Consider the following 230,702-nt stretch of genomic DNA (forward strand, 5'->3'; position numbering starts at 1 on the left):
TCTTACATTGAACAAAGGCTGTACGGGCATCATCAGACCCAATAATTGGCCGCGCATCTTTCTTTTTACTCCCAACCAAATATGTGTGCAAAGGTGCTTGCTTTCCAACGGCATGAAGAAGAAAGCGACGATAAAAATTTAACATGGCCAGAAAACGACGCAGCTCCTGAACAGTTTGTGGCTCTGGGAAATTTTGAATTGCAGTGACTCTGTCACTAAGTGGGCGAACGCCCTCCGAAGAAACTTCGTGACCAAGAAATGACACTTTAGATTTCCCGAAAACACATTTTGATGGATTAATGACTACACCATAAGACATAAATCGGACAAGGACTATGCAAAGGTGTTCAAGGTGCTGGGTTTCAGTTGTCGAGGCTACCAGAATGTCATCGAAATATGGGACACAAAAATCTAAATCTCGAAGGACTTCATTAATGAAGCGCTGAAACGTTTGCGCAGCGTTACATAACCCGAAAGTCATGACAGGAAATTCGAATAATCCAAAGGGTGTTATTACAGCAGTTTTTGGTATATCAAGTGGATTAACAGGGATCTGATGGTAAGCACGAGTCAAATCTAACGTAGAAAAAATATTTTTGCCTTCCAAGACTTGCATGCAGTCCTGAATATGAGGAACCGGATATCTATCAGGCAAAGTAACTAAATTAAGACGTCGATAATCCCCACAAGGACGCCAGTCGCCGTTTTTCTTAGGGACCATGTGGAGTGGACTGGCCCATGAACTTTTAGATGGCTGACAGATTCCTTGCTCAAGCATGTATTTAAATTCTTCTTTTGCAGCCTTTAATTTCTCTGGAGGCAACCGCCGTGCTTTGGCAAAGATTGGTGGTCCAGTAGTCTCTATGACGTGTACAATACCGTGGTCAGCAGTCGGTTTGCCAGTTACTGAGCGGATGACGTTAGGGTATTGCTCAAGTAGTTTGTGGAAAGGAGAATTACCGGAAATTAATTTAATTCCGAAATTAGTGGCATTTCCAATGCTACCTACCGCGGACAATTGTGTGATGGAGTCGAGTAAGCGTCGATTTTTAATGTCGACCAACAGAGAAAATTTTTGCAGAAAGTCTGCACCAATTATTGGGTGCGAAACCGCAGCGATGACAAATGGCCATTAAAATTTGCGACGCAATCCTAGATCCAAAGACATTAATATTTCTCCATATGTTGCAATTTTTGACCCGTTAGTTGCAAATAAGTTAAATTTTCCAGGCGGCCGTTTGGATTCGGCAAAAGAGGGAGGTACAACCGAAATGTCAGCACCTGTATCAACAAGAAAACGTCTGCCTGATGGTTTATCTGTTACGAACAATCGACTAATGCACGGGCCGTTGTCACTCATGTCTTCGAGTGACGGCCCCTTCAGTTTAAAGAGGTGTTCTGAAATTTGCATGGAGGTGTACACTTGCGCGCTTTATCACCGAATCGGCTGTGATAGAAACAAATGTCTGATTGAGTACCAGAATGAGCGCGTTGGTATTCCCTATTATTTCGGTTCCGAGACTTTGATCTACCGCGCGGACGATACTGAGATTGTGTCTGTAAGGCTGTGACCTGCAATGATAATTCCTGTATTTGTTGTTGAAGAAATGAAATATCAACACTGGGATGTTGAACTTGACTGATTGCTTATGGTTGGAGAACATCATGAATTTTGTCTGCCATTTGAGCCAGGTTCTCGTTACTGGAGACAAGAATAGCTTGAATATTGTTCGGGAGACGATTGAGCCACAATGATTGTAAAACATTGGACTTAAAATTGTCACCCGCAAGCTCCTGCATTTTTTACAATAACTGGGATGGGCGCATATCACCAAGTTGCAAATCTTGTAATAACTGCTTTAGTTTGGTGTTTTCAGACTCCTCATAAACTGAAATTAATTTATTTTTCAATTCCTCGTATTTATTATCCGTGGGGGGTTTCAGAACAATCTCGCGTACTGACTGAAGAACTCAGTGTCCAGGGTGGAAATTGCAGTATAAAATTTCGTGTCGTCGCGTGTTATACCCCCGAGCTTGAATTGTGCATCTAATTGAAAAAACCAAAGGTTGGGGTCACTACGGCAAAATGGGGCAGGTTTCACAGCAACGCGAGCCATTTGTTTGTCATCAGTGGCTAGAGGATCGCTAGTAGCCATAATAAATATGAATAAATACAGATAACAAAAAAAAACGATATAGTTCAAGAATATTGTTGCAGTACACGTGAAGAAACACAAAATAATTAATGTTAGGACCTGGGTTCAAATGAATATAGGAAAAAACTCACCCGCTTGACGAATATATACGAATCCATGTGCGGAATAAAAGGTAAAAAATATCACCTTGATGTACAGAAATTATCCACTCGCTTGATGTTGGAACACTATCACTAATGGAAGATGAAGGTACTCCGCATGTCTGAAAGATGATCACAAATGGAACATGAAGGTAATCCACGTGGCTGTAACATGATGAAACTGATGCACGATCCAATAGACACGATAAGTAATCCAATACACATAAGTAAAAAATATTGGTTCAGCTGCGTTTCGCACATTATCACAAGGTCTTGTTTAAGCACAAAATTCCTGCTGTACTATAAATTTCGACGATTCATTTGGCTTAAGCCTCACCGTCCTGAAGTCACCATTTGTTGCACGTGGTTGCGGCTGTGTACAACAACAAACTATGCGTATTGGAATTTGCCGATGCTTTTAAGGCTGAATTCCTAACATGCCATAAGAGCCAATTTTTGATAACAAAAACATTTATTCACATCACAATATTAAAACTTAATTACTACAGTCGACAGACAATCACGTTGAAGGAAAGCGAGCGACCAACCGCACTGACGACGAGACGTGACTGTGTGTCGCCGAAATCACCTTCGGTTACAGTTAGTGGTAACGGCGCGCGGTTGGCGAGTACAACACATGTTTACAGAGTCGCCACATTAATGTAAAGTTTAAATTTTTTAGAAATAATGAAATTTGTCTAATTATTGGTATGTAAGGAATTATGTCGTTACGTAGCTAGAAGGTAATTTGTAAAAATGATAAAATTGAAATGTTCCATAATATGAATTTTAATTTAAAAAAAAATTATTTTATTTGTATAAATAAAAAAAAATTAATAAAAATAATAATAATAATTTAATAAAAATCTTTGAAAATATTGAAGCTCTACAAATATTAGAGAATGCGACGTTGTTTATCGTTTTAATATTTGGTAGAATTCGCTCACTGTATCATGGTAATTTTAAATATAAACAATTTATTATACTTATTATCAGTAACGCCTAAGCTTAAATGTTATAAATGTAAATTAAAAGTAAAGAATTTGATATTAATTTACAATAATAAACAATTTATTATTGTTATTTTTAAGAGAAAATAGAAAGTACACGTAGTGTAAATGCGAGACTACATTGTGACGTCATAAGCTTAGTCCCACCCATTTATGGACGTCACACAGCTCCTCCTACTGAACTTTGTTGATGCAGTCTATTCTGCGCTTTCACCGTATAACAAAATTACAATGAAATAAGTAATATCCCTTACCACAAATATTAATTATCCTAATAAATAAATTAACCAACTTTCCTTTGTAAAATCTTAAGAAATCAAATGGTATAATGAAGGTTAAGAACTTTGTTTCTTAAAAACATCACTCAAAACATTTCAATATCTTAAAAACAGTGAAATGAGCAATAAATAACAAAAACAAAAAATTCTGAAAAGCAAAGTATAATTAATGATATTTTATCTTATAATTTCAAGAGAAAAAAATTACAATTAAATAAGCTATATCCCTTAATACAAATATTAATTATCGTAATAAAAAAATTAACCAACTTTCCGTTGAAGAAAAAAAATCATGCAAAACTTTTCAGTATCTTACAAACAGTGAAATAAGCAAAAAATAACATGAAAAAAACTCAACAAAAAATTCCGCGCACAATGTTATTCTGCAGAACAACTTTATAAAAAAACATTATTTTGCAAATTAATATCTTCACATTCTTCTCTTTCAGAATGTTCTTCTGATATATTTCCAAATATTTCTTTGTTGTATTCTTTTTCTGAAGTATCTTCTTCACAAAGAAACTTTTATGACTTATCTTTTTCTGAATTTCGTTGATGTTCAGAGCCAGAAATTAGGCTATCTTGATCTTGAATAGGTAACTGCACCCTTTCTTCACAATTTGTGAGCTTTTCGTTAAATATAACATCCCGTGAACAGATCACACTATTGGTTTCTTTGATCCATAGTCGGTATCTTTCGTCTCCATCATAACCAATTAAATAAGCTTTTGTAGCCTTATTATCCATTTTCCTTCTTCTTTGTTTAGGAATATGGGCATAATACACAGATCCTACTATACGAAGATGCTTAATTCGAGGTTTCTTTTTAAACCATAGCTCATAAGGACTCATGCCTTCTACTGATGATTTGCCAGTTCTGTTTAGTACATATATGGCAGTGTTGACTAGTTCAGCCCATATTGCTGCAGGAAAATGAGCTTCAGAATTTGAGTACTTAAATGTTCTTGCCATTTCGATTATTGTACGTATGTCTCTTTCACTAGAGCCATTTTGTTCAGGAGAATAAGGTGCTGTTAGTCTTTGAGTTATACCTTCAGAATGCAAAATAGCACGCACTTTGTCATTATCAAACTCGCCTCCATTATCGCTGAGAAATTCTTTGACTGGATGTCCTAAAATTTTAGCGTGTGCAAGCATGTGTTGTAACATATTTACAACAGCAGATTTTTCCTTGATAAAATACCCATAACGAAACTTTGTGTAGCTATCTTTAAACACAACTAAGTATCTTTTCTTCTGAAAAGATTCATCAAAAGGTCCACAGACATCAGCTGAGATTAATTCACCAGGCTTTCTGGCTGGCTTTCTTATGCCAAATGGTAAACGATGTGCTTTGCCAAAAATGCATGGTTCACACAATTTTCTTTCAAATGGGATTTTAATTCCTCATTATTTCTCAAGCATGTTCTTAATGTGACGTTAATCTTGATGTCTCCATCTCTGATGATATAACTCTAACAAGGAATTGTCTGCTTCAGCAGCATGAACTTCTATAATTTTATCAGGCATAATAGGTTCGACAGCTGCCTTGTATAAAGTACCATATACTTTGCGAGTTCCAAAAAGCACTACTTGACCATTAACCTTTAACCAGCATTCTGTAACTGTTGAAATAAATTTACTATTCGGATTTCTATCTTGAGCAGCAAGTAAAGAAAATAAATTTCTGTTTATCTCAGGGACATACCAAACATCTTTAAGGTAAATTCTTTGGATTTTACTACCAATAGTTGTTTTGACACATACTGTACCTTTACCAAGAGCAACTAAAGTTTCTTTTCCAGCAGCCTTGATGCTACAGGGACTATCAAACTTCATAAAGTCAATAAAGTATGTGAAACAATTCATGATATGTCTTGTAGCTCCACTATCAATCCAAAAAGATGTTCGATCAGTCTTAGCCTCTTCGTCAATGGACATCAGTATTACACTGCCTGTATTTCCTTCATTGGTTTTCGTTAACCTATTCTTGGGTGGTCTTCTATCAGCAATCTACTGTTTACAATCTTTTACCCAGTGTCCTTTCTTTTTGCAATAATTGCAGATATCTTCTTTTCTTGGTTTTCTTCTGAATTTGTCTTTTTTATATTGCTTTTGTTTTTCAGATTTTGACATTACTAATGCCACTTGTTCATTTGTATTGCCCTTCTCATGACTTTTAAATTCTCTTTCATAAGAGCAAAGCTGTGCTGTTAACTCATCAACTGTTCTTTTGTCTTCACCCAAGACTAACCAACTTGACTTAAACAAATGGTATTGTTCTGGTAAGACATCTAAAATCTTGCAATTGAGTAGCATGTCAGGTAACTTATTTTCATTTTTCTTTTCAAGTCCTGAATTCAATTCATTCCATAAGTTTTTTAATTTGGAAAGATGAGCTGCCATATTATTATTTTCATTCCACTTGAATTGAAAAAATTGCATGCATATATTATACAATTGATTTTCTGATGATGCTTCAAATAACTTATGTAATTCCAACCACACTTCTCTAGCAGTCTGAAATCTCATAACTTTTTGCAGAGTTTCTTCCGTCATGGAATTCGTTAATACCATCATAGCACTAGTGTTTGCATTTTGAAACTTCTTAACAGCTTCATTATATTTTTCTTGTTGAGCAATCGGAGCATCTACAGGAAGAATTTCTGGTTTCACTATAGTTCCTTCTACAATTTCTAAAGCACCAGGATGATAATTTAAAACAAATTTTATCCTGTATTTCCATATAAGCCAATCGCTTTCACCTGATAAAGGCTTTACTTGGACCTTAGATAATTCCATACTTTGATTTCTAAACAACTTTCGATTGCTATAACGAAAACAAAACACTTACTTGATTAGGCTTAATGAGTTCCGTTTCTTCGAGAAAACATCAATTCAAAACATTTGACGCAATATGGGAGCTTGCTTAACCCATAACCTAAAAAAGTATTTCTTAAAAAATACATAACCTAAAAAGGTATTTCTAAAAATAGAGAGAAAACAAATAGCAGAGCAAAAATACTATGCTTTTTATTGGAATTCCAAACTATAGCTTTTTTTTTTAACGACAGTATCGCGAAGCACGATCTCCTGATGACGACAACACTCACTGTTGCCAGAACTTATCTAAACTATATATTATATTATTATTATTTTTATTAACATACTTTAATACAACTTTATAAAAAAAATCAATAAAAATGTATTATATATAAAAAAAATTGACAATGAAATATACCAATCTCTTAAAAACAGTGACATAAAAAATAGGATGAAAAATTGTTGCTAAACTCATATTTCTAAAAGAATGAAACTATTCAAAATGAGGAGATTTCATCAAAAATCCATCAACAACAATAAGACAGGAAAATTGTTGCCAAAATCACATTTTTAAAGTTGCGAGATGTGAGAAGTGTACTCGGAAGCTTCATTTAAAAAATTCTTTAAAAATACAAAATAGTATCATTTTTCCAAAATTCTTTTTGTAAAAGCAGTCGCAAGGATGAAAGTTTAACGTGTCCAAAAATCAAAGAAAAATAAACTGTACATTTTTAAAAATAAACTATGTTAGAAAAAATCCCGTTGAAAAGGTGTTGAGCTCCCTTTGTTAAATAAATTCGTATTGAATCGATTTATTGAATCACGAAATTTATTTTAAGTTCGTAAAATAGCTAAGTGCCTACGTTTTATGACGATGTGAAAATGGATTGTGTAGAGTAAAATCTCGCTTTCCTATAGCCCATTATGTCTCAAAATGACGCGATTTCGTCACAAAACATAAAATTAAAAAAAATTCGAATTCGAATTTCGAAAAAATCGCTTCGAGGTGCACTGGCTCTTGTCTAGATGCACCTATGTACCAAATTTCGTAATCGTGGGTCTATTAGCTTACACGCAGCGCGAACGAAAAACACACACACACAGACAGACTCTTTCTTTTATTATGCGTAGAGAAAATACCTATAGGTTTGATTTTCAAGTTAAGTATTTAATCTTATATTAATGAATGCAAGAAGTATTGAATATTTTATGAAAAAAGAATGAAATCAGTTATTTTAATAATTTATGTGAAATTCTTTAAAAGACCTTTTAAGTGTAATTTTGTATTTGTTAATTTAAGTGAAATGCTTTTGGCTGCAAACATTGCTCATGGTTTTCATATTGGTCATTCCGAATAATTGTGTAAAAAATTTCTCGGTATTTGTGAAGATGCTTTTATATTTATTTATTTTTTTAATATTCTGAAACTTGAGAAACGTCAATAAATATCATTGTTTTACTTAAAATGTGTTATTCTTTATTTTAATATTTAATAAGGTGCTACTTTGGTAGACGGTTGCACAGTTTTTTGGCGATTTACGTTGGCGCAATTGTTGGCCCGATTTTTACAATCGTCAGCCATCTTGGAAAACGCTGTTTTTACGCATAGTAAAGTATTCGAAACTTTAAAAAAAAAAAAAAATATCGTTAAAAGTAATGGATTAATTTTTTGTTGAAAATGTCGTTTTTTAAGACGGCAGGCAAGTGTAAATAAATACATTTACTATGAGTATAAAATACTAAAGTAAGTCTCTTTCACAGCACTTTTGCAGACCCCGGCGCTCATATGGTAGTTTCTTTTTATTGATGTACGTGTTCGTGTGGGAGAGGTTTCTGTGGACAAGGATTTCTAGAATACATTGGTTTCTAAATTTTTTTATTATTTTATAAAGAATTAATTTTTTAAAAATTTACTTTTTTAAGAAAAATTTTAATTCTTGACTTTGCTTGCTTGTTTCTCGGGAGACTTAGTTGGTGTTTTCCTTTTTGAGCTTTAATTCTTGAATGTTAATACTTAAATGTTGATTTATGGGGGTGCCACTTTATTGGAATTACTTTTGGTTTTGACTTTTACCCTTGCCTGCATGAATGACGAAACACGAATTGAATGATTGGGGAGTTAGGTTTGGAGGCAACTTCCCCTTGATAAGTCTGTCTCCTGCCTACTCTACGATCATTCACATATGCATTTTTTTAGAAAATTATTTAATTTAATTTTAATTTATTAGATTAGTGGATTTGTTTTCATGGATAGATTTTACACTTGATTTGCTTATGCTTCTGAAATTAAATGATATTGTAGATTTGTTCGAGAATTAAATCTTTTACATGTTTGCATATTTTTAAATTATTTTTAATTATTTTGGCTTTTTTCCTTTTTTTAGAATTTAAATTTGCTTTTCTACTTTTTTACTTTTATACGTATTTGTTTAGAATTTAAATTTGTTTAAATTTAAATTTCATTCCTTGCAGCAATGGCGCAAAGAATATTTAATTAAATATGTATTTAAATTTAATTTTTTTAATTAAACTCAATTTATTCTTTTGAAACAAGCTATTGTTACTTTATAGCAAAAAAGAGAATAAAAACACCGTTATAAAACATTGTGCCAACGTTTAATTAGATTAAAATATTACTGAAATTGAATATCGAATTTAAAAACCATCCTACCAACATTTAAAAGAATTAGAATATTATTAAATTCAAATACTTTAAAATACGTTATATAAAATATAATTAACATTAAAACATATGTGACAATAATTATCTCAGCAATTTTTGAAAATAGTGTATTAATTTTTTTAAGAAAAATTGAAGTATACAATTATAAAATAAAAGAAAAATATGTACTTACATTTTTTTGAGTATTGATAAGTACCACAAAAAAATCGAAATCATAATTGAATCGGCTCTTTTTACCATCTTCATCTGTTATCCACATATCTCGCACTTCATTGAAGAAGCAATTAGCGAAATTTTCTCCAAAAATTTAAAATAAATTTCCTCTGACGCTATAAACAATTTAAAAATAAATCTTTGATTAGGAAAGACAGGTTGGCCAAAATAAGGTCTCAAAGGGCAACTTTTTTATTCCAATACCAATAATTCTTGGTAATTACCAATAACAACATTGTTCTTCGAAACGGAGATATCCATTCCATTTGAAATCTGAGGAATTCGAAGAGATGAATAATAAAATTTTAAAATGGCGCGGTAATGCACAAAATATTCAGTAACCAATGAAGGAACTTATTACGTCACGCATAGAATTAAAATTATTTAAATAATCATTCATAATAAAATCATTTTTAAAACAAATGCAAAATTAAATTCTATTTTAATATTTAATAGCCATAAATAATGTTTAAAACATTAGAGTAAATTTATAAATATTAATAAAACCAATTATTTTTTTTAAGTAAGGTGACGTCATTGATTACATCATCCACAACATAAAATTATATAAAATATTATAAACAACAAAATTTTCATTTCAAATAAAAATGTAAAATTAAATTGATTTTTAATATTTAGAAGCCATAAATAATATTTAAAACATGGAAGTTATGCATAATAAAATGAATTATTTTTTTAATAAAATGACAACAAAGTATCAGTTACCATAAATAACTTATCCAGCAATGGGTTTACTATAAGTTGTATTATTCGCCAAAAGAAAAATCGCCAAAATCCGTGCAACCGTCTACCAAAGTAGCACCTTTAATAATATGCTTGATATGAAAAGAATTACAAAATAGCGTTATTTAAGTAATTAATTGCAGATTTGTTAGAAATTTAACATGATTGCAGTAGTTAATTTGGCTAATCTTTGGAATATGGTAACAGGTAGTTTGGCGACATTTTGGTAAGGCGATAAAGGTTACTAGATAGGACTTTAGCAGTGTACATGGATAAAGCAAGAGTGTGCTCAGTGCCATTTTTGTGCAATTCTGGGATTTTTTTTAAGTGAAAATAGGTCGACGTGTACATGGATACCGAGCATGTGCAATTCTTAAAAACGCGGCAAGCACTTTGCGATTCTGCACTTTCTCCCAATTTCGCACCTAATCTTCGTCATGATTAAGTACTTTTGTTCCATAAAAGTTCTAGCATAAGCGTAATTCGGCTAGTAGATTGTTGGAAAAAATGTTGAGGGGAAAAAAAAAGCCTTTACTTCGTGATATCCAAAGAAAAAAAAAATGGCGTCCAAACTAAAACTAGCAGGTTGCTGTAGCAGGGTTGGTCGCCAAATTTTCGCCAAAAAATTGCCAAGTTACCATAATCCAAAGATTAACCGTTAATTTTGTTTTCTATTACTTCTGATGTTAGTTATAAATTAATGCTGGATATTATATCAAATGAAAAACGATTATGTGGATTTACAGAAAGAATAGTTAAGGGGGAAAATAAGGAATATAAAAATAATAAAATTTATTTATTCATTCATTTTTTTATTATTATTTATTTTGCAATTGAACTTTAGGATGTTCCATGCAAAATATCTAGACAATTAAAGATAAAAGATCAACTACACAATTTATCTAAAACAAAAGTCTCTGAATCCTAATAAGTATTCAGAAATTTATTTCATTAAAATTTTGTCTTCGTATGCCTCGCTATTTAAATTGAAAATAAAAATTGGATAGGATTTCTATAATTCGCTCAAAATTCCAACCAACATCATTTTGCTCATAAAACTCCGGAAATGTATGAAAATAAAACATTTTGAGTTGTTTCAAAGTAAAAAATTTACTATCTCCTCGGACTACGCTATTTAAATTCCACCCTGCGCTGTTGTTTCACTGCATAGCCGTGCCTCTTCGGTATAGTGGCGCAGAGGCAAAACAGGTTTACATTGCGTCTATGGAAGCCTTTATTCTTCTGCTTAGAGATTCTTTGTTCCTTACTCAGACCAGAAGCAGTACCTTCTAACATGTTTGTAGGAGGTACTGCCAGAGGTAGACGCTGACCATGATTGTGGCCTTCGAGATAACATGGCCTGGTTAGCTACGAGTGACGTCACGAAAGGCGTCTGATTCTTCTGTGACTTTCTTTGCTTCAGATTTGAATGCGAGCGTTTCGTTCGATGTTTAGAGTGTTTTGTTTTTAATAATGCATAATAATTAAATTTCCAGAGACTTGAAAACGTATATAAAAGGTCGTATATTCATTTGCAGTTAAGATTAATAACTTAATAAATATTATTTTTTAAGAAATATTCACGAAATTTTCTATGCCATGTTTTAGGTTATCTTGTGCATTTTTTTTACAATGTATTGTAATAATTTGTTAGAATACACCCAAAAAAGAAAGTACTGAAATAAGTAAATAAAAAGGCTGTTATTTATTAACATAAAAATGTCTTTACAGTTTGAGAAAGAGAGGAATGAAAAGATTTAGAAATATAAATAATTCACTAACAAAAGTAAATATAATTTAGCAAATTAAAAGACATAAAAAATAATTTTTTTTAAACTATAAATATTTCAGAGCTTCCAAACCTTATGCAAATGTATTTTTAATTCATTTAAATTATTATCTAATAAAATGAACAGAAAAGCCACAGAAAAAATTTAAATCTCAAACCTTTGTAAATTAAATAAATTACAATTTTGCTGCAACATTACAGAAAACGAATAATTTTCACATATTTATATGTTATCTATAGCAATAATTATAAGGATATTTACATCATTTAATAATATTTACATTATTAGTTATATGTAGATGCATAATAAATAATATATTTACAAATAAAAGCCATCCATATAATGTTTCACAAAAGCGTAAAATCAATAAATTTGCCAACGAAAACCTCAAAACAACTATACATAGAACAAACCATGATTTCTGTCTAATTAGGAAATACTGTGCAAGTTGTACTAGTATACTGAAGCAATAATTAATCGCAATTGATAATTTATTTTGAAAAATTATGAAGTATTATCAAATAATAAGGAAACAGCAAAAGGATTAATAAATTTAAATGTAAAATATACATTATTGAAAATATATTTGAACTGCATCATATTTAGTACACTATTTTTAAAAAATAAAACAATGTCATTTACATACTCATATCTTTTCATCACGTATTCTTGATTTTTTTAAGTTTCCTTTCATCTATTTTTGTATGCATATTATTTTGAAGAACTTTAATATAATTGTTTAAACAAATATTTGAAACGGTGCTCATTATTTTTTTTAATCTGCTAAAAAAGGGAATTCCACACATTAAACAAGTTTCATGAACATTAACATGTTAATCTTTTGAACATATATCTCGGTAAGTTTGACCAGTAAAGAATGCTGTTCAACTTCTTTACTGGTTCTTTACTTTCAACTGGAACAACTTTATCTCCTAGATAAACTGCTATATTTATATGAAGCGATACAAAGATACTTTTTCAATTTTACGATATGGATGAAAACTGAGCAATAAAATATAAATATCAGCAATAGATTTGTGTAAAATAATATTTGAAGTATCTGAAATATTTAATTTATTTGGTAACATAGAAGAAAAATCCTCAAATGATGCTATTTTGTCCTTTCTCAAAAATTCATTAAAAATATGCTTCTCCATCTTAGCTCTTTTTTCCTCCCTGCTCATCCTCCGAGGGGTTGGACTTTCAGATAAGTATTTTGGACAACCAGAAAAAATGCATGGGTAAGCATCGTTATTTAATTTAGGATGCCCTCTACACATCTGAATAAAAGTACTTTCGTTTGTTGGTAAATAATCATAGCGAATAATATCATCTTTTCGAAATGTTTTTCACATTGAATTCATCTGTGATCACTTGAAATAAAATTTTTCCTTGGAAATTTTTTGATCCATAAATCCCGTTTTACTGTATCTTTTGGAAATTTGAATACTGATACATATTCATTAGTGCCATCGTAATTGGATTTGCATGCTGAAACGCAACATCGTGCAGGCATGATGAAGACAGCTCTACGTAGAACGTCGATCGTTATTCTTGTTAACAAATAAGTTAACTAGTAATCTCAATTTAAAAACGAAAATATCCTTAACAACATTATTTAAATTTAGCAATGAAAAAGACACGAATAATAAAAATATACAGCACGCAATCAACGTAATAAGAAGTCTTCGCGTGCAGTGCGAAGGGTGAAAGTTCAGACGCCTTACGTGACGTCAAATCACGTGATTCTGCAGCTGACCAGGCCATCTAATCTCGAAGGCCACGCCATGATGCACTTCATTATTCTTCTTTCCTCAATACTTCTTTTAGCCCATCGTGCAAGATGTAGTCACGACCGCACTGAACTCTCTGTAACATCCGCTATCGTTTATGGAAATGCTTATCATGCTTTACAAACTCTGAACACATACAATTGCTATCACAATTTCTTTTATTGAATTTCGCATGCTATCAAGGACTAGTAAAATAACTTAGCATGAGGCAGATATAAGCGCAATCAGCCCAGAAGCCAATTGACTAAAACCTGTTACTAGTCCATGGATTTCCTTTGCTTTCATTTATATAATTTCATGCGAGACAGCTACGCTAGTATTTTTTTGCTCTTCAGGTATTTAGCACTTCACTCTTAGTTTCTGAAAATTTTCCGGTTTTTGGTCCCCAAAACACAGTTTGCTGTGAATTTTCTTCCTCGTGCAAGCTGTTATCTGATTTCTGACTGCGAAAGGGGTTAAACTGCCCAGTATTCATCGCCAAATGGTGGCCGTATGCGGGGGAAACAGTGTGTTTGACAAGTCAGTGAGAAAGTGGGATGCCCGTTTTCGCTAAGTGTGGAAGTGATGTCCAAGACCAGGCCAGGTAGACACAGTAATCACGGCCGAACTCATCGACAAGGCGAACCACCTGGTGAGCGATGATCGGCGTGTCCCAATGTAGATGTTGGCAGTGATGGTGAAGAATCAGCGTTCGAAAAGTGTGGACAATTATGCATGAAGTTGCCGGAAGGTGTGCGTGCAGTGGGTTCCCAAAAAGCTCAGCAAACTGCAAAAAGAACTATGGGGCTATCACTGCAACATATGTTCTGATGATATGAATACCGCGTTTTTCTGGAGCAGATCGTCGCCATCATTTCAAGCAGAGACAGTTGGAAAGCATGCATCATCGCATTTCCGTAGAAAATTCAAAGCTGCACCCTCAGCAGGCAAGGTGATGCTCGTCGTCTTTTTCGACGCCTGAGTTTCGATACTCATCGCATTCTTTGAGCACGGAAAAACCATTAACAGTGACCTTGTATTATGAAATATTCCGTAGCCTACCCAAGTCCGTCAACAGTAAACGGCCTGTGCTGCTTGCGCAGCGAGTGATTCTGCTTCATGGTAACGCGCATTCACAGGTCTCCAGGGTCACACAAAGTTCAAATGGGACCAGCTTCAGCATCTGACCTACAGCCTGAACATGTCGCCGTGCGACTTCCATGTGTTTGGTCCGCTAAAAGCATCTTGAAGAGAAGCACTTCAACTCGCACGACGAGCTAAAGGATCCAGTGAAGGACTGGCTCCTGTCACGGCCACAGGAATTCAGGGAACAAAGAATCCTTTGGTTTTTGGGTAGTTGTGCTCAGGCGTCTAGTGATTACTTGTGATAAAGACTTGAATTACACCCACAGCATCATTTCGTACCTTTCCATTTGAACATCTCTCATAGAAATAAGATGAAATCTATGTTTCGAAAACTTCTTGTGAGAACATTTGTAACGTTCGGATTACATTTAAGCATTCTTTACCATGCTACGCGCTTAGGAAAAAATCCATCCGCCTAATTGGACATGGCTTTCGATGACATCATTTTATCTATGCTTAGGAAAGCCTTGACTTTGCTTATGCTCGAGAGTACACCTATTCAGAATGAGTTCTTCGGTACTCTACTTTGGTTTTAACCCACCAGGCGGCTCGCATTCAAATCTATTTACGTCTCGAAAACTGCAGTTAATGATAAATGAATGATAAATGAATTATCAGATCAAGGAAAGAATTCACAAATAAATATTAACAATCAGAACATGGTAAAGCAGCGAACAAGAGAGTATCATGAAGATAACAATAACATATAAGAGTGGCAAAAATTATACTAACCAAATGAATGAACAGTTTATTAACGTTTGAAATAATACTTAAAACTGAAATGCAAATTTCATAACTAATTAAAAATAAACAAAGTTTCCGATTTTTCAACACAGCTACAACAGCACAAGCTTGTTTGTTTACATTAGCAGTCCTTACATCACGTGACCTCCGACGTCACCGGAATGTATCTCATTAACCATGTTTACAATTTTTTTTTTCCACTTAGAGTGAACCAAAATTGTCCTGAAAACGGCCTTTGTTAGATTTTCTTCCCCCCTCCTTGTAGGGCGATCAACAAGTCGTTTCACTTAAGTGATGGCTTCCTACTGTCCTCTGATTACCGCCTAGAGGCGATTAAGCAGATGGGCTGCTTTTGCCCTTACGGAGGAAGGAACACGTTTTGTGTCCATGCTTTGGTTAGACGAAAAAAGATATTTTTTTCTGGAAATCCAAAACAGAAAAGGAAGTTTTGTATTGCATTGTCACTAATTTTGTGCATATTTCTAATCTTAATTGCTTATCAGAGCCGTGCCAAGATATTTTTTCACCTGAGGCAGAAAGGTCAATGCGCGTCCATATAAATATAAAAAGAGCTACACTTGTATTAAGCAAAAGTAATTGTATTAAATCAAAATGTCATAACTCTTATAGCATAATTATACCATAATTCTTAAAGTATTTTTTAATCGTAGTTTTATAAATTCAGAGAAATAATGTAGCCAATTATTTATAATTTTCAAATGAAAACGTTAAAAAATTCGTTTTTGATAAATAAGAAATAACACTGAAATGCATATTGCATTAATTTCCAGGTTTCCTTGCAATTTTTTTGGTTTGTTTTATTGATTTAAGTTTGACGAAGCTTATTTCCTCTAATAATTAAAGTAATTTTCGAATTCGCATAGCCAATTTGGCGCCTCTTCTAGTGATTCATATGAGCCCGGCTTTGTTGCTTTTTAAGTATAAATGTTATTAATTTTTATTGCGTTTCGGTATTTTAATGTACGTTTATAGAATGTTAATTTGTTTTTATATGCATATTTCAGTAATATAATCTTACGACTAGTGAGACAGTGTAGTTTAACTAATTTTCTGTTTTTGATTCATGTTATCGAGCTTTAACGCTAAGAAAAAATTTATAAGAGGCTTAAAATACCTAATTCCTATTAAAAGCTACATGTAATTGATAATTAAATTACTATTAAAATAACAAACACATGCTCAGTGTCAGTCATTTCGACATAATGTTTGTAATTCATTTTACCACAAATTTATTTCGTTTATCTTGTTTCATATTTATAAAAGGGGAGTTTACCTTCATCGCATTTATTGGCTGATTGAATATTTTGAAACAAATTTCAGTCATAATAACCTTATTAAAAATTTTCTACATATAGACAAGATGTCACAGATACCTCTCAGTTTCCGAACTAAATTACATGGTACTGAAATTCGGTGCATTTTCATATGATTATTTTTGACAGAAAGAGTTACCTTACGTAAATCACAAAAGAACATTGTTTTAATTCTTAATTAAATATAGCACTTGTATTAAATTGCTAAAATTCATTGTTAGGAAAATCTCGCTCTAAAAAATTAGACACTTTTACCTTTCAAAGTGGAATTTTTGTGGTTTTCTCTGTGCATAATGTGGGCGCGAGTAAGTTTTTCTTAGAATGTCCTCCACGGAGGCATTCCTCCCTTTAGGCAGATAGCTCTCCCTTGCTTTGAAGGAAAAATAAAGCAAACCAAAACAAAAGCTTCGAAATTGGTGTTTAAAATTTTTTTTGTTTTCAAATATGCAAATTACTTAGAGATCTCAATTCACATTATCAAATGTTATTAGTTAAATAAATAAAAGCAAGCTGAGGATTTTCATTTAAATTGTTTGTTTTAAAATAAAAAATAAGAACAGTCAGTTTTGAATAAATCTTGTCAACATCAAGCAGGGACAGGAACATGCCAATGTAAAATTTAATATTAGGCCAAAAAGAAACGCTTTGACGTAGATTTTGGATAAAACTTAATCAAATTCGCAGGTAGTCAGAGACAGGCCTTTCTTCAGTAGAGAGAAAAAAATGTTTCTGAAGTATTTGTGTATTTATTACATAAATGTTTTAATGCTTCCATAGCACTGTTAATCGATAAAATTTATTTGATGAAAAGTAGGAAGTTTGCTTTTAAAATTCCGATTTTTCAACCTTTTTCAGTGATATATGTGGCATCGAAAAACACGTCTGGCCAGGAGGCAGATTAATGGCTGAAAAATTCTTAGAATTTAAAGAGGCATCGAACAAGAAAATTTAGGGATGGCGAAATTCTAAGAATTTGGCACTTGACAATGGAAAAAGTTTTAGAATGTAGAGAGCTACAGAATTTAGGCAGGGCAAAATATTTTAAATTTATAGAACATCGGTCAGTAGAATTAAGATCTCACAGCGATCGCACTGAGAAACAAATCGACCTGCTTCTCGATTATGCGGATGGACGCAGATTAACTTCCGAAAGCTCAGTGAAGCAAGAGCTATACATAATGCAGCTATTTACGATTTCTGCTATAATAAACTGAAATTTAATATAATAATTTAACACTATATATCAGTTTACGAAAACATGATGATACTTTTGAGAAATTTTCTTTAATTTCCCAGTACACTAAAAAAAAAAAAAAAAAAAAAAAAAAAGTGCAGTAAATTATATAATGATATTACTAACAAAATGATGCCGATGACGCATTTAATTTTTATCTTTTTATTAATCTAAATAAATATGTCATAAAGTTTTCCATAACTTATAGTTTTGCAAATTAAAAATGTTCAATAATATAATATGTGATTATGGTATGGTACTATTCAAGGCAAAGCACACGAGGGTTATCTGCCTAAATGGAGGGATGCCTTCGTGGAGGACTTTCTAAGGGAAACTGGCTCGTATACAAGTTACACATGGGGAAAACCACGAAAACGACCATGCAGCCAGCCCGTTCGCGGGATCCGAACCACGGACCGAACTACCAGTGTTCAGCGTCTTTACCGCTCGGCCGCTGGTGGGTAATATGTGATTATGAAAGCTGTGTAAAAAAAGAAAAATTCTTGCATATTCGTCAGGCAGCATACGATGGGCACCTGCTTGAGGAAAAGGATGCGTTTGTAGATAACTTTTTCAGGGAAACTGGTTTGGTATATTCAACCTAAAATTCACCAAAATACCAAGCAACGAACGCATTCGCCGGAATTCAAACTTAGGCAAAACTACCAGTGTTCAGTTGCAAAAGAGAGTTAACAACATAAACAGGTAACATGTCTGAAATTAGTATTTATTGCATCCAACAGTGATATGATTTTCTGATATAATTTAATGGAATATCACTGTAAAAGAATGGGAATCTTTTTTTTCTCTCCTTTTGCAAGGAGATTTTTTTCCGCTTTGTTTTCAACATTTGGTTGAAATGCAAATTAAATAAATATTTACAAATGCAGAATATTGGATAGTTATTGATGATTTCGAGATTCAGTTTCTGAAATCCATTTCATGTGTCATTTCCTTAAAAAGGTGATACTGAAACCAACTTTCGAGGAGTAAAATGATTACTAGAAAAGAGTTTCCGATTTCTTTCATTCTTTTATTCCCATTATAAATTTATCCCGTAGTTCTTAGAACATTCTTCCATCCGTAAGTGATGATTTGCTTTCCGAGAAAATTTTCTGAAAGGAATAAATTACTTAGTCTTCAAACCATGGGAAAATCTTGCCATCGCCGGTACTTAATTCCCTTCATTTACTGAGATAACCTGCTTTGTTATAAGTATGGTACTTCTTTTCTGATTTTTACTCAATTTGCATGCTCAAAGCTATCTAAATAAAGAAACGCTATTGTGAATATCAGGGTATGAGTACATATATGAAAGGGGTTATATATTTTTCAGAATTCCCTTTTGAGCTGTTTATTCTTAGGGCAGAAAGAGGAAAAAGCTTGCATACATCGCCATTCCCGGAAACAAGACAGTACCGAAAACATTACTAGACAGTCCGGTTTACCAAACAATAGAGTTTATCTGATTCCTAGTTGTAAAAGCTGACAGTTATAAATTGTTATGGCGACCTTCAGAAGGCATCAAATTACTTCAAAAGTTCCGCTGCTATAAATTTTCATACTGCAATTTTGTTCCTTTAAATTTTCGAAAATACCTATTTTTTAAGTATTTTTCGGTACTTATATTAATATTTATACAAATAATATAGAAAGCACCAAACGTAGTTATGATGTATTTTAATTTGTCCTTAGTATTTTCTCACATATAAGTATTAACACTTTGTCTACACGTTTCTAATGTTTCACCATAGTAAGCCTTCTCTTTCCGAATGTATTCAGTTCCTTTTCGCTTTTGTTTTCTGCTTCTTCTTCTTCTTCTTTTTTTTTTTTTTTTTTTAATTTTATTTATTTATTTATTTAATGTTACCATATCCTGAGTTTTACTCTAGCTATTAGCTAGAGTAGCTACTAGGTAGCATTCATTATAGTACATTCATTATATTCATATAGCTACTAGCTAGCATTCATTATAGTACAAAAACTAATATAGCTTGTCAATATCAACACATTTTTATCTTCAATAAAATCCACTAATTCGATTGATGCTGTAAAAATTACAATTTAATACTTTAGCCAATTATTCTGATTATAGTGATTTAAATTCGATTTTAGGCAACATATGCATTCTTTCAGAAAACGCGATATATTGAGCACCGCTGTTACAAGTAAATACTGTACATTCAACCATTTCATAATATGTAAATGTAGCATAACTTCTTTTCGAGTGCTTGCATTGAGAGTCTCCTTCAAGTAAACCTTAATGGAACTTTATTTCATGAAAATTTAGAAGTATTATAAAAGCCTCAGAATTATTTCCATTGCAAACATTTATGAATTATGCAGAAAAATATATAAGAAAAACATCAATGAGAAACTATTATCGAATATACATTTCATGACTGTCGTAAAACATTTTTTCAGTACCGACGGTGTTAAAAAGCTCAATATTGTGATAAGCTAAATAAAATAAAACGGTATTAAAAGTTTAATATTGTGATAAGTATACTAATCTATAACACTCATTTGATATTTTTGCCATTAGGAACTATAATGTAATTCTAAGCGTTAAAGTAACATTGTATTTGTATTAACTACAATTGTAATTGTAATTTCAATTAAATTTATCAGTACTCGTTGCACCTTGAGGGAGACGCATTATTATTATTGTTTTTCTATTATATAAAATACTGTCCTCAGAAAAAAATGTCTCTAGACATGATTCTGTCTCCAAAATTAATGGATGAGGTGAACAGAAATAATCTTGGAACAGCCTTTGGGCAAGTGCTGCGAGTATGCGAAATGTAAGACTGTAATTAAACTTCGACCATCCTGGAGACTACACTTTCTTAGAATATTGCCATTCGACAAATTATAAGACCTTCCATTTAAAGTTTAAGCTATCTGTTATTGACAGAGAAAAGCTGGTAATTCATTGTAGTTACTTTGTAGTTAAAACTACAACTAATGCAGTTATAACTGTAATTGTGCCGCCCAGATGGTATAGTGGTTAGGGAAGCCAGACTGCGATACCGAAGGGCCTGGGTTCGAATCCCGGAGAAGGCATGGCTTTAACTGTTCGTCCTTTCATAGGAGGCGATGGTGGCCTACATATTAGATGCCTCCATAATAAAGTGACTGCAACTTCTGGCCTTGTATAGACTAATGGACTGTGTTGCACTGTAACTGTTCCCAATCTGCCATTGGGGAAAAAATAATAATAATAATAATTGTAATACAATGATTGTTCGAATTACAATATAACTTCAAAAGCAATTAGATTTTTCGCTCAGCAGAGTAATAAGTCGTCTTTTGAATACTACAAGTTCAAATCGGATGCCCATTTTGGCAAACAATCTAAATGTTTAGATAGCTCCGTGGATTTCCTTATGTGTAACATGAATACAAATCATTTTATTTTAGAAAGTTCTCTATGAGTACATCATTCTTCTTAAACGTTTCATTGCATTCAATTAAATAAAGATCTTTTCCTGCTTTTATTAACGGGTGATGTGAACATGAGCCAGTTTCCCTTAGAAAGTCCTCCATAGAAGCATCTTTGCTATCTTTACCGTAATCCAAATAATATGACAATCACAGGTGCATAAGAAAATTGTACTTTTATTTGTTCTTACGTGAAACAATGATGGAAAATAGTTCATGCAAGTACTTTCACTTCTAACTGAATAATGCATTTTAACTATTTATGGAAAATGTGTGTTATGTTGAATAAAAGACCAATTCGTAAATTTTTTTCTCCAATGGCAGGGAGTAGCCGTTTATAGACATTGATCACTACTAAGGCCGGTCATGTTATTAAGGAGGGAACTAATACGTTGGCCACCGTTGCCACCTATGAAGAGGACGAACAAATTACATTCATGCCCTATCCGGGATTCGAACCCAGGCTCTTCGGTACGGCAACCAGAGTCACGAACCGCTTTACTGTCTGGGCGGTAATTCATAATAAATGGATTTAGTAAAATGTCTAATACACACAGCAATTAAGCATACTGATTGCTGATCAGAATCCTTTTTTACCAGCTAAAGCAATAGGTTGGACAAGCGTCCCGTAACAAATCCTTTGCGGAAACATCCTTTGCACTGGCATAAACTCTTTGCTTGCTTTCCCTTAATCTTGTAATTTAAGTTCACATGTATATCGAAGATCATAAACATACATATTTGCTTACTAACGTTATGTGCATTTCGGTCTATATAAAATATTTCCTTTAAATAAACTCCTATTTATGCTGGTACCACAAACTACAATATATGTAAGATGATTCAGAAGACATGACAGAAAATATTAATATTTTTCTCATAGGTGATTATCCCGTTGTATTATTTAAAAACTCATTATCCAAAATGCAGAAACATTTCGAATATAATATTATTGACTGTAATTTTCAAATATTATCACGATTTCCTTAGCCTATGTCACTGAAATTATAAGGGGCAGTTGTTTTTCTGATTAAATAGTTACAATAATCTGCTGCGCAATTTTAATTAAGAGGTCATTACAATTGCATTGTAATTTTTATTAGATAATATAATTACAGTTATACCGTTTACTCAATTAGATTTCACAATTAAAATGCAATTATAAATAAAATGCATTTGAGTAAATTTTATATATAATTAAAAATTGTTACATTGTAATTACAAGATAATTGCATAATATTATTCCAATTACTATGTGTTTTCAATTGCATTCTGCAATTACATTTGCAATTAAGATCATGATTTTCCTGGGCTACGTAACTGCTTTTATCAGAAACAATTGCTATCCTAATTACATTATTATAATTACTTACTGGAGTTACAATGACAGTGTAATTGTAATTAGATTATATGATTGCAGTTGCATTGAATATGAAATTGGATTTCACAAATATAGACTAATTGTAATTTAAATGAAATTATGTAAATTGTAATTGTAATTAAAAAAACAGCTACTTTTTAACTATAACTACTTAGTAATTGCATAATTTTATTACAATTGCATACTACACTTAGAATTACAATTATGATCATAATTTCACTATGTTAAGTTATTCTAATTATCAGAGACAATTACTTTTCTAATTACGTAGTTATAATTACCTACTGCAATTGCAGTTAAAATTACGTTGTAATTAGCTAATATTACCGTAGTTGTAATTAGATGCAATAAAATTTGTAATTGTAATTAGATTATATAATTATAATGTTTGTGATTATCATTGCATTGTAATTGTAAGACTTAAGAATTAAAATGCAATTACATACATTATTGTTGCATTTAAAAAGTACTTACTTTCTAATTGCAATTGCGAAGCTAATTACAATTGCAATATAATTGAAATCACATATTTCAAAATATTGTTGCAGTTTCTTGCAATTTTAATTTTAATTCCAATTACATTTTGCCAAACTGCATCTATAATATGGAGAATAATTAGGCTGGAAAATGAAAATTCTCTTTACAAACATAAACATTTAAGTTTACTATAGCTGGTATAAGCACAGAACAGCTGGAAGTTTTGAACGAGCTATTTATTCCGAGCTGTTATTCAAAACCTAACGATAAAACCCATTTGCCCCTAGCGAATAGATAGTTTCCTCTCCTCAATTACCTCCCGCAGAGAAAAATTATCACCTGTCAGTTTACATTAAGAGCAGAGAGGGGAGGGCACTCTGAGACAGGCCGTATATATGCTGCTTTGCTGTTTCGGGCCAAAATTTAAGTTTACGTATATATGCTGCCTTGCCGCCATGAGGACCAAAATATTTGGACGCATATATGCTGCCTTGCCGCTATGAGAGCCATTATTTTCGAACGCATATATACGGCCTTGCCGCCTGGAGGGTTAAATCGCATCACTTCACGGAACTACAATTTTGGCCTAACTTAACTTGCCAGATTGGCATAACCATTCTTGAGTAAAAGACGAAACACCTTCGTATTTATTAATTATTGTTCATTGAACGGGAGTTGGTTTGTTCCCCCTTGAAAAGTCAACCAATTTCCGATAATTACTTGCTTTTAAATTAATTTCTGTTTCAAAGATTGAAGTTTTGTTATTCATGTTTTAAATTCAAGTCCCCGTAAAACATTTTAACAGTTTCCATTTAATTTACATTCAAGTTACTTTAAAACACAATTTTCGGAATTAAACTTCCTAGATATGGATTCTCCCTTTTTGATACTTCTACTAAATTTTTTAAGTGATAATATAATTAATATTTCTTTAGTAAATAAATTATTATTATCTTACTTTTCAGCTATTGCACAAGTATTAGAAAAATTTGTTTTCGAACTAAGTGAATTTAAGATCATTCAACATTCCATACCGTTTTTTATATTTTGATAACAGTACTGAAAAGATTATTACTTTTAATGATTTGTGTTCTATTTTTGTTGCCGTGAAATCACATTTCTTACGACACTGCAGTGTGGTGAATTTAATATAAAAAATGTAGTGATCTTTTTTCTGGAGAGAAAGCGCCTTATTTCTGTTAGTGTGCTAACTCCGTAAATTTGTATTAGTATTAGGTGCAGAGTTTTTCATAAATGCATTCTTAATTTATAACCGTTCATATTAAAAGTGCTGTGATAATTAATTCATTATTTCATGTTTCTTACATATTCATTCTCTGTAGATGCAGTCTCTGCACGAGGCAAGTCAGTTTTTGCAAACAGCAGAAACGATGGGAGCTATCATAATAAACAGTAAATTCACCATATTTGTAGTCAGTCCGAAAAAGTAAAATTTATTTTTGCTGCCCAACCGGTTAAGTGGTCAGTTTGAAAACCTAGCAAGCATCGGACCACACTGGTTAAGCGGTTAGCGTCGCTGACTGCGAAAGGCCGCCAAAGTTGGAATCCTGAAGAAGGCATGGATGTTCGTGAACGTATAGTGTCAGTGCGGCATGACGGCACTCTAAATATGAGGCGAGCCGAAAGTCCTCTCCTGTGTTTTGGTGAGGAGTGGGAGACCCTCGGACCAGCTTTCCCAGGGTGCTTCTCCATGAAGCTTGGGGGGGTGGAACTGAGCTAAATAGCACTGTCACTCGTAAGGTGCTCAAGGCTGTTGTCAATTACAGGTGTATCTTGCGCTCCTTGCCACGAGGAATTTCATGGGCTTGGGCTAATGTTACTGTCAGACAAGTGAGCATAAGTAACAACAAAAAAATTTATTTTTATTTTTGAAGTGAGTCTATGATTTGGAACAGAGAAATAGAGATACCGCATGTTTAAATTAAATAATATTACATCACGAATATTACCCGTTTTTTAATGTGTAACATCTTTTGTTCCTTTGTATAAAAAAGGTGTTTATCACGGAAGGAAGTTTTTTCCCCCTTATACACATGTATTAAATTCAGCGATAATACTGAATACTTTTTTCTTTCATTTAAGGAACAAAATATTAGAAATGTGAAAGACTTGGACATTAACATGGAAATAGCATATACAGCTGGAAAGAAAATATTTTCTGCAATGTAAAAGGAACAGAATACAACAAAATTGCAATAAATATACTTACAAGCAGACTGTGTTTTTACAGTTGGGTCGAGATCTTCGTGTAATGTGTTTTGGTTTTCACATTAAATTCATGAACTCAGCTATTTATTCAATCTAAGTGCTTAAGATTGCTTTTTATATAAACATCATCTTTAAAGGATTTTATAATTTTATGAAACAGTAAGCCATCTGAAGAATGCTGCATGCAATTTATATATTGTTTCGCATGATTATTCAAAGAAAACAAACGATAATTTTCATGCTTCTGGAGGGGGGTACTTATGCGCATCGTTCAACGAAAACAAAACAGTATTGCTACGTGTAGAATCCTGCCTAAACGTCATTACGCCAAGAGAAAATGATGTCATCGGAAAGTATGTCCAATCACAAGTACAAATTTTTTCCTATGCGCGTTACGGAGTGCATATTTCACAAGTGCAAATCTGTGTAGCCACCGAATGAGTGGCTTCTAGGATAGACCAATGAGCATGCAGCAATATTTCTGTCATGTCACATGACCTTTCGCACGCTTTAAGAGTTAAGCAAGATAATTGAAAATATTTTGCCATGCAATTTTTCTGTACATCGTCTATTTCTTCTGAAAACTTTCATTGCAAAGTTAGATCAAATATAAGCAATTATGAAAATTTCACTACCTGGTTGAAAGACTTTGAAATAAATACAAACATATGTTGGATACTCCGCAAAAATATTCATGCGAAATATTACTTAATAAGTGATAAATAAGACGAAAGAAATATATGATGCACATCTGAGCCCAAATGCTATCTTTACATCAAACTGTGCATATGAGAAAAACATTTACACCAGTTATATATGTAAATAGAAGTCAGTACTTTTTATTTCAGTCTATATGAAAAAGATGTTATAATAATAGCCAATGCGGAATTCTATTCAAAGTGAACTTCACTAATTTGCATTTAGTGTGTTAAATTTCACATTTAATAACTGCTCACTCTTAAATATACTGTCTACACAAGAAATACTCACCAAACAGAATGGATTTATCTTTCACAACGAATATATTCAATTTATTCACATATAACTTTTAATGTTAACAATGGATACAATCAGATCATACACAATATGTATTCTGAATCTTACACTTTCAAAATCAAATGAATGCAAGCACTGAAATAAGAAAACACTAGATTCATTGTAAAACTTCCAGTCCTTCTCAGCTGCATAAAAATAAATAAATAAATAATAATAATAATAATAATACTAAAAAACTATACACATGAATTCTCTTAATCCACATTTGTTAGTAAATGCATAATATTCGAGGCTAATTGTAGCTTGAGTCATATTCTCGGTGTAAAGAGCGATAATATGCCGTGAACATCAATCCAAATATCAAAGCGTGATAAAAATCACGAAAGTGAAATATCAGCGATTAATTAAACTCATAAAACGAAAACACTACAAGATTTTCTACTTTTACGCCATACATTTATAACTGTGAAACAAATGCAAATTAAAACGTAAACAACATATGCTCACACGCACACGAAATTTAGCGTCACAAGAGCAATAGAAGTTCATTAGTCCATTTTCGAAACCCCTCCCTCAGTGGCTACGCTGATGCGCATTTGTGAAATATGCGTACGGAGTGCTTATATGCAACACGGAGTGCTTATATGCGACACGGATTGCCTAACGAAGAATCTGCACAAAATACGTTTCATATAACAAATGCAAGGGAAAATAAACTCATGAAATGCAAATACAAGCTGATTACACAGAATAAAAATAAAAAATATCACGGGAATAAACACAATTTAATATATAGCCCTCAGAGGGAAAAGCTATGTACGATAAAGGAAGGGGGAAAAGTACACGAATATTTTTTAAATTTTCAAAACCTGATGCTGAAAAGTTAGGAAAGGAATACTATAGTTAAAAAGGTATCGTGCAATGCCTATAAAAACAAAGACATTTTAGTTTTGTTACTTTAATTAGTGAACTACTGTAACAGTTCACAAATACGATTATTTTAATTGTATTTTTAACAAATTATGTGGGTTTGTAAGACAGATCTTTGAAGGAGTTCACACTGTGTAAATTCATTTTGAATGAATATATCAGTTACATATTTGTTTTGTTGAAAAACATTAATTGAATGAACTTACAATTTGGTATGCTTAGACACGAGAATTTCTTTTTCCCTTTTCAAAGCAATATTACGTTTTCTTAAAGAGAAAATTCACTTTATTGTACTGATTTCTCTTTTAAAATACAGTCAAAAGTCTTTAATCCGGATTCGTCGGGACTTCGGCGATTCCGGATTATAGATCATCAGTTTAAATCTGGTAAGATGGCATGCAGAAATTATAAAATTAAAAATATGAAACCGTAATTTATGAAATAAAGAGCAATTATGATCTAAAGGGCACCAAAATTTACAAAAAAAAAAAAAAAAAAAAAAAAAAAAAGCTTAATATTTATTTGCTTACTTTATTAAACATTTCTTTCAACGCGCGCATGCGTAAAGCATACATTACGCATAGTCGAAATTAGAAAATTGCAACCAGAAAACTATTTGATGTGTATTCGTGATATTTATAATGACGAGGAATTTAATTTAAATTATATCAAAGACGGAGTACACCGAGATGAAATACTGCATTTAGTAAGGAATTATAAGCCGAATAAAATAAAAACATCTGCCCTGAAGGTAAGGATAGTGCTAACAGATCAACTTCCAGTTCATTCCACGCTGCATCGTCCCCCCCCCTCCCCGCAGAGCAGCGTGAAATTGATAAACATATTTCGGAATGGTTAGAGAATCAAAGGATATGCCTTTATCCATTTTTTGCAGCAATTCCACTTTTGGTTTGATGGAGATCGAAACATGCTTTCGCTTTGTAGATCCTTTGGTATCTCCAGAATCGGAAATTCTTTTTGACATAATCGAAAGTTCAAGCTTAGTTTTATAAAATTGCTCTAACAGTCTGCAAAAAATAATAAGCCGAATTCAATTCGAAGATTAAGGAACAACGCAATCTGCAACATTAACTGAAATAGATAATTGGATAATTTTAGCTTAGCTTATACTGCTCGATATACATTAAACGCGCATGTGTAAAGGTATTATGCGCATGCGTTAACGAATTATGCGTTGACACATGCGCAGAAAGTTTGTAGCTTTGAGGTCCGGATTAAAGACTTTTGACTGTATACTATTGTGAAACTGTTTTGGCTTGAAATATGACAATGAATCAAAAGTAACATTGTTAAGAGATTAATTAATCTTTTTTTGTGAAAAAAAATAAATATTGAAAGTACATGATCAACATATTTTTTCCTTAAACAAGAGATTTCCTTTTTACTCAAAAGATCATATAGATAGTAAGAGTGACCAAATGACATTTCATTAAAATACATGTTGTGTAGAATTATTTTCTTCAAATAGATTCCGATATCAACTTTTCAGTGCAAAATGTAAAAACTTGTGAAAAATAATTGTTAACAGGAGAAATTAGTCAGAAAATAATAGCTGTCATTAAAAATGACACAGCCGTTATACAAAGGGCGAAAAAATGTTTTGATGATGCAGAAATATTTCGAAAAAGAAAAGAATTTTTGATTAATTATATTCGATCAAGACTGGAAATTAACGATATTATTAGATGTTCGAAATAAAGGCAGACAAACTTTGGTTTCATGACGGATAACGTAAGGGAAAACAATATCCTATTTGGAAGTAAGGAATGATAGGCTATGTTAAAAGAAGTTATCATTTATTTTTAAATCCATTGATTAGCACTTAATGAAATATACTGAAAAATATTTTGTAAATTATATATTAAATGTAGATAGAACATAAGCGATTTTCCCTCAGAACAAAAATGGTATTTTCTGACAATTTGCACGCCTATGAATAGGCATCAAGCAACTTTAATTTGGAAACGTTGTTAATTAGCAAAAAATGCTCATTTCGCCATGTAATAAATATTGTTCTGCACATAAATAATAATAAAAAGAGGCATTTAATAAGGAATAAAAAATTTTGTGAGAAAAACAGTCTATCTGCATAATATTTGTATTTTTCAGCTGGAAGGTACTGTTCAATGAAATAGCACTTAAACATAAAGAACATAGTCAAAAACATTGTGGTATACACATGAGATGGATTGCCTTTTGTTCTATGTATATTAAAAAATATGCCAGCAGTACAGGAATTCTGCCGAATGCTGAAACTAGAGAGGTGTGGAGAATTAGAAAGTACCATAGAAATTCTGAATATAATTTTTAACATCCTTTTCTGCTATTTTTGAACAGTGAAACATCAGATTAAATCATCCATTAAATTATTAATTTTTCAAATGAAATACAGAAAATAAGTACACTTTCAAGTTTTCAAACAATCATGTTTATTAACTTAAAAATGCTATGCAATGAAATTTCAATTCATAGATAAATTTATGAGCGTTTTTGTAAAAAGCGATATTTAGAAAATATTTCAGGGCAGTAAACACATTTATATGAATGATCAGAATGAAGACGCTGATGATAAGTGAAATGACACTTTTTATCAGTTGAGTATGAGCAATGTCCGCACTGGAATTTTAAATTAAACTGTCTGCTCTTCATTAACTGAGCTGTAAAATAAAATATTGAAAATATTACATAGTGCTCTTAAACATTTTAAAACAACATCAAAGATTTTATTTAATAATTAGAATATTACAAAAAATCATGTATTTAAATTACATTACTAATAAAAAACTATTTCGAACCTACAATAGTATTTAGTATTTTTAAGTAAAATTATATGTGAATAAGAAACTATAATTATGAGCATTTTATCTTATGTGGCTAAAAGTAAATTATAATTTAAAATATATATATATTCGTTAGCAATTTTAAAATTATATTTTGTCAAAACATAAAAATTCAAGTATAATAAACACTGAAAAGCCTATTATTAAAACCATTATTTCTGACATATATAATCTGTCATATTTATTTTTCTTAAGTCACAAAATATTGAAAAATGCCAAAAACACTTATAGTATATACATATTTATAAAATTCAAGCTCAATACACAAAATTTTTTAGGGAATAGTCAAGCATTACTTCACCAGTCTCATACATATTGGTCTCATTATACATACATTATTATCAGCTGTAGCGATGGCCAATGTTGATTTGAAACAATACAGGCTCACTTACGTAATTAGCAGCCTTGGATATTAATCTCTATGTCATAAAGACACAACGAACAAGATATTATGATAACAAGAAACTGTATTTAAGACTATTCAAAAATTGCAGAAAATAGTGCACTAAATTGCAAAGTAAAAATGGGATTGTCCCATAATCAAATACTCTGCTATATTTTACAAGGATAGTGAATCAAATGAAGCATAGTTCCTGAAACAGAAAAAAAAATAATTTCAGTTAGTACTAGCAAACAATTCTGTTAAAAAAAAAAAAAAAAAAAAAAAAAAAAAAAAAAAAAAGACAATTTCTGTGGAAAGAATGAAACATTTTTTAAAATACACAAAAACTAATAAATGTTATTCAAGCTGAACCATTAATAGTCCTTTTTAACATTAAAAAACATTATATTTTACAGTTGAAAAGTAACAAAGATTAACTAGCTGAGTACTTTGATCAAAATTTGGATCAAAGAATCACATACAAATCCCTATCGTTATGAGCATCATTATGACTAAGATATTCAACCAAAGGTTTCTGCATTCAAAAAATAAAATTACACATGTAGTAAATTATAATTATTTTTAAAAGGCAATATACATTCACGGGAGAGTTCAAGAAAATAAAACATAACAATTAAAAATTGTTCCCTGGGCAAGAGTCATGTGTCTAATGACTTTGTGATGCATAGGAATAGTTAAAGGGGTAAATCAATGGCTTTACTTAATACTAATAGAATTATGAGAAAGTTATGCTTTCCTGAAAAGTGTTTCAGCTGCTAAACAAAAAAAAAAAAAAAAAAAAAAAAAAAAAAAAAAAAACAAATCTCAAAACTTTTACGTTTAAAAGCTTTATATAACAAAAGTTTTATACGAAGCAATGCAATATTTGTTCAGAATAAGTTTAACATGTTTAAATAATTCTGAATTAATTTTAACAGGGTTGAATTTACAGTCTTCAATTTTTTACTCAAGTTTAAAGGTGCATATTCATTAATACATTTGCTAATTTATCATTTGTACTTGGTTAACAAATAAGTACCAATTAATTTAATATTTCCTATTTAGCATTTATAAAAATGAATGCTTTATGTATATTTGCTGAACACTGTGTAACACTTACAGTTTAAACACTTATTATGTAAGTGAATTCAGATGAGATATAGATTTAATACTTTTAAGATATCAAACATCCTGCAAAGTAAAAAATATACCTTTGATCAAATTTTCAACAGACAGAAGACATATGCATTCACGATGATTCATACAACTTCTGTTTTTATACTGCTTAATATGAGTATATATGATTTCCAGTTCCTTCCCCTTAAAACTGTGGTTTTCAACCTATTTTGCTCTTTGCACCCTTTTTACCACTGCTAGAAGATTATCCCCCCTTCTAAAACTTGAAAAATACATTTATTTAGATTTTTTTTTTTTTTAATTAAGAAAGCAAATACAAAACTCCTCGTGTTCCATGAAGTAATGAAAAATGAATTTGAATATGAAAAATTTACTTAGGTTAGTTTCAATGTATTTTATTACTTAAAAAATAGAAATATAGAAAATGTTGACAAATACCAAAACTTGAAAGAAAAAAGTAGTTTTTTTACACTCATAAACTAAAGCTAGATTCTTAACACATAAATAAAAGGCTAACCACACCCTTTGAAACTATTAAAACCCATCTCAAACGGCAGTTTTCCCTGGATAAAACCCATTGCCTTAGAATTTTCTTCTGTTATCATTCAAGCAGTATGTTTCCAGCTAAAACGCAATAAAATAAGCTTTTAAAATACAGTACAAAGTCCGTAATCCGGAATGATCTATAATCCGGACCTCAAAGCCACAAACTTTTTTTTTTTGTATCCTTTACGCATGCGCATTTAATGTATAACGGACGGTATAAACTAGGCTAAAATTATCTTTACTGATTCTAAGGCATTTCAGTCAATGTTGCAGATTGCGCTGTTCCTTAATCTTCTAACTGGATCCGGCTTATTATATTTTGCAGACTGTTAGAGCAATTTTATAAAAATTAAGCATGAACTTTCGATTATGTCAAAATGAGTTTCCAGTTCTGGAGCTGCCAAAGGATCTACAAAGCAAAAGCCATGTTTCGATGTACCGCATCCGATAGTGAAGAAAGTGACAGAGAGGTTATTGAAAACGAAAAAAATTTCGATTGACAAGTTAGTCGGTATTCTCGACACAGCAATTACAGGACTTGAACAGTGGAACTTTGTAACTGAACAAGAAATTATGTCTGTTTATAGAATTAAAGAGAAAATATTAGCACAAAAAAACGAAACAACTTACATTGAAAGAAATGTTTAAATAAAGTAAACAAATTAATATTAAGCTTTTTTTTTGTGTGTGTGTAAATTTTGATACCCTTTAATTGCTTTTTATTTCAAAAATTACGGTTTCATATTTTTAATTGTATAATTTCTGCATGCCATCTTACCAGATTTAAATTGATGATCTATAAACCAGAAAAACCCCTAATCCGGAATCGCCGAAGTCCCGACGTGTCCGGATTACAGACTTTGTACTGCATTTCATTTTAGAATAAACACATTTACATATGCTACAGTTACTCATTAAAATTTTTTTTAGACCAAAGGGGCTTTGTTCCTAAAGGACTATTGTTTTCGTTTAGCGATTTTGTGTTGAATCACTATAAATGTCCTGCATTATGTTTGAGAAAATTAAATAATGAAAAATCTGCATAAATGTATGTATATTTCTCGCATTGTGATAAAACAACGGTACATAGAGACATCGAATTTTGAATGACGTAATCCTACTGCGAATATAGGCATGTGGAAGCCCAAATTTGAAAGTTGGAATTTGTTTTAAGATCGATTTCATATTTTGTAAAAATTTAACGAATTTTTGAGTAACAAACTCAACGATTTAAAAGCGAGCAATGGCAACACTCTACGGAGGGGAAAAAACTTTTATCTCCAGCGCGCGGAACGGTGTATCGAAAATCCTAAAGATATTGCTCATTTCAAAATTATTTTGCGACATTGCTATCGAAATGAATTTTATGGTTTAAGTGCAAAGAACGTGATATTTAATAAATAAAGGTAACACACAAAACATTAAAAAAATGCCCCTTTGGACGTAATACGTGATTTAAAATCTGAAACCTTTCAGATTTAATTTTTTTTTTTTTTTTTTACTTAAACAGTATTATCTAAACATTGTACCCATATAACAACCTCAGAAATCTGGCCACTTTTTTCATCTTTTGAAACCATTTGGCCATCTGTTCACCCATTCAGTGAATTTTTACCCCAATGATTAGACATTTATCAATTCAGCATATTCCTGTTAGGTTGAAGAACCCTAACTGAACCTATAGGTCACTTCAATCCATTCACTGAGTATATTGCCCATAGTGCATTACAGATATGCTTCAAAATACACACACACATATACATATCATACTCCTAAAAAGAAGTGAGGTAAAACATAAAGTATAATATATCATCTACCCCTATACAAAGCAAATGGCTTCTTTTAGTGAATTAATGTACACTACGCAAAAAAAGGGGGGGGACAGTTCTATACCTCTCGTTCTACTCGCCCGATTGACAAAATTCAAATTACGTCTTTCATGCCTCGAAAGCGCGACTTACGATATACATTAGATTTATAGTATATAGCATTCTTCTAATATAGGTATTTTGACACAAAATCGAACTTTTTCTGAAATAACATACCTTTTTTTCAATATTTCGATTCTACGACTTCAATTATGCCTAGATATAAAATTTGGTGCGAAATTTACGGAGAAATTAGAAAATTTATCTTGGCACAATTTTTTTAGTTTGCGCCAAGAATAATTAATTCACTTGGCGAACTTCTTAATATATGGCAACCAATTTTCTTTTCCCTTCCATTATGCCGGAGCGGAAAAAAAGGCACCTCGTACCTTTTTACATAGTGCATGAGCAGAAAAAAAGTAACCTCGTTCCTACTTTCAAATAATTTTATCAAAGTGTCTAAACCACTTTGATGTTTTATCGCTTTCAACAAACATGCTTAAAAAAAAGTCTGATTTAGTGTCAAAATTCCTATATTAGAATAATGCTATATATAAATCTAATACATATCCTACGTCGCGCTTTCGAGGCATGAAAAACTCAAGTTGAATTTTGTCAATCGGCCCAGTAGAAAGGGAGATATAGAACTGTCGCCCCTTTTATTTATTTTTTCCCACAGTGTACATTATTTTATTCTCCCTGCATAGCTAACTAAAAATTTCTGATTCTTGAAAAAGAATGGCAAAATATAAGGATTATGAGAAACAGTCAAAAAATAGCATTGAATTAATTTGGATGAAAGTACAAATGAAAATATGGAATAATAAACAAATATGGAAATTGTGAAGAGGATAAAGAGTCTATATTAATTTTATCTTTTACTTTTCTTCTTATATTATAAAATATCCCAAAGAAAAATTATATATGGTTAAAAATAATTATTTTACTTTATAAGAAATTTCAGTAATCAAAATAATATGGATGAGACTAACATAATATCCACACAACTATTTATGAGAAGTTTTTGAGTTAAGAGGCAAACAAACAGTAACAGAACAATGTTAATTACACCTTAAAGCAGTTTCCATTAAGCTGCTAAGAAAGCAGGAAATAATTATTATTCCTAAAAGTAGGTCTGTAATAGATAGAAACTGTTGTTTTACAGCACAATTAACTACTTTACTGTTCCCCCCCCGGGAGTCAGATTCATTTATTTGAAAAGTGCTACGAATAGCTTTGAACGATTTTAATAATTCAAATAATATCAAAAGGTCAATGGTCATCATAAATATCCAAATAATTATGTAAAATATGTGCATACAGGTTTCAAGTTGAAGCAAGTTAGCAAGTCTCTAAACAACGCTTAACCCTGACACTCTTGTTCCTGAATGTTTTTCTAGTAAGATCAGAAGAGATGATAATCAGAAGGGGTGGTATATGTGCCAGAAAGGTTAATTTTTCTGTATTTGATACTCCATACTGATTAGCCTTGGAAATAGTCAAAATGAGTTGTTACCAACATACAAATTGGCAATACTCCTGTTCACATCAGTCAAACTCTAAACTGAAGAGAAATAACTGAATAATGAAAAGTAAAGGCTTCACAGTGCAGTATTAGCAACCCTATGAAGAATGGCATGAACTTCTGCACCAATTCAATATATATACAGTCAAACGTCGTTAATTCGGACACCCATAATCCGGACCGCAAAGCTACAAACTTCCTGCGCATGCGTCGCGTTCACGCATGCGCACAGGCGTTTACGATAGCGCGTACGACCCTTACGGCTGCGAATATGTTTGTGCGCATGCGCGTTTAAATTGTAACGGAGTTATACGCTAAGCTAAAGTTATCTAATTCAGTTCATGTTGCCGATTGCGTTGTTCCTTAATCTTCGAATTGGATCCGGCTTATTATTTTTTGCAGACTGTTAGAGCAATTTTATAAAAGTAAGCTTGAACTTTCGATTATGTCAAATAGAATTTCCGATATATATTTACTACAAAGCGAAATTATGTTTTGAAATCCGAAATCTGTTTATCAATTTCACGCTGCTCTGCGGCAGAGGGGGGGGGCAGAAACGTCATTATTAGATTATGATAGATTAGAAAGATTATGTCAAATAGAATTTCCGATATACATTTACTAATATGTAATTTGTATCTACAAAGCGAAAGTATGTTTTGAGATCCGAAATCTGTTTATCAATTTCACGCGGCGGATTGGAAGTTGATCTGTCAGCACTATCCTTATCTTCAGGGCAGATGTTTTTATTTTATTTGGTTTATAATTCCATACTAAGTGTAGTATTTCATTCTGTCTTTGATATGATTTAAATCAAGTTCCTCGTCATTATAATTCGCTTCCGATAGTGAAGAAAGTGACCCAGAGGTTATTGAAAACGAAAACATTTCGATTGACAAATTAGTCGGTATTCTCAACACAGCAATTATAGGACTTGAACAGCGGAACTTTGTAACTAAGCAAGAAATTATGTCTGTTTAATAGAATTAAAGAGAAAGTATTATCACATGAAACGAAGCAACTTACATTGAAGGAAATGTTTAATAAAGTAAACAAATAAATATTAAGCTTTTTCTTTTTGTAAATTTTGATACCCTTTAGATCATAATTGTTCTTTATTTCATAAATTACGGTTTCATATTTTTAATTTTGTAATTTCTGCATACCATCTTACCAGATTTAAACTGATGATCTATAATCCGGAATCGCCGAAGTCCCGACGAGTCCGGATTAACGACTTTTGACTGTACTATATAATATATTAGGGTTCAAAGTTACTGATGACACTTTTCAAATCAATGCATCTATCTCGGGGTAAACAGTGAAGTGGTTAATTCAATGAACAATCTAACATGATTTATATTTTTAAAGTTGAAAAATAATAATAATAATAATAAAAAAAACAATTAAATATTTAAACAGTAAATTTTAACAGCAAAACTCCAGCTAAGTTATTTCTTGTATTTGAGCACAGACTGAATGCTTTATCTCAAGAGAAAATTTCTTAAAATGAGCTTCAGAATGATACTCATTCATTTTAAATAATATCACATGGCATCAACTCCTCATTTGCCAGTCAGATAAATTTCAATTTTTTATTTCAAAATGAAGACATTTTAACTAATTTTAACTGATACATATTTTCTCAATTAAAAGAATAAAATAAAAAAAACAGTTTATAAGTCATAAAAATATAATTTTTAAAAGATATCAAATCCCTGACTGTCAGTAAGTTTTTAATAAAATATTAAAAAATTCATTTTTCAATGCAAGTGAAAATATTCTATTAATTTAATAAATCTGTTCACAACTAACCAAAATAAATGACTCTAAATGCAGCTATAATTATTTCTTGAAATGAAGTTATAGATTAAAATATAGATAACCTTGCTTTATGTCTAAAATGCAATTACACTGATTTATTATAACTCTGCATACAGTCTGTAGCAGCTGCTTTGGTTTTTCAATTCTTTCAACTGTTGCTTACTCAAAGAAAACAAGAAAGCCTTTGGTAGGTCTAAACCTAGTATAGGCAAGCTATGACTCACAACCCCATTTCTAGATGACACATGAAATGGTGTTGGCATCTTTATGTAAGTTGAGGACTATTCTCTAAGACAGAAAGGTCTTACAAGGTTTACAATCTTTACAATGTTTTCTGAGCATGAAAATATCCTCAAGAAGCATCTAGTTTCAGCATATCTTACTGCTTAACAGCTTGTATTATACACATTAGGTAACATATCACAAGGTTGATGACTATGCATAAATTGTTCCCCTAAATTTTGTCAGTAAGCATGTGTAGTCAGCATATTCTTACTGCTTTACTCATGCCAAATTCTGGCCTTCAGCGGGCAGCAGTATTTAGAAGAGGCAACAACTGCAGAAGGAAACAAAAAGCATAATGTAAGTCCTGTCCATACACAGTAAAAAATGTCAAACAATTATTAGAAAGAATAAATTCAGGGATAAAAACCGTTTCTTTTAAAACAATAGATATAGAGCTCATATTATTCATTTGTATGCAGTGAAACTTCAGAGTAACTTTCTTAATATATCACTTGTATTTTGATACATCTTATAGCTGCTTTATCATACTACACAGATGAAAAGAAATATCTAGCAATAACTAGTAATAAATGCCTACAAAATACATGTCCATACTGATACAAAACTTTTCATGATATAGTTTTAATTTAAATTATTAATTTTGAGTGGTATCAATTGTTTGGATACAATCTAATTATTCTATTTGATTAATTATTAGTTTCACTGATTAATAAGTAGCATTATTGTTCTAAATTTGATAAATGCATGGGCACTGTCAAAGCACTTCATAGGTAAACTGCAAGCAATTAGTAAAATGCTAAGCTCAAAATGTAAATAAATTTTGGAAAATTTGAAAGGATGGAAATTAAAAAAGTGCTAACTTAATTAAAATTTGCCTTAATATAATACTTAGGAATGAAACAAATATTATATTTACCAGATACTGTATATTCAGCTTGATTTTAAGTCAGATATTTATCAAACAACTGCTGAATACAAAATTTATTTTAGTAAGAATTTATTTACTCTAAATTTTTTTCTATACTTTTATTAGATTATATGGTTTTATTTCACTACATTCCTGCCTTCTTACCACATATAAGAAAGGCATAAATCCTAAGTTTGAATATTGCATTTCAAATTATACATAGAATTGAAATAAATGAAATCACAAATATTTATAAATTAAAAGTTTATCATATTTAATAAATTATCAGTTTATCATATATGATTATTGATATACAAATTATTATTTATAATAAATAAAAATAAGAAACATTTCTATAAACGTCATTGCATTTTATTATCCCTAAGCTAAAATTTTTTCATCCCTTTTATGTAAACTGATTTCAATCACATTTTAGTTTTCCTTTGTTAGTTATTAAATATACACTCACTTACAAAAGTTAAGCACGAAGATGTAAAATGCAAAAAAATCAACAAATACTGCTTTGATTGACACAAAATTTGGCAGGAAAGTAGCATATATATTTATACATAAAACAAAATCAATAATTATATACAGAAATGAAAACAATATTAAATTTTTGTAAGTTATCAGATAATGATATACTGGAGACTTAAACAGAATTATGTATAAAGTGAAAATAAACAGCATAAAATGAAACAAAGGACATTAATAGGGTATATAATTCCCCCCCCTTCCATCTGTATACAAAGTTTACACCTTCTGACCATGCTTTCAATTAGGTGGTCAACCACCGCAGAATTAAGCAATTGCTATTCTTCTTGTAGAGCAGTTTCCAGTTCAATAAGAGTGGCTGGAGGTGGGAAACGTGAAGATACATCACGGCCGAGAGCATCCCAAAGATTTTCAATGGGATTAAGGTTGGGCGAATATGCTGGCCACGCCATACGCGCAATCCCTTCACTCTCCAGGTAGTCATCAACAATGTCAGCTCTATGGGGATGTATGTTATCGTCCATTAAAACAAAAGTAGGGCCAACTGCTGCAGCGTTCAATCAGCCATCAAAGAACCCCGTTTAAAGATGTGCAGGTTGGTGTAGTATCCTAATGAAATCCCTGCCCATACCATAATGCTTCCACCTCGGAATGTGTGATGTTCGATGATGTTTTGGGAATGATTGTGTGTTCGTTGTTTATGCCATATCCTTATACACTTGTCATCTGGCTCCAAAGCAAATCTTGACTCATCAGTAAACATGACATTGCCCCAGTCAGACACATTCCAATTGGCATGTTCCCGGCACCATTGTAATAGTGCCCCTCTTGATTGGACAGATAGAGGAACACAAACTCGAGGTACGCGGGCGTACAGTTCACTTATATGTAATCTTCGGCATACAGTAGCTGCAGCTATCGCCTTACCAACGGACGCTGTAACCATAGATGTCACACGTGTGGAGGTCGCTCTGCGATTCCGCTTGGCTACAATAGCAATATATCAATCTTCCGCAGGGGTTGTAACCCTTGGACGACCGACTACGGGTCTTCGGACACCTGTCTGTGTGGTTTGGAATTGTTCCCATACACGTGAAACTGCAGAATGATGAATGCCGAAGAAAAGAGCAATATCTGTGATCGACTCCTGCTTCAATGCACCCCACAGCATGCCAGCACTCAGAATCTTCCATTCGTCTTCTGGAAGTCATAGAAACACGTATGTCTTGAAAACAAATTGTACGAAAGTTTTAAACACCTTCTATCAGCACTTACAATCAACTTCTGTAACCATTCATAAAGCTGGCTTCTTATAAGACTGCTTTTTTTGCATATTTGACATGAAAGCGCAATTGGCGATTACCTAACATATTTGCATACTTCCATCTACCTCTGCAGCATATTGCATCATCTTCAATTCTGATTGGCTTCTGGAAATTAGCATTTTCCTCTCTGTGCTTAACTTTTGGAAGTGAGTATACTAATCAGCAGTCAAACAATTCCTTTCTTAGACAAGTAGAGAAAGTGAGAACCTCTGGTTTAGATGCTTTTTTTTTTCATATGCTTTATTTTAATAGTATACAGATTTATTAAAATAATATTGAGCTGTATCAACAACATTTTTATAACAAATCAAATGCAATACCTGTAACTTTATATGCTAATGAGTGTAACAAAATTTCAAAATTTTCAGGGTATTAATATTTACTGATTGAAAATAGTTTACATTTACTTGGACTATTTTTTCAAAGATATTTACATACTTTTTGAAGCAATAATTTTAGAAATTCTTCAGTAGTAACTTGAAATCAATATTCAAAGTATTGTGAATTGTGAGAGAGAACCATGAAAGAATAAAAGAAAAAATTTTCCAATAACTAAACTGAATGAATATTTTTCAATCATAACTATTTGAGACCTAAAATTTAAAACTCTTATTTTAGATAAGAATCATATTTATAATAAAGTGGCTAAAAGTATTTTACACTGATTAATTTTAAAAAACAGAAATTCTTAATCAAAACTTTCTCAAAGGAAATAAAAGATTATTAATAGAATTAAAATGTCAAAATTACAAAAATGAAGACTCTGATCATATTAAAATCCATATTATTACCCAAAAAAACCCTTTTGAGATGGTTTTACAGAACTTCAAAGACATAAATATACATGTACACTTAAAGGGCCAGTTAATTTTTATTCAATAGTTAAATAAATAACTTTCTGAGCAACTTGTACAAAAGAAGCATCATTCTACCTGGCCAAAAAATGAAAGTAGCTAATTACCTGAAGTTATCTAAAACGATTTAGAAAATCTTTCTTTACCAGTTAATAGCATACATGCTAAGAAGCTATTTTTAAAAATAACATATTTTCAAAAAAGAGATGCAACAGAATTTTCCCTCCCTCCCCGAAAGAAAAATTTCTGAAAAATTACTATTTTTATACCAAAATTCTTAAAATGTGAAAAACGTATAAATCTATATTTAAGAAGTTTTTAAATGTTTTGTTGCTTTGTAAAATTATTAAACTTGGTATGAAAAGAAGGACGTTTCTTGATTGTTTCAAATGAAAATGTTTTGCCATGAATTTTACAGTAATAAAAATTTAAGGTCTTGAAAATCTTTCTTAAATGAGTATTTATATATGTGTATCTCTCTCTCTCTATATATATACATGTCTGTGTTTAATTTTATAGATAATTATAATAATTGGCTGTTATTAAATATTCAGCAGCAGATATGCCAGATAATGCATGCTTGCCACATATTTATTTTATTCATGGCCACCATGATCACTTATTTATCTAGCCTGGATTTCTTCTTGTGAGGGACTATGAAAGCTTTGGTTTACAAGATGCCCATTAACTCTAACAATGACTTCACTGCAAGAATCTCCATGTCAGCACCAAACATTCATGACATGCCAGATATTTTTGAAAGGATTTGACAGTTCATGTGTCACCATTGTGAAACCTGCATAACAGTAAATGGTTTGACTAAAAGTGTACACATACTGTAAATTATCATTAAACAAAGAGTTTTTCCACCCATTATTGGCTGCATTTTTTGTTTGTTATTCATTTGTTATTTTGCATGTTATTCCTGCATTTTTTGTTTATCCTCTAGCTGATCAGAGGTAGTAAGGAAAATAATTTATTGTAATTCATTGTAATCACAAACTGACAATTAAAGACTATAAAAATAAGTCCTGATTTTCTTGATGATGAAGGTTTCCGACATTTCATAATGTGGCTTAAAGCATGGAATCTTGAACATTTTAAAATGTTTGGATCTCTGTGGCTACCGTGGACATCCGAAGAATGCCTGGCTATATCAGAACATTCAAGATTCCATGTGGTGCCCATATTATGAAACTTCAGGCAACTTCATTATCAGGAAAGCCATGACTTATTTTAAACTTAGTCTTTAATCATCAGTTTACAATCTCGGTGTATTCATATTCATGCCTGCAAAAATAACTGTTGACAGTCTATGACAGACTGTTAAAACACCTCTATCTCATTAGGACTGCATTCTCTGCATGGTTATGGGATTCCAATATGTTTGGGTGTACTCTAAACAATGATAGAAGATGTAAAGTGGTGATATAATTAGCTTTCAGAGCCTTTTAAATGTTAATTCTGCTTTTAAGTCTTGCATGTAATTTTTGGTTGTAAAATAAGAACAGCATGTTCTTGAACTTCAGATATTCGTTTGGTTTAGTTTATTGTGGCAAATGTGCCTAAAGGAAAGGATGGTTCTGTAAGGGAAACTGGTTCATGTTCATGTACATGTTATACATAGGGGGAAACATAGAAACAGCCATGCAGCCTACCTGTTCACCTGGATTCGAAACCCAGAATTGAACTACTAGTGTTCAGCAATTTTACTATTCCACAGATGATGGGAAGTGAACAATCCATAACCTATGGAGTTCTGGATCACTTAATAAATGATGATATGTGGTGTGAATGATATAATGAGAAACTGAGCTTGCATGCACAAATCAATACAAATCACGGAGGCAACAAATGAAAACTAATGCTCAGTACTAACAACTGTCACCTATGACATTCACATATATCATAAATTTTCCTCTAACCTATATGTGTGCATCAGTTTTGAGCCAACCCAGGTCAGCCCTCTTACAGGCTTGATGAAGAATTAATGCAATAAGGATATAAGTTTTGGCTTAGTAGCAGGTAAAATAATATAATGACAAGTAAGAAAGGACAAAAGTCTACGACTTTGCAGAATTCCCATGATAAGAGGAACTTTTAAGATAACAGTAAATATGGGATGAAATACTTAACAAAAATTTATTAGGTAATAACTGTGGGCTCTACTCTTACATGCACCCCAATTTCACCAAACGTGGCGATATGTATTCTCTGCTGGTTTTTGGCACGATTGTATGTTGTATGAAAACCCTGTTGTCATTGAAAAATCTTTTGTTGGAGTGGTTTAATTGCTTGTTGGTTCGTGTCGTGCGTGTTTTGAAATGGCCTATGTTGCAATGATAGACGTGGTGGCAAGATTTCAGTTGTGTATTTTAGATTGTGTGGAAAGTAAATTTAGTATTAAAAGGTACGATGTTCGAGTTGTTCACGGGCGTGTTTATGAGGATTGAAGTGTATTTTTGAAATTTTTGTGGGACTTTTAAAACAGAGCCTGAAATGTGGAGCTGCTATGAGAACTTGGACGAAGAAGGGCATTTCTGATAGTTCTTGTGTGGATTTGCAGTCAAATGGTTGCTGGTAAAAAAATATGGCTGTCAGCAGAGTTTAAGATTTGGATTGTGGTTTTAGTGTAGCAAGTTAACTTTGGAGGGAGTTTTTATCGTTACTTTCGAAATTTTGAATCTCAGACAGACATGTGATATAGCAAAATCGTGGCACTTTTGTTCAGAGACATTGTGTGACTGGCGAAATTTTATTTAGGAATGTATTATGGTAAGTGCATTTTATTTTACTGTTTTTACTTTGTAGAATGATTGTTTTTTTTACTATGAATTTTTGTTGTCATTGTTGTTTTTTGAATTGTTTGTAATTTAGTTTAATTTATTTGGTTGATTTGTGTGCAATGCCTGGATTATGCAATTCGTAGATTTTTTTAGTTTAAACAGAATGCTGCGTACATGGTATTCTTTGAAATTTATTGAAGTGAAGTGAGCGCAGTTTGTAGATTCCTTCGTTGCCTAGAATGTGCAATTCATTGATGTTTTTTGAAGTTAAAACATATCGCTGTGTATATGGATTCTTGCCAAATATTTTTGGTTAGAAACTTTACATTTTTGCTATCTAAATTTTTTGTTTTTGTTTCGGATTTTTAGCTTAAATTGTGTCTTCAAAACATGGTTTTTGGAGACATTTTAGGCTTAAAATTCGAAATAGAGACAAAAAATTTAGGTAGTAATATGGCAGTGTGGAGTTTCTCGCCAAAAATGTTTGGAAAGAAATTTGGCGACATGAGGGCGCATATAAAAGTAGTTCCTAACTGTGAAATAAGGCTAAATTAAATTATTATGGCAAAGCACTCGAGTGCTATGTGCCTAAGGTGAGTGATGCTTATGTGGAAAGTACGAATTTAAGATAAATTTTCAGGGTAAGCAAGATCATAAATAATGAATGCATAAGCAAATGAGGCATAAATGATGTGGAATGAAAATCCAAACAAAGGGATGCAAGCCCCCCCCCCCGGAAAAAAAAATTACAGCTTAAACTATATCAACAAAGCGATTTTTATATATGACAGAGTTGGCCAAACTTCATGTCAGTAAGAGTCGCACATTTGAATTCAGGAATGTTCGGGAGCCACATCTAGAATTTCTAAAAGCCACAAGTTCATATTTACATCATTATAGAAGTAGTAGAGGAGGTTTTAAATGAAAAGAAATCCCTGATAACTTAATAACTAATAAAAAGAGTATAAACTAATTAATTACTTTGTTTTGGCCACTGAATAGTTTTAGTTTAAGATATTTAATACATATATTCTATATGCATGAGCCGCACAAATTGCTTGCGAGAGCCGTTTCAGGCTCACAAGCCGCACTTTGGCCACCCCTGTTATATGACATTCCACAGAAACTTACAGCATGAATTTAAAGCAACTTAAAAACAGTAAACATGGCTTGGTGGCAAAACAACCATAATGATTTAATTTTAGGATCAAGCTTTCATAGTTGAACACTTTAGTAATTGTGCCGTTGGGTTCTACATAAATAAAACAGAGAAAATGAAACAGCTTTTACTTCTCGCATAAAGTTTATCTAAATAACAAATGTTATTCAAACAGAACTAAATGTAATCTTTTGGCTTATGAATAACGTTTCAAAATCTATTGTTTACATATGGCAAAAATTTCTCTTAAATTCCTCTTCGTCACCGCTCTCAAGACTGTATGTTTGATAATGCATTACTGAAGTCTTCAATCATTCGAAAACATAAATGTCCATGAAAGGATACCCTGCGCACATAGCAGGTAAATATACAGTCAAAAGTCGTTAATTCGGACACCCATAATCCGGAATGATCTATAATCCGGACCTCAAAGCTAAAAACTTTCTGCGCATGCGCCGTGTTGACACATGCGCATAAGACCTTTACGACTGCGAATATGCGTGTGCGCAAGTGCAGAATACGTTTTCGCGTGCGCGTTTAATGTATAACGGACGATATAAGCTAAAATTATCTAATTATCTATTTCAGTTAATGTTGATGATTGCATTGTTCCTTAATCTTCGAACTGGATCCGGTTTATTACTTGACTGTAAGAGCAATTTTATAAAACTAAACTTGAACTTTCAATTATGTCAAATAGAATTTCCGATGCTGGAGCTCCCAAAGTATCTACAAAACGAAAGTATGTTTCTATGACCATCAAACAAAAAGTGGAATTGCTGCAAAAAATGGATAAAGAGATGAAGAAGGTGACAGAGAGTTTAGTGAAAACGAAAAAATTTCGATTGACAAGTTAGTCGGTATTCTCGGCACAGCAATTATGGGATTTGAACAGCGGAACTTTGTAACTTAACAAGAAATTATGTCTGTTTATAGAATTAAAGAGAAAGTATTATCACATAAAACTAAGCAACTTAAACAACGTACATTGAAAGAAATGTTTAGTAAAGTAAACAAATAAATATTAAGCTTTTTTTTTTTGTAAATTTTGATACCTTTAGATCATAATTGTTCTTTATTTTACAAATTACGGTTTCATATTTTTAATTTTAGAATTTCTGCATGCCATCTTACAAGATTTAAACTGATGATCTATAATCCGGAAAAATCGATAATCCGGAATCGCTGAAGTCCCGACGAGTCTGGATTAACGACTTTTGACTGTAATACCCTTTAATACGTAAAAATGTTGATACTTATTTATTATCGTAAAAAATTGGTAGAAATCTTCAAAGTTGCAGAACGCATCAAACTGTGGCAGCCGTGTGTACGACAATTCTTCAGTTTTTAATATTAAACATTGTCATTTTTGTATGTATTCTTATTGTATTCCAAGTTCCAAGGATTTTTACAGACAAATTATTTATCGTCTTGAACTCGATTTTAAACTATATATTTAAATTATGGGATTTGTCTATAGTAAAATTTCTGCAGAAATGTAGTATTCTCCCACAAAATTTGTAATCTCTTCTCAAAGCAGTTAAATGATATTTTCATCAGAAGACAATACAAATCCGTTTGCAAAGAGATTCATCGATTCCTTTCGGAATTACACAATTTCATCCTAGTTGAAATGTAACATATATGTGTAATAATTTGTATATACAGTCAAAAGTCGTTAATTCAGACACCCATAATCCGGAATGATCTATAATCCGGACCTCAAAGCTAAAAACTTTCTGCGCATGCGCCGCATTGACACATGCGCATAGGTGTTTGCGCGTGCGCATAAGACCTTTACGACTGCGCATAAGCGTGTGCGCAAACGCAGAATATGTTTTCGTGTGTGCGTTTAATGTATAACGGACGGTATAAGCTAAAATTATCTAATTATCTATTTCAGTTAATGTTGATGATTGTGTTGTTCCTTAATCTTCGAATTGGATGCGGCTTATTATTTTTTGCAGACTGTAAGAGCAATTTTATAAAAGTAAACTTGAACTTTCGATTATGTCAAATAGAATTGCCGATGCTGGAGCTCCCAAAGGATCTACAAAACGAAAGTATGTTTCGATGTCCATCAAACAAAAAGTGGAATTTCTGCAAAAAATGGATAAAGACATGAAGAAGGTGACAGAGAGGTTAGTGAAAACGAAAAAATTTCAATTGACAAGTTAGTCGGTATTCTCGGCACAGCAATTACGGGACTTGAACAGCGGAACTTTGCAACTAAACAAGAAATTATGTCTGTTTATAGAATTAAAGAGAAAGTATTATCACATAAAATGAAGTAACTTAAACAACTTACGGCTAAAATTCGATAAGCGGGGTAAGTTGGGGCCAAACTATTTTGGCCTTCAAAATTTAACGAATTTTTTAGGCGGCAATGAAAGCACCAGAATGTGATTTTTAAATGTAAACAGAATAGTAACTTTTAAGTTTTGCAGTAGTGAAACTCCGTTATTTTATGTAAATAGAATAGTAAAATGAGATGATAAAATACTAGATGAGTAAAACAAAGTCCAAAAGCTTTGTAAGTAAAAACATAGTCCTATATATGTAATTCATCATAAAATAGTAGAATAAACAATTCTTGTAATTAATTATTGAGTAAATAAATATATACACTTATCAGATCAGAAGTGAGTTTTAAACGTAAACAGAATAGCAAATATGCGTATTCAGCATCATAAACTAACTAAAATATTCAAGTTACTATCGTCGTGGAATTCAACATACCGTAATTTCCGGAAGAAAGGCCGCATCAGCGTAAACGCCGCACTCGAGAAAAATGGCGGGAAAAAAATTAAAATTACACAGAAACGCCGCATACATTGAACTGCGGTGCTTAAACACCAGGGTGCCCGGGCGCCATAGCCCTACCCCTCATCGAATAACATGATAAAAGTTTCGAATTATGAGAAATATAACTGAATGTGCTAAATAATTAAATGAGGGTTGATCTTTACATTATGGTAACTTGGCGTCTTTTTGGCGAAAATTTGGCGACCAACTCTCCTACAGCAACCCTCTATTTTTTTTTTCCCGCCGCCATTTTGTCTTCACGAAGTAAAGACATGTTTCTTTTCTTCTTATCTACTGAACACTTCTTCCAACAATCTACTAGCCGAATTACACTTATGCTAGAAATTTTATCAAACAAAACTGCTTAATCATGACAAATATTCACTGCAAAATTCGGAAAAAGTGCACAATACCATACACCTTACGCGTTTTTCAAAATAACACATACACATAAACCATGTACACGCCGACTTATTTTTACTTAAAAAAACATCCCAGAATTGCACAAAAATGGCATTGCGCACACTCTTCACTATATCCATGTACACTGCTTTTTTCTCATAAATTAGAAAAATTTCACGAAAATACATGACAATTTTCTCAATCTTTAAACCCGGTAAAAAGAACATATATGAAATTACCTGATCGCGAAAAAGTATTTACCCTTTCCAAATATGAACATTTCTACATATAAAATAAATATAATATCCAAAAACTTTTACCTCTAAATCATCTATTACATTATATATGTCACCAACGAATTCATACCGCAAGCATTACAAATACTTAGTATCAAATATTTAAATTATTTCCATGCACGTTTACTTCAACTTAAACATGTACCAAATTCCTACAAACATAAAATTCACAAAATAACTATCATTTAATTAAAATATCACTAAACCATGTACACGTCGACTTATTTTTACTTAAAAAAACATCCCAGAATTGCACAAAAATGGCATTGCGCACACTCTTCACTATATCCATGTACACTGCTTTTTTCTCATAAATTAGAAAAATTTCACGAAAATACATGACAATTTTCTCAATCTTTAAACCCGGTAAAAAGATCATATATGAAATTACCTGATCGTAAATAAGTATTTACCCTTTCCAAATATGAACATTTTCACATATAAAATAAATAAAATATCCAAAAACTTTTACCTCTAAATCATCTATTACATTATACACGTCACCAACGAATTCATACCGCAAGCATTACAAATACTTAGTATCAAATATTTAAATTATTTCCATGCACGTTTACTTCAACTTAAACATATACCAAATTTCTACAAACATAAAATTCACAAAATAACCATCATTTAATTAAAATATCACTAAACCATGTACACGCCGACTTATTTTTACTTAAAAAAACATCCCAGAATTGCACAAAAATGGCATTGCGCACACTCTTCACTATATCCATGTACACTGCTTTTTTCTCATAAATTAGAAAAATTTCACGAAAATACATGACAATTTTCTCAATCTTTAAACCCGGTAAAAAGAACATATATGAAATTACCTGATCGCAAAAAAGTATTTACCTTTCCCAAATATGAACATTTCCACGTATAAAATAAATAAAATATCCAAAAACTTTTACCTCTAAATCATCTATTACATTATACACGTCACCAACGAATTCATACCGCAACCATTACAAATACTTAGTGTCAGATATTTAAATTATTTCTATGCACGTTTACTTCAACTAAAACGTATACCAAATTCCTACAAACATAAAATTCACAAAATAATTATCATTTAATTAAAATATAATTAAATTCAAAAACACTACTTAAAATATAAATGAGCACATACATTAAATTAATACATACATAAATACCCATTTCGAATTTACTTTAGTTACGGCCATGGAATCCAAAAATTCACGAACACTGTTTCACACAACACAGAATAAAGCCAAATACAAAATTTCCAGATTTTTTCCCGATTTCCCCCCTTTTCCGATTAAAGAACCGTAATTCGTCCATTAATATCACATGACATATCCCATGATCTCTCATTTCCCTCACACAAAATAATGCGTAATCGGAACTGAGAACTGCTCACATTATTACCAAAGTTCCAGGTAGTAACCGTTATCGCCTCCAAAATGTCGCCAAACAACCAGTTACCATATTGTAAAGATCAACCTAAATGAGTAAGCGTTTAAATTCATAATTGCTAATAGTTAAATACATATTTTTTTCCTAACGCCGCAATAGATTAAATTGCGCGTGACATCGTCGTGGGCCGTATAGATGCAAAAACTCAACCTAAGTCCTGATATATGACATACCAGTTAAGAAAAATGCATGAAATGAAACCATAACTCAAAAATAAATTAATAGTAAGAAATGTATAGCTTCTGTTCCGCTCCCTAATTAAAAACTATCCAACAAGTACTTGTACCCTAACTGATGGGATCTGTATTTGGCAGAATGCCAAGAAAAATCCATTCATGCTGAAGGGGAAATACGTCAGAGTTCGTTATTGCGAGGCAGGTGGAGTCGTGTCCGCCTTTGAAAAAAATTGCAGAAAAGGCAGGGGTGGAAAGAGGATGGGTCCTGGAAGATTCATCGAATGGCAGAGGAGAGAGACTATTTAAACTGATGAGAATGTTGATTTGAAAGGGGGAGGAATGTTATTGTTCTGAGATCTCGTTTAGGGTGAATAAGGCATGTAGGTCCGTTCAAGGGAAAGGACATAAACAAAATAACGTTCGCAAAAAGCAACTGAGTGGTCTTTTGTGTGGGAACAGCACCAATCTATGCACAATGACAAGGCCATCCAAACTATGTACAATGACCATCATAGGAAATATTTTATTTTTAGTGCACCTAAACGCCACGTGTGTAGAAATGCCGCACCCGCTGAAAATTTAAGTTTTAAACACGTAAACGCCGTGGCGTTTCTTCCGGAAATTACGGTACTAAACAACTTTTGTTCAAAGCTTTAAATATTCCACATCTTTCGATTGCCACATGCAAGAAACAAAACTAAAAAATAAGTAAATAAAATTAAATGAAAACATTCATAATTTATAAACGTCATGTCATTAAAAATCCAACCTTCTTCCAACAGCTTAACCTTCTGCAAATATTTATATAAATATAATATTAAACATATATATAACAATAATATTAAACAGTAAAACTTTTAAAAACTAACACAGTATTTCAAAATTAAATTTTTAAAAAAATCTTCTGGCTACACTAAATTCGTGCTCTTACAGTTACCAAAATAAAGCTCTAGGTTTGCCATAAGAAAACATACAGCCAGAAACCACAACCAAATCAAAATCGCACCAAATAAAAAAACTCTCGCCAAGTTTGGCGCTCATCCCGATTATGGAATTTTACCCAACTTACATTGAAAGAAATGTTTAATAAAGTAAACAAATAAATATTAAGCTTTCTTTTTTGTAAATTTTTATACCCTTTAGATCATAATTGTTCTTTATTTCATAAATTACGGTTCATATTTTTAATTTTAGAATTTCTGCATACCATCTTACGAGATTTAAACTGATGATCTATAATCCGGAAATTCGATAATCCGGAATCGCCGAAGTCCCGACGAGTCCGGATTAACGACTTTTGACTGTATGTAATAAATAATTTTCTTAACAAAAAGCCATTGTTATTTTTCTCCTGTTAAATACACCAAACTGCATTAAGATGGTTGCACTTTTATGTAAATATCAAAATCTCTATCAAGCATGCATTAAGCTTTGAAATTATGCTGAAACTAAATACTTATTCTTAAGAAGCTCCTAGCTTAAAAAAAAAAAGTAACTCATAAAAGTGGTGTTTTTTTTTTTTTTTTTTTTTTAAAGCTTCCCTTTTAAAGGCTACTGTCTTGGTGAATACAGGTCAACAGGCAAAAAACAAAAACATACTTACACTTTCAAGAAGAGTACTGTCTTCTAGGCATCTTCGAGATAAAATATGGAAAGGATACAAAGTTAGATTAAATAATGATAAATTCATGATGAGCTATAAACACCACTGTAAAAACAATGAGTTTTAGCTATTTATCATTAATATATCTTTCAGTTAATTACTCCTTAGTGTTATTAAATTATTATTTGTTCATTTGTTTTATATTTTCAGCTACAGTAATTTTAGTTATGATTATTTTTTAATTGGTTTTTTAAATCCTCAATATCAAGTGACTGGACCGCAGGCACACCTTTAGAAATTTCCAATGGCAATATCCACACATGTAGATAACAGTTATATGCCTTATGTTGAAATTGCATTAGTTTTAATGTTGCCGATATCTTAAACAGCTAAAAGTACTGAAAACAGGATAAAAAAAATAAAAAAAAATCACAAATGAATGATATTTTTTACAAATATGCTCTTAAGATCCCTAAAATTAGGCAAAACAATTATTAAATGAAGCAGTGAATCAGAAAAATTGCAACCAATTTTATTTTCCACTTATTCAATGCTAACAAGTTTCTGCATTTACTCAAAGCAGAAAAAGGATATAATTAAGATTTCTTTTAAAAACACATTAAAAATAATTACAAATAGGTAAAGTGCAGAATCACCCACTTATTGGTGCTTTTTACAAGAGTAAGAAGAATTCAATTTTTGTCAATTTTCTTTGCCTTTTTAAGTGAAAATAGGTCGATGTGTACATGTGTCAAGGGAGTGTGCAATGCCATTTTTGTGCAATTCTGGGATTTTTTTTAAGTGAAAATAAGTTGATGTGTACATGGATACCAAGTATGTGCAATTTTTAAAAATGTTCTAAGCAGTGGGTGATTCTGAACTTCCCTCAAATTATATATTTATAAAAGAACGTAAAAATTTTTTTGTCAATTTTTAATTTTAGGGCATTCGATAAAAATAAAATCATACATAAATAAAAATTCCTGAATGTAAGCTGAACAGTTCTATGTGAAGCTGCTACAGTGAACTATGTGACTACAGAACAGAACTAAACTACAGACTACAGAACTATGTGAAGCTGCTACAGTTCTTTTGTTATTTTTTTCCACTCCAAAATGTTAGAAATGTTTCCCTCTATAACTATGGTATATTTAAAAAAAGTTGGCCGAAAGTTCACATAAAGATATATTATAACCATTGTAACAAGATACGTTTTCCGGTAAAGTACTAAGCCCACGTTAAAACTTTTCTTCGTAAAAATTTCAATTCTTTCGAAAATGATTGTAAATTTGTAATTATTCTTTAAAATGCTACGTGAAGATGTATAACATGAATGTGAAATGTAATTAATATAGGAATAATTACAGTTTGACGATCGGTGCATAAATTTTATGACAAAAAAGAAGTTACTTATCTATTCTACTTATTTCTGAGATTATAGAAAATAATACAAATCAGTTTCTTAAAATAATTAAATACTAAATTTCATGCAAGATTTGCGTAGAAACTGCTATAGAGCTAAGCTTTCATATATTTTCGGATTATTATAAGAAAACTGATAAGAATCATAACGATCATACAAAATATAATTTATAAATGTAAGGTATATGTGATGAATAGAGAATTGGTATCAATATTTCTGAAATTTTTATGTGTTTGATTGTTATAATATTATGAAAGAACTGCTAAGAATAACACGTATTCTCACATTCTGAACATTTCTGCTACCATGCATATCTTCATTAAGATAACACAAATCCTTTCTCTTTTATTGACAAGGCATTATTTTCGTTAAAAAGAAAAAATACACCTACAAGACGGTGTAAAACATATTGCCAGATTTAAAAACAGTGAATGTGACTGAAAATGCATTCATAGGGATGTTTTACATTTTGCAAAGGAATTTAATATTTTTAATCAATTGAACTCTAAAATTTATTCAGTTCCTTTCAATCAATTTCGCAGAAAGTTTATTTTAAAAATGTCACTGCAACGGTTTTTCTTTTTCTTTTTTTTTTTCTTTTTTTTTGTGACAAATTTTTTTTAAGTTAGAAAGAAATGGCATCAACATTTGGTTTGTTTTGTAATAGAAATATTTGTCGCTATCGCAGTTATGTAGATTGTAGTGTTTTGTAATCTGACAATTGAGAAATTAAGGCGTGGTTATATTATTTGGTGCCAAATATCATGTTAGAGATGCATGCATTTTATTGTGATTTAAACTCCATTAGCGTGCATTGTTTGAGCTATTTCTTAAGGAAATATTTAGCATATATTGATTAGTAGTCGATACCACTTAGATCTAAGAACGTTTTACTGTAATTCTCTTCTGGATCAGCATGTAACAATTTAGAAATGATAAAAGCGAAACGTAGTGGCTCAGTTCGTTCCGTTTCTGAGGGTGATTTAGCAGATGTTGAGCAAGAGGAGAATTCTGTTTTGGAATTAAATGAGAAACTTTCCACAGATATCAATAAACAAGCTCTGTTTACTTTACCTCGTTGGATAAGTGGACGTAAGAAAAACAAAAATAGGATAAAGTATATTAAAGTAGATGTTCCATTTGTTCCAGAAAATGTACGTAGAAATGAAAAGATTTCAACTTTTTCTGAAAGTACAGCAGATTGCAAAAGTATCGAGAAATCTGCCAATATTTTTCGCAAACTGTTCCGAAGCAATTCGTTTTTTTCTGTTTCTTCTAAAAAATCTGTTGCTAAATCCTCTTCCAAAGTTCCAATTCCTCTTACATTATCGACATCAAACACTGATATTCGGAATAGCAATGGAATTGCTTTTCATGGCTTCGATTCTCAAGCTTATTTTAAAGACCGTATTCCTGCAGTGTGTGGCATTAAAAATCACGGAAACACTTGCTTTATGAATGCAGTTATACAGTGCTTAAGTAATACAGATGGTTTCGCAGAGTATTTTGTTATGGATCATTATAAAATGGACTTCATGCGAAGGAATAAAACACATTCCAAAAAATATGGTACGCGTGGTGAAGTAACTGAACAGTTAAGCTTTTTGCTTAAGTCTTTATGGTCATGTCAGTATTATCCAAATATTTCCAGCAGATTGAAAAATTTAATATCTAAGTATGGAGCTCAGTATGAAGGAAATAACCAGCATGATGCTCAGGAGTTTTTGTTGTGGTTATTAGATAAGGTGCATGAAGATTTAAATACAGCTCCAAAGCAGAAATACAAAAGACCAAAGGTAAATAATTTGGATTAGTGATATATCTGTTATTAACACAATTCTTCATTTCATTGTGAATATTCTAGGAGAGGCAACAAACTGGGAAGGTGCAGAATCACCCACTGCTTCGTGCATTTTTCAAAATCGCCAACTTGAAAATAACGAGTAACAAAATTGCACAAACTCGGTATCCATGTACACTTCGACCTATTTTCACTTAAAAAACATCCCAGAATTGCACAAACTTGGCATTGCACAGTCCCTTGACTTTGTCCATGTACACATCGATATGTGCCATATAAGTGGGCGCGCCAAGGGTGTGGGCTCTGCTAGGATCCAAACATATTTGGTCCTTTTTCGTTTGGCATGCACTTGTGAAAAAGGATCTTGGGTACTTTTCCCTTTTGTTGGCGCAAGCGATAAATCACCAGTAATGTTACAACCGATGCCAAACGAAATATCCTCGCTGGTAACCTTTAACTTTTACATTTGTAAAACAAGTCACAGCCATTTCTTATCAGATTGATCGTTTCTTTCAATACTGGCATACAATTACATAGAATTTTTACCAGATAGTTCAATTTTATGCCCTAAGGCCATTCGCAGGCGGTAATTAAGTCAATTAGGATGCAATCACACCACTCACCCGATGGCGAAAATATAGATAAGGGTTAAATTCATCCATTCTAATGAGAATGCACTAGCGAAGTAAAGCACTGAGGTTTTACATAATTTCTGATTAAGCTATTCATACGAATTGAAATTGTATTCCAAATTAAGATTTAACCTGAAATTAATGTAGATAATTACTCAGAGAATTAAATTTTTTTAGATTAGTTTACGTGAGGTCACGTGATATGAACCGAGGATGTTGTACGATGAAAGCATTGTAAATTCGGTTGATCTTTACATTACGGTAACTTGGCGATTTTTTGGCGAAAATTTGGCGACCAACTCCCCTACAGCAACCCTCTATTTTTTTTTCCCCGCCGCCATTTTGTCTTCACGAAGTAAAGACGTTTCTTTTCTTCTTATCTACTAAACACTTCTTCCAACAATCTACTAGCCGAATTACACTTATGCTAGAAATTTTATCAAACAAAACTGCTTAATCATGACAAATATTCACTGCAAAATTCGGAAAAAGTGCACAATACCATACACCTTACGCGTTTTTCAAAATAACACATACACATAAACCATGTACACGCCGACTTATTTTTACTTAAAAAAACATCCCAGAATTGCACAAAAATGGCATTGCGCACACTCTTCACTATATCCATGTACACTGCTTTTTTCTCATAAATTCGAAAAATTTCACGAAAATACATGACAATTTTCTCAATCTTTAAACCCGGTAAAAAGAACATATATGAAATTACCTGATCGCGAAAAAGTATTTACCCTTTACAAATATGAACATTTCCACGTATAAAATAAATAAAATATCCAAAACTTTTACCTCTAAATCATCTATTACATTGTACACGTCACCAACGAATTCATACATGAAGCATTACAAATATTTAGTATCAAATATTTAAATTATTTCCATGCACGTTTATTTCAACTTAAACGTAAACCAAATTCCTACAAGCATAAAATTCACAAAATAACTATCATTTCATTAAAATATCACTGAACCATGTACACGTCGACTTATTTTTACTTAAAAAAACATCCCAGAATTGCACAAAAATGGCATTGCGCACACTCTTCACTATATCCATATACACTGCTTTTATCTCATAAATTAAAAAAAATTTCACGAAAATACATGACAATTTTCTCAATCTTTAAACCCGGTAAAAAGAACATATATGAAATTACATGATCGTGAAAAAGTATTTACCCTTTACAAATATGAACATTTCCACATATAAAATAAATAAAATATCCAAAAACTTTTACCTCTAAATCATCTATTACATTATACACGTCACCAACGAATTCATACATGAAGCATTACAAATATTTATTATCAAATATTTAAATTAATTCCATGCACATTTATTTCAACTTAAACATACACCAAATTCCTACAAGTATAAAATTCACAAAATAACTATCATTTCATTAAAATATAATTAATATCAAAAACACCACTTAAAATATACATGAGCACATACATTCAATTAATAAAAATTACCTTACAATCCTAATTACTTTAAACTAAATCATTGCTAATAACAATTTTCCCAATAATACCAAATTCCTTTCCACCTTACATTTCCAACAATGCATAAAAATAATTAAAAATACTAACTTACCTAATCTCCTTCAGAATCTTCATTACGTGGCGGATACACTTTTCTTCATTCTCTTTCAGAATCTTTAAAATCATACTTATCTTTCAAAGCAAGATACCAGGTAAAATAAATAACATAATAAAACATGTTTATTTCTCTCTCACACAACCTTAAAAAACATTTCTTACTATCCTTTTCAATACCACTAAATACCCATTTCGAATTCAATTTACTTACGGCCATGGGATCCAAAAATTCACAAACACTATTTCACACAACACAGAATAAAGCCAAATACAAAATTTCCAGATTTTTTCCCGATTTCCCCCCTTTTCCGATTAAAGAACCGTAATTCGTCCATTAATATCACATGGCATATCCCATGATCTCTCATTTCCCCCACACAAAATAATGCGTAATCGGAACTCAGTACTGCTCACATTATTACCAAAGTCCCAGGTAGTAACCTTTATCGCCTCCAAAATGTCGCCAAACTACCAGTTACCGTAATGTAAAGATCAACCGTAAATTCTTAAATTAATGTCTTTTTACAAATTTACTGTCTTTAATCATTGGCTTTTTTACGAAATTTTAACCGACATTAAAATGTTTATGCCTTCAAAATAAAAAATTCTTACATCTAACATTTGTCAACATTTTTTATGTGTATACCATGTGTTTTCGCCAATAAAGTTTTTTTGGTGAGATTTGCGCCGGTGAAACGGAAAAGTACTGGATCTTGTAAACATATTGAGAAATCCAATGATAGCACCTTTTGCACTATGTGTGTGTGTGTAAATCAGAACAATTAAACACACACACACACACATTACAATAGTAACTGTTGAAATGCATGGCAGGTGCATAACGGAAAAGTACCTGTAATTTATACTTGTATAAAAATATTTAGAAGCTTTTCATCTTGTATTTTTAGATATATAAAACGGAACAGCTTTAGTATTGGTCCTTTTGGCAATTTTTTGATTTGGCGACAAACTTCCGTCGCCAATGTATACCCGGCTTTGAAGATCGGAAAAAAATGGCTAATTGTCAACAAAACCCGATCTAGGCTAAATAACAATCCTAACAAATAAGCTCTTGATCAGAATAAAGTCTTTGATCAACCGAAGTTTTTTGTTTGTAAACCAAACCGTGTTTTGCCTTTCGAGGCTACATTACTAGGTTGCTAGATAAGATAAGATTTGTAGTCTTCAGTCTTGCATTGTAATTGCTGATAGTTGAATTCCATGCCAGTTAAGTTTTTAACCATTTTTGCATTAAATTGATTTATTTGAGTCTAAATTTTACATTTGAACTTACCGTAATTTCTGCAAGAAACGCCGCACCGTTTACGTGTTTAAAACGTAAATTTTCGGCGTTTCTACCCATGCGGCGTTTAGGTGCACTAAAAATAAAATACCGTAATTTCCAGAAGAAAGGCCGCATCAGCGTAAACGCCGCACTCGAGAAAAATGGCGGGAAAAAAATTAAAATTACACAGAAACGCCGCATCACCGTAAACGCCGCAATAGATTAAATTGCGCGTGACACCGTAGTGGGTCGTATAGATGCAAAAACTCAACCTAAGTCCTGATATATGACATACCAGTTAAGAAAAAGGCATGAAATGAAACCGTAACTCAAAAATAAATTAAAGGTAAGAAATGTATAGCTTCTGTGCCGTTTAGAGACATTTCCAAAAAAGTTTCCGCTCCCTAATTAAAAACTATCCAACAAGTACTTGTACCCTAACTGATGGGATCTGTATTTGGCAGAATGCCAAGAAAAATCCATTCATGCTGAAGGAGAAATACGTCAGAGTTCGTTATTGCGAGGCAGGTGGAGTCGTGTCCGCCTTAGAAAAAAATTGCAGAAAAGGCAGGGGTGGAAAGAGGATGGGTCCTGGAAGATTCATCGAATGGCAGAGGAGAGAGACTATTCAAACTGATGAGAATGTTGATTTGAAAGGGGAAAGAATGTTATTGTTCTGAGATCTCGTTTAGGGTGAATAAGGCATGTAGGTCCGTTCAAGGGAAAGAACGTAAACAAAATAACGTTCGCAAAAAGCAATTGAGTGGTCTTTTGTGTGGGAACAGCACCAATCTATGCACAATGACAAGGCCATCCAAACTATGTACAATGACCATCATAAGAAATATTTTATTTTTAGTGCACCTAAACGCCACATTGGTAGAAACACCGCACCCGCTGAAAATTTAAGTTTTAAACACGTAAACGCCGTGGCGTTTCTTCCGGAAATTACGGTATTTCCTATGATGGTCATTGTACATAGTTTGGATGGCCTTGTCATTGTGCATAGACTGGTGCTGTTCCCACACAAAAGACCATTCAGTTGCTTTTTGCGAACGTTATTTTGTTTACGTTCTTTCCCTTGAACGGACCTACATGCCTTATTCACCCTAAACAAGATCTCAGAACAATAACATTCTTCCCCCTTTCAAATCAACATTCTCATCAGTTTGAATAGTCTCTCTCCTCTGCTATTCGATGAATCTTCCAGGACCCATCCTCTTTCCACCCCTGCCTTTTCTGCAATTTTTTTCAAAGGCGGACACGACTCCACCTGCCTCGCAATAACAAAGTCTGACATATTTCCCCTTCAGCATGAATGGATTTTTCTTGGCATTCTGCCAGATACAGATCCCATCAGTTTGGGTACAAGTACTTCTTGGATAGTTTTTAAGTAAGAAGGGAGCGGAAAATTTTTGAAAATGTCCCTAAACGGCACAGAAGCTATACTGCTGGCTTTAAGCTCAATGTAATTTCATGTGCTGAACAAACTGGAAATCGAGCAGCAGCTCGAAAGTTTGAAGTGGACGACAGATGTATTCGACGTTGGAGAACTGAAGAAGAACTTCTTAAAAATATGCCACAACAGAAACGAGACAAAAGAAGTGGTACTGTAAGGTGGCCAAATCTAGAGGACGACTTTGCAAACTGGATAAAGGAGCAACGAGGAAAGGGAATGGCAATTTCGACTGTAAAAATTCACTTACAAACAAAATTTATAGCAAAGCGAATGAACATAAATTATTTCAAAGGAGGTGTAGCAGATTTATGAAAAGAAAAAATATTTCTCTGCATATTAGAACAACAGTCTGGACTGGCAATTACCAATGGACTGGCAGGATAAAAAGTCATCTTTTCTAAAATATGTGACAGCTATTATTGACAAAAAAAAACTTCTTCGGTCGCAGATAATAAATATGGATGAAACGTCATTAGCTTTCGACTCTCCTGCAAACAGAACTGTTGATGAAACTGGTGCAAAAACTGTATCTGTGTTTATGACGGAGCATAAAAGAACGTCATTTACATGTGTGTTAGCTTGTGCCGCAAATGGTGGCAAGCTAAAGCCGATGATCATTTTTAAACGAAAGACTATTCTTAAGGGAGATTTTCCTAATGACGTAATTATTTAATCATGCACGAGTGGCTACAAAAAGTTTGGCAGTGTCGTATGGGATCTTTTTTCCAACCAAAAGGGTTATTCATAATGGATTCCATGCGTGCTAATTTCTTTGAGTCAGTGAAAACCAGATGTCAAAAATTGTCTACGACCGAAGCAATAATTCCTGGTGGTTTGACAAAAATCTTACAACAATTACAATCAATTATATTTGTCAGATAATAAATCCTTCAAAGCTGAAGTCCGAAAGCGGTGGAAATGTTGGATGAGTGAAGGATTGCATACGTAAACCAAAAGCGGTAAAATGCGTAGAGCATCTTATGAAGAAATTGCAAGGTGGGCAAGAAGTGCGTGGAAATCGGTAGAAACATCGTCAATAATAGCAGGGTTCAAAGAAGCTGAAATCATATCCTTAGATAAAGAGACTGTAAACCAAGAGGATGAATGTGACGATCTGGAAGACTTAGATCACGATTTACTAAATCTTTTTAATTCAGATAGTGAAGAATCAGATTTTGATGGCTTCATATGATGTATAGTTTGCTGTAATTCGTAAGTAAAATTTAAAATTTCCTTTTGTCATCCAAATTTAATATTTCGTTGTTGCAACATTTTTTATAATATAGTCTGAGTATTACAAATATGGACTTCTTTAGTGGGTAAATATAAGTATATACTTGAAGATAAATATATTTTCCACATTTCTTACCTTTAATTTATTTTTGAGTTATGGTTTCATTTCATGCATTTTTCTTAACTGGTATGTCATATATGAGGACTTAGGTTGAGTTTTTGCATCTATACGGCCCACGACGATGTCACGGGCAATTTAATCTATTGCGGCGTTTCTGTGTAATTTAAATTTTTTTCCCGCCATTTTTCTCGAGTGCGGCGTTTACGCTGATGCGGCCTTTCTTCCGGAAATTACGGTAATTGTTATCATAAGTTATCTGCCCACAAGTGGTTGACTGAGTTTTAAGCACAAAATGTGCCTTCTGTTCTGTACATCTAAACTTTATAAGAGAATAAAAGTATATCTTAACTTAATAAAAATATATCTAAACTTTATAATAATAACATTTAAAGACATTGAAATTAGTATCTAAGTGCTTGCCATGTAGTCAAATTTTTATATATCAATTGGGTACAACTCTAATATACGCCCTAATTTCACCAAATGTGGCGATATGTGTTCTGTGCTGGTTTTTGGCACGATTGCGTGTTCTATGGCAACCCTGTTGACGTTGAAAAATCTTTCGCTGGAGCTCGTTGATTCGCCTCTGTGTCTGAGAAGATGGGAGGGAAAGGTAAAATGGTAGTTGTTGAATTGAAGTTCGGAAAAAGGAAATATCATTGTGGCTATCCTGTTGAGGGGTAGTGGGTATTTGGAAGTGTGGAAAGAGGGTCTGGGAGATTATTTTTAATGGCAGCGCATGATAGAAGTAGGGATTTGTGATTTTATTTATTTGTGAACCATAGTATAAATTTTCTGGATAGTGTGTCTGGCTGTCACGTAAATATGATAGTGATTACATGGTGGCATGTTAAAGGCGGTATGAAATTTATATTTCTGCTATTCAAAAACGCATTAATTCATGGTAAGTGCATTTTATTTTATCCTTGTTCTTATTTTGTAGAATGTTATGTTCATTGGTTCTTTAGTATGAATTTCTGTCGTTATTGTTTTTTTTTTTAAATTGTTTGAAATTTATTTTAGTTTATTTTGTTGTTTAGTGTCTAGACTGTGCAATTCGTAGATGTTTTTTATAGTTGAAACGGAATGCTGTGTATATGGTATTATTTGAAATTTATTGTTGTTATGTTATTTTATTAAAGTGAGGAGTGCGTAGATCGTAGATTCCTTCCTTGCCTAAATTGTGCAATTCATAGAATTTTTTTAAAGTTTAAACAGGATGCTGTGTACATGGTATTCTTTCAAATTTATTGTTGTTATGTTAATTTATTAAAGCGAGGTGTGCGTAGTTTGTAGATTCGTTCGTTGCCTACATTGTGCCATTCGTAGATGTTTTTTTAAGTTAAAACATGTCGCTGTGTACATGGATTCTTGTCAAATATTTTTGGTTAGAAACTTTACATTTTTGCTATCTAAATTTTTTGTTTTTGGATTTTTAGCTAAATTGTATGTTGAAAACGTAGTTTTTGCATGTGCGAAAACCGCGTTTTTGGAGACATTTTAGGCTAAAAGTTCGAAATGTAGACAAAAAATTTAGATAGTAATATGGCAGCGTGAAGTTTCTCGCCATAAATATTTGGCGCGAAATTTGGCGACTTGAGGGCGCATATCAGAGTAGTTCCATAAATTGTACTCTTATTTTATTATAGAGTTTTTATTACAAAAAAATTCAGATTTCTGTTAAATAAAATATTTAAGTAATGTAGAAAATTGGCATAAAATTTAAAATAAAAAGACTGTTATGTCAACATACTATTAATAAAAGTAATAATACTCAGTGAAGGTTACTCATATACAGCTATTAGGTTGTAAGATTTACAAAATTTGAGAATTGTAAATTATAAGCAATATATTCCATAATGTAAGCAACATTATATTTTTTATAGTCAGTCAAATTATAAAAATGTTATAAAAGCAATATTTTTGGTCCTGATTTGAACCTATGAATTCATGCAATCACACATCCCTATAGTTTTAATATGAGGCAAAAAAGTATTTTTAGACCATGGTAATTTTGATCTTCTTAGCAAAAGAAACACAAAGAGTTTACGTCATGCTACTGAAAATGTGTTTCTTTTCTTGGGGGAGGGGGTGGAGTTTATAATAATATGCAGAGTTGACATATGAAAAAATGTCAAGACTCATGTGATGTAATATTAAAAGCATCAGTTTTAATTATCAAATTTTAGCTTTTTTAAAAATATTTTAAATCCTGTGCTTTCCCAACACAAACGTAACTTTAAGAAAAACATGCAATTTATCCCTCCTGCCATCAAAGCTCCGATACCTACCAAATTCGTTAAAGTTACATGGACAGAAATGGCGGCATGTTTTTTTCAGCTCAGTATTTAGGGTTACAAAGGTTATCATAATTTTACATTTATCGCTCCAAAATATCGCCAAACAAATTTCTCGCCAAAAAGGACTAATACTAAAGCTGTGCCTATAAAACATACAGTTTGCTGAGAAATAAATGGTTGCATGAGCAGTGTTTTCATTTAATTTATCAGCAAAGTGGGTTGATCTTTGAATTATGGTAACTTGGCGATTTTTTGGCGAAAATTTGGCGACCAACTCTGCTACAGCAACCCCTATTTTTTTTTTTCGCTGCCATTTTGTCTTCACGAAGTAAAGACATGTTTCTTTTCTTTTTATTTACTGAACACTTTTTCCAACAATCTACTAGCCAAATTACACTTATGCTAGAAATTTTATGCAACAAAACTGCTTAATCATGACAAATATTAACTGCAAAATTGGGAAAAAATGCACAATCGCAAACTCCTTGCGTGTTTTTCAGAATAGCACATACACATAAACCATTTACACGTCGACTTATTTTTACTTAAAAAAACATCCCAGAATTGCACAAAAATGGCATTGCACACACTCTTAACTTTATCCATCTACACTGGTATTTTCTCATAAATTACAAAAATATGCATGAAAATTTTGTGAATCTTTAAACTCGATAAAAAGCACATATATGAAATTACCTGATCGCGAAAAAGTACATACCCTTTCCAAGGATGAACATTTCCAAGTATAAAATAAATAAAATATCCAAAAACTTTTACCTCTAAATTATGTATTATATTATAAACGTCACCAACGAATTCATACTGCAAACATTACAAATGGTTACAAATACTTAGTGTCAAATATTTAAATTATTTCCATGCACGTTTACTTCTACGGAAATGTGTTCCAAAATGCTACAAACATATAATTCACAAAATAACTATCATTTAATTAAAATATAGTTAAACCATGTACACGTCGATGTATTTTTACTTAAAAAAACATTCCAGAATTGCACAAAAATGGCATTGCACACACTCTTGACTTTATCCATGTACACTGCTTTTTTCTCATAAATTAGAAAAATTTGCACGAAAATGCAGGAAAATTTTGTGAATCTTTAAATCCGGTAGAAAGAACATATATGAAATTACCTGATCGCAAAAAGTATATACCCTTTCCAAAGATTAACATTTCCATGTATAAAATAAATAAAATATCCAAAAACTTTTACCTCTAAATTATCTATTATATTATAAACGTCACCAACGAATTCATACCGCAAACATTACAAATGGTTACAAATACTTAGTGTCAAATATTTAAATTACTTCCATGCACGTTTACTTCAACTGAAACGTATACCAAATTCCTACAAACATAAAATTCACAAAATAACTATCATTTAATTAAAATATCACTAAACCATGTACATGTTGACTTATTTTTACTTAAAAAAAATCCAGAATTGCACAAAAATGGCATTGCGCACACTCTTCACTATATCCATGTACACTGCTTTTTTCTCCTAAATTAGAAAAATTTCACGAAAATGCATGAAAATACTCAAGCGTATTCAAAAATACTACAAACATATAACTCAGAAAATCACGATCATTAAATTAAAATATAATTAAATTAAAAAACAGTACTTAAAATATAAATAAGCACATACATTAAATTAATAAAAATTAGATTACAATCCTAATTACTTTAAACTAAATCATTGCTAATAACAATTTGCCAATAATATCATATTAATTTATTTACTCCTTACATTTAGCATTACATGCATAAAAATAATATCCTCAAATGATTAAAAATACTAACTTGCCTAATCTTCAGTATCTTCATTACGTGGCACGCACACTATTTCACACAACACACAATGAAGCTTAATACAAAATAATATAGTACTACAGTTTTCCAAATTCCCCCCCTTTTCCGATTAAAGAACTGTATTTCGTCCATTAATGTCACATGACATATCTCACGATCTCATTTCCCTCGCACAAAATAATGCGTAATTGGAACTGAGTACTTCTCACATTATTACCAAAGTCCTAGGTAGTAACCTTTATCGTCTCCAAAATGTCGCCAAACTACCAGTTACCATATTCCAAAGATCAGCCGCAAAATGTACTATTGCGAGAATTAAAAAAAAAAAAAAAAAGTTTTTATTGCTAATGTCCAAGCTTTGAAATCAGCACAGTGATTCTATGATTGCATTCATATCTGTAAATTCTTGAATATTATCATAATTCTCTTTTATGTTCATTGCATGAGAAAATATTCACATTGGAAAGTAAAAGTGCCTTTAAACGAGTAGTTAAAAATTTTAAATGATCCAAGTTTCCAAATTATATTACAGCCTTAACTGAAGTAATCAGTCATTGGACATTATGTCAATAGTTAAATTGCTGACACTTGATTTTTTAACTTTCATATGGGTTATATATTTTATGATTCTTATGCAACTAATAGTAATAGATATATTACTGCTTCTGATAACATTTATTTGGGTAATTTTTGTACTTAAATATGCCAGTTCACTTTGAAAATAGTGTATTATTCAAAATAGTGAGTGATATAATTATGCAATCAGTTTTATAAGAAAGGTTTTGCTACAATGGCAGTGTTATTATTCTGTTATTGAATAAGTGTTAATTCTGTTTAGTTCAAACTCTGTAAGCAACTGTACTATTAGTGTTTAATGCTCTTTTGCATATTAAATGCCGCATTTTTAATTTTTAGGGTAGCCTTGGACGTTCTGATGAAGATATTGCTGCAGAAACTCTTGCAAACCATTTAAGATGTAACAATAGTTTTGTACATGACTTATTTCAAGGCCAGTTCCGGTCATCAATTTGTTGTCTCGGCTGTGGTCAATTCAGCAACACATTTGATCCATATCTTTGTGTTTCATTACCTGTACCTCATAGTCAAAACATTCCCTTATTTTTTAATATAGTTTTTCTTAATGAAAAAATGAATATGGTGAGTATATATGCAGTTTCACTCCTTTTTTGTGTAGATCATGTATATTGCATAAGTGTGTGTTTATATATATATGTGTGTGTGTGTAAGATAAAGAATTATGCAAATCAAAATTATAATTGGTTAAAGTAGCAGTAATTCCTTAATTCCCTTTCTGTATTCTTAAAATCATAATAATAGCTTTTCTGAACTGAATCATTTCTAGATCAATTCATCTTGCATGGCTTGCATAACACTGATGACGTAGCTAACTCGAAACTTAACACAAAATTTTGAGAACTGAAACTTTTCTAATCTAAACCCAAACCTTCTCTTGGTGAGCGTCCGTAGTGGATAGTTGTGCACTTTTAGCTTCAGCTCTCCTGCAGGCAAGATGCTGCTTCGCCCTGTTTGCTTTGTCATGCTACTAACTATGCCATTATCTAAAATGTGATATTCTGTATAAAATTGTGGGGTGCATATTTCACCCATGATCATGTGTGATGAAAGAGATGTTTTTGATAATTGGCTCGTATCCACAATTAAAAGTTATATTCAATTCGGCCAAATCTGTCTACAAGTCTTTGCTTCGAGTGTGATCTTTCTAACTACGCAGTAGAGTCTCCCCACAATATAATGCAGAGAAGCCTTGCCAATCTGTTACAGCTTACTCCAAGTCATCTTATGACATGTGGATATAAAATTATTAATTTTCTATTTATAATTATCTTGTATGAAAGAAAGTATAAAACTATTGCTAAATGGAATTAGAAAATATTAATATTTAAGAGGATTGTGAAAAACTATTTAAAAATTTGTAATGGCATGCATCAAATATATATATTTATATATATATGTAAGAAAAATAAAGAATATGTAAAAGATTAACTTAGAAGCTTAAATTAATTTCCCTTCTCTATTCTAAAAGGAGTAACCTGTATTTGCACTGGGCAGTGTTGGCAGAAATTTTTCAACTAAAGTAGCAAAAGGAGACTAAAAAAGTAAAAAAAATCACAAATAACGTCAGAGGTCACGTGATTTTTTGTTATGTCATAGTTACATATGTTTGCATTACTTCTGACGTCATCACAGATTTACTGTCTATTGGTTCCATAGGTTACACACTGTATTCGATTCTTAGTCATTTTAATTACATATCTTTTATAATAACTAACTTTGTAATAGAAACTTGGCAGTCGAGGCAGATTAAATTTCATTTTTATTTAAATTGACATTTGTGGCCAGTTCACTTGGCACTCTAATTGTGCCTATTTCCAGAACATTTATATTTCTGATTCGGTTATGATAGGAAGAGAGCACAGTGCAATAGCATCTAAGCACTACAGAGGTTCAAGCGAAAAGTGTGCATTTATCCAATATGGAGGCTCACCAAGAGGAGGTTTTGGTTTACGTTAAAGAGGTTTCAGTTCTCGAAATTGTGAGTTTAGGTTCTGAATTAGTCACATCATCAGCGTTATGCAAGCCATATACAGAGTTGCCAACTCTCCCGATTTTCGACCGCTCTCCCACCATCCCAATTTACAATATATTTCTCCCGACTTTTTCTTATTCTTAAAATTTCTCACGATTTTTATGGAACATGGCTTAATACTTTGTTATATGAAAAAAAAAAAAAAAGTGATTTTGGACGTCTAAAACCAATTGAATTTTCTCTAGATTATATCTAAAAGAAAACCTTGCGAATTAGATAATTTCTGCTTTGTGAGTGAGAGCATATACCTATCCAGAAACGTCGTTCTCCAGTTCTCCAATGGGCATCGTGCTCCACTGCGTGTCACCTGGCGTATATTAACCAATGAGGACAAAGCAAGCTGTTCTCTGGATGTTGTTTAGTTATTTCGGTCATTTTGTCTTGAGTTGTGTGAGTACACGTGCCTTCGAAAAATAGTTTTTGAAACTATCATCTTTTGTTATGTCTACGAGAAAGGTGAAATACTCGTGTAAGTTTCAAAAATCGTACACACTTGACTTTCCTTCCATTATTTCCTCAAGGAAATATAATAAATTTGCGAAATCGAAAAACCGCCTGTCATTGCGATTTTTCGATTTCGCATGGTGGAAGGGTGGATGTTCTTAAACATGTGCGTACACAAAAACACAAGGACAACATGAGTTTTTTGAAAAAACGAAAAATTAAATTTTTCTTCGGAAACAAAGGACCAAAAAGTTATTAATGCAGAATGTCTGTTCTCTGTCTTTTTTACTGGAGCACAACCTGCCACTGAATGCATCGGATCACGCTGCAGCTTAATTTAGAAAAATGTTTCCCGATAGTGAAATCGCTAAGAAATACTCAAGTGCAAGAACCAAAACAGGTGCAATTGTTAAAGAAATGGATTTGAAAAATAATTCTTCAGTTATTGATTGCATTAAAACAGCTCCGTTCTGTCTCTCTACGGTTGGAAGCAATAATACCGATTCAAAACTGTATTCAATTGTTGTTTCTTTTTTTTAATCCAGAGTCTTCAGAAATTGAGTGCAATTTACTTTCTGTCCCCACTTTAGAAGGATATTTGACAGGCTTTAATATAGCACAGCTAATTATTAAAACTAAAAGAAAATGTAGTCCCTCTGGATAATTGCTTAGCACTTGGTGCCGATAATGCACCGGTATCGGTAGGCTTGAAGACTGGTGTTGCAGGCATCTTAAGAAAGGAAAATTCAGATTTGCGGATTATGAAGTGCACCTGTCACCTCTTAAATTTAGCAGCTGAAAAAGGGGCAGCTTCTTTACCAATAAATGTGGATGAACACATTGTTGATATTTATTATTATCTTGAAAGGAGTTCTAAAAGGAAGGAAAAATTAAAACAGTTCCAACAGCTGCATAACAGCAGTTTACAATTAGAAAACTTGAATGAAGTAATAAAATCAGCTAGGATTGACACCCAGTGGAGTTTAATTGGAAAACTGAAAGGTGCTGATGGAATTTTAAAATATAGTGAACTGTATAGAATTGTGTTGGCCATCTTGACAGTTCCCCATAGTAATGCAGAGTGTGAGAGGATTTTCAGTGTTGTTGCGAAAACGAGGACTAAATTTAGATCTAATATTAGTGGTAACACATTAGAAAAACTTTATTAGCGAAAGCAGGCCTACGTGGCAATTGCTACGAACAAAATTATGAAGTTTCTTACAGAAAGCAAAATTTGCCACTGTTTATAACATTTATACGAAAACTGATTAAAGTTTTTTTTTTTTTTTTTTTTTTTGTTTTTGTTTTCTTAAACGATGCAAGTAATAAAAATGTTTTTTATGTGTAAGGTATTTTTGTGTTGCTTGCATTTAAGAATTAGTTACTATTTAAAGTTAATTAATTATTAAAAACTATATTGTCATCATTTAAAATGTCTTTTTAACATTGTGAAAAATCTCCCGATTCCTTACAAAAATCTCCTGATTTTTGAGTGTCATAGGTTGGCAAGTATGCATATAGGATAGACTGATCTAGAAGTGATGAAATCCAGAAAAGTTATTATGATTTTTAAAATGCAGAGTGAGAATTACATGGTTACCTCTAGTTTAAATAATAATTTTGATTTACATTACTTTTTATCTTACATATTCCCCTCCTTCAAAGAGAATAAGGCTTGGTGACAGAAAATACTCAAGCTTAAGCTACTTATGTTAAAGCATTATAACAGTAGCAAAGGAATACATTATGTACAGTTAGTACGAGAAAGCAAATGAAGGTTTTCAGGGACATAGCCTGGAGGCTTCTCAATGCCTGTCATTTAATTCACAAACTTTCTCATATCTAGATATATGAAAATATATAAAAATAAAATTTCAAATTCAGAATGTATAAAAGCATGTAAAAAATTCAATTTAGAAATATGAAAACAAAATTATTAGAATGGAAAGTTCAAATGAAAATATAAAAAAATTCATGTATTCAAGATGTGCTTGAAGTTCTAGAAAAGTTGTCTTGATATTGTCACAAATTTCCACAGGTTTTTTTTTTTTTTTTTTTTTTTTCCCAAACTTTTCTAAAACAGTTATGAAAAAGCATTACATTTATTATGTACTTATTCATAATAGAACAAGAATAGAGTTGCATATTGTAGAGCAATGGAATAATTGAAACACATAAAAAAATGCAATAATAATAAACTGCTGATAGTTGTAGTATGCTCAAATACAATTTCACCTAAAGGTTTCCTTCCTCAAAAAAAGTAACTACTCTTAGTATTGTATGACAAATCAAAGTTAAAAGTTTCAGTTTACTCTTATGGCCATAAAAGTCTGTTACATTATACACTTGATATTAAAAGAAAAAAGCTAAAGACACAAAAATCAAGGTAGACAAATAACTTGTATACTGAAGTTATGATAAAGAAATGTAATTAGTATAACATTACCCTGTGGTCTTAAATACTACTAATAAAAAAGATTAAATATGTATTGTGTGTGTGGTAGCACTTTATACTGAAACTAAAGCCAGAAGAATGAAAAGGAGGGGTGAAAAGTACCCAGCAGTTCTCTCACCACAGTGACTCTTCTAAATGAAAATTTTAATTTGTGGATTAGGGTTTTCCTAGAGCGACAGTGGGCATGTGCTCTCATTATTTGTACCCTCCTTGTTGTAATAAGGTGACTAAGAGTAACCTGAAACAGATTGATGATGGTTTTCTTCATTGTATCCTGAGAAGAATTTAGTGCATAGTTAGAAAGATAACACTCGAAGGAAAGACTTGCAGCTTAAATGAAAATAACTTTTATTGGTGGATACAACCTAATTATCAAAAAAATATTTTTCGTCACACATGATCATGGGCGCAATATGCACTCCTAAATTTTAAAGAGAATATCACATTTTAGCTAATGACATAGTTAGTAGCACGACAAAGCAAACGGAGCAAAGTAGCAGCTTGACAGCAAAAGAGCTGAAGCTAAAAGTGTGTAATTATCCAATGTGGAGGCTCACCAAGAGGAGGTTTTTGATTTAGATTGTCTTTATTGCAATTGAGCATTATTTGTGATTTATGATTTGGCTCTAGCAGAAATATAATTTGATGCTTACTTGGAAGAAAGATGAAACACTCTCACTATTTTTAGGTGTTGTTAATTGAGATGTAGATTGGTAGTAAGTAAGTAGATTAATATGTGATCAATGATAATAGCTACTTTTTCAAGACTTAAAAATTTTTACTTTTGATTTTTGATATTTTTGCGATTAAGGATTTTCTATACAGATTTTTATGTTTTTAAAGCAATAGAGGTTTAGAAAATATTAATTTCAAAAACTAATTAAAATACTGAAATTTTTTTTTAATATTCATTGTTTTAATTAAATTTCTGTTCCTTGGAGATGGTATGTAAAAAGTTTTCTAATTATATAAATACGGGGTTGCCCACTTAAGTTCGGTCACCTGTTTAACTGCAGAACGGCTGCAGCTGTAGTCATAAAAATGGTGTCTAGGTATAGTAAAGTAGCTATGCGCTACTAGATGAGATAACTTACAGCACCAGCTGGTGGAAAACTGAAGTTCGGATCCCTATCTTGGATAAGAAGAAAAACTGAATTACAAAGTTGTGGAACATCGTTGATTTAGTACAAAAAGACAGTTCATGGATATGAATGCTGAAAATGCATATTTGTTTTTTCATGATTTCCCCACACTGTGATGTCATGAAACTTGAACGAAAGGAGAAAAGGTTATCTTTCGAATGAAACACGAGCCTGTATCATGGCACAGTGGTATCGCTTGTAATTCGCAGTCGAGAGGACTGTGTATCAAACTCCGCAGGGGGCATCCTTGTACTAATACTCATTACAAACAGAGTAGACAATATGTAGATGGTGCACAATTGTTTCGCAAAATGCATCAACTCAGTGCAACTTGAGCTTGGTGTGCAAATTTGTGCATTATGCAAATAGTGTATGAAACGTCACGTTTACCTGAAACAGCTATAAAAGATATATCTCCTCGGCATTGTATGTTGAAGCTCATGGCCATGGAATGAGTTTCAAAAAATGATTATTGTTACATGGTTTTACTTTACGGTGATTGTGGGCGTAAAGCACAATTGGCAGCATGGTTGTATCGACAACATTTTCCTGCTGGCCTGCATCCCTCACACAAAACCATTCTACAGGTTGTAAAATGTTTAAGGGAGAGAGGTTGCATGACTAGCCGACTTTGATCCGGCAAACCAGGTAAGGTAGGGCGGAAGGTACAGCTGGAAGATGTCTCATCATACGCCCTCATATATCCAAACAGCAGCACAAGAGAGATAAGTAAAAACTATGGTTTTTCAAAAAGTCACATTTGGAAAGTCTTAAATGAATTAGGTGCTCATCCATATCAGCCAACACCTAATCAGGCATTACTGGATGGGGATGCCGAGAGACATTTCAACATGGTATAACTTAATCATGAATCAGATACAGGTCCAGCCAGCATTCTTGGCAGATATAGTGCGGACTGATGAGGCACGCTTTTTGCAGAATGAAATGTCCAATAGGCAGAACAATCATTACTGAGCACTGGAAATTCCATCATGTTCTGCTAACGTTCGACATCAGATATGGTTTTCAATTAATGTTTGATGTGGAATTTATAATAACAGACTAATTGGCCCAATATTTCACCAGGGTGTGTTAACAGCTGCAATATGTTTAGAACTTCTGCAAGAGATAATACCCGATTTTGTTGAAAACCTGCCGTTGCATCAACTCTGGAATGGATGGTTCCAAGATGACAGGGCGGCTGCACACAAGATGTCACAAATGAAGCAGTACTTGATTGAGAAATTCGGAAATCAAATAGTTGGGTATGGTGGTTTCGAAGAGTGAGCTCCACGTTCACCTGACCTGACTCCAATGGACGTTTTCTTATGGGGGTACCTCAAACAGCAGGTATTTGTGACCCCTCCATAAACATTGCAGGACTTTCAACAATGTATTACAGATGCTTGTGCAAACGTGTCACCCACTGTGCTACAACGCGTACAACATGAAGTTCTAACAAAAGTCCAGATGGGCATTTCAGCTGATGGAGATAAGTTTGAACATCGAAAATAAAGGTGGTTTGTGATAACTAGTTGTTTTTTTTTTCTTTCCAAGATCCTGTCATAACGTCACAGTGTAGGAAATCATGAACAAACACATGGACGTGTAAAGCGTTCTGTTTGTAACATTCATGTCCACAAGCTATCTCATCTAGTAGCACATAGCCACTTGACTGTGCATAGACACCACTTTTGTTATAGCTGCAGCCGTTCGGCATTTAAAGGGTGATACCAGACTTTAGTGGGCACCCTGTATATATATGTGGCGTTCCGACAGATACTTCAACTTCTATTCGTGAGAAGGCGCCACGTGTAAAATCCAGTTCTTAACCGGAGCAGCAAAGCGACGTCATTACTCACTCAGACTTCTCGAGAGACAACTGTATGCGACGGTAGCATGAACTGCGTTCCGAGCTCTGCGTTGATCTCTGCAATGTAATTTAAATTGCAATTTAGCACTTAATATATTCTTTTGTTATAGGAGATTGTCTACTCTTATTTTCTTTAATCATATCATGCATTAAGCACACGACCACCAAAAGTGGTGACCTTTTGACTGAGTACGCTACTGACAATGGATTTTCAACGACCCTAAGCCACGTGCATCCAAGGCATTCTGAAGAACTGACTAAAAATAACAACGAATATGGACATTAAATGTATGCTACAACATACCCCTTCAATTATTTCTAGAAGTATTGATATATATTGCTTGTGTTTTTTTCAAAGTCGTGCATATCATCGCAAGGTGTTTCAGCAAATCATCAATGTGATCTGTTCCGTTCCGCTGACTTCGCCAGTCGTGCAATAATTCTTCGATCATTCAACTTTTGTGACAAATGTGATACAATAGTGATTTTCGCTAAATGTGCTACATCAGTAATTTTTCTGCAACGTGCTACGGCAAAATTCTTCCCTCAGTGTTCGAAAGTAGTGATTTTTTTTCCCATGTGCTACAGGAGTGATTTCCTTTTTCCTTCGAAAGTGCCTTAGCAGTGTGAAGTGGTGATTTTGTGTGTGCGCAATACAAAATGAACGCATCATTTTTTTTCTCAAATAGGGGTTTCTTTTCAAATGCATTTCGGTAAAATATTATTTGTGTGTGTAATTGCTGACCCTGTCTTATTTGTGTGTGTATTGTTACGTAAATTTTTTCTGCATGGTTAAAATATTTATTGTTATCATGGTAAAATATCAATAGTGTATCCTCACGCTACAATATTTGTGCTGTTAAGTGTTTATTAATTAAAGTGAAAATTATCTATCAGTATGCCCGACGATATTCCACCAGAGCCACAAATCATACACGTTGCGGTGAAGCCACCGCCTTTCTGGAAAAATAATCCTTCATTGTGGTTCGCTCAGATCGAAGCACAATTTTCTATCGCTCGCATTAGTGAGGATTCTACAAAATTCAACCATGTAGTTGCAGCAATTGAGTCTGATATTCTGAATTCAGTGCATGACTTAATTCTCAAACCACCTGATTGTGATAAATACTCCAAACTGAAACAGTGGCTCATTGAAATCTATTCAGAAAGTGAATCTTCAAAAATACATACTTTACTACAAGGACTTGAACTTGGAGATCAGCGACCTTCATACTTGCTGTCACGAATGCGTGATCTGGCAGAAAGCCATTTTAGTGACGACTTGTTGAAGTCACTATGGCTTTCGCGTCTCCCTAATAACATACAAATAATTCTTGCTGCTTCCAATGAAGATCTAACCCGGTTAGCAGCAATGGCTGACAAAATTAATGAACTTGTTACTCCAGCTTATGTCAGTGCTGCTAATGCTGCACCTTCCAGTTCATCCCTCGAACAACAAGTGGCTGAATTGACCAAAAAAGTATCTGAACTCTCTACAAGTCTTCATGCTTCACGGAGATACAATCGATCAAATCAGGGCCCACGTAATAAATTTCGTGGCCGAAGCAGGAGTCGATCTCGTCACAATACTCGAACGCAGTACAAAGAATCCACAAGTGGCATATGTTTTTATCATATGAATTTTGGCGCTCAAGCTCGCAGGTGTGCCCCTCCATGCACTTTTGAACAAGTGGGAAACTAAATGGGCGGTCTTCTGCTGGCCAACAGAATGTCCGCCACATCGACAGAATAGTACTGGCTGATCGTTCAACTCAGTTGTGTTTTCTAGTAGATACTGGAGCTGACATATCAGTGCTCCCGAGAACTAAAACAAATGCTCACCAACTTAATAAACTTGTACTGTATGCAGCCAATGGTACTCAAATTGCAACCTACGGCACCAAACTATTGACACTTGATTTAAACTTGCGCCAGACTTTCAACTGGCCGTTTATTATTGTGTATGTAACTCAAGCAATTATTGGTGTCGACTTCTTGACACATTTCCACCTTCTAGTGGATGTCAAGAATAATTGCTTAATTGATGCTACAACCCAGTATCTTCGCATAACCAGCCAAGCTATTTTGTACATCCTGCGCTTGAGACATCTTCGCACGTATTCGTGCGCAACGATGCAATTAAGCCAACTTTAACACCTTCATATGATGGTCCATTCAAAGTTGTCAAATAACACCGAAACATTTCACCATCATCTGCAATGGTAAACAATCAGTGATTGGAATCGATCGTCTCAAACCAGCATTTCTAATGCAAGATCCAACAACTTCCTCATCAACATAACTCCCGAAAGAAAGCTTACATCCCGTTAAAGAGCAACGTAAAACTACCAGATCTGGAAGAAAGGTTAAATTTAACCCAAAGTACTTATAACGTATCGATGGTACTTGGGGGGGAGTACTGTGGCATTCCGACAGATACTTCAACTTCTATTCGTGAGATGGCGCCACGTGTAAAATCCAGTTCTTAACCGGAGCAGCAAAGCGACGTCATTACTCCCTCAGACTTCTCGAGAGACAACTGTACGCGACGGTAGCATGAACTGCGTTCCGAGCTCTGCGTTGATCTCTGCAATGTAATTTAAATTGTAATTTAGCACTTAATATATTCTTTTGTAATAGGAGATTGTCTACTCTTATTTTCTTTAATTATATCATGCATTAAGCACACGACCACCAAATATATATGTGTGTGTGTATAATGTACATTTTTTTTTTTATATATAGTTGGGTTTGGGAAAACGTTTGTGATATTTTTCCTGTAGATGGTGTCAATGCTAAATAACTCAGGAAACAGAAATCGAGTGACACCACTAAATGCTTGTTGGAAAGGTGATTCTTTGAGCATTACTGTGAATATATAAACTTTGAATAGGGTGCAGTGGATGGAAAGTTCTGTGCGTTTGTTTGACAGTGGAAAAAGTAAGGAAGAATTGTGCTGTATTTTGAAATATTATTACAACAAAGAGAAGAATGTTACACAGACTTGTGAGAAACACTGTGCTGGTGTTTCTCACAGAAAAAAGGTGCCATATCAAAAATCTTGTGTGCAGAAATAGTTTGCTCGCTTTCATTCTGGTAATTTTGACCTAAAAGATGCCTCATGTTCTGGCCATCGAATCACTGAAAAAGCTGATGAAATTCCAACAAAATAAGCACATCAGTTGTGTCAACATTGGTTTGGAACTGGGCATTGATCACAGAACTGTTTTGAACCATTTACACAAAGCTGGCTACAAAAAAAAATGCTCGATATCTGCATTCTGCATGAGTTAAACTTGAAAAAAAATGCTAGACCAAATTAACATTTGCAATAGGCTGCTGAAACGCAATGGACTCAAGCCCATTTCTCAAATGTGTCATAACCGGGAATGAAAAGTGGATAATGTACAACAACGACAAGCATAAAAGGTTGTGGATAAAGGGTGGGGAGCTGCCACAAAGGCAAGATTGATGCTGAATAAGGTCCTGCCTTGTGTGTGATAGAACTGGAAGGGAAATCTTCTGCCATGAGCTACTTCCAGCTGGTCAGACGATTCCAGATGGTACTTTTCCGTTTTGCCGGCGCAAGCGATAAAGTCGCTAATAATGGTGCAACCGATGCCAAACGGAATATTCTCGCTGGTAACCTTTTACGCCTCATTTTCAAAACAAGTCGCAGCTTTTTCTTATCAGATTGATTGTTTCTTTCAATACTGACATATAATTACATAGAATTTTTATCAGATAGTTCAGTTTTATGTTGTATGTTTATGTTATTTATCAGATGTTCAGTCATTTTCGATATTTAAGTCAATTAGGATGCAATCACAGCGCTTACCCGAAGCCGAAAATATAGAAAAGGTAAAGTCAAGAGTTAAATTCATCAATTCTGATGAGAATGCATTAGCGAAGTAAAGTACTGCAGTTTTACATAATTTCTGAGTAAGCTATTCGTACGAATTGAAATATTTCTTGCATTTAAACTTGTGTTCCAAATTAAGATTTAACTTGAAATTAATGTAGATAATTACTGAGAGCATTAGATTTTTGTAGAGAGTAGTTTACGTGAGATGAGATCGCTTGGGGTTACGTGATATGAACCGGCGAATCAGGATGCTGAACCATGAAAGCGTAGTAAATTCTTAAATTAATGTCTTTTTACAAATTTATTGTCTTTATTTATCGGTTTTTTATAAAATTTTAAGTGATATTAAAATGTTTATGCCTTTAAAAAAAGAATTCTTAAAACTAACATTTTTTTTAATATTTTTTATGTGTATACTGTATGTTGTCACCAATAAAGTCTGCTTGGCGAGATTTGCGCCGGCGAAACGGAAAAGTACCTGATTCTCAACTCTTCTGTGAACAACTGGAGAGATTATGTCAGACAGTTGAAAGAAAATGGCCTGAATTGAATAATAGGAAAGGTATTATCTTCCATCGTGACAATGCCCGACCACACATTTCTTTGACGACTGATCAAAAATTTCATGAGCTTGCTTGAGAAGTTAAGATGCACACACCATATAGTCTGGACATAGCACAATCAGACTATCATTTGTTCCAATCTCTGCAGAACTCTTTCAGTGGAATTAGGCAGATTTTGAAAGAGGCCTGTGAAAACCATTTGACTCCGTTTTTCAACCAGAAACCACAGTTCTTCACTAATGGTATCATGGCTTTACCTGAAAGATGCCAAAACATTGTCAATAATAATGCAGCATATTGGTTTAAATAAATTCTATTTCATGCCTTAAGAAAACCAGTTTAATTTTACTCCAAAAATGCCACGAACTTTTTCCCAGACCTGATATTTTGCATTTGTTATGTATAGTTTCTAAAAAATAAATAAATAAATAAATAAAATATATGCTATTTTGAAATCTGTGTACTGTATATAAAAGATATTATGTTGCAATAAAATCTAATGTTTTATTCTTTCATATGAGTTCTACTACATTTTTTAAATTCCTAAAATGAAGAAATGTTTTTGTGTATATTCTAGATGAAAGTAGGTATATTGATGGATTCTCAAGCAACTGTTCAAGAGCTTTGTGAGAAAATGAATCATAATTTTGGAATATCAAAGCAAGATGTAAGTAAAAGTAATATAACTTTATTTTGCATATTAGTTATGATCCATGTGGAAAAGCAGTAATTGGCAAAATATTTCCAGTTTTAAATAAGTGCTCAGTGAAATATTGCAATTATTATTTTAATGGCACTAGGGTACAATTTATCATGTAAATCTCATATTTTTCATAAAATGCATGAAAATTCTGAAAAATGAATTTTACATATTAATCTTATTAACATAGATAAACCTTTATAGTTTTTAATTTTTTTATTACACCATGATTTGTCATACTACTAAGTTAATAAAAATTAAAATAATAATAATAATCAGTTAATAAAAATTTTATAAACCTTTTTGCTGGGGGGTGTCTTTTCAATATAATTTCTTATTTTGTTTCCTAAGTTTTGAGAATACGATCCTTCTGTGCACTTATTTATTAAATGAATTACAGAAAAGAAACAAACAAAGTTTTGTGATAGTTTTTTCTTATGTTAGCTTTATTAGTATTATTCATGTGTTATTTGTTTAATCAATCAAGCTTAAATATTCAGAGCCAATTTAAATTAAATTTAAGATTTATAAAAGTTGCAAAATATGTGTAGTGTATCTCCTAAATTTATCTGTGAGGAACAGTTACTAAGTGATAACTCTAATAAAATTCTTACTCTTATAAAATAATAAGGTACTTTCAGTTACTGGGAGTGGATTCAGAAATGTATGTGTGTAGGAGTGCATGTATGTATATGCATACGTATGTATGTGCATGCACATACACATATGCACACATATGTATCCTCTGCATCTGGTATCAATAACAGAAAAGTACCAATGATAATTACTGAACCAAACCAAAGAAAATGAAGTATTGATGCTACAGAATATTTAAATTTTTTAATTTGTAATAAGGGGAAAATTTTTAAAATGTAAATTCAAAAGGCAGTGAGGCAAAATTCTTTGGGTTAAAAAAAAGGGGGGGCTTTTAAAATGATAGATTTTTTTTTAATGTTTAAGTTGTAATTGTATAGAGTAATAATAATCTGTTCTGTAATGGTGCCGTGTTCCTTCTCAATGAGATTTGTAAAATAATATTCAGTATTTATTCATAATATTAAATTAAATAAAAAATAATGCACAAATGCTTAAAATTATTTTTCCTATTTCAAAGTGCTAGAAATTACCGTAATTGACGGCATATAAGACGCACTTTTTTCCTAAATTTGGTCTCAAAAAAGTTACTTGCGTTTTATATGGGAAGGAAACAGGTTAACTTTCAATACTGAATGATATTTTTAGCCCGGATAAAGGTCTAGACACGCATAACTTTCTACATCTGCCATAATTATTTTTCGCATGCATGAAATATCTGTTGCCAAAAAGCGCCAAAGTTCGAAGCTGATGTCGAAGTTCGAACAGGTTCGACGGTCACATTATGTCTATGGAGCCTTTCCTTCTTTACATAGACTTTCTTTGACTTAGCTGACACACGTGTTGGTATCGGTGCTACTCTGTATAAACGTGTCAGTATCAGTGCTTAAAACTATTTGTTTAAAAAAAAGTACCCTGGAAAATATGACTACAGGAAACAAGAGATTAAGCTATACAATTCAGTATAAACTAGGAGTGTTAACCTTTTAATTGTCAAGTTATTTTGATGATTTGGGAGCATAAATTGTCAAATTTGTTTTATTTCAAAAATGAAATGTTTGCCTCACAGTCAAAAAAATGCAGCGCACTTTGAACTTTAACCTCTATCCTTTGAAACCTTCAATAAAATTCTGCCATCTGTTGAACTGAAGCCGAAATAAACTTCTCATGATATATATTTGGGTATAACATGATGCACTAAAAAAAAAATTAGCCCGAGTAATACTCGGGCATGACATTTTGGAATAGCTGTGCCCGAGATTATTTCAGGCATGACAGTTAAAAGGTTAAACTATGCCAAAATGCATGGAAAGCGAGCAGCAGCAAGGCATTTTGGTCCACCACCTACCGAAAAAATGATACGTACTTGGCGACTGCAGAAAGATCAACTCAAGACTGCTAAAAAACAAAAACATAACCTTCGATGCCCAGCTCCATCTTGGTCAGAATTTGAAAATGCCGTAAAAATGTGGGTGATAGATAAGAGGAAATCTGGGATAAGTGTTTCAACCAAAATGATAATCAATGAGGCTAAAGGATTTGCAGAAAAACATGGGAATCAGAACTTTTTAGGGTCTGAGGGCTGGTGCTACAGGTTCATGAAAAGGCAAGGCTTATCAATGTGCACAAAAACAACTATTACACAGAAAATGCCAGCAGTTTATGAAAAAAAAAAATACTAGCATTTCATAGGTTTGTTATAAATGCACGCAAGAAAACTTCTTTTGAGCTCGGGTCAAATAGGAAATATGGATGAAATTCCACTCACATTTGATGTACCATCTAACAAGACTGTGAGTATTAAAGGGTCTAAATCAATACCCATAGAAACCACAGGTCATGAAAAAAACCCAATATACAGTAGTTCTAACATGTTGTGCTGATGGCAGAAAACTACCACCATTTTTCATATTTAAAAGAAAAACTCATCCGAAAGAAAAAACTTCGGATGTAATTGTTCATGTTCATCCGAAAGGCTGGATGGATGAAACTGGAATGAAACTGTGATTACAAAACGTATGGGTGAGGCGACCTGATGGACTCTTAAGAAAAACCCTCTCTTTTGGTTTTGGATCAGTTTAGCACCCATTGAACTGAAACCATAAAGAATAAAGCTAGAGAATTAAAAACCCAGATAGCTGTCATTCTTGGTGGACTGACTAGCCAATTGCAGCCTTTTGATGTATCAGTGAATAAGCCATTTAAGGAAAAAGTGCAAAAACGATGGAACAAGTGGATGGGAGAGCCACATCACGCCCTCAGGTAGAATGAAGCGGCCCTCTGTTTCACAAGTGTGCAAGTGGGTAAAAAGATTATGGGAGGGCATAAAGGCTGAAATAATTGTTAAGTCCTTTAAGAAGTGCAGAATCAGTAATGCTCTTGACGGAACAAAAGATGACACATTATTCGAAGAAGGTGATACTAGCGATGACGGAAACAGTAGTGATGACGATATTCTCGTTTTCGATGATGATGATAGTGAAAAGGATTTTTATGGTTTTGAAAGTGATTAAAGTCTAATTTCATGATAGGCAACGTTTCTCGTTTTCGATGATGATGATAGTGAAAAGGATTTTTATGGTTTTGAAAGTGATTAAAGTCAAATTTCATGATAGGCAACGTTTTCCTTGAATCTGTGTTTTGTGTTGTTTCTACTTTATTTTGTATTATGTTTGATTGCTTGCCATACATTCATTTATTCATTATTGAAATTTACATATCATGTTCAAAATAGCTTGTTTGTTAATTTTCCTTAATAAAAGTATGTTTGGAAATTGCATTCAATGATTGTTTATTTGGCTTTTTTTCCTTGTATGTGGCCTTCTAAATAAGGGTGTGTCTTATATGCCCTCACATACGATAATGCTGTTGGCTGGAATTGTTCAATATATAGTAAGGAATCAATGAATAATTTAAGAAAATATCTTTCAGTTTTATTTAATAAATATAATAATACAATCATGCTTTTCATAATGAATGAAAATTTAAGAATTTTAGTTACTGTCTCAAAACATCATGTTTTTTACCTGGGTGATATATAAATTGATATTTTTAGGTGTTATGATATTTATTCTTACCTTCAAACTCTTCAGCAAAGGTTTTGACTTTTGTGAACTTTTGTTGAGTCCTTTATCTCGTAAAAATTAAAATTGTTTATTATTTTATGGTTCCCCCCCCCATTATGCTTACTAATGCTTAGACTTTGAACTAACTATATTAGAGCTTGTTATGGTACTTTCTGATTATCTGTCCCAACCCTGAAAAAAGCTCTCTAGGCAGCACATTATGTCACCGAAATAGGGCGACCCATAATGTCGCAAAATGTTATTTTATATAGCAACCCAGGCTTGTAAAGAATCATAGTGGGACTGTGGAGTTTGCCAGCTGATGGAAAAGAAATGATTTCTTCATAAATATGGCGTTTTGCCTTTTGAGAATTCACAAATTTGCATTCTATGAAGTCGTACTTCATAAATTATAGAATTTGCACCATTATTATTAAATTATAGAAATTGCATTTGTTTAGTGTGCCACCATTTAAAAAAATGGCTGTTGTCAAAGTAGTCACTAACAATTGGCAACCTTTCGGGAGGGTTGAGCAGGCAATCAGAAAATACCCTTGCTGTTATCAGTAATGTAGTTTGCATTTATTATTGTGTTTGATTTCTGTTAATAAAATGTTTCAGCTTTCAAAAATATAAATAATAACTTAATGATTTATTTACTTAATTAAACAAGAGAATAATAGTTTAAATTTTGACAAGTAAAAGAACCATCTTCTGCACCTAAAATTCTGTGTTTATCTCTATACTTTTTAGCAAAATGTTTTTAATTAAGTGTTATAGAAAGAAATAGAAGTAGATTATATTTGATTTGCAATAAGAAGGTGCAGAATTTTTGATGTTTTATTATCATAATTCCTGAAACTTCAGTAGCCATGCAAAATGTTTCTCCACCCCCCAACTGCTTAAAATATTTGTATTCTTGTCATGAATCAATATGGAATGCTGTAATACATTTTTTGTTAAATTTTATCTGTAACTGAGTTTTATGATCATTGACGAAAAAAATTGAACTTTCATGTGATAAAGTTGATATCATTATTCATTTTAAAAGAAATTTATGATCTGGGTGAGTGAATAAATTAAAATAGAATTCAGAAAATTTAAATGAAGATTTTTATATTTAATCAGCATCATATAAGAAGCTAAATAAAAATACTTTCAGCTTAGCATAAATACATCAAAACTTGACAAACAGAAAAAATCCTCATTTTAGCTTAAATTTTTAATGAGTATAAAAGTGAATATATTTTGATAGTGAGGCAAACTATTGACCTCTTCTCACTTAAGAATATCAATTTGACTGACTAAAATACTATTCCCTCTTGTAAAGCAATTCTTTGCCTCTTTTAAATTGAAAGTAATGCCAAAATATTATTTCATTTTATCATATCCCACAATTGTTATTGTAAAGAAGTCCATTTTATTTGAACTGTAAACAGTTCCATCAGATGACTTGCAGAACAGCATCCAAGAAACTCTGGGTACTGTTCTGTTATCAGGACCGATTCAGAAATATACATATGTATGGATGTACGTATGCATATACATACACACATATATGCACAAGTGAATATACACAGTACAAAGTCCGAGATCCAGATGTCCAATATCCAAAATGAGTAAAAGTATATTTTAGGGTACTCCTTGGCGATTTTTTGTGGTACATGGATACCGAGTTTGTGCAATTCTTTGAATTATTATTTTGGCTTGCATAACGGCAATTTTTGGTGCAAAAATCGCCACTACACAAAGCCAAAATAACAAGAATTGCACAAATTCAGTATCCATGTACACATCGACCTATTTTCACTTAACAAAATTCCACGAATTGCACAAATTTGCATTGCACACTCCCTTCACTTTGTCCACCTATGCATCGATATATTTTCCCTTAAAAAATGAAAGGAGCACTCAGTTCTACAATACAGGCAAACAAAAAATGCATAATCTCAGTAAACTACATTTTTAACCAAACAATAAAATAACATAAAAAAGAAAAAACATGTTATACATTTAAGTACTACAAAAAAGCAAATATTCACTTACCCTATTTAGAAGTTCCTTCATCTTTAGTTTGTGGCACACAGAATTCCTTAACAGCATCCAAAAACTTCCTAAAATTATTTGAACTCGAATTCGTATATCGGCATCACCACATTTGAACCTTTCTTCCTACAAACCCATTCAAATCCATCTAAACGGTTTTTGCGTTCGACTAGACACATATCCTAAATACAGGACACTTATAATAGCTACTAAGTAAACCTTCATTTACACACCAGTCAATCAACACTCTTTTTCCCTTTCGTTCCAAATTGTACAGAAACTTCAAATTAATCTTACTACATTGAGCCATTCTACGGTCTAAACAATAAAACCACCACAAAAATGCTTACAAAACATCCCATGATTTAAAATTTCCCAGAGAATCATTCACCCGATTACGTCACAATAGAGTTTCTATAATATTCAACTACTGAGGCTACCATAAATGAAACAACAATGTGGCGATAAATGAAACAGCTTCGCCCATAATACAAGGGGTACTTTAAAGTCTACTCTAACCACGAAATACCTCATTATTGAAAAAATCTTTTGAGCATAAATTTGTGTGATCAATAATTTGACTGCGTAGCTGCATATCTGCTTGGCATACATCTCAAACCAAAACATTCTACATAAAAATGTCATTGATTTTACACCAACTAATATTTTATGCTAAACTTTCGTGTTGATATTTATGCTTGGTGGTGGTTACAGATTCAAGTTAAAAGGGCTAAGAAATGTTGGCAAGGAAAAATTTTAAAAAAACTTTCTTTCCATGTGCTAAAAATAGATTTTATTAATGATACTCATTGGCCAAAAGATTACATTTAGTGCTATTTGAATTAAGAATAACTGATTTGTTATTCACATAAATCCAGAACTGGCATCAGAGCTTGTATGGCCGCACCGGGCAGCAGAATTTAGGGAAGACGAAATTTTTGGAATTTAGAGAAGCACCGAGGACCAAAATTAAGGGGTGACAAAATTTTTAGAATTTAGGGAAAGTGCTGGGATGCAAAATTTAGAGACAGCAAAAGTTTAGAATTTGGCACCTGTTACTAGAATTTAGGACTCCCAGAGACTGCATCAGGCGTTAAGATATCTAGCCTGGCCTTTGCTAAGCCTTAAGTATGTGTTGGCAATTATTTATTCTGGACTCAGATAAGCCTTAAGCATTTCAAGAAATAGACAGACGTAAATATAATAAGTAAGTAAAATAATACAATTCAACCGTAATTGTCTCAGTGCACAATAAGAGCAAGACAAAATTTAGCGAGACAACTTGACTTTCATAGCCAATCTCATTGACAGCTGATACTAATGCTGCTGAACTATTTGCAGATGAATTTATTAAACTCACTAATAGTGAAAAGTCATCTCAATGAATTTACAATGCTGATAAAACTGGCCTTTCCTGGCAATGTGTACCACGAAATACTTTGGCAAACTCTACAGAAAAGGCTCCAACTGGCATTAAAGATTCCAAAGTGAGACTAACAATTTCAGCATGCACAAATGCTGCAGGAACCTTTCATAATCAGAAGAAATACACGACCATGAGCATTTAAAGGAGAAAGATTCTTCCCGTTATATATCGTTCAAATAAAAGAGCATGGATGACACAAGCCTTAATAAATGATAGGTTTGAAAAATCGTTTCATACCCGAGACTCAGCAGCATTTGAATTCAATTGGTTTACCTGATGACGCAGTAATTATCCTGATTATAGACAACTATACAGCTCATACTTTGTTTAAAGTTTTAGTGAAAGTTAATGTATCCCTTATTATTCTTTCCTCCAAATTGAATGTCTATCATTCAGCTTATAGATATCGGAATAGTGCGCGAGCTGAAATGCAAGTATAAAGTAACATTTTTAAAATCCATGTTAAATTTCTTGAATAATGGCAAGACTATTAAAAAAATTTTGAAATTATTTCAGCATAAAATTTGTTGTGTGGAGCATCGCAAGATTGTGGGAAGATGTGTCTTCGGATTCTTTAAAAAATGTATGACTAGCTACCGTATTTCATGGTAAGGCTGATGAAGATCATAGCCATTAATTTGATTGCTTTCAGATATCACAAACCAAAGCTGAAAGTTTTCAATTAATGGATTTTGTAAAAAAATTTGGAGAAATGGTAATAAATAAAGATAATATAAGTTTTTCATTGCCATGACAATGCCCCAGTCATCAATCAATTAAGGGATGGCAAAATCTGTAAGTATTGTTCTAGATCCGGAAAGTACTGCTTCTGATAGTGAAGAAAGTGAGAGAGACGTCATTGAAAACAAAAAGATTTCAATTGACTAGTCAGAGTTCTCAAGTTAGTCGAAAAATCACAATTACAGGAGTTGAACAATGGAACTTTATAACTGAACAAGAAATTAGATCTTTCTATACAATTAAAGAGAAAGTATTAGCACAAAAAACGAAGCAACTTAAACTACTTCCATTAAAAGAAATGTTTAATAAAGTAAACAAATAAATATTAAGCTTTTTTTTTTTTTTTTTTTTTTTTTGTAAATTTTGGTACCCTTTAGATCATAAATGTTTCATTATTATATAATTCACGATTTCATATGTTTAATTTTATAATGCTTACATGCCACCTTAGTAGATTTAAACTGATGATCTAATATCTGGAAAAATTCTAAATCTGGGATCGCCGAAGTCCCGCCGATTCTGGATCTCGGACTTTGAACTGTACATACATTTTTTAATCCAGGCCCAATAACAGAACAGAACCAAACTCTGTGGTCGTATTATAATTTCATTACAGCGAAGCTTCTCGGGAATGACCATTAGTTGTTCTAGTGAAAACTGGTAGTAATTTCCAGTGTTTTAGTTAAATATCAATGAGAAAAACAGAACCATTGAAAATAAGTTGCAGGGAATGATTGAAATGCATTAGGTACAAGAGTATAATATGCATCGTCTCTTTTCCATGCATAGTTTTTTTTTTTTTTTAACTGAATATTGGGATTTTGACCCATTTGTATATAAAATGGTAGATTAATTTGTTAAAAAAATGTAAACAATAAGAATAATACAAAATGATTTTGGTTTAAAAAGAAGTGCAAACAAATTAAAACACCAAATTCTCATGAACAGATTTTATTTAACACTTTTCCACATTTTTTATGCAAACCAGTTACAAGCTTTTAAAAAAAAGGCTTCAACCTTCTTCTGCTTAAACTTCCTTTTCCAGTATTATTTTACTTTCAGTTTTGATTTGCTGTTGTTTAAGAGGCATGTTATGAATATTTCATTAAATATCCCTTACATTTTAGAGTTTGTAGAAAAGATGATTAAAATACTAGGTGTGCTTCATCTTCAGAATCTGAATGAATGCCTTAAAGTACAAAGTGCCAAAGGATTTTAATTCTAAGTTTTGTTATATTTTTATAAAATTTCCATTAATTAACAAATAAATAAATAAAAATGACTCTCTCTTTAAAGGCATCTTGAAGTTGATTTTTCTCCCAGTTGTTGCTAAAATCATCTTAGCATTCTGTGTTTTATTGAAAGTCTAAGCAATCATGAACAGAATGCTATGAATCATCATATCATTCTGTTTTTTGTCTACAGTCTATGCATCTTGAAGTCGATTTTTTTCCCAGTTGTTGCTTAAATCATCATAGCATTCTGATTATTTCTTGGCAATCTAAGCAATCATGAACTAAGAGCAGTTTTATTGTGTTAATAAATCTGATTCACAGTTCCCAGATTTGAGTTTCTGCTACTTGAAAAACACTTTATGAGAATATCCAGCTTTCCCATGTAATTTTAATCCACTTAGCTGCCTCTTGCACATTGATTTAGCTAGTTCAGGAGTACTAGTTCAACTCTCCATATGTAATTATGGATTGTGTTAATTATTTAATTTGAAGATCTATTTTTATGTATTTTCTTAATAAACAGTAAACATACAAGCCATATGTGCTTTTATAGATAGATGTGCCAAAAGAGGATGGTCCTTTCAAATAAATTTATTTTATGTTACACATGCTTTACTTACTTCATACAGTATAAAATAGTAGTTTCTATATAAAATATTAGCAGTATATTAGTATGTTATTTTTAGAATATCTTTTTTATTATATTTAAATTATCAAAATCAGTTTTAGTTTTATGTTTTGTCAGATAGAAATATGGTTTTGTTAAAATAATGCATGTTTTTTTAAAAATGGTTAAAAAAAGTAAAGAAGAAAAGTAAGAAAGGAAAACATTTTGTTTATAATGTATTACTTTTGCTTTTTCTGTAATTCTTATTCTGCATGCATATTATGCACTTTCTCTTCAAATCCCATAAATGCATATCTAATGTAACTTTTAATAGTTATTACCTTTCTTATAGCATGTACTTCTATCATCACATCTGCCAGATATTTGTAAAGATCAGTCTTTGGTTTTTGAGAGAAGTTCTGTATAGGTTTCTACTAGGTATGATGCATGCTCAACATGTGTATATACCATATTGTTAGTAGAAAACATGCATGTTTCCTAAAATCATCTTCACCCCAAACTTATACTGTCAGAATTAATATTGTAGGATAAATTAATTATTAATTTTAATATAAAGGAATTAATATTAATATAAAGGAGAGAAGTTTTGTGAATTTATTTGTTAATTTTATAAAATTGTTGCTTGCTGCAGTTTTCCATGAAAGAAATATATAGTGACATTTTAAATAATTCTGGCATATTCATTTTGTTTTCTCCATTTAATTTGTCATTTTCACCTAGCAAAATCCAGTTAAATGATTAATTTAGATATCAGTTTTGGAAGATACTATATATATATATATATAAGCTACTTAAAGTTAATACTATATTCTTTTCTGATAGCTTCCAAGTTAAAATTTTAAAAGAAGAGAGAACAAAGCTCCCTTTTAAATTATAAAGTAAGGTATTTTTGTTTTCAAAATGAAAAGGGGAAAAATATGTCCTCTTAAAAAAATTTTAAATACTGTATTAAGACATACAGTGAAACCTGTTGGCCATCAACCGTTCCTTTATCTTAAGGTATATACTAGTTAACTTGTCACAGAATTCAGTATACCTCTAAATGGAACACTGAATTAACACATTGATTGCTATGGGCATATGCACATTCTAACATCTGACATACGAGTTATCTTGTATCACTCCTTCCATGTGCATTGTTCTTGTGAGCTTCAACTTTTGGATATTGTTGTGCATGACAGAAAATCATTTAGTTTTACACTTGCATTATCATAATAATTATGTCAGGTACTATTCTGTTAATGGTTGCCAGTTGCACTAACCTATTTATATCTTGTCATGAATAGCTGTACAATGTTTAATGTATGCATTGCCAATATGTGTCTGTGTTAGATGTCAAATTTGTGCAATTCTCTAATTTATTTACTTTTTTTTTTAATTAGATTGCTGTATGCATTATTTGTTAGTCTCTAGTATACACAATGATCTGATTTTGCTTAACGTCAGAGAATCCCGCAAATTCGGTGTTACGCTCTCTAAACAATATATATATATTAAATGATACATTACTGTTACTGCAAGTTCATTTTTTCATGAAGCTTCATGTATCATTAGGGTTGTTACAGTCTAGTTAGTTATTACCTCATCATTTATATTTGATACAAAGTGGTGCTCAGATAGCAGAAAAGTACTTAGTTACGCAAAAGAAAAATAACTGAAGAAGTCTTAAAAGAATATGCAGATATGAATTATTTAGAGTGGGGGTGTCTTATCTAGTGGATAATTCAAGATATTGATGGAAGTATACATATTTTATTTCTATAGAAAGATGGGTACTGTTCTGTTATCAGAACTGGATTCAGAAATGTGTGCATGTATGAATGGATGTATGTGTTCATATATGCATGTATATACAAGGGGTGTTCGAAAAGTTCAGTGATTGGTCTCGTAATTAAAAAACTGCGCCGGTTAGGATCTGGCACTCACGCAGACGCAGTGAGAGAAATGTCACCTAGAGCCATCTAACAGCCATTTGACGACAGATAAGAGGAAGCGCACGCTATGAGCAGTTTAGCACAGTCAGTGTGAAAAAGATTGTCAGTGTGACATGGAGCAACGCATAAACATAAAGTTTTGCTTCAAGTTAGGCAAGACGGCGACGGAGAGACATGACATGTTAGTGAAAGTTTACGGTCAGGAAGCAGTGAGTAAAAAGTGTGTTTATGAGTGGTTTAAATGCTTTACAGACGGAAAGGAGAATGTCAAAGATGAGCCGTGGTCGGAGCGCCCTACAACAAGCACAACTCCAGACAATGTGGAACGAGTTCAACGGATGCTTGCGGTAGATCGATGACTATCTTGAAGAATGATAGCTGGCGAATTGCAGATAAGCCTAGACAGTGTGAGCACCATTGTGCACAAACATTTGCATAAACGTAAGATATGAGCCCGGTTTGTACCGCACTCGCTGTCAGACGAGCAAAAGCAATACCGGATGGAAACCTGGAGATTTTATCGAAATGTGGGACCAGAATCTGCAATTCTTGAAAACAATAATTACAGGGGATGAGTCGTGGTGCTATCAATACGATCCAGAGACCAAGCGGCAATCCATGGCAAGGTGTTCAACGTCGTCACCCCCTTCCAAAAAAAGTCGTTTGAAACAATCCAGGATCAAGACGTTGTTGATAGTCTTTTTTGAAAGTAAGGGTTTGATCCATCATGAATTTGTACCCATGGCTACAACCGTTAATGTGGAATACTACGAGGGGGTTTTGAAATGGCTGCTGCTACGCATATGCCGGATTCGGCCACAGTACTGGAATGGACAGTGGAATCTGCCCCATGACAATGCCGCAGGTTCCAGTTTTGGATCACCCTCCATATTCTCCAGATCTGGCTCCCGTGGACTTCTTCCTGTTTCTCTGCCTCAAAGGAGTTCTGAAAGGGCCAATTCTTTTCCGACATTACTGAGATCCAACAACGTGTGACAACAGTGCTTCGAGCCATACCGAAAGAAGCGTTTGCAGACAGTTTCCAACAATTGTACACCCAATGTCAAAAGTGTATTGTTGCTAATGGTGAATACTTTGAAGGCCAGTAAAGCTATTTTGTTTGTTTCTATTGTTTCCTTTTTTTTATGGTAAAATTCACCAAACTTTTCGAACACACCTTGTATGTATATACAAATGTGTGTATACATATGTGCACATACATACACTCGTGCATACATAAAACATTTCTAAATCCAGTCCCATTAAAACAGAACAGCACCAAAAAGATGTTCTCAACTGCTGGGGATGGGGGAATTTCGTACTTTTTCAGGGAAATGCAGCCAGCCTTTTATTTATCTCTTAAATATTTAATTTTAGTTTATAAATATAAAAAACTTCTTTTATTTAAGTTTTGATAATTTATAAGCATTTTTTTATTCTTGTTTAAGTCACAAAATGCATTAAAAACAATCTAAATTTAAATAAATGTATTTATATATATATATATGTAAAATATAAAAAAAATACGATGGCTTTGCTCTTTGCGAACCAGCAACCTTGAATTAATTTTCTGCAATTCAGGATCATCCCCTAAACCAGTACCTTCTAGAACATTCGCACCTATTACATAACCTCCTCATATAAATACTGCGTCATAAGTTTTTCTACATTTTTCTAGAAGCTACTCTGTTACATAACCTTTCATATAAATGCTGCGTCATAAGTTCTCCTAAACAGATGCCTTCTCGCCTTCGTCCTGCTAATGCTTCCGCTATGCTCCTCTTTCTTTGTTAGAACGTTATGACGTATTAAAGTTTAAAGTCAGTCGTACCTAATAGTTCAATTACTGAATAAGTTATTTGATTAACTTCATCTGGAAAAAGTCATCTGCTATAAAATAAAATAAAGATATGCTTGCTGTTAAAAGTGAAAAGTCCTGAGTCGTCATTTTTCTCCGTACTTCAATCATCCCAGCTTCGTCAAACATCTGCCAGAACGTGTAATGGAATAGCCTCACCATTCGCCCACGATGTGTTGGAATAACTGAAAACATTACAGTTATTAATTAGCCGGTAGGATTCGAACCTACGCGGGGAAACCCCAATGGATTTCAATGAAATTTCTCTAAATTTATCACCAATTTTGTTAAAAATTTTTAACGGTAAAACGTTAATTTGTGATCCCGTATCAGTAATACTGGGAATTTTTTCCTGTCCAATTTGGACATTCACTTTAAAGTAATATCATGTTTTAACTTCTCTTTTAGGAACTGTGTTATAATTGATAGCAGATAATTGTGGATATCGAATTGGCCGATATGCATACTGTAGAGCTCGGTATTGCACTTGTTGATAATTAAAAGGTCTCACACTATGAAAACTTTGATAAGGAGTGGCTTGCACTGGTCTGGGATAATAGCACCTCGGAACAGTTTGCCTTGGAGAAACAAATTGGTAATTACTATTTCCTAGACCATTCAACGGCATCTGAACTGGAAACAGTTTCCTAGCAAGAGTAATCCAGTCTTTCGGTGTGTCTATTTTTTGCACTGTTAACAGCATTCTTTGAGACTCAGGAAGTCCTTCCATAAGTGCTTCCACCATTGTGGAATCTGTTAGTTTCAAGATGGCTCCTAATTTCAACTTATTATGAAAATAAACATCAATATTATTAAATTTCTCGTATTTTAAAGACGCAAAATCACTAAAAGTAACAGATTCCGATGTTGTGAAGTATGTCTTGAAAATATCCTTGATGTTGTTCCAGTCTTTATCTAAACAATCACGTAAATAGAGGGTTAAAGCCTCTCCTCTAATACAATCTGAGAAAACAAATTTCTTTTCCTTTTCTGGAATGTTCTTTGCAGCACATTTCTCTTTAAACAATAGAAGATATTCGTCTATTGGAAAATTTGTACTTGTGCCGTCAAAAATAGGGAATTGAAATTTCACTGTATCCACAATAGCTACGGATTCTTGCTTATCAGTTGACATTTTTGCCGTTTTTGAGCGTGTTAGCATTCCAATCACAAAATCTGGAATTTAAGAGTTCGCATACACATCAATTTGAACACTAAAATCAATCACTTTAGAAGCACTTGATAAAACACATAACTTTGGAGCCGAAGTAAAACACCACAGCAGAAGAATGATCTGTTTTTTTTTAAACACTGAAAAAACAAATTTGATGATTCACTTCTTTCACATTATCTTGGATTTACAAAAAACGATGATTTAAAGAGCTGAACTAAATTTTCCATTGAGGTTTCAGGCTGCAGGAAACTATGCTACCGGCTTAATTGTCATAATAAAAGCAAAGGAAATGACGGAACACTGTAGATGCATGCTTAGATCCATATTGAAGAAGAATTTTGATTGCGTAGTATTTAAAGAACTTGGCAGTTTTAATTCCATTTTTATTTCCAATTGATATTTGTGGCCAAGTTATCCAAGTTTTATAAAGGAGCTGTAACATAATAAGGTTAAAGCAGTTTATATGAAAAATACTGATTTTGTATTATTTTATTTCCTGCCAATACATATTTACTGTTCAGATCAGGTGTCCAGTACTTATAATTAACTCATATTTGTTACAAGAACATTCATTCACAGTCACTTGGCACTCTAGTCGTGCCTTTCCACAGAAGATTTACATTTTTGATATTGTTGAGATAGAAAGCAAGCCAGCGAAATTACATCTTAGCACAGTAGAGAGCAAAAGCTGAAGTGCGTAGTTATGCAAGAAGGAAGCACGCGAAGAGAAAAGTTTTTGTTTGCAATTCGGTGATTGGTCGTCAAGAGGCATCTGGTATTAACGGTTACGTAAGATCGCATGATTAATTTGAATGACGCAATGCAGATAAGTTATTACGATTTTAGAATAAAAAGTCATCTGCTATAAATTAAAATAAAGATATGCTTGCTGTTAAAAGTGAAAAGTCCTGAGTCGTCATTTTTCTCCTTACTTCAATCATCCCAACTTCGTCAACCATCTGCCAGAAGGTGTAATGGAATAGCCTCACCATTCGCCCACGATGTGTTGGAATAACTGAAAACATTACATATATATATATATTTCAAGTTTTATAAAGGAAGGAGGAATCATCATGTAGCAACGGTGAAAGGGATGCATGGGGCAAAAAAGGTTGAGACCTAACTGCTGTAACATAATAAGGTTAAAGCAGTTTATATGAAAAATACTGATTTTGTATTATTTTATTTCCTGCCAATACATATTTACTGTTCAGATCAGGTGTCCAGTACTTATAATTAACTCATATTTGTTACAAGAACATTCATTGTTGGTAATATAAGTCAAGTGGCGAAATATAAGTATACTTACAGTGTCTAAGGCTAAAATGCTGTTGCAAATTATCTCATAGTTAGCAGTCAACATGTTAAGCACTGTAGAAGAGTTACAAAGGAAAGATGCTGATTCACATAAAAAACATCTTTTGATCTGTTTTGTACATTGTTAAGTGAGTCAGTTTAGGCTGTTCAATATATGGACCAAAAGTGTCTTATTTGAAGGAGTTCAAAATGGACATAGGTGCTTTGGATGTGAATTAAATTATTTTGAAAATAATATAAAAAATCTGCTTTTACAAAATTTGATTCAAAGTGGAAAGAAATGGCCTGACTTTTATAAATATTGGTGTTGTTAAATTTGGATTGTGCATGCTCGAATTAGCTTATTGTATGTCATTATATCAGTTTCTTGCATACATAACTTGCTAGCAATTGTTATTGCCATTGTAGTAATATTAATTTGTACATCATTTGAGATGTGCTACTATTTTGTGGTAGACCTAATGGATATTAGGCTGATTGTTTGCTGTTGAGTTTAAACTGTACGTTGTAAAAATATGTGGCTTGGTAATAGATTTATTTCCTCTTTGTACAAGTGCAATTATTTAGAACTGAATGTATATATGCTTGGCTCATGTTATGATAACTCTCTAGGAATGGATGAAAAGTATGCTGTATCAAATAGTCAGCATTTTTTCATATGGTTACATTGAATGTGTAACTAGTAGGAATTGACCATTAACTATGCTTCATACAGGAGACTGCTATCAAGACCACCCAAACTCTGCACAGCCAGATTGCTTGTTTGTAATACATGAAAAATGCTTAAAGAACTGTACCAGTACTACTCATAGTTTTCAAGATGAAGGCGAAGAAGTTTGACATCATATCCGGTGTAAGAAAAAAAAAGTACTTTATTGGAAACATGAATGTTGGTATTTGCATTTGTTAACATAGTAAAATGTTCAAAATGTCCACTTTGCATAATCGAGGCATGTGTGTACACGCCGTGGAATGACATCAAGCTGTTGTTTGAATTATATTTAAAAGGCTACATCTAGGAGCTGTGGTAATCTTAGCATCATGATAATGTATTCTGTACATGATTGTCTGGATATGCACTGGATTGGACATGGGCTGGATCTGATTTTATGACTGCCATGATCACCAGATTTGACACTTTTGGATGCTTCCTATGGGGACATCTGAAGGAATTGGTCTATCGAGACCTGGTTACTACAAAAAGAGAATTAATTGCTTGTTTTCAAGCTGCATATGCTCTGGTGGGCACCACACTGTTGCAGTGTGTGCAGTCAGCTGTTCCGATGCACACGTACTCATGCCTCGATGTGCATGTAGGACATTTTGAATTTCTTCCTATGTAAACATTTGCAAATATTCATGTTCATGTTTCCAGTAAAGTTCTTTTCCCTTCTACCAGATATAATGCCGTACTTTTCTTTCGCATTTATCTCAAAAACTATGGGTTGTACAGGTATAGTTCTCTGGGCATTTTTTATGCATTCCAAGTGAACAATTTGGCTGTGTGGAGTTTGGGTTGTCTCAATGGGACATCCTGTATACATATGCGTGTTGGTTTTAAATAAACTTATACCATTATAAAATAAAAGTGTGTGTTATTTTTAAAATGGATTTATGAATTTTAATTAGTAAAATGAGTGAATATCAATGGATTTAGAATATATTTTGGAATGGATTACGTTGAACTGTTGAAATTTATGCAGTCTGTGTTTGTTGTATGATCATTTAATTCCTTTCTCATTTGATTTAAATTCCATCTTTATAATTTTATGGATTATAGATAGCTGTTTCTTTTAAAAGTGTACCATTTAACTTGTAAGATTGATATTTGGGAATTAGTTTTAGTTATTGCAAATAAATATATTACTCATTGTCACAGCTGTATTTTTTTTTAAAGTAATCAAACTGCTTTATAGCTTACAAAAAATGGATTGTTTTTTAGCAATGGAATGTTGAGAAACATATACTTTAACCCCTTGGGTACGGATTTATTTGAGAAAATATTTGCATGTAGAATGGATATAATTTTTGGTTGCGATTCATCAATAGCTATTTCACTATCAGGAGTATAAAGGTAACAAAATATATTATTTAGGTAATCCACTATATTTCTAATCTTTCTTATTCTGTCATCTTGATTTTCCTTTTCATTATCCGTAAAATGTAGAAAGCTTGAAATATCAAAAACCTTATCACGTGCCATAGTGCTGGCAAAAATTGGAGTACTTATTGTATATCTTTTTGACCAATGCATATGCATTTTTGGTTTCTTCATTTGTGACATCAAGATGCATAATGCAATATAAGCTTTCATTTCATCAAAACTTAAGGAAACCAACTTTTTTTTTGTTACACAACCTTCTTTTTCTACCCCTTGTCTGGCATATCTATTCATCTCTTCTACTATAGTGTCCCAAAAATCTTCATTCAAGACTTCTTTCAAAACATCTAAAATGTAGGATTACCACCTAGTCTCCACAGGCTCAAAGGATTAATTCCAGATATTTCAGAAAAACTTTTTATATCGGCTACATTTTCTTCTTCCTAAATCCATTCCTCTGATACTGCTTCACGAGAAGATTCACTATCACTGCTTGATAGATGTCTTGTGCATCTTCAAAACCTTGGTTTTATATACAATTGTCATCATTTTCTGGTTCACGAGAAGATTCACTATCACTGCTCGATAAGACGTCTTGTGCATCTTCGAAACCTTGATTTTATATACAACTAGCTGTACCCGCCCGGCGTTGCCCGTGCATTTAGAAAATGAATAGCGCAGGAATAGTAGTGTAGGACATGTAGACTGTCTCTCTCTCTTCCCCCCCCACAAGCTACAAAAAAGAAATGAATTGTAATTAATCGATTTAATGTATCGTCAAAACAGCAAACTAACGCTAGAATAAAGAAATCAATTGTTACAATCGAACATTATTTGAAAACAAATAATAATATCAGTGAGTCAAAAAAACCGTAATTAATTAATTATAAATAATTTTTTTAAAATTTTTCTAATTCAAAAATCGAAAATCGGGCTTCGAGGTCTGGTGGCCAGCCCCTTTGTGCTTCCGTATAAAAAATTCCAGGTCCCTGCGTGCGATAGATTTGGCTGGAGAGCTCGGTCAGACAGACAGACACATTACACTTGCTTTTATTTTTTTTTAAATTTTTCTAATTCAAAAATCGAAAATCGGGCTTCGAGGTCTGGTGGCCAGCCCCTTTGTGCTTCCGTATGAAAAATTCCAGGTCCCTGCGTGCGATAGATTTGGCTGGAGAGCTCGGTCAGACAGACAGACAGACACATTACACTTGCTTTTATTATTATAGATTGTCATCATTTTCTGGTTCACGAGAAGATTCACTATCACTGCTCAATAGACATCTTGTGCGTCTTCAAAACCTTGATATTATATTACAATTGTCATCATTTTCTAGTTCAATATCGTCTTCATCACCTTCGCTTTGTATTTCATTGTAATTGTCAATTTCAGGATCACTAAACAATTCTTCTTTAGATTTCTCAAAGTCACTTTCGCTATCACTATCATGAAATATATTCCTTGTTTTTGACATAATGGGGCAGTGTATCATGAATAATGTTCACCGAAATACTGTAATTGCCTCTTCTATTATGACTGGTACAAGCTACAATGAAATGAACAGAATTGTGCCTAACCTCAAATAACGTAGACACGTCACCCGCTCCTAGGGAAAACAAGTGAATGACGTCTCTCAGACGTCAAATGTACCCTAGAGTTTAATTTTTGGTTTGAAGTCTTAGACACGTCATCTGCTTCTAGGGGGAAAAATGAATGACGTGGTCTCAGACGTCAAATGTACCCAAGGGGTTAACTTTCAGCAGTGACATAATTCAGAATTATCTGCTAGTAAATGAATTCATTGCGGCTCTGATATTAAATGTTTGCAGCTGAGTCTCCTTTTTTATGTCCCATTATGTTATACTATTGTAGCAATTTTTTTTTTTTTTTTTTTTTTATCTCCATAGAACATAGAATGGTATCATTCCATGAGTCTATAATTCATCATTTATATGTCCTGGCAAGTTGCCAGATTGAAAAAGGGTGTCATTCCATGAGGTTTGGGATCTTTAATTTATCATTTACATGCCCTGTAAGTTGCCAGTTATCAAAGAAGTTGTCATTTGACATTGAGATCTTTAATTTAATCTTTTTAATTAAAACTATACATAGCTTAATTATCTAAGTAATTAAAAAATGATATACATACTTTTTCGTACTTTAAATTTTAATATTGTCATTGATGTACTTTATAAAAGTCTTATTCATGGGATTTATAATAAACCTAATTCATAAATTTTATAAACTGTTTCTTATAAAAGTTAAAATATATTTCTGATGGGTTACATATCTGAGTGCATATAAACATTTATATGATTAATATAGTTCATAAGAAGTGTTCTAATCCCTTGAATTATGTATTTGGCTATTGAGGGGTAGTCTCTCTCTCAAATAAAATTGAGTTTATGTACTCATTTTCAAAAAAGTCAAAGCACCATGAAGGAAGTGGTTGTTTTTAATGAAATTGAATGTATGTATATGTTACCGCGAAAGACCGAAATTGGAGAATGTCGAATTTCACCGGAGAATGTCAACATTCACCAAATACGTCGCTGAAAGATCGAATATTGCATTACATTCTTGTACATTCGGATCCTCACCGGTGTATGTCGACAATCACAGATACGCTCTGGTGTAGGTCGAAAAGAGAGGAGTATATGTACACGCTGTCATTGCAAAAGGAAGTGTTCCACAAATAAATGCAGTTGTAAAAGCAAGGGTCTCTTGTGCAATTCAAAGTGTAATAATAGTGTAAGTTGTTGCAATAAATAAGATTTGAATCACATAATTTAGTAAGTTTTTAACTTCTATTATTTTTCTTTCTCCTTTTGAATATATTGTGTGTATTAAGTTCTTATGTTCTTAAAGTCTCAAGTGCATTTTTCGCGACTGAATTACGGAGAAGAAAATATACTATTCTTATATATTCAACATTCACCATTAGTACATGGTGAATGTCGACATTTACTGGTGTAAGTCAGAAATAAGAGTATTTGGAAAATATTTCGGACATACACCAAGCGACTAAGTCGTTATTCTCCAAATTTCAGTGTTTCACCGTATCATATACACAGATAATAAAATGATAAAAAAATCAAGGTCATAGTACCTGTTCACGGCTCACAATCACCCACTGAGTGTTCAAATTAGTAATTGGTCGAACCACCCTTGGCAGCAATGCATGCTTGAATTCGTCGAGGCAATGAGTGGTAGAGGTTCCTAATGTCATCGTGTGACACATTCTGCCAGGCATTCATTGGTTGTTGCTCCAGATCTGCGATATTTTGTGGTGCCTGAATCTGGCGGCCTACTATGTCCTAGACATGCTCGATTAGTGAAAGGTCTGGTGACCTTGCTGGCCAAAGAAGAGTATCAGCCGCACAAAGACAGTCCAGACATATGCGAGCGATATGTGGCCTGGCATTATCTTGTTGGAAAATGTCCCTAGGAGGACATGCCCTGAAGGGTAATGCAACCGGCCATAGGATGGTATCAACATATCATTGAGCTGCTTAAGATGTGCGGAGGATGACTAAAGATGACCTGCTGTCATAAGAAATAGTGCCCCACACCATCACACCAGGGGTTATGGCTGTATGTCTTTGTGAAACAAAGGCTGATTGGGACCGCTGGCCCCGTCCTCTCCAAACACAAACACGGTCATCATCTGCTTGAAGAGTAAAGCAGGATTCATCTCCGAACACTATACGATGCCAGTCTGATGGTAGCCATGATGATTGGCTGCGACACCACTAAAGACGACTCCGCCAATGATGTTGGGGGCTCAAAGGCAAACGTCGTAAAGGCTTCTGTGAGCATAACTCCGCCCCAGACAAGCACCGTGAGATGGTGGACGGTACCACAGAAGGTATAGACGAGGCTGTAGTGTGTTGAATAGTCGACAACAATACCGTTGGGGCAGTTCCGGCCTGGCGAACAATCATCCTATCTTGCCTCACATTTGTGATCCTTGGCCTTTCAGAGCCTTCATTTCATCGGCAATTTCCTTGTAGTAACCATTGCTGCCAATATCTTTGCACAGCAATGTCTGTATGCTGCAGGTGGTGGCCTATTGCTCGGTATGACCACCCAGCTTCACGCAACCCTACTAATTGACCATGTTTGAAGTTGTTTAGTTGTCTGTAAGGTCTTTGATATCGTCGTAATGGCATCTTTAGTTGCTTGTTTACGGAATTACAATGGCAAGAACACAAAAAAATTAATTTTCGGCCTCTGTTACTGGTTTTATACTTTGCAAATTGCGCACTAGAAATGTGCGTTATGATCGCAGTTCCTGTTCATTTGCCTTGAAATTTTGATCATTTGCATGTTCTGTCATTTTGTTTTTGCATACCAAATTTTGTCACGATCGCAAAAGTCCTTGGTGCTTTGATTTTTCTGCAAAAGAGTGCATTATTAACAAGATATCATTTTTAAAAAATGGCATCATACTTTATGATGATTTTGATAATAAGTGCTTCCTGTATGTCCGTGCAATAGAATTGTAGTGATACTGGGCTAATATTCCATGGACTGTTTCATAATATAGCTTTAATACTGATAAAATTTCATGTTTCCATATTTTGTCGTTTGTGAGGAAAATGTGTGTAAAATTTGTAAAGTTAGTATAGACAATTAGGACTTTTACAGTCTCTTTGAATTAAAGCTGTTCTTTTTCAAAAGTGTTAAATGTTAATTTTTTTTTTCAGGTTGTTTTCACTGAAATTATTAATGGAGAATTCCAAAGAACATTTAATGATGCTGACCTAGTTTCTGTTTTCCAAGATAATGGAAATATTTATGCAATTGAACTATACTTCCAGAAACATGATTCAAAGCTTGAAAGAGAAATGATTAACATTCTTGCAATAAATGTAATAGAAAATTGTCAAGGAAGAAAAATGTGAGCATTAGCTTTTAAAATAATTTTTTCTCGTCTTATGTGCATAATATTTTCTGTGCAAGTGTCTTAAGTATCTGAACTTTGAAATCTTTTTCTGAGTTTGTTTTGAAAGTTTGTAATTTTTAACAATGCAGGCAATATACCACATTTTATAAATAGGAATATACATCATACAAATAACAACTACATATACAAATGAACTTATACAAATAAAATTATCATAACATTAATTCATTACTTGACTGTTGTCTAAATTTTGTGATTATTGTCTTAAATATAGAATTTGATAACCAGTATTTGAGGTTCCATGATTAAGATCATGAGATATATATATTTGATGATTACATTGCTACCAAAGCTATGCTTGTAGTTGATCTTACTTAAGACATGATTCTTTAGATAAAATATCCCAGAAATCAGTATTCAGGGTAATTTATAATGTTCTCTAATGCTTTTTTACTAACTAGCCTAAACTCAATAATAATAATAATTAATATCTAAATTATTGATCAGTATCAGTATTCAGAGTAATCTATAATCTTCTCTAATGCTTTTTTGCTAACTAGCCTGAACTCAATAATAATAATAATTAATATGTAAATTATCAATCTTCTCATTGTCTTGATTGATCATTCACTGAATATGAGTTAGAACTTATTTTTGTACATGCTTCTTTGATTACAGAATTTAGTTATTTTCTCACTTGAAAGATTTAAGTTTTTATTATGCCTCTTATTAGACTTATTAGAAGATAATTTGTTTTGCAGTTCTTAACTTTTTAGTTAAATAAAGATTTTTTCTCCTTTATCTCTATTCATTCATTAACTGATTGCTTTTGAAAATAAGACCATTAAACAAAAACGTTTATGAAATATTCTTTGTATGGAAGCTCTAAAGAAATTATAAATATCACAGATATTCCCGTTTTTTTTTTTTTTTTTTTTTTTTTTTTTGTAAATATTGATAACAGCTAGAAGTAATTCTTATGATATTCGTTTTCTAATAAATTATGATACGTATTAGTAAGCAAGGAGTAAATTTCATTTCATTAGTTAATTTACTTATAAACATAAAATTGAAATCAGCAGAACTATAAAGAAGTTATAATCCATTAGAATAAATGTTAAGTTTCATGAGATCATTGAAGTTAATCATTGGGACTATTGGTTCTAGAGCATATATTTTTAAATATGTTTTGCAAAGCATCTGTTATCAAATAATTATATGCTCTAGATATTTTACATTTGCAAAGTTTTGTTGATTTGATAGCCAGAACTTCAGAAAATATTCAGGAAGTTAGTGTGGTTTTGAGTTGATAAAATTTGGAGATTTAAAGATTATTTTTTTATCATTTAGTCCAGCTGTTGATAATAAATATGCTTTACGTACTAGAATATAATGTGTATTTGTAACTAGTCTAGGTTTCTCATCATACAAAGCTTTCTATTCCAATTATTTTCATTTATTTCTATTAAATAAAACATAAAAGCCTATTTTTTCCTAACATTTTAAAGCTTAATATGTTATTCTTTTCTAATGGCCTGCTGAAAGACATGACTAGCTGGATATAGCCAGCAGGTTATAATTCCAACCCATGTTCTATAATATTCTGTTTAATGTGTTGGATGTTGGACAAAGTTCTTTTTATCTATGACATCCTCAATCTTCTCCCTCTTATTCTGGGGACATATACAATTAATATATATATGTTTATATATGTTTATTAAGTACTACTGTATAAGAAAATAATTCCAAGAATTTCATTAATTTTTTAATGCAAATTTTATACCTCTTAGTAAATAAAATTTTAAATTTTGTTACATAATTTTTTCGCACATCTAAGTGACTGCTACAGCTGAGCACTGTATCTATTACATCAGAGTATAGGAATACATTTATTTTAGTGTCGGAATAAACATTGTAAAATATTGTGATAAAAAAATTAGTATCATGTATATTTTGCTTAGCATTTTATTTATATTTATATTCCTTGTTTTAAGGTTTTGGAAGCCATTTGCTTTAGAAATATCGAGGGAATCTAGTTACAAAGAACTTAAAAGTTACATTTTAATAGCTGTGGGGGATATCATGAAAGGTGACCAACAACAGGTATTTTTTGTTTTTGAACTTACTAATCCTGTGCACTTTAATATCATAAAAAAAAAATCTTATACTTCATTTCCTGATTACCTCAAGATAAAATGCTTAGAGACAAAATCAAATTCAGATTTCAGGATATTTGTTCCATTAACGAAATTTTATTTTTTGTATGTCACATAATCATTCACTTAACTTGGGGCTCTCAGATTCTCTACCTAGTGTTTAATCTGAGTGCAGAAACATGTACAGTTTTCAATATAAATAATATTTCCTCTGCTTACCAGCAAAGCAGCTGGAAAGAAGATTGAGAAAGAAATTTCTCAGAGTGATAAGTAACATTTTTTTTGAAGAAAGTCTATTTGGATACAAACATTAAAATAATGTGTTTTATTTTTTGGTTAATATTCTCTTTTTCAATATGATTTGAAAATTAATTTCTTCTTCCCCCCTTTCTAAAATAATTCTTTCAGCTCACTCTATTTTACTTTTATTACAACTAATAATCTTTATAATGTCATGCCTAACATCCTAGCAAAAGTGATTGAAAGTGGGGTGACGACACCAATATATGAGGAAAGATTTACAATAATGTGCATAAAATTTTTACAACATTATGAATAAAAGAAAGTATTTAGAATGAAATATTAACATTTATTTTAAAATTTTAAATGTTTAGTAGAATTATAATTTAAATCAACAATGATATTCTGTTTGACATGTTATTGCAGTGAAATGCCAATGTAAGAAAAAATGATATAAGAAATAATTAATCGGATGAAATTTTGTATATGTACATTTGTATCGAAGTATTAGTTATTTGCAGTTTATAAAAATTTAATAGTCTTTTATATTATGTTTTGAATGTTTAGCAAAGTTCAAATGAATTGAGTTGAACCTGCCAAATGTGCTTGATTTTCAAGCATTTAAAATGGTTTTGAAGTAGGTAGTTTTTGAAGGTCTACTTACCTTGAAAGTTCTTGAAAGTCTGATTATAATTTTTGTTGAGTTTTAAAACATTTTAAATTTTTTTTTTGGTGTGTGTAATTATGCATATCTGCTTATTATTAAGAATTAATTTATAATTATCATTTAATTGTAAATAATTATATACATTTTTTTCCATTATTTTATTATTACATCATTTTCTTCTAAAAATTTCCTTCGTCCCCAACTCTCCCAGAAGAGTTGTATGCATGTGTGCCACAGAACTAAAAGGTTTAGGTGACACTGATTTAAATCACTAAATGTTCGAAATATCCAACTTCAGTTCATAATTTAGGAGTCTAGCTAAATGAACTTTATACATTATTTTGTGCTGTTAAAAGTAGCATGTATGTAATTTCATACACAGTATTGTTTTTCCAAAATTTGAAAATAAAATCATTACTTTATGCATTTAGTACTTTTATTTATTTATTTTAAGATGATAGGTAAAATCCATATTCTGTATGTATTTAATTAAAAAATATTTAGGAAGATGAAGATTTTTTCTCCATATCTGTGGTTGATGGTGAACCAGTGCATGAAACATTAAGTTCCTGTGTTGATTTGCCCTTGTATATGCCTATCATTGACCAAGCACTTTTGTTGTGTGGCGATACCAAAAGGCAGCATTTGAAATTAATAATACAGTGGAAAGAGAAGTCAGAATATATGTAAGTGTATATGTATTATGTATATATGTATTTTTTCATATTAGTCTACATTTATAAAATGTGAAATTGCAAATATTTTTGTTACATTCTTAACAAAAGAACTGTAAGTGGTACTTACACAATCATTTTGGCTAAGTTTGATAGATTAGAAAGAAAGAAAAAAATATTTGTTATATCAAAACAATATTTACTCTATATGTTATTTCACATATTCATTGTATATTTATCATGGAAATCTGTCAGTCAAACCTACTTACAGGCAGGTTTGATTTGTTTTGTTCTGGTGAAAATTTTATGGCAATCGCTTGAAGAATCAATTCAAAAACAGTTGTTCTCTTTAACCCCTTAACTGCCGCGGAAAACATACAAAATTTACTCCCCAGTACCACTGTTTTTTATACACAGACTCGCATAGTTATTCGATGTATTAAGAAGAAAAGAAGTGCAAGTTTTGCTCCCTAAAAACTGTTTACTTTCACAAAATAAAGAAAAAATGAAAACACAAAATTTAATGTTTACAGTAGAAGTATAATAAAAAACATAATAAAATAGGTTTGTATTATGGCTGTACTGTATTTTACTTTTTATTAATCAAGAAATCTTCATTAAGTTTTAAAATAAATATTTAAATGATAGCTGGTCTACTTCCTTCATCTATCACAGATGATCATACAGCTATAAACAAGGTGGCAGCTATGGGATATGAAAAAAAGTTAAAAACAACAGTCCAAAATCAAAGAGGAATGACACTTCCTGTATACAGCTTATCATTAAGCTTGTGTGGATCGGAAATCCACTGAAAAGTTATGGACGTCCATCCATTGAAAGAACTTCGGTCTACTGATTTCAGCTCAAGCTTTAGGACCGTCATTGTGCAAGATTTCATCAGAATTTTTTTTTTTTTTTTTTTCATCTGTGTTAGTAGTGGACCATCAGGTTCCAAAACTCCAGTTCGAAGATTATCAACCTCTTGTTGGATCATCAGTTTCTGAAAGTTATAAGTATGAAGAAAAGTGTGAGGAAAAGTGTGGTGTGTTGTGGTAAGTGATATAAGAGTCTGGATCATCAGCATCCATTAAAATCTTAAGTTGAGAGGATAAGTTAGGTGGTGTCAGCATCTTCTTGTTCCAAGCTTCAACCATTCAAGTCTACAGATCTAGGCGGGTAATTACCCTGTCCTGGAGGGGAAGCTAAGATATGCCTATGAAAAAAAGGGAACTCTCTGAAGTCAGAATGAATGTCATTTTGATGTACGAAAACCATTTAAGTGTTATTCTTGTGGATCAACCGATCACTTAAGGCCACAATGTCCGAAAGTACAGAAAGATTTCGCATCACCAGTTATTGTAAATAGGGTGCAGGAAATTGAAGAAGATTGTTTGTCCCCTTACGAATGATGGCTAAAGTGAACGGGTTCGATCTGCCAGTGCTGAGCGATACCAGATCATGCATTGATATAATATGCCACAAATCCATCACTCCTTCATTGTTGACAGGTGAAACTGTTTGGGTAAAACAGCCATTTGGCATCGCTCTTATTGTGTTACTTCAGCACACATCAAAATAAAATGGGATTTTGTATGGATAATAACGAAGGCATCCATCATTCATAAAGAGCTTGATGAAGGATGTTATCTTCTAGGAAACTGGACGGCCGAAAAATTAGAGAAAAATCAATTTGATGGACCTTCCTTTCACGAGATCGCAGGAGGATACAAAAACCAGACTGAATGTGACAGCTTTAGACCCCCGGAGAAAAGTGGTATCAAAGAAAGCAACTTTTCGTCCCGAACAAAAGAACTGAGGGAGTTCAAATTGTTCCTGCCTAACGCAGAGGTGTATGAACTGCCCCTTATTTCGATCGACAAAACTCTGCTATCTGACTTAACAAAGAGAAGATGTGACTTTAGAGCTATTGGTCATTCCTGAAGCAGTTAAAGAAAGAAACATAATTACATGCGGAATTTTACCCACCACACTTAGGGGAAAGGAAAGTATTATAATTGCACCTTGGTTACTGTACACATATCCGGAGATGGCTCCATTAGAAATCTCCATTTCTGTTAGTGAGGTGGACGTTTTACTAAAACTTTTCATCAGAACAGGAAAATTTAGATATGCCAATTGGGGCTTTGTACCAATCAGACAAATAGTCGGCAAATTTGCCAAAGCTTTAAATTTTCATAAGAGATTTACCCAGAACACTGTGTAATGTAAATTCACCAGGGAAAACAGAAAAATCCACAATTCATCATTTATTTATGTTAGTGCCTTATATTGAGATGTCAAAAGGGAGTAATTGTAGTTACTTCATGAATGATGTAAATCCAACTTATAACGAAGTAGGTTTTTTCTTATGTTAATGCCAGATTAAATGTGTATGCTTATTTTGAGGTCAAGTGCAGTAGTTTTGGATCAGGTTTCAGGTCTCTGCAGAGAGATTACCAGAAACTAATAATCAAATATCTTCAGGGCCTTTTCAGCCTGGATAGATATATAATTAATATTAGATTTAAGAAGGTATATTGTGTATTACATATTTCAGAAAAATTGTAAAATTCTATAATGTATGTGTATGATTAAGATACATTCTTAGTATTTGTTTTCTGTTTTTTTTTTTTAACTGGCCTCAATGTAAGTTCCTATTGTTTTATCCTTGGTACTTGACCCAGTGTTGTGTAAAAAGAAATTTGTGTTAATATTCATTAATTAATGTTGATTTTATGAGTTACTTGTTGTGATAGTTAAGTACGAGGAATTGAAGTTCTGAAACATCCCCTCCCCAGGAGGAGAAGTTTTGTGATAACGTCTCATCTCTAATAAAACATCAATTTTAATTAGATTACTTCCTGTTTTTCAAGAGACCAACTTTCAGTTAAATTAACTACGGAAATGCATTGAGGAAATCCCCTGGTGCGATTTCCGGGCGAACTATCCTATGTTGTCTGCTAAATGACCAAAGGTACTCAACAAAAGGAAGTCGTAAAGACTCCTTTATTATATATTTAGGTTAGGCTTTATTATATATTAGGTTATTATATATTTGCAAAGTCTGAAACTGCTTCTTCAGAATAAGCAGACATCACCTTTCACAGTTCATGACCCAGGTAGACCCCCCCCCCCGGTCGAATAGAAAATTCTTATTCTTTTTGTTCTTTCAAAATTTCTCGAGAGTAGCAAAAAAAAGAAAAAAAAAGTGCTTTGTTTCTTTGTCTTGCTGATGACCATTTGGAAATGCTTTCCTAAGAACTTGACAAATGTGTTTTAAAATCAAGAAATTTTTCCTTATGCTGTGAAAGACTCTAATCTACCAAACTTCTTTTTAATGAAAGAAAAGTAAAGATCATTGAACTACATTTAATGAAACTCTCAAATTTTATTTAATATAAAAGGGAAGCATTAACTTTTGGTTGAAGAGAATGAAGAATTTTCTTCAAATCTTTGAGAATGCCATTAGGTTTATGATGCTTTTCTCAATAATATATCCATATAAGATATGGTTTTTTTAGTCATTGTATAACATAATCATTTCTATTCCATTCATGGGTTTCTATTCATGGTATAACATAATTAATAATCTAATTTAGGCTAAATTTAGAACCAGGTTCTTCCCAAAAATTTTTGCTCGACAACCTGCAGAACTGCAGGTAAGGTTTTGAGCGCCCATAGGCAACTAAAGATTTCCTGCCCCTCTTGTTTGCCAAGAATAGAAAGCAGTTCATTCTAAAAATTTGTACTATCAGTTCGATAGCGCCTGGATGCTGCGTCCAGGGACAGATATACCCCCTTGCCCCCTGTAGCTATGCTGCTGCTAACTCATGGAAGTAGGAAGTAAGAAAGAGAGGCCCTAACCGGCTTTCCCCATACACTGCTTTTGAAGCACTGGCGATCCCTTCATGATGACCAAAACATTCAGTGACTTACCATTAAGATTAATGGGTTTTGACACGATCGGATGCAAATATTTTATAATTACATCGGAAATATACATATAAATATATATATTTTCTTTTTCTACAATATTTCAGAGTCCTAAGAAAAGAATACATTTTTAAACAACATTTCATTCTGAATGGAATTAAATGTGATATTTTTCACAGAACAGTTTGCTCAGAACGGTTTAATTTGAAGGAAATATTTTCAAAAGTGTTTGTTATTTACATTAGAAAAACATTTTAAGATAATTCGATTTTATTCAGTTAAGGATTACAAAAATTAAGATCAAAGTTTATTGTATTATTAATATTAAAATTATGCATGATTTCTTTTCTATTTGTAGATCTTCTTCCTAAAATACTTTCTCAAATATGACATGATTTTTTAGCTTCTGAGGCATCTTTTAAATTGAAAAATCCACGTCAATTTATAATTAATGTTCTGTTCGGCCCATTTGAAATTGAGTACCTTTTATTTTAATAGTGAAATACATTAAATATTAACTCTCATTTCCATGTACTTAACTTTCTCTGAATATTTCTGAAAGAAAATTAAAAAAAAAAAAAAAAAAAAAAAAAAAAAAGATTTTCTTTTTACTATTACTTAAAACCTGTAACTGAATTATAAAATGTAAGGAGATCATTCTTTTAATTATACTTATCAGATTTTTTTTTACCCTTAATTTCAACAATAAAAACTCTTCTAAAAATTTTCTTTATTACTTCCTTAAGTATGCATCTCATAGAATTTGCTTTACAATACCTTTTTACAGATTGCTTTCTCATACGAACAATTCTTGCTTAAATAGTTTTGTAAAGGTATTTGCCAACAGGATTTCAGTTTATGTTTACAATTCTATATTAAGGTTATTATATATTTGGATAATATTTATAATCATTATACATTTAGATACATTTAAAAATTAGAATTCTTCACAGTAATTTTCACAGTTTATGAATGAATAAATCCTTCATTTCAAATACATTTATAAATAATTTAATAAATATTTATGTATTTTTTTAAAGGCTGATACATGCTTTTTGCAAGCATATGCATAAATGGTGACCAGACAAAAGCCCACTAGACGAAAGCGCACGCAACAAAAGGCCACAAAAAAGACACCACTGTGATAATTGCCCACGCGACAAATACCCACACCGATGAAGCGCACATTAATAAAATCCCACATTGATAAAAGCCCACACAAATATAAGCCCATGCTGGTAATAGCCCACACTGACAAAAACCCACACCGATATATATGCCACGTTAAAATTTATTTTTTTAAGCTGTAGAAAGCAGATTTATGAATAAAGATATTGAACAATAAATTTAAGTAGCCGAACACATTTCATTTGTGCTCAGGCTGAATTAAAACCCTGTATGTAAATAGAACAGATTAAATCAAAATGATGTAATTAAAAACATATACATGTATATGTAACTTTGTTATTATATTTACGCAACAAAGGGAAGTGACCTCGTATAAGTCCGACAAAGGGAGGTGAAAGGGAATACTGGCCACACTTGCTTCTTTTAATTCTACAAAATTATAAGCAGTGTAAAATGTATGCAAATTTTCATAATATACAGAGAATAATTTATGAATAATTTAAGAATTCAGAAAATTTTGCAGATAATGAATTTAATATGAAGAATTAAAGCCGAACTTTAATTTCAACGAAAAAGATAAAAGTACCGTATTATATTACTGATTAAGAAAACATTTGCATGCGCTGTCATAAATAGTTTTAATAGTAAATTAAAAGCACGACTTTAAATAGTTTAGTTAAATTTTAAAAATTTTGCTTTTACATAAATGAATTTCATTCCCACTTCAAATTTCATTTTTAATCATAATAATTATTATTCATAACATTTTTCAGAATGTCATAGCTATTTTGGATTTCCTGAAAATGTGGGCAGTTTTTAAGTGGGCATTCATCTTATGGGCTTTTGTCATGCAGTTTTCTAACTGTCCACTGGCTATTCAGGTGGGAAACCATTGCTTTCCTTTTCTTTTGCTCCCAATCCAATTCAGTCCATGCATATATTGCCGGTGCGTCGTGAGTAAATGCAACTTTACCGACTGCTGATAGTTTGCCATGATGGCACCTGGCAGTTGGAGGTAGCAAATTGGTGGTAAAGTAGGAACTGAAGTCTAGGGCGAAGAGGAGGTGACCATGCGTCACAAGGGTAGAAAACCAGACAATAAGACCATGGGAGACAAGACTGAGTACAGGGAAATGATAAATTCATGAAGAATAAGTCCTGATAAGTAGAGAGGTAGAGCATACATAAGCATGATACAGAAATGAATTAAAGTACAGTAATAATACAAACAAAATAAAAATACATTCATAAGCAATATAATAAATAACTGAAATAAAATTCTGGATTAAAAGAGAGAAAAGATTCTAGATTAATAAAACATAAAAATACAAAATAATAACTATGATACAATATATACACAAAAGACAGGTGTCAGCTCACAGTTTTAATTTATTCAGAAATCTAAAAGAAAATATCTCTAGAAAATCTCCAAATTATAACTGTTACATTCAACAGGGTTCGTAGCTCTCCTTACAAGTGCTTATAAGTTCTTATATTTGAAAATAAAATATAAAGGCCCTTATAGGTGCTTACTTTTTCTTTAAAGTCCTTATTTTTTTTGCTTTTAGTGCTTTTTTTAATGAACGCGCATTTTTCCCCCGTATCCGAAGCCGAAACTGAATAAACAACTTTTCTTCCTTATATGGAACGTCAGATGGTGAATCATAACTTCCGGAAATACCTTTTCCCCCTTCTCCGCATTATAACATAGGTGCGCGCGAGAGTACAGACAGGTGCACGTCGTTCTATTGGTCAAAGAATTGCGAAAACCGTAGAAATTACGGTAGAAAATCATTTGATGATGACATTTTATTCTTCAGATGATATGGAGGTAAAGGCGTTTATGCCTAAGAACTCCGTAACACGAACTTCCTTGATCCTTGATAGAAATTCCGGTACATTCGGTATTCTTTTCCTCCCACCCAAATACTACACACGTTTGAATTTCTATCAAGATTTTAATAATTTACATTCTCGTTCCGCGTGGTCAGTTCATATTCGTGTTTATTATGATCGTTATGCTTATATTATGAGCATATGTATGAATATTTGTAATAATATAGTAGCAGCTGCTGAAGTGTAGATAAACTTCCAAAAATGGGTTTATTTTTACACAGATTAGCTTTCTAAGGAATACTATTCGGAATGGCTTAAATAAAAGGAAAGTAATCGAAAAGTCAGATTTTTTTTTTTTTTTTTTCCCCTAATACATTATGCAGTACGGAGGTTGGGAGGTTCTTCCCTTTCTCCGCAAAATCTCTAATATTGAAGCAGCGGACTCTTTTTTTTTTTTTTTTTTTTTTTTTTTTGTCACTGTCCAATCTGGACTGAATAGGACTAAAAGTTTTGCGGTCAACCCAACCCAAACGAAGAATGATTCTATTCCGAAAATTTAACAGTCTGTTCAAAATTAGAATAAAAAACACCCCAGATTAGTAAGTCTCTTTCTTTTCCTTTATTTAGTTCTTTATTCTCCAAATACCGGCAGCTGCTGATTCCGATTGCGTAATATCACTGTTGAAGAATTACGCCGCACGTATTGCGCAATAACGTTTGCGGTATTTTGCAGAGATAATGAATTTTGATTTTTAGTGTGAGATTTATTTATGAACACTTAAAAGAGTTTTACTGTACTTTCTAAGCAGAATATTTCTCAGTTCCATTGGTCTATTTTTATATGATGCACATATCGAAATGTCAAAATCATTTATTTAGCCGAGCAATCTAAAGAACGGCTACAATCTCCCCTCCTCCTGTTTTTCCAGTTATGCTCGACTATACGGAATATTCGCCAATTTCCGAGTATGCGGGTTAGTTAAGCTTTTACTGTTAAAGGATGACTGCATGAAGCAATTTCCCGTCTCCTGATTTCAGAAATGTTCCTCTTTTTTACTTAAATTACTTTGCTTGGAATATTGTTAAGGAAAAACTGTTATGCAATGAAAATTTAGAAAATGTTCAGAATTTTGATTTAAGTTAAATTATTTAAATATTAATATGAGTGGAAAAATAAATTGTATTTATTATTAGGTGCCAAGCGAATACAATTAATAAGGCTTATTATTATTCATTTTCTATATTTTGAACTGAAATTTCATCATTAAATCTTGTAATATAGTTTAGTTCTGCATAGTTTTTTTTCTCTCATTGTAAACTAATTCTGTAAATTGAACTGTCATTTCAAATTTTTTTAAAAAAAAGTTAATTGTTTTCCATTGTTGAGGTAATGCTCATTCTCTTAATAAATATTGCATTGCTCATATTTTAAATTGCAAAGTCTAATTTTTCTTTTAAGGTTATGCAGTTGTGTATAATGTAATTAGACAGGTGCTTATTTTTTTCTTAAAATGTGCTTGAAAAGTGCTTATAGGTACTTATTTTTTTAACTAAAATGTGGCTATGAACCCTGTTCAAGAAAGCTTTCAATCAGAAATATGTTTAAAATTTGATAAGCTCAGTCTAAAGTAAAGAATAAAATATCTCTTAGCCAAGTTTTCATTGTGCTTAATTACATAAAACTATTTTAATATTACTAAACTAAAAAGGAACTAAAAGAAATTAAAGGAACTAAAGGAAAAACTAAAAAGGAAGAAAATAAAATTCAAGTGTTTTTCCATTAAAAAGTTAATTGTTTTAATAATGAAGCATAATTATATTTAATCTCAGCCATATTACCTTAAAAATAGCATGTGAGGAGCTTCATAATGATATTTTTCATTTACACGTACACGTACCAAAGTTAAGCAAGTAAATAAATCATAAAATGCATTTTCAGATTTCTCATCGAAACGTTATAGCTAATCATTTAATTAGAGAGCAGAAAGTTCGCTTTCAACCTAATAAAATAAACAGATAAATTAGTGATAAAATATACAAACAGACGTATTTTTGAGATAATTAAAATTCAGAATACTCCATTTACTATAAATAAAATTACAAATACATTTTATAGTAATAAAAAACCATAAGTCCCTTTTCGTTATGTGGGCTTTTATCAACGTGCGCTTTTTTCAGGGTGGGCTTTTATCAGTGTGGGCTTTTCTCAATATGCGCTTTCATCGCTTTGGGTATTTGTCGCGTGGGCAATTATCACAGTTGGCTTTTTTTGTGGCGTGCTCTTTCGTCCAGTGGGCTTTTGTCTGGGAACCGCATAAATACCCTTACGTATTTCATATTTTTCATTTTTGGCATGTGCTAATCTTTAATTTCTGTGCATTCACTGTGTGTTTGAAACATAAAATAAAAGTTTAAGCATAACATTTTTGCTAAAATCTAGATTTTTATAATTCAACAATAACAGCTGAGAATTTTATAAAACAAATTCATAATCAAAATTGCTTTTGCTAGTTATTAAAAAATAACCAAGATATGATTTTTGCTTAAATGTCACTAAACTATACAAATTGCTATTATCCATCACACAATGAATGTTTCTTTTATGTGGAAGTGTCCCGTTTTTTGATTTGTATGAAACTTTCATGCTTCGAAATAATATCAGCACTGTCAAGGGAGTTTCTGAATGTAAACTAAAAGCTCCCCATCTGGTGACCGAAGCTTCGTAGCAGTGCTTCATGTCTAGTGCCGGTTTAGCCACTCCTTCCTTTCTTACCTCCATGTGACAGCCTGTCATCAGAAAGCTTTATCATGTAACACAAGCGCACGCTTGACATTGCAAAAGTATTGGAATTAATAAAATAAGAGTTGAAAGCTGATACTGCTTTAGTTTAAGATTTAAAATTTTGATTAAAAAGCTTTTGGTGTTAAAAGCTTAAAAGTATTTAGGTATACTTTTAAGCCCAAAAGGCTTAGTCATGAAATATGATTTTGGATTGTTTCACTTTTATTTGAAAAAATGTAAAAATTTATTTCTTCATATTTAATCTGTTATTAATTACCAAACTATATTTATTTGAAACTATTGGTAAAGTTCTTAAGAATATTATTTTTTCGATTTTTTAATCTGATCGATTTAAATAAAAATGCATTTTTTTTCTTCATGATACAGCTAATTAAAAACGTAAATATTTTTATAGAATTGCATTATGTATTTTTTCATTTTTTAAGTGTGCAGAAGGTATAAAATGTTCCCATGTTAGTCTAAATACATATTCATCTAACACCTGTAAAATGTTTCGCTATTTGTATTGATATTCGCCATGTGTATTGATAATCTCTACCAATAAACCATGTGTAACCTAAAGACAGGACTCGTAGAGTCCTTAAAAGTCCTTAAGTCTTTTCGAATCAATTTTTGGTCCTTAAAAGTTGTTAATTTCACCCAGAATCGCAAGACGTACAAATGTGCCCTTATGTTCTAAGTTCTTTCTAAATAAGAGGTTTATTTAAACTTTTATCTGACTGTGTAGTTATTTTCTGACATAGCAATAATTGCTTTACATCTGTCAGGGGTTTTTGACTATTTAACTTTTAGCAGATCAAGTAAAACCTCATTGGTACATTGTCAAAGGATTGACAAGTGTGCAGTGTGTTAAAGTGTGCAGAAACTAGTGAAAATATTGGTTTGCATATTGAAACAAATTTCTAATTGTTAGAAAAAATGCTTGAAGAGAAAGAAATTTAATGATTAAGGCTATCTAGCTACTTAATTTAATTATTTGTAACTAACTGCTCACCCTTAAAAGTTATTGCTGCATGTTAAAGCTAATTATTGCCTTTCTTGAATCCTTGCTGTTAGTACAAGGTGCAGCAGAGAAATGTAAAACTTATTCTTTGCAGCTAGTGAGACTTAATACAAAACAACTCATCACCCTGCACCTAGCTTATTAGAACCTTAAAGTATATTAACTGGGTTATAACCTAAAAACTCTACATGAAACAACGATACAAACTGTGTCAGACAGAGCATAACTAACTTTCAGAACTTGCCAACTGTACCTACATCAGACTTTCAGATCTGTTCTGATCAGCAAGTCTCTCTCTAGGCAAGCAGCAGCAGTGACAATAGCCTGTCTTCTGTTACCAGTCATGCTGATTATGATTTTACTTTTCCTTTTAACCTATGCCATTTAACATAAAATCTGCCTGCTATTTACTAAACCACTAGACTGAGCAAGTATGTGACAAAATGAAACATAAAAGAAAAAGTCAACAAAAAGCTAACTGTTAGTAAAATAGAAAAAAAATATCACTAATAAAATTAAATGTCATCAAATATGTCCAGCTATTATAAGAGTAAAATATTTAATGCTAGTTGATAAATTTTATAAAGTTGGTTTATTTTCATATTTGTTTTATAATTATGTTTAATAATAATGCATTGTGCTTACAGATCTATTTTATTCTTAGGATGGTATTACAAAAGTTAAATTAAGCCCTAGATAATATCTTTAATGAAATGTATTCAGTTCTCTTTTGCTGATAGGTCCTTATTTTTTTTTTCATTAATGGTCCTTAAATGCACTTATTTTCTATGTGCATAAATTGAAATGTGTACGAACCCTGTAAAGTCTTTTGGGTCATCACTAAAATGAGATTTTTTCCCCTCCTTTTTCTGTAGAACATTTTTCTGTGGGTATTTTACTATCAAATTAATTTTTATTTTATTTTTAAATTTTTTATTTCACTTATAATAATGGTTCTCAGTAAGAAATAATATTAAGGCAGGTAAAACAAGTTAAAGTTGAAAGTAGGAATTTTAATTTTGTCATATTTGAGACATTTTTATTAAAAATACTTTTTTTCCATTCATCTAAAAATAGCCTCTGTAATTTAACAGGTGGTTAAAATTTTTTAGTCATTTGAAGAAATTTCAACTTGAAGGTACATTGTACTTTTAGTTCTACTCAAGAAATTCAGTGCTAAAAATTAGAAACTCCTCCACGAAAGCATTTCTTCCCTTAAGCAGATCACCCTAGTGTGCTTTGCCGTAATCAACTGGTGCTTTGCCGTAATCAACTAAATGTGAATAAGTAAATAAATAAATAAGATTAGAACCTTGTAGCACATGATAGATGTTAGCTTCTTATTTGTATCTTGGTGGTTTCAATATGTTGTAATGTTCTGAGTTTTTCAAATACTATTACTTGATTATTTTTTTTATTGTTATTTGATAATGATGTTAAGATTTTTTTGCTTTATAATCTGTGTTAATCTTTTGAATGAATCATAGTCCTTCCCCAATCCAGCATATATAATACAGAATATAGCTATTTGTTTAATATGTTTGAATTTCTTCATCAACATTCATTTAACCACGTCTCGTATGAAAAAAACTTTAAAAAAAAGGGTATTTAATAAATAATTTCAAACATTTTACTTATTTTTGAATTGTTATTCTTAGATTACAGCTAGAAGATTCATATATTGATGAGCATCCATCAGTTAGTACATTGTTGAATTCAAGTGAAAAGATTAATAATGTATCATTATATGATTGTTTTGATCTGTACTTCAATGAAGAAAGGGTAACATTTTCTTTCTTATTACTGTATTTTAATATGTATTTGATACATATAATATATATTGATAATATATTATGTGTTTATTATTTTAATTGTGAATTATTATAATTTTATTATATTGAAAAATTTGTGTTTATGTTGTGGATATAACTGTGCAGTTATATAATTAGATTTGGAATATAGAATTACAGTCAAAAGTCTTTAATCTGGACTCGTCGGGACTTTGGCGATTCCAGATTATCGGTTTTTCCGGATTATAGATCATCAGTTTAAATCTGGTAAGATGGCATGCAGAAATTATAAAATTAAAAATATGAAACTGCAATTTATGAAATAAAGAGCAATTATGATCTAAAGGGTATCAAAATTTACAAAAAAAAACAGTTTAATATTTATTTGTTTACTTTATTAAACATTTCTTTCAATGCACGCATGCGTAAAGCGTACATTACGCATAGTCGAAATTAGAAAATCGCAACCAGAAAACTATTTAATATGTATTCGTGATATTCATAATGACGAGGAAATTGATTTAAATTATATCGGAGAACATTGAGATGAAAAACTACATTTAGTGAGGAATTATAAGCCGAATAACATAAAAACATCTGCCCTGAAGGTGAGGATAGTGCTGACAGATCAACTTCCAGTTCATTGCGCATCGCGAATTTCCCCCCCCCCCTTCACCCCGCACAGCAGCGTGAAATTGATAAACAGATTTTGAAATGGTTAGAGAAACAAAAGTCTTCATCCATTTTTTTGCAGCAATTCCACTTTTTGTTTGATGGACATCGAAACATGCTTTCGCTTTGTAGTTCCTTTGGCAGGTTCAGAATCGGAAATTCTTTTTGACATAATTGAAAGTTCAAGCTTACTTTTATAAAATTGCTCTCACAGTCTGCAAAAAATAATAAGCCGGATCCAATTCGAAGATTAAGGAACAACGCAATCTGCAACATTAACTGAAATAGGTAATTAGATAATTTTAGCTTAGCTTATACCGTCCGTTATACATTAAACGCGCATGTGTAAACGTATTATGCACATGCACACACGCATATGCGCATGCATAAAGGTATTACACATGCGCGTATTACCTTTAATCATACGCCTATGCGCATGCGTGAACGCATTATGCGTTCACGCATGCGCAGAAAGTTTGTAGCTTTGTGGTCCGGATTATAGATCATTCTGAATTATGGGTGTCCGGATTAATGACTTTTGACTGTATATAATTTGGGTTTAATTTCATATCATCTGAGTGTAGAATTTGGCTTCAAATAGATTATTAATTAATGAATTATTTATTAGCCTATTATGAATTATTTATTATTTATTAGCCTAGTTAGTATTGTCTTCAGTAATTTGTAGCTAAGCTGTAAAAATTAAAAGCATTTTTAAGAGAAAATTTAACAGTTTTAAATATATTATGTTATTTAAACTTAGAAATGAGTGAACTGAAAATGATCTAATCACTGATTAGTTAGTTTTGAGCATTTGGTCAGGATACTGAAAATTATCTAAAATATGTTAGTGTATGCCACTGAGTCTGTTGTCTCATTCCAGTAAGAGATATTGAGAAACAAGTTTTGCTTGAGCATTCTTGTGCCAAATGCAATCAGTACAGGTTTCTCCATGAAAATAAAGCAAATTAATAATTCAAAGTACTTTTACTTAGTTGTGGGTCTTAGCTAGTACCTCAGTACTATAGGTGGGCTGTCTATATGATCTGTGCTTGATGCCAGCCTTGGCTAATATATGGCTAAATGTAAATACCTTTTCCGTAACAAATGCTCTTTCTCGTAGTTGTATTATTCAGTTTTAGTGCCCATAATATTCCTTTGATATTAATAATGTAGTATTAAGTCCAAGATTCAGAATGGTTGGAACTTCAGCTATTCTGGATTTTAGAAATTGCCACATTATCTAATAAAATGACATGTAGAAATTATATAAAATTGAAAATATTTATTAATTTTTTCAGAAAGAGTTATTTTGCATTAAGAAAGATTTTTGCTGAATCACAATTGCATGAAATTAAAATCTGAATTAAAATTGAAATGGCAATATTTTCTAGATTTAACACTGCGTTACATATATATGCTATTCTGTTAATTGACTGATGATTAAGGTATTGTCGTTGCAGTGGAAGACTTCAGTAATATCATCTTCATTTAGCATTTCTTCTCATATTCCATTAACCGGAAAATTTCACCTTTTCTTGTGATATTTAAAAACCTTCAAATTCACGAGTCATCACCATCATGAAATTTCATAGCTGGCTAAATTATGCAAACATTTTTTAAAATATCTACAGACATGTCCTGCCGTAATCTTTTAAACCCTTACACATCAGATTTTATATTACACTAATGTTTGTGAAAAATGCAGCACGATGAAGGAGTTGTCGGAAATTACTGAAATTTATTCCACTTATTACTAATAGTGGTACAAATAAAAGACCAAATTTACAAAAAGAAAGGAAAAAAAGAAAGAAAAAGAAAAACTAATGTTGGAAATCAGTACTTTGTATGCCTGCCATGTTGAGCGAGAGAGCTTGTACCCTTTGTGTCATTGAATCATATGGGTTTTGAATGTAATCCTGGGAAATGGCATTCCATATGGCTATGACTTGACACCAAAGTTCAGTCTTAGCGTGTGCCCCACCAACTGTACAGATGGGTCGCCGGCCAATGAAATCTCAAAAATGCTCATTGGGAGACATATCTGGGAAATAAGCTTGCCATGTAAGATATTAAACCTGATGAGCCCCAAAGCAGGCTTATACAGTCTCAGAAACATGTGTATGGGCATTATTCTATTGAAATACAGTGCCCAGAATGCATTGAAAAATGATGAGGACCTCGGGCTCCACAACTTCCCAACTAGTTATATTGCTCCACAACTAGTTATATTGTTGAGGTTGCCCACAATTTGCATTAGATGGGATCGACAACTACACCCAATAGCTCCCCACACCAGGACAGTGGATAACACACTGTGTGAGCAGACATTGCTCTCTGTAACGTCTGATGCAAACACATATATGCATATTATCTGTACATGTAAATAAAAGCATGCACATGTACATATGTGTAAATACCATGTATATGTGATAACTGTGTATGTGTGTAGAGGTACTCGTATATCTATGTGTATATATGTATTGGAAAATTACAGATTTAAATTCAAATATTATATTAATTAATATTTTTTCATATTCGGTATAGAAGTTTTATTGAAAAACATGAAAGAGATGAAACGCAATCATATTCCATTTATTGATAATTTTATGGAAAGAAAAGAGATGAAATGCAATCATATTCCATTTATTGATAATTTTATGGAAAGAAACTAATTCCCCTTATAAAGTGAGGATTTTTTATGGGATCAGCTATAATATCTTGTATATATTTGCTTTCTATATTTCTTTTATTATAAATAATTTCAAACCCAAAATGTAGCAAGAAAGCAAAATGTGAAAAATGTATGAAAAATATATAATACTTTTTCGAAATTTTGCTTTCCACAGTTTTACAGCATTTACTAAGATTTTTTAAAAAAATCTCATTAAATTAGCATTTACTCTCCTTTTTCTAGGAGATAATCAAAATAAATATTAATAATTAAAATATGGATACATATGTATCCTTTTGCTTCACCTTATTCCATAGAAATTATACCCGTATTGATAAGAGTCAGGTCATACCTTCGAACAATTGAATATCCTGTAATGGCATATCAATGAAGTCAATATACCCTGGTGGTTTCCGAAGATTCTATTCTTGGTAGCAACTAAATAAAACTTCTGTTTCTTTTCCTTCATGTACACACGTACAACGAACATATGGGACAGTTTCACTCCGAAAGTTCTTAACAAATGCCCACCAGTGGCTGAGCGATACAAAATGCTGAACACTGGTAGTTCAGTCTGGGATTTGAATCCCAGGCAATGAACTGGCTGCATGGTCATTTTCAAGATTTTCTCCATGTGTAACGTCCATTCAAGCCAGCTCCCCTTAAAACGTGTTCCATGAAGCATCCCTCCCTTTCTGTATGGTGTGTAATAGCAAAGCACATAATAAATAAATAATAATGAATATAGTCTTTAATGATGTTATTTTTCCACGTAGCCAAACAGCGTAATTTTGCATATTCATAATCTAATTTATCTTTTTTTTCATATATTACCGAGAGACTGAATTGTAAGCTTTTTTTTTTTTTTTTTTTTTTAAGAATGAAATTGTGGTGAAGTAATAATGAGAAATGCTATTTTAATAGCATTGGTAATTTCAGTATTCCTGACATTTTTGTGCTTAAGGGAAATGTGAGCTAAATTCCTGCTGAAGTGACCTGCATAACAGCATCTATATTTTGACAGGATCTATTTATGACAACTCTGGTCTTTATATGCATATAAATAAACTTCGGAATATTTATATATAACAACCAAGGCACAAAGGGCTATCTGCCTAAGGGAAAAGGGGCTTCCTGGAGGACTTTTTAAGGGAAATTGGTTGGTACTTATGCTACACATAACACCACATACAGCCAGCTAGTTCACCAAAATATGAACTAAACCTACTATCAGAGTTCATTAACTTTACAACTGGACCTTTGGTGGGTCCATATAAATAAATAAATAAAGTTAACAAATCCACTTGAAATTTTATGACATTAGTATTAATTTCACTAATTTTTCAGTGCCATCAAAAATGTACTTTTATCATAATTTTTATATTTAGTATTACTGTTTGAAACATGCAAAATGTAATGCAATGCAGTAAAAGTATAATCAATATTTTTTTTATAGTAAAGGAGAATATATATATTAAAAAAAACACTAAAGGAGGAAGAAAGCAGTTTTTATGAGAAAAACGCAAGAAAGAACAATGAACAGTAATGTAGTGGAAAGATGAAATACTTACAATACAATGGGGGGAAGCAATTAAATTTTAAAAAATGAATAAGAATGCCAGTGAAAAAGGTAAACGAAACTAATATCACAAAAATACAAGAGGATTGATTTAATATATAGATATAAGTTGTTACACAATGTTTGTAACAAAATGAATGGGCACTGGCAATTTATACGAAAAAAAATAGTTAACCCTCTCGCTGCGCATCCCGCGATTTCCATGGGCAACATAAAAGTAGTAAAATTTGCATTACCTGTGATTTCCGCGGGCATGAATTTTTGCCGTCTATTTAACTGTGCAACTCGCTCTTTCCCCGTTCAAGGTTTCCTTTCGGCTTTTCTGTGATGTTTAATTGTTTATTTAGATGTAGGCTAACAGATGGCTTTAGTTGTCCACATTTCTGCCAAATCTATACAAGAATACGTAATGTAGCATTTTGCACGTGCTTTTCAGAGCTCAAAGATGTCTGGCAGGAAGCATTTCACGAGTGAAATAACCTATATTCTTGACGATATTTTCGACACTGATAGTAGTTCTGACTCTGATTTCAAGTATATTGAAGATAGCTATAGCGAAACCGATGAGAATTTCTCGGATTCCTCTGCAGATAGTGATGAATCCAAAAATTCAGTTTCTATTGAACACATTCGACAGTGGTGCAAAATTGATATGCAGAATATTACATTATGCAAATATTTTCATTAAATATATATGTTTTACCTTTGTATTTTATAAAATAAATCATAATTTAACCAACATTAATTTTCAAAATTTTTCTTTTATATTGATTGAAGTATTGGTTCAATTTCAGTATTCTGACAACCTTTTCTATGATCTAATTCTATATTGAGAAAAAACCCTTTTACAAAAATTTTTTGTATATTTTAACTCTATAATATATATAGATTTGAAATATGTAATAAAAAAATACGCAATTTTTGAATCTATTTTGATAACAAAAATTTTAAAAAATTACGCAGTGAGAGGGTTAAACATCATTTTCGAGTATAAATTAAAACTATTAATTAGTACATGTAATTCTCAACTAAATTTAGTTTCAAAACAAATAAAAACTGATTAGACTATGTACTGATTTTAGGCATACCTAGGAAGTGTTTGCTGCTAAGGCAAATTTTCATTGTAACCACAGGGTCAAGAGTTAATATTCCACCATTCGACAATTACTTAGCTGCAAAATCTACATAGTTTAGGGAAAAGAGACACAGAAAAGAGAAAAAAATCCTTTGTATTATTCCCTAGTCTCTTATCTGAAAATTAACAAAGGCAACCCTCAAAGACAATCTAAAGGAAAGGTTTCAAAATAGTAGTAATTTCTCTTTACAGTGGCAGTTAAAAGGAGGTGGAAATGCATTTGGATTACCCATCCTTTTAAGTGAAACCTTTCCAAGCTCCACAGTCAGTTAAATGTTAAAAGTATGGAACCTGTAGTGGGAGTGCTGGTAATCAATTAGAAACTGAAGAGAGGAAGTAATGTTAACACATCTTCGACTTGTTTGCTCTTTAAGTCATGCAGAGTTATCTTTTGAAGGCAGAGAGTGAACCTACTTGTTCTAACTGTAATAGCATTCCATCAGCGTATCACTTTTTTATTGAATGTCCATATTTTAACAGACTTCGATTGAAGTATTTTAATGGCTACAACTTCCCTCTTGACTGTATAACCGAGAAAGATCTCAATGCAAATTTATTTCAGTACCCGGAAAAGCTGCGTCTTTATAATTTAATTTGATTTTGATTTGATGTTGTATCTTTCTGTTTTAATATTACATATTTTAATGTATCTTGTGTTTTATGATTTTACCCATTTCATATCTGATATCATTATCTGAATTATAAGTAACATCATCTCAGCACTCATCATTTTAAACTTGTGATTTTGTCTAATTCTTGTGCACAAATAATGAACGTGTGTTTGGTGCTTATAATCTCTTCAGAGCTGTGTGCCATAAAAAAGAAACTTTAACCTTTTGACGTTGTTAATTTTTGTATTAACTTTTGCACTTCTTATTCGTTCTCACTTTCTCATTTCTTTTATTTAAAATGTTCATTCTTACTGCATACTTAAATTCTCATTACTTAGAATTAATCTATGAATAACATCACAGTTATGCATGTTAAGAAATAACTTTTAGTTAAATATTTTTCATTTATGTAATGCTATCAAAATCGACATTTTTTATTTCCATTATATTTCAGTTAGGAGTTGAAGATGCATGGATGTGCCCATATTGTCATCAGCGCGTTCCCTGTGTCAAACAGTTGAGTTTGTGGACTGTACCTGATGTATATATTGTGCATTTGAAAAGGTTTAAACAGGTATGCAAAGCTCTCCACATCAAATTTTTGTTATTTCCTAAAGACATATTTGTACAGAATGTTTCAAAAATAAAACCTCTAGGAAAATAGTAAGAAAACAGTTTTTAATTCAGATAAATTCTCTTTTAGTATTATGTACAGTTATTTAAAGTAACTCTTGACTCTTCATGCTTTTATATTAAACTACAGTGTTGAGTTTTAAGTTTTTCAAAATTATAAATATTGCTTAAAACTTGTATTGTTTACAGATATTTTTGTAACGTTGTATTGTTTGCAGATATTTTTGTAACGTAGTCTTGTTTCCAGGATGGAAACAATAAGATAGTAAGTCATTTAAGGTTTATTTTAAAACTTAACTAATGAAATTCCAGGTTTTAATAAGGCCTGAATTAATTTATAAAAGCAACATTACACCACAATTTTACAGAAGGGAAAGTCAAAAACTTTCTAAATGCCAGATGCATCTCGATCTAATGGCATTTTTTTAGGCAGAGAGGGAGTGGAACCTCGTTTTCTTCTGCTCTTAAATAAAAAGTAGAAGCACAGCAGGGGTGCAGTCCAAATCCCCTTCGGTGACTTGCACTCGATCTAGTCAGAGTTTACAGAAGCAAATAAATTGCTGGCCATTAAAATTCAACACCATGAAAAAGAAAAGATAGCAAAACCAAATTTATTTTACAAGGATAAGATAATTTAAATTTCAAGTAGTTTGGGTACCCAGATCCTATAAAAACCAATGTTGCAAGTGCCCACTATGAAAAGTAATTACTGTTGCTATACAATTGGGAATTGAGTAAAATAAATTGTGAATGCCGCCGTGAAAAATTGCAATCAATAGTGCTTATATTTTGTATGAGCTGATTAATTGTGCTTGGTGGTACAGAACTGTTTAATTAATTGTGTTTGGCATTGCTGATTCATTAATGGTGTCTGGCATGATAATTCTTCTGATGAATGACTTAGGGAACTGGCCAAAGCAGAAGAGGAGCAGGCAGTATTGAGAAAATATGCTTGTGTGGAGCATTCAATCACACATTGTTTTGAATTCTTTTCAATGTTCCATTGCTTTCTTTACACTAGTGTTTTATTTTATGATATAATTTTATTTATATCTTTTAAAAGGCGTAATAATAATATTGCTGTGATCTTCAAATAATTGGTAACTAGTATTTCAGTTTGACTGTTTTTACTGTGCGGAAGTCATAGTAAGTAAGAGGTCATGTTTTAATTCATATATCATCACTTCTTCATAATCTTCACAGCTGAACCATGAATATTAGATTTTTTACTGACCAATTTTCTTCCGAATCCTAGATCTTTTATGGGTAAGTATGTCAGATATGCATCAGCCATAAATGTTATTTTGCAGGTTCATGTGTCATATATGAATCGCAATTTAAATTAAGGATTTGTGTACCACATACAAATTTTTAAGTAGAACATTTCATTTTTTTTTTTTTTTTTTTTTTTTTTTCTCCCATTACATGTGGCCTTATATCTGTTTTAGTGGAATTTATTGAGACTGGAGAATGTTGACTTTGTTGTTGTATTTTTTATTTTTGGTGTTTTGTTTTTGAATGAAAGCAGGAATCAGGAGGATGAGTAATGCAAATAAAGAGCTGGCTAATAGTGCATCAGCTGATGTAGACATAGTGTTAAAAATTTTACATATAGGTAAATAATTTTAGTGAAATTATAGTATTTTTTGTATAATGTAATATGAAATGTCTGAAAAGAGCAGAGCTTTGCCAGAAAAACAAGATTACAGGGGCAGGTCTATTTAACATTGAGGAAATGGCTGTCTTGCTAAATTCGCAAGATGTCCATAGACTCCAACTACTATATGGATTCTCCATAGTTTCTATGGAAATTCCTGAAAAGTACTACAGATGGAGACACTACAGATTTTTCAGAAAGAGGGTAAGGAATGTGTGGAATATGCAAAATGGAACCAATTCATATGATGAGTGGCTAAGTACTTGTGTCATCATGTATCATGTGTTGAGAACATTTCTGTTTTTGAAGAGTAGACAACTATAGGTCAGTTAACCTCTGTAATCTAGTTCCTTACACTCCCAGGTTCTTTACTGCAATAAAAGGCTTGTTTTGCCTGCCTTGGTTCCAATTCGTTTAGATTACGGAGAGAGCATAGCATGTGTATCTTGTGAATTGTGATTCAGCTAGAAGCTTTTTCGTTAATTATGCTGCCTTAGACGAAGAATGTAAAATTATCAAAGCAGAAATTAAAAAATTTATATTCATCAGAATTTCCATGCATTTTAAAGCATCCAAAATTTTGTGAATCACACACATTGCAGTTTATGCAACGAAGATTTCTCAGTTGTGTATGGCAGAAAGGATGGCTGTAAATGGCACATTTTTTCTCAACAGCATATAGAACTGGGTAATAACTGTAAAGAATAAATGTAAAATCTATGTAAATGTAAAGAAATAACAAATTTCTTTTCATAAAAGATAATGAAACAGATATCATAAAAGCTGAATACTATTTTGTTCAATTTTTAATTGAACATAATCTACCGATTTCAGTTTCCGACCATTCCTACCTGCTTTTCAATCTGTTCATTTCTTGGTGTATATTTTCCGATCCATTATTGGTGAAAAATATCTTTAATCGAGTGGAATGGAGTTTTCTGTTTATCAAGTAGATGATTTAAAAGAAATTGTAGATTTGCATACTGTTATAGCATGGGTGGAAATTGCTAAATTAAAGGATATGAATGGGTGCATTAAAACAAAGTACTGCCTATTGTAATGTTTGCTTTCATAATAATACCGCATTAAAATGCAGTTTGCGAAAAAAAAATTTTCTATTATTTAAAAAAAAAAAAAAAAAATCCAACTGAATTTCAACCAAATTTTGGTCTTAAAACTCTTGAAGCAGCTCTGATGTAAAAGATAAATATGCAGGCAAATGAAAAACTGTGTTAGAAAAAAGGCATTCTCAAATTCAAAACTTAAGCAAGCTACATATGTATCTTTGCATTCATAATTTATAAATAAATTAGAAGGTTTTTTTTTAATAATTATATGTATTTATTCTTAATTATCTGAAATTTGATTTTTTAAAGTTTTATTTCCCTGAAGAAATCAAATTCAGAAACCTCATAAAGACATATGATTTATGGATTCCTATTTTCTCTTTGAGGAGTAGTGATTTAAAATAGTTGCTTCAATCGTACATGAGCGGATTTAGTGATACACCTGCTTAAGGAGTAAAATGAAAATTTTTAATTAAATATGTATATAATTTATAAAATGTATTTTTTAATTATTCAGTTTTAGATATATATATATATACATACCTATATATATATATGGATTTTAAATTTAATGTAGCACAATTGATTACAATTAATGATTTATTGAAAATTAACAAATTATTCCCTGTCTGAACTGCCTACATCATAATTTTTAATCATCAATGTGCATAGAAATTTATTGTATTTCATTATGATTGAATCATATAAATGTCTTGGATTTCATTATGCTTGGATGAACATCTATGCAAATGATTTTATATCGCGAAATTAAAGACTGGAAATTTTTCAAGTTTGGGTTTTATTATCTTCATCTGTAAGGCTTCACTCCCGGCAACGATGACTGCAAGCTGATTACTCTTCTATGTTCTGGAAATATTACAATTTAAATAAAAGTCACACAGGATAGTGGTGCAGCGAAGCTTCTCTCCAATGGATGTGTACAGGCTGCTTCCTTTTTTTTTTTTTTTGTGCTAAGTGAATCCATTCGAATATCAACAAATTCCAAATGACTGTGAACATAAGAAAACAATGTGCATAACTAATTTATTAAGAATTTCAATATCTTAATACCTGTAAACTCTCTTCTCCCTTTTCAGGCCTTTGCAAAATTTTAACACAATGTTCTGAAGTTACTTTTGAAATTGATAAGCCTAATATTCTAACTAAAAAGAAATCAGAAATGTTCATTCTACAAGACTCATACCTTTTAATCCAACAAGTGAATTTAAAATAACAATTAGAAATACAGTCAAAAGTCTTTAATCCGTACTCGTCTGGACTTCGGCGATTCTGGATTATATATTATCAGTTTAAATATGGTAAGATGGCATGCAGAAATTATAAAATTAAAAATATGAAACCATAATTTATGAAATAAAGAACAATTATGATCTGAAGGGTATCAAAATTTACAAAAAAAAAAAAAAGCTTAATATTTATTTGTTTGCTTTATTAAACATTTCTTTCAACGCGCACATGCGTAAAGCATACATTATGCATAGTCGAAATTAGAAAATTGCAACCAGAAAACTATTTGATGTGTACTCGTGATGTTTATAATTGTGAGGAATTTGATTTAAATCATATCAAAGACGAAATACATCGAGATGAAATACTACATTTAGTAAGGAATTATGAGCTGAATAAAATAAAAACATCTGCCCTTAAGATAAGGATAGTGCTGACAGATCAAATTCCAGTTCATTGAACGCCACGTCCCCCCCCCCCCCCGCAGTGCAGCGTGAAATTTATTAACAGATTTAGGAACGGTTAGAGAAACAAAGGATAATTCTATTTGAAATAATCGAAAGTTCAAGCTTACTTTATAAAATTGCTCTAACAGTCTGCAAAATATAATAAGCCGGATCCATTTCGAAGATTAAGGAACAACGCAGTCTGCAACATTAACTGAAATAGATAATTACATAATTTTAGCTTAGCTTATACTGTCCGTTATACATTAAACGCGCATGCGTAAACTCCTATGCGCATGCGTGAACGCATTATGCGTTGACGCATGCGCTGAAAGTTTGTAGCTTTGAGATCCGGATTATAGATCATTCCGGATTATGGGTGTCCGGATTAACGACTTTTGACTGTAGTAGATTTCCTGTTTTTGTCCAAAATTAATTAATTGAAAAAAAATTATTCCGATCATGACATTTAAAAACCTGATTTAGACCTTAAACCCTAACTATGACAAATTATTTTCCCCGATCTTGACCTTTCCCATTCTGGCTCCTTTCCTATTGTGCCTTTCCTTCTTCCCAGTTTTTCCATTCTAAAATTTTTGTATACATTCCCCATAGCCCAGAAGATGAGGAGAGGAAAAACTCTACCAACACATTTTGAAAATCTGGAATTTATACCAGATTTTCATTCAAAGATGTTTTTTTTTTTTTTCCAGGTATACTCCTAACACCCCCATAAATTTCTTTCTTATTTTTATTTGTAAAGGAGATTCAACTATGCCCATGAGACTGACTTGGGTCATTTCTACTTTCTTTGCCAGTCATGATCCTCAGACCATAGTTTGGCATGGAAGTGCTACTACACACACAAATTTTAAAACAAATTTTTTCTTTTCCTTTCTTATTGTAGGGTACGACTTAATTATATTTTTGCAAAATTTAAAAATAACTTGATTATACGAGTTATTCATCTTGAATTTCATTTTTAATTTTGTATAATGTTGTATTTTTACTGAGTAATAGAAAAAAAAAAGAACTTTGACAATTGTACAATGCCAAAAACCAGTTCCCTTGTTTAAGGAACAGAGGTTTCTTGAGCTATTGTACTTAAACATCCCTCAACCACCAGCAAGTAAGTACGCTGATTTCGTTGGAGAGGGCATGTCAAATTTAATCGTCAGTGTTAGTGTATTATGTAATATTGCATCATATTATTATGTTTTTATATTGAATTTTTGTTGTATTAAGAATGTATATTCTCAATAAGAAGAATTTATTTAATTAATTGTAAAATTGACTATTATATTTCACTGAATACAAAAGTTCATTTCATTGAATATGAGTTTTCACTAAATATGAAAAATTATGAATATATGAAAGTTCACAATATAATATATAATATAATGGAAATATGTTCATCTACAAAAATTTCAAAGACTTTTAGTGAACTTTGAACATTTACCTGGTTGAACTGTTTTCATCAAGAGACTTCCAAAACAGACATTCATTCGACATTCAAAAGAACAGTAGAAATATTTCCGGGAACATAGAAGAGTAACCAGCTTGCAGTCATCATGACTGGGAGTGAAGGCTCACAGATGAAGATAAATAAAACATGACTTAAAGAATTTCCAGTCTTAATTTTCATGCATATAAAATCATTTGCATAGATGTTTATCCAATCACAATGCAATCCTAAACATTTCTATCATTCAATCATAATGAAACACGATAAATTTATATTATCATTATGTTATTACATTATCAATGATCATTAAAAATTATGATGCAGGCAGTTTAGACAGGGAAGCAAAGTGAGGAGTTATTAGCCAGATGGATGCCAGGAAAAGAGTGACACAGTTTATTTCCGAGTGGTATTTACGCAAAGTACATGCAGAGAGCTATTTTTGGTTAGTTTGAGGTTGTTATATAATCATCGAGGATTCTTGAATTTGGGAGAAAAGACTTTAGGGAAGAGCACCAAGTTTAAAATGTTAACTTTGGGGTCACCAATTATTTTTTAAGAACACCTGTCGTATTTTGTTATATCTTACATATTACCCCCTTCAAAAGAAAGGTCAAGAGAGCAAGGTGTCAGAAAAGGATTAGCAAAGCAAAAGAGAGTTTTGTATATGAGGAAAAACATGAAGAAGCATCAAAGACATAGCCGTTAAGTTTTACCTATACCTCGTTATGATTCATGGCCTTTCTCATTACTCTTCTATGTTCCCAAAAATATTACATATATATATATGTATACAAAAAGAAATTAGAAGATAAATTTTAGTAAGCAAGCAAAAAAGTTATCAAAAACTGTGGCTTCGAGAAAACTCCAACATAAGCCTATTTAGTTGCTATGAAAAGTGTGAAAGAGGAGAAAAATATTTGAATATTTACAAGTTAAATTAATAAAAAAGTAATATGCTAAACAAATTGGGAAATTTTTAACACAGTAAAAAAAAAACAATCAATTGAATGAGGTAAAATGAAGATAGTAGGCTACATGCTAAACAGAAAATTAGATTATAAAACACAGTAAAATACTAATCAATTGATCAAGGTAAAATATAAAAAGTATATTAAAATAAAAAGCGGAAAATGGTTAATTAGCCCAATTCGAAGTCCATTTTGGCTTTTCAAGGGAAATTTTTTTCTTTTTTAAATGAATTTCGAATTAAGCTAAATCCATTACACGCTTCGCCGAAACAGACAATTGAAACTTTGCGTGACAAATTTTTTATTGAATTAAATAAACTATGTCTAAAACACTTTAGTCTCAATTCTCTATTCCAATTTCCTGACGCGTCCGCATATATTGACACATTAAGGTGTAAAAAATGGAAAGGCAATTCTGATGTACAGAAAAAAAATATATGTGGATGCGTCAGGAAATTGGAACAGAGAATTGCACTAAAGTTTTTTAGACATAGTTTATTTAATTCATTAAAAATTTGTCACGCAAAGTTTCAATTGTCTGTTTCGGCGAAATGCATAATGGAGTTAGCTTGGTTCGAAATTCATTTAAAAAAGAAAAAAAATTTTCTTGAAAAGCCAAAATAGACTTCGAATTGCGCTAATTAACCATTTTCCGCTTCTTATTTTAATATATTTTTTATATTTTACCTTGATCAATTGATTAGTATTTTACTGTGTTTTATAATCTACTTTTTTTGTTTAGCATGTAGCCTACTATCTTTATTTTACCTCATTCAATTGATTGTTTTTTTTACTGTGTTAAAAATTTCCTAATTTGTTTAGCATATAGCTTTTTTATTAATTTAACTTGCAAATATTCAAATATTTTTTCTCCTCTTTCACACTTTTCATAGCAACTAAATATGCTTATGTTGGAGTTTTCTCGGAGCCACAGTTTTTGGTAACTTTTTGGCTTGCTTACTAAAATTTATCTTCTAATTTCCTTTAGCAGCACAATGTGCAAAATTTTGACCTAAATTAGTCTTTTTTTTGTTTGTTCTTACACCCTTACTTATAATAATATACAAAAAAAAAAAAAAAGTATTATTAGGCTAAAAATCAAAAACAAAAATTTAAACAAAAATCCTGCGCTATAGCTGCAGGATTAAATTGGAATAAAGGCAAAGCAATTCCTCAGCATTATTAATAATTGCAACCGTGTATAAGAGGTTTAACAGAATATCTAAACATATCAAAATTAAAATAAGAATTCCTTAGTATACCCAATTCGAAAAATAAAAATGTGAAAAGGAAAAATATACAAAAATATAAAAATTAATTACCTTTTACTGAAACTCCGATTTAGAACTATCAAGGGAAAATTAATTAAAGTTCCATAAAAGTTGGTTAATATGTTTTGAATACATCTCAAATGTTCTGGTTCATTTGAGACCAAAAACCGAAAAAAGATTGAATTAAATTTTCTTTTAAGACATTAAAATTCATATAAAATCGAATCTCGTATGTAACCAGAGTTTTTGCCTACAAACTTTAATCTTTTTTCCAAACAATTGGAAAAAAGAATAAAATATTACATTGTGCCAAATTGACAACTCAGAACAACCATAAAACTTTACATTATGCAAATTGACCATTCAGAAAACAAATGGGTCTAGAAGCATTAAACATAAATCCGATAATCAAAAACAATTACAAATAAATAGCAAAATAAACATACTTTAAACCAAATTGTCATTTTAAACAGCACTCAAAAATTGGGTGGTCCCCGATTATGCTAACCTAAATTTTTAATACCAAGAAAACAAAAAACTTTTCATAAATATTTCTTTCTATATATAAAAAAATTTAATCTGAGCCTTAAATAGTTAAAAACTGAAAACCTATTTGAAAAAAAAAAAATTGGAAAAAAATATGTAAACTTACTGAATTATTAAGACGACCATCTTAACATAAATTTACTGAATTCTTAAGATGACCAAACTGTGTTCCATGCAAAAGAAAATTAAAATCAAATCTATTCTGGAGAACAAAATGTGTAGTTCTCGGAAGAAGTATGCAATAAGGTTTAAAATATCCAATAGCTAAACTGAGTATTTTAACGTGTGTTCAAAATGTCCTATCCTGTTAAACTTGTGTGTGGGGGGGGGTGCCAAACACTGGGTGCAGTCTGTAAAAATTATTACTGACGAGGAGGGTGATTGTCGACTCCAAAATGGCAACATAAGAAACTTTGAAAAAATGCTGTCCTCTGTGAAATCTTAAAGCACAAAAACGGAACTGCCCCAAAGTTGAAGGAAAGGAAAAATATAGGTTATAAAAGTCTTCACGTAATCGTGGTACAATACATCTTTGAAACTAGGAGCTCCCATTTTTTTAGTAAAAGCAAGATTTTCCAGTAATTAAATTTACAAAATAGTTGAAAGATAGTATAAATAATAATTAAAAGGAAAGGGAACAAGATCTTTGTACATATTTACATTAAATTTCTTATTGTAGTCATCCAACTATTACCTCATTAAGGTTTAAGTTGTAGAATCTATTAGGTTATTTCGGAGCAGGAGAGTTTAAAAATTAGCAACACTTTCGTTGGGACTCGAATACGTGCCGAGGATGCTGACCACTATACTACGAAGGCATGCTAAGAAGGCAGGAGAAATACAAAGTATGGCTGGTTATTTTCAGGACTGCTCTAATAACACCAAAACAGATTATAGGAAAAATTTGACATTTTAATATGTTTTGAAGTAATCCTTATCTGCCGTAATACACTTCTGTGCTCGACTGTATAATTTGTGGAAACAACTTTTAAAGTTTTCTTTCGGAAGGCTCTTCAATGTCGACGTAATGTTCGTCTTGATGTCCCGCATTGCATTGCCAGTGAAGAGGTTTTTGGCCAAGCATGAGGTTGTGGAGCTGCATCATTCATCATACTCTCCTGACTTGGCCCCCGCAGACTTCTTTTTGTTTTTCAAATTCAAAACTGTGATCAAAGGAACACACTTTGTGGATGTTGAAGACATCAAGGAGAATGTGACATTGACATTGAAGAGCCTTCCAAAAGAGGAATTTTAAAAGTTGTTTCCACAACTTATACAGTTGAGCATAGAAGTGTATTACGACAGATGGGGATTACTTTGAAACATATTAAAAGGTTACGTTTTTCACATCATTTGTTCTGGTGTTATTAAAGCAGTCCTGGAAATTAATAGCCACACCTTGTACCTTATATACTCCCCCTTCCCTACTCCTCAGTAGCTCCTTAATTAATTGTGTATTCAATATCTTTTTATATTTTAATTTCTTTAATTATATTCTGTTTATTTTCTATAATTTTATAAATAGAACTAAACGCTATAACTTATATATTAGAAACTTTATCTGATGAATGTGATATCATTAAAAATCAGTTCTTTATGATTTTTTGTGTCTTAACATAAAATAATCAGAATTATAAACAAAATTAATGAATAAATGATTTTTCCCCTCTTCCTCTGTCCTTTCTCAAAGTTTAACAGAAAAGGAGAAAACTAGTTATATTCATGTGTACTCAAGTGCTATAATGAGCATTACAAACTTTAACAAGTTTTATTATTTTTTACCCCCTGCAGTCCTCAAGTGAAAGATCAAAAATCACTACATTTGTAGAATTCCCATGCTCAGGATTAGATACAAGTTCGTATATGGCTGCTAGAAATCAGAGCTCACAACAAAATACACAGAGTGCATCCATCAATACTTTATCATCCTGGTCACCTTGGAAGCGATCCCGATCTCGTCCGTATTCAAGATGGGAAGATAATGTATATGATTTATATGCTGTTTGTAATCATCATGGTAGTATGCAAGGTGGTCATTACACAGGTAATTTTTTTTTTCTTTTGCTTTCTCTCTTTAAAAAAAATACTGACTTCATTAATTCAGCATGAAACTAAATAGTTTATTGTAATTTTTGTAATCTTTAAACTAAGAATGGAAATATTGCAGCAATTTGCAGGAATCCTGTTGATGGCCACTGGTATTTATTTGATGATAAAAAAGTTCAGGAAATTTCTTCCAGTGAGATCTTATCTTCTGATGCTTATATCTTATTTTATCAACGAAGTAGCTTAAATTCTCACTCTTGTGCCTCATCTTCATCCTCAGGATATAGCAGTGCCTCTTCTACATATTCAGCAAGCCCTGATCACTGGGCATTCCGAATGCCTCCCTTTCTACGAGAGGTGACTAGTAAAAGTCAAGATGATCTGTATGATATAGGTAAGATATATTAAAATCTTCAATAAACAAGAAAGCATTGCTACTAAGTTAGAGTTTTATTTCTATTTTAAGATTGTGATGAAAATAGAGTAAAGGGATATGTTAGCGTAATGAGGAAGGAAGTGTCAAGTTTTATTCTAAATTATTTTGTGTAATTAATATGTTGTGGTAGTCTGCATTAGTGGTCTCAAACTGGTGTCCCGTTTGCTGCATGTAATTTTATGTGGCCAGTGAAGTGAATACATTTCATAATAATTCATTTTTATGATAAGAATTTGAAGAAAACATTTAAGATTTTTAGTAATTTTGGATCCAATTTAACATCATTTTTATTATTAAGAGTACATTTAGCTCTGGAAAATTTAGAAATGGAACTAACTAATTTATGCTGTTATATTAATTAATTTACATTGGTCATGTTCAAATATTTGAAGATGTTAATTTGATTAACTTTTATTAATACTTGTCAAAAGATAAATATTCTCAGTTACGAATACAGGTAACAACACAGTATCCTGTAACACGGATTAGCTGTAACACGATTCATAAATTGCGAGAACACTCCAACAACAGGGTTTTCCTATAACATGGTTTCTCTCTAACACGATAAGAAAACTGCCCAAGCAAACCGAATAATTTAATGAACTCTGCACGAAGATTTTCCATAATGAGCAAAGCACCCATATAGTCATATAACACATAAGAATCCTTGTCTCTTGAGTTCTGCCATTTGTCTTTCAAGATCCGGTACCTGTAAGAACAAATGTCCTCAGGGAGATAAGCCATGTTGTAGAGAGAGACCGTTGAATTCTTAACCAGTAATAGAGGAAAATTGTTTCCTTCCATGACCTTCAAAGCACAATTGCACAACAGAAACAATACCCAGTCTCAAGAGAGCATAATCACCAGATAACAATAAAGAAACCTCACTATCGCAGGTGAACAACATGAGGTGACAATATATGCTCTAAAACGCACAACCTGTATGCTCGGCTTCCAAAATTCCTTATCACTGTGGCCTGAAAACAAAAGTCTCTCACTCTGCTGGTCGGCAGTCTGCGTCTAGCCATGGTATTAAAGAATAATTTTTTTATCTGTAAGACATTGAGTTTCAGTCCCAAAACATGTGGGTGCTGGTTGCGCTGTGAAACCAGCACGCATCTGGGACTTTGAAACTTACTGAGGTAGTAGGGAAAAATAACTTAACCTTCTCCCGTGTGCATTTCCGATGCATAACAAAATTTGCGAATTTAGAAAACATGTATGAAAGAATTGCATTATATGTAAATTTTTTACATTATTTTACAAATTAAATCATCAAAAAATATTTAAAAATAAACATTTATGTAATTTTTCTATAGCAGTGAAAACAGAACCTGCATAATAAGGATGTTCGGATAAAAGATTAAAAAACTGAGTAAAGTAAGGATAAAAGAAATTAAAAAAGTGTTTTTATTTTTGTTAAACGTCAAAGATGATCCCCCCCCTCAACACTGTTCAAAGCATGTTTTGTCTTTTTGGTACATGCATAGACCCACATTGCAGGTTTCTTTCGCACATGTATCTTGTTCTATGAGGTCTCTCCCTTGTACTACAAAATGTACACTGCCTGGATTTTCATTTTATTGGAATATTTCTAGCATTGTTTTCTCTCTTTTCATCTGGCACATGAAATTTGTGTTTTTTAATGTTAATGGGGGGGAGGCTTGGTCTTTTTGGCTTTGGTACGGATCTTTCGTTTCCCATTCGTATTTTGTCCCAAAATATTGATAAAATGTTTATGCATTTTCTATTTTTAATAATAGCAAAGTATATTTACATTATACTTTAACCACACAAAATAATTTATAAAATCACAACATTAGCATAGCAAGCGTGTTGAGGTCAGAGAAAAATCTGTGGAAAGGAAAGACATTTTCACTGGGCAGGTGCATGTATTGTTTAGTCATAAAATAACTCTGTGGTTTCAAAGCCCCTTATCTATATCCAGGTAAAAACAAACATTCTATTTGAAAAGCAGCAAACACCATTGCAAAGAGCAGTGGTTTCAAATTGCAACCACTGAGACTCTAGAGGATTGTGAGCATTGTGACACAATGTTCTAGTGGCTCTGAAACCACAAAGCAAATGCCATAAATATACATAGGTTATATATATATATATATGCAGTTTAATTATTGCTATTTTTTATTGTTTATGGTAGAAATAACAATGTGCGATTAATAACTTTTGAAATTTTAAGATTGTTTATATTACTAAAAGGAAGTTATTTTGTCTCATTGAAAAAGAATTTTAAAAGGCATCCGATTTGAAGTACTAAGACCTAAAAAATGTATGATTCTGCAGTCGTTTTGTGTTATATAGAAGTAAAAGATCAGTAATCAGTTTGTTTTCATTAAAAAATTTCAGAAAGAAGAGGAGGAAAAAAATTTGAAAATTAGTGGTTTCAAGGTGCGACCACCGCGCGTGAAAGGGTTAAGAGGAAATTTATTTCTTTAGAATTAATAATAAATATCTTGGACTGTCGTTTAAAAGGAAAAACGGCATCTCACATTGGGAAAAGTTTTAATTTGAATGAAGCAACAATCCAGACTATTAAGAAAAATGAAAAAGAAATAAGAAATGTGGTTGCTGCAGGATCTTCGACATTTGCAAAGTGTGCAGTTTGCCCCCCCCACCCGGCGCTAATAATTGAGAAGATAAAAAAGGCACTCAGCATTTGGATTGATGGTAGCTGTCAAAAAAGAATTCCATTAGATTTTAATATCATTAAACAAAAGGCACTCAAAATTTTCAAGCACCTTAAGGAACAAGGAGAATCCTCTGTCAACCCAAATTTTCTGGCAAGTAAAGGTTATTTCAAAATTTTCAAAAAGGTATCTTGCAACTCTTAGCATAAGAATTCAAGGAGAATCTGCATCAACTGATTATGAAGCTAAAGCTTAGCTTTTAAATTGTTTTGTGCCAGACGCCGAACATTATTTAAGGCAGAAAAACTTGAGCTTCAAGGCTCTATTACTATTAAATAATGTTCCGTGTCACCCACAAGATTTGAATTATCCCAACATTAAAATACTGTTCCTACTGCCTAACACTACTTCGTTACTCCAATCATTGGATCAAAGTATTATTTATGCCTTTAAAACATATTACATAAGAAGAGCATTACAGTGCATTTTAGTCTTAACCGATTCAAAATCAATTAAGGTAATGGAAGCTTGGAACACATTTCAATCAAGCACTGTATCGACATCGTATCTTTGTCTCTGAAAGATCTGAAAGCATCAATGTTAAATGCATGTTAAAAGAAGATTTGTTCCTTTTCAGATGAAATAGTAAACGTGCATAAATCGTCAAAAAATAAAATTGTAGGCTTATTAAACCTTTAAATCAATCAGAGGCGAAGGATTTGTTGACATGGCTACTGAGGGCGTTCAAGATTTATTAGTGGAAGAAGAAATTGACAAAGCAGATTTGATGGAAATGGCATCCGAAGTCGTAAATCAGATCGATTCTGAGGACATTGATGATGCTAGTGCAGTTAATAATTCAAAATTAAAAAATTAAAAGAAGGCCTAAGCTTAGCTCAAAATCTTGAATCCTTTTTCTTGAGTACAGGCCCTTCTGCTGAAGTAAGCTGAAAATTCAAAAGAGAGCTGCAAAACTGTCTAGCTCCATATCGAGAAATTTACATTGGCCTGGTAAGAACTAGTAAGCAAATAAAATTTCACGTTTTTTAAAGAGGTAAGAAAATGCCAGAACTTTAAATGAAGAAAGAAATTCTGAAAGTGAAAGCGATCATATTCCACCAAAAAAAACATTCTCGTTTGATTATACTGAGCAGTGCAGATGAAAAAATTTATTAAACTAAAGTTGTGTTAAATTAAAATATGTAATATTTTTTGTACTGTGTTGTGCATACATATATATGATTAATAAAAATGAAGTTGTTTATGTAGAATTAAAAAAAAAAATTGTTTTTTTAATAAGTTTTCAGAACATAATACCCCTTTTTATACTAGCTCTGGGTTTACACAACACGGCATTTTCTAGGAATCTATCTACCATGTTATACAATGTTTACCTGCATTTGCAATAAGAATAATCACTTTATTTGGGAATAGATAATGTGATATTTTAATGAGTTGCTTGAAAACTACGCAGCTAGAAAGACGACACTCGAAGACAGACATGGTTGCTTGGAACTATAATTTTATTCCATGATGACACATGTGGACAGTTTTTCTTGGGAAGTTTTGATATATTTCTTTCTAAAATTAATCTTAAATAATATAATGGTTACTTGAATAAATTAAGATTATTTGAATGAATGTCAGTGTGAAAATTTTAATATTGAAGTGTCAGTACATTTGAATTACAAATCGTGACCAATAAAAATTTCTTGCAGATACCAACCTTTAGATTTCAGAAATTTGAATTTTTCCGTATGTTCTATTATATATGTTTTGACGAATAGCTAGTATTCTTTTTTATTTTAGTTAGTCAATTTTGTTTTGTTCACAAAGCAAAACTTGTTTTTTGGTGGCCCATCAGCCTTTTTCAAATTGTGCATTTGGCTGGCATGTACTTTAGTTTGAGATTACTGGTCTCTATTACATTAAATAAAAACTTATAAATACTTTTTAGGCAATTGGCAACGTGTTGCACAATGGAGCACTAAAGTTAATGGTATTTCTAAGAATGGTCAATATTCATTAGTTATGATTCAAATGTATCATTTAAGTTAAAGACAAATACAAATACGGTGATTAATTGGTAAACTAAAGAGGAGCAAATGTATATGGAGGTCACCCAAGATACAATTATCCTTGAAAGTATCATTTTATAAAGGTGGAACTGCTTTTCTAAGTAATGAATCAGTTAGTAGATACGTGGTCAAGAGTGGCCAGGAGCAACAACTGTATCTAAAGGCATCCAGCTGTCGCTATTGGCTGCTGCCCAGCCAGTATAATAGTTAGCTAGGCTGAATGCTGTACCAATGGGCCCTGGTTTGAATCCAAAAGGTGACATGGATGTTTGTAAATATATAGCATCTCTGTGACAAGGGGGCACTCAAAATACGAAATGAGCCAGAAGTCCTCTTAAGAGATTGGTGGGAGATTAAAAGGGTGGGAGCCCCTTGAACCACCCTTGGTATTCTCCCTCAGAATTGAAGTAGAACTTCACACGCAGTGTATTGGGAGTGTCCCTGTATTACCAATGGTGAAATTCTAGTGTCCCACTCACTTCTACCTATTTCTGTCATTGTTATTCAGGGTTCAATACAGTCCTTAAGAGTCCTTAAAAGTCATTAAGTTTTTTAAAATCGATTTTTGGTCCTTAAAAGTCCTTAATTTTGACCAAAATAGGCAGAAGGTCCTTAATTTTAATCATCTGAAATTTCTGTTTGTTTTTATGACTGTCATTTGGAGTGTGAATTAGCATTTTGGAGGAATATTTTTGGCGATTCGCTGACAAATATGGTCTTGGAAAATATCTTTTGAATGGGTAAATGCGTTAATGGCTCATAATTTGTTCCTATTTCTAATATAAATGTGGAATAGAGTTTCTGAGCATGAAGTCAGACATAAGCATTTAGAAATTATCTCATTTTTTCTAATAAAGAACTCTTAAACAACTTTTCGCTTTTTGGGGATGTAAATTCTTTTATTTTCTTTTATTAAACGGTTCTAAATTTGGCGACATTTTGATGATTTTAAGATCAGTTTCTATAGAAATATTTTAATTCCAAGATCTGGTAATTTTTGACGACTTTTTTAGAACATTATAACATTGATAAATTTCATAAAAATAATGGTAATGTATTGTATATATATATTTAAGAAGTAACATTAATTCATGATTCGGGGTGAAATCACAAATGACTTTTCCATGTTGCATATCTTTGGAGGATCTCTAATTTGTCATAGCTATATGCAAGAGGTTTTGAAACTTTTTGTAAAGTTGTTTAGGGGTATTTTTGGCCCAGATTTTTCATTAATGTACAATGCGCAAAAAAAGGGGGGGACAGTTCTATATCTCCTGTTTTACTGGGCCGATTGACAAAATTCAAATTGCGTTTTTCATGTCTCGAAAGCGCATCTTAGGATATATATTAGATTTACATATAGCACTATTCTAACACAGGTATTTTGACACAAAAGCGGACTTTTTCTGAAATAGCATACCAATTTTTTTACATATTTCAATTCTACGACTCAATTTATGCCAGACTGTCAAGTTTTGTAAAAATCATACGAGTAGTTTTTAAACAATTAGTTCTCAAAATTTTAGATCCTCAATGTTAATTGAATTTGGCATATATTTATTAATATCTCTTTTTTTATTAAACTTTTTTGATTTTTCCTCTCACATTTCGAAATTTAGGTTCATTCCAAATAAAATTCACCCATTTTTTTTGAGTTTTATTTTTTAAATTTCTATTTTAAAATAATTTTTATTAATTTTTTGAAAAATCATCATCTTAAAGTAGGTGTAGTTCTAAGCATACCTGCAAAAAATCAGAGTTTTTTACATAAAATTTTTTAAGATATACACGAATTTACATATTTAAGCATTTTGAAATTTGGCACCTTTTCCTAGAGCGATAATAACGCCAAACGTGGTTTATGGATTTTGTTACGGTAAATTGCCACAGCTATTTTTAACCTTAAATTTCAAATAAATTTTTATGAAGAATTAATTATATATTTTTTCTCTCAATGATGCGTAATAAATATTTATTAATTTTTTACTACTTTTTAAAATTATAGATATTATTCAAATTTTTAATATTTTTTTTAATTTCTTCCTGTTTTAAAAAAAATATTTGTAAGAGTACATTTTTACCTTCTTCGTGTTATCATCTGCTACTTTACTTTAGCTGAGTTTAAATTGAATTTTCTAAAGCTGAGAATGTTCATTTGATGTTTATTTTCACAATGTTTTTCAAAGCAAACAGAATGTTGATAGTTTGGGTCATGTCCGAGTTTTGAAAAATATATATATAACTATAAATTTTTACGATAATCATAGAAAGAATGTTTTAAGTAGTAATTTTCTCTCGTGTTGTAGATTATAAAAAAAAAAATCTTCTTTAATATAGAAATTATTAGGCTTAAAAACTCTAAAAAATATGATTTAAATTGTTTCCACCCGATATAAGAATCGGGTCACTTAGTGATACAGGATAAGCGCTACTGGAGTGGTTTATTTCTTCCTCATTTAACAAAAATTTTTAATTCAAATATTTATCCTTTCAACTTTGCTTTTCAAACTTTATTTATACTTAAAATGTCTAGAAAATGAAAAGCTGTCTTCATCTAAATTCAACTGATATTTTAAAATGCAAAATTTATGGAAATGTAACAATCAAAAAACTTAATTTTCTTGTGTCAGCACTGAAAACAAATGTAGAAGGCAAGAAGGAAATCAGAGGGGAAAGCAAAAATTTGAAGGTGAATCTACTTCAAGGAAGTTGGGTATTCAAAGAGAAAACTCTTGGACGTGTACTCTAGCAAATAGCAGCAATTGAGTTTGTGCTAACGGAAAAGACAAGAACGATATCATTGTAGATTAAAGTGAACGGCGACTGGTTTTTGACTATAAGGTTGTATAAATTTAAATTACATCATAGAACATAGTATCATAAACAGAGTATCCCATGATTTCTCATTTGAATTATTTGAAGATTCAGAAATTTATCCTGTGTCATATATAGATATCATCTAAAGACGTTTTCCCTCTTGATGAAACCAGTCTTTCTTTTCATCTCATGCCTTCAAAATGTCTAGTCTCTAAAGACTGATAAAGGCCTGACGAAATACTGATGAAATGGAATGAACTGTATTATTAAGTTATGGCAAAGCAAGACTATCTGCCTAAAAGGAAGGATGGCTTCGTGAAGAACGTTCTAAGGGAAACCAGCTCGTATACACGTTATACATGAGAAAAACCACAAAAACATCCATGTAACCAGCCCGATCGCCGGGATTCAAACCCCGGAGCGAACTATCAGTGTTCAGCGACTTTATCGCTCAGCCGTTAGTGAAATGGAAGGCGATAACTTTATCTAAAATTAATATCAGAAATACCAAGATATTTCAAAAAGTTGGATGCTTTTAATATACTTGCAGAATGCCTGAAAAAAAGAGCAAGCCATTAACAAGAGGGGGGGATATTTGCATCAATATTTTTTTAATATGTATTTGATTCTTGCAATTTAAAAAATAAAATATTTGACTAGAATATGAATAACTTTTTAAGAAATTAAATGTAGGATGATAAAATTGTAAAAATTGATAAAATTGTGTAAAGCAGTGGGCACAATGTTAAAACTGTTTAAAGCAATGTGTGCAACTCATCCTAAATTAAAATGTCGGATATACATCTCTCTTATTTATATATCTTTTCTGAATGGAACATTGAAAGGCGTGTTAACTGCGCTTTACTGTATTTTCTCTTTTAATACATGCAGTTTTCAAACACATCATTGCCTGGGTCGTATTTTTCTGAAAGAAACGCAATTCAAATAAATAAAATTAAATTCTGGAATATTTATATTAATAAATATATTTAAAATGGGCAGTTCGACTGAATGAATAGAAAATTTTAAAACAGTTATCTGAGGAGGCAATGCAACATAAACAATTAAAATAAAAGTCTAAAAATTAAAATTTACCTAAAATAATAAACTATGACTAAAAAATATAGTATAAAGAAAACTGTTTGAAAAAAATTAATAAATTATGCACCCTTTTATTTAAACTATGCAGTTCGAATGAGTAAGTAGAAATTTTTAAAACAGTTAGTTTGAAAGAAACCATACAACTTAAACAATAAAAATGAAATCCGAAAAAGAAAAAAAATATTAAAAATAATAATTATAATTAAAAATATAATATGAAGAACATTATTTGAAAGAAAGAACGATGTGGCTTTTTTTCCGCTCACACACAATATGAAAAGGGAAAGGAAAATAGGTTGCCATATATTAAGAAGTTCACCAAGTGAACTATTCTTGGCGCAAACTAAAAAAAAGTGCCAATATAAGCTTTTGAATTTCTCAGTAAATTTTGTACAAAATTTAATATTTAAACATAATTTGATGCGTAGAATCGAAATATCTAAAAAAAAAAAAAAAAAAAAAAAAAAAAAAAAAAAAATTGGTATGTTATTTTAGAAAAAGTTCGATTTTGTATCAAAATACCTATGTTAGAATAGTGCTATGTATAAATCTATATTCAAAGTCGTGCTTTCAAGACATGAAAAATGCAATTTGAACTTTGTCAATCGGCCCAGTAGAATGGGAGATATAGAACTGTACTTTTTTTTTTTTTTTCCTCTCACAGTGTACTCATCGGTATTGAGCATTTCTGTTATCAGTACCCTTGGAAACAGAAAATATCATACAAATGGATAGGCCATCTTACTTGAACCCAATTGAGCAAGTTTGGAATGCCATAGGCCACGAACTCCAGTTCACCAAGCCTTTGGAATCTGAGAAATACGCTTTCAGAAGCATGGTTTACTATTCTGCAAGACTGGATCATAGTTTGATAAATCCTATGAAATCAGGATGTGACTTTTGCATTGCTGTCATAGGTAACCAAACACCATGAAGAAGGATTTTTATAAAACATAGACATCATTCTTACATCATGTTCAAATTTGATGTTAAATTCAATCTTTTGATATTAAGCAATAGGCAGACGGAATAATTATGTTAAATAAGGCTTTTGTACAAGTTGTTCCTAAAAATATTTCAGTAAGCAGAAAAGTTTTATTCTTATCAATATCCATGAATTTTGATGAGCAATGAAGTTCAATCATATTAAAAATTGCTATTCAAAAAGTCTAAGGATTTTTTTTTTTTTTATATTAATAGAAATCTTCTAAATGATGTTATTAATGACTCAGTTTATAAATAATTTAAAATTTTATAATTTTATAACTGTGCAACTATTAAAGTGGTCTTGAATATCAACTTGATATTTAGTGTAGACTTAGGATCAAATGCTTGATGTTGTTATCCCTCCTTGACTATTATCAATCAGCTTATCGTGCTTACGAATTGCTTTTGCAAGTATTTTGAAAAAAAAAAAAAAAAAAAAAATTGTTGCTTAGTCTGTTTCTTGGAAAAGACTAACTTTATCTTCCCTTATCAGAGTATTCTGTAAAGGAAAAACAATATCAAATAAGCTTCCTGTGTAAGAATCCATTTATGCAGCCTTTGTCAAAAGAAACTATCTGGTTTCTGTCATTGGAAAAGTTTTTGATCAGGCATGAAGATTCATTTTATGTGACCTTCATGTTAATGGCTTGCATGGTAACCTGCCCATTTTCATTCAAATGTTTGTGAAGGCTAGGACCATTCAAGTAAGAATGAGCTCTGTGTTAGATATCTTTGAAGTGTAAGAGGATATGCTCCAAGGTTGTGTTCTGAGTATTATTCTGTTCAGTCTGAAAATAAATTCTCTATTAAAGTAACTTCCTCCTACCATCATTTCAGGATAACCTTCAAATAAGTTGCCATGGTGCAGATATGAAAAATATGGGGATTGCTCATAAGAGGGTCCCAGCAGTGGTTAAACCAACATACATTGTTTCTAAAATAGAAAACAGTTTATATGCGCCTCTTCCATTAGCAAAATCTGTAAAAAATCCTAGGGAACGTCTCCTGGAAAGTGCAGCGTTGGTCACATGGATACACAGTGCTAATTCACTCTAGATTGACTCGGAAGTTTACAGATCAGCAAGGCCTTCTGTATTATTAAAACTTATTGTTACGAATTTTGTTAGATATTTTTAGTAGAATTATAATTAAAATTATTGTGTTTCTCCGTGCATGAGACAAATTTTAAGAGTAAGCTACGTGGAAAAGTAAAAATACTGTAACACGTGCATTTAACATTGAATAAATGTAATTGACTACTGTGTCAGCTGTAACCATAATTTTATCCTCTTGTTAGTTTCCGGAAATCTCGAGAAGCAAAGAAATTTCTTGCTACCAACTGAAAGCTATAAAATGCCAGAGAGAAAACATCTCAGTTCAGTTATTTAGTTAGCTGCTCTTGTTATTGTTACGAGTTTAGCGAGAGATTGGAGTAGCTTTCTCTTTGCATTGTATTCTGTTTTAACGTTTTTAGTAATTTGAACTACTGATTGTATTGTGTGATATTTTGAACACTTGTATAAATAACTTTGAGGAAAATTCCAGAATCCTGTTATATTTCTTTTGATAAGAATAAATTTTATTAATCTATTATCGGACTTGTGCATTCAATCTGTAACGTACCCTTACACACACATTATTATTATTAAAATAATTAATGATCATCAGTTTCTGTAGATTAGTTCTGAGCCTTCAGAACATCTCGTATGCAGATTTTGAATATTTACTATTTTGAACCTTTACTTCAGTTGAGAAGGTAGCAGCTGTTTCTTCATGTGTTCTTCAATGTACTGTCACAACCTTATCATTCTTGTCAGCTTCATGTGCTAGATGGCAGCTATAACTTCTTCTTTGCTGCATGGTGTCTTATGTTGTGTCATTCTTTCTAAAAGCTCAGTTACTGATAGAAATAGTTTGCATATCTCATGTGAATGCCGAAGGAGTAAACCATCTCATCATGAGAAAATCCTCAAATTCAACTACTATTGATGTGGGGGATTTTAAGAAGAGAAATACAATGGAGATCTTACATAAGTTACTTATTCAACAATACAGACATAAATACAGCAGTTTTTCTCCTATATTTACAGATGAACCAGAGGCAGCTAATTATGTTTGAATACCATTCATGATTGAAAGCAATATAGAGGGCAGGCAGTTGCGCTTTGTATTGCTTATATTTGAGTTAACTGTTGTATATTTTACCCTTCCTTAGTATCTAAATAATGCATGGACGATTTTATTATGTACCCTGACTGACATAATAAGAAGACATGGATATCAAAGTCTTGACTGGTAGGTTACCAGACGTGTAGTAATAAAGGAAAATGAGCTGAAAGACAGCATATTCTACTGTGATTATGTCCAGTTAGCTTGTCTCTTTTAGAGATATTAAAACTGTTGTCAAGAACAAAATCGTAAGTAAATGACACCTGTTCTGGGATGTGTGGATGAATAAGAAGGTTATTTGGAAATTAAGGTCCATATCGCCATAGCTAGTTAAAGTGTTGCATGAACATCGAAACACGCATGCATACCAACTATTGACATGCTTGCTCATCAAACAACACCATTTGCATTGGGTTGTTGCTTTGTGCTGCGTGTAGTATTAGTTCCAAAATGTTTAAAACAATTCATCAGCTTGCCAACTATGACATAAGGTTAGTGCTTTGGTTTTTGACAGCAAGGAATCTTTCAGCAGCAGAAATTTGACAGATAAACAACATGTATGGCCCCAATTCGATGAGCGACAGCAAAGCGAGTGAGAGCTTTTAAGGACGGATGTGAAAATGTCCATGATGAACCATGATCAGGCCAACCTTTAGTGCTCACAGAAGATTTGGTCAATGCCATGGTCGAAAAGCTTCTTGAAGACTGACGATTCTCCTTACCTTAGCATTGGAATTTCCAAGTGTGGATAGAACAACTTTCCACAAAACCGTCTCTGAAAAGTTGCAGTTTCACGAATTATGCACACTTTGGGTTACCAGGCTGCTCACTGAGCAACAAAAAATGAAAAGAATAGCTTGTGATCTTGATTTCTTTGAACCAGTATCATGAGAAAGGTGATAAATTTTTATAGATCGTCAGGGATGAGATGTGGGTTTCTCGCATGACCCCAAAGGCTAAACATCAGTTAATGGAATGATGTCATAGGGCATTACCAGTCAAGGCCAAGCAAACAATCTCAACATGCAAGTTTATAGCAGCCATGTTTGGAGATAGACATGGAGTCTTGTTGAGGTTATGCAGCTATGGACAACAATAAATGCAGCCACTTACTGCTCTACCCTGACTGTATTTGGACATGAAAGTGCCAGACCCTGTTTTGCCATTCACACCCAAAATCTGATCAGATCTTTTGGATGGGAACGGATTAACCACCCATCATACAGTCCTGACTTGACATTGAGTGAATTTCACTTGTTCTGCTGCCTAAAGGAGTTTCTCAGCAGCAACTGTTTCGTCACAGATGACGAGATGAAAGAAGCAGTTCAAAACTGGTTATCCTCACAAGCAGCAGACATCTATGACTTAGGCACACAAAAGCTTGTAGAACATTATAAAATGTTTAAACAAGTATGGAAATTATGTAGAAAATAGGTAAACATGTAAGGAATTAAATAAAAAAAAGTTTTGAAAAAAATCTTGGATGATTTATCTTTTATTAGAAATTGGACCTTACTTTCCAAATAACCTACATGCATTAAGAAGCAAAAAACATAAAATGGAATATTGGGAGTTTACTAAAAACAGGAAGGATTAAGTCCTATTAACTCATCTTAGAATTTGCCACTCTCAAGTTACCTTCTGAAAACTGAGAATGAGCCTTTGTGCTCAAGACTGCAATGCTGAACTGTCGGTGTGTCTCATTTTATTTGAGTACTGTTATTTTCAGAAGGTCTGAATTATTTTAATAGCTGGGATATTTACTTCTTGGCCATTTAGTTAAAAAAATCTTAAATTTAGTCTGTTTTGTTATCTAAGAAAGACTGGTTATTATTTAATTATATTTGATTTTAAAGCAGGTTATTGTGTTTTAATGCCATATATTTAAATTAATGTCTTTTTTATATGATTTTAAATGCTTTTATATTTCAATTTATTTTGTGAATTTTATTTATCTCTCTGTCACTGTATTAATATTTGTTATGCATTGAACAAGCATTTGGCACATCATTACCTCTTCTGACTATGAGCTGCCGATTTAATCGTTCGTCTATCCATCCTTGCCCCCCCTTTCTTTAATTCATAGATATGTGCAAAATTTTATTATATTCTTAAAAACACCCCTACATTAATGAACTGGACAAAAGAATAGTTCTAAGCAAAGTGAAATCAGAAGATAGTTTTAATTATTTTCTCTCGTTTTTATTATTATTATTATTATCATTGCTAGTGATGCAAAACTGTATTATGTTTATAAAACCATATATGAAAATTGATAAAAAGAATTACAGTATTGTTAAACTTCTTGTTGCGTATTTTTGATTGGCCATCAAAATTTGATTCACATATTGTTTTCCATCTTTTATGTAACAGGGAATACCTCATCTTTAGACAGAAGAACTTTTTCAGTACACCGTCCATTCAACCGTGCTACAAAGACGTACTCTACAATTGCTTGCTCTGCAAAAACACTAAGCAATCATGTTCAGATACCTAATGAAACAATTCCTGATGTTAAAGATGAAGTGCCACCACCTCCACCTCCAGCAAAACATTACTGGACTGTAACATCTGTGTAAATATGTAAGTAAAGTTCTCCATTACGCTTTGTTAGTTCACCATTATTTATTAGCCCTTCAGGTAGCGAAGCTGAAGAGCCAAACCATTATGACCACTTACTCAATAATGCATTGTGCAGCCTTTGTCCTGCAAAACAGTTGCAAATCATCATGGGATGGATGCCACAAGTTCTTGGTAGATGACTGTAGACAGGTTGTACCAAATGTCAACAGTGGTCATTCAAAGTTGAGATATTCCTACATGGGAATGTATGAGCTTTGACCTTCCGCTTTGTGACATCCCACATGTGCTCTATTGGGATAAAATCCAGCTTGTTAAGTGGCCACAGCATTAAAACTGGGATGCATTCATATTCTCCTCAAACCACTCCCAACACATTTTGAGCCTTATGGCATGAGGCATTGTCCTGCCGGAAGATTCCATTTCTAGTTTTCCAATTGGGAAGAAGAACTCTTGCCTTGTAAGAGTGCAACTGATCCATAATTACATTCAGATAGTCTACAGATTTCATGGTGTGTTCTTCCAGATGTAAGGTTCCTAGAGCTGTCCATGAGATTGACCCCCAAAACATAATACTACCACCACCAGCCTGTTTATGACCTCCTGTACAGAAGGGGAGCAACTGTTACCCTGACTTAAGCATCCATGTGATGAATAAGAAATCATGATTCATCCGATCAGGCAACTGTCTTCCACTTATCCATGATCCAGTCTTGATGTTCCCTGGCCCACTGGAAGCATAGTTGACAATGACGCTTGATCAACAGAGGCACAAGAGTGGGATGTCTGCTGTGCAGTCCCATATCCAACAGTGTCCTCTGAACTGCATGTTCCAAAACACTTGCACTTGGACCTGCATTGTATTGGCTGCCAGCTAAATCACTGTCAGGCACTCTGCACCAAGCAGGACAATCTCCAACATTCCTTTTTTTTTTTTTTTTTTTGATAATGCATGGATGTTCAACACCTTGGTATCTACTGTTGGTTTCACCATCATTTATCCACTTTGCATCAATACTAACAATGCCAGATTGGGAACAAACTACCAGTCATGAAGTTTTGTAGATACTTGTTCCGAGTCTTTGGGCCATTACAGTCTGCCCTCTATTAAATGCGCTTAGATCAGCAGCCTTTCCCTTCACACTCAAAAGTGAATAAAAGAATGATTCCTTACCTTCTCTAGCAGCAGTTAAATACCATTCCCACTTAATCACGTGCTCTCCATGTCCAGACGATTTCATTCAAAAATGTGGGGATGATCATAATGTTTTGACTCATCACTGTATTTAGATGTATGTTTCTTTGACAACATGGTGTACTCAGTTTGAATCCACACTTTGAAATATAATGTAGCACTAAAGCGTTGTTCTGATATATGTTTTGATACGATTAATATTATAGATTCCTTCACAATAAGCCATGTTCTTGCCATTACCTCACACATAGAAGTGTAATGAGGTTACTGTGGGACTTGTTATGGGTGACAGAATGAGTCTTCTCAAGATGATCACATAATGTATTTGCACATCAATTACAAAGTAAAGTAATGCCCTCTCTTGCTGAAAGATGATTTTAAGTATATAAGTGCTTAGTTTGTTTTATTTAAGGAAGAGGAACATTTTCTACTTTGTCCAGGTATACCATGCTGTTCATGAGTTACACAGTGAAGGAAAAATATTGTAGAATTCTGTCCTTCATCTATTTGCATCAAACACTGATTTGTAACAAAGCTTTATTTGCATTCATGCACTGCTTGAAGTTAATCATTTCATTCTTTAGCAGATGGGCTGATGTATGTAACCATTCAAAATAAATGCTGTTTCATCTCAAAAAGAGGCTGAGAACCTTTTAGGTCTTGTCCTCATCCAATTGGTTAAGCGGATTCACAGGAAATCATTGTTTTTATCATTTGTAGGGTTCGTAGTGGTCCTTATAAGTGCTTATAAGTCCTTATATTTGAAAATAAAATATAAAAGCCCTTATAGGTGCTTACTTTTTCTTTAAAGCACTACACACGTTTGAATTTCTATCAAGATTTTTAATAATTTACATTCTCGTTCCACAATCAGTTTATATTCACATTTATTATGATCAGTATGCTTATATTATGAGCATATGTATGAATATTTATAATAATATATTTGCAGTAACTGCTGAAGTATAAATAAACTTCAAAAATGGGTAAGTGTGTTTTAACACAGATTAGTTTTCTAAAGAATAATATTCGGAATGGCATAAATGTAGTGAAAGTAATCGAACAGTCAAAATAATTTTTTTTTCAATGCATTATACAGTACAGAAGTTGGGGGTTCTCCTTTTTCTCTGCAAAATCTCGAATATTGAAACTGTTACAGTTCGCAGCAAAGCAAGCAATGGACTCCTTTTTTTTGGTCACTTTCTAATCTGGATTGAATAGGACTAAAAGTTCTGCAGTCTACCAACCCAAGCGAAGAATGATTCTATTCCGGAAATCTAATGTAGTCTGTTCAAAATTAGAATGAAAAATACCCCAGATTGGTAAATCTCTTTATTAATCAATTTGAGTATGGCAGGGATATCGCACAAAGCGCAGTGTGTCCTGCTCAATGATAAATATGCCACATGGGCGTTTTCCCTTATTTAGTTAGTTATTCTCCGAATACCGGCAGCTGTTGATTCCGATTGCTTAATATCACGTGCAGAAGAATTTAGGCTCACGTATTGCACAATAACTTTTGCAATATTTTGCAAAGATAAAAGAGTTTTACTGTGCTTGCTAAGCAAATTATTTTGCAGTTCCTTTGGGCTATTTTTTATATGATGCACATATCGAAATGTGAGTATTTAGCTGAAAGTATTATTTAGCTGAAAAATCTAAAGAACAGCTACAATCTACCCCCTTCCACTTTTACCAGTTACGCTCAACTATCCGGAATTTTCAGATATTCGGCAATTTCTGAGTATGCCCATTAGTTAAGTTTTCACTGTTAAAAAATGACTGCATGAAGCAATTTCCTGTCTTCTGAGTTCAGAAAAGTTCCTTTTTTTTACTTAAATTACTTTGCTGCAATATCTGTTAAGGGAAAACTTATGCAATGAAAATTTAGAAAATGTTCAGAATTTTGATTTAAGTTAAATTATTTAAATATTAATATGAGTGGAAAAATAAATTGTATTTATTTTTAGTTGCCAAGCAGATGTAATAAATATGGCTTATTATTATTTATTTTCTCTATTTCGAACTGAAATTTCATCATTAAATCTTGTAATATAATTTAGTTCTGCATAGTTTTTTTTTCCTCTCATTGTAAACTAGTTCTGTAAATTGAACTGTTATTTAAAATTTTAAAAAAAATTTAATTGTTTTCCATGGTTGAGTAATGCTCATTCTCTCTTAATAAATACTGAATTTCTCATATTTTAAGTTACAAGTCTTAGTTTTTCTTTTAAGGTTAGTTATGCAGTTGTGTATAATGTAATTAGACAGGTACTTAATTTTTTAACTAAAATGTGGCTACTAAAAAAATTATTTGGCTATTTTTTAACTAAAATGTACCCGTGGGGTTTCTACCATTTGGCTTCTTGCAAAAACTGAATAAAAGTATGCGACTCTAAACTGTCTCTTATTGCATCCACTTTCTCCCTTCATGGTAGATACAAAATTACCATTTTGGGGAGATAAAAAATGGATGGAACTACAGCAATAACATATGACTTACCCAGAGCTTATCTGATAACTGGGAGACTGTAAAAATCATGGTTAAGACTGCTGGTTGTTTGGCGACAATTGGTGATGTATGTTGAAAATTATACTTGGTTAAAATCTCAACTTACAAAGTGCTAATGTTATGTTTTTTACAGTAATATTAATTTCATTTTCAATTCAAATACAGAAGTGCAGCAACTATGCAACGAACTTTTAAATTAAATGTTAACTGTTTGTCTTTTTCATGTATAGCAGTGCTGCAACTAAACTCTGGACTTTTTCTTAAGTGAAGTGAACTGATTCTTGTGAGTTAGTCTTCCTCGTGCCTGTGCTGTTATCGCTAGCATGCAGAAATGCGGTGTGATATGTTTTAGTAGCATGCTCTTTTCTTTTGCTATGTAATTGTAAATAAATGTGATTAATTGAATTAGCTTATTTGTGAATATGCAGAACCAACCTGTGGTAACAAGAAAAAACCTCTAACTCCCGTCATAGCTGGGATGACGGGAATATCCAAAAAGCCCAGTCGGTTATTTCTTCATGAGATCTCAGTGTTACCTCTTTCCTATAATATAAGAGAAACTGTAGTGAAACATTTGCCCTTTTTGCTGCCAACAACTCTAAAATTCCTCCATATGGATTTGTACATAGACAGTTTGACTTGGTCTCCAGAAACCCTTCTCATGGACATTTGTGATTGCTGATGTAACTTCTCTTATCATCGGTGCTGACTTTTTGAAACATTTTAATCTTCTTGTTGATTTGAAATGGCAGTGTCTTATAAATCCTGAAACTTCATTGTTTACTTATGGCAATGTTGCTCACAAAAGCCAACCTTCTATTGTCACTGTTTCTGTTAATTCAGATTATGACTCCTTGCTTTCTGAGTTTCCAGATGCAACAAATCCTACTCTAACTAAGACTGTTCCTCATAACACAGTGCATCATATCTTGACCCGTGGACCACCTGTGACTTCAAAACCAAGATGACTCCATCCCAAGCTGCACTAAACAGTGGAATCTGAGTTCGAATTCCTCCTGGATCAAGGGATAATCCATCCTTCTAAGAGTCCATGGAGTTCACCATTGCATGTCGTCCCTAAGCAGGATTCTGCTGTTCATCCGGTTGGAGATTACCGCAAGCTGAATTGTGTTACTGAATTTGATAGTTATCTAATTCCGTACCTTCAAGCCTTTGCTCATTCACTCTATGGTAAACTCATGTTCTCAAAAGTGGACATTTTTAAAGCATTTCACCAAATTCCTATTGCAGATGCTGACATTCCTAAAACAGTAGTGGCGACCCCATGGGGTCTCTACCAGTATACTCATCTGTGTTTTGGCTTAGTCAATGCACCCGAAACCTTCATGAGCTTTATGCACAAGGTTCTAAGGGCTCTCCCATTTTGTTATGTTTATCTTGATGATATACTATGTTTTTCAAATGGTGCAGTTGAGCATAAGAAGCACTTACATGCTATATTTCAAAGACTGGGTACTTATGGTCTCAAGTTAAATGTTTCAAAATGTGTGTTTAGTATCACTGAGCTGGAGTTTCTTGGTCACCTAATAAGCCTGGAAAGGGTTAAACCCTTGCAAAATAAAGTCCCAGTGGTCCTAGATTTTAAGTTTCCTGAAACTATTGGTAATTTGCATAAGTTCCTAGGCCTAATTAATTTCTATCGTAGGTTTTTTTCCTCATGCATCAGACAACCAGGCCTTGTTAAGCGACGTTTTAAAGGGATCTTCTGGCAGAAAAAATTCAAAGAAACCAATTATTTGGACTCCGCTTGCAACTGAGGCTTTTAACAAAAGCAAACAAGCACTAGCTAATCCCACGTTACTTGCTCATCCTTCTCCAACTGCTCCACTTGCCTTGCATGTAGATTCATCTGATCATGCAATTGGTGGTGCATTGCATCAGGTTGTGAACTCCAAATTGCAGCCCTTAGGTTTCTTCTCGAGGAGGCTCAGTACAGCAGAAACTCGGTACAGTGCTTATGACTGGGAGCTCTTTGCTGCTTATGCATCCATTCGCCATTTCAGACATATGTTGGAGGCTAGAGAGTTTGTCCTCTTTACTGATCATCAGCCTCTCACATATGCTTTCCGTGTAAAGAATGACAAGTGCTCTCCACGCCAGGTGAGGCATTTAACATCTCGCTATTCACAACTAACATACAGCACATTCCAGGGCCTGAGAATATTCCTGCAGATATCATATCCCATATAGCTGCTTTAAATCTTCCCGCATCAGTTGGTTATTCTAAAATAGCTACAGCACAAACATTGGATAATAAGTTGAAGTCCTTACTGTCATTAGACACATCCCTGTAGTTAAAGTTACTCTCCTGAAATCAAACATTGTGATGTATCGACAGGCAGAGTTCGTCTGTATGTCCCAACTCAGTTTCACCAGAATGTTTTTGCCTCATTACACAACATGGCTCACCCTGGTGTACGCAGAATACAACACATTGTGCGGTCATGATTTGTCTGGCCTAGAATATTATCGGATATAGCTGAATGGACCAAATGCTGCATCCCATGTGAAAAGGCTAAAATTCATCGGCATGCAAAAGCACCTTTGGCAGGTTTTAAGGAGCTTTTCTAAAGATTTGACCATGTTCATTTGGACCTTATAGGCCCTCTCCCTCCCTCAAATGGTTATTCTTACTCTTGACTTTAATTGGCCGTTTCTCTTGATGGCCAGAAGCTCGAGCACTGAAGGATATCTCTGTTGAAACTGTTGCAGAAGCATTTTTTGCATGCTGGGTCTCCAGGTATAGAGTGCCCTCTACTGTGACAACTGACCAAGGGCGCCAGTTTGAAGCTTCACTTTTTCGCTATCTTACTCATCACTTGGGAATTCAGAGATCCAGGATGACTAGTTACCACCCCCAGTCGAATGGTTTAATAGAGGAATTGCATCGACCTCTTAAGACTGCTATCAAGTGCCATGCCACTGAACGGTGGACTGAAGTCCTTCCTGTGATCCTTCTTGGTCTTCGAGCTGCTTTGAAAGAAGATTTGGGTTGCATGCCAGCAGATTTGGTTTTTGGCACGACCATTCGTCTGCCTGGTGAGTTCTTGATTCCTGCTCAACAACCAGCTAACCCCCACAGATTTTGTCAGTCACTTACGTGCACATATACAAACACTTTGCCCCCTACCACCCAAGAGCCATGTTGATAGCAAAACCTTTATACATCATGATTTAGAAACTGCTACCGATGTTTTTCTTCGTCATGATATGGTGAGCTGCCCACTTCAACCTCCTTATGATGGACCATTTTTAGTTATTCGTAGAACAAAGAAGGTCTTTTACCTAGACATAAAGGGCAAAACTGTATCTGTATCCATTGATCATGTAAAACCAGCTTATGTTCTGAACGGGCATAAACCAGACACTCCACCACCAACTTCACTTCACTGTTTCCAGGGCACTGTGGTACATAACTTGCCAATTAACCCTAATATTCCATCAAATGATTGTCCATCTGATATCACAACTTCAGCACAGCCTGCAACAAAGGTGCAACCCAAGACTACACGTTCTGGGCATCATGCTCATTTCCCTGTAAGATACCGTTGACACTGGGAGGGGAGTATGCAACAACCATGCAACAAACTTTTAAATTAAATGTTAACTGTTTGTCTTTTTTATGTATAGCAGTGCTGCAACTAAATTCTGGACTTTTACCCAAGTGAAGTGAACTGATTCTTGTGAGTTAGTCTTCCTCATGCCTGTGCTCTTATCGCTAACGTGCAAAAATGCGGCTTGATATATTTTGGTAGCATGCTCTTTTCTTTCTCTGTGTAATTGTAAATAAATGTGATTAATTGAATAAGTTTAGCTTATATGTGAATATGCAGAACCAACCTGCCGTAGAAGCATAGAGTATGTTAATCATATAAAAAGTTCTGAAACTGCCAATTGCATACATAGTTTAGGAATGTGAAGAAATAGATACTTAATGTCATACATGTACATAAAGACAGGAGAAATCCTAAATTTTTTCAAAAACAGATACCAAAATATTGTTAAATCCTTCACATAAGAATAATAACAGGTGTTTAAACTAAAGCAATATTTGAAATCTATGCTTAATGAAAAGCAAATTTATTAATAGTTTTTAAAAATGTAGTAAATGAAGAACATAATTAAAATGATTAAATCTTGAGATTTGTTTTCTCAGTATAACTAGGCAAAATGTATTTTAGTGACATCTGAAGTTTACACTTTTCAAAAATCTTTTCAGTCATAACAGTGGTAGAAAGAAGAATTATTTCAAGAATGAATGTGAATAAAATCTGAATGCGATATGCTTAGTTCTTCCCAGGTAATTAATGGTATGGCACTCAGGATTATTTTAATGTGATATTAGTGACATAGATTCATTTAAATTATAGCATTCACCCGTTTTACATGATTTTGCTTTTACACGGATTAAAAATTAACGGATTTAAAAAACTTAATAAAAATGTATATTCGGCTGCATATATGCAAATACATATATTTGAACTCATTTTTTAATTTCATTCCTTTGATAACACTGGCAACAACAAGGATGATGATTCCCCGTGTATCAAATGTATTTCACAACAGTAAAGCTATTTGGTTCATGTGAACTAGTGCAGTATCAGTATTTTAGCAGCAAATCTTATATCATTTTTATCTACATATTTGAATGTTTACTGGTAAGTTTCCAACATTAATATTTTTTGGGGCATTTTTATAATTTATATAAATTTTTTAAGGTTTTATAATGCCAAAAGATTTTTAAAAAAATAAATAAAAAGAAAAGTTGTTTCTTTAGAAGCAAAAATTGAAATATTAGATCATCTAATGTAATAGAGAAAGAGTAACAGATGTTGCTAAATTTTACTCCATGGATGAAGCTTTAATAAGGACAATTAGAAAAAATGTAGTCTCCATTAGAAAAAGTGTAGCAGTAAGAATACAATTTCATATGTAAGATATGATACAATGGAAAATATGAAAAAGGCATCAGTGATATGAACATAGAAGACCAAAATTGAAAATGGATTCCAAATGATACTAATTCTTTTACAAGTAAGACTTTAAAGATTTATAAAGCACTTAAGAATCAGTCACCATCGTCTTTAAAAGTATCTTTTCCACTAATCATGGTTGGTTTGAGAAATTTAAACAAAGACATTCTTTATATAATCTAAGATTAAAAGGAAAAAGTGCATCTGCTGATTAGCATACAGCACAACAATATCCAGCAAAATTTGCTGAAATCATTGCCGCCAACTCCTACACTTCTGATCATATCTTCAATGATGACAACTCTGGTTGTCATCATTGAAGTTGATTGGGTTGTTCTGGAAAAAATGCCTGAAAAAAACCTATTTAGCTAAACCTTGCAAATCAGCTAGTGGTCATAAGGTAGCAAAAAGTCTTATAACAATTCTTTTCTGTTGCAACGCTTCAGGTGATTATGTAATGAAACCATTGGTTATTAACAAATCAAAAACACCACGCTCATTTAAAGGAATAAATATAAATAACCTTCCTGTTTATTGGACGGCTAATAAGAAATCATGGGTCACTGCCGTCGCTTTCAATGAGTGGTTTGATAACATGTTTGTCCCAGATGTCAAAAATTATTTTAAGTAAAAAGGGATTACTTTTTAAGGCTCTTTTGTTAATTGATAATGCACCTCATCTTCAAGATTTGTATTATGAAAATGTAGAAGTTGTCATTTTGCCAAAGAATGCAGCTTCTTTATTACAACCATTAGATTAAGGATTATAAGTTCGACTTTTAAGGCATTGTATATCAAACAAACCTTCTGGTATATTTTAGAACAAATGGAAAATAATGAATCTCTTATTCTTATGAATGCTTGGAAGAAATTTACAATCTTAGATTGTGTTAAGCATGCTGGACTGTCATATACTCAGATTAAACAATCAACGCTCAACGCATGCTGGAAAGCAATATCCTGCTAACGATGAGAATGATAGATTACCATTAGGGCATGAATGTTCTCAGATCACTAAATTGGCCCAAACTATAGGAGTAGAAGGTTTTGAGGATTTAGCTCAGGCAAATATTGAAGAAATATGGCTGATGAAGAACTAAATGAGGATGAGTTAGTTAACATGATTCGTGAAGCAAATAAACATGATGAAGGCAATGATTCTATTGAAGAGCAATCTGAACTAGTTGCATTCACAGCGAGAGTCATCAGCGTAGGACTTGAATCGGGAAGAAAATTAGGTAATCATTTTTTTTAAATATGACACGAATTTTGAAAGAGCTCTAGAATTCCAATGGGAGCTTAGTAAGTGCTTAAATCAATATGAGGAGGTTTACAGAGGTTTAACCTAGGCAATTGTAACTTATGGATTTCACTATAAAGTCTTGTCGATCTGAGATCTTCCCTAATTTGTCAGCCATTGAAGCAGAATCTTATCAAGAATGCTCAAATGATGTAAATGGCGTCATACCAATCAAGAAGAAAAGACTGACTTTTAAAGATCATGAAAAGTGATGGCAGTAATTAAACCTATAATAATTTTTTCAAATGATCTTATATTTTCCCAACGTAAAATAAATCAAATATATACTTCTATTACCTACATATATTTATTATTTTATGAACAAAGTATAACTTGATTTATTTTAAAATGTCTTACTTTTGTTTTGTTTAAATAAATAACTAAATTGTGCACATTTAGTGTTTCTTGTTTTATGCAGAAAAATCCAAGAATTTGATTTACACCATTTTGTGTAAATCAAATTCTTGGATTTTTCTATGAATTGAAAGATAGATGTAATGCATTTCCATATGAATTGAAAGATAGATGTAATGCATTTTATTTAATCATTCTTAATACTGTATTTAATTATATAAGTATAAGAGATTTTGATGGGTTTGGCACAGAAAATAATGTAAGAATAACATTTGGTTCCAACTTTTTTCATCTATTAAAACTATATTCTTCAAAGTGAACCAAAGTATTGATCATAAAGTCTGTAGTATATGCAGAAATACTAATTTAAGTCATCACGCACATCCCAAATTATTGGTTAGTTTTCTTAATAAATACAAACTACATAATGGCAATTTCCCTAAGGAAGAATTACCTGCAATTTAACATGAACTGCATGATGACAAATTTAACAGCCTAGAAGAAACGTTTGAAATGTATAAATTTCATCCTTCTAATATACAAATTTCTAAATAGAATCCCTTTAAAAATTCATTTATTAAAATAAAATATCTGATGTTAGACACCACATAATTTCCTTGCATGGCGTATTAAATCATACACATTTTTTGCCACATTTCATTTAAACTTATTTCCTGAAATTTCATTAGAGGTGTTTTTCTCATTCAGTTCAGTTCTCACTTCATGGCAAAAGTGCATAAAAACTCAAAATATCTTCATTAAAAATTCTAGAACACAAAAAAACCTAAAACACCAAATAAAAACCTAAAACAAAAAAAAAAAAAAAAATTTTTTTAAATTAAAATTAGAGTCTGTACACAAAAACAAGCATTTCGGTCAACAGGTAAGAAGACCGAATTTTCGGTGCATGGAATTGAAAGTAAACTTTTACTCCCACCGGCCGAAAAGACACTAAAGTTGGTGTACCAACTAATTTAATTCGCTATTCTGCTGAAAGTTTTGAATGTAAACAAATGGCTGCCTTGTTAGGCCTGGCTCCACTTGAACTTTTAAATTGTTGATAATTCTATAACTATTGCATGGAAATTAACTAAAGACATAAAAACCTTAACCAGAACTTAAAAACAGCTGAATTCAACCACTTTAAAGTAAAAAAGGCACAATTGTCTAATGTATATGAATAAAAATACCGAGCTAGATAACAGGATGGGAATATATATATATGTGTTTGGTACGGTAGATTACTAGGAAAGAGGGTGGTGCAGAATGTTATAACAGTTCCATCAAAAAAACTTCAAATGCTACACGTTTTTGAGTTATATGAGATCCATACGTACGTACAAACATCATGAAAAGAAATTTCTTCTGAGTCTATTAAATCCATTTGGGATCCGTTTTAGAAAAAGAGTCCTCTATTCTGTCCATACGTACAGATGTCATCCAAAACATTCATTCGTATAGATTTGAGAGAGGTCAAAATGGTATTTTCATTAAAATATTACACCCAAAATTTTTTGCAATTATAATACTTCCTTTACAAGGAAGTAAAAATTAAGCCTATGCGGAGCTGAACATAAAAGAACTACAAGATTTTAAAAGCAGCAACAAAGCACGATTGTGCGAGCCTTCAAAAGTAAAGGAAGGAAAAAAAAGGATCCTAGTTCTCTAAGCCAGTGTTTCCCAAACTTTTGACTTATGTGGACCCCTTCTTTAATTTTCATAATGCTGAGTACCCCTTATAAAAAAATGGATGTATAAATAAAATTGAAATAACAATCAAAATATATTTATTTTTTTGTGACGCACGCAAAATAATAAGAAAAGAAAAATAAAATTATAATAAAATATTAAAAAAAGTTATACTATTAAAAATAACGCTTATTTGGATTAATGAAAAGGATTAATTTTTTTTTTTGTGCTGAAATGACAGATCGTCATAATTTGCTTTCCTGGCTGTTAATTTCAATCTGAGATTTAAGATAATTTGGTTCCACGTCTAATAGTCTGTTCTACTCTTTCAACTTAATGACATAAATAAGAAGTTGGAAAAGACAAGATGTATTTCAGAACTTTTTCTGTTAAAACTGGATACACATGTTGCATTTGTAACCAGAATGATGTTAAAATACATTCCTTATGGATATTTTTCCTTAATCCGTCTGAAGCCAATTCCAACAATTGCTCTTCTTCCGCATGCGACAGATCTTCTGGCATGAATGTTGTGTCGATGTTACACAGATATCTTATTCAGTATTTTTGTTTAAATCAGGGAAATAGTTCTTCAAGCCCACTTGGAAACTCTCCAAATGCATTTCAGAGTATCAGCATCAATTTTAGTAGTCGAACTTGTTATAAACTCATGAAGAGAGGGAAACGAGTCTACTTCTCCATTACAAACTCTCTTTTGCCATAAATTTAGTTTTGCGATGGCAACGTCTTTGCAACGATAAGTTGAGGCAATTTAAAACAGAGAATATATCTGTAAGTTTACAAAGCCATTCCCAGTCATGTAAAGAATTTCTCAACTCAGATCTATCATTAAGAAAACATTAAGTTCATGTCTAAGTTCAAGCAATCAATTTAGAATTTTTCCTTGAGATAGCCAACAAACATCTGTATGAAAAAGATGCTGGGTATGACTACTTCCCATTTCTTCATATATTTGTGAAAAAAGTTGTGCATTCAAAAGAACTGTATTTAATGTAGTTTACGATTTTCATGCTTTCATCCAGAACTTGCTGTAGATCAGTGGGAATCTTAGGTGTTGGCAGAGCCTCTCTGTGTATGCAACAATGTGTGGATATGACATTTGGGGCAACATTTTGAATTCATGCAAAGAATCCTTTATTAATTCCAGCCATATTTTTTACTCCATCTGTTTCAGCACATCTATTCCAATCAATTTTGTTCTCTTGCATAAATTTATTCATAATATTAAAGATATCTTCTCCTGTTGTGTGACCTTCAAGGCTAGCAAAATAAAAAATCGTCATGAATTTCTTGATTTTTTTCATCCCTAACAGACACCATAAGATTTACAAAATTTGCAATGTCAGTAGACTGATTGACTTGCAGTGCATAATTAAGACTTTGAGAAATACCTGATAATAACATCTGTTTCACATTATTTAGACATCAATGATTCATTAATGAACTATATTATTTGAGAGAGAAATGCAGTCAAAAGTTTAGTTTGCTCTATCTCCTATCAGTACTTCTGCTATTATCTTGGCTGCAGGCTTGATTAAAATTTCGCCAATGGTTTCTGCTGCATTACATTTTGCAATTAAAAGTGACATGCGATCTTAGCTTCTAGCATTTTTTTATTGTCACTTCCTTTCACACTCGCATTACTTTTGGAGATTGATTTAAATCCTTAAGTTTGTTTTCAAAAAAAATCTATGGGTTTATCTTTGTACTGATTATGGTTTGTCTCAAAATGGCACTTTAAGTTGAATGGTTTCATACTTTCGTTTGTCAGATTTTGAAAACAAATTACGCAAAGTGGAAAAGGCTGATTTTCATCTCTTGTCCATAAGAATCCAAATTTAAGATATTCTTTGTCGTACTTGCAATATTTCCTTGCTTTTTTCTTAATAGCATCTTTCAGAATTGAAGTTGATTCATCATTAATTTCTTTACTTCCTGCTAGTTGATTGCTACTATAATCATTGCTTTCTGTTGGTGTAGTTGTTCCAGATTTGAACCAGTGATCCATAACTTATGTTAGGGATAAAAATTATATTTTATAAAAATAACCAAAATCAGTGGGACTCTTGCCATCTCACGCCTCACAAGACTGTCTTGACCTGACTCATGAGAATATAAAATTAGGCTCAGCTAATCTCAGTGCAGTGCAGTGCAGTGCATATTCCCACCAAACTCTTCCTGTACCCGGGGGGTATGCATACCACACTTTAGGAAACACCTCTAAACCATGAAATTTTTGCTGAATGAGTAAGATACAAAGTTTAGGAAACAAAAAGTTGCATTTGGCAAATTTTAAAGGAAATAGTAGCTCAGTGAGTAAGACAGAGTCAAATTGTGCTTTAAGAAAAGATGAAAGAAGGTAATATCTGAATGCAGTTATCTGACATTTTTATAAAACAGGGTGTCTCATCCAAATGATAACATCTTTCTCAAAATTTTAACTTAATGCTTTCCACTGTGTTCTGTAAGAAGACTATTATTATAGAAGATATCCTCTATCTTCTGTAAAAAGGTACAGTAAAATTAAGTAAAGTTTTCATCTGTTTTATGTGTTTAATATTGTATTATATTTTTGTTTTGGTTTTCACTGTTGTTTAGATTATGCACTTGTGCACAGATTACTGTTGTCAAGTTGTTAAGGGAGAAATCATTTGTAGTCAAGGAACGTATCAAACCATTTTACATTAATTCCTATGGCACCTTTTAGTTGTGAACATTTTAAATATACTGCATTACTTTTCTTATCCATTTAGCAATATAATTTTATTGAATTATCTTAATATCTCAATTTTATTTTATGTACTGATCTATATAGTAGTTATTTATGGAATTTTTTTTTAATATTGGATGTATATATATTTGTCTTTTCTAGTTTATACAAGCTCAATAATCAATAGAATGCCATAAAGCGAAATTCAGAAGTTAGGATGACTTGATAAAGATATTTAATTTGTAAAATATGCTTTGTTAATTGAAAAATGTGCATTATTATTCCTGACTTAGAAGATTGTGCACTGTTATGGACTTTTTATTAGAAATTAATGTACTCTAATGAAACTCTTTCAGAAAATTACTATATGTGTAATGTATGTGCAAGAAATACGATCCTGATTAGTTATAGGAAAATATTGTAATTAAAATAACAGATTAGAATTTTTATATTTTGTTAAACACAACGGGAATAAGAAATCATATATATGTACCATATATACAAAACTCCTTACCCAGCCTTTATTTCCACAACTATTGCTCGTACATAAATAGTTCCAGTTACCAAAAATATTTTAAAGGGCACATATATTCATGTTTTGACAATTCAAATTTTTAAATATCAGTTTTATATAAATTACGAAATTTACCTTTTTATGTGTTCTTCTCTTCTCTTCTCTATGCTTAAGTCTAAGAAAATTTAATATGTATTATATAAAAAAAGAGATTTGACTCCTATATAACATAAATTGACCAAAATAATTTAATTTCAAAATTTGAGATGGGATATCATTTGGCACTTGCCATGAAAAGGTCAGGTAATAAATTGGAAGTTGATTTTTCTTTTAAATGTCATTCAATGAAATTCTTTTATGATTTACTAGTATAAGACATTCTTTAGTTTGTGATTTCTTTATAATTGGTATGCCAAAATCTTTATAATTGGTATGCCAAATCTTAACACAAGCAGTTTCAAAGTTTACAAATACTAAAAATTTTTATTAATTTTTTCTGAAGTTTGGTAACTTTAAAATCATATTCTAATAATACAAAATATTTATTAAATTAGAAATAAATATGAATTTGCTATGTGCCAGTACTGAAGCCTATCAGTGTTAGCCAAAACACAAATATTCTGTGAAAAAATTTTCTTTTTGGAAAGTAACATATTGATTAATGCTTTTCATGACAGTCTGCATAGACATGTAACCTATTACTATCACTTAACTTACACTTAACTACACTACTTACACTTAACCTATTACTATCAGAAAACTTTTTAATTTTTATTTTTAGTTCTATGTAAATGCTTTGTTCTTAAATTTATGTATGGTCTCTGAATTGATTTCTAAATTTAAAATGAAATAATATCTTAGTAAATTGTTGCCATACAAAATTTACTTTTCCTGTTTCTTATTTTTTATAAAGAGAAAAACTTTCCTAAACATAGGTATGAGGAATCATACATATAAGATGTTAGATATCAAGATTTTTACAAAATTGTTATTTTTAAATGACAAAACATGAATATTTTCTCCATTTAAAACATTTTTATAATCGGAAATGTACATCTACAACCGGTGGTTGCAAAAATAAAAAATGAAGCCCAGGTAAAGAGTTTTATGGACAGAATGTATGTATGTATGTGTACATATGCACATGTATGTATGTATATCTGTGTGTGCGTGTATATATATATATATGTGTGTGTGTGTGTGTGTGTGTAAGATATAACAAAATATGGTGGCTGCTTTAAAAAATAATTGGCAACCTGAAAATCAACATTCTAGATTTGGTGCTCCTCCCCCTAAATTCATCTTTTCTCCCAAATTATGTAACACTGCTTGAAAAAGGTAACTAAAACTAATACTGACCAATCATAGCTTAGAATACTCTCTGCACGTACAAAGGTATAAATGCTGAGTCATGAGAACTATGCTATGCTTCCTTTTTTTCCTGACTTCTGCCATGCAAACAGATCTGTGCCACTAATGCTTCCCTCTTAAAATGACATCATAGCTTTTATCTATGTATATAAGAATTATTTGTATTCAAATATGGCCGAAAAGTAATTTGTATGCCAAAGAAATAATTTTTGATATGCCTAAAAATAGTGATTATGATTTGCCAAAATTAGTTTTGTCAACGTCTTATTCCTGCCTACCACCCAGCCATGCCTACAGCCAGAAGTTAAAGACACCGGATTCATGACTGCGCACTTACTGATATTACATATTATATATATATATATATATATACAGGGTGATTCTAAATCGTTTTTACAAATTAAAAGGGGTGATAGTACTCATCCAGATGAGCAATAATTACCATAGAACATAGGGTCACATTCGACTCTGAGAGGCAGAAAAAAGGAATATTAGAATTCCAACTTGAACTTACAACAGTATTGGGAGAGTGAAGGAATGAGACCAAAGGTTGCACAATCAGTTTAGTGGAAAACTCACAGAGAGTGTACAAAATGAATAAAAGCCAAAACTTGCCGATCGAAAGTTAATTCGAGCTCAGACTTTGATAGCAAACACTCGAATGCACATCTTTGGTTGACGAGGTCTCAACCTCGCAAACGATTGCAACAAGTTAATTATCTAAACTATTTATTAAGAAGAAATTATCTATTGGGGGAAAACTGCTACAGTGATGTCACATATTCAAGGTAGCAGTTTTTCCCCATTTTCTATTCTATTCTTCTGGACTTACTGCGTCTTTTATGGGACACGAAGTTCTGACAGCTGGAACAGAATATGAACTTTTTGTGCTAATCTCAGCATACAGTGGAAGTTGGAATTAGTTGATAATATTCAGCCCTTGATTAGATAATTAGCATGTTGCAGTCGTTTGTAAGGATGAGACCTTGTCAACCAAGGATGTGCATTTGAGTATTTGCCATCAAAGTCTGAGCTCGAATTAACTCTCGAACGACAAGTTTTGGGTTTTATCCATTTTGTACACTCTCTGTGATTTTTTCACTAAACTGATTGTGCAACTCTTGGTCTCGTTCATTCGCTGTCCCAAAACTGTTGTAAGTTCAAGTTGGAATTATAATATTCTTCTTTTCTGCCTCTCAGAGTGGAATGCACCCCTATGTTCTATGGTAATTATTGCTCGTCTGGATGAGTACTATAACCACTCATAATTTGTAAAAACAATTTAGAATCACCCTGCATATATATATATGTGTATGTGCACTTTATGTATGTACTATATATATATATATTTAATGTAGATTTTGATGCATACCAATACAAAATTTTAACTTCTTCTAAGTTTGTGACAAGTCTTTAATAGTTTTATCACAGACATCTGTAGAATTAACATTTCTTGATTTTAATTTGCAATAATTTTACAGTTCCTTTCCTAGGAGATAACCATAAATAAAAAATTGATAATTAAATTTATATATATATATATATATATAATTTCTTGTGCAATTTCAAGAATGCTTAATTTTTGCAGATTCAGTAACAATTAAATATAAAAAATATTTTTTAAATAATTTTTTAAATACCTCATTAAAAAACAAGCAAATAAAATGCAATCATAAAAGGAATTGAATTATGCATTAATAAAAAGAAATTATTTTGTGAAAAACTAATTTTAATTGATGAATAAAATTAATGCAATCATGTATAATAAAATTTTAAAAAGTTGCCAAAATCAAAATATAATACTTTCAAAGTTCTTTGTTAAAAAATAATAAAAATGTATTCAGCAAAGCTCTTTCTTAAGAGGATAAACTTAATAAATCTTGTCTGTCATTTTTCAGGCTTCTCTTCAAGTAGAAATGGAAATATTAAATTTTTCACATCAGAGTTGCCCAAAACGCTGTGCAGCCATCAGCAGGTCCCTTGAACACCCGCATCCCTTTTCTACCTGGTACTTTCCTGCTTTATGTTAGTGCGTGGTTCATTGGTTTTGGGAGTTGTTAAATGACATGCCAATCATTCTTTTGAAGTGACTGAATGTAGCTCTCTTATTTGAATGCACCTTCCTTGTCCTTTGTTTAGTGTCAACATTTAGCAACTGATGCTTGCAGTTGCAATCCTAAGGGCAAACTGCACACAATGGGTGAAACCGCACATAGATCCCCAAGGTAGAAGTCATTGTTTAACTTAAATAAGGTTATTTTAATGCTGTAGTATTCTGCTTCGCATGGGAGAAGGAATGTTATCAATGTTTTCATATTTTTTCTTTTGTGTGTGTTTGAAATAAGTTTCAACTTGTTACTTTAATATGCATACCATGCATTATCCAAGTAAACTGATGAGTGTATGGACCAAATGTCATTTAGCCACCTCAAGGTATTCTGAAGTGTGTATTAAATTTCCTGTATTGAGTAAACTATGTTTATGTAAATAAAAAAGACTTCAGTATTACATAAAATTCAATTATGCTTTAATTGAAATACATGAACGTCCATAATCATAGATTGTTTCTGTAATATTGCATCATAAAATCGTTGTTATTTTGTTTGTGTTATAGATTAAAATTATAGTAGCACAGTATTAAAAATTATATGTATCTCAAATGTATATTTGCAGTGCATTTTATTCAAACACTACTTTTTGGAGTATTTTGTAACCAGTATTTGATGTACAAATATAAAGTTTTGTATTCTGAAAATGTGCTTAAATTTGAAACTTATTTTCTTTGAAGCTGAAAATCAAACATAAGGGGAAATGGCACATTATTATTTTTCTTTGCTATATTTTGTTGAATCAATTTCTCAGTCTTTTCCTTACCCCCCTTTTTTTTCCAAGCTATCAATTGCTGAGTTCAATTAAAATTGTTGATTAGCCTCCAATACATTTTTCTTTGTTTTATGTGACTCAAAATTAGTGGACTGTATTTGTTTGGCTTTATGAGATGGGAATAAAGAAATACATATGTCAAGCAGATAGATTGAATTTGTTGTACTAATCAGTATAACAAATTTATAGGCAGAATGTAAATGCATACTTATTTAATAGATCTGTCTGTTAGGGAAATTACATCCATTAGGAAAACACATAATAGTAATTCAGCATTTTATTGCTACAGTTTATGAAGGAATAAAAGTTGGGAGCATCAGGATGAATTTAAAGATTTTTAGCATAATTAATATTTATCAAGTTTCTTAAACTGCCAGATTTTTAATACATGAACAAGCCATTCTGTTAATTCTGCTAAAGTTCATTTACAAATAGTTGAAATCGTTAAATATCTTAAAGAATTTTAAAAATGTAGCCTTTACATCTGTATAAATATCTTTATATTTTGCTGGTAAGTGATATTTTTTTTAAATTTACATCAAATATTGCAAAATTATTTTTAAAACATTATGCTGTTTTTTTTAACAGATTTTTTTTCTTTTATTCTAAAAAATTTTTACCTAAATTAAACAAATTGTGCTTCATATTAATCAGCTGCAATGTTCATTAAACTTTTAGTTTTACTCCTTGTTTATACTGAGATGTAAACTTCAGGGGACATTAAATCCTTTAAAAAATTCTTTACTTAGAAATGAAGCAAATAATTTTCTAGATTAGATAAAATAATAAAAATAAATCATATATTGAACTGAGTAATTGCTAAACACTGATTGAGAGTACATAGGCTGCTTAGTATTTGTAATGTTAATTATTTTCATATGAAACTTTTTATATGTACTTATGTCCAAATTACCTTTATATTCATCAAATCACAGATTTCTCTGAAACTGTAAAATGTATATAAACTTGTGTGGAATGATACATAACATCATAACACATAAAATACAGAGGAAAAAAATTAAGAGCACTGAATGTGATACAAAATTTGTGAAACGATAAAAATGATAGCAATGTGTTATAAGAAGAGTTCGGGGGGGGGAGAGAATAACTCAGGAAAACTTAAAGGTTATGTATTTAATAAAAAATGTGATCTATCCTGACTTGTACACACATATCACAATGAGTTTTCATGGTGGAAATAATGTTCTTAACTATAGTTTGGAGAAATAAGCTCCACACTTCCAGCAATGCAGTCTTCAGGCTATTTATATCTCTAGAAGGAGGATGTCTCCATACAACAGCTTTTACAAAGTAGCCCCATAAGTTTGCTAACCAATAAAAATCAGGAGATTTTTTTGGCCACAATATTTGTTTAGTGTCTTCACTTTCAAGGAATTTGTCAGTGAGTTTTACTTAGATAAGCATCATCTACCATAATTAAAATGTCTGATCCGTATGCATATCTATCCATATGTAAGTCTTACATGAAGTTCTAAGACATCTCAATAACTCTGGCCAATCACAGATCTGCTACTGAAAACATATAGAGAGATACGTCCATCAATCATTATTCCTCCCCATTCAATTATATTATCATTACCAAAATGCTCACACTCGTAATGTTTAAAGGAAGATTTCATGTTCTTGATTTACTCTAGATTTAGAAACATATAGAATCAAATATTAAACTAAACCTTAAGAGAACATGGTATCCTTAGTGATCACTCCAGTTCTAATGTTATTTGGACCTATTAAAGTGATCATTCTTGTGTTGTGAAGTATGTACCCTTGGTTTTCTGGCACAAAGGTCTTTTTCGTTAAGCCCTCTGTATGCAATTGGCCACGATACAACTGTTCCAGTAACGGCTGTGAAGTCTGAACATTAAGTGTCGAGTATCAGGCAGTAGACTTCTTGTTACAACTGACAGTTATCGCTAGATATTGATCTTGAGAAGGAGTTGCTATTCTTATATAACCTTGTCCAGGGCTCTTTGCAACATTTCCAGATCTCTAGAACTGTTCCCATTGCATTAGACTGTCTATTTTGAAATGTTTGCTCTTCTTACTGCTTCTATAACTGCTTCATCTCTTTACAGATTCTTCCAGATGATACTACTTTGGAGCCATAACAAATCATTTTGAGTCTTTACATTCTGAAATTAAATGCTGCATTGCAGAAATTCACTCAAATATTCACTTTGCACAAAGTGCTTGGTTTATTATCAGATGGCATATTGGCTTGATTTGCATATAAATAACCATTTCATCACTTTTGATTGAATAATCCTGATTAGGCTTATCTTTTACATTTTCCCTGCAAAAATGGATTTTGGATATTTCATGGAATACCGTTATTTTTGTGTATATAAAAATAAATTTGGACATGAATGTATTTAAAAGCTGCATTTGTAAAAATTATAATACATCTTTAAAAATTGATTTATATATATGATCTTTGCAGCATTAAATGAGTATTTTAATTACTCATTGACTTCAAAATTTGAATTTCTTGCATTGTGGCAATAAATTGCAAATATCTTATTATTAATGAATTTAAATTTAAACAAATTAAATTTAAATTTTAACAAACACGTATAAAAGTAAAAAAGCAAATTTAAAGCCAAAAAAATTTTAAAAATATATATATGTTTAAAATAATGTGTAAACATATAAAAGATTTAATTCTCGAACTAATCTACAATATCATTTAAATTCAGAAGCATAAGCAAATCAAGTGCAAAACCAATCCATTAAAATAAATTCACTAATTTAGCAAATTAAAATTAATCCATACAATTTTTTTAAAACTGCATAAGTGAATGACTGTTGAGCAGGCAGGAGACAGACTTATCAAGGGGAAGTTGCCTCCAAACCTAACTCTCCAATCATTCAATTCGTGTTTCGTCATTCATGCAGGCAAGGGTAAAAGTCAAAACCAAAAGTAAAAAGTGAAGAATGTCCAAAAAGAAATACCAATAAAGTGGTACCCTTAGAAATTAGCATTTAAGAATTAAAGTTTTAAAAGGAAAATACTAATGAAGTCTTTTGAGAAACAAGCAAGTAAAGTCAAGTATTAAATTAAACTTAAAAAGATAGCAGCTTGGCACTCAACTTTAACTACATAAGCGTCATCTATATAATTAATTTGAAGAACACACTTACTTCTCTTTAAAAACACTTTTGCAGACCCCAACGCTCATTTAGTAGGTAAGTTATAATTAAAACTTACTATTTACTTGCTTTAAGTATTGTTTAAAATTTTTCATGTAGTATGTAAATATTTTCTAGATGAAATTATATTTTTAAGTATATATTTGTTTTTTAAAAATTGTAAATTAGTTCTTTATGTTTCTTATTGGTTTATATGGATTATGTCTAGTTCTTTTTTAGTTTCTTTTTATTGATATGCATATTCGTTTCGGGGAGGTTTCTGTAGACAAGGGTTTCTAAAATACATTAGTTTCTAGATTATTTTATAAAAAATTAGTTTTTTTAAATTTTTTTTTTTTTAAGTTTAATTTAATACTTGCTTGTTTCTCAAAAGACTTCATTAGTATTTTCCTTTTTAAACTTTAATTCTTAAATGCTAATTTCTAAGGGTACCACTTTATTAGTATTTCTTTTTGGACATACTTCACTTTTTACTTTTGGTTTTGACTTTTACCCTTGCCTGCATGAATGACGAAACACGAATTGAATGATTGGAGAGTTAGGTTTGGAGGCAACTTCCCCTTGATAAGTCTGTCTCCTGCCTGCTCAACAGTCATTCACTTATGCATTTTTTAAAAAAAATTGTATGGATTAATTTTAATTTGCTAAATTAGTGAATTTTTTTTCGTGGATTGGTTTTGCTCTTGATTTGCTTATGCTTCTGAATTTAAATGATATTGTAGATTAGTTTGAGAATTAAATCTTTTATATGTTTACACATTTTTTTAAACATATATATATTTTTAAAATTTTTTTGGCTTTAAATTTGCTTTTTTACTTTTATATGTGTTTGTTAAAATTTTAATTTAATTTGTTTAAATTTAAATTTCATTCCTTGCAGCAATGGCACAAAGAATTATTTAATTAAATTTGTATTTAAATTCAATTTATTCTTTTGAAACAATTATTATTAATGAAAATGGATTTTGAAAATATACTTAATGTTTTATATAATTTATCAAAATTGATACGTATATTACATGTGTTTTCTTAAGTGTCTTGTTCTGTAAAATCTTAGATTCAGAAGAATCTGATATTTTCATTATTTAAAAGACTGAATTTTAACAAATCTTGAAATGTTAACTGAGAGAATATGATTTCATGTAATTGTCTCCCTAATGTGCATATTTAGTTTGAAAAATTAATTTTTGAGATATATAAATGTTTATTTTTATTATACTTAAGTATATTTTAATTTTATACCAAAGAATAATAATTTGCTGTCAGCCATATGTGTTATGTCAGTCGTGCTAGTTAATATTAGTGTGATCCAAAGAACATTGTGTATATGTGTGTATACAAATTGCTGAATTTATGTATCAAAATTATTTTTTATAAAATGAGCTGTTATTTGTTTTGTGAAATTAGCAATGTATTCTTAACTGCTTAAATTTTTTCCATTGCTTTGTGTTGAAATATTTGTTTTCTGAGTTTAAGTGTCTTTTTACATATGATGTAATAATTATCAATGCTTAGAACTAACTATGTCTGCAAATATTTTACTTATTCATTACAAAAAAAAAAAAAAATCAGTATTCATGAAGTTTTGCATAATAATATGCATGTATTAGTAATTAAAACTCTGTAATGAGTAAAATGTCTGCAAATGCATAGTTGGACATCTGTTTGTATAGTTTTTACTGCATACAAAAGTAATCTTTTTTTTTTTTTTTTTTTTTTTTTTTTTTTTTTTTTTTTTTTGTGTGTGTGTGTGTGTGTGTGTGTGTGCATGCAAAAATATTTAGCTAAAACAATTTCTTTTAAAGGTAACTTTTTAATCAACATTCATATATATTACTAAAATATATTGTATGTATAAAATAATTCATTTGTGTGTTCATGTACATATAACATTCATTTCTAAAAAAGAAAAAAAAATGCATCAAACATTTGTAAATAGCTTTTCTAATGAATGATTTATTTCTTTGTATATTGAGATATAGATTAAATGTAGTTATTAAGTGATCTAGTCATGAAATGCCTTATAATGTTGTATATTGCTGAGTGTTTATATAGTCTCAACCAAAACTGGATTACTTTTGAAGATTTACCTATTCCCAACTTTGCATGCCTATACAAAATCTTTTGTCACTGAATGGAATTGTTCATATATAAACGGAGTGTGATGTAAAACTCAAAATGAGAAAGAGAATTCATATGTCTCTATTGTGAAATGGTTATGCTGACTTATTTAAACACAGGTATGATTCAGTTAAAAAGTTGGCGGAAATTGTAAACTTGCTTACTATTACAAACTTTGTAGTTTTGAAATGAATCAAAGAGCTGCTATAAATCACATTTTATGCTGGAGAACTGTACAAAAACATGCAGAATTTTTGTTGTACAGAGATCTTGTTTTTCCTGTGATAAGAGTGAATAAATGAGATAATGACTAAATGATAAATATAAATATTTTATTTGCATAAGAAAATAAGTCCCTAAGAATGAGAAGAAAATGTTAGAGAATAGAAGCAAAATCATTTAATAAAAAAGTTTTATAAGCATGCAAAGTACAAAACATGGAAGTTTTTAAAAGTTTCCTCAGTTTCGGCCACCACTGTATTGCTTTAATATTACAAAGTATTATTTTAAATATTGTTACTATTCTGTATGTGTGATTAACATCACATTAGCATTTGGAAACAATCTGTATCTGTCTTGGTATGCTGACTGAGCATTTTAGTATAAGGTCAAGAAATGAAAATAATCTTTTAATGATTAAAATTAACCTTTTTAATAATATTTCAAATTTTATTGCAGTTTCTTGACTATTGTTGTAATCACAGTTAGAAAAAATGTATAAAAATAATAAAGATTATGATAGCGAAAGAAATATCCTTTGATTACAAATTTAACAGAGATGAAATAAAAAAAAAAAAAAAAAAGGCTGGGAAAAAAAATATCTCACACAATGTCCTTATATATTTTTTAAGGTTATCAAGCAATCATCAGTTGTAACAAGAGCTCCTAACCAAAAGCCTGTGCTTTCTAATCTTATGCCACTATATTAATATAATTCTTATGTTCTTTAATATTGCAGTGCTAATTAGTACTAAAAGCCTAATAAAGAATTTTATAAGTTGTAAAGTATTTTCAACAACAGTAAATGGTAAAGTAGATTGCACTGTGCAGTTAGAATGTTGTTAAGTTTTTTTAAAATAAAATCTGAGTATTCTTTTAAATAATAAAACTGTTTAAAAAAATTTAAATAACATTTAGGTGTATGGAGAACAGATTTAATGTCAACAACACAACGGGTGAATTTCAGAACTAGCTAAATGAAAATAGCAACAATTGTTTAAATTTTGTTGTAGTAGATTGACATATGCCATTATTATTGCACCCATCACAGACATAAAATAAAGGTCAAAAGTGGTAAGAATAAATAATTTTTTCTATATAAAACGTCAAAATTAGACTGTTAAACATGGACATTTTTCAGAGTAGTTTATTTCAAAGCCATGAAATCTGAAGTAATTTATTAAAATCAGGTTTCATTTTAAATAAATTTGATATATTTTGAATTTTAAAGTCAATATGCTAAGTAGTTTCTTGTTTAGGTTGTTTAGTTTGAAAAATGGTTGTTAAATATGTGCTTGTTATGTGTATATTAAAGTTGTTTTATTTTATATTGTTAGTAATTTGAAATTTTAATTGATTGTACAGATGAAAGTTCAGATTATTAAGTTTCACTGTAATATTGTAGCAAATGTAAGCCTCCATAAAATTGAATTAAAATATGTTAAAGTTGTTTTCATATAAATAAAGACCGACAACAAACAACTATCTATTTATTCTTGTATTTCTACACATCATGTCATTAAAAACAGATAGGAACTGCAGATAAGACCAAACATAACTATTTAAAATTAGGCAAAATTTAACCATTGATTGATGTTGATTGATCAGGAGAAAATGGTGTAAGCTTCTCTTTGAAAAGAAAAAAAAAAATTTTTTTTTTTTTTTTGCTATAAAACTTTTATCTAATTGTTTATAAAAAAATTTTATTTACTTATTTACCAATACATGATGAATAAGTGATTAATATGATAATAAATTTTTGCCTAAAAATTATAGGAAATTTCAGTATACAAAACGTTTCCAGGTTCAATTAAATTGAATGTTAATTATAGATAGTATTTCTACGAAGAAGAAAGTAAGGCTTTATTGAGCTGTTTCTTTTAAAGATAAACTTGTATTTATAAAGTTATTTAGAGCACATAGAATGACAGACTACCTGTGAAGATGACGTATTTAAAAATACTAATTCAGAAGACAAACAACAAAAATCAGCGTTATATTTACAAAATTTCCACAGGACTAGTTTCGATGGTTTTACCGAACCACCATCCTCAGCTGCAAAACCGCATTTTGTAAATATAAAACCGAAATTTTGTAAATATAACGCTGATTTTTGTTGTTTGTCTTCTGAATTAGTATTTATTCGGCGTGTTATTGTGTCTTAAGTATTTAAAAATGTCCAGGAACATATGATATCATTAGTTGATACTTTTCTGATATGCATCTGCCATGCTTTCTGGCTCCAGTGAAAGGATACCAAGACGTAACGGGTCTTCAGAGCTATTTGTGTATGCGTATTGTATAAGTGTAAACTGTTCTTATAATTTGAAATAGTTTACAATTAAAAAAAAAACGCCAAAATATGTGTCAGGTGCATAATGAAAAGAACCCACAAGTTAGTCATGAAAACGATGTGAACGGAGTCAAATATGTGACATCCAATTATTTTAAAAATTCTATGGTCTGCTTCCAAACAGTCGAGCCACCTAAGTTTAGGTCTCCCTCTTTTTCGGAAGCCGAATGATCTGGCCGAGATCTTTTTAGTTACTCGATTTTCATCCATTCTGCACAGGTGTCCTGCCCATTTAATTCTCTGAATCCTTATATATTTTACTCTATCTACTTCTTTAAAGGATTTATAGAGTTCAGAGTCAGTTCTTCTTCTCCAGATATTGTCACATTTTATGCCACCAAAAATACTTTTCATTTTTCTTTCAAAGACAGAGATGAAAATTTTTTCTGTCATTGCTCAGGTCTCAACAGAGTATGTAAGAATGGGTCTGATTAAGCTTTTGTAAATTAAAATCTTCGCTTTTCTGCTAGTGAAATTAGACTTTAAGTATTTTTTTAGACTGAAAAAAACTCAGTTCGCATCTGTGACTCTACTGCGGATCTCGGGCATTAAATCATTGAGAGTATTAACTTCTGATCCTAAATATTGTTATGAAATGTACAGCCTCGGTAAGATGACTTCCCCGCAAAGCAGTTTTAGGGTTGCTATAAAATGGCAAAGGAAGGCCGGTTTGCCACAGTTGGTGAGAAATCGCCCATTTGGCGACAAAATTGGCGATATGCCATGAACGGATGGAGAACCTTCTGGAACGAATTCTTACGGGTTTAGCCCAGAATGTTCTCGAACACCAGTCAAAAGCTATATAAACCCTGCTGGTACACGGAGAGTTAGTATCGAGTGTGTGCCTCGTCGCGAGTGCGAGATAGTTAGTATCCAGTTGGTGTCTCATCTAGCGAGTCAATCCCTGCGGAGTCGATCGAGTTGACAGTCGGGTAGCGAGTGCACCGAAAGTCTCGTAGTGCATCGTCGAGAGAGTGTGTTGAGCTCCAGGAACGACTTAACCGAAGAGTCGGGAGCCGGGCTCTGTGTGTCGTCGAGTGCATCGCGAGTTGTAGCGTGAAGAGTCTTGAGATTACCGCCTTTTTCCGAAAATAAGACACTGTCTTACTTTCTTTTTTGGTTCAAAATTCGCGCTAGGGCTTATTTTCGGGGAAGGGCAAAAATAAAAGTATATTTATATATTTTTATTTAATATTTATTTTACACAGAATACAGAAATTTAAATTTATTCAATTACAGTTATGTCATCTTCTTCTGGAACATTGTCATAAATAAAATTCTGAATTATATTCTTATTTTCTTCCAAATCCATTTCCTGTTGAATCATTGGTTCGAATCTCTCATGGCTTGTGATATAGCTATTGTTAAATGAATATTTCTTGTTTAAGTAGCCTATTCGTAGTGCTTTGGAAACATCACTATCAGTTATTTTGTCCCATGAATGTTTTACCCATCAATCACCCCTTTTGATTTTCGACTCATTCTGTGGGGGTTGGAAAAAGGTCGCTGCGTCGTATGCGTCTCAAGGCTCGTCCACACGAGTACGCTCGAAACGTAGCTGACTAACGCGCTTTTACGTTACCAGCGTACTCGAACTCGCCACCTTTCCATATGCAAAGCAGCGCGCTGACCACTCAGCTATCTGTGATAGCAGTGTTCGTGCAAAATAATGTAACAAGTAGAAGTTGCTGCAAAGGTAATTTAATTAAACTTCAATAAATGATTGCTGTAAGACACAAGTTGTAACTTTCCTCCAAAATTTCGTAATTGTATTTTATTGAATACTCTTTCACAGTCAACTGCTTTATTTTAGAAGTTATTATATTGCTGAAGTTAGTTTTTGGTGTATTTAATATTGGGATATTTATAGAGCTTTTTATTACACATGATATAGCCAATATTTATAATAATTAAGGAGAATTTTGTAAGGCAGAAACTTTTATTTCGTAGAAACTGTAATTTATTTAGGTTCCTATTACTTACGGTGTTATAAATAGGTGAAGCATATGGATATACTGGTCGGATCATTGCTTTATAAGTATACAGTTTTCCACTTTAATGAGAATTTTAAATGTATACTAATATGTACGGTTTGAGAAATCTGAAGATGGCGTGAACAATGCTGATTATTTTATTGCTGTATACAGTTATATTTCTAAGCAAAAACTCATCTCTGTATGGCTCTGACGCCATATTGAAACGGGTAAGCAAGAAGGTTTTCTCATTATGACACGTGATAAGAACTCGGTCGGCTATTGGCTATACGCGCGGGTCGCGGGCGAAAAAGCTGAACAGGAGCGTACTCAGTTTTACGTCTTCTGCGTCCTACGAATTTATGCCGGCGTCAAAAAAGTTACGTCAACTACGTCGGGAGCGTCCTCGTGTGGACGGGCCTTCAGGGGTTACGGTTCAGCCCAAATTTCACCCCAACGAGAGTCTGCCGACGCTAACGGATGACGATGCCTTTCCTGTGAACGTATCTCTCTCGGGGCAAATACTGAACTGGTTAAGATAAATTCCAAGAATTAATTTGAAACGAACTGTAGAGGTAAACAATTTCTCGGAATATTTTGTTTCAAACATTTCTCTGAAATACGAGTATTAGGAAAGCTAAACATATTATTACTTATACTTAATAAATCAACAGCATTTTTTAACGAATTCTTTTTGTCACATTATTTTAACTAGGGATTATTTTCGGGAGATGTCTTATTTTACAAAAAGTTCCGAAAATCACAATAGGGCTTATTTTCGGAGGATGTCTTATTTTCAGAAAAAGACGGTAGGTGGAGTTCCGAGAATGACCGAGCAGAGTCGAGAGCTGTACACTGGTTCTTTGCAGTGAAGTTGTCTCCACCGTTATAGCCTGATAACCTGGAGGCTGTGTCACTTTCAGCGTGTTTATAGAAGATAGATGACTGTAAACGTGATTTTGGAGCTGTCCTGAGAATATTGGTAAATAAAGTGTGTTTCGATATTTCATCAAGTGTCATCGTTATTCACTCCAAATCTACGAACCCGTGAAGAAAATTAAACGTAACAACTGGTGTCGGAAGAAAAGAAAAACACAACAGTATTTAAATTTTCCAACAGTTTTAAATTTGTAATTCTCAATTTCAAAATAGGGACTGCTGTTATTATCACACGGCATGTATTTAGTTTTATTTTGGTTGATTGCTAGATGAATTTTGCTAGCTGTAACCTCTAGAGATGTAAAAGCCTCTCTAAGTGACTCGGGAGTCCGTGCGACTATGTCAATATCGTCAGCAAACGCAAAAATCTGAACAGATTTGTTAAAGATAGTTTTACGAGTATTAATGTTGGAGTCTTTCGCATTTCTTAATCATATAAAAATTCAGCAAGAATCTGCTAAAGAATTACAGAATTTTATTGACTGTGTCAATAAAAATTTAATAGCACTAGAAGTACTTGAATATAATCAAAATAATTTGCCAGAAGCTATATTGATAAGTGTAATTTTAAAAAATTAGGCATTGAAACTCGACAGCAGTTTTAGTTATCTTTGGAATAGTTCACGCCTGCGAGCGCAGCGCCCCCAGGTTAGAAAATTTTTACTAGAGTAATGATTCAGTGAGACGAGAGATCTAATAAATGAGCGTGTGTTTACCTTACTGCTGAGTCTCTTTAATTTACAATCCGCTATGGAGTACGATTATATAACTATATTATCTATGAGTAACAGAACCAGGGTTCAAGAATCAACAAATCTTTCAAGTTTTGATTCTCTAATATCACTTTTGTAACGAAGATGTACTATGCTCGAAAGTATCTCGCACACAGAATGTCCTAGGTTTTCGAATAAAATCAGTCATAATGTGAATGGATCGAAAGCTTTAATAATGCGTTCTAATAAAAATAACTTGAAAACTTGTACATTCTGCAAAGGTGATTATTTAAAGATCCATTATTTAAAGCGTTTCGTCATTAACAGCAGAAAGAATTTGTCATCAGTAACAAACTGTGCGTTAACTGCCTTCGCTCACATGTGGGGCAGTGCAATTCCAAGTTCAGGTGTGAAGTTCGTAACTGTATTAAGACACATAATTCCATTCTACATGAAACAGATGATCAACAAATAAAATCAGATATTTTGAGTTATTTATCGAAAGAGATAAAACTGACCCATCCGGCACAGAAGAAAAGAAGTCGCAGACAGATCTCTGATTCTCTCTCTTGGCGAGCGGGAGGGGATAGAATTGAGCATTGTTAAGATGAACCTTGCATTCAGTTGTGTTTAACGTTCTTAGTAGTTTGAAGTGTAACTACTGATTGTACACTGTGAAGAGTTATACAGCTATTTTTGAGAAAAGTTCCAGAACTGTGAAACGTTACTTTTGCTAAAATTAATTTTATCAAGCTATCACCAATTCTGTGTGCATTCATTCTATTACGAAACAGTACACACTCAACAATATTGTAAATAAGACATGTTGTCATTTGCTACAGAAATGTTTAACAGAAAAATTCACTAAAATATGTTTTCCCCTTCTTTTATGTTTTTTGCAAATGCGAAGTTAAAAATAATCCTGAAGATGTCCCCAGGTTACATCACAAACATAATGAATTCCTACCTGACAGGTAGACACTTTGTCCTTCAAGTATCAAACACACTGTTTACACGCAGAGTTATCCTTGCAGGCGTACCACAGGGTAGTCTGCTAGGACCCACTTTATTTAATATATATGTGAATGACATTCCTATCACAGACAACATTAAACTCGCAATGTATGTTGATGACACTACGATCCTTACTTAAAGTGCATTTCTTAGCCCAGCAATACAACGGTTACAAGAATACATTAACATACTCGAGACTTGGTTAAAAAATGGAAATTCAAAGTCAACGTGGACAAGACACAGGCAACCTAGTTCACAAAAAGAACAAATTCAATAAGCAACTTCAATTTTACAGAGAAGAAATCCCATGGGCGAAGCAAGTCCTTTATCTAGGGGTGATCTTACATGGACCCCACACATTACATCTATCATCCAACAGTTTCGAGTTAGTAAAGTTACACTTCACCCCAACAAGATATATACTGGTAGAGAGCGTACCTGCAACCTCCAGCCGGTTCCAACATTAGTGTCTCGTGACTGCTGCTCGAGTTCCGAAAGTCCGGAAATACTTTACATTCATTTCTATGGGACGAAAGACGCCTCCTTTGCTTGGTCACATAAAATTTCGGAAAAAATGGTTATCCGCTGCACGCCTACGGATGTAAAGAAAGTTTTGTAAAAGAAGGACCTGTAACCTTTCATAGCTAAGTTAAAACTGCATGATTTATTATTTTATCTCCACTATTTTTGTCATTTTACTATCTCTGTTGAATTGGTTGGAAGTTTCAGCCATATTGTATAAGAAAATTGCCGCTGTATATGACATTTTCAGCATGTATTGATAGCATCAAAATGTATTAAGTACTGTGACACTATTTGCTGGAATCACCTTTTACAAATAATTGAATTTATGTTCTTTTTTCGTGTACTCCGTTGAAACAGAAAACTGCGCCAATTGGCGCTAACCTTTTTTCGCCAAGTGGTACGCGTTTTGGTTTCGTAAACAAGTACTGCCTGCTATTAAAAAAAAAGAAAAATGCTGTTATTATTAAATTATTGAGATAAGATTGTGCAATATGTTTACTTTGTTAAAAAAATGCTAATTCAAAATCTATAAATGAGCTGAAAATTTGTATACTAGTGTATCTTAGCTACTAATGCATGAATCAATCCTAATTTTTTTTAATTTAAGCTAATGCATAAGAATGAACTGGTAAAGTAGTAATAAGTGGCAGTGAATTCAAACTTACCAAACATTATAAGTATAAGGAATAAAATGATATTCACTTGTAATGTCAACAGATTGCCTATACTTAAAAGTGCCACCTATTTATAACTTAAAGTGCCACCTGTTTATAACTTAATCACCTCAACATTTGATTGCAGAGTTTTTGCTTACATAGTAACATTTGTTTAAGATTTTTTAAAAACATTTTCCTTTAAAACTATTTTTAGCAACATAAATATATCATAACTATAGAATTTTCTTTCATTTATAATGAGGATTAAGTGTTTTAGTAGGAGTTAAATTTAAATAAAAAAAATATAATAAAATTTAAAAAAAAACTTGAAAACAGGCCTTAACTTTTTGTTGCATACAAACAGTATATATATATATATATATTATATATATATAGTTTATCAAAAAATAACCCATCAAAACTATATCTGAGTGAACTTTTGCAGGTTTGAATGAATGAGGCTTTCATCATTATATCGTTACTTGTTTTCACTTTCTATTCATAAAAGCTTTTTTTTTTTTTTTTTTTTTTTTGCTTTTCTGCGAAACAGTCAGTTTTATTTAAGCCCTGTATTTGTTAAAATAAAAGCATGTATTTTTAATTTGTAGTTTGTATTTTATTTACACTGTTTTATGTATTCATTTTTTAAAATTAAATATCACATTCTTTATATATGTATAAAGATTCCTATGGTTTTACAAGCTGTTTTTTTTCTTTTAATTTATACTACCTCAAAAAAAAAGTTTGATAAGTCAGATTTTCCATATCAGAGCCATATATAGGGTATTGTATTTCATAAAGTTATTCATGTAGTATACAATAATATAGAAACTAGGTGTATATAATAATACCTAGTTTCTATATTTCGGCCAAATTGTGTTTTTGTTTTAAAAAGCTCATTACTTATTCACAAATCAAAAATAGGAAATTTGAAATATACTTGACTACCAGTTTGAGTAGTGATTTTTGGTACTTGTTTCTGATATACTTTAGAAAAAATAATTAAAATAAATAAAAAATCCACTTAAAATAAAAATATACTTTTTATGAACACCAAACGTTTAAATATGAGCAGGACATGCTTTTCAAACGAAAAGCTTTATTTCTTCATCAGATGCAAGTTGGATCCTTTACAGCTGGTGAAGAATGAAAGCTTTTTATTCAAAATGTGCGTCCTGCTTGCGTTTAAAAGATCATACATAAAAAGTTCATACAGAGTAGTATATTTTTGTTTTACTTAATTTTTGAGTGTTTATTTGTAATTAAATCCACTTACTTTATAGTAAATACTATATTTAAATGCACATTTTCATAATGTGTTTATTTAATTGGTATACAGGAATAAAATAGAATATGTATTGTCATGTTTGAATTTATAGTTCAGAAAGAAAATTTTATTTTGGAAATAGACATTTTACAGCTGATCTGCAAAATATGAAATCTTACTAAATTTAATGTATAGCAGCATACAGTTAAAGCAGTAGCTTCCAAGTTTGCATGCAATTATTTTCTGGACATTGCTGAGTTCATAAGCACTTTAATATGCAAGTAACTGAATAAAATCGGCATTTACAATCAGTGAAAGATCTTTTAAAAAATAAAAAATTCTTTATTATCGTGCATTTTCAGAATGCAAGTACTATTGGTAACACTGAAAGGTCAAAGGTAAATGAAATTTTTCCAAAAACTATTTCTGACTTTAAATTAAGTAAAATTATGTTTACTTAAACATAAGGAAGTAAAATATTTTTCTGTAATAAGATTTCAGTATAATTTATCTTTTTGTATCATAAACTATATTATAAGTTTGGACAATAATAGTTTATAGTTCCAGCTGAAAGTCAACAAATCTGTAAGTATATATATTTCATCAATTGCATAAATTACAATGTGATTTTCTTTTTCTCTTTAGGATGCAATGCATTAAAAATAAACGAGATGTTTTTACTTTCTCAAATATTATAACAATAGTGCAATTAATTTTTAAATGTTATTCAAAATTTAAATTTCCATCTCAATTTTTTATTATTTATTCTAGATTTTCTTCCTAAAATTATTTAACCTAAACATCTTAAACAATGGTGCAAATAATTTAAAGCCATTATTAAAAATATAGATAAAATATTCAGGAAAAAAGAGGTTAAGTTATATCTAAAAATAATTGTAAAAAATCGAATAACCTAATTCGAGGTCGTTGTCTGCCGACTGCCAGCCGACGAAAATAAAAAATGCTAACTGCCATATCAAAATTGCGCCAAACTGGCGATGAACAGCCTAAGCTATCACTGCCCAAGAGCGCCAAGATCATAAGTCACGTTGTATATGTTGGAGAAAGCCTAGCAGACGAATTCCCAGTGGGTGAGCCGTCTACCTGTTGTATGAAGTCGTTGCTTCACCGCCTAATTTCTCGAAACAGTTTACTTTCAATAGATAACAAATTGCTTATTTACAAAACCGTTTTGTGTCCCATCCTGCGTTATGCTTGCCCGGTTTGGGCTTACTTTTGTAAATCCTCTAGAAAAAAATTGCAACAAGTACAAAATCTTATCTTAAAGCAAATTACCAACTCATTCTGGTATGTCCGTAACCTGAAGATTCACGAAAAGTTGCATATCGAGGAGCTAAGACATTATTACTCCCGGCTTGCCCGGAAATTTTATAACTTATGTAATATCAATAACCCGGTTATCCGGGTGTACAATTATGATGTTAATCATGTAAATAATAGTAACTAGCCGATGACCATACTCAGCAACAATCGTGACTAAATAGTATTATCATTTTCCGGTGAACGTGCGCCCTCTTATGTATGTTATTTCTGTATGTCTTTCTCTAAAGCACCGTGAGATCAACACTTGCTATATGTATTTTTTTTCTTGCTATTAAGTGTCCATCTAGTATTAACTGTCAGGTTTATCGCCAGATCTCTCCTCTTAGCAGCTTTCCCAGTTTGCTATGTCTATAAATACATCTGATTTTCGATACGCCCCAGTTTATTAGAATCAATGTTTAATTAATATAAGCAATAACACATTAAAAATTTAAAAAAAAACTCTTATGTAAATATGTATATACATGTTATGCTTATCAACAAGTTATCTTTTTGACATGATTTGCAATTGCCTAGCTGTTCTACAAGGGGTAGGGTTCTTGTTAACCCAGGCATCCTGGTGTTACACCATTTTCTTCCGTATGTGAAGATGTTTTATATTCAAATATATTTTACAGCATTAACTGCATAATATATTTTTTAAACAAGTTGTTACTTATATTTGAAAGAACAGGTGATATAATCCAAGATTCATATTATCAAAGCACAGTATATTTTTATATAAACAAAATTTAGAATCATTATTTTTAAAAAAGTCAAATTATGACACAAATATTCATTCCTACAAAGACCGAATTAATCAAATTATGGAAGTTGAATGGCTGTGTAGAAATGATCCGTAGCAACTGGGCCTGATGGCTCAGTACGTTCAGTGGACAGATAGAACAATGACTCATGGCTTCCGAAATTCTGGATTCAATCGCCAATGACGACACGATCCTTTTTAACCCGCTCAGGTCCAGCGTTCTGTATACGCGACGCAACGATTCCACTCCTAGGAGCCCAGCGTCACGTATACGTGAAGAGCTCCGATCGATCCCTGCAGCCCAGCGTCGCGTATATGTATGTAGTAATGTATATCTCACCAATGGGGTCTTTCCCCGATCACTTTCAAGTCATCGTGACGAACACTGTTTTTCGATTCAGAAAAACAGGAAGTTTTTTAATATAAACCTGATGTCACACAGGGTTTGAGGATGAAATATTTCTGGGTGTCGTTTGAAGACGTTTTGGGACATGTGATGGGGTTATATTCAGTTTCATTCCGTTAACCATGACTAAGAGACCTTAAAAATCCACCTTTACGTCTAACTTGAAGATATTTTTTTAAAATTTGCGTTAACGGAAGGTAATAAAGGTTGGAAAAGATGTGTTGTGTGCGCTAAAAGCAAGGAAAAGCGAAAGCAAACAACGCTTTCCAAGTCCAAAATATGCAATATAGAACTGTGTGTGCAAAATATGCAATATAGAACTGTGTATCCTTGTTTTAAATTATTTCACATACAACAGAATTTTTAAATTGGAATTTAATTACCTACAGATAATTCTTGCTTTTTTTTTTTTTTTTTTTGTTGTTGTTGTTTTAAATTCCATATTTGCAATTTTGTTTTTCCGTGTGTATAGTTATGATTTTAGTATTTTGCCTGTTTAATTTACTTCTATTAATGTGATATTCTTTATATTAATACACATTAAGAACAAATATGCAACTTCAAGAATTGAAGTCATTATATCAAAATGCTGATTTTATATGAGGTTTTTTTTTTTTTTTTGTAAAATTAGGCTTAACTGCTGAAAATGCGCGAGCCGGTCCATTGCAGCAGTTTCGGTCCCTTAACTGAACTTCGTTCTCCACGCGCTGGTCGTTAAGGGGTTAAATAAATTTAAGATGATTTTTAAAAAAAATTTCAACTCATTTTTATCATCCTAAAATGCATTTTGCTGCATAGCATACTTTCATTCTATGCTTAAAATTATAATTTGAAAGCAATTGTCCAAAACTGATTCTAATCATCAGTAATATAAGTGACTATTATTGTTACATTAATAAATCTCTCTTGCATAGTAATTGCATACATTTCAAATGTTGTCCTTATATATGCAAATATTGCCTGTTTTATATATTTTAAGGATTTAATGTTTGCACTTCTACACGTTCCGGCAAGTCTACTTAGAAGTACAGATTAACTATGTTTAACTAGCAAATGACAATCTATAAGTTTAGAAAGAGCATACTGGCGTCGTATTTCTCATATTCCTCACAATTGGAAAGCTACATTGGTTTTTAATAAGACTTTGGCTTTTGCTAGTAACTGCAATTAGAAATCTACGTTAGTTGGTTATTTGAATGTAGCAAAGTGCACATTAGCTATTTACCTAAATGAGGGATCCATAATCACAACCCAGAAAATTAACCATGCAGCCAGCCCCTTCACCTGGGTTGAACTCTGCTACAAATGATCAGTATTCAACAATCTTCAGTCACTAAGCCATTGGTGGAGCTCACTTAAATTAGGAGCCAGGTTATTAATCTCTAATTTACTATTTGCAAATATTTAAAATATTATTGTATTTTCAGAAATAAAAAGTAGAATTTCAGTTTTGTTAGCGCTCTAGTAAACTAAGTCATAATGCAAATAAATATTCAATTATATTTGCTATCACTGTATTCACTCAATGTATTGGTGCCTGATCGTCAACCGAAAACTTGCTTTTTCATTGTCATTGCCAAGCAATGAAACCTCTAGCGCGCATGCGCCAATACAGTTTTCTTTCTTGACACTAATGTTTAGATACTAGACCGTCAATCTCGGAACGCCTGCTATTGTTAGCTGGGCGAGTTCAATATACGCAGGTGAGAGGAATAGAAAGGAAAGGTTCCGGAATGGTTTCCAACGTAAATAATTAGATCGTGAAATGGCTTTCAGTGGGTACTAGGGGAAACAGGGATATGCTCGCTGGCTTATTCCCGAACCGTGGAAGGAGTTTCACTGCTTATTTTTATGCTCCATGTTTTATTGAACATTTTGTGTAAGGAAAGATTAATTTTTATCAATTTATGAAACAAAAAAAAATATTTCGTAGAGAAATACGTGTTTGCAATGTAAAATTGTATGCTTATTTAAAATTTGCTTAAAGGCATAACGTTTTGGCGAAATTCATAATTTAGTTTATTCCAACGAAATTTAATATTTATTAGAACTCTTATTACGGTAAAGTAACAGAGTATTTCCTGAAGTTACAATACGTAACTGTAAAGTTTTTATTTACTTAAGGTATTGTAGAAAATTGTAACTGTAAAAAAAAGGGCAGATAATCAATAAGAATAATAAATAATATACTTACTAACGAAACGCTAGCTACCCTCACAAAGCAGGAACCCGTTCGTTGTAAGCGCTCAATCCTGGAATGACTGAAATTCCCTATACTCAAAATCCCTTTTCCTTTCTTCTCTTAGCTCATTCCTACTTTCACGCACCACACCTACAAATCTTGGACTCTTCCAGCAAACAATAGAATTCGTTCCGGGATTGAGCGCCTACTATGCTTAGATAGATTAATGTTCGTTTTGCTTTTGAATGGCTTCTAACTGAGCAGTTAGACTTTGAATAAGAGAAATTAATTTCATTATTTCGTAGTTACAATCCAGGGATAAATAGAAAGGGCTAGCTCATTTCTTTGTTCGACTCCTCGCCGACGCGAGCCTAATGAGGAAAATTAACAGGCAGTAATCTGACCTCACTGTGATGCCACCTGTTCTGATTTCCCGCGTTTAAAACTGTAGTTTCATTCAGCTGCGAGACGATTTTCTAGAGGTTACATATCCCAAATTAATTTTAATCATAAATATATCTGTTTTCTATCTGTTATCATCTATCTGTTAAACATATTAACATTATCTATCTGTTATCTATCTGTTTACATCTATCTGTTAAACATAGTGTTTTCTAATAATGTATATATTTAAAATAATTTATATATATGTAATTTTAGTCAGTTTTTATTTTAAATTCTATATTGTAAAGTACCATTTACGTAATATGGCTTTTTGCGCTGTAGTAACTTGCCGTAGCACTTACAGAAGTACGAAAGGATGAGATATTTTATTTCATGGGACGAAAGGATCCAAATGAGGTTTTGCTTTTGACGAAAGAATGAATACACAAATGTCAAAGGCAAGATTCTATTAATGCGAAGAGCGGAAAATTCTGCACCGAACATTTTCTATGCAGTGTTTATGAAGATGATATGAAAAATCGCTTGTTTGGATAGCCACAAAAAGAAACTGTTGAAATGGAATGCTGTGCCGAAAGTAAATTATGGTGACAATAATAAATCGAAATTGATGATGACAATAGTAAATCAAATTTTAATGATTTTGAAATAAAACTCACAAATGAAAATATAGATATTCCTGAATGCCCTAAGTTTAAGGATAAACAAGAATGCATTGATAATTTGAAGAACAAAATAATATCCTTAGAAAATTGTATTAAAGTATTGAAAAATAGAGAAAAGAAAAATTTTAGAATGTTTGTTCAGCGGCAAAGAAGGTGGACGACATCTAGACAGAAATTGGTATCAGAAATTAAAATCTCAAATAGCGAAATTTGGGGGGGGGAAGCACAAATCGGAGAATTTGAAAAAATGTCTAAAGCCTATTTTTATAAAGACGCAGATTAATGTGTTACTGAAAAAGAAGGAAAAAATCAAGTGGACTAGTGAAGATATTTCACGTTGCATTGTCATAAGAGCTCTGTCATCTTAAAGCTATAATTTTTGGAAAGAAAAAAATTAAGAAAAAAACTGGACTATCTTTACCTAGTATTAGCAAATTAAAGAAATGGTGCGCTAAATTGTAGTGTAGTCCAAGAATTTAAAGTGATGTTCTTACTCTAAAGAAGGAAAGAGGCGAATATTTGTATTCTGTAGAAAAAATACGCGTTCTCAGTTTCGACGAAATGCATATAGATTGAAAACTCTGCTATGACTCTAAACTGGACCAAGTTCTCGGTTCTTTTCAAAATGTGCAGTTTGTTTTAATCAGAGGTCTCATTTCGCGCTCTGCCTCAGATTACTGAGAAACCACGTTTTAGATAAAGGATTTGTTTTTGAAGATGGAACTGTTTTAAATTTTGTTATTATTAAAGAGGTTTTAAATAGAGATTGAGAAGAAATCAAATTATGTCACAAACTAAAAACGAATTATTTAATGGTCAAGGGAAACGAGAGACAAAAAGTCGCTCCAGAGAAAACATTATTTTCAAAAAGTACCGCAAAAGGTATACTCCACCCCACAGGAAATCAAAAAGCATCTGACTTCTATGAGTTAATCGATAATATCTTCGGTATTATGAATAGTACCAACAAGAATAACAAGTATTTAACAAACTAATTTTGTTAAGTACTTGTTAAAGTTATTCTTATTGTATCCTTTGTAATTAATTATTGATTAGATTTTGTGCTAAATTTAGATAAAATATAATAGTATAAAACATTAAAGTAATTGGCATAAAAAGACTTGCTTCCTTTACTCACACTTTTGAAAAATTAAATAACTGTATTAAGTACTCTGAGTAAAGCTATTTTGTCAAAATTAAGGTAACAATCTTACATACATTTATTTAATTGTAATATAGATATAAGTATAAATTACAAAATTATTTAAAAAAATTATTATATTGAATCGGAAGAGAATTATAACAATGTAAAATTTACAATTAGGCAAAAAATCAAACGTAGGTTAGCAGAAATGTTGCCATATATGTCATATATGTTTAAAACTATGTCAATGTAAAATTGTTTTTTGAGTAAATTTAAATAGCTGCTATTATAGTTATCTTAGAAGCAGTATAAAAATTCTCTCAGTTCACATGCAGATAAAGAAATGATTAGAAATAAACGTTCATTAAATAAAAAACCTGCAAACAAAAATTGAAAAAAACCCACGGAACTTTATGTTAAAAGAGTAGCAGATTTTATCTATTATTTTAAAATTGAGTAAGTATTATTAAATTTTTTAATGGTTCAGTCTAAAATGCATAAAGCAGTCACACTGTCTCTTCCAAATTATAGCTATCTTTCACACACAGCTCATTTCAAACGCTGGTTCAAAATCGCTAATTTTCAAGCTGTGAATTGCATCTGCGCGCTCAGTGTCATCATGACTACGTCATTTCTCACTTTCTGCTTCAGGGGGAAAAGCTCTATGAGCTAGCCCTTCTCTTCTAAGTCCTGGTTACAATCCACAACGGTGGTCTGTCGAGCCGGAGCATTTCGACAATATTTGAACTAAATCTCACTATTTTTGAAGAACTTGCACACATTAGGAAAATGGCATTATCAGATATTACTGTTCTTATTTGACGAAGATGTAATTTGAGAGCACAAATAACATGGATGAAGGGCTTTGTGAGTAATGATGAACTAAAGGTCGGCATTACAGAACTGGAATGTCAGCTGGGCAATGTTAAAATCATTTCAAATAAACTTGAAAGTGAATTTTATGGTGTTTTTAAAGGACGAAGATTATGAGCAGCATGGATCTATCTTCTCAGAGATGAAGGTTGACCTCGAAAAAATTGAGGTAAGTTAAAAAACTTTTTTAAAGGAATCGCACTTTAAGTTTTAGCATTTTGGCAACATTGAGTCCAGTAGCAACTATAGTACTTTTAATAGCAATGTTGTAGTATTAAATAAACAAAGTTAAGTTAAACTGCTAGAGATTTCCTTGCCTAAATTCAACAAAAACTACTAGGAATGGATTCTTTTTAAAGCTCAGTTTAAATCAATAATCGATGACAACCATACTTAACCGAGTCACAAAAACTATATGATTTGCAATCGGCTCTTATTGGTAAGGCTAAGGAGATTCTGTTAGTGAAAGCAGTCATATAAATTATATTCTCCAAGAATTATCTACTTCTAATATATATATATATATACAGTACAAAGTCTTTAATCCGGACTCGTCCGCGATTTCGAATTAGGTTTTTTTTCTGGATTATAGATCATCAATTTAAATCTGGTAAGATGGCATGCAGAAATTATAAAATTAAAAATACGAAACTGCAATTTATGAAATAAAGAGCAATTATGATCTAAAAGGTATCAAAATTTAAAAAAGAGAGAGAGAGAGGGGCTTAATATTTATTTTACTTTATTAAACATTTCTTTCAATGTAAGTTAATTATGTTGAAAATATGACCTATTGTAACGCTTTTTCTGCATCATCTCTCCTCCTTGAAATAATTCTAACTTTAGCATAAGGTTTAGTTTTTATTTTAAAGGGATATAGCAATTACTTCTACTTCTTTTTCATTGCCACTGTTTGTCAGGGGGGGGCAAGTACGATGCGCAGTGCAGGGAGAAAGTTATGCCACATACGCATGACGTCATGTGGGTGACAGCGTTAGTTCTTGGCGTTTGTTTACTTTCGTTGCATCAACAGTTCGATTTGATTTGTGTTGTTAATTTGCTATTATACCTAGGCGGAAGTGGCAAATTGTGCTATAGCGTTGTGTCAGAATTATACACGTTAATACGTTTTTTGGCAGAAAACACTCCTTACAACCAGATAAAATAACAATTTTTTAATGAATTTATGTAGTTTTCATACATAACTGTGATGTAATTTTACATTTATTTTTCATTTTACTGCTATTTTACATTTAAATTGAAAAATTTCTCATTTTAAATCATTTTTTATCATAATCTTCATTTTGTGTATGAGACTTACATCGTAGTGAGATATTTAAACTCAGTGTCATGTTTACCAATACTGAGTACCTGAATGATTAGTTAATAAATTCGCGTATCCAACTTCATTCACATGTTTTGGTTACTTTCTTTACATCCCAAACGTAATTCTATGTAATGAAGCAGCGTCTGGCTTAAGCTTTGCGAACTAAGTAAACTGATACATGCCTCACCGTGAGGAAAGAACAATTTTTCGACCACACTATGATGCAAACATCGAATGAGTGAGTGACATATTTCCTTCAGTGTTATTTAACTGATGCATACAGGTATGTGTGATGTAATTTAATTGATATAACTTACATATGCTTGAACCTGAAGGAAAACAAATCTGTGTATAATGCTAGAATACAAATAGCGAAAGAGTAAGTAAGATATTCTGTTTAGTGTTATTTAACTGCTGCATATGTTTTAATTTTGATTCCATATAACTTGTTTTTAATTATAAGAGAAAGAAAAATAATTCAATATTGAACATATATTTCGAGTATAACAAAAGTATTTTAAGAAACAACCTGATAAAAATACATTAGTAATTAAAAATATTTAATTTGTGTACAGGCTGAATTGAATTTAAGATGTGGTGGTGTATTTAATTATGGCAAAGCACACTAGGGCTATCTGCATAATAGGTGTGATGCCCTCGGGGAGGACTTTCTCAGGGAAACTGGCTCGTATACACGTTACACATGAGGAAAACCACGAAAACGCCCATGCAGCCAGCCAGTTCGCAGGATTCGGACCGAATTACAGAGCTCAGCGACTTTACCGCTCGGCCGCTGGTGGGCCGAAACTAAGATGTAGGGCAAGTTTATTATTATTATTATTGTGCGTATATGTGTAAGAAAATGTATTTTAATTGTTCCATTTTTAATGTTATCAGGGTCAATGTTCCTTCTTACCTTCTTCGGGAACATACAAGGACCTGACTCGGAACAGAGAGCTTACTAAAGCTATGTTCACTAATTGTGGTAAGTAGACAGGATACAGACGAAGGGTATACAAAACCCTTTATTTTTCTCTATATACAATAACTTCCGTACTTCGGAATACACTGACCCGCTACTTGGGGTCTAACGTAAAAGTATAAAAATAAAACTAAACTCTAATTTAACTTTAGAATAATAAACGTGGAAGATTGGCCTTATATTAACAGGAAGCGTATGTAGTACAGAGACTGTGAACACTACAATACGTTTAAATTTATCAAGAGGATTAAAACCTCTGGCCTGGAAGGCAAACAGCAACTAAGTAACTTCTAAGGTAAGCGGCCTGCTTTGACTCACTGCTTCCTCTCTCTCGCTTGGCAAAAGGCCACAACTTAAATACTTGGCGTTCGCCAGACAAACTTTGCATAAAAACCTTAACGCTTAATAATTCTGGCCGGAAGTAGAAAATAAGAAGTGATAGTAAAGATTTAAAATAAAATAAACGTTAGTAAAACTTAAGATCCTTACAATGCATGGAAGGAAGAATAGGATGCCAATATCCAAGATTATTTACTATAGCAAATAATCACGTGAGGATAAATGTTATATAGAAATCTTGGGAGTGTAAGGGATTATAAGAGTACTTTTAGATTATACTGAAAATATATGCACTTCTGCTAAAATCTGAAGTGAATCAGTATGAAGTGACTTTTCACTTTAAAAAGAATGTGATAAGTATACTATTTAAAAGTATAATGACGGATATTAAGAAATTTGTAGAATTTTATGGTATTTAAATATGAATTTGTTAAGTCAAATCTTTTTATATATATTTTTGCTTGAGATATGTAATTTAAACTGAAAATCACGATCATATATTTCTCATGGAATCTCAAAGTTCATTTGTATTAAAAAAAGTGCATGAGCAATGAAAATAAATAGAATAATACTTTTTGATTATGTTTTTACCATGGTCTTAGCAGTTATGCCATCATGTGTTCTGTTCAACAAGATTTATTTAGTGCAAATAATACTACGAAAAAATATTGAAAAATACCTTGTTTTAGAATATTTATTTCCCTTAATTAACTTAAATATCGTTTTTCATTTTCTAATGCTTTCCTTTACGAAAAGAATTCTTTATGAAATTAATTTAATGTTTACAATTATTTTCGCATTCATGCGAATTCTGTGCATAAAATAAACATTTTCTTTAACAAAATACTTAATCGGAAAGTATATACCCGTTATTTCCGGTGTATCTACCACATATAAAATGATCATTTTGCTTTAGTTTACATTTTTTCCATTACGAAAATCATGTAGCAGACGCGTCGGCCGATGCGTCTTGTCTCCCGGGTGACGTCACTACCAGCAACCAATGGCACGCTTTTTCCGTTCCTGGCCTAACCTTAGTATATTAAAGAACCTTGACTGTTTGTATTAAGAACGGACTGTTCCAGCCTAAATAAGATGCAAAAACGAAACTTGATTTTACGTCATCTGGAAAGCTGAGTCGTGCCGATAGCTGATTGGCTGCCGTGAGATGACGTCATGTCTACTTCAGGTATAAGTATCTTGCATCTTACAAAGTCTCTGATATAACAATATCAGAGACTTTGTAATATTGTGGACTTATGGACATGATCCGTGTACCTGGATCTTCAAAGCTCTGATTATTTATTGCTAGTGTAAAATGTTTTTCACCATTTGCTACTTCGCTCAAATACCGCCGTCCCTATATGTACATAGTGTATAGTTTCAGTAACTCATGTGCCTCAGTGTTGTACAAGAACTTTAGTGTTTAATTTCTCAGACCAAGACTTCACTGAATTGTGATATCTACTATTTCAAGATGCATTGGCTGTGGACAGTTCACGGGAGGGTGACCCCCACGTGACTACCACTGTCCAATCTGTGTTTTACAGCAAGGATGAATTTGAATATTTTGTTTAGCTAATCTGTTGCACTTAGTTGTGCCATTTCTCTTCATTTAGATCGCGATATTAGTTTAATTATTCCAATCTGGATAACCTGTTTCAAAACTTGATAATTATTAATATATCCAATATTTCTCATTGCACGCTTAAGCTGCTTTGCTCGAAGTCTGAACTTAGGTGGGTCACCACCCACGTGACAGGCTCCTGCCAATCATCTCCGTCCACTCCACCTACATTTCACAAAATTTGACAAGTTTCGCCTAGTTGGCGCGGCGTAAATCGCCTTAATAAAAACTTAAGTACCAACGCCTTAGGGCAATTTACCAACAGAGACGGTTAAAGTAGCGGTTGGCTACTAATTGCCGCCTAGCCATTGACTCGATTTCGATTTCGATTTTGTGGTTCCGCCACTGATCCTGAGTTGCTGTCGTCTCTTCTTGATGTTCACGATAAGTATGTTTTCTTTATTCTTTTCGCCATTAGGTTAAAAGTTAGGATTCATGCATATCATGGACAAGGAGGCGATCGAAAACCGTATCAAATCTGTGTGTGATCACAGGAATCTGGAAGTTACCTGCGATAACTTAGAAAAACTTAAGCAACTTATGCTTTCTGAGTTTCATGCTTATCAAAATTCCTTTAATCAAAATAATGCGACTGAAGTTCACTTAGCCCACGTCAATGCTATGGAAAACAAAGATATACAAATCTTAGAATTATACATTAATGAAATAAAACAAAAAGAAACCCTAAATAATCCAACAGAGAAAACAAATCAATCTGATATTACTGCTAGTCAAAAATCTAGAATCAAAAAGAAAATCACAATAGATAAAGAAGGATACATAACCCCTAGAAAAACTCATAAAAGAACTCTATCCAATTCCGAAATTGAAGAACCAGCTCAAAAAATAAATTCGAGGAACTAAACCCTGAAGACAATATGGAAGCAGAGGAAGGTGAATTTATTACACCCAACAAAAAAGCAGGACACATTCCCCCTTTAGTCTTAGCAGACTTCACGGGGGATTGGGATAAGATGAAAGAATATTTTAAAGAGCAATTAAATATCAAAAAATATCGTGGAAACCTAAGTGAAGGTACACTGACCATAAGAGTTTATGACTCGGACACTACCGCACAGTTACTGAATACCTAACTAAACTACATATTCCTTTTCATACTTTTAAACTCAACAGTGAAAAGCCTATCAAGGCAATAATTAAAAAACTTCCAAAAACAGCTAATATGGAACTAATCAAAAACGAAATTGCCCAAGAAGGTATCCCAATTCAAAAAATTCGACAAGTAATTCACACTATTGAAGGAAAGAAAGTTCATCTTCCTGTTTTTATAGCAGAATATACTAGAAATAAAGAAGGTAAAAGAATATATGATCTAAAGAAACTCAGAGGTCTGGATGTCTTTATCGAGGCTTTTAAAACTCGCCCTGGACCTGTGCAATGCCATAAGTGCCAAAGGTACGGGCACAAACGGGACAAATGTCACTATAAACCTCGCTGTTTAAAACGTGCAGGGCCTCATGAAACATTCACTTGTAAACAAACAAAAAATGACAACAGACTCCCTGTCTGTGCCCTCTGTGGGCAAAATCACGTTTCTTCCTTCAAAGGTTGCAGTAAACATCCTTATAATGTTCAGAAGCAAATCGAAGAATTTAAAGCTTTAAAAGAAGAAAAGAATAAAGAACTATTTAAATTTAACAAAAAGGATTTTCCTTCACTCCCTGAGAACAAACCAAAAAATGCATGGAATACTTCCTAGGAAAATGAAAACACTAATAAAACAGAAGACACAAACTCAAACCCACTTGGCTTTTCTTAACTGGATAAAAATCCAATTCACTCAAGTTAAAGAATTCTTCCAGAAATTTAAAACAGCAAAAACAATATTTGACAAACTAGAGGTCGGTATGGCGGCTTTTGAATATTTCTCAAATATAAGCTATGAATTTTAATCAAACTCATAATCAAATAAATTTTATCTCAGCTACAAATAGCTTCTTAAAGATTTGTTACTATAATGCAAACGGCATCAGATACCAACAAGTGGAAATTTCAAATTTTCTTACTAGACATAACATTGATGTTATGCTAGTAAATGAAACCCATCTCCGCTCTTGCGACAAATTTAAAATACAAGGCTACCGCATCTACAGAAAAGACAGAAGACATAATAGAGGAGGAGGAAACGCAATTCTCATTAAAAACCATATCAAAACAGCCAAATATGATTTAAACCCTGCTTGTACTATAGAAAATGCTGCAGTACTTATCTATAGTGGTTTTAGAGAACCTTTTCCTTTTATCTCCGTCTACAATCCCCCCTCAAGCACTCTTGATCTCAATAATCTGAAACTACTTACTGAAAATAACTACCCCACCTTAATAGCAGGTGATTTAAATGCTAAACATTCCTCTTGGAACTATAGAGTCACAAATAGAAATGGAGAAAATTTAAGCAACTTCATCCACAATAGTAACATCAATCTCATTGCTCCCAATCACCCAACGCACTATACGCACAACGGACTAGGAGATATTTTAGATATAGTTTTGATGAAAAACCTTCCTAATATTCCTAATCTTGATGTTCTCCCAGAACTTTCGTCTGACCATCTCCCTACAGTCTTCAACTTCTATGGATTTTATCCCCCTCTCTCTAAAGCTCATACAAAAGTTAATTGGTATATGGTTACCGAACAGCTAAATTCTGTAAACAGCAGAGCCACACTTCGTTATGACTGCGATATTGAGCTGGAAATCACCAGATTAAACTCCAAAATTCAAAACGCTATCAATAATGCTACCTACACAGTCAAGAATAAAAATCCCTATGGCATCCCAGAAGAAATTAAATCCCTTATACAAGAAAGAAATAGACTTAGAAAAGGTTGCATATTACTCGCAATCCTACTGAAAAACGTCATATTAATTATTTAAACAGAAAAATAAAAGAAGACATCGCCACCCATCGATCAAATTCGTGGGATAATTTCCTAGAAAACATGGATCTTTACCCAAACTCTGTTTGGAAAGTAGATAAATCCCTCAGAAATCTTTCACCCAATCAAATTCACCCCCTGTATCACATGAGCAAACTTCACCACTTCGAAGACTCCATTGCTGAAATTCATGCAAAAGAATTAGAAAACATTTTTAAACAACATGAAAATAATAATTCTGATCACGAAAAAGGTATTAATTACTCTGTCAATAGCATCCTCAACAGTCCTAGCATTAATTTTTTTACGCCTGCATCTCCAAACGAAGTTCAGCAAATTATTAAAAAATTAAAGAAGCGCAAAGCTAAAGGATATGACATGATTTCTAATGAAGCGTTGCAAGCTTTACCTAGAACATGCATAGTCTTAATTACAAATATTTTTAATACTTGTATTAGACTCAGCTACTTTCCATCGCAGTGGAAACACTCGATCATTGTTACCATCCCGAAACCAGGAAAAGATCCAAAGCTAGCAAAAAATTACAGACCCAATCAGTCTTCTGCCAGCGCTTGGAAAAGTTTTCGAACGAGTACTTAGTGCTCGGCTCACCAATCATTTAGAAAGCCTTAATCTAATAGACAAGCATCAATTTGGATTCCGCAAAGGCCACAATACCACACATCAAATTTAGTTGAAATTATTGCCCAAGAATTTACAAAAAAGAACGAAGTAGCGGCATGCTTCCTCGATTTCGAGAAAGCTTTCGATCGAGTGTGGCATGCTGGCTTACTTCATAAGCTATCTAATTTCCTTTTACCAAACAGCTTTATCAAGCTTATGCATTCTTATTTTAAATGTACTTTTCAAGTGCGCTGTGGTGAAGCAATCTCTTCAAAAAATAAAAGTGATTTACAGTGGAGTAGCTCAAGGCAGTGTTTTAGGACCGAAGCTTTTTACAATATTCATAAATGATATGCCTCTACCTTTTCATTCTAATATACTCAAATATGCCGACGACACAGTCATCCTCACCAGTTCACGAAGTCCAAATAATGCTTTAGAGAAACTTCAGCTCCAAGTCAACATTATTAACAAATTTTTTCAAGACTGGAAAATCAAACTAAATACTGATAAATGCTGCGTAGTTCTCTTCCGCAGATACAGAAAAAATATCCCAAAGAATATAAATATCCGACTCAATAACCAAGATATTCCTGTTGCCAACTCCTATAAATACTTAGGTGTCTATATTGACAAAACCCTAAATTTCAAAGATCATATTCAATATGTTACAAATAAGGCTAACGTTGCTTCCATTGCTCTCTACTCATTAATTGGAAGAAACTCTAAGTTAAACCTCCGTACCAAGAAAAATATCTACATCTCACTTATTCGCCCAATAATCCTCTATGCAGTTCCAGCCTGGGCTACTGCCCGAAAAATAGACAGACAAAAATTAAATGTTCTTCAAAACAAAATCTTACGTAGCATAGTGAACACACCTTGGTTCGTGCGAAATTCTCAAATTCACAAAGACCTGGATATCAACCCAATTCACGACCAAATCCTAATTTCTGCACACAACTTCTTTGAAGATATGAGAAATTCTCCCTATGAAGCTATTAAATCGCTTACAGACTATGACCGTACTATTGAGCACGTAGTGAAAAGACCTCGAACGATCCACCACAATTTTAAGTGGTGGTAGTGTATATAATGTAAAAAAAAATTACAATTCCTCTGCAGTTACTGTTCAAGAAAGATGAACTTTGCAAAGTTAGGACTTTATGAATTCTTTGTTTTACTACTTATTTAACCAAGATTTTTACTTTTACTTTTTATTTTTACTATTTCGTATCGTGTGTTTTAAAATCAAAGTTCGTGGTAACACCAAGTGCTTATTCTCACTCATTAGCCCTAGTGAGCTGCATGACCTCATTTTCGCCTTTTATAATTTCCTATTCATTTAATGATTATATCGCAAGTTTAGAAGATTTTAAGTGTTTCAAAAGACATAGGACTCTTAAATTCACAGATAGATGTTGCTTTTACTATGTTCGAACTTTATTTATTTCCAAAAACTACAAGAAACTTCATTTTTCGAACTCTGACTCCTCGACCAATCAAAATGCTGGACGCTGATCACGTGTTTCTGCTCTTCTTGACTCACCCAGAAGCTTAGACTTTCATTTCGCTTCTCGCCACCATTTACGTATATAATCACCCATGCTATGCCATGATATGCAATTTAGCAAAACTTATTTTATGAGTTCTCTCGTTCATTGATCTCGCCTTCGGGCGCGGTGTATTTTTAAATACACCTCTTAAATATTTAACTTTATGGCCTTTGGTAAAATGATAATATGCTGGTAAGAGCTCCTAGTGGCTAAAGCCAGCAGTAAAGATATGATCCAAGATGTGGTTCCGGAATATGACGTTGGATAACGGCTGTTCTACTTGAATATTGAGTGAGTACGTTCTTTTGCTTCTTATTGTTAAACGCTAGCTGAAAGGGTATTTACGATCGATTGAGTCTTGATTTTCTTTACGACTTTATATATATATATAACTTCTTTTTCTTACCTAACAATTGACGACATGGCTATGGACATGGACTATTTTAAAGAAATGGAAACGCTTTACAATCTTAGAAAGGATATGGAAATTTTCAAATCTAAATTCCCTGAGAACCCCTCGGAAGATGAAACTAAAATGTTAAAAAGTTTAGAATCCCAATGCACTCAAACCTTAGTTCTTACGCTTCTCGCAAATAAACAAGCTGCAATGGATGCTATTACTGAAAATGTACCAATAATTAATGGCGAAAAAGATAAATGGACTCCAGCACCTCGAAATAAAAGAGCGAGAAAGCTATCTGACTCAGATGATAACCTCCCTCCTACACAGCTTAGCAATCAATTTAATGCACTAAGCATAGATCAAAATCTTGACAACCCCACAGAAAATGAAAAAATTGATGAGGCTGACACTAATGATGCGCCTTTTGTAAAACCAAGTAAATATGCCGGGAAAATCCCACCACTAGTAATTACAAAAAACATAAATTGGAAAGATTTACGCAAACTAATTAAGGAAATTTTAAAAGTAGAAAAAGTAGATGCCAAAAAAGAAGAAGACAATTTAGTCTTAAAAGTTTACGACTCAGACGATTACAGGAAAATACAGGATTACCTTAAAAAAGAAACTATACCATTCCACACTTATTTGTTAAATTCTGATAAATGCGTTCGCGCCATAATAAAAGGATTATCTGATGACATAACAGCAAACAAAGTAAAAGATCTCAAATCACAACAAATTCCAGTTATTAAAGTTAGACAACTACAACGGACCAGAGATGGCGCCATTGTATTCCTCCCTGTTTTCTAGGCTGAAGCGCCCAGGACAACGAGGGTAAAAAGATATTTCACGTCAGGAAAATTATGGATATGTTTGTTAGAATAAGAGGTTATAAGAGTAGACCGGAACCTACGCAGTGTTTTAACTGCCAGAGGTACGGTCACTCTCAAAGAGCCTGCCATAACCCGCCAAGATGCGTGACATGTCTTGAATCTCACAAATCTAAAGAATGCCCAAACAGACTTAAGAAAGATTTTGTTCCTACATGTATCCTATGTCATGGATCTCATCCCGAATGCAGCGAGGAATGTCCCAAGAGGCCAGGGATCGATGATAATAAATTTAAAAATTCTAATACCAACAAAAACCAAGATTTAACTCCAAAAATTGACCAAAATCGCACTACAGTTACTGACAACAAATCAGAAAATAACACGACTCCTCAAACCAATCAATCATATGCCGCTGCTGCTGCAGCCTCTCAAAACAACAAAAAAATATTTTTACTAAAAATACTACTAATAATTTTAAGAATAATGAAGTTAAAGAAGAAAGTTTTGACGAATTCAAAGATTTCATCATAAATTTACACGAAAAGAGCAAAAGATTCTTCAAGCAGATTGAACATCGCCCTCGAGGCTGTAAGACTTTTCATTAATCACGAACATGATTAATTACAACCGAAATAAATATACCAATAATTTAAAACAGATTTCTTACGCAACATTTATGTTCTACAATTGCAACGGAATTTACCACCAACTACTAGAACTCAGAGATTATATTTCTAATAATAATTTAGACGTAGTTATGCTTAATGAAACGCATTTACGCTGTACACATAAACTAAAAATTCCTAATTACGATATTTATAGAGCTGACAGACTTCACAACAGAGGCGGTGGAACCGCAATTTCCATAAAAAGCTCTCTAAAAAGTTACGCATACCCTCTCCCTGCTTTTAATAGCATAGAGGCTTGTGCTTGTATCTTACCCTGCAGCAACTGCAATTATTTAATAGTTTCTGTTTATAAACCTCCGCAATCACATCTCAATACCCAAGACCTGGATGCAATAGTTAACTTAGGATTAGCCATACTAATAGCTGGAGACTTCAACTGCAAAAATACCATCTGGAACTCCAGAACTAATAACTCGAACGGCATTACTCTATATAATTGCTGCCAATTTAAGGATATGAACATTCATGCACCTGATGATCCTAATTTTATCTCTTCAGCTTATGGCTGCAAAGACACACTGGATATTCTTATTACCGCCAATATTAACCAGCAACCGTATCTTTTCACCGATAATGTTTTATCCTCTGATCACTTTCCTGTACGTTTTACCCTTTACGGGTTAAGCTACGGACTACCACCTGTAAATAGCAAGATCAACTGGGAAGACTTCAGTTATATTATGCAAGAGAACACAGTTATTAATCGAAATCTAAACTCTCCCCAAGATATTGAAGATACAATTGACAAATTCCTTCATAGCATGCACGAAGCACTCGATAAATCTAAATCGGCCATTCATCCAAAAAAATTCACTCTCCCTGTGTACATCCTTAACAAGATTAAAGAAAAGAACAGGCTTCGAAAAATTTATCATATAGCTTTAGACCCCATCGATAAACGAAATTCAATCAAGCTAACAGAACAGTTAAAAAAACTCATCAAAGAATATAAAGACGACAGCTGGAACAACTTCGTTAGCAGTCTATCACATATCAATTACTCCGTGTGGAAAATTGCTAAAGCTATTAGAAGAAATAAAGATGAAATAAAACATATTAATTACAATAATAAAGTTCTAATTAATCCAAAAGATATTGCAAACGCTTTTGCCAAATCGTGTGAAAATCAATTCACTGGCAATCATATTGTTAACGCTAATGATTCGGCAGTCATTGATCATGTGACTCAGCAGGTAGAAAGTTTCAAGAATCAGACCAACCCACTTACCACACCCAGAGAAATTACAGAATTAATTCGAAAATTAAAACCAAGAAAAACTCCCGGTCATGACCAAATTACTAATAAAACCCTGCAAAATTTACCAAGAAAAGCCATCCTGCAACTATATTACATCTTTAATGCTTGCCTGCGTATAGGATTTCTTCCTAAACAATGGAAGCATTATCAGGGTCAATATTCCTTCTAACCTTCTTCGGGAACATACAAGGACCTGACTCGGAACAGAGAGCTTACTAAAGCTATGTTCACTAATTGTAGTAAGTAGACAGGATACAGACGAAGGGTATACAAAACCCTTTATTTTTCTCTATATACAATAACTTCCGTACTTCGGAATACACTGACCCGCCACTTGGGGTCTAACGTAAAAGTATAAAAATAAAACTAAACTCTAATTTAACTTTAGAATAATAAACGTGGAAGATTGGCCTTATAATAACAGGAAGCGTATGTAGCACAGAGACTGTGAACACTACAATACGTTTGAATTTATCAAGAGGATTAAAACCTCTGGCCTGGAAGGCAAACAGCAACTGCGTAACTTCTAAGGTAAGCGGCCTGCTTTGACTCAACTGCTTCCTCTCTCTCGCTTGGCAAAAGGCCACAACTTAAATACTTGGCGTTCGCCAGACAAACTTTGCATAAAAACCTTCACGCTTATAATTCTGGCCGGAAGTAGAAAATAAGAAGTGATAGTAAAGATTTAAAATAAAATAAACGTTAGTAAAACTTAAGATCCTTACATACTTCCCGCCAGAGTTAATTAGTTTGAAACTGAGGTCTAAAACGACCTTCTTGAAAACTTTTAGCTCTAGAATCTAACGCGAGGCCAATCTTTTACAAACATACTTCGCTAGAAACTAGAAATTTAAAAGAAAAAAATTTGTTACAATAGCAGCTCCCAGGATACAAAAATTTTTTCATCTGTACTGCATCTAAACAGGAGCTTTTATTCAATTCTGGTTCCTTCCAGAGATCTGGAAGGAAAACTAGTTTAATGAAATGTTACACAATGAAATGGCAAGTAACATATACAATTATACTTCTCTTAACATTCTTATTTCATTCATGACTATTTTAATTATCTCTCCCCGTGCTCTCTGACATGTGTTGTAAAAGAACACCAAACACGAATGTGTTTCTGTCTACGTGTGCCACACTTCCTCCTACAATCAAAACACTAACGTGTTAAAATTCAACATAACGAGACCTCTTAACACACCCTAATTTCAACTCTAAACCCTGAGGTACTATTCTAAAAGTGGCTAACTCTAAAGTGTAGCGTCAGAGAGCCTAACTACATCATTCAACCTTTAACACATATTCGCCATGATTTAGTCTTTACAGTCACACGAATAACAAATTTTTAACATTACTTTCACTTTTTACCATATCACGGTCTTTCTTAACATTTAAAATAACAGTTCACATTGTATATAAGAACATATCAACATGCTGTTAATTTTACACATTTGAAAACATACATTAGTAGTACCTTGTTAACTTCTATTCTTTTCAAAGCAAGTGCCAATTCTTTCTACATTGAAATAATACATTTCAAAAAATCTTTCAGACTAAAACTTCTCTCTTGCTAGAATGTTTTAAATAAAATTTATACAATAACTTTTTACAATATTTAAGTCTTTACATAACGCTATTATACATCAACTTTAGTTTTACGCGCGAGTAATTGAAAAACATAATAAGAAAATCGGTCACAACTCATTTCTCGCCCTTTTGGCAATAAAGGTAGACCTCGCATGAGGTAAAACTTCTTGAAATCTGCCACTTGCAGTAAGAATGAAAGATTAACTTAAGTTTGCAAAGTAACATAAAATTTTACTTATCTTTGTAATATTCGGACATCCTTTTCTGTGCCCAGTCTTTAAAGGTACTGCAGATAGTAGTTTGGTTTATCCTCCTTCTTGTACGGGCTCGCCCTTCAGTGCTTTCCTCTGGAAGCTTCCTTTTTTCACCAGTACGGCCACCCTTGAATACTTTCCTTTTCTCCTCTGCTTGTGGTCTTGGCCGTTTGATGGCACCTGGTCTTGGCGGAACCGGGAAACTTCTTTCGTGTTCCTGCTTGGACCTCGTTGTTGGCCGTTCAAATTTTCCTTGTAACTTTTCCTCCGCCGCTGATGGCCCTTCCGCAGTTCGGCGACTTTTGCTGCGGAGAGTTCTGTCGGATGAGTAGATCTTCCGTTTTAAAGCCGGGTTATAGTTGCCGTCATTTCTCCTGGTTCTCTTCACATACGTCGTCCTTCTCCCTTCTTCATTCTGGGGGTGTTCGTGAACTCTCTTTTCTGGACGGTGGAACGGCTTCTTTTTCTTTTACCTTCAATTTTTCCGAGGGGCAATTTTCTTTTCACTTGCTTCTGTCTCTCATTGGCTTGCCCTTGTACTTGTCGTTTTTCCACCTCTGGAGCTTGTACCTGCGGTGTCTGCCGTGCCGGATCCTTCAAAAGATCTGAAAAGACTTGCATTTTATTACGATCGAAGTAGGGCTTGATTTGATCAATGTTTGCGGAACAGGTTTCACCATTTCTGGCTTTTAACACTACAACAGCGTGAGTTATTTTTTCTATAACATATGGTCCTTCAAATCGTGGAAAAAATTTGGCAGTTTTATCTTCTGGTGCTGAAGAAAGTGAATGCTTAATTTTTAAAACTTCATCCCCTACTTTATAAGTTACTCCCCGTCGTTTCAAATCATAATATAGCTTCTGTTTTCTTTGTGCTACTTCCGTATTCTTTTTTGCTTCTTTTATTAGTTTTTCTATATCACCCATTTTAAATTCTGGGGCTCTTTGTTGCACATAAAATAATTTATCTAACGGTGTTATAATCTTTCTGCCTAGAAATAACTCAGCAGGAGTTTTGCCCGTTGTATCATGTTTTGCGGTCCTAAGGGGGAAAGCAAATTCATTGACATAGTTATCCCAGCTTTTAGGAAAATTTTTAACATAACTACGGATAATTTTCACTATATTTCTATTGACCCGTTCCGCTATATTTGATTGCGGCCGATACGGGACCATTTTTAAATGACGTATGCCCAGTTTTTGGCACATGTCTTCAAATATATTACTTACAAATTGAGGACCATTATCCGATATAACTTTTAGGGGCGCCCCGTATTTTAAAATTTATTTATTTAAAATAAAATCAGTAACTAATTTCGCGGAGGCTCGTTTTAAGGGAACAATTTCGGTCCATTTACTAAAATGATCAACCATAACAAGGAGATAGCGACTTTTATTTAACTGACTTTTTGGGAAAGGGCCCAATAAATCGATGCCAATTATTTCGTTTGGAAATTCGGATTTAATACTATTTAGAAACCCGGCCGGGCGGAAATTAATATAATTAACTGCTTGACATGTTGGGCAGGACTGGACATACGCCCTTGTTAACTTTTGCAGTTCAGGAAAGTAGACTGCCTCGCGTACGCGTTGGATAGTTTTTCGAATACCAGCATGAGAAGCTAAAGGGCTGTCATGGAGCTCCTGCAGGATATTTAATCTAAGACTAGCTGGGATAACAGGTCGAAATTCGTTGTTGGAATTCGTAGTTTTTGTATAGAATAATAGACCATCTATTAGTTCGTAATGGGCCGCCCTATTTCTTAACGCCACAATATCTTGATGGCTAAAATTTTCAGGATCCTTCAAATATTCATAAATGCTTCCAAACTCAGGATCCTTACCCAGTTCGGTTATTACAGTTTCTCGGGAATTTATTGTACACGCTGTAAGCATTGCCATCTTTACGGTATTGCCTTGTTCGTCTATTTTAATCCTTGATTGGGCATCTGCTACGATATTTTCCTTTCCAGGGGTATGCTTGATTACCAGATTATATTCTTGCAGCTTGAGTGCCCATCTTATTAACCTTGGGGATAAATTTTTTCCTGAGTACAATCTAGTTACCGCCGCATGATCAGAGTACACTGTTATCGGCGCCTTTCCAAAATAGACTCGGAACTTTTGCACTGCTAACAGAAATGCAAGTGCCTCTCTCTCGGTCGCGGAATAGTTTCTTTGTGTTTGATTTAAAGTTCGGCTAAAAAATGCCACGGGCTGCTGATTTTGCGAAAGTACCGCTTCTACCGCATAATCCGAAGCATCCGCTGAAATTTCTAAATTTTCATCCTTTTCAGGAAATTTCAACACAGGGGCTTGCGTTAATGCTTGTTTTAATTTTTCGAAAGCACTATTGGCTTCGGCCGTCCACGAGAATCTTCCCTTTTTCCTTTTTAATTTTAACAATGGCTCAGCGATAGCCGCAAAATCTTTTATAAAGGACCTATAATATGAACAAAGTCCTAGAAAAGAAGAGAGCTTCTTTGCCGTGTTTGGAGTCGGATACTTTTGTACAGCGATTATTTTTGATTCATCTGTCTCGAACCCTTTTTGAGATATTTTGTAACCTAAATATTTTAATTCAGGGGCTGCAAATTTGCACTTTTCGACATTAACTTTTAGACCGGCCTCATTTAATAAAGTAAACACCTGTCTTAAATCCTGTACATGTTGGTCGAGATTATCACTAGTAATAATGATATCGTCTAAATAGATAAATGTGGACTTTCCAAGAACAGGTCTTAACACAATGTCCATGCATCGCTGAAATGTTGCTGGGGCCCCTGAAAGGCCAAACGGCATACGCAAAAATGCATAAGTGCCAGACTTGGTTATAAAAGCAGTCTTAGGCACGTCCTCATGCCTCACCCCTATTTGAAAATAACCAGTCGTTAAGTCTAAAGTCGTCATAAATTTGGTTGATTTTATGTTCCTTAAAATTTCTTCTATGATCGGTAACGGATATACCGGATATTTCGTTATGGAATTTAATTTACGGTAATCAATAGCGAATCTCCACCTTTTTGGATGCTCCAAAGGATAGTCATTATTTTTCTTACATAAAACCACCGGGCTAGCATAACTACTTGAGATGGGCGTTATGATCTTTTTACGTAGCATATCGGTAATATGCCATTCTATAATTTTTTCCTTATTCTTATCATACCGGTATGGTTTTTGGCGAACTGGAATTGCATCTCCGGTGTCAATACTATGGTTAGTAACCTGAGTAAATCCTGGAATATCACTAAATAAGGAAGCAAATTCACTTACCACTTGTCGGATTCTATCTTGCTCGTCATTAGGCAGGTGGTCAAGATTTATCCTTGGCGGTTCAGCCTTTTCTACACGCACTGGTTTCATTGTCAGCTTAAGGGACGCTTCATTAAAATCCAGTGTAGCTTGTGCGTCTGAAAGAAAATCTATTCCTAAGATTAAATGTGCTTGCAGATTCTTTACTATAAAAAACATCACCTTTACTTGTTCGTCCTTGATACGGATATACAAAGGTACTTTACCTACGCACTTACATTTTTCTCCTTGCGCCGCTAATACTGTCGTATTATCCGCATTATATATGCGGTATTTGCGAAAATACTTCCTAAAAAACTCTTCTGCCACACAGGAACACTGCGCGCCGGTATCCAGGAGTGCGGTGGCTGGGATATTATTCACCAAGACTTCAATCTTCGGAAGAGTCAAATTTTTCACCATTACTGTATTTAACTTGTAGGAAGAGGGGTTTTCGTGGCCTTCGGATTTCCGCACCCTCTCGTCAGCAGAAATCCGTTTTAGTTTAAATTATTTTTCCTTTCCGTGCTTTCCTTCTTTTTCCCCTGGCCTTGAGACTTTTTTCCTGGGTTGCTATTGAACTGTCGACGTTCGCCGGCTGTTTTTGAATGCTGGGTTTCCTTGCCCACTGATTCGCTTTGCTTCCGTAGCCGTGTGCTTGACTTTGCTGTGGTCTTGGCTCACCAAATTGGTTTCGTTGTTGATATTGGCGTCTTCTTTCAATGTCCGCCGTTCTTCTACTTTCAAAATGGATTGCTAGCTCAAATAACTTTTCCAGTGTAGTCGGATTCCTTAATTCAATAAAGTCTTGTACTTGGAGAAGTAACCTCGTCAAAATCACTTGAATTATCTCAGGATTCGGACGGTTTCCATACAAGAGTTTGAAGACGTGAATTTTTCTTAAAATAAAGGTGGAAAGATTTCCGATTCTTTGCTGATATATGCTGAAAAGTTCCGTTTCTAATTTCGCACGATCCCTTACGACAGGGAAGGCTTTTAGTAGGGCAGTCTTGAAATTTTCGTAAGTATAGGTGGGACTTCCTGCTTGACCCAAGAGACTTCTGCCTATACATTTGAACCAGTTAAGCGCTTGGCCCCTCAAAGCGCTGGTAGCTAAGGTAACTTTTTGAAACTCGTGCACGGGGTAGAGCATGAAGTGGTCATCCAATTTTTCCAAAAAACTGGTTACCGGTGAGTTTCCGTTAAATGTTGCTCCTGGTTTCATCGAAGCGCGCATGGTCTGGACGATGTAACCAAATCCTTCCAGGGCGGCAGCTGGCATTTCTGGATTCTGAGCCGTTTCTGCAGGCAGCACAGGTTCTTCTTGAAACTCGGCCATGGTTATTCTTCTTCGTTGGGCGCCACTATCAGGGTCGATGTTCCTTCTAACCTTCTTCGGGAACATACAAGGACCTGACTCGGAACAGAGAGCTTACTAAAGCTATGTTCACTAATTGTAGTAAGTAGACAGGATACAGACGAAGGATATACAAAACCCTTTATTTTTCTCTATATACAATAACTTCCGTACTTCGGAATACACTGACCCGCCACTTGGGGTCTAACGTAAAAGTATAAAAATAAAACTAAACTCTAATTTAACTTTAGAATAATAAACGTGGAAGATTGGCCTTATAATAACAGGAAGCGTATGTAGCACAGAGACTGTGAACACTACAATACGTTTGAATTTATAAAGAGGATTAAAACCTCTGGCCTGGAAGGCAAACAGCAACTAAGTAACTTCTAAGGTAAGCGGCCTGCTTTGACTCAACTGCTTCCTCTCTCTCGCTTGGCAAAAGGCCACAACTTAAATACTTGGCGTTCGCCAGACAAACTTTGCATAAAAACCTTCACGCTTATAATTCTGGCTGGAAGTAGAAAATAAGAAGTGATAGTAAAGATTTAAAATAAAATAAACGTTAGTAAAACTTAAGATCCTTACAGCATGCGATGATCATTGTCTTGAAGAAACCTGGGAAAAATGGATCTTCCACTTCAGATTACAGACCCATCAGTTTACTTTCAGCTGTTGGCAAGCTGTTTGAAAGATTAGTCATCAATAGGCTCACTAAATTCGTTGAAGACAATAATATTATTAAGGAACATCAATTTGGATTTAGGCATGGATTTAGCACCACTCAACAAGTTACAAGAATTACTGAAATCATCGGAGAAGCCTTTAATAAAAAAGAAACTGTTGCTGATATTGAAAAAGCGTTTGATAAGGTTTGGCACCCAGGCCTCCTTATGAAACTTATCGGAAACAAATTTCCACCTGGATTAATCCTCTTAATTTCAAGTTTTTTGGAAAACAGAACTTTTCAAGTTCGTATTAAGAACGAGCTATCTAATATCAGTGTAATGAAAGCAGGTGTCTCTCAGGGCTCGAATTTTTCATCTTTTCTTTTTAACATCTACATAAATGATCTTCCCAGCCACAAAGATGCCATTATTGCCTGCTATGCAGACGATACTGCAATTCTCAGCAAATCCATCAATCCGAAAAGAGATCCAAAACCTCCAAAATGCAATAGACTATATCTTCCCATGGTTTAACGTTTGGAAAATTAAAATCAATGAAAGCAAATCCACTACAATTTATTTCCAAAGGAAACCTTCAGAAGACATCTCAACAATATCACAATTAATAATATCTCCATCCCAAATGAAAAATGTCTGCACAGTATACAACCTAAGGGAGCTTCTATTGCTATTTCTGCTAAATGTCTTTATAACTTTAAACTTTGCTTTTGTATCAGCTTAAGTTGCTTCGTTTTATGTGCTAATACTTTGTCTTTAATTTTATAAACAGACATAATTTCTTGTTCAGTTACAAAGTTTCGCTGTTCAAGTCCTGTAATTGCTGTGCCGAGAACACCGACTAACTTGTCAATCGAAATTTTTCCGTTTTCACTAACTCGTCACTTTCTTCATGCCTTTATCCATTTTTTGCAGCAATTCCACTTTTTGTTTGATTTACATCGAAAGATGCTTTCGCTTTGTAGATCCTTTGGCAGATATTTAACATAATAGAAAGTTCAAGCTTACTTTTTATAAAATTGCTCTAACTGTTTGCAAAAAATAATAAGCCGGATTCAATTAGAAGATTAATATACAGCGCAATCTGCAACATTAACCGAAATAGATAATTTTAGCCTAGCTTATACCGTCCGTTATACATTAAACGCGCATGTGCAGAAAGTTTGTAGCTTTGAGGTCCGGATTAAAGACTTTGTACTGTATATAGTAATATATAAAAGAAAACTTTATTAAATAATATTTATCACTGCATCATTACAACATTCCCTAAAACCATAATAGTCTCTATAGATTGTGCATAAAATTTTTCAATTCAATCTTTTACAATCAAAGCAACATATCAATGTTGCCAAAATACTAAAAATTATACTTTTATAAGCAATACTATCAATTTCCTTCTTATCTGTGTTTAATTCAGTTTTGTCTATACTTTAATAGTTCATCTTTTAGTTTTGTTCTAGGTAGATAATTTTGTTAAAATGTCCACTTCTTGATTTTGCGAACACACAAACTGAGGAATGATTTGATTCATTTCAAATTCATCTATTCCAAAGAAATATTTTTGGTCAATGTGCCTTGAACTACCACTCTTCTTCTTCTTCTTCTTTTTTAAATCCAATCTATTAATGCTTGACAGTCTCTTCTACTTTCATTTGGTTTGTCAATTATATCATCTTGCCCCAATTCTTCAAGTAAAAAGATGTACCATTTAATTTCACACGCACATTCAAAGAATGTCAAAGGTTCAGCTTCCACTGTAGACAGCCCACAATCGGCAGAGCGGTAAAGTCGCTGAACACTGGTAGTTCGGTCCGAGGTTCGAATCCCGCGAACGGGCTGGCTGCATGGGTGTTTTCGTGGTTTTTCCCATGTGTAACGTGTATACGAGCCAGTTTCCCTTAGAAAGCCCTCCACGAAGGCATCTCTCCCCTTAGGCAGATAGCCTTAGTGTGCTTTGCCATAATTGAATACACCATGTAGATAGAGCAAATATTCATTCTCTGTAGATAGAGCAACTATTCATTCTTTGTTGCACTTCCTATCTATGGAATTTAATAAAATAACCTCCAAATGATTCTCCATCTTCAGTGGTACACCAACTTGCATCTGAAGTAGCATTTTCCCATTGTTTGAAGTATATATTAAACATGCATTTTGTGTTCCTTCAATTTATCTAAATAGCCCATTCACTGCTTTCAAGTGTTTTTCTCTGAGATCTTTATTATTTCATGACAAATTACCTTACAGCAAAAGCCTGTGCCTTGTGCATGTTGCTAAGTATACATCACTGAATTTAACACTTCTTGATATTTTGTTTTTGATACTGGTGGAGATGCTATATCATCAAGATTTTCACCCAATATTACTGGAATCCTGACAGGGTTTATGTTCTTTCATTTCAAAGATTTTAGAAATTTTAGTTATATATTTTTTTGACTAAGTTTAACAGACTCTGATATTTCTAGATTCCAGATATAGTAAAAAATTTACACTTTTAAAAATATTGTGATAAGGTACTGAGCTCAAATTTGGTACATACATTCCATTTAATGTGGTGAAACGATTTTTTCAAAATATGATTTAGATTTTTTAAAATTTTAATGCCGAAGTAACCTTTTGCCCATATCTTCGTTTAATGAACAAACTGAAACTTTCAGAACTTTACTGACCGAAATCAGAAAGAGCAGAGAAAAATCTTTTAAATGAAGTTCATATTAGATTCAACGTAATTTACAATTTTGGATGTAACAGAATTGTCAAAAGTGTAAGAGATTAATTTTGTAAAGCAACTTATTTAATTTCTTGCTCTCATTAAAATATGTGATAAATTATTTTTCTGCTCTTAGTTCATTAATTATTTTATGAGTTTAAAATAAAAGCTTATTTATGATTACATTGGCCAGCTTGACAAGTTCTGCTGTATACAATGACATTATAACATACTTTTCTATATTTAATAAATTGTTTTAAGTGCTACTAGCCAATCAAGAAATGAGAAAATCATTTTATTAAAATTACGTTTTCTTCTCAAACCTGACACGTCCTTATAACCTCATAATAATAAGAAATATGGAGTAAATTAACTTCATAGGTACCATTAAGGCAGAGAACAGATTTATTGTAAAAAATATATTTACGTTAATGATTAGTCAAAAAACGGGAGGGGGTACAAGATCATGAACAAATAATGGATTAAGAGCAATAATATTCAGTTTTAATTGCATGTTAATATAGGGTTCGTACACATTTCTGCACACGGAAATTAGTACTTTTAAGGACCATTAATGAAAAAATTAAGGACTTATGAGCAAACGGGAACTGAATAAATTCAATTAAAAATATTATTCATGCCTGAATTTCACTTTTGTAATACCATCCTAAAAATAAAATAGATCCCTAAGTAGTATGCATTATTACTAAACATGAATTAATTAACATAATTAATAAATTTGAGAATAAAATAAACTTTATGCAATTTATCAAGTAGCTTTAAATATTTTACACTTCTAATAGTTGGAATATTTGAAATAACATAAGAGACATTTACGTTTTACTAACAGTTAGCTTTATGTTGATTTTTTAATGACTCATTTTGTCACATACTTGGTCAGTCTAGAGATTTAGTAAATAGCAGGTAGATTTTATGTCAAACGGCATAGGTTAAAATGAGAAGTAAGATCATACTCAGCATGATTCATAACAAAAGACTGAATGTTGTCACCGCTTGTCTAGAGAGAGACCTGCTGATTAGAACAAACCTGAAAGGCCTGATGTAGGCCCAGTTGGCAAGTGCTGAAAGTTAATCAGGCTCTGTTTGATGCAGTTAGTGTCGTAGCTTCGTGTAGAATTCCAGGGATTGTAACCCAGTTAATATACTTTAAGGTCCCAATAAGCCATTAAAGCACCAGAGGTGATAAGTTGTTTTGTATTATTTTAAATCTCGCAAGATGAAAAGAATAAGTTTTACTGAATTTTTACATTTTTGTGTTTTATTTTGTGACCACAGTGAATATTAATGAAAGTTAATAACTCTAAGGGTAAGCAGTTAATTATAAATGATTAAATTAGGTAATTAGATAATCTTAGTCATTATTGATTTACATGGCCAATATTAAATTTTACTTTTTAACAATATTTGTTAAAAAAGCCCTATTAAAATCACAATCTAATAGATTTTTACAGTTTAAAATACATGTAATTTATGACAATGATTCTTAAACGATATTAGGATAATTAGTTAAAAGCTACAAAACATTTATGTTTTATAACAACAACACTCAACAAATTATTTATGGGTTATTTTAATTTGAAGCCTTCTCAAACATTTTGGCTACTTTATATCGATTTCCTTCTCTTTAAGCATCTTTTCTAACAATTAGAGATTTGTCTCAATATGCAAATTAGTGCTCTCGCTAGTTTCTGCGTGCTTTATCTCCTAACCTGTCAGCCTCTCCACAATGTACATATGAGGGTTTACTTGATCTGGTAAAAGTTAAATAGTCCAAACCCCCCGACAGACGTGAAGCATGTTATCGCTATGTCTGAAAGTATTTACAATATCAGACAAAGGTTTAAATAAATCTCTTACTTAAAAAGAACTTAGAACATAAAGGCATGTTCTGATGCTAACAAAATCAATTACAGCTCACGGTGACGTAAGAACAGTCTAATTAAAACTAAAAATGTGGACCAGTAGTCAAAGTTTATACAATTTAATTTTAATTTAATCTGGCTCAGTAACTCTATCATATGAGGAAATAGAAGTGGGAAATTATAGTAAAGGCTCAAATCATAAACAATTGGGTAATTTACATAATAATAACAACACATATCTTTGAAGAATAATTTTCTTTATGTATTCAGTTTCTTTCTTCAACACGTTTCCTTTTCAATTAGAATTTTTGGATTTAATTAAGGATTTCTATTATTCTAAAAAATACTAAATGCATTTTCTTTAGTAATATGAACATCAGAAGAAATATGAAATATATATGATAAAGGCCGGTTACAGACCTGATGTAGCAGAATTTTTAGAATTTAGTGACACACCGAACAACAAAATCTAGAAATGGCAAAACTTTTAGAATTTAAAGCAGGCATTAGGCAGCAGAATTTAGGATCCACAGAGATTGCATCAGGTGGGAAAATGCCTAGTGCCAGCTATGTGTATGATTCATTAAGACATATTAGATGAATCTTTTAAATTTGTAAATATTAATTTTAAATTTATTTATTAATAAAACATCCCTGTCTATAATGCCTGCCCATGTGATAAGATTAGAAGCGTTTTTGATATTTTCCATGCTGCTAAACATGTTAAAATTCTAGTATCAGAAGTAAAACATTCAAATATTATGTTTTTATTTTTCTTCCAGACGACATTCTTAAAAAATTAAGAAATTCATTGCAAACTTTCTGTAAAATTCATCCATTACGTGTTGATACCATTGAGACATTTTTCACTTTGTCACATATTTCTGGAATCTGCTAGAATGATGGGTCTATAAATTTTGCCTTTAAATTCTTCTAAACACTCCAAGCTGCAATGTCTAAAATCCTAAAGAAAAATTATCCCTACCAGTTCTGTAACAACAAAAATCCAAAAATATTTTGAAAAAAAAAAAAAAAAAAAAAAAAAAAAAAAAAAAAAAGAGGAGGGAAAAAGAGTAAAATTAATTTTATAGAAAAAACGGATGCCTATTTGGAGAATTTTGAATATTCTGAGACAATTACATGAGAAAAACTCTTACTATGAAAAAATTAAAAAGAACACATTTTTAATTAATTACGTAGCTAATTTTGCTTTTTCTAAGAGTTGCTTCATAAATTGTGCTTTATAACACTATACCTTATTTATTTTTCAGATTTAAAAATACCGTACAATAAGTTGCAAAATGAAACTTTATAATATGACAGCGAAAAATAAAAATGTTTTATTTTAATGTTATTTTTTTAATATAATTTCAATATATTACCATTATTTTAATGAAATTTATCAATGTTACGATGTTTTAAAAAAAATCTTCGAAAATTTCTCAGATCTCGAAATTAAAAATTTTCTATAAAAACTGATCTTAAAATCTCCAAAATGTTGATACTGTATTTGACGGCATAAAAGACGCACTTTTTTTCCTAAATTTGGTCTCAAAAAAAGTTACCTGCGTCTTATACGTGAAGGACACAGGAGACCACTGGGTGAGCAGCTGTGCCGCCATGAAGACTTTCAGCTTTATTGCTCACTCAGTGGGACCACGTTTATTTAAAATTTTATATTACAATAAAATTTTTGATTTTGATGTACACATATTTTTTGACATATACTTGACATACATTGACAGAATTCATAAAGATATTAACAGAAATTTTGATGGTACGTACATAGAATATAGACTGCGTAATGCAGAGTACAAATAAAGATTTAGATAAAAAATTTTGGTTATATACATAATAAATAAAATAGGATTTTGATGGTATGTTGAATTGCAATAATAGTTCACAGTTGATAAATGGTTAATAATTCATAAATAGTTCACTGTTCATTATAGTACACAGTTCATAAGTCTGTTAAAGCTTATTTATCTGTTGAAGTTAATAGTTAGTCTGAAGTAAATTCTGATAAAGCTCTGAGATATTTTATAGTTAGTGTGAAGTAAGTTTCATATTTGTTGATTGAAGTTGGGCTGTCTTGAAGTGATGCTAATTATGCCGAAAAAATACTGATGTGGAATTGTGATGGCTTAATTTATGCTGACTTTAGATTATCACAATTTTCTATGAGATATTCCATTAAATTATGAAGTTTTTTGCGGAGAGATTTACTTCTGAGTAATTGTTTGAACCATCCTTGGGTATTTTCACTTGTGAAAAGACGAAAGTGGAGGTTTTTAGTGATTGCACATTCAAACAGGTAATGATCTATTGTTCCTGTTGATCCACATACACAGTTGTCTGTATGATACAAGCCGAAACAAAAAAGATATGAAATGAAGGGTCCATATGCTGTTAGAATGTATGTTATTGCATTATTTGTTGTAACTAAATTTCGTGTTGGTTTTGGTAGAAACATAAAAGTTCGTCTGCCCGTATTATCTTGTGACCACATGAGTTTCCATTGTAAAATCAAGTCTTGATTTTAAAAGTGATATTGGATTTGGTATATAGGTTATTGCTGTTATAGTGCCATTTGCTGCTTCTTTTGCCAAGCTATCTGCCGTTTCATTGCCCAATGTTCCTACGTGGGCACGTGTCCAATGCAGTTTAGGTTTTTGTCCAGTTGGAAAATATGCGAGTAAATATTGTACACTGAAGTGACAAAAGTCATGGGATACCTCCTAATATTTTGTCGGTCCTCCTTTTGCCCGGCGAAGTGCAGCAACTCGACGTGGCATGGACTCAACAAGTCGTTGGAAGTCCCCTGCACGAATATTGAGCCATGCTGCCTCTATAGACGTCCATAATTGTGAAAGTGTTGATGGCGCAGGGTTTTGGGCCCGAACTGACCTCTCGATGATGTCCCATAAATGTTCGATGGGATTCATGTCGGGCGATCTAGGTGGCCAGATCATTCGCTGGAATTGTCCAGAATGTTCTTCTAACTAATCGCGAACAATTGTGGCCCAGTGACATGGCGCATTGTCACCCATAAAAATCCCATCGTTGTTTGAGTACGTGAAGTCCATGAATGGCTGTAAGTGATCTCCAAGTAGCTGAAGATATCCATTTCCAGTCAATGATCGGTTCAGTTGCACCAGAGGACCGAGTCCATGCCATGTAAAAACAGCCCAGGCCATTATGGAACCACAACCAGCTTGAACAGTGCCTTGTTGACAACTTGGGTCCATGGCTTCATGGGGTCTGCGCCACACTCGAACCCTACCATCAGCTCTTACCAACTGAAATCGTGACTCATCTGATCAAGCCACGGTTTTCCATTCGTTTAGAGACCAACCGATATGCTCACGAGCCCACGAGAGTCGCTGCAGGCGATATCGGGCTGTCAGTAAAGGCACTCGAGTCTGTCTTCTGCTGGCATAGCCCAACGAAGACAAATTTCGCCGCACTGTCCTATCGGATACGTCCCTCGTACGTCCCATATTGATTTCTGCGATTATTTGATGCAGTTTTGCTTGTCTGTGAACATTGACAACTCTACGCAGACGTCGCTGGTCTCGGTCGTTAAGTGCAGGTGGTTGGACACTGCGCTGTCCATGGTGGGATGTTATGCCTGAAATTAGATACTCTCGGCACACTCTTGACACTGTGGATCTCGGAATGTTGAATTCCCTTACGATAACCGAAATGGAATGACCCATGCGTCTAGCTCCAAGTACCATTCCGCGTTCAAAGCCTGTTAATTCTCGTAGTGCGGCCATAATCACGTCAAAGCCTCTTCACATGAATAACTTGAACACAAATGAAAGCCCTGCCAAAGCACTTCGCATTTATACATTTTCTACGCGATACTACTGCCATCTGTATATTTGCATATTGCTATCCCATGACTTTTGTCACTTCAGTGTATATCTTGAACGAAAGGAGAGCGATTATGACCAGCTAATTGCTTGAATATTTGATGCACTGTCAGAAATTATAACACTGGTTATTGAGAATTGCTTTGCATATGTTACTGCTTCTCTTATAGCCAACAGTTCTGCTTGAAATACTGAATTTGTATGATTCAATTTTGTTTTCCAGGTTTGTATAAGATTATTATTTCTGAAAACGCAATAAGCACAGCCTACGCCTAACTCTGTTTCTGATCCATCTGTAAAAATTTGAATTTGAAAATTATCTATATTTGAATTTACTATTGGATTTTCTGAATATAATTGATTTGGATGTAAGTTTACAATTTGTTTGAGTTCTTCATATTCTGTTGGATGATAGATATTAGAATTATAGGTGCTTGTTTGAGGCAGGCGTGCAACTTTTGTTTTAACGGCTTCTTTCTGTAAAGTCAGAGTAATTGGTGGAATACCTAAAATGATTTGTAAAGAACTGGTAGGTGTTGTTCTATATGCTTTTGTTATTGATAGCAGAAAAAGCCGTTGTATTGAAGTTACTTGTCTTTTTGCATGTTGATTTAGATCTGTGCCCCAAACAGAAGCGCCGTGTAGAATAATCTTTTCTATTACTGTTGGCCCACCAGCGGCCGAGCGGTAAAGTCGCTGAACACTGGTAGTTCGGTCCGAATCCCGCGAACGGGCTGGCTGCATGGGTGTTTTCGTGGTTTTCCCCATGTGTAACGTGTATACGAGCCAGTTTCCCTTAGAAAGTCCTCCACGAAGGCATCCCATCCCTTAGGCAGATAGCCCTTGAGGTTTTGCCATAATCACACACACATTTCTATTACTGTTGTATACCAAATTTTCTGATATTGAGAAGAAATTCCCCAGTTTCTTGCTGTGGTTATTTTTATTGAGTTTGATAATATTAGAAGTTTATTTTTGATATATATGATATGTTGATGCCATGAAAGTCTATTATCAAGCATGATACCTAGTAGTGAATTTACTGTTGCTATTTTGATAATTGGGTTTCGAAGGTTCGTTATCTTGGTGCCCTGTTTTCGTATATAAAGAGCTTTACTCTTGAGACTTGATATTTTTTACTGAAATTTATTTGCCCATTGTTTAAAGATTTATAGGGAATATTTGGAGTTATCTTCTATATCTTTGTGACTATTAGTAGGAAATCATCTGCATATGCTTGTGCGTGCATATGAAGGATATTGTCAAAATTTTTCAATATTTCATTTGCTATTAAATTCCAAATAACTGGACTCAAACAACAAGCCTGTGGGCATCCTCTTGTAACTTTATATAATTTGACTCCACTAGTTGATGTATATTGTAGAGATCTGTTATAGAAGTAATCGTTTAATAATAGGAATATTTTATTTGGACAATGGATGAATTTAAGGATTTGTATTGCATCTGTCCAACATATAGAGTCAAAAGCTGCTTGAATGTCTAATGATATTATTAAAGAATGTTTATTTTGATTTCTGTTTATTTGTAATATTTGATGTAATTTCTGGGAAGCATGGTCTACTGATTTATTAATAATGAAACCAAACTGATATGGGTGAATGATTTTGTTAATATGCAGGTGATATTGTAGTCTTGATGGTATTAATTTTTCTAGAAGCTTTCCCAAACCAGGTAACAGGCATATTGGTCGATATGATTGAGGATTATCCTGAGGCTTGTTTTTCTTTAAGAAGAGAACTACTTTGGCTTGTTTTAGTATAGTAGGAAAAGTGGCAGTTTTCCAACATGAACTAACAAAAGATTTTATGATATTTCTATTGATTTTCAAAATTTGCTTTAAAATTATATTGTCTATGCCGTCAGGTACAGAAGCTTTTTTTGGGATTTAAGTGTTTAATTATGTTTTCTATTTCCATTAGAGTTGAGGAGTTATTGCAGGATGTTTGTTCAAAATTTTCTGTTTTTGAAAGCTTTCGAGTTTAAACTTGGTTGTGCTACTTCTTCATCTTGAGGAAATAATTGTATTAATATTTGGGTGATAACATCACTTGGAGTTGCTGCTACTGTGAATCCTGACATAGATAGTTGGGGTGGTATGAACACTTTATTGTGGGCTATTTTGAATGCTGTACCAAAGAGTTCTGAGGTATTTGTACAAACGTTTTTCCAGCTTGTTATTTTTGCTTGTCTGATATTTCTTTTATATATTGCTCTTGATTTATTAAATTCTTGTTTCCATTTTGATCTTTCTTAAGGGAGTTTGTTTGCTTTATATCTTCTTTTTAGGGCTTTGACCCTGCTTCTTTCTATTGATAATGCTTGATTCCACCAATTTAATTAAAAATTTTTTGAAGTAGATCTTTGTTTATATGAGGTATTGCAGATGTCTATTATTGTGCTGATAAGGTATTCTGTTGCTGCATTTACTTCTTCTTTTGTATTTGAGGAATTTAGAATATTTATTAGAACTTGGGATTTTGCATTTAATTTTGTATTAAATGAGCTATGGCCTCCATATGAAATTTTGAATCTTCTTTTAATAGTATAATATATTTCTGATTCTATTTGAACAGTTATATATTGATGATCACTTAATGATTCTTAATCAAGAACTTTCCAGTTTGTAATTTTTGAGGCTAGTTCAGGAGTTGCTATTGTAAGATCTATCCAACTTTGACCTGTAAGAGTGAGGAAGGTGGGTGGACTGTCTGGAGTATTTATTATTGCAAGTAGATTTTGTTGAATAAATTCTAATAATATTGAACTTCTGTTATTTTCAGTACTTGATCCCCATACTGGACTATGGGCGTTGACATCTCCTGATATTAGATGATGACATTTAGATGGAAGAGGTATTGAGCTTAATTCTTGCAAGACATTTTGAAGATTTAAGGATGGTGGAGCATATATAGAAGTGCAATATAGTGATAGATTTAACGTTTCCAGTTTAATAGTGGCTGTATGCAGTGTGGTATGAACTTATATAGGTGTTAATGGTCCTGAATAGATTATTAAAGATTTTGTTGAATGTGATAGCAAGGAAAAGAGCCCTGATGGTGTTGGGAAATATAGCTTATTTTTAAACCATTTACTGCATCATCTCTCCTCCTTGAAATGTTTATTTAGTTTAGCCCTTATTTTTAATGTAATATAGTAGTTACTTCTACTTCTTTTTCTTGCTGCCACTGTTTGCATTGATAACGGACTGTTTCAACCTAATTGAGATGCAAAAAACGAAACAATGTTACGTCATCTGAAAAGCCGATTCGTGCCGATAGCTGATTGGTTGCCGTGAGATGACGTCATTCCTACTTCTGCTATAAGTATCTCGCGTCGCTCTTCCCCGTAATCGCAACATTAGGAGTGACAAAAACTTCTGAGTTCTCTACTAAGCGAATTACGAATTGGAATCTCTTCAGCAATATCATGAAAAATTCACCTCCTCAACTGCAAAATCTCAATACCAAACAAGGCATAAACACCGTAATTAATGCTTAAGTGAAAGCATTCAAGGTGCAATTAAGGAAGCCAGTACTGAAATTACTAATCGTGATAAGGCTTTCAGACTGCCCCTTAATATACGACAGCTTATGAGAGAGCGAAATAGACTCAGGAAATGTTATCATTTAACGTGGGACCTGGCACTTAAACGTGAAATAAATCGTAAAAATAAGCAAATTCAGAAGGCCATTAAAACCTTCAAAGAAGAACTATGGGATGATAAAATGTTAAATCTGGATTCTAGAGAAGGTACATTCTGGTCTTTAACCAAAAATTTTAAAACTTCCTTCACAAGTAATCGACCCTTCTATGACAGAGGTAATATTGCCATCTCCAATCAGGAAAAGGCAGAAATCTTCGCAGCACACCTCCAAGAACAGTTCTCGCCAAATGATTGGCCAAATGACTCTGATTTCGAATTAAAGACCCTCCTACGAGTGAGGGATTGGCTCAACGCCCCTTCAGTCAGACTTCCGATTAAATATGCCACTCCTACTGAAACGACTAATATTATCAAACACCTGAGACAAAAGAAATCTCCAGGAATTGATGAAATCAGCAATACAGCAATTAAAAATTTGCCGCCTAACATCATCTGCAGCCTGACAAGTATTTTTAATGCTTGTCTTGCTCTTTCTTACTTTCCAACACCTTGGAAAATTGCTAAAATTATTTTACTATCTAAACCGGCTAAAGATCACACCCGACCAGACGGATATCGTCCTATTAGTCTACTGCCGGGCATAGGCAAAATTTTTGAGAGAATTATCCTGAATAGACTGAAACCAAATTTTCAGCATCTTCCGCCGGAACAATTTGGGTTCCGTGCTCACCTCTCAACAACGAAGCAACTTGTCCGAATAACCGAATTCGCTGGTGCAGCTTTGCACTGCAAACTTAATGTTGCTATACTCATGCTAGACGTGGCGAAAGCATTCGACCGCGTCTGGCGGCTTAATTGCTAAATTAATTGACCTTCAACTGGACAGAGAACTCATTCTGCTAATCCATTCTTTTATCAGGGATCGGACATTCAGAGTCTCGGAAAAAAATGAATTATCCAGCACTAAAATAAGGACTAGCGGTGTTCCACAGGGTTCTGTGACTGGCCCTATACTCTATCTATTCTACGTTTCAGACTTTCCGAGATTGCATTTAAATCATAATTCTATGCTAGCCTGTTATGCAGACGACACTGCCCTGGCAGTGAAGTCTGCTAAGATCAATCATGCTATTCGGAAACTCCAAGACACTATTCCCTCCATAGAACAATGGTGTGGATATTGGAAGATACGAATTAACGCTCAAAAATCGCAGCTCCTACTCATAAGGAAAAGGAAGAAAAATGTTCCAATCAGGCAAAGTGTTTATCTTTTTAACGAGGCTGTGCCTATCGTGAAACAAGCCAAATATCTGGGCATCACAATCAACGACAAGCTCACATGGCAGCATCACATCCAACAAATCAGGGAAAAAGCGATTAAAGTCACGAAATGTTTATATCCTATGATAAGGAAATATTCAAAACTTTTGTTGGACAAGAAACGACTTATTTATCTAGCCACAATCCGACCCATCATGACGTACGCTTCGCCAGCATGGACTACCGCTACGAAGGGTGAAATCCAAAAATTACAAGTTGTGCAAAACCAATTTTTAAGAATTATCACAAATGCACACCCGTATGTGAAGAACAAACGTCTCCATGAAGATTTAAAAATGGATACAATAGTGGAATATTTAAGAACTAACACGGCATTTTATGACTCCGCTAAGGAGTGCCAACATATGGACATTTTCAACCTATTTCACTATGAAATTTTACACGAGGACAGGCACCTCCGTCCATATGCCGCTTTTCTACTCAGTGGAAACCAGGATTTTCCAACATAATTTGTGTTTTTAAGTATGTAGTACTCTGAAAAACTTATTTGACTTGTAAATAATGATGTTTAGAAATCTTAGCCGGATGATCATGTGACACACACAGCCACGCCCACAAGATATTACTTATATTTTTCCTGTATATACTATTTTACTTTTTGGAATCGTATTTTATTTTCTGCATTTATGACTACAACACACACCTTTTTTGAACTGATTTAGTACTATTTTATGTATAACTATTGTAAACCTTCAGATTTACAGCGCTACGATGCCTGGATACCTCATCGCCAACCAGATGTCTTATCGCTCATCACGTGACATTGGTCACACCACCTGCATCTGCTATCCTGTCTCCACGAGAACTACGTTCGGCATTTCCTTACCTGCAGCGCTCCTAGAAGCACCAAAGTTCGATAGCCGGAACACAACCTGCGATTTCGCAGGTTAATCGCGGCAAATAAAGCAAGTTGGAGTTTGGCTCAACCCTTCTAGTTCCTGGTTTCCCGGCTGGTGTGTGAGCGGTTTCCAGCCCCTTCAAGGGATGCATGCAGTCCGGTGGAAGGATGCCTTGATTCCAGTTTGCGAGATGATGGTTCCAGATTGAAGTTCTTCGGTTCCGGGGGCTATCCTGTGAGTGACTGCCGTGGGCGGCGTCCATGTTTCTTCAATGAGGGCGGAATTAAAAATACGTGAGCGGCGACGATTCCTTGTGCAAACGGAGTTAGGCCGGTTTTAAGTGTTTTCACATTTAAATTTTCAGGTGTTTTCTTGACCATTGATTATGGTCTTATTGAATGGGTAGCCAGTTTTACTTTTAGGCTGCATAGTCACTATTTAGGACATCTTCATTTTTTTTTTTTTTTGTTTTTGTTTGTATAGAATGCCAGTGTTTTGGAGTACAGGTAAAAATATTTGATGAATGATGATTATGTTGTGTTTTTCCTAATACTCTAATATTGTTGACATTTATTTTATGTGTTTTTATTTTTTATTATATTGTTAATAAATTGGTTAAGTTCAAAATCCTTTATTGTCTTCAATGTCTGCACAACATATCTCAGGGAGCTTTCATTGCTACCACTGCTAAATGTTTAATTTCTTTAAACTTTGCTTTAGCATCAGATGGCAATTCCAGTTTTCTTGAGGTTGGAACGAAAGGTTCTTGAGCTAATATTAAATGTATTTTTTCTTCTTGCGCTATTTTGAGTGCATGTGGTAAAGTTATTTTTGCTCCCTGAAGATTAATTTGTAGTATCCGTAATGGTGGTAAATGGTTAAAAGGATGGTTATCTATTTCTTGAAAAGTTTCTAGGTAAGTCTTGCTGATTCAGTAATAAAAGGTTTTTGATATTATTTTCTCTACTTCTTGTTTGTACGTTGGGCAGTTGATATCATTGGCTGCAAGATGGATATCATAGATTGTGTTATTAAATTTATTATTAGCTATGCAATTGATGCAAGAGGGAAAGCTTGCATGGCATTCTGAGATGTGGTGTTTCTCTCTGCAGTAAAGGCAGTGTGTCCAGAAATTGCAATTTCTTTTTGTATGCGAAAAATCTTGACAGTTACTGCATCTTTTAACTCCAAAATATTCAGATATACGAATCGATCTCCATCCTACTGATATATTTTTTTTATTGATTAGGTAGTTGAAGGCGGGTGGTGTACATTCCATTATCCATTTGTTTGTTGTTCTGCTTATTTCTGCATTTTTAAAGAGAGGTCTGAAGGAGTGTTCTGGTAAATTGTTTATTGAATATAAAATATTTAAAATGTCCTCTTCAGTATAGCTAGATGGAACATTGTGGAGATTACATTTTGGTAGTCTTGGAGCAGAGATTTTAGTTTCTATATTTTTGATTGGACTATTAATGATGAATTCTTGCAAGGAAAAAATGTCGCTGCTATTGTCGCATTCAATAACAATACCTCCTCGTTTGAGCTTCACTATTTTCTTAATTTTGATGGGCAGTTTGTTGAGTGGAATATGTCTATCTAGATCATCAAAAATTTGTTCATTAGTATTATGCCCTCTCGGGAATATTAAAAGGGCTGTTGAGAGTCTTCTTCCTTGATTATTATTTTTAGTAGTTGATTCTGATCTTGTGGTAATTATTGTCGGTATAAATTCTTGAGAACAATTTTTAGTTTTCTTAGCTGTCTGATTGCATTGTGGCTTCGGAGTTGATGAAATGTTCAATGAATAATGAGCAGAAGAAATTGCAGTATGACTATGTTCTGAAATACTACTAAAAGAATCCAAAATGACTTGGTATGTACTTTCTTGCGAGATGTTGAACTGAAGAGATCTATCTATCGTCTTTTCTTTTTCAAATTGGGTATGTGCATTTTTAGTAGTTATTGCAGTTTGTGCAGATTTGTCTTCTTTCTGTACGGGGATTAAGTTTTTAAGTGCTGCATTTCTAAGATTATACAGAATTACCTTGAATTTGTCTTGTATTTTAGGTGGTAATATGTTCTTTCTGTACTTTATTAACTTGAGTCCATTTTCAAACTGAGTATTTATATTTTCTTTGTTATTAATTGCAAGGTGTGTTTCAATTTGGAAGCTTTCATTTAAAAAACTGCAGTCAAATTCTGACATTGTGTCAGATAATGTGTCTCTCAGTGACATCATGGATAATGAATGAGATGTTTTAAACTAATCTTGTTACTGAATTTACAAAAACGTGATACAGATAACCAAAAATTTTAAAATAACTAATAGAAAAACTAACTAATAGGTAAATAAATATTATGATACAAACCAAATATATACCATAATTTTGTATTTATATGAAAAAGTTAAAAATATTTATTTATTTTGATATTTTTCAGCTTAGAATTAAATTCATTATGTAAATCAAATGGTTAATATTATTTATTTAAAGTAAGATATTACTGAAAGATATGCATGAGCTAAAGCTATTACGTGAATGATACAAATAATGAAGTTCTATCAATTTTTTTAAAAATTAATATTTAAATGAAATTTTATGAAAATTGCTATCATTTTGAAAACTCTTCATATATTTGAACAGAAGTTATATCACAAAATAGAGAAAAATTTTTTCTATGATTCAATTATGAATTTAATGTTTAACTTTTAAACACTTTTTTAAAATTTTTAATTATAAACACATACTTAGACGTTATTGCATTACTTCATTGTTGTTTACAATTACAAATCCAATCTGTAAAGATTT

At 32.5% G+C, this 230,702-nt stretch overlaps 1 protein-coding gene and 1 long non-coding RNA gene across 5 annotated transcripts; one reads left to right on the forward strand and one right to left on the reverse strand.

Moving 5' to 3' along the window:
- Positions 1–30,553: 30,553 nt before the first annotated feature.
- LOC146998479 (uncharacterized) lies at positions 30,554–54,143 on the reverse strand. Of its 2 annotated transcripts, none has more exons than XR_015039455.1 (3): positions 53,876–54,143; positions 37,730–38,223; positions 30,554–30,978 (listed from the first exon to the last, which is right to left on the reverse strand). It is a non-coding gene; the product is annotated as an uncharacterized LOC146998479 (long non-coding RNA). The 2 variants fall into 2 exon arrangements; XR_015039454.1 differs by having other exon boundaries at positions 37,659–38,223.
- A 137-nt stretch (positions 54,144–54,280) lies between these two features.
- LOC118201322 (ubiquitin carboxyl-terminal hydrolase 31-like) lies at positions 54,281–173,793 on the forward strand. Of its 3 annotated transcripts, none has more exons than XM_035373411.2 (12): positions 54,282–55,386; positions 66,800–67,042; positions 79,433–79,522; positions 102,382–102,575; positions 104,576–104,684; positions 106,149–106,330; positions 118,680–118,803; positions 125,937–126,056; positions 136,575–136,827; positions 136,951–137,223; positions 151,439–151,648; positions 170,204–173,793. In XM_035373411.2, exons 1-11 carry the CDS (start codon positions 54,523–54,525, stop codon positions 151,642–151,644), a joined length of 2,658 nt encoding a protein of 885 aa, XP_035229302.1. In that variant the 5' UTR covers positions 54,282–54,522; the 3' UTR covers positions 151,645–151,648; positions 170,204–173,793. The 3 variants fall into 3 exon arrangements, with proteins under 3 accessions (XP_035229304.1, XP_035229302.1, XP_035229301.1); XM_035373410.2 differs by lacking the exon at positions 170,204–173,793 and adding an exon at positions 166,583–168,761; XM_035373413.2 differs by lacking the exons at positions 151,439–151,648; positions 170,204–173,793 and adding an exon at positions 139,633–141,186 and having other exon boundaries at positions 54,281–55,386.
- Positions 173,794–230,702: the final 56,909 nt, after the last annotated feature.

Source organism: Stegodyphus dumicola, chromosome 2, assembly GCF_044657685.1.
Source record: "Stegodyphus dumicola isolate Sdum_Otavi_A_Nest chromosome 2, ASM4465768v1".
Classification (NCBI taxonomy): Eukaryota; Metazoa; Arthropoda; class Arachnida; order Araneae; family Eresidae; genus Stegodyphus; species Stegodyphus dumicola.

Coding starts and splice junctions, on each gene's coding strand:
- LOC118201322 (XM_035373411.2), top strand. CDS start 54,523: ATGATAAAAGCGAAACGTAGTGGCTCAGTTCGTTCCGTTTCTGAGGGT. Junction 104,685..106,148: donor TGAAAGGTGACCAACAACAG/GTATTTTTTGTT, acceptor AAAAATATTTAG/GAAGATGAAGATTTTTTCTC. Junction 118,804..125,936: donor TGTACTTCAATGAAGAAAGG/GTAACATTTTCT, acceptor ATTATATTTCAG/TTAGGAGTTGAAGATGCATG.